Here is a 288,358-nt window from a genome sequence, read left to right on the forward strand (position 1 = left end):
AAGTGACCTTCCTTTTTCCTCAGAAAAGTGACTTAGCCCCGCCCAGCACAAAATTAGGTCGAGGTCTGTGAGACAGACTAGAAGACTAGCGGGAATTCTGTTCCTTATTTCCAAAACAGATATACTGAACATCCATTATGTGCTGGCATGGTACTGAGCTTTTTGTATACTTAAAAAGAAAAAAAAAAAAGATCTTCATAGTATCGAACCATTGCGGGGTCTCCAAATATTCATTTTCTAGGTGTGAAACCAACTTGGGACACTTTCTTAGATCAGATGGGGTTACCCCAAGATAAATAGTGAAAATGCCGGGGCAGACACCAGGCGTCTGGATGGAGGTGGCTGCCACAGACAGGAAGAACGAGCCTTCTGTGTCTGAGGTCACACCTGCCTGCCTAACGCAGAAGTGAGAGTGGTGTCTGCAGATTTTGACCAGAACACAGTCGTAAGTCTTGGGAGGGAGGCCATTACTGACCTTTTCACACAACTAATCCCACCATACCACATGGAAAATGAAGGCTGGTGACTAACGTTGGCCTATCATCCCTGTCACATTTGCATTTAACTGAGATAAAACTCCTGAAGGGAGAAAGTTTTGTGAGATTTTGAACATCAGTTGGAATTTGGGGAGCGGGAAGGCTTAAAAAGGGCCCTGTGGTTGTCCTTCTCATCACTCAGAAGGGCAGAATTCTGTCCTATTTGACAACATGGCTGCCTCCTGACTCCCCTACCCTCCCACATATTTGAAATTCTGGACTATTTGCTGGTCTTTGTGAGTAGGGAAAAGCCTTCTTACTTTTAGGGGCTTTGTTTGTTTTTTTTTGTTTGTTTTTTTTTGTTTTTGCAGATCAGGTATATGAAAGTGTTTTATAAATAGTGGAAGGTTATATAAGTGTAAAGTGATGCTTTTCTTGTTGCTTCCTATGGAGCCTGCTGCAGGCAGAGGCCTATGAGCTCACGGTCACTGGGAGCCTTTCTCCCTTCATAGGTGCCTGACCCAGATTTGAAGCCCAGGAATACATCTTATGTAATATTTGACCAAATGGAATAGAGCCCCTGTTCCCAGGCCAAATTTGGTTAGACTGATTTCAGTGAAAACTTTCCATGAAGTATTCACAATGTGCCCAAGCACTGTGGATAGCTGAGGATCTAAAGAAGAATATATATGTGGTTTCTGTTCACAAGCAATTTACAGTTCAGTGGAGTAGCTTTAAAAAAAAAAAGTGGAACATATTTTGTTAAATGAAATTTTAGTTGAAACCTCCAAACATACAATGAAGAGGGGCGGCTTTGATTAAGATGGAGGACAAGGAGGCGGAAGGTTGGGGGTCACGTGAGTTGGACCTTGCCATTTCTCCTGGAGGCCCTTCGAGGGTTCTCAGGGGCTGGCTCCAAATGCAACAATTCCATAAGGCTTCTAGAAGAAAACTGGAAAATGCTTTCATGGTGTGGAGATAGGCAAAGATTTCTCAGGACACGCAAAGTGCTAAGTATCCAAGAAAAAAATTAAATTAGACTCTGTCAAAATTAAAAATTTCTGCTCATCAGATGATAATTGTTGAAATAAATAGGGAAACCAGACTGGGAGAAGATATTTCAGTGTATATATCTGACAATAAACTTGTACCAGAATATGTAAGGAACTCTTACAACTCAATAAAAAAACGAACAAAATAATTTAAAAAATTGGTCAAGAGACTTAACAGCAGATCCTTCACAAAAGAACATACATTAATGGCCAATAAATCAAGTTAAAACCTGGTCAACACAGTTAAGACCTGGATCCATCTCGAGGGAAATGTCAATCAAATAGTTTGCCAACAGCTTTGTAAATAGTGGAAACAGCATTTGAAATATCCTTATGTCCTTAACACCTACCCAAGAGCTTTCTCTTATTTTAGTTATAGAACTTTTTCTTGTATCCCTTTTCTGCCTCCAAATTATTTTTATGTACAGCACTAAAGCCAGCAGCTAGATTACCCAGAGATGTCAGCCGTTATGTAATCCTTCACTTGTCACCTCTGAGGCCTACTTTCTACGTTCACAAATGACATATTAATATTTCTCTTTGCCAGGGAGTGATTTCTCAGTGGGCTGCAGTTACCACCTTCTGTAAACACACAAACCCACACTACTATTAGTATAGCATCAGAATGATTCTCTCCCGACCATAAACAGCCGCACTTGTGAAGTACAAATGACAGCCCCAAGGAGTACTAAGAGACCCCTGTTGAGAGCTCTAAGAGGCTCTTCCAGGGATTAGGGAACATTTGGAAAAATTATATCAAAACCCACAGCGAGGTTCCATTACCCACTCACTAGAATGTAAAATGAAAATCCTGATTACGTCAAGGGCTGGCAAGGATGTGAATAACTGGAATTCTTGTACAGTGCTGGTGTCAGTGCAAAATGGTAACAGAGCACTTTGAAAAGCAGTACAACAGTTTCTTATAAAGCTTGATATATATCTACCCTGTGCTCCAGCTACTCCACTCGCATCCACAAAAAGACAGGTCCACAGATATGCATAACAACTGTAGTCACCATGGGCAAAAACTTTCAAAAGTCCGAGTAAATAGGACAATGGATAAGCAAGTCATGGTGAATTCATACCACGGAGAATACTACTCAGAATGACAAATTAACAACACGGATGAATCTCAAAAACATGCTGAGTTAAAGAAGCCCCTACATTCTGTATGATTCCATTTATGTGAAGTTCTATAACAGACAGACTAATCTATGGTAAAAAAAAAAAACAAAAGAAAAAGAAAAAAGAACAGAAAAGAAAAATAAGTACCTGGTTGAGGATGAAATAGGGTGGGATGGTAGCAGGAAACGGGGAAGGGACACAAGGGAACTATCTGGAGTGATGAGAATATTCTAGATCTTAATAGTGACGTGGATTATATGGGTGAGTGCATTTGCCAAAACTCCTTGAACTAAACCAGTTAAGATCTGTGTGTTTTGCTGTTTGTAAATTATGTCCCAATAAAAAAATGTTAAGCAAAGAAATCACTAGCTTCCAATTTCAGGAAGACAGCATAAAGACATTTCTGTACCCTTCTTCTTTTAAGAACAACTCACAAATAGTAAGTAGGAGAACAAGAAACAGTAAAATAAACTTTAGCTCAATGAAGCTAGGTAATATCTGTAACCCACCATAACACATGGGACAGAGAGCAGATGGAGGAATGACAAGTGCCTTACCGCAGAGGACAGAAGCCAAACCTGAGCCCAGGGGAGTAGGAGTGAAGGGGTGGGGGGGTCGATTGATTGACAAGAGGCAAGTTCTTTTGCCTGAAAGCCAGAAAGCCTCAGGCACTAGGGGAATCAGCCCGGAATTTGTGGGGTGGGGTGGGGGATACTTGAGCAGAAGGATTGTTTGACAGCCTGGGGAGAAGTGTTCCCTTAGTCGTCTCCACTACTTCCCCAAGACACCATCATTCTGAACCCACAAACTCCTTCTCCCTCTACGTATCTGCGATCCTGAACCCTTCTTAAGGCTTAGCGTCTGGAAAATCCAAAGCCAGGAAGATATGCAGGCTCCTTCTGTTTTCCTGCTCTAGACAACACTTCTCTGAACATATAGAGTCAGTTATTTACTTGAGGGGAGGGAGGGAAAGAGGAAATTTTAGGTAGGGAGGAACACATCCCAGATTAATATTGCTATCATCTAGCTCCTTATACTCATGTGTGCATTTTTCTGGTGTCATACCTTATGCAGTATTTCCCCTATCAATGACTCTGTGAGGTAGTGCAGACACTATTATTCCCCATCTAACTGATAAGGGAAACTGAGGCACAGAAGGGCTGCTTGACCTGTCCAAGGTCGTACAACATGTTACTGTCTACTCAGAACAAGGGCTCTGGCCCCTCAGCCCCCAGGTCAGCTGTGATCTCTGATCTTTGCCTCTGTGGAGTATTTGAATTGTAGCTTTGAATAGTGCTTCCCCAAGCAGATTGGTGATGCCCCAGCCACAACCACCCTCGTGTTCATAAGGGAAACACAAGGGACTCGTGTTCCATGACTCACGGCCACAGCAGAGTTCCCGAAAGCTCGCCCTTCATTCCCTCATCCCCAAATGTTGCTGCCTAGCATACAATGGCAGGAAGGCTGTCGTCACTGGATGGTGAAGCCTACCACTTGTTGGCCTGTGGTCATTGTGCTTGGCCACCTCCTCCTCTAGCTAACCTTTGGCTTGGTGGCTGCTGGCACTCCTTTGTCACCTTCCTATTGCCATGGCTAATGGTGCTCTCCAGCTTCTTTCACATCCTCCCACAGCAGTCTCTGCACTTGAAGCTTGAATGACCCCCAGCCACAGATGCCCGGGCCTTCCCCCACACCCCAGAACCTCAGGCTTTGCTGTCTGTCCTTACATCCTATCTCACAGTCCAAGTCTGTCACAGGAAGGCAGAACGGCTCTGTCCTGGGCCTAGATCCAGGGTGTAACTCAGTGCAACCCAAGGGATTCCTCTGGGTTTTCCCAGTTTCTACTTACCAAATGTGTCAGCAGACCAGGGAATGTCATCTTTTTTTTGTTGCCTGGACTAGCGTGAGGAATAGGAGAGCCCCTTTCTATTACTAAAGAAATGTTGATTTGCAACATAAGTTCAACTCAACCCATCATGAAGAAAAGGGGGTTTGGCCAGAGGACTGGGACATCCCATGGATGGGAAGAGAAACAGTGAGCAGAGCCCTGTGGAACCCGGAAGCCCTGCCTCTCCTCCCCCCTCTGTTTCTCTCTGTGCACCCGCTGTGTCCTTTCCTCTGCTTGCACTGATTTTCTGCTTCTCAGTTCCCATGGCAAAAAATGGTCAGTAGCTCTCATGTTTACAAACGAGTCCTAATACAAAGTCATCGAGAGAAAGAACTCTCTCTCTCTCTCTCAGTCTTGGGTCCACAATTCCCAGGTAGGAGCCTGACTGGCTCAGCCGGATTCAGAGGTGCTCCTCGGGTCACAGGCAGTCTCTGTGAGAGCTGAGGCAATGTGTCACCGTATTGTCAGCAATTCTGCTAAGTTGTGTCTCAGAGATGCGAAAGACAAATCTCCAGAGGTCTGCATGTTGTAGTCACTCCTACCTCAGCAGTTGCATGCTGCCAGGGGAAATACTTTAGCAGCAGCCATTGAGGCTCCAGCCTTGTAGCTATTTTGCTTGTCTTGTTGTCTAGGCCTTGGGGGGAAAGTGGAAAAGATGTGATGCCAACCGTCCTTGCTAGGAATGACTCAGGCACTGGCACTCTGGGAAAACAGAACCCTGGCCCAGGAGAGGGCACTCAGCAAGCAGGGGCACAACCGTTTCATGACACCCACAGGTGAGATTCTGCTCTCCTAAGAGGCATGCAAGTTGCATACTAGTGCTTTGTGCTCATCTCAAAGGGCCTTAACCAGAGGGCCTTGTGAAAAAGCTCACGACTGCTTCATGAAACATACAAAAGAGACTATGCTCTCTATTTCAAAGAGAGAAACGGAGTTCCAAATGGCTGGCCGGGTGGCCCATGAGTAACCAGTAACAGAAAGGCCAGAAATCCATATTCAGTCTCACTGCCTCTCTCTTTCTCTGTCTATCTCTTTGACCAAATGACCCATTTTAAAGTACTGGTTTCATACTAGACCACTAAGTATAGACATGTAATCTGAGGGGAAAAAAGAAAACAGGAAGAAAAAATCCAGTTCACAATATAAATGTCTTAGGTGGTGATCTTTCTTGTCACGCAGCAACTTTTTCACTTTGTAAGATGATTCCAAAAAAAAAGAAAGTCATTCCTCTCAGGAGTCCATTAATGGAGCGCTTCCCTGGTACATTTAAATACTGACGTGGGCATCTTTGTTTGCTGGGAAAAGTAGGGAAGGCAGGGGGCGATGTAACTTTAAGCTGAAGTACCCCATACCCTGTCATCAATGAGCTCTGAAGCGGTGTTGGAGATTAACCATGATTCCTGCAATGATGGTATAAATGAATGAGTATAAAGAATTGATTCACACAAATGCAACTCACATGCAGCTTTGGGAGCCATATGTGTTTTATGAAAGCGAGCCTAGCCTATAGCAGTGTAAACCCAGAAGTGTAGAACAATAGAGGGGCTTCCTGGAGGCCTAGTGGGGTCTGCCTTGACTAGAAGGCACCAGAGAACGCTGCCACATGGCCTCATAGAGCTCAGCTACAGGGGAGGCTGGGGCAGCTGCAGTCCTGGGGTATTGATAGGGGCCATAGGTGACTGGCAGCTAAAGGGCTAGAAAGCCACTGGTCCTCAATCCCGATGGAATTTACTGTCTCCCGTCTGCCCCCAAGTATCATGGTTGGGATTTGGAAGTGGGGATCACGTCTGTGTTGTGAATACTTCTGAATGTCAACCCCCTTAAGAAGCAGTGAGCGTGTGTGCCGGACAACATAACAGACCTGCGTTCAAATTTGAGCTCAGCGATTTCCTAGTTTGGAGCACCTGGGCGAGCAAGATCTATAATCTCTCTAAGGCTCCAAAATTCTGAAAATAGAGTGAACAACTAACTACCTTGCAAGGAGGTAGTAAGCCTTAGAGATGATATCTGTGAACCATTTGTGTATAATAGGCCCTCAGAATTAGTAACTACGATTTTTATTGGAAAAGAGGCTGAAATCTTATCAGGGGGAAAGAGAAAGTGTGCATCAGCCCAACTGGGTTGGGAGGGGCACTTGAATAAAGAGTGGATGGATGGGCAGTGCCCCTCCGCACTCCCTGCCCTTCCTTAAGCTGCACTGGGACCAGTGCCAGCAGCTGCCCACGTCTGCCCAGCACAGCTTGGAAATTTGCATCAGAAGCAGCAGGGCGCCAATTAGGTTCACCCATCTGGGACTTGGAGTCAGAAGCTTGTGATGCGAAGAAACTGGGGTTGTGGAGAATCCACTTTGGGGTGAGTGGTGGCGGCAGCATCTGGTTTCCAGGGCAGCTGAGCCCGCAGGGTTGTCTGGGGAGTTCCAGCATCGGCTGTGGAGCAGGCGTCTAGCTTTTTACCCGAGGCACCTGTTGGCTCCTCATCAGTGTGGTTTCCTGGAGGGATTTTTGGCTGCCGAGCTTCCCTTTGTTCTTGTCTGTGCTCTGAGACTTCCTGAAAATTCTGTGGGCTACCCAAAACTCCCTTAATCTTCTTTTTTCTCTTTCAGTCAGAGAAAGTCCATTTCTGCCCTTAGCAACAGGAACTTGGTTAGTACACCTTTCCAACCACCTTACTTAAAAGTAGTTCCCCTTTGACTCTCTCTTTCCTTTGTTGCATTAACTACTGTTGGCAATTATTTTACTAGTGTCACTTGTTCATTATCTGTCTTCCCTCCCTGAATGTAGAGAGTTAACAGTTGTTTTTCAGGATTTTATGATCTTTGTCCCATCCATGTCAGCCTTCACACTTTGGGAGGACCCTTTCTGTAGGGTCAGGCTGAAAAGTTTACCAGATTGGATTTGGGGTTTGCTGGGTCACAGAACCAAGGACCCAGTCTTTAAGGTGGCTCTCTGCTGCAGTGTGCTTCAGGTCACCCACATTTTGCTACATAAGCATTCCAAATTAAGTACTCAGAGCCTGGGAAGTTAAGATTCTCTGAAACCATTCGGTCATGGATATCACCGCTGGCACCAACCCCAGGCCTCTCACTGTCTTTCCCCAGCCTGCTGGGGTCAGAGGGCCGGCCACAGCTTCCAGGAAGAGCTGCTCCTTCAGAGAGCCCCAGGCCTTGGAAGATACTGATCATTAGGACAATGCATCTTACCCGGATGCAGCTAGGGCAGGGCAGCCAACCAAAACACCACATTCCTGGATGACGGCTTTTCTCTGGAATCTGTGTGTTACTTTTTCCACTGCCTTGGCTCTTCTCATGCAGAGGACGAGGGGGCCACATAAGCCAACCGATGGTGCAACCAAGCTTGGGGCTCTGAGTCCAGTTATTTGCTGCTCTATTTTAAGATTCCCAGTTCTGTTTCCCAGCAGTTGTCACTTGGTCAGAGGAAAGGGAAAGGGGTGGGGGGGAGGCAGAAAATACAGCCCAAGCCACAGGCACTCACTCATTATTTCCAGCTGGGTGGAAATTCCCATCCTTCATCGAATTGAAGCAGTGCCTCCACCGACCCCCACCCCCCCACACACTGAGTCACTCAGAATTCTTCACTGGTCATGGTCGGGACAAAGTCTTGCTCATTTTATAACAAAAGTGAGGATAACACCACATTATTTGTATAAATCTTAGACTTCTCAGAGCACACTCATGCACCTTCCCCCCATTTGTTGGCTAAGACAGATTTTATTACTCCTTGTTTGCAAGTGAGAAAACTGAGGCACAGAGAGGTTGGTCACTGCCCATGGTCACACAGCCGGTTAGCCATAGAACTAGTCCCAGAGGCTAGAGCTTCTGAGTTTTAAACCATGTTCTGTCATGGAGTAAATAGCCATTTATTATCTTTTGCCCATTCCACGGTGCCTTTTCTGCGCTCGTGAACATGTGTCTTACGGAGAATGAAGCATGTGGCTGTCTTATGGTGGCTGGTGTGTGGTGACTCCTGTGACTTCCTATTCCTATGGCTCATTTTTCCTCAAGTTCATCCTCACAGGAGAGAGCATTCATTCATGCAAATAAAGTTATTGAGTACCTACTATGTGCAGCTACTGTGCTTTTGCAGGTTTACATTGTATGGAAGAGAGAATTGCTAAACGAAAAATTACAATAAAACATAGTCAAGTGCTATGTTGTTGGGGAGGGTAATCGCTTTGTCGGGAGTAATGAAGAAACTCACAGATGAGGTGATTTCCCCTCGCATCCCCGCCCCCAACTTGAAACGTTTTAAGCACAGAAGAGTTGAAAGATGATTACAACCACCACCTAGATTCAACCATTGTCAGCCTTTGCCTTATTATCTTTATCTGTCACAACGTACAGGTAGGTGGATATAATACAAGTATAGACATAACACAAGCTAGATATATACAAGTATATACATTTATGTAGGCATATAGCTGAACCACTTGAAAGTAAGTGGGGGGTGTCATGACATTCACTCCTAAACATTTCAGCATGCATCTGCAAAAAATAAGGACATTCAAAGAGGTGGATTTTGAATAGGGTTTTGTCAGATGAATAGGAGTTTATCAGACTAAAAAAGAATGTCATTCCAGTTAATGGCAGTGACAGTGCCTGCAAACGCAAATGGGTGAACGACACTGAGTGTCCGCGAGAACGGTTGTTGAGCAGGACCAAAGCCAAGGGATTGGGAAGCAGGTAGAAGAGGAGAGTGGAGCAACTGATTGAAACTAGACTGTGGAGGAACTGAAATGACCTGAAGAGGAGTTTCAGTGTGACCCTAGGAGAGGGGGGAGCGACTGGAGGCTTGAAGAGGGTGATGACATGCTCTGATTTATCTTTATCTGGCACTGGAGCATGATGGAAAAGAAGTAGGTGATGGAGAAAGTGGGCTAGGGGTGTAAGAGGGTGGGGACAATGGTTGTGAAGACGGAGGGGGAAGATTCCAGAGAGCAGTTTAGAATAGGTAGCACTTGGCGGCCATTTGGAAATAGAGATGGATGTGAGAGATCAGTGATGGTGAGTGTGATTTCTTCCAAAAGCAACTGAATAAATGTTTTACTGACAAAAATTAATGCCATTAATCTAGTCAAGAGTGGTGGTGTGTACAAGATACTGAATTCATTTTGGACAAGTATGAAGACACATAATGGTGGAAAGATGGGTCTCGAACTCTAGCAGGGGCCAGAGAGATAGGTTTGGGGGGTCATTAGCATATAGACAGTGGTTGAAGCAATAGCAACTTATTCTGGTAGAGGCTGTAGTACGAGAAGAAAGGCAGGTCAAGTCCGCAGCCCTGGGCAGGCACCTACACTGAATGGACAGATAGAAGATAAAAGGAGCAGCCATGGACGCGGGAGACAAACCAGAGTGTGGTGGGCCCACCTAGCAGATTTGCAGGGAGCACGAAATGAGCTCATTTGTGTGAAACTCCAAACTCCAGGCTAGGACTTAGTAGTTGCTGGATAAGTGTAAGGACCATTCTTAGAGTGGAGGGAACTTTTCCCATGAAGAATGCAGGCCCCGGGATCAAAAGCTGCCGAGAGAGAGTGACAAGGCTGGCCCTCCATAAACTGCACCTTGGAAGCTGAAAGTCCTTTGTCCATGCTCCCTCTGCCCCCTCCCAGGAAGTGAAGACCAGATGGAACTAAAAGAGAAGGTAAACCTTCATCTCTCGAATCTTCTTTGAGCTGGGGATGTGATGATTTGGGAAACTCAAGGCAGGAATGAGCTTTCTGCAACACTGGAGGGGGTGGACGGATGGGCCAGCCTGCAGAGTGAGTGGCTATCTGCATGGATGCTGGAGCCAGATGTCCCTCTGCCTTCTGTCCCTTCCTTAATGAACTGCTCCCTGCCTCAGTTTCCCCATCTGTAAGACAACAACAGCAAGAGTCCCTTCTCCAGATGTCAGTGTACAGATTAAATGAGGTGAGAACGGTAATAACCATAAATGTAGAACACAGAAAATGCTCATGAAATATAACCTTGCTATTATTCGGGGAGCCTGGGCATTGGGAACCAGCATGTTCCCCTGTGGCCCCACTTGGAGCAGCACAGCCAGACAGCTGGTGGAGAGGGAGTGGCTCACCCGGGCTTAGTCACACAGCTCACCGCGTGTGTCCCCATGCTCAAATGTGTGGGGCCCATTAAGAAGAGCGCATTTCTTTCTCTGCAAAACATCATGCACCCCCTGCTGTGTGCTGCCCTCTGTCCACCTGGGTCTGTTTCTAGAACAGTTGCTGTGACAGGGGCTGATGGCCTGGGAGCTTGTGAAAGGACCACCTGTTCCCGTGGCTCCCCCGCTGCCCTCCTCCCTTCCACCCACCTTGGCCAGCCCCAGCCTCCAGCTGCTCACACATCCAACCACGTGTCTCCCTCTGTTCAGGTGCTGTGGGCACATCGAAAGAGGCACGTTTCCTCACAACTTGTCACAGCTACTGTCTGCGCTTTGTCGAGCTTCTCCCGTTTTCCTACAAAAACCACTTTCCCTCTGTGCCCTCGCATCAGCCCTCCCCACGCCCACACCCCATTCTCCCTATTGTCACTGGGGTTCATGGACAGTGACTCAAAGGAGGGGAAGAGGACCACATAGAGGGCAGGTCCCCAACTCCCAGGAGATGGCAACAGCCCCTCCTGTAGCTCTGACCTGAAGTCTCTACACGTGCGTGTGATGTGCACGTGCTGGGGCTCGCTGCTCCTGCAGTCCCCGTGTCTCCTCTGGGGCCTGTGGAAGCACCTAGAAGTCCCTAACCAGGGCAGTGTGGAGAAAAGGCCTGACGTAGCAGCCAGCGTCCAGGGTGAGAGCTGCTCAGAGGCAGGAGGAAGGGGCATTGAGTAGCCCTGGGTTTGGAGCCATTAGACAGGCCTTGGTTCCAGTCCTGGCACCTCCCGTTCCTGAGTGTGTCCATGTAGACAGACTGCTTACCCACTGCTGTCCGGTTCCCCGTCTGTAGAGCTGGTGTCTGTAAGTCAGCTCACGGCCAGCCGGTTTGTGGTGGGCTCTGCAAATGGCAGTTTCCCTTCCTCTGAGACAGGGTCTAGAGCAGGGCCATGTGTTAGCTGGCTGCAGCCGGCTGAAATCTGTTACTACCAAACACAGACTCGGTCTGGCTTGTCCCTAGCGCATGTCTCTGTGGGATACCTAGGAGAGGGGGAGGGAGCGAGCAGTGCTGGGACTTTCCTTAGTGAAGACCTTCAGAGAGGGAGGAGGGAAGGAGAGGGGGCACAGGGTCGGTGTGTGTTTGGTGCCATTTCCAACTCTAGCGGAGCTGTGCCACCACTGACGTCTGCCAGACCCTCCTTGATTTTGTGCCAGTTTGCCTGCGTTGGGGCACTCCACAAGCCATGGCGGGGGGTGTGTTCTGGCAGTGCCCAATAATAAGTGTCACTGCGTCATGTCATCCAGCCTGTCGTGACCCAATTCTAGGAAGTCCGGAAAGTTGTCCGGTTGAAGTTCAGCCGTGAATGTCTGGGGAGGTGGAGTTGACAAAGGCTCTCCAAAGACATTCACCCTCTAGAGTGGACACCGTCTGTCCTCTCTCACCCAGGATTTAATGAGTACCTATACTCATTAAATAGAACTCAGGTTCTATACTGTGCCTGACAATGTGCGAGGCACCGAGAATCTGGCTTCCAGGCCCCCCTGAGGCCGTTTGAGACTTCCCAAGCGAGCACCCACTTCTCAAAGGCAGCTTTCCAGGGTCTCTGGAGCCAGGGGTCCACTGAAGTGCTGAGGTTTCCCAAGAAAGGAGGGCAGGTGGGCTGGGACGTAAACTGCTGCTTGTAGCCTTCTCTGTGGGTCTTTCAGTTCCCTGCCTTCCGCCCCCTCCTGTTTTCCCCTCCCCCCACCACATATACACACACAATTGGAGTAAAATGATGCTTCCTCTCCACCTATCCTGTCTCTCTGTTGCCCTTGCCACAGCAGTCAGGCTGTGTGCAGTCTGCCCAAGAGCATGTGCCTTCGTCCTCCTTGCCTGCTGGAGAATGTGGTAGAGGGAGCCAGGCTGTCAGAATCCTCCTTTACTGGGGGTGGCAGCCATTAGGTCCCTCCAGGGCTCATCCCTGCCTGGAGAGAGGCATATCCCACACGTAGTACCTGCCTGATTTTCCAGTTCTGGAACCAAAATGTGTTCCCTCCTCAGCCTTGAAAGGACAGTTAATGGGAACTATAAACATCACCTTCCAGGCCTTTGCAAACCCCAGGCCTCGCATGCCCATGTCCCTCTAATCTTTCATTCCAAGTGTCTTCTCAGGGCCTTTCTCAATGATTAAATGAGAAAAGTCCAGATTTTGATAAACTTTGTTACCAAGTCTTCGTGAGTGAAGAAAGACGCTCTCATAAAAAGGACATTCATGCCGTGAAGAAAGGGATGAGGAGGGCCGGTGGAGAAGAGGAAGACATTTAGAAACCTCGGTTCTTTGGTAGTTGTCCTATGTTGAAATTGGCAGTGTTAGGGGCTCATTTATTGCCATTGATTTAGACGGTACTTTAGGGAACACACCAATATGATGGCAGGAGTGTTTGCAGGTGTTAGCTGAGGCAGCATGGGCAAGGGGGGGCGGGAAGGAGAAAGGAGCAGGATAGGCACGCTGCAGGGACCTGGGCAGTGGCAGTCAGGGAGAATTCAGGAGTCCATGGGGTAAGGCAGACGCTCACAGCCAGGCAGACAAGCCCATGCGTGTGCACAGAACACAAAACACAGAGCACAGAGACTAGGGAGGGCCACAGCCAGCATGGGACAGCCAAAAAACATAAACACCAGAGGCTCCATTTACCAGCAGTCAGGCTCCCAGGAGGATGGAGGAGGCAAAGGTCCCCAGGGTCCAGCACATCCTGAAGACTTCGGGAGTGGAAGCGCTGCCTCCCTCAGAAGCTACCCCTGGGTTCCTTCCGGGCGGGAAGCAGGTCCTCTGTGAGTGAAGAGGATGACCACGCACAGTGGGAAAGAGTGGCTGGGCAAAGCAGCTGAACTCTGCATTGTCCTGCAAAGGAGAATGTAAGCCCAGACATTAACCAAGGGAGGGAATTTCGAAGACAAAGAGGCTTTCCACAGCCATGTTCGGGAAGTGTATCCACAAGGGACTAAAGCAGCAAAAAAGTCCAGAGCCGGTGACGACACACAGCTAAGGGCAAAGACAAAAACTGGAAAATGTGAATGACGAGGGAGGAATGGCATGAGCAAAGAGGAATAGGGAGAGGATACAGGGAGGAGAATTATACAGGACAGAAAGACAAGTTTGCCAATATTTCCCAAGCTATGCTTCATTCTTCTCATGGTGAACAAATTCTGAGTTCTAGAAAATACCACACAGCAAGCTGGCAGAGTGTATGCTTAGGGGCACAGGCTCTGGAGATGGACTATCTGAGATCAAAATCCAACTCAACAATTTACTAGCTGTGTGACCATTGGCAAGTTACTTAACCAATCTGTGCCAGTTTACTCAAGTGTAAAATGAGGGCAAGGGCCCATCTTCTGGGGGTAACTGTGAGAATTTAAAGATAATTCCAGAGACAGCACACAGAACAGAGCCTAGTACACAGTAAGTGTTCAATAAATGTTAGGCCTTATGATTTGTGTTGAAACAGAAGCCATCCAGCCAGCCAACACCGACAGACTACACACTGAATTGGGCATGGTGCTAGGGGCTGAAGATAAAGAGATGACGAAGTCAATGGTCCTTGCCCTCCAGGAGGTCACAGAGGAAATAGACTGGAAATCAGTTCTATGACGAACAAGGCACAGGGATGAGAAAGCACTGGAAAGCTAGGCCTCAAAAATAAGTAAAAAAGTCAAGAAGAGTCCCCCCTAACCCTATGGTTCCAGGACTCAGACTAGTGGTTACCTTTGATTGGCAGTATCATGAAGGAGGTTTCTAGAACGACGGAAGCATTCTGTAGAGTGATTGGTTACATGGGTGTATACATTTGTCAAAACTTGACATCGATGCATTTCATTATCTATAAATTATATCTCAATATAGATCAATAAAATTAGTTTATTGGAAACTATCTTCTAAAATGAATTGTACAGGGAGGGGAGGGGCCTTCAGAGGTTTGTACGTGTTGGCAGCGTGGCGCCTGTGGTAACCTGCTAACTGCTGAGGGGGCTGGGTTTTAGGGAATGAGGTGAAGGACATAAGATTAGGTGGTCAGAGCCTTCCATGCCATACCGAGGAGTCCAGACATGCTCCTGGTAGCCATGGGCACCACTGAAGAGTTTCAGCCTCCCCCCCAGTGACTGAGACGGCCCTGACTTGGAAGCTAGGGGTCCACCAGGCTGGTAGGGTAGAGATAAGCAGGCCTCCCACACTCCCATCCCCTCAAAACTCTGCCCAGAAGGGAGGGAGGGAGGGAGGAGGTGAAGAAACCAGAGAGAAACAGTATCTCCATCAAAGTGAGTTGTACCCAATGCCCTACAGGATAATCAGGAGAAAACAGTCATTTCCTACACCCAGGCTGAACTCGGTCAACTTCCCCTGCCCAGAAGGGGAGGGCACCCAGAGTTTTGTCAAAACCCAGCAGGTACATGGCCACGTGAGACTGTCTGTTTCACGTCTTCAGGAGGTGATCTCTCCCTCCTCCTCTAGCCCTCTCAGAGGATGAGCTGTTTTTATGTCTCTAAACCTAAAAGTGGATTCCGGTTGTATACCCTGCAAGCCTACGCGCTTCCGCCTGTGTCAGGAATCCCTAAATCTTTCTGCCCCCATGAAGCATGGCCCCTCTTAGGTGTCTAGGATGTTCCATGGTACTCAGGATCCTCTCATTCCTTTCTTAACTCTGCGGACCCTGTCTGATCTCTTCCTTTCCCTGGACATGTCACGAGGCCAGGAAATGGTTCCCTTTCGCCTCTCCCTCCCCATGTTCATTCTGTTTCCTCCGCTGGACTATAAGGTTAGTGAAGGCAAGGAAGAGCTTTAAAGGTTGTTGTTTCCTCACCGACTTGGGAGCATAGTAAATGCTTTCTAAGTATTTATTGGTAGGTTGAAGATTGAATTGAGAAGATCCAGATCCCAGTGGGGATGGTCTGTGCCAAATCAGAAACTGAGGGAGCGTTTTCCTTTCCCCTAACCATTGTCAGTAAGAGTCCCACCTAGACTTCTGCCTCGGTGGAAAGGGTGATGCTGAGCGTCAGAGACGCTGAAGAACATGGATGGTTGGGTTGTTGTGGGATGTTTAACGCTGATCCCAGATGACCCAGACCACGGAGCTGTGTCTCCACACCCTCCATTAAAGGGAACACAGCTGCCCTGAGGGTGCTGGTTAGAAGCAAGGTCGAGTTCTGCCAGAGCCCGTTAGAGTCACAGGTGAGCTCAACTTGCTGGTTTTATAGCAACTGTGGAGTCATTACAGAAATTGCACTGACCTACCTGAACTGGGAAGAGAATTTTGGATCAATTGCGGACTTCAAAAAGTTTCTGCCGGGGACCTGAAGAGGGAGGTAACCATGGCAACACTCAGAGAGGATTGTTCCTCTTGAGCAGGAAGCTTCCTGCCCTCAGATTGGATTTGCCTGTTTGCACCCAAAGCATCCTTCGCTTCGTCTCTTTTGCTTTCTTTGTGGAATGGGAACAAGCCCTGGCTCAGGAATCTGGAGGTCCATGATGGGCACAGGGTCCAGCTGTTTTCAGTTTCAGAGCACTTCACGGAGGGTGCCCTGGGCACTGCTGTGCTGTGGTCTGCAGAACGGAAATTAGAACCCTCCTCTGGCCTAGTCACAGGGAAGCAAAAAGGACAGGAAGGTTTGAGGAGTGTGTTTGCATAATCTCTATTATTGTTGTCATGTGGCCTCGTCTGGGCTCCTTCCTACTTGGTGCTACTGAGGGCCAGACTGGGGTTCCAGCCATCCATCAACTCGTTTTTTTGTCACTTGAAGTGAAGCTGTCCCAAACAACACCCACACCCCCACCTGGCAGCTGCATAATAAAAGCCAGCCCTGGGGTTTCAGCAGCACCAGGTGAAATAACAACCTCTCACCTCAGTGACAAAGTCCTCTGGCAGAACGTCCAGCTGGGCTGGGGACAAAGGGCTGTGCTGAGACTCAGATGTTCAGAAAGACATCTTCCATTGCCCCCTCCTAACCCTTGCCATCTCCTTGCCCCACGCCACTCCAGCTTGGGACTTGTGAGAAAGGAAAAACAACAGCCTCGGTCTACAACACAGGGTTGAGGGTGGGTGCTAGCAGCGGAGGGGGCACTGCGCATGTGTGAGCTGCAGCTGTGCCTGCCCCTGAGCTCCACTAACCAACCCCCTAACCAACCTGGAGGTTAGGGAAGGGTTGGGTGCTGGCTCTTCAGAGCACATTACGTATATTTTGACTCACTGGATCATCTTCCGCAGGCCGTGGCTTAATGAGGGAATCTGCTTCGACAAGTGAACCCACACATTGTTCTGATTTGAGCCTCTTTTGGTCTTGCAGTGCCTCAACTATCTCACAAGCTTCCCGTGCCTCTCCCCTCTCTGTGGTTTTTCCATTTCCTTCCTCGACCAGCTTTTCTGGGTCTGCTCACTGAGCTCTCTCAGGTGAGGAACCTCATCTCCTCTTGGTTCTCTCTTTTCTGACCCTTTACTTCCAGATCTTGCTGAGGAATAGCAACCGCAGATGTCCCCTTATAAAATAAAAACCTAAATTCCAAGAGATACCCAAAACTGGTTACTTTTCCTCATTGTCTAGCAGTCCCTGTGTTGAGAAAACTGAGCACTAACATTTATTGAGCGCTGACTATATGTTGTGTACTGTTCTTAGAGCCTGTTGTAAGTGTGGTAGCATGCCACTCAGATCCCGTCTTTGGGACCAAGGCCCTTACCCCCCACCCTCCATCATGCTGTCTGCTGTAGGCTCACAGTGCAGTCTCTCTCTATGAGTTGCCCCTGACAGAGGGAGAGTTGCCTTCCTTAACATAAGGCCATTTTCTTGGGGCAACTGCATCCAATGAGAGGTTGGTGTGGAGTAGAAAATCCTGCCCCTTTGCTTCAATGGGCATAGCTCCAAGGACAATCCTACCCGTTGCATTCTTCTCTTTCCCCTGCCCAACCCAGCTCCCTTAACTCCCTCTCAGTTCCAAGAACCTCCCCCAGCAAATCTCTGCCTCAGAGGAACTGAGTTTCCTGTTTCTTGGGAACTAAAACTAAGAATTATCTTATTTAGACCTCACAACCACCTTATGAAGTAAGTGTATCATGTTCTCATCTTAGAGACGGGAAACGTGGCGTGGAAAGGTTAAGAAGCCAGCCCAAGGCCTCCCCCTTCAGTAACTGGCAGAGCCATGATTTGAAACCAGCCTCTGACTCTAGACTCCCCACTCCTAACGTCACAGGCACCCTTGTAATGGCAATTGCAGAGGGAACTGAGGGCAAGGCCTTAATGGGAAGGTGAAGAGAGAGGCAAAGAGAGGAAGCTGCTTATACCCAGGGTCATTTGTCCCTTACAGAGATGGTGGGAATCTAATTATTTTGGGGGGGGGGAGGGGAGAATGGTGGAAAGAAGCGCGGAAAAAGCATGGTAAATTCACATTTGAATATCTGAATTCTGGTGCCACACTTACTGTGTAAGTTGATGCAAGCTCTTTAACCCAGGTCTTAGTAAAAGTGCCTGACACGTAGTATCAGCCAAGTGCCCACCTCCCTCCACGCGTCTGCTATTTCCAACTCTGTGATTTGGGCAAGTCCCTCACTTTTTGCCCCAGTTTCTTCATCTATAAAATGGAGGTGATGATGAGATGATAGAAAGCTTTCTTAGCCCATGGCCATCGATCGAGTACAGTGCATGGTGGTTATCCGTATAACCACGATGCCGTCTTGCCTCGGTGGCACGCTGGTGCTCCTGCCCTTCATCACCGAACAGGCTCAGAATCAGGGTGTGATCCACACTGTGTGTGCCTCACAGACCCTCCACCCCCCATGCAAATCCTCCCCTGCTGCTCAATAGCTTTTACGAGAGGCCGGTCTGGTATTTTTCCTACTAAACTGGGTGTACTCATCTCATCTCCACGTGATTTCTCTGCCGCTTCTCCCACCGCCCGCCGGCGTCCGCCTGGAGAACAGCAGCCCCGTGCGCCCCCCGGAGTGAGCGTTGCACGCGGGTTGGGGGAGGGAGGTACAGCGGGGGGCCGGGCGTCCGGCCTCGTCAGGCTCCGCCTCCGCCCCTGGCCCGCTTTCCGATTGGTCGGCGGCGCGTAGCCCGCCCCGCCCCCTCCAAGGGAATAAAAGCCGCGGGCTCGCTAGCTCGGCGCGTGCAGCTGATAAATCCAACCCGCTTGGAAGAGCGTTTGCAGCAGCCGATCCTCTGCGTCTTCGCGTTCGAGCCTCTGCTTCCTCGCGTTTCATCCTCTGCCTCCTCGCGTTCGCAGTGCCCACGGGCGCCCACCACTGTCCTACCCACGACGTGCTGCACTGCACCCGTAGCCATGTGCCGGACCTTGTCCACCTTCCCCACCACCTGCCTGGAGAGGTAAGAGGCGCTTGTCCCGCTGCCCGGAGCAAGAAGTCCAAGTCCCATCAACCTTTAGGGAGTGGAGCGGCAGACTTGGGGACCTGGGTGGGCGGGATAATGGGATGGCAATGACCTGAGTGGAGAGGCAGGGGTCAATTTGGTGCCACATGCTCAGAGGCTTCCCTTAGAGTCTTAGGGAAGCCACCGGCCAAGAGAAGGGAGAAGGGAAAACAGATGGACCTCTGCTTACTGTCATTCCCTAGCCTCTGACAAATGGCAGTCCTTCTCGGGTGACCTACTGAAGACCACGTGGGCATCACCTGGCAGAACTGTCTCCCCGTTTCTTAAGCACTTGGCTTTCATTCTGCAGCGCAGATCTAGGGGCACGACCTCCTCTGGCTCAGGGAAGGGAGGGAGATGTTAATTTTAAGTCCGCAGGTGAGGGAGGTGCCCACTTCCCAGGGAGCTATTCAGTTGTCTCAGATCTTTGCTGGCGCGGGTGGCCAGGAAGGAAAAGGTAAAGATGAGGAATCAGTTTCTGCACAGTTCCAGAAGTATTCATGACAAACCTAGAGGAGGCTGAACTGCCTTCTGCTAATCGACAGGCACAAATTTAGAGCCGGGTGACTTAAGTGGAAACAAGCCCATGTCTGAAGTGCTGTAAATGCAAAGTGTAAGACCTACCGAGGCACAGCTCAAACGTTGGTTTCATTGTTTCTTGGTTTAGGGTACTAGGGAGAGAAGCAAAGTTTAGGCCTTGGGAACAGCCAGGGGTTCCCAGGAGCCCCCAAGGCTGGAATTTGGGTGGTACCAACCTGACCTCTTCTGAGACCCCATAAACCTCTGCCCTGGCTAAGCAAATGGAAAATCCTTATATGTTCATGCTTTGCCTTCCAGAGCCAAAGAGTTCAAGACACGGCTGGGGATCTTTCTTCACAAATCAGACCTGGGCTCTGATAACGGGACTATTTACAAGTTTGAATGGAGCAATAAACACTGCAAACAGAGGTAAGTCCTGCTGACCAGCCTAGGTCCCCTAGAGAACACAGAGCCAGATTTAGGAAAGGAGTCATGAGAAGGAAAATGCAAGGAGAAACCAGGACACACTAGGGTGGACCTTTGTGACTGACCCCTTCCTAGAGATTTTAGTGGGGCTTCTTGCTGGTTTGCTATGGCTGCTTGGCTCCTGGGTGGATGGCTCCAGGGTTCTAAGTCCATCAACAGATGACTGTTGATTCAGGGTCTGAATATCTACTGTGTTTCTCCAAAAATAAGACCTAGCCAGACAATCAGTTCTAATGTGTCTTTTGGAGCAAAAATTAATATAAGACCGTGTCTTACTTTACTATAAGACCGGGTATAATATAATATAATATAATATAATATAATATAATATAACATAATATAATACTGGGTCTTATATTAATTTTTGCTCCAAAAGATACATTAGAGCTGATTGTCTGACTAGGTCTTATTTTCGGGGAAACATGGTAGTTACCAGACTCTCCCAACTGGAGGTGTCGTTGCACATGAAACCAGGGCTATGACAGTGTCCAAGACCACTTGAGGTTTTTAATCAATGCCTCTACTATCATGCACCCTGCCTAGAAGCCCTTTCAAACTGAACATCAACTGTGCTCGGTGCTGCACTAGGTTCTGGGCTTCTGGGTAGACATAATCTTTATTCACGAAACACTTATTCCTTTGGGGAAGTGTACAAAACAACACTCTGAGAGTCAGAGGAATAGAAACAATTTTGGACAGTGAAGAGACAGTCTTAGAGATTTATACTGAGGGCCAAAAGGTCTCTGGCTTTGGTTTCTGGTGACCGAATTGTCCTCTAGAAAGCACCAGTTTCCCCTAAACCCAACCAAGGATTTGAAAAGTCAGCTCCAGTAATCACCAAGCAAGTCTTTATGTGAATTAGGCAGCTCCCATCAGAGTTCTGGCTAGGATTTGTGCTGTGCATTAGTTTGTTGTTTCTTTTCTTTAAACTAAAATCTTGCCCTCCCTGCTTTTTTTTTTTTTTTTTTTAGCAGAAACCTTTCAGAAGATGTGCTGGGATGGAGAGAGTCATTTGACCTGCTACTAAGCAGTAAAAGTGAGTACGACCTGTTGTGTCTGTATGTGGATGTGGCACATGCGTGCTCATGTGCTTGGGAGCCAGCCTGAGGGATGCTGAAAGCGTGGGCAAAATAATAGCAGTAGTAATAATAATAATGATCCCCTAGTGTGCCAGCCTCTATTCAGAATACAAAGGCAGGTCCTTGTTCGAGAAAATTACACCCTAAAAATAGAGCCATTAAATGCAATTGCTGTCTTTTCTCCTTTATTCCCTGCTGTCTCTCAGTCTGACCTATCTCTTCCTTTCTCCCTCCAACCCCAGATGGAGTGGCTGCCTTCCATGCCTTCCTGAAGACGGAGTTCAGTGAGGAGAACCTGGAGTTCTGGCTGGCCTGTGAGGAGTTCAAGAAGATCCGCTCGGCTACCAAGCTGGCCTCCCGGGCTCACAGGATCTTTGAGGAGTTCATCCGCAGTGAAGCCCCAAAAGAGGTCAGAGCCCAGACATGTCCCATGGATTCTCCGGACACTGCCTGCTCCTTCCCCACTGAGAATTGGGGATGTGGGAGGTCAGCGGGCGAAGGGCTGAGTTTAGAAGCAGAGTTGCCTTATTTGGCACAGGGGTGAGTGGGCTTCTGTGGCTGGAGCCTAGGAAAATCAGGTTTCGTGCCACGCCTGGGTGCCAGTACCCTCACACTCACCGGTAGGGTCAGAGGGTTTGGCAGGTGTTTTGGCTTCTGTCCATGCACACTTTTATAGACTAAGCCCTTTTTAGAGGCTCAAAACACTTACACAACTAGGGATACAAGTCATCATAGGGACCTGTGTAACCTGCCACAGTCCCCTGGTTGACCTGCCTCAGATGGGCAGGTCTGTGGTCAGAGAATTTTTCAATCTTTCCTCAGGCCTCTACTACCTGGTGCCTGCATTTAATGAAGAACATGGCGCCACCTAGTGGAGAGATGACTAGTACCTTGCTTTTGTATCTGATTTTCTGTTTTATTCTCTGAGCACTTTTACTTATTCCACATTATTCCGCAAAGATTTATTGAGCCCCAATTCCATGCCAAGCACTGTTACGGTCTTTGGGGATAGAGCAGTGAACACAACAAAGCCTCTACCCTAATGGGAGAAGATGACAGTCACCAATTAAACAAACAAACGTATGCGAGGGGATGACCGATCCTCTGATAAACATAAAGCAGCATACAAAAGGGAGTCCCAGAGTACAGGGAAAGGAGGTGAGGTCTTTCCATTAAATTAAAGGAAGTGAGAGGTGCCCAATAAGGTGACGTGTGATCAGAAAGAGTTATGGGAGGAAAGAACATTCTAACACAGGAAAAGGAAAGTACAAAGGCCAGAGAGCATCTGTCGTCTTCACACACCAGCAAGAGGCTCTGTGTGGAGCTTGGAGGATGAGGGAGAGAGCAGGAGATGAGGTCAGGCAGATGGCAGATGGCCATGTGGGCCCCGCATGCACTTTGGCTTTTACTCTCAGTAACTGCGACCATACTCGTGTTGATTGGATCCAGCTCAGCCTGCCATCATTTCAGATGTGGGGAGTGGCCCACAGTTGAAAGCCAGTTAATGATGGACTCAGGAGACCCCAGGTTCCTGGTTCAGAATCTGGGGGTCCTTCCACTGCCCCACCTGCCAATCATTCCCCCCTCTGCCTTCTGGACCTCTTGCCTTGCCTCCCCTATCCCCACTCACCTCTGTGCTTGCCTTCCTTCCCACAGGTTAACATAGACCATGAGACCCGGGAGCTGACCAGGACGAACCTGCAGGCTGCCACGGCCAAGTGCTTTGACGTGGCTCAAGGGAAGACACGTACACTGATGGAGAAGGACTCCTACCCACGCTTCCTGAAGTCACCCGCTTACCAGGACCTGGCTAGTCAAGCCTCGGCCACCAATGCCTCTCCGTCCAACTGCAGCCTGGCAGAGCCTTTACACACCTGAGCATTGTGGCAGTGAGGAACCAGCCTGGAAAAGAGGTTGAGTCACCCAGCCCTTAGGCAGCTGCCCCTGTGTGGGAGACAGGTTCTGCAAAGCATGCGAGAAGGGACAGTGAAAGAAAAAGCTGTTCCTGTTTTGGAAGAAACAGTCTCTCCTCCAGATACTGTGGGACTGAATTTCATGCATGAGAGGGTCCTCCCCGCCCCAAATCCAGGACTTGTGGATAAGGGGTGAAGATGACGGTTGTATGGCGCTCTCTGGGTTAAAGAATGGTGGTGCAAGAGTTATCATTGGCTCTTGTCATTCTCAGTGGGGCCAGAAATATTCTAGGATTGTTTGGGGAATCTGTGAATAAAGGGAAAGTTGAAAACGAGAGGGGAAGACAGATCAGCTGTTTTGCCTGTTGAACAGTTGACTGATCACATTCTGTTTTCCCAATTCCCAGACTGTCCAGGGTACAGGAGAGAGATATGAATGTGGACACTTCCCATTCTGTCTACCTCGCCTGCCTCTGGGTTGCCCCGGGGCCTATTTGCTTGTATTTCTTAACGCTCCTGTGTCCAGCCTCACAGTCTTGTCAAGACTAGGGAACCAATGTGATGCTTGCCCCAAGTGAGATTTTTATACCTCAAAAAACAGGCCTTTGCGCCCCTTTCCATGTCTGTAGAGAGCTCTGAAAAAGAAGCCATCTTGCTCATGTGAAATTAATCTTGAGGCTCTTGGGAACCTTGCAGGTGGGCCCTGACCCTGTGTTTGCAGCAGGGTCCACCTGTGAGCAGGGCCTGCTGAGGACCTCCGGCTGGGATGTGCCCTCTCTTAGTAGTTCGGTTCTGCCCTTGAATGTGCAGAAATGTGCATGAATGTGCAGAATGTGCAGAAAGAATGTGCATGAGAAGAAAGATGTAGGGCCTCTATGTGAGGGGCTAGTCAGCTTTCATGCGTGGCAGTGTGGAGAGAGGGAGCAAACAATCCTAAGAAACAAATCTCTTGGCAGTTCCCGAAGTCCTGTTTAAATCAAGCCAATGTTTTTTTGTATGAGAACAGGGAGAAAGACAGCCCAAGATGGTGGGGAGCCTCGTGTTTCCTTGCTGTCGATGTGAGGTACACTTACTGGGGTGTTGGGAGAGATGGGGCAAGCACCACAATGACCCTTGGACAGACCACAGAAGCTGGGAGTGACATTGGGGAGGGAGGCTACTTGGAAGAGCAGGACCGGGGGAAACCAGAACCTGCCTGTCACCTCAAACAAGTATTCTGAGATGAGACTTGTATACCGAGCCCTGGCTGGGAGGTAAATGAACCAGGCAGCCCCCTTGTACCCCAGGAAAATCACCCCTGTTCTCGCTGCACTGTAAGTTCCTCCAGGAGAAAATTATTTAAGTATAACGGATTGTTGATTTTGTGACACTCTTGTAGCATATTATATTTGTTAGTGTTGGTATTGTTGCTGTTATTTATTATTGTAATTTTAGCTTGCCTTGACCGGAGAATCTCAACAGGAGCTGGCAGCCCATCTCCCTCTCTCCACCAGGCTCTACCTCTGAATGTGCTGGGAACCTCCTGTCAGGAATTCCTCACTGTTTAAATATTTATTTATTGTTGACAACTGGAGCTGGTTTCCAAGATGTGAATGATGTACTCAACCCCCACTTTCCTGTTTCAGCATGTTATATTTTTGTCAAATAAAATTAAACCCAAATATGAGATCCCGTCTCCAAGGGCTGTGTGCTTGGGGAAAAGGGAAAGGGAAGTGCTGTAGAGAGTCTTGTGGTGGAGCTGGCCTCCAGAAATTCCACAGGACAGATGGGTGAGTTTCCCATCAGAGGCAGAGGCACAAGTGATGAAAGACCCGTGTTTCACTGGTAACGCGAAAAATCAAAGAGAGGGGATAAATTCTCATGGCAGCCGCCGAGCTTGGTAACTTCCGTTAGCGATGACACAACCCCAGCTGGTGTTGGGTTGTTGTGTTGTGTTGATTGGAGCCAGCTCAGCCTGCCATTGTTTCAGAGCCCATATCCTTTGCCCACCCAACCAGGATGCAGCACAAATTATTCCCAATTCTGCTGTAACAGCAAAAGGGGCCATTCCCCTTGGTCAAGTAGCCAGACATTTTCTATTGGGATTAGGATTTTATAATTTCCTATGAGTTCAAGTTAGTATTCTTTAATAATTTCATTGAAGTCTCTGAGATGAGCTACAGGAAACCACTTGGTACATGAGATGGTTCTACTTCATGGGCTGAGGAAGTAAGAGGGGTGAGCTAGGCTTGAAAATTGGGGGAGTAGGTTTGCGAGGGTCAAGATCTGTTCTTCCTCTGCCAATCACCTACTTGTTCTCCTTTCTTATCCTATTAATCCTCATTTTTCCTGATTACTACTATTTAAAAAAATTCTTCTCTATGTTGAATTATCTGTTTATATGCAGATCTGACTTTATATTCACTTTTATTTCTTCCCTATTGTTAGTCTGAGTAAAATGACCAGAGGTCAGGTATGTAAGGTAGAAAACCCCTGGAATCACATGCTAACCCCAGATCTAAGGGGGTGATAGATTCTGTGGGGGGCACTTGAGGGATTCTGAATTTAACGGCATGGGATGGAAAATGAGAACAAACACTGTGGCAGGTCCTCATCTCACTTAGTCCTTAGGACAGCTCTGTGAGGTTAAGCAGGGTTATACAGATAAGGAAACTAAAATTCCCAGAGGGTGGAACATGCCCAGGGCAGCTGGCTTAAGAGTGAGGGCAGAATTTGCCAGATAACATGGATCAACCTCGAGGGCATTATGTTAAATGAAGGAAGACCGAAAGACAAAGAGAGACTCTTGGGATTAGGCAGTCCTCTTCTCCAATTTTCTTCTCCCAGGCCCTACCATCTATAAGCATTCAGCAAATGGCTCTTGAGTTAATGATTCATTTGAAATCCAGCAGGTGAGAAGTTTGGATTACCATTTCTAATTTCCTACTTCTCTCCCTGAATGTCCCACAGGCTCTTCTTATTTAACACATTCAAAAACAAGGTCTCCTCACCCCCTTCAGATATCCACACTGCCTGCTGCTCCTCAAGCCTGATACACAGAGACGCTGCTCCTTCTCCTCAGGCTCAGTAAAATTTCCTCAGAAGAGTCCTTAGGCTCTCCAATCCGGGCTATGAAAATCATGTCTCCCCTGCGCTCTCTCCCTCAGCTCATTTTCCCCACGGCGCACCCAATCTTTATCCACAAAACCAGACCTGAGCATGTCGTGGCTGCATTAAGGCCCTTCCCTAGCTCACCTCTGACTACAAGAGAAAATCCAGATCTTGCCATGACATATGAGGCTTGGTCTGATTGACCCAAGTCCCTCTCCTGACTTATCTCCTGCCCAGATAGCCTGTACCCACATGCTGTTCTCTCTGCTTGGAATACCCTCTTCTTCTTCCTCTTTTTCTTTTTTTAATTGGGGGTTGGGCCCTCCTCAAAATGCCTCCTCGCAATCCAGCAAAAATACCACTTCACAGTGAAGCACTCCAAACGCCCACGACACAAGAGTTAATCACTGCCTCTTCTGGGATTCTAAGACACACGGTTCTTACTGCCCCACATACTGTAACCCATGTCTCCACAGCTCTTTTTCTTCCACCAAACTGATCCTTCAAGGTCAGCAGCCGTATTATCCACCTCGATAAGATGGGACAGAACAGATTGCAGACAAGCTGTTCACAGCCCTGGCTGTGGGGTCAGAACGCTGGGGTTGGAAGCCTGGCTCATTTGCTGGATGGCCTTGGGAAGTTACTAAGCCTCTCCAAGTCTTAGTCCCCTCGTCTGTAAAATGAGGAAACCTTATTGCACTCCCTCTGAGGGAAACACTGAATGAAATAAAAGTGTTTGGCACAATGTGGATGTCCCATGAATATTTGCTATTATTATCATCTGACTCCAAGTACTTAGCACAGTGCCTTGGACGCAGCAGGCCTCAGTCAGTAACTCTTTATTGACTTTTTGAATAAAATGGAAGAATCACAATTCAAAGCCAGGATGCCGAGTCTACTTGTCGTCTTTTAAGGATAGGACAGCTGTTTCAATAGAGTCATTCACATCCAGAATTTCAGATGAGGAAATCGAGAGCGGAGCCATTAGTCAAGAGGGTATTCACTCAAACTCAGGTCAGGTGGTCCTAAGTTTCAAATCCAACTGTTGCTTCCACCTGACTGTGGCAGCCCCGCCCACTCCCTCCCATTTCTCTCCCTCTGCTGCCTCTCTGTGGCCATGTCTGGCTATGCTAGACTTTTCTTTGGCAGGTTTGACTTGCATGGCATTACAAGTTTGCCTCCTTCCAAGAGCTACAACTTGAAGTTTTATTAATTCATTTAAATAAAGATGTGAACGTTATAAATAAATAGATGTGAAAGTTATAAATAAAACTGAGAATTGTTAGCATACCTGCTGCTAAGATAGCCCAGTGGGTACAGAGATTATAATAAGTTTCCTTTTTTCGTTTTCTGTGTTTTGTGTGTGTGTGTGTGTTTTAAGTCTTAAACAGATGCCTTGTTGATATATTTAGAAAAGGAATTATAAAAGGAGAGGGTTGCACCCCTCACAACCTGACAACCCAGAGAGGCAATAGAAAGTTGCGTATCCACCTCTCTTACACATTGCACGCATTCTCTGAATAATCTAAGAAAAGCTAAATGAGGCCTCAGTGGAGATAGGCATTAGAAGTGGAGGTGGGGGTAGGAAGAGAAAATAGTGTTTGTTTCCAGAATTCCTATTCCCACTTCTAGCCCCTTGTTCCAACAGCTCTCACCATCTGGCATAGGGCCAATGGCCAGAGTGCCAAAGGAGGGTGGTACTTGGTTGGAACTGTGCAATGTGTGTATCTGTGTGTGGCTTAGGAAGGCATAGTACAGGGTTGTCATCCAAGAAGTGGAGAGGGACTCAGGAATGGTGGCAGCGAGGAGGACTTCTTGAGTTCTCCTCCATAACCTACGAGAAACTGAACATCTATAACCCATCAAAGGACTCTCTGCTCATCACACTGAACATCTAAGAGACTCGCACGAGGCTTACTTGAAGGTGGGCAAATTGGGCAAGCAGGGGAAGAGGGAAGGGAGCCAGGGGAAGAGGGAAGGGAGCCAGGGGAAGAGAGAAGGGAGTGGAGTGGAGACGCAGGGGATCCCAGGGGATCCCAGGACGGAGTAGAGACCACAAAAGCCAGGAGGTGGGCTCTTTTCCTGTGTCCCACAGCTGATCTCGCCCATGAAGGGAGCAGCATATCCAGCATTTGAGGCAGAAACCTCAGCTGAGACCTCCAGCTGGCCCTAGGTCGGACAAAGGACGTAAACTCCATACCTGGGACCCTCCCCCCACTCTCCCAATCCTACCCCGGCCCTTCCAGAGACTTAAACTGGCCCCTGAACTGAGGAGTAGTGTCAGATTACAGAGGAGCCATTAGCGCTTAGGATCTGGGAAGAAGCGGCTTGCAGCTCTGACTCAGGGAAGAGGCTGGGAAGTGTGTGATACAGCTGGTCTGGGAGAGAGAAGATGCCCCCACCCCTAGCCCCCACCTTTTTTGGCTTGCCTAGGTCAGGGCAATTACAACTGCGGAGACACTCCCAGGGATCAGCAGTAGGTGGCATAAGCAGCTCTGGGCTTTCAGCATCTCAGAAATCTCCCACCCACCACACACACACACACACACACGGAAGAAGTGCCCTAGGACTCAGGAGTCCTGGGTATAGGGCTGGTGGTCTACTCTCAGTGTGCATATGTGCAGGCAAGGGCAGAAAGTGCACTGACTTTGTAAAAACTACCATCCAGACCCTCATAGTCCCACTCATCTAAAACTGCAGTCCCCAAGGTCAAGGTTTGATGGCCGACTCTACAGGAAGTTCCTGAATAGATGGAGCCGAGTCAAAATGTACAGTGTCCCAGTCCACGGATGGAGAGAAGCCTTTGTAATCTCGCCGCTGCCAGTGGCTGTTGCTTTCCTCTGGTTCCACACTCAGTTTGCCCAGCCTTCTGACATGACGGGCACCTACCTCACCAGGAAGTACCACCTGCACAGGGGAGCCGTGATCACAAGGCAGAGGCTGCCCAGTCACCTCATACACCAGCAGGACCTCAGCTTCAGGGTCCATGGCCCGAGCCAGAGGGATGGACGCTCCAAAGGCAGTCCCTGTGGGGTCTGAGTCCAGGCCCTCAAAGCAGACGTGGGCCTTAGTTTCACAGAGTTGGTGACCAGCTTTGGCTAACACATCACGTAGTCATGCCCCAGTCCAGGGTGCCATGCTAATGGCCCCTGTACTCCATTCCAGACCTCTTACTTCTTTTAACTGACTCATCTCAGAGTGCCTGTTGCTAGCACACTACAGATTGAGGTGATCTCATGCTTGGGGAATGGGTACAAGTCATCCAGGGACAGGGGGAGTGATTGACTCCAGGCCCTATTATCTCCAGGCAATAGGTGTCTGGGTCCAAGTTAGGTACAGGCAGGTGGTTCCGGGTGAAGAAGGTAGGGTTGGGTGTGATATAGTTTTCCGGCAGCAGCTCAGGGAGGGGCTCTGCATTAAATCGGTGCTGGCTGTTGACCTTCAGGGTTGGGTGACAGACAGGATCATCAGAGTAAGGGTCAGAGGTATTCAAGGTGGAGGGCACCTTGTCTCTGGGACTCCGCTTCCTGATCTTATACTGAGCCAGTGTCTAACTCACTTGGGCAGTGAAGGGCACAGAGGGCTCAGAAGGGCTCTAGAGGCCCCCTGGCTGCTAGCCTCAGCTTTGATAATCCCCCTAGGTAGATGTCCACAAATTCTGTGACCTCAAAGACCTCAGAGCCGAGTCACCCAGATCCTCGTCTCAGAGCTCCTGTGCAATTTTACCTCCTCCCTTGTGTGTATGTGTGGTGACTCCTGAGCAGCCCTGCAATGGTGGTCATGATGTTCCAACACTGTACCCAGGCCTAGCAGGGTCCCCATGACTCTCCATCCCCGGGTGCTGCAGTTATCTCCAGAGCAGGTGAGGCTTGGGCAGCGGGGCTGAAATGAATCATTTGTAGAGCAGGCCCGAATGCAGAGCCTTGAGGGGGGAGACTTGATCTGCAGGTCTGTCTGAGCCCCAGTACCCCAGCTAGGTGCAGCAACGGCACTGTGGCAGCCCTGGTCTGACGCCTGCACAGTCTAACATGAGATTTCTTCAGTCAACAGGGCAGAAATTAACTTGAAAAATTGATGCTCTCAGCATGGATATGGAGAAAAGGGAACCCTCGTGCACTCTTGGTGGGGCTGTACATTTGTGCAGCTACGATGGAGGTTTCTCAAAAAAGTAAAAATAGAACTGCATTATGATCTAGTAATTCTACGTCTGGGGGATGTAGCCAAAGGAAACAAAAACGCTAACTCGAAAAGGTATCTGTACCCCATGTTCACAGCAGCATTATTCACAATAGCCAAGATATAGAAACAACCTAAGTGTCCATCGATGGATGAATGGATAAAGAAGCTGTGGTATGTATCTGTGAGTATAATGGACCATTATTCAGCCATGAAAAGAAGGAAATCCTACCATTTGTGACAAGATAGATGGACCTTGAGGGCATTATGCTCAGTGAAATAAGTTGGACAGAGAAAGACAAATACTGTATGATCTCATTTATATGTGGAATCTAATAAAACAAACAAAACTCACCAAACTCATAGATAAAGAAATCCGATCTGTGGTTACTAGAGGCAGGGATGGGGCAGGGGGAATTGGAGGAAGGTGGTCAAAAGGTACAATCTTCTAGTTATGAGATAAGTAATTACTAGGAATGTAATATACAACATGATGACTATAGTTAACAATACTATATAATATATAGAAAAGTTGTTAAAGAGAGTAAATCCTAAGATTTCATAAGGAGAACATTTTCTTCTTCTTTTTTTAATGTATCTATATGAGATGATGGATGTTAGCTAAAACTATTGTAACCATTTCACAATGTATGTGAATCAAACTATTATTCTGTATACCTTAAACTTATACAGTGATCTCTATCAATTATTTCTCAATAAAACCCAGGAAAAAAATGGGGGGGGGGAATTGAAGCTCTTAGGTAAAGAGAAAAGAGTGTTCAGGGTATATTAAGTGCTGATATCAAGGTAATTCAATGTCACTGAATCTTTTAAATTGGTCCAGCTATTCGAACTGCTTCATGAAGAAAAGAAAGATTTGGAATTTAAATAACTGAAAAATGACCCTAAGGGTAAGGGATGGAATGCAGTTAGGTCTAGATAATGGCACTTGAGTCCCAGTTACTTAGGAAATACATCTCTTGATTTGCAATCCCCATCCTGGCACTTTCAACCCTTCGTATTCTACTTCAGTATTCTCTGTAGGCTTTTAACCATAAAACAAATTATATGCAATTTACTTATTTTGTTCATTCTCTGACTTCTCCAACAAGGATGCGGGCAGGCATTTTTCTCTGTGTTGTTCAGTGACGTAGCCCAACTCCCTAGAACAAGGCAAGCTACTTAATCACTTTGTGCCTCAGTTTTCTCATCTGTACAATGGAGTCAAAAGTAGTACCTATATCACAAGGATGAGATTGCGTGATTTAGTATCTATATACAAAGGGCCCAAAACAGTTCCTGGACATACTAAAGAGCTACATAAATGTTTGCTATCATCATCATCATTCTTATTACTATTATTATTAGTTCAGGCAGCAAAAGCAGCATGTACCGAGACCTGGAGGAGGGAAGAAGCATGATGTGATGGAGAACTGGACGCCAGCAGTAAAGCTGCCCAGGAGGCATAGGGGCAGCCAGGGACCATAGCGTACCTGAATCAGGTTACATATTGCACTTTTTATGGTCTATTTCTGCCTACGAAGAGGCACGCTCCATGAGGGACTGACACAGTAAACCACTGTATCCCAAGCATGCAGAATAGTCGCTGGGAACATAATACATGCTAAGTGAATGAATCATGGGTGCAGGATTATTGAACTTTGTCCTGAAAACTATGGTGAGTCGATGAAGCAGGTGGGGCACTAGGTTAGAGGCGAGGCGGCAAGTTATCTGTTTCCTGAGATAAGCCATGCCAAGGGCTGAGGTTAGGCATTGCTTTACGGATGTGGGAGACGTGGTATTGGGATGAGGATGAAGAGAAGCATCCAGATGGAGGTGCCGTTTATGGAAATGGAGAAAGAGCAGGAGCAGGTTGGGGGGGGTGATGGCCTCTGTTTGGGACATGTTCAAGATTTGTGGGTCTGAAGCTCAGCAAGGAGGTTAGGGCTGGAGAAAGAGGCGTGGGTGTCATTGGGGCATAATGGGCAATAAGGGCATGTCACTGGTGAACATCATGGGACCATGACCCACTCACTATTCATGGCCCTATCCAGAATTTGTCGACCAGTGAGACTGGATGGATAGCTTTTCAAGACAGGAATATTTCCTCTGTAGCAGTATTCAGTACATGGTACACAGCTCAGAGCTAGAAAAGTAGTCAAGGACAGAACTTCTAGAGCAGAAAAGAACCTTAGAAGTCATATTACGTGAGGACACTGAGGCCCAACAGCATTAAACCACCCACCTGAGGTCACTCAGCTAACTGCTCTGGCTGCAGAACTAGGTCTGCAGAATGCCAACCCAGGCCCTTTTGACGACAGCAAGCTGAAGGCACCCAGATGAGTGCCGGAGCTTGGACTTTGGGCTTACTTAGCTTCTCTGAGCCTCAGTTTCATCATAAGCAGGATTGTGAGGGGTTAACTGGGACCATGTCGCTCATGAAGCAATGAGCATAGAGCCAGGCACCTACTCCATGCCTAATAAATGTTTGCTTTCCATTAATTTCCCTCAAGACGATAGGGGAGTTGGGAAAACGTGATAAGGATGGAGCTGGCTGCTGCACGCTGAAAGGCTGAAAGGTCGGCTGCGTGATCAGTCTCCTGCAGTCACTCTGGAGGGCCTAAAAGTGCTGTCTGCACACCAGCCTGAGTGTGGGCGTGTTCCCCCATGCCCTCCTTCACGTCGTCTGTCACTCCTTTCTTGACTCCACCCTGCTGGCTCAGGGACGTCACCAGAAGGAAATATTTCTCTGCTGGCAACAGTATTTGAAGATTAGGCGCTGACAAAAATTAACCAAGGAGGCGTCGGAGGTTAGCAGGTACGATGGGCAGGAAGAGGCAGTGCTGGAGAAGTTTGAGAAATCGTTTTCTTTGAAGGAAAGGTTCCTTGGGCTTTGGGGGTCTGGAGGTGAAAGGGGCTGTGGCGTTTGGGGAATGGAAGGAGAGGCAGAACCACCCCAGGGTCCTTTAGCCCTGAGCCCTCCGGAAAACTTCATGGTTCTGCCACAATCCATTACTGTTTATTCCAGTCGTCCCTGTTTATCAGGGGGAAACTGAAACTGAAACCAGGATGGTTCCTGGCAGTGCTTTTGATGGGGTGTCTTTATTCTCTACTCACTCAGGGTTTCTTCGATTTTCTTTCCTTCTGTGTTCCTTTATTCAGACTGGCTCATTTCACAGACACTGTAACAGGAACTGTCTACACAAAAATTTGGTTCAAAGATTTCACTGCCGGGTGATTGTGCTTATGTAGCACAATTGATTAGACCTTTCAGAGGCTGGAGGCTTTGAGACAGAGTGGATTGCTGAAAAGTGGTTGCTTTGAGAATTTTGCAGCAGGTGAAGTTATATAAATATTCAGGTGATGGTTTGGTGCTGTCTGATGCTTGAATTAGATTTAAATTGCTCAGATCTGATTGAGGGCAGTGGGACTAAGTTGCCACTCCCAGGTTCCCTGTTTGTGTAGTATGTCTATGCACGTGGGTGGGGAGAATAGAATTGGTTCACATTTCTTTTTTTTCATAAAGGGACATAATTAGCTCAACCATTCATTGACTGTCTAATATTTGCCACACCCCCTATTTTAATGTACTTTATACAGGTGACCATGTTTGTTGTTTTGCCTTCATTTGAGGAAACAGAATGTTGAGAATCAACAAGCTAAGGTTAGACAATTAGGAAGTAATGGTCTGAAGTTACACACCAGGGGCTCAAACTTAGATCTTGCTCAGGTTGAGTCAATGCCATTTCACTACTCTAAACTACGCTTTTTCACTACTTTAAACTACTTTGAATAGGAGCAGACAGTGCACCAAGTAGACGTGCATGGAGCCAATGAACACACTTGAGTGATCAACCTTCCTGTGGTATAAGAACGACAAAGCTACATTTTTTCTTATTAAATGGGTTTTCTGGCTTTTGTTTGTTTGTTTGTTTTTTTAAGAGGTTATTTCTAGTCAGACTATGTTTAAATCACATTGGAAGAAATTTATTAATATAGGTTGAGAATCCTAAAAACAATCATATCCTTTGACCAGTCATTCAAATCTTTGAAATCTACATATCATAAGAAATCATTTATGAGGTCTTGCATAAGAAAACAAGCTAAAATAAGATAAATCTGCTGCAATGTTATTAGGCATTGCTTAAAAATTCTTATTTAAAAAGTCTTGTTTAAAAATTATTCCTAAAACTGTTCAGTAATAGGGAAATTAAACAACTGTATGACAGCATTTTACACAGCCATTAAAAATGTTTTAAAAGACTCTGTAATAACAGGAAATTATTTATAGTATGACATCACATGAAAGGAAGAAGGATACAAAGTTACTTAGCATGATCCCAACTATGTTTTCTTTATAAAAATATACTAAATATTAACAATGTCTGTTTCTGGGCAGTGATATTATAATCATTTTCTTATTTTAAATTTATATATATTCAGCAATATTCTGTAATAAAACAGTTCTATAATAAATAAGTAGATGTATTTTCAAAAAGTTGCTAGGGAAATTAATTTCTCTAAATCAAATGTTTTCTCACTATTATAAAATTACAAAGTACCTTTTTTGTCACCAGGTGGAATATCAGAAGATTCCAAGAATATTCTCCTTCCTCATACTGCTAACATGTAGCGAAATAATCCCTATTTACTGTGACAGGAGTTTCTAGAGCTCCGTGTTTCTTTGATCAAGTCCCAAGGAGATAAATGTTCATTTTCTCAAAGAAAGGTAAAAAGGTGTAACCAGTGGTGTTTACCATTATGGAGATGAAGAATAATAACAACCCTCAGGAGAGACCCACATTCTCCAACAATGGGAAGACTTCAGGGGAAGATAATCATTTGTTGATAAAAGCTGTTAAAAAAGAAGATATTGAGCTGGTCCAGGAATTGCTAGAAAGAGGGGCTGATGTCAATTTCCAGGAGGAGGACGGGGGCTGGACACCTTTGCATAATGCAGTACAAAGCGGCAGGAAGGACATTGTAGACCTTCTGCTTCATTCTGGTGCTGACCTTTTTCTGAGGAAGAAGAACGGGGCCACTCCCTTCATCATCGCTGGGATTGAGGGAAATGTGGAGCTGCTCACACTTTTCCTTTCCAAAGGCGCAGATGTCAATGAGTCTGATGAGAATGGCTTTACAGCTTTCATGGAAGCCGCTTCCTATGGTAAGGTGGAAGCCTTAAGATTCCTATATGAGAAAGGAGCAAAGGTAAATTTAGGTCGAAAGACGAAGGAGGATCAAGAGAGGCTTAGGAAAGGAGGGGCCACAGCACTCATGGATGCTGCTCAAAATGGACATGTAGAAGTCGTGAAGGTCCTCCTTGACGAGATGGGGGCCGATGTCAAAGCCCATGACAACATGGGCCGAAATGCTTTGATCCGTGCTTTTCGGAACTCTGATAACAGCAAGGTGGAGGTTATCACTCGCCTTCTGCTGGCCTATGGGGCTGAGGTCAACGTGAGGGGAGAAAAAGGGAAGACGCCCCTGATTCTGGCAGTGGAAAAGGAGCACATCGGTTTGGTGAAGATGCTTCTAGAACAAGAAGATATAGAGATCAATGACACAGACAAAGAAGGCAAAACAGCACTGCTGTTGGCTGTCGAACTCCGACAAAAAGATATTGCCCAGTTGCTGTGTGAAAAGGGAGCCAGCACAGACTGTGGAGATCTTGTCACAATAGCAAGGCGCAAACACAACATTCCCCTTGCAAAGTTTCTTCTCCTTCATGGAGCCAAAGAAGATTTTCACCCTCCCATGGAAGACTGGGAACCTCAGAGCTCACGTTGGCGACAGGACCTGAAACGACTCCACAAGATGTACCGCCCTTTGATTGGCAAACTCAAGATCTTTATTATGAAAGATTATAAAATTGCTGACACGTCGGAAGGGGGAATCTACCTGGGATTCTATGATGACCAAGAGGTAGCGGTGAAGCGATTCTTGGAAGATAGCACACGTGGACAAAAGGAAGTGTCCTGCCTCCAGAGCATCCGAGCAAAGAGTGACTTGGTGACATTCTATGGCACTGAGATCCATGGGGGCTGTCTGTATGTGTGCCTGTCCCTCTGTGAGCAGACACTGGAGAAGCACTTGGCTGAGCACAGAGGGAAGGTGGTGGGAAACGAGGAAGATAAGTTTGCCCGAAACATCCTCTCGTCCATATTTAAGGCTGTTGAAGAGCTACACCTGTTGTGTGGATACACGCACCAGGATCTGCAGCCACAGAATATCTTAATAGGTAAGTCCCCAGTCATCTCTTAGAAATTATGGGGTCTTTATCGACAAAAGGAAAGCGTTTTCATTGCAGATAGGAAAGGGCTAGAGTAAATGTGGGTTATTCAGTTGAAGGATCAGTGCAACAAATTCACAAATACAGTGCAGTCTCTTCGACTACCAGTTAGAACCCTTACCCCACTCGGAGGTCATGGATGTTAACGGAATACCAACTAACCTTGCATTGCCCTTGGCCAATACAAATATGAAGGCATGCCTAGAATGGAGCCAGCTACAGAAATTTGCATTTCTAGAGTAGTCTTCAAGTCAGAGAACCCTGTAGGTGTGTTCCTTCAGACAAGGTGGCAATTACTGTGAAACTTAATGCTACAACTGAAGTAAAATTGGGGACGCCAGGACAAGATGTAACACAGTGAAACAGATCCTAAGAAGGCAGAACAAGTCAGTGTCTATTGGTCCGAACTAAAACCACAATAAATGAAAGCAACACTAAAGGAAACAAGCAGAGCTGAGCATCGTCCCAGGAGGCAGTGTGGTAGAGTAGAAAGTGCCTTGGTTTTAGGTACTGTTTGGGAAGTTTGCAGCCTAGTCCTGCTATTTTGTAGCTTTATAACCTCAAACAAGTCATTTAATTCTGTGAACCTTGGTTTTTTCATTTGAGCCTGATAATACCTTCTTCATATGGCTATGAGGTCTAAGTGCAGTGTCTGCAAACAGACAAGTCAGCTGTATATTACAAGAGAGAACAGAGGTCTAGAGGGCTAAGCAGAAGCAGAAACCTACTGTACAGATATGCACTGATATTTAAGCTCGGTGTAAGGGAAGAGGACAAAAAAAGCATACAGGTATCTCGGAGAGGCAGAGAACAGTATTTAAGGTCCTAGAGGAGAGAAGTAGGTTTACCTAGAAATACAGCTAGGATCTGAGTGTGTTCGTTTTTTACAGCTGCTGATCACAAACTTGGTGCATTAAAACAACAGAAGCTTATTCGCCCACTGTTCTGGAGACCAGAAGTATGAAATCAGTTTCACTAGCCCCAAATCAGGTGTCAGCCGGGCCAAATTCCCTCTGGCAGCTATCGGGGAGACTGTTCCTTTCCTCTCCTAGCTTCAGGTAGTTACTAGCATTCCTTGGCTTGTGGAAGCATCATTCTAAATCTCTGCTTCTGTGGTCATATTGCCTTTTCTGTCATCAAATCTCCCTCTGCTTCCCTTGTATAAGGATACATGTGACTGCAATTAGGACTCATCCTGATAACCTGGGATAATCTCTCCCACCTCAAGATTCTTAACTTAATCACACCTGCAAAGTCCCCTTTTTTGCTGTATAAAGAAACAGTCACAGATTCCAAGATAGGGACATGGGTATTTATTTAGTCTGCCATGCTGAGTAACCCAAACATAACTTTAAAGTAAGTATAATTAATAAAAACAGAGAATAAATGTTATTTCATCCAAGAAGTAAGGAGAAGCATTGTGAAAAGAACAAAATAAAGAATTTAGAAGTCAAAAACATAACTGTTTAAATATTAAGAACTCAAGACTGGATTGAACATTAAATTAATAAACTAGAAGATTTGCCTGAGAAATTCTCCTCCTAGGAGATAACAAACGCATAAAGGGATGGAAAGCATTAAAAAAAAAAAAAAAAAAAAAAAACAAGATTAGAGTCATGAATTAGATCCAGAAGGTCTAAAAGGCATTCAGAAGGCGGGAAGACAGGGAATGAGGCTGAAGCAATATTTGAAAAAAGTAGCTGAGAAGACTGGTGCAGCTGCTCTGGAAGGCAGGTGGAGGTTCCTCAAAAAATTAAAAATAGAATTACCATATGACCCAGCAATCCCTCTCCTGGGTATCTACCCAAAAAATCTGAAAACATTTATCCATAAAGACACGTGTGCTCCAATGTTCATTGCAGCTTTGTTTACGATGGCCAAGACATGGAAACAACCAAAATGTCCTTCGATAGATGAATGGATAAAGAAGTTGTGGTATATATACACAATGGAATACTATTCGGCGGTAAGAAAAGATGAAATAGGAACATTTGTGACAACATGGTTGGATCTTGAGAGTATAATGCTAAGCGAAATAAGTCAGACAGAAAAAGCAGAGAACCCTATGATTTCACTGATATGTGGTATATAAACTAAAACAACAAAAGAACAAGACAAACAAATGAGAAACAAAAACTCACAGACACAGACAATAGTTTAGTGGTTACCAGAGGGTAAGGGGGGAGGGGGGTGGTAGATGAGGGTAAAAGGGATCAAATATATGGTGATGGAAGGAGAACTGACTCTGGATGGTGAACACACAATGGGATTTATAGATGATGTAATACAGAATTGTACACCTGAAATCTATGTAATTTTACTAACAATTGTCACCCCAATAAACTTTAATTTAAAAAAAAAGTGGCTGAGAATGTCCCAGGACTGAAGAGAGATATAGTTCTCATATCAAAAAGACTCAGTAAAAGCTGAGGATAAATAAGGAAAAAAAGAACAAGCCACTGAGTCACATCTTAAAGGAATTTCAAAACATCAAGGGAAAAAAGAGAAAAACTCAAAAGCTATCAAGAAAAAAACAAATTACCAACATAGAAACCAGATTTGTATTGGCATAAGAATTTTCTCATTAGCAACCTGGATACAAAAATAGAGAGCTGAAGAGAAAGGACCTATTTAACAGCTGCGATGGAATGAGTATTTGTGCTCCCCCCAAATTTATATGTTGAAACTCTAATCCCAGTGTGATGGCATTTGGAGATGGGCCTTTGGGAAGCAATTATGTCAAGAGGGAGACCTCTTGAATGAAATTGTTGCCTTTTTTTTCACAATCAGAAATCATTTTTTTCCATATTTATTGAGGTAAAATTGACATAACATTGTGAAGTTTAAGGTGTACAATGTGATTATTTTATATTCATATATATTGTGAAATGATTACCACAATATGGTTAGTTAACATGTCCATAACCTCACAGTTACCATTTTGTGTGTGTGTGTGTATGTGTGTGTGTTGAGAACTTTTAAGTTCTAGTCTCTTAGCAACTTTCAAATATACGATAGAATATTGTTAATCATAGTCACCAAGCCATACATTAGATCCCAGAACTTATTCACTTATAACAAAATTTGTACACTTTGAGCACCTTTAACCATTTCCCCCACTCCCACCAATCTACTATGAGTTCAGTTTTTTTAGATTCCACATTAAGTGAGATCATATAGTATTCATCTTTGTCGTATTATATTTAGCATAATGACTTCAAGGTTCATCCATGTTATCATAAATGGCAGGATTTCCTTCTCTTTTATAGCTGAATAATATTCCATTATATAGAGAGAGGGTGCCAAAAGAAAGTATACACATTTTAAGAAAGAAAAAAACTGTATTAAAATTGTAATACTCAATATATACTGATAACAAAAGATGAATACAAGTCACGTTTGACTTCTGCAATTACAAGAGGTGCTCAAAGTGGTTACCATCAGTGTAATTTTAATAGTTTTTTTCCTTTCTTAAAATGCATTTGCATTTTTTGGCACCCTCTGAAAATATACATATATATACTCATATATTCACATTTTCTTTTTCCATTCAGCTGTTGACACACACTTAGCTTGTTTCCATATCTTGACTATTGTAAATAATGCTGCAATGAATTGGGGGGTGAAAATATCTCTTCAAGATACTGATTTCATTTCCTTCAGATAGATACCTGAAAGTGGGATTGCTGAAGTTCTAGTTTTAATTTTTTGAGATTCCATACTGTTTTCTATAGTGGCTGCACAAATTACAGTCCCAACAACGTGCACAAGGGTTCCCTTTTCTCCACATCCTCACCAGCACTTGTTATCGCTTGTCTTTTTGATGATGGCCATTCTAACAGGTGTGAGGTGATGTCACATTGTAGTTTTGATTTGCATTTCCCTGATGATTAGTGATGTTGAGCACTTTTCCATGTACCTGTTGACTATTTTTATGTCTTCTTTGGAAAAAGGTGTGTTCAGGTCTTTTGTCCATTTTTAATCAGAGTATTTTTGTTTGTTATGAAGTTGTATGAATTCTTTTTATAGTTTGATATTAACCCCAGATCAGATACGTGACTTGCAAATATTTTCTCCCATTTAGTCGGTTGCCTTTTCATTTTATTGATCATTTCTTTTGCCGTCTAGAAGCTTTTTAGTTTAATGTAGTCCCATTTGTTTATTTTTGCCTTTGTTGCTTGTGCTTGTGGTATCATATCCAAAACAAAAATCATGGCTCAGAAGAATGTCAGTGAGCTTTTATTGTGTTCTTCTGAGAGTTTTGTGGTTTTAGGTCGTATATTTAAGTCTTTAACCTACTTTGAATTAATTTTTGTGAGTGGTGTAACATACGGGCCTAGTGTCATTCTTTTGCATGTGACTATCCAGTTTTCCCCATATTAGTTTTTAAAGTGACTCTCTTTTCCCCATTGAGTATTCTGGGCTCTTTTGTCAAATATCAGTTGACCCGTATATGTGTAGGTTTGTTTCCGGGCTCTCAATTTCTGTTCCATTGGCTTATGAGTCTGGTTTCATGCCGGTATCGTACTGCCTTGATTACCATAGCTTTGTAATATAGTTTGAAATCAGGAAGTGTGATGCCTCAGCTGTATTCTTGTTTCTCAGATTGGTTTGGTAGGATTAGTGCCCTTATATGACGATGTCATAGAGTTAGCTAGCTGTCTTTCCACCATGTAGGACATAGCAAGATGATGGTTATCTGTAAACCAGGAAGAGGAACCTCACCAAGAACCCAATCCTGCTGACACCCTGATCTTGGACTTCCCACACCCAGAACTGTGAATAATAGATTTCTGTTCTTTGAGCCATCCACTCTATGGTAATTTGTTATAGCACCCAGAGCTGACGGAGACCGCAGCCAAATTATTATTGTTCACATGTGATTCAAAATACATTTAGTAAGCATTCAAGGATTCAGGAAAACTTTCTAACCACAGACCCTTCATGAAAGAACGGCTGAAGGATATGCACCAGGGAGGAGAGAAAGAGTCTGGGAGGAAAGAATGACTTCTAAGGAGCAAGAATGAACAGACAAATAATTCATTTTTAAAGTAACCAAAAGAATGGATTGTTTTCTTTAAAATAAACATTAAAAAATATTAATCTTAGGTGATATCACTGAGGTGAGGATGAATTGCAGCGTGAAAGAAAAGAGAACTGAGGTTGTTGATTCACTGGCAGCGGGGAGTGGGCGGGGGAGTTCAGATTTCGTCCGAACTCTGCCCATCAATTGATTCTGAACAGTCCGTGATTATAGAAGTACAGAAACTAAGTGTAAGCATTTACAATTTTTCATTGCACTTTAACAGTGTTGAATCTAAAAATAAAAAACTTGGGGCCTGTGGGTGGTTGGGGGGAATCAAGTGTTGGAAGAGATGTGAAGAGTTCCATTAGGCAGTTTCACCTTTAAGTAGCAGAAAACTCCACTCAAAGTGGCTTAAACAAGCGAAGGGAATTTATCAGTTCAAATGACTGAAATAGTCTGTGGTTTATGATCTGCACCCCATCTGCCCCCTCAACCTCATTACCAGCCACTTTCTGACTTCATCCCTGTTCTTTGGGCACTTGGGGCTTTTTTTTGTCACAGTGGAATTCTCCAGGTTCCTTTCTGTCTCAGGAATTCCTAGGAAGAGAGACACCATCCTCTCTTCCCCACTCTGCTCACCTACTCAAACTACACTCATCTTTTCTGCCTAAGTGTCTCTTAGTTAAGGAGGACTTCTTCTTCTCACCCACCAAATAGCCCTGTAGTTCTTCTTGTAATATATTTTCAGAGCACTCTGTGCTTCTGGCTAGCATTTTCAAAATTACAATTAATTCTTTGTTTCCCTGTGTAATTATTTGTTCAGTATCGGTCTCCTCCCCCGGAGACTTTGAATTCCCTAGGGCTGGGACGGTGTGCCCTATCTTCAGTGTCCTTTTCTCCTCACTCTGCGCTTGGTGAATCATTTAATGGGTTCATTTTTTTGTTCAACTCTGGGTTTCCACACAACATTGAAGCTCAGAGTAAAAGGAGTTCGATTTGGCTATTTTAACTCTGAGAAGCACACAGTTGGCTCTGGCTGTCATCCTACCTGGGGCTACCCAGCCTTCCTTCTCAGACTCCTGCAAGCCAGAAGCAGGCATCACTGACTTGCCTTCCTGTCATCTTGTTCCTGACCATTCTCCGCCACGCATTCCTCTTTCTGAGGACTCAGTGGCCTCCTTCAAGGAAAAAAGATTCTGAAGGAGTCAAGGAAGCAGTGACTCATCACAAGCACATGGTAGATCCACAATAACTGATTACGATGTCTTCGTGGGCTGTGGCTAGTGGGCAGGTTTGGTTTGGAGCCTTCGTTCGTCATAGGATGTGCCCTTAACTCTGCCAACAGCTGTGTCACAAGTCTGTGCTCTTTGCCTCCAGGAATTGCATGAATGGGATGCTAGTTAAATTTATCCTCAGCCTTCCCCCCCCCATCTCTCCCCCCACCCCCGCCTGGAAGAAGTAAAATGTAATACCTGCTGTTGGCAGATGCCTAATAGGTCACATGACGCAGCACACAGGCGGGCGTTTTGAGGAGTAAACAACAATGCAGATACGAGCTCTATTATTGCCTTCTTTAGAGATGATGGGTTGCACATTGTGTTTCATGATTTAAATGAGTTGCTCCCAACATGGAGAATGAGGATTTTCAACACACCTTTACAAACTCTTCCTTAGATTTCAAGAACACTGTTCGCCTGGCAGATTTTGATGAAAGCATCAAGTGGGCTGGAGAGCCAGAGGAAATCAAGAGCGATCTAAAGGTAATTTCGATAGTCGGTTTATTTTTCCATCTTTCTGCTTCCTTTTTCGTTCATTACCTTATTTCCTGTGGCCAATTAGGGGACGTTCCCAGACAGACAATGGCATTTCCCTGGGTTGGTATGGAGCTGGTTGCTGCTGTGGTCTCTTTCTGTGTCTCTTTGGATCTCTCTCTTTCTCCACTAACTCTATATGTAAATAAATTGAGCAATCCACACCTTTTCTCAAATTACCTCCAGGAGGTTTCTCCAAAACAGCTCCAAAATTCCTGCAGGAGGAATTCGCTGCCTAAGAACAAAGTAAATGGGATGTCTTTTCTCATGTCACTCAAACTCCAAAAATGGCCAGATCCTAAGGCTCTCTGAAACACCTGGGAGGGATGGGGTCCATCCACAGCTCGAAAGAGGCTATGCTTGGCCAAAAAGGTGAAGATCCTGAAATAACTGGTTCTCCCGAGAAGAGACAGCACCTAGCCTCTGCAGACCAAAGCTCCCCACTGATTCCAAGCCTGTCAGGGCAGATCTCTCCTAGAGAGTTAATCTTCAATCCAATGGGCAAAAGCTCTCCATCCCTGGGTCTGGCCTTTGTGGTTCAGCGGCTCCAGATTTCAGCTCCCCCTGACTGGTATCTTGCTTGATGCAGGCATTCCTATGCTGGCCCCTTTCTTGGCCTTTCCTCCCTGCCATTGGCCAACTCCTGGGGCCATCACTATGCCCCACTGGACCTGGATGGGCTCCTTTACCTCCTGCCTCACATAGGCCCGACCCAAAGTCCCAGTTCCCAGCCAGGCTCCTGGCATTCCACTTGTTTAAAACATTCTTCTTTCCTCCTGTTTATCTAATTTCCGCCCCTACTTTGAGGTCCAGCTCGAATCCTTCTACCTCTAAGCAGTCTGTTCTGACAACTCTAGGCCAGGGTTATCTTTTGCTCCTTACAAACCTAAACTGTGGGGACCATATACTGCCTTGAAGAGTTCTCTATGTACAGACCTGTGTCTTCTCTCCTTAACCAGCCTGTGGACTCCTTGAGATTCTGCCCATTTTCCATTTGCCCCTAGCCTGCACCACACGCTCCAAGGTTACCCAAATAGAGTGATCATTCATAAGCACCTTCAGCTTTACTGATGGCTCTTGTACAGGCCCTTGGACTGCTGGTCCTATATGTGATAAAGAGAGGAGAAATCCCTTTCGAGACGCTGAAGACTCAAAGTAATGACAAGGTGATTCAACATTCTCCAAATGAGGAAATTGAGAACCTCATTCATCACCTTTTCTACCCTGGGGAAAATGTGAAGGACCATCTGACTGGCCTGCTGAGTCATCCTTTCTTTTGGAGTTGGGAGTGGTAAGTAAAACTTGACTGTATATCACAGGCTTCCAGAATGGAGAGAGTGAGTGTATTAGTCAGGGTCTCTAGAGAAACAGAACAATAGGGAAATTTATACCTATATCTGTATATACGTACACTGTATATATGTACTTTGTGTGTGTGTGTATATATATATATATATATATATATATATATATATATATATATGGGCAATCTGCTTTACCAACTCCATTGATTCAAATGCCAATCTCACCTGGAAACATTCTTATAAACACACCTAGAATAATGCTTAACCTGGGCACCCTGTGGTCAGTCAATTAACAAATAAAATTAGCCATCACAGTGAAGTGGTGTGGGCAGGAGTCAGACTGCGAATCAGCTTTCTGCTCAGTTGGGCATTTCCTGGCTGTGTGTCCTTGGAATGGTGACTTAACCTCTCTGGGTTATGGTTCTCTCCTCCGAAGAATAGGAGAGAGAGAGAGAAAGAGAGAGAGTCTGTCTCTCCCATCATGCAGATTTTTTCAAGACATTGTTTTACTACTTTTGTTAAAACCCAAAATTTAACATTCTGGAAAGAATCTCTTTCTAGAAAGAGTGGGAAGGACGGAAAGACCTTGATAACTCTTTCATCCTCAGCCGCTATAGGACCCTTAGGAATGTGGGGAATGAATCCGACATCAAAGCACGAAAACGGAAGAGCAAGATCCTCCAACTCCTGGATCATCAGATCCACCCTGGAACATCAGAACGTCCCAGAAAGTTTGACCAGTGGACTACTAAGGTATGAACACTTCCTTCGGTTGGGGAGTTATTCCAGGAATAAGAAGCTGTGTAATGTTTTATGATAGTTTTTCTAAGTAACTTTTTTTATACGATTGGCCTGGCCCAGCCGAGAAGTGAAAGAGGGGATTTCCCCTCTCTTCCTCCTCCTCCTCGTTCTCCTCTGCCATTTTGGGTCTCTGCTCTCCCTTTTGGAGTCCAAGCGCTCCTGGCAGAGTCTCATCTAGGCCCCTCTTTAGGATGGCCTTGTCCCAGCCCATGACCCTTTCCCTTTTCTGTGGCTCTTTCCCTCAAGACACCTTCTCTGAGAAGGGCCTGGCTAGTAATCCCATTACCACTGCGACAAGAGCAAATAGAGGTGCTCCACCGTGAGGCGTTTCAGTCCAGGGCCCCCACTGCCTGTGAACATCCCACTTTTGAGGATCCGCATAACATACCTACATTCTGTCTAAGAAAACAGACTGCGAAGAGGAGATGATCCTTCCAACTCTTCCTCTTCAAGGAAAGGTCCACCTAACTTGAACTACAGATTATGGAACATAAAAGATTAATCACCATCTTGATCTAGTCATTAGTACCAGAACTTACATTATTGTTAATTAGCAGACACCTGTCAAGTACCAGGGATATGCTAAGCCCACGTGAGACCATGGATATATAAAGCTGAGAACCGCATGGTCCATGCGGAGTCTGGAGAACCATGGAAAAGATGGCTGTGTGATCCATGCTGCGTACCCAGAGATAGGTGCAAAGCACTGTGGGAGAATCCACGATCCTCAGGTCTTTCACTGAGACTAACAGCTTCCCTCTCTTAGGCCTGACGTAGGACTCTGCTTCTCTCACACCTCTTTGTTTCTGGGTCTCATTTTGCTTTCCTTCCCTCTCTTGCCTCTAGACTATACATCATACTGATAATTGCTGGCTTCCATCTTTCTTTCTTGAGGACAGAGACCGTCCATTGTCTTGTCTGTTATTCTATTCCTGGCACGGAGCAAGTATGCCACGACTCTTTGCCAAATGAGTGTCGATAAAACTTCAGCTAAAACTTAAACTTGTATAAACAGAGAAATCTGAAACCAGTGCAGACGATAGTAATAGCTAATAATTATGTAGTGCTGATTGTATGGTAGCTATACTTCTCAGGACTTTATGTGAGTTACGATAGTCCAATCTTCATAACAACTTCCGAGGCAGTCATCTCCATTTTGCAGATTGGCAAACTGAGACACAGACAAACAATTTTTCCAAAGGCACAGAGCCAGTAAAGGGTGTAGGAGGATTTGAAGTTGAGCAGTCTGGTTATAAAGGTCATACACTAACGCCACTCACTACACAAAGCTATGATGCTGTGAAGTCCACTAACTCATTTAAATGCTGAGGAAACTGAGGTTCAAAGGTGGAACCCCAAATACCCAGGACCGGAAAGCCAGAGATTGGCAGAGTTGGAAAGAGAATCCCGTTCTTTGGTTTCCTAATTCATTGGTTCTTTCCCTTACGTCATTGACTTATATTGAATTTAGGTTGACATCAAGTCTTATCTTTTGATTCCCATTTTAGACTTTGTCTTTCTGTTGATTTTAGTGACTTGCCCATTTTCATGGTCGTACAATCAATTTTGGGCTGCTCAGGCCCAGAGCCAAGTTTTCCTGTGCATACTCCTGCCTTCTTTCCATGGGCTGACTCATGCTCAGCATTTCTCACATGTGCCCCACACATCGTACGTGTGGGCAGTCTCAGAGCTCTTCACTAGTCTTGGTCCAATCACAGGTCACTCTTCCGAAGGCAGCCTCTGGCTTTATGGCTGTTGCATATTGTGCTCTTACCCCAAACTCGTTGATTTTGTCCTGATTTGAATGTTTAACTTATTAACTGATCCACTGACTTCCAATCACTAGGTAGTAGGAAACACTGGGATTCAGGTGGCCCAGAATGTTTCTGGGCCCCCTGGCAGTATTCTGATCGGTGTTTTGCAGGAGAGAGTCACACACCCCTACGCCCATATTCATTGGCTAGGTTTTCCATACATCTGCTGTCATTTATTCCTTTGCTCCTTTAAAACAAAATAAATGCAAAAGGATGTGTTTACTTTCTACACTGTGTCAAACTTAGATTTGAAGCCTAGGTCAGTGGGGAGCGCCATTCCTTCCTAGAGATTGTAAGTGCTGCTGAGGAGGGGTGCTGGGGAACTGAGAGGCAGCCCCGGGACTTTGAGACCCATCAAAGTAAAGACCATAATTGTAATGGCAAGAGAGACCTTTCAGAGGGAGGGCCCCACTGTCATGCAGGAACAGACTGGAAAATGTGAGTTCCCCTAAAAGTTTTGGTTTATTTTTTGTTTTGTGAGGAGGACCTGCTAAAGGGCAGCCTTTAGCAGATAAGACTTTGAAAACTGCAAAATACCTGGGACCAGTGCATTGTTGGTTTTGTTTTGTTTTGTTTTGTTTTGTTTATAAATGCGTTTCCTTTTTCCCTGTGAACTCTGTTGGTAGTCTGTTTTTATTACAGTATTTTTGTTAGAAATGTTACTGTAAAATATTTTTCATCTAGCCCCCTCCTAATTCCCACTTTCCTCTGATTGGTTTTCTCCTTTGCTGTAATTAACCAAATAAATTTTATGTCCTCATCTTTGGGGCGTAACCATATTTTTAAAAACTAGAGGTATAGAAATTGGCTTTAAAAAAAAACAACACAACTAAATATACTGTAAAAGGGTTCCACCATTGCTCTTTAGTATCCTTTCAACCAGTCCCGGAGCTTCCTCCCCTCCTTATGTTGGGTCACTGTCCCTGTGGCCACCTCAGCCTCTGCCCTGCTGTCACCACAGCCCCACGCCCAGGTACCCAGGCTTCCCAGGTAGCTCTCAAGAGCCAGAAAGCAGGTCCCACTTAGCCTTGTGAGTGGTGGTCTTACTTCCCTGTTAGATATTCTCCAGCTTGGTTGAAGAGGCAATGGACTTATTATTATTATTATCATATTATTATTATTTATGAGAGCCACCTACAAAGAGGAAGGCATTAATATGACAGAAGTTGCCCAGGGACACCTAGAAGCAAGGAGGAACATGGAACTTTGGAAATATAATTAAAAAGAAAACAAACAAAAGACAACTACACTCACTTTGGCAATGGCCGCCAGGCCTGTTTTCCATCTGGAGAAAATGTAATCGAATATGAATTTGGAAGGGTGGCCACAAGGATAAAAATATTGTCAAGTATAATGAGCAAATTTCCTAGTATAGTAGTCAAAGATGTCTAAACCGTGTTTTAATATATTGAATTTCTCATGAAAACAATTCACTTGGAATATAGATACACGAATTTAAAGTTACTCATAATTCCACATCCAAACACAACTACAGTTAGCATTTTGTTGTGTAGTATTTACTCCCATTATTTTCTTTTAATGAGTGGTAATTTTGATAGATATTCAAATTTGTATTTTGCCTTTTTTGTATTACACCAGGATTTATTTTGTGTTGCTGCCATTTTTTTGTGTAATGTTTTGTTGTTTAGATTAACCCCGATGTTATGGATCAAATGAATGCATTTTATATAAAAAAACGCAACTTCTACACAGACACTGTGGGTGATCTGCTAAAGTTCATCCGGAATTTAGGGGAACACATTGACGAAGAAAAGAACAAAGAGTAAGTATTGTTTTCATTCCTGTAAGTCATATATGAAATGAGGATGACTTAAAAATCCAATTATAAATTTATATCTGCTATTTGATGGGAAGAACAAAATTTATTTTGATGAAAGAAAGGTAATTGCTCCCCTCTGTTTGGAAAAGGGCCATCACCAGGGTCTAACAGTGAACGATGGATGTGCCCAGCTTTCATCTTCCTTTTTAGCTTTTTCTGAGTCTCACTGAATAGAAGGGTAGTGATTCCCTTGTGTGAAGAAACACCGGGGACCAGGCAGCTGGGTAAAGTGAATGTAATGTTATGAAAGTCTAAAAAGTAGCCCCATGTTAATTAAATCAGCTTTTGCTGCCAAAAACATTAGCTGCAAACTCATAAAAAACTTTCAGTTTCCAGGGCTGTTTTAGATTTTGGAAATGTAGAGAAGGGATTGTGGAATCATATTATGCCCATTTTATGGATGATAAAACTGAGGTTCACAAAAACCACATTACCAAAGTTCACACAATTAAAGGGTCAGGAGATAACTCTTGCTCTGTCAGATTCCCAAGTCCTCATTCATTCTGCTTTAGAAATCCAGGGACCAAGGCGATCTTGGGGGGTCATATGCTATAAAGGGGGAGGAACTTGGGGCAAAGATGCCAACATATTTACATTTCATTTCAGGATGAAGTCGAAAATTGGAGACCCTTCCCAGTATTTGCAGAAGACATTCCCCGATCTGGTCATCTATGTCTATATGAGACTACAGAATACAGAATATACAAAACATTTTCCCAAAACTCACAAAGAAGCCATGGCATGATGGGGCCAGCAGTGGGAAGGCTGACCGGCTTGCTGACCGAGTCTTCTGAGTTCAGGGAGGTCCTTATTAGCTGTATAATCCTGAGCAAATCACAACTCTCTGGGCCTCTTAACTAACCTGGTTGCTTGGGAGAAATGAGTTAGATCGCTGACTGCCAGTTCCTGGCAGTATGCCCAGTATTCCCCATGTTTATAACCAAAAAAAAGTATATGCTCAAATTACCCTGGCCCTTTTTATGGGTGAAAAAAAGCTTAAGAGGCAGGAGCTGAGAAAGCATCTTGCTAAGATTCCTTTTGTAAATTGCCCCCAAGGGGTGAGAGCCTAGACCTTTAATGCTGTATGTTTTACATCAGTTATCTCATGTAATTCTCCCAGCGATCTGGCAAGATGGGTGAATAACCCTCGTTATGAACTAATGACCTTGAGACTCAGAGAGTTTGAACTACTTGCCCCAGATCACACAACTTGTACAGAGCACTGTATAAATGCACGTGGTGTTATTGTTACCTCTCACTTGGGCACATTAGAACTTAATTACTCTAAAAGGAATTTGTCAAAGGGGCTCCAGGTGGCTGATTCATTCATTCACTCATTCATTCATTCATTCATTCATTGAGTATTTATTGAGCACTAATATAAGTCTAAGCACCAATTGTACGAACTCCCTTCCTTCGAGAACCACCTGCACTGATTTTCTATGACCTTAACGCAGTAGTTCTCAACTAGGGATAATATATATTTGATTTGCATCATTACTGCCTAGGAAAATGTCTGCCATACGGTAATGTTCAATAAATATTCATTGAAAAATGAATGAACCCTCTTCACATATGAGTAATAACACTACCGTACATTTTGATGGTGCTTTATAATTTATAATTATACCTGCATATTTTATCTCTTAGTTTTCAAAACAATCCTTTAAGGTCAGTGCTGTTATCCTCACTTTTCAGATGAGGAGACTAAGGTTAAAGACATGTTGACTTACTCTGCTATATAGCTAGGAAGCGCCACTGTCTGGATTTGAACAGATTTTCTGGCATTAAGTCTGATGTTCTTTCTAATTCTCTTCATTGGGATGGTAAAAAAGGAGCTTTGTAATGGGAAAAGCTGGGGAAAACCAATATCTTAGGTACCTCCTGAAGAGCAGGCGGTTTCAATTGGGTGTCATTGAATGCAATCAAAAAGTGCTGACTGAAGAAACAAACTTAAGGCTTTTATTTAAGGTTTTAGGGGTGGCAAGCTTACGTGAGGCTTTAAAATTAAGCCTTGGTTTTCTGATTTGTAATGAGTGCCTAGCTATGTCAACCATTTATATCAACTGGAATCGGCTGGCTAAGAATTATTTTTGCACAGTGCTTTTCAGCCCACAGAACACTTGCATTCTCTCATTGAACCATCCTTGTCAACATAATGCCAAGCTGGCTCCCTCCTTTCTTATCTTGATCTTGTTTATTCACTTTAAATAACCAACACCATTTAGGTATTTATATAAATACAAAGGTATTTATTTGAAGGTTTCAGTTAATAGATAAAAGAGGTTGCAATTCCACAGGGGTGTGTGGCATCACCACCCAACCTACTTAAAAGACGACAGCTGTACTCCAGGGATCTGAAGTCACTAGCATATGAGACACAGTTTTTTCTCAGTAGTGCACTTCTGCCCACTTCTGCTCTAGACTGGAAGTCACCTTCCCAACACCTGCTCCAGGCACGTTCTCACCCACATTGTACCTAATTTAGCATTCAGGAGGCCCTGGTGGGCAGGCCAGTGGACTTGGCCTTCTTTCTCCACCCCTAGAGTAATAGATTAGCCTTCTTGGCTGACTGGCATTTCCCTGATGCCCTTTAAGGCAAGACAGAAGACTGGTGAGTAGGAAATCTGTGAAGATTCCCTCCCTCAAAAAATTGGCAGTGTATACTGGTGTGTCTTTTATGCTGGCATTCGTGGTAGCAAGGAGCCCCCAGAGGGCAGAGTTTATTTGTCACTGTCCTCGAACTGTGTCCTCAATTTGCTTCTCCACTCTGGTGACACAAGGAACTTACATTAGGTAAGGAACTAAATTGTGGTCCCCACCATGAAGTTCTACTAGCCCCAAAGTAAGAATAGCACCTATTCTGCCCCTACCCCTGAATCAGGAGTGTAATGCCCATTTAACAGATACAGTACAGATTCAGATATGTTCAGCGATTTGTCCAATACCACCCACATGCTAGTGACTTCAGATCCCTGGAGTACAGTTGCCTTCTTTAAGTAGGCTGGGTGGTGATGCCACACGCCCTTGTGGCATTGCAATCTCTTTTATATATTAATTCAAACCTTCTAATAAATACCTTTGTAATTCTAAACGGTGTTGGTTATTTAAAGTTAGTGGCAAGGCTAGGGTTTTTCCACATTTCAGGTAGGATTCTTGTATATTATTGGATGAGAAGTGAATCAAAAGTAAAACAAGATTTCTGAGATGTTAGGTTTTTTGTTTGTTTGTTTCTATTTTTTTTGTTTTTTTGTTTTTTAGTTAATAGATGGGTCAAAAATAACCAGAATCAAAATAAACTTGAACTTTGAGACATAAACTCATTTTTGAATGAGTAATAAAATTTGTTATAAGATTAATGTTGTTTTGTGAGAAATCTAAATTTGTGTTATAATTCATATTATTGGATAAATAATAACATGGGAGTATCAGAAATAAAAAATCCCCATACTCCCATTATGATAATAAACTTTAGAATGTCTGTATTCCATATTAGATTTTGTGTATATGCGTAGGAGAGTTTCACATAATTGATACCCTAGTGTATTATTCTATTCAAATGCTTTTTAAACTTATTATAAACATAACATCATGTTGATTTATTGTAATTATTTTGAATGACTATAATGTTCTATGAAGTTAAGATATCACAGATTGTTTAAACATTTCTATTTGGCTTATGTTTAGTTTGCCTCTTCTTAGTAATATGAATAACATTCCAAGGAACTACTTTAAGCATATAACTTCATCCTTTTAAAAATAAAAAAACAGAGTTGGTGCTTGAAATATGTAAGGTAGGTATGTGCGTGTATATTTAATTTTAGTTCATTGCAGGACATTTTAGAGAAGAAGAAAATAAATGCCTCCTTTTAATCTCAACACTTAGAATAATTACCATTAAATTTCTGGTGTTTTAAAGATGCACATTCATTACATAATTATCTTAACAATCATTGGGACTTCTATATACATATACTATTAATAATAGTAAATAGAAAACTAGGAAAAGAACAAAGTAAATCCAAAGGAAGCAGAAAAAAAGAAATAATAAGAACCAGAATAGAAATCAATGAAATTGAAAACAGAAAGTCAATAGAGAAAATCAATGAAACAAAAAGCTGGTTCTTTGAAAAGATCAATAATGTCAATAAACCTCTAGCCAGGCTAAAAAAAAACAGAGAAAGAACACAAATTACTAATATAAATGACAGAAGGGACATCACTACAGATCCCATGGACACAACTAGGATAATAAAGGAATACTGCAAATAACTCTATGCCACAAATTTGATAACCTGGATAAAGTGGACCAATTACTTGAAAGACACAATTTGCCAATACTCGCAAATGAGAGAATAGACAATATAAATAGGTCTACATCTGCTAAAGAGATTGAATCAATAATGAATAACCTTTCAAAAAAGAAATCATCAGGCCCAGATGGATTCCCTGTTGAATTTACCAATCATTTAAGGAACGTGATTGTCTTTTCTTGTTATATCTTTGTCTGGTTTTGGTACTAGGGTAATGCTGGCCTCAAAGAATGAGTTAAGAAACATTCCCTCTGATTTTATCTGAAAGAGATAGTAGAGAACTGGTATACTCTCTTCCTTAAATGTTTGGTAGAATTCAACAGTGAACCAATCTGGGCCTGATGATTTCTGGAAGGTTATTAATTATGGGGAAAACCAGAAAGAGAGGAAAGGAAGAAAAGAATACAATAATGATACAATAATGACTGGGAATTTCCCCAAATTAATGCTAGACACCAAACCATAGATCCAGGAAGCTTAGAAAACACCAAAAAGAATAACTGCCACATCTATTCAAACTGCAGAATATTACATTAAAATTGCAACTAAATTATAGAACAATCGATCTGGAGAATCGTCTGAAGTCTACCTGAACAGGAGTTTTACAACTAAGGGTATAAAGAAGCCACGTGGAGCCTGGTAGGAAGGGCAGAGACGCTAAACAGGCTGGTCCTAAACCTCTGTGTGGTGGTTGAGAATTGGGAGGGATATCTCAGCCACAGATGTTCCCCGGAGGAACAGGGGACCACAGCCACAAACCAGTCTTCCCAGTCTGGAGTACTGGTGCTGGGAAGGAGCCCCCACAGCTGGCTGTGGAAAACAGTGGGGATTCTGACCAGCCTGCTGGGACAGAAGGCTACGGGAAACCAAGGCACCCTCTTAAATGGCCCACACACAGACGCTCTCACTTGCAGGCACTTACCTTGGGCTCCAGTAGCAGGACAGTAACTCAGGGGGTGTCAGAGACATACAGGGGGCAGACTGAGGTGTGTGGCTTTGAAGCGAGAGCTGGAGGACTATTGCCATTTTCCCTGTGAGAGGTCCTCTTGTGCGGTAGGCAGGCAGGCAGGTGCCATCTTTCCTGTGTGGAGCCCTCCCCCACATGGCCGAATCTGAATCCGATTGGCCTGGTGAGCTCTGCTTCCTGCTGACTCACTGGGACCCCATCCAACATTAGAAGCACATTCTCTGTGATCAGCCAGCCCCTACGTATACATAAAGAATTAAATAGATGTGTGGCTGTCCTGGCCACTGTCCCCCTCCCCGTCACACACACATGAATCATTTATCTTGTTGGGAGACATTCGTTCAGAATTTCCTCAGGAATTAACTGTTCAACTATATCACACCTGGTCCGGGACTTCCTTCATGGTTTGGGAAGTTTAGGGGAAAGGTAGACAGAGGGGCAGCAACTAATGTCCCCGTCCCCACCCCATGCCATGCACTTGGCCCGCGTGATCTCAAGTTAATCAACAAACAACCCTATGAGTGAGATATTCTCATGTCCATTTCACACACAAGGATGTTGGGACTCAGCCAGGTTAACTAGTTTGCTGGTGATCACCAAGTTACTAAAGAGTAGAGAGGGGATTTAACAGAAGCCTGTGTCATGGAAAAACTTGGTAGCAGGGCCTCCTGGCCTGGTCAGGGGAGGGCCCAAGTGTCAAAGCCTCTGAATGAGACCAACTTGTCCTTGGTCTTCTTCCAGGAAGTAACGTATTACTTCCACTAATCTCTTATCTCTCCAATTCAAGAGATTAGGAACTCTCTGGGAGCAACATATTGTTTCCCTGTGCCTTTTTCTTTAAGAAGAAAACAGGAGGCTCGCAAATTGTGAATATGGACATCCTTTATTCTAGCTAATGACCTGCAGGCCTCGTGGAGGTGTAGGGATGGGGACTGGTACCCTGAGGTGCTGCACATGATCCAGCCCCTCCTCTGTGGTGACATTGGATTGGTTGGAGGCACTCACGAGGAAAAGACAGACATCTTTTCATACTTCTGTAGAAAGAGGGGAGATTTCATGTCACTCCCTGACATACGTAACTGAAAAGGTTCCTGAAGGTGGAGGGCAGATCTCTCTCAGTCTCTCTTGGTTTGTTTTCCTCTGCTTCTCTATATCACTCTTTAGTCTGAATGGGTTGTATGAGCTTCCTGGGGAAAAAAATTAGAAAGTTCTTAAAGTGTCAAGTGTTATTGGAACATAAAAGAGTTTCATAAGAAAAATTTGCTGCTGCTTCTTTCTTGCGCTAATCACAATTGCAATTGATGACTGATTTGATTTTCTAGTAAACAGCACTGTGTACTCTAATTGACTGTAAAGTCAGCATAACTGATTGTAAGGTCAGGGTAGTAGGCAGACAATGCAAATTCTGTTTTCCCTAGCACCTAGCAGACTTCATTTACTCATGCATTCAAGGTGTATTTATGGGGCAACTCTTATCTGCATGGCACTGTGGTTGGTGTTGGAGGTTCAAGAAAAACAGGACATGATCTCTGCCCTACAAAAGTATATAATCTAGTAGGTGAGGCACATACACAAACAGGTATCTCCAAAGCGGGGGGAAATTTTTTGCAGAAACAAAAAGGAGAGGGTGAGAAGAGAGAGAAGACAAGTAAGAGGTATCTCCATTGTGATGTCTCATCACCAGGTGGAGAAGAAAGGGAAGGGCATTTGTTGCTAATACAGGGAGAGGTAAGCGATGAATCTGGAAAACTAGACGTGGGGCAAATTGTCAGTGGTCTTGTATATGCCACTAAGGAGTTGAGGCTTTTTCAATCAGACAAAGAAAGGCTGACAGCTGGCAAGGAAACCAGACCTCAGCCCTTTGACTGTAAAGATTGAATTCTGCCAACAACCTGAATGAGCAAGGAAACGGACCCACCCTAGAGACTCCAGAAAGGGATGTGGTCCTGCCAACACCTTAACCCAATACATCCCAGGTCAGACTTCGGACCCTCACAACTGTAAGTATTTTTGTGTTAGTTTAAGCCACTCAGTTTCTGGTCATTGTCTACAGTAGCAATAGAAAACTACTACAGGGACCAGAGACGGTCAACTTCCTTACCTGGCCTTCCTCCCTTGGTCTTTTCCTTAAATGTCTGTGGCCCCTATGGGTCTATTGCGGGGACTTCTCTTCCTCCCCACCAGTATTTTCTGTCTAAGATAGACCCAGGACCCAAATATAAATTCAAGGGGAAAGAAAAAGCTTAAAGCAAAGATTGCAAGTTTTGTTTGACCTGCACAGTATTACAGAACTTTTTCACTTCCTCATTCTTTTTTCTGTTTCCCCTTTTCCTCCCTCCCTCGTTCCTTTCTTCCCTCCTTCCTTCTTTTCCTTCCTTTTTTTCTACCCAAGTAAGCAGCTCTGGCAACCCTGGGTTGGCTGGCTGGCTGGAGCTAACACTTGCTGTCCCCTCTGAGACGTGTTTTCAAATTCACCAGTCTCTACCACGCCCTTCTCCCTCATGGGTTGCTTTCCTCATTTATATTACCTGCCTACATTTTATAGGTGATTGATTTTGGTGACACTAGCCTAAATCTGGTGTTGGAGCATGGTAGACCTGGGATCTCTGAGGTGAGATAGTATAAGAAACCAAAGGAAGAAATCAGCAAGACTCGATACAAGAACAGAGCTTTTATCCTATTCAGTGTGGTCCTATTAAGTATCTCAAGGCTTTTAAAATAACATGTTTGTATTGTGCTTGCATATCTGCACGTGAGTCCATCCAAGGGTGAGCGTGCAGAGAGAGAACTAAGAAAGATCACAGTTTCAAATGAGTTCGTTGAATGATCTTTCTTTTCCTTCAGGGGGACCCACGTACGGCAAGTCTGTAGGTCACCTTGCCTCTGTCCAAGGTGAGGGTGTTTAGGCACGAGACTCTGAGTATTTTCCTAGATCCTCACCAATCACCTTGTTGCTGGCCTAACACACTCTCTGGTCTACATGTGGGCTCTTGACCTGTTCCTTTTTGACCAAGCTCATGTCTGGTCCTTCCAGTCCAGTAATAGGACTCTTTTCTACTCTTTTCCTGGCATCTCACGCTAGTTCCTTGCCTGAGTTTTAGGTGCTGGAATTCTGTCGCATGCCCTCTGCTCCTCCAGTTAGCTGAAGCCCTGTTCTGGAACCCTAGCCGCACTCCCTACTTCTGGGCCCTTCTTGTGCTGAATGCTTGCCTTGCTGGGCCTTCTCCCTGTGGCCTGAGAGGGTCCCCACACCTCACTTAAATCTAGATTTCCTCTCGTCACCTCTGTCTATGGTCATGATGGACTGGTCCCAATCACAGCCCCACCCACATGATCTCAGAGTCCCTCTTTGTGAGCCCTGGCTTAACATCACATTTTTCATTCTTTGAGAAGAGTCTAGGAAATAAAGGGCATCAGCATAGCAGGAAATGTTGGCTGGAAATTTGAAAGGATTCTCCAATAAGCTTTCTAGTCTTTCCTTGTTCTGTAAGCCATGGAGTCAGGGAACCAACCTCTCCTCAATTCTCTCAGGTGAAGGGTTCGTTTAGGATATTCTGACTGACTATCATTTTACTCCTGGTTTTCTTCAAAGGACAGAAAATGGGACTAGTCATTCCAAAACTATAATAAGAATTTAGGCTTTTAGGTCAAAAATTTTTCCAAAGAGTCTCTTTATCTATGAATTGGCAAATGAACAGAGCTCCAGAGAATAACAATTCCTTTTGGGCATGAAAAATTGCATAGATGGTGGCCACAGAGAGAAGTAGCCAAAGATTCAGGAGTGGTATATTCTAGTCCAAACTCTGCTAGCATTCTTGGGAAAGTCACTTACCTTCCGTGTGTGTCAGTCCTTCAGCTGGTTAAAAATAAACAATTTCTGACATGGTTACTCACAGGGGTCTGAGGATTTGCTGAGACAATGTATGTGAGTCTTTGTCCAAATGGGAGATCCCAACATGAAGAGACCCCATCTGTCACTGTTGATAAAAAGAACACCTTGCTTCCTAGTTTGTTTAATGCCATCTACATACACTTGTCATAGGATTCTTCAACAACCTTGAGTCAGGGATTCTCAAGGCCATGCTGTTACAGAGTAAGACTAGAACGAGGTCTCCTGACATGGCCACTGTGGAAAGACCATCTCTGATAGGACCCCCAGGATTGGGGAGGGCAGACAAATCTTACCCACTGCAGTCTGGGCCTGCTGTGTCTGGGCTGTCACCCCACTCATCTTTCCAGGGCAGATGGCACCAGAGCATTTCATTTCTGACCAGAAAAGCTTCTGTCAGCATTAGGAGGCTTCTGAGAGATGATGTGCCTCTCTTGGGGGCCTGACCAGATTACTTCTTCTCCCTTTTGGTGCTGGATAATTTTTGTCTGAAGGAAGCAAGTAGTGGTCAGTTACCACCATGGCGATAAGGTAACTGATGTTATACTCTCTGCTGGTGTGTTGCTGTCATTCACGTTAAGAATGGCAACAGCCAAAACCAAAACCCTTTGCCTTCAGGACAGGGTCCTTCCCATTCTTATTCTCATCTTCTTCCCCCAAGAGCTTGTATCTTCTGAAGCTATGCATTGCCTTTCCCTACAAAGAGCTCCAAAGTACCTGGCTTGTCTTCCAGGCATCAGCACTGGCCAATGATGCCTGGAAAGTTCCCAAATCCTCAGAATTACAGCAGGTCTGAGAAGGTGGGATGGCTGGTGAGGAAACCAGGCCCGCCATTCACAGAGCTTGTGATCTATAATCTTGATCTCAGCTCTTCAGCCCTGCTCAGCTGTAGTTTCCATGACTCCCTAGGGATTCTCCCAGAGCCCTGACGTAACGCCAGTCCTACTTTGATGCTTGTACAGAAGTGAGTTAGGCTGAAATCAGGTTTGGACAGGCTCAAGTCCTTTCTGTTCTTATTGCCAATATCCTACCAAGCAGAAGGATACCTCTTTGTTTTTCTCCATCTTATATGTCTGACCCAGAAGGCTGGAGGATTAAGGAAGCCATCAGTGAAAGACCATCTGAGACACTTCCGCTAGCAAGAGTGTTCTACTGGAAGGTGGGTCAGGGGGCTTCAACTTCCTAAAAATGCCTGTCCTAATGGAGGTGGGTGACACCCCCTAGAGAAAACACCCCAACTACAGGCCTCTCTGGAAGCAGCAAGCTAACTTCTTGGGTCTATATGCCAGGAGTGTCAGGAGGGGGAGCTAGGTCTCTGGGAAGTTTCTCCCCCCTCTCCCACTGTATGCTTGGACGAAGATGAGACTTCCAGCTCGTGCCTACCCCAGGACAGGACTCAGCTGCACAGTGGAGAAGGAATGTTTTAGCTGGGTCAGGTTGCTCGATGAAGCTAAAGACAAATACAGAGAAAAACTCCATCAGAACTCAGGGCACAGACACTTACTGGAGGACCTCCAGCCCAGGGAAGCTTTCAGGGAAGGAATTGGGAAAGTGAAGATCAAACAGAGATGTTCTAGGGAGAGTAAGGAGGCCTGGTTTGTATGCTACAAAATTTTTGTCCTAGGAGACATTTCGTCTAGATGCAAATGTCATGACGCCAACCCCATTGACCCAGGGGAGTAAAATAAGAAGATTAGGCCAGATGAACACTAGAATCACCAGACTTTAGGGCTGTTTGGACCCTATGGATCACCGGCAATGTTCCATAATCGCCTCTCCATTAAGCAACAGGGGATATATGCAAATGGGCAGGCCAGGCAAGCTGGTATTTCAGAGAAGGAGGAGCCCTAACATGGAAATAGAAGCTGACAAGGGGACAGGAAGGAAAGGCTTGTTGGGAGCGAACAGGACGAAACAAGGGAAGGGAATTGACTCTTAGAGGCTGAAGATGGGGAAGAAAAAGGATATAACATGTCCCCAACATGGTATGCTAGCACCAGAGTGCTTATTACAGGCGTAAGGAGATCAGTGCTGGAGCCTCCAGGAGGCAGGAAGTATGGGTTGGAGGTCCTGTTCCATCCCACAGGTGCCCTCATGGGGGGCGGGGGAGGGAAACAAACACTGGGATATTACGATGTCTCTTAATAAAGGTCACACACCACACCTGGAAATGGGCAGAGGAGGCAGCAGAAACACAGAGAAGTTTAAGGTACCCACCTTCAAGGGGCTATAAGAGAATCAAGAAGATATGGTTATTCTAATGAGAGCTGCGCACCGACCCCTGCGAGGGCAGTCAGGAGACCCGCTTTCCACCCCATCCCTGCCATTCACAAGCTGTGTGATTCTGACCAAGTCACTTCACATTTGGGGGATCTCAGTCTCCTCCTGGCCAATAAGGAGACTGGCTAAGCTGGCCTTACGGTCACCCTCTAATTGAGTAGTGGGCTTTTGATATCAGTGGGGTTCCCAACTCCAACTCACAATTCAGGACTGGACTTGCTATTACATCCCGCTGTTGAGGCTGCAGCCATTCCATACCTTTGAGCAAGGTGAATCTTAAGACGGTATGGTCTCCTGGGGAAGAAAGAAGGGGGAGCATTAAAAGCCCTTACAGCAATACTCAACAAAATAAATCTTTCTAAGTAAGCAAAGAAGGCTCCTGTTTCACACTCCTTGGATTACAGGATGCTAATAATAGAATATTATCTACATCCAAACCTCTGTATCTGAGATCGGGGGTCTGAGGCTGCAGAAGGGGAAACAAGATGCTTATGGTCCCTTAGTTCACACACGAACATAACTTTCCGGGCCTAGAACCCGAGTGGCCTGGCCTCTTAATTCAGAGTATCCTGCAGCCCGCTTGCAACTTCTGAGACCAGAAATGACCTGGGGTTTTACCTCCCTGCAACTCAGCACAGGAAATGAACCAAAGGTTGGGAGTTCTTTAGCTACGACTAGGGGCATTTTCTTGCTCCTTGGAGCAAGTATCATGCGCCTGCCCTGAATGTCCACTTCCCTCTCTCCTCTTACTACTCCCTTCCTCTCCCCCAACCCCTCCCTCCTAAATAAGCCCTTGCACCCGTGGCCCACATCCTTAAAGATTGCTGACTTCAGTCTGCTGATGTGACATGTCACAAAGCAGAGACAGGGATAATAAGCCATGTTCCTTGATCATTGGGGTGGCTGCAGCCAGGGAGGTGGATGAGTTGTTCCCTACTGAAGTGAGGACCCTCTCAGTGGGGCAGGAGCTGGGCTCTACAGCCAGAGATAGATTTAGGTCTCCAGGGCCCTCATTTGTGCTCCAAGAAGTGGGTGGCGTCTTTGTTTGTGAGGGATGGAGTGGGGGCAGGGGTGACCATCTGGGGACATGGACATAAGGATCAGGCCAGTATGAGTAACACAACAGAATGCTCAGCTGCATCATGGGACAGTGAGCTGCCGTTTTTAAGACTCCTGTCCTAACTCTGTGTTTTATTCTGATGCTGGTACTATTCCCAGGTTCACAGACCTGTGCTCTTTGGTTCCCAGAACTTTCCACTGCAGAGACCCAGCCTTCCCCTCCCCGGACACTGCCCCATGCACTCTCCTCCCTCTCTTTAAATTCCTTTTCGCTCAAGTATTGATCTCAGTGCAGGTATTGGGAAAGGGCCTGCGTGTAACTGCCCTGTGCTAAGAAGACATTTATGTGTTCTCAAACACACATTTATTCATTAATAAACATTATAACGTATGATTTTTTTTCCATTAAATTTATTGGGGTGACAATTGTTAGTAAATTTACATAGATTTCAGGTGTACAATTCTGTATTACATCATCTATAAATCCCATTGTGTGTGCACCACCCAGAGTCAGTTCTCCTTCCATCACCAATAACGTATGATTAATAATACATTAGTAATATAAATTTCATGTAAATAAAATATAAATTTCTCATAACCACACCACCCAGAGATAATCCTATTAACACTCTATTTCTAAGCTTATCCTATGGTTGCATTAAAAAATATATATATATTTATTTACCACATTAAAATTATACTCTACATCCACTTTTAATTTTCTCCCTTAACACTATAACACAGATGGTTTTCAAATGGTAGGGAGATAATTGGAGCAGGATCTTCCTAAAGAGCAATAAAGCAGGTCACCACCTCCATTTCCCCACCATATCCAGAGGCATCCTGGGAGGTACTGCCGACAAGCTGTCCATGGATGGGGCACCCTTTTGCCAGCACTGGTAGCCACAGATAAAATATACCTAATGTTTCTCTGAGGCCAAGTTAATACAATGCCCACCGCTCCAGCAAACACCCTCTGGGAAGTCTTACAGCGGGGCCTGCAGGCCCTTCCTTTCCCTTCATGAGTCTCATTTGCTAGAGAACGGGGCTATGGGTCATGGTGGAGCTTACCTCCGTTCCAAGGTGGGGACTTGTTTACAAGACCAGACTTAGGAGGAGTTTTTCTGTCCTTGGACTTCTTCCCCCTGTACTGGAAGTAAGAGCGGGTTGCCTTCCAGGAGCAAAACCTGTGAGAAGAATGGCTTTTGGTCACAGGGAGAAACCACCGCTGAGGGGGCTGGAACACTGAGTACAGGGAAACGGGGTCGGGACCAGCCCTCACAGAGAGTGGGGTGTCCAGCAGAGAAGACGAGAGCACCTGGCCGCAGAGTGCTGCCTGTCAGAAGCCCTTCTTCGGCGGCCTCCTCTTTGTACAGGCATGGCTTCAGGGAGGGCCTGGCATGGGACTTCCTTCGGGAATCACTAGGGAATGGAGTCTGTAAAAAATCTACCCTGGGGTGCTTGCTTAAGGGACTCTGAGCTCCCTATCGAACCCCACTTGGTGCAGCCAGCGTGTCTGATTGGCCCCCTCAGGTCCTAGTCTCTGGTTTCCACCCTGTCCCTTACTGAGGACGTTGACCCCTTCACCTCCTTCCCATCGCTCCCGGAGTAGACCTGGCTCCTTACATGAACTCAGACTCACATACTCACTGCAGCCTGAGCACTGTTATACAACACTCTCCGTCTCTTCCGCCCTAGTCCCTAACCCCCTGCTCCCTCAGCCTGCCCTTGGAGGCTGGTCTTGGCTAAGACTGGATTTGTTTTCTATCCAGCCTTGGCTCTGGTGGTATTGACTGCTGCCTTCCTTCTTCCTCCCCAAGGGGCATTATCAGATCACAGATGGTTTCTCCTATTCTATTCGCTGACCTGGGTCTCCCTCCCGTCACAGACCTCCCAATACGTCATGGATTCATTCTTAATGATGCTTAAGAGACCAAGAGACCTGGTATCTAACCCTGGTTTTACGACTTACGAAGTGGTACCACTTACCTAGGCAAGTCCCTTAACCACTCTGAACCTCAATTTCCTCCTCTACAAAATAGGGATAATAATACTTTGAGTCACCCACTCATAGGGTTGTTGAGAGGTTCATCTGCGGTCATAGATGTGGACGTAGTTTGCACAATATAAAATTCTCTCTAAACATATAGGAGAGCAAGTAAAGAACCAGCTGCATGAGGATTAGAATTCAAAGCCTCTGTGAAGGACTCATACACTTCCTAAACAGGGATGAGACAGAGCTGAGCGTGACTCAAGCCAGAAGCAGCATATACATATTTCCCAGGGGTTTCTGGTCCTCCAGAAAGGTTCAGGATGAAATTCTATTTAGATCTGGTTAGCAGAACTAGAATCAAGTCTAGAAGAAAGTGCTAGATAACAATGGGTACTCAAAAGGCTCAACTGGTTATCTTGAACTTAGATTTTTTTAAAAATTTCTTTCAATCCTGTATTAAATAACTTACCTTAGGGATTTAAAAATACAGGTTGGTGATTGTTAGGCCACCTTTACACTTCTATTTAATAATAATTGTTTTGTGGGAGAAGGAAACCACCAAGAGCTGGAATCACAGTAATAATCTAATCTCCCCCATTAGCCTGGTCTGGGTCCATCTCAGCCAGTCGTCCTGTTGTCATTATTACCCAGGGCCCTGCCATTCACCGTGTGGAGGGTCTGAGCCGGAGCCACAGCAGACCGCAGGAGTGAATGGCCTCGTGAGTCAGCTGGGAGGACCTAAGCCAATCTCTGAGCCCAAACCCTGACAGAACAGGTTAGGAACCAGTGGGCACCGCTGCATTTGTCCTGCAGGTATTTTGTTTCATTTTTGGTTTTTGGCCTTGACAGTTTCCTCACCATGTTTCAGTTTGGAGTTAGTTGCCCCATTTGCTACTTTAACCTTGGAAGATATGATATAAGCATCTGAATTTCTAGTGCCTCTTGAAAATCAAAATATCTAGCAACTGTGCCCTTCCTGGTAATTGTGGGATCTAGGCATGACATAGTGAAACTCCTCTGGCTCACGGCCCCCACGAGGTTCCTTAAGCACGAGCGCCATTGTGTAAGTCTTGACAGAATTTCTCCCAAATGGCTGGGGTCCACTAGGACCCTTGCAGGGGAACCTACGAAAACCTAACTAGCACCTTTGTTCCTAGCAAGCCCGGGGGAGAGAAAGGTGGGAGCCAGGCATTCTGTTCCCCAGTCTTACGTGGCCTTCCATCCTAAGATTGAGTGTTCAGAGTGGGAGTGGGAGGATGGAGTACAAGTAGAACAACACCCCACGAACCTGGAAACAGTGAAACCGAGGGCGACAGGAAGGCAGAAAACTCTCTACAAAGTCCAAGGACCTCACGGTCCTCAGGTGAGGGGAGAGTTACCTTTTCCAGAAGTACATGACGACAGGGAAGAGGGACATGATAGCCCCGTGGAAGATGCCGAGATCTAGGTGGCCCTCTGCAATAGCAGCAAGAATGGCATCCTTGTGGGACTCCGGGATGTTCACCTACCCACAGAGGGGGAGCCTGTCACTGGCAGAGGCTCCAGGGAAAGCAGAAAACCACACTTGGCCCCCAAGGACCTTCAAAACCACCCCTTCCCCAAAAGGTAAAGCTTTTTGGGGGCTGCTAGGTAAAGGACATCCTGCTGACCCAGGACTTAGGAGGCACCGGGCAACTAGCCGTCAGGGTTCTTGTGGGGGAAATGCTTCTTGGCACAAGGCCAGAGAGGAGTGGCAGTCGCCCTTACCCTTAGCTTTGGAGGGATCTCCGAGTTCAGGTAGAGCTTCAGGATGATGTTGAGTTTGGACTTCATTAGGATCACGTCATTCTCGTTGTAGGCCCGGTTGACTTGCAGCACATGAGCTGAACTCACCAAAGTGTTAAATCTAAAAAGAGGCAGTGAGTAGGAAGTCAGCAAAGATGAAAGCAGTGACTAAAGAGAGCAGCCAGCCCAGACCTATTTCTGGCCTAAAAAAAAAAAAGAAGACAGGGCCCAATCCTGAGCCAGGTTGTTCTATTGCCAAATACAAACTGAGCCCCTAGCACACGTCAGATCATATGCGAAAAGTGTGTTCAAGTGTATGTCTTCACCACAAACTCCCTAATTGACCCCATCCTCCCTTCCTTACCCATCCTGACCCCTGCGCCAGTTTCGCCTCTGACTGCTTCAAGGGCGAAGGGCTGTCTTGCTCTTTCTTTCCCCTCCTGTGCTGGCCTGCTCACAATTACCACCACTCTACAAAGCAACATATTCCTCATTGATTTTCCCTGTAGTAAACTACACATGATTTAACATTGACCAGTGTAACTGTTTTGTGTTTTTAAAGATTTTCCTGGGGGAGGGGAACAGGACTTTATTGGGGAACAGTGTGTACTTCTAGGACTTTTTTCCAAGTCAACTTGTTGTCCTTTCAGTCTTAGTTGTGGAGGGCAGAGCTCAGCTCCAGGTCCAGTTGTCATTGCTAGTTGCAGGGGGTGCAGCCCACCATCCCTTGCGGGAGTCGAACCGGTAATCTTGTGGTTGAGAGGACACGCTCCAACCAACTGAGCCATTTGGGAGCTTAGCGGCTGCTCAGCTCAAGGTGCTGTGTTCAATCTTAGTTGCAGGGGGCGCTGCCCACCATCCCTCGCGGGACTCGAGGAATTGAACTGGCAACCTTGTGGTTGAGAGCCCACTGGCCCATGTGGGAATCGAACTGGCAGCCTTCGGAGTTAGGAGCATGGAGCTCCACCCACCTGAGCCACCGGGCCGGCCCGGTGTAACCGTCTTTAAGCATGTAGTTCAGCAGTCTTCGGGACATCCACACTGTTGTACGATCATCACCATATCATCTCCAGACCCTTCTTCATCTTCCAAACTAAAACTCCATTAAACACAAACCCTCATTCTCCACTTCCCCCAGCCCCTGGCAACAACCGCCATTCTACACTCTGTCTCCTAGCAACATATTATTTCACTAGCCATCACGTATCTGTCCGTGATACCTTATCTTGATTTAAGTAGACAGTTCACTTCTCTCAGGCCATTTTAAATCTTAACCATTCAAAGTCTTCCTAATAGTGGGATACCAAGGTTTTCCTATTAAGCCCGTTTTGTTTGTCCACTCGTTTATTCAATCAGTGAATATTTATTTATTAAGCGTTTACTCTCTGCAGGGCACAGTCCCAGGAGTAGGGATTCAGCATTGAAGAAAGGAAACAGAGTCCTGCTTTCCAGGAGCTCGCACTCAATGAGGGGAAGAGGACATATAAGTAAATAAGTGAACAATTAAATATCCAGTAGTGCTATGACGATAACAAAAGGGTATGATGTAATTGGGAAGGGGGCGGGCACTGACACTGGGAACAATGAGAAAGGACAGTCATTTGGAGACGTGAGTCCAGGGGCATCTTCCCACAAAGGCAGCAGTGAGTGCAAAGTCAGTGGGCACAGGGGGAGCAGAGCCCCATAGCTGGAGCCTGGGGCAAGTGGCCAGTGGCAGGAAGCGAGCTCCGAGATGCAGGTAGGGCTGCTCCTATAGAGCTAGTTAGGCAACCGGAGAAAGTTTGGACTTGAATCCAGTGGCCATGGGAAGCCACTGGAACATTTTAGGCAGGAAAGTGCTATTATCAGGTTGACACTTTTAAAAGACTGTCTGGCCACTGTGCAGAGAACGGTTCCTTAGGGGCAAGTGAGAATATAGAGACAATGGCGACAGAATTGGAGCAGCGGAGGAGGCTGTTCATCCCCATTGGTATTGCTTTCTGTTCCCCATGTGCCTCTCTCTTGCATTCATTTTCTTTTTTTATATCTCACTAACCCCTACTCATTCTTCAAAATTCAGCTTAGGTTACCTGTCTCCCAAGAAGCCACACCTGAGGGCTCAGTTGTCTACATGCACTTCCTGGGCCGGACTCAATCATACCACATATCATCCCACATCCTAATTTTATTTCTGTCTTTTCTGCTACCCTCATTTCTGCGGGAACTTGGAGGACAGAGAGCATGTCTTGGTGGTGTTTTGTATCTCCAATACCAAATCCAGTGTCCAAGAATGATCCAGCAATTAATAAGTGTGGAATTGAGCGAAGTCCTTCCTTGGGCTCTTAACCAAATGGCCCTAATTGATGTGCTGAGTTACTAGGTGGTCTGCACTTCCACGAAACTCACTGACAGATGTCCCTGACTGACTGATGTTGATGCCATATATTGTGGGTACCTTCTCTAGAACACTCTGACATTTCTCCAATTCATTGAGGCAGACATTTACTGAGAGCTATTCATGTTTCTTCCCAAATATTTTTGCCTGCTGCCTTATTACTATAATTTGTAACTTATGAAAATTGACAGAATATGAATAAGGAAAGAAAAGGTATTTGTTGTTTCTGTGAAAACAAATTGGAATGCTTTGGAATGTTCCAACAAAGGCAAGTTGCTTTTTTAAAAAAAAATTGCTGTTGAGTTAGGTGTGACAAGGCAATTTAAAAAATTGCAAAGACAAGTATAAAAATACAGAAGGATTAAGTTGCTTTGCAGTAATCTTTAAATTCTTGTTCCACTTTAAAGAGAGAAAAATTAGAATTAGTGGATAGCATTTGGGGATTAGCATATACACAAAAAAATATGGGACTTCCAATTAGTGGAATGGCTTTGGCTTTACATCAAATTTTGACAGGTGAGTAAATGTACATTAATATATTTCAACTTTAAAATATCTGTTTAATGTCATGCACAAACACAAAAGCTTTATTATTATAATTCTTTGCTTTAACTAAAGAACTTTGGTCCAATGACGCTACCTAAGAGGGCTTAATGAAAAATTTAAAAAAAGGATTCTATTTCCTGGGTATAAATAAGTAAGTGCGTTTCAATATAGGGGATTCCAGAATACGGAAGATCTTTTAGGACCCAAAGGAAAGAATGGTGGAAACGGATACAATGTCAGCGTTCGTTCGGTGAGATTTTTCAGAAATCACTGTGCCACTTATAGGCCCCTCCAGTCTTTGCTGGGAGGTATTAAGCATGGAAAGCCACAAGAGGAAGGCGTGATGGGAACTTACTTCTCCATTTCAGAAAAGAAATACAAATCATTGACTGCAAAGTTGACAATGACAATCCTGTGGCCAAATATGCGTCGCTTTGTAAGGATTATATCTCCATTCTCTTGGTCTGCACTCCGGACATTTGAGTGACATGGGGTTTGGCGTCCTGGTACGTTTGGTGACGCAGACATATCTGAAAGAGAAAAAGGAAGGAATTAACATCTAGCTAGGTCGAGTTACTCAAACCTGAAGACTTTGACCTGCGCATAACTAAAACGAAGAAACTGTGGACCCACCTTTGGGGCTATTGAAATAGTGATTCCCCACCATTGGACCCAACCTTTCCTTTAGACTTGAAGGACTGCTGAAAACGCCATCTTCTCAGATGGTATGGCAATAGACATTCCAAAAACAAAACAAAATCAACTGAATATTGAAAGGTGTTTTCCTGGTGCTTATTTAATAGAAATAAATGCTCGTTGTAGTTATGCTAATCCCGAACATGTCTGCAGAAACAGAATATGAAAGAGGTGACCTGCAAAATAGACTGCACGGTTCTGATAATGCTTATTCAAGGTTTATCTGGGAAGTAATTTAGAAGTACACTGGGAGAGCAGCACAAAGAAAAAGCCAACATGTGAAGAGTAAAGAAGTTTATTAAGTAACTGGTGGTAGGAAGCTAGAGCAGACAAAAGACAGGAATGACTAAAAGAAAGCATAGAAGGTTCTAGAAGGTTTGGGTTGTGTCTCAGAAAACTAAGACAGTTATTTTAGAAAGTTTCTTGACTAGTGTATATTCCAAGAAATCCACTCACAGGGATTCAGGGCAGAGAAGAAACAGTTTGGGGCTGGATCTCACAAGGAGACCCTTAGTTAATTGCCTGGCTGGGTTTAAGAAAATTGTCTAATCTAGCTCTAGAATTTACTATTTCTCATATAAATCCTTTATTCTGGATATCTGTTCATGAATATTGATATGGGTGTGGGGTGCTCCCTGTGGTGTAAGTGGGGTAACTACAACATTTAATAAACATTAAGCACCTATTTTGTCCCAGACACTGTGCTAGGTCCTGGGGTTCCAGCACTGAAGAAAACATAAGGTCTCTCCCAACTATCTTACAACCTTTCTTTGTCTCTGAGACTTGTGTTTGAAGGGAAAAAACCTCTGAATCACAGTGGAAGTTGCTATGATAGGGAGGGATTTTAGGAAAAGAGGAAGTTAAATCCACCCAAAGAGTCTATTAGCAGTGGTATGTTTATAAACCTTCTCTGGTAGGGGAGGGGGAGGCCTGATTATTATTATTTGCCAATTTCCATAGTAAGTACTCCCACCATGGTTGATTTTCAGCTATCGGTGGTTTGGCAACTGGCTCACAAAATACGTGGATGTTTAACTGTTGGCTCTATCATCAGGTTGGATTTTTTTCAAAGGAAGACTCAATTATATGCTGGTTATAAGAAAGGCACTTTAAATGTAAGGTATAAGTAGGTTATAAGGCAAGGAATAGGAAAAGATATGCATGCTAACACTAATAAAAGGAAAGCTGGAGTGGCTATTTTAATATCAGACAAAGTAGATTTCAGAGAAAAAAATGTTGCCAAAGAAAAAGAAGGTCCTTTCATAACACTAAATGTGTCATTAATTGGAAGACATGACGATTCTGGAAAAGGCTAACCTGTAGTGACAGAAAGCAGACCACTGGTCAGGAGACCTCCCACTGAGCTGCAGAAGCACCCTGTTCTTGGGCTCACCTGTACTGCCGAGGATGCAGGAAGGCAAAGGAGGGTGAACTCGGGCTTCCTACATCCTGGGCATAAGGGTTTGAGCTGATTTCACTGAAAAGAAGAAACCAAAGAGCTAGAACTAGTCTTAAAATGTTTGGTTGTGAAGCAGTTCATAAAACCTATATACAAAACCTTTTTGCAAATCGAAAAAAAATAAAGATAATAACACTACAATTCCAATGGAAAACTAGACAAAGGATATAAACAGTTCAAAAAAGAATACACATGGGGCTGGCCCAGTGGCTCAGGCAGTTAGAGCTCCATGCTCCTAACGCCCAAGGCTGCTGGTTCGATTCCCACATGGTCCAGTGGGCTCTCAACCACAAGGTTACCGGTTCAATTCCTAGACTCCCACAAGGGATGGTGGGCTCCACCCCCTGCAACTAACAACGGCAACTGGACCTGAGCTGAGCTGCGCCCTCCACAAACAAGACTGAAAGGACAACAACTTGACCTGGAAAAAGTCTTGGAAGTACACACTGTTCCCCCATAAAGTCCTGTTCCCCTTTCCCCTCCCCCTCACACACACAAAAAAGAATACACATGACCAATACAGAAAGGTGCTCAATTACTAAAGAAATGTACATAAGAATGGTACATAATTTTTCAGTTGCCAGATCGGCAGTTTTTCAAACACGTATAATACTCAGAGGTGGTGACAGTGTGGCTCTCATTATACTGTTGGTGCAAGGATGATCAATGCAATGTTTTAGAGGGCTACGACTGAACTATTTTAAACCATTTACCCATTCCTTAAAAAAGGAATTTTAAGTCATTTATTTTGTAGAAACACACAATTGCAAAATATGTATGTTTTACAGCATTTAAAAATATTTTTTTCAGTTAGTTGACATTCAATATTATTTTATATTACTTTCAGATGTACAGCATGGTGGTTAGACAGTTACGTATATAATTTATATAGCAATCCCCCCCAATTAATCTAGCTCCCACTTAGCACTATACATAGTTGTTGCAACATTATTGACTGTATTCCTTATGCTGTACTTTACATCCCTGTGACGATTTTGTACCTACCAATTTGTATTTCTTAACACCCTCACCTTTTCACCTGGCTCCCCAACCCCCCTCCCCTCTGGCAACCATCACTTTGTTTTCTCTGTATCTATGAGTCTGCTTCTGGTTTGCTTGTTTATTTTGTTCTTTAGATTCCACATGTGAGATCTTGAAGTGCAAGTTGGAATAACTCAAAAGTCATCAAGAGAGATGAGATTTGTCGCTATCGATCCCTCCAGTCTATCTCATACACTTTCCTGTCTCATTAATCTCTAGTCCACTTGGCCCTGCAGTTCCTGAATTGTACCATCCTCTTTCTTATTTTAGGGTTCTATGCAAACCTAGAAATCGCTCCCCTCCTATTTTGCCCGCCTAACTTGCTCATTCCTGAAAATTCAACTTTCTGTCATTTTCTGGGAGAATTCCTCCCTGATCTTCTTCCGTGACTAATTAGGGTCTCCCTGAAATTATAATTGGGATCCCTCCTCACAATCCTATAAAAACAGCAAGAATACTGGCTGATCCTATAGCACTTACTACTGCCAAGAGTAGTTCTAAGACGCTTTACATGTATTCACTTGCTTAATCCTCACAACAACCCTAGGGGATAGGCACAATTATTATTTCCATTCTACAGATGAGGAAACTGAGGTACAAAGTCACTTTCAAAAGGTTCTTCAGTTAGAAAGTGGCAGATTCAAACCCAAGCCCTCCGGCTGTAACATCTCTTGCACTTATTTTGTCTTGCTCTCCAAATGGTAGGTGCCTTGATGGCAGACGCTATGCCGCATGTTCACTACTGCCTTCCCAGCACCCCACAAAGTGCCTGCCACATTCTCAAAAACGGTGTTGAATGAATGAATGAATGAAGTAATTTAATAAATCTCTGCTATGAACAAACAACATAAGGAAAGAGTGTTGTGAAATGTGAGCTCTCACAGTGCTTTAGACTAGTCATTCCCCTCCCTTTCCAGTTCCCTGAGCAGAAGCCAGTAGGGGTCTCACCCTCTCTAGGCAGGTCGGGACTTGACTTGTATCCAGGACCTAGGGTTCTTGCTAGATCCCAGGCAAACACGGGCATGGCTCGGGCAGCTTCATATCTGGGCTAGTCCTTGTGACTGAAATAGCAACAGGTAAGAGGAGTAAATAAAGAAGTGACTCACTTTCCTTGTTATTGTTTAATTCCTGGTGAAGATATTCTTCAAATTCCTGGCGCTTATTGACATTAGACATAAACCGGTGGTACTTGCAAAAGCTCTTGATAAAGCTGATCATTTTCAGCCAGGCTCTCTTCTGGGGAAAGAGGGAGGGGCATGACATATTCATTAGTATAGCTGCTGTCCACTGAGAGTCCACTCTGCGCCCCAAACTTGACATTCATTACATGCAATCCTTACAATACCTCCTTTCTAAGGAATGCTTTTTAGCACCAATTTAAAGGGGAAGAAAACTCAGGTCAGAGAACTTATATAACCTTCCCCAGATTAAGCAGTTGGTGGGTAGAAGATTCCGGCTTCAACCAGGCGTCTCTGGGGCCATTGGCAATGATCTTGGTATCATGGTCTTTCAACAGTGAAGATTTGAGATGCCGTGATTGGGAGAGGGAATGTGAGCGCTAAAAACAGGAAGAAACAGAGGGCAGAGGTAAGTGTGACTCACGAGAAGGAAATAATGTCTCAGACAGATTTTGAAATGCTGAAGAAATAAGGAAATGAGTAACACCATTTCTAAGCATTAAAAAAAAGGAACATCATTATATGCACACATTCATACATCATACACAAATGCATTTTATTATAAGTTTCTTCATCCATTTCTGCATAGATACCCAGTCACCATTCTCCAGTTTATTGATCCCTGGAGAAACTGATACTGAGAACCAGAAAGAAGCTTGTTGATCAACTAGTTTAGTTGTCTCATTCTACAGAGAGGGAACTTCAATGTAAGCATGGCTTCAGAGAGCCAGTGGTGAAGGACAAAACCCACTGGATTCAGGATCAGAAACTTTGAGTCTGAAGTTTTCAGCGAGTGCTTTAAGACATAAGATTCATTTGAAAGTATGCAGAATTTTCATTCCTCCCAAGGTGGCAAAAATTAGCTACAGTGGCATAATTGTCATTTAACCAGATACATTTACCTGTCACACCTTAATGTCAACACATATAGCAATTTTTTGTGAAAATGTAGCTGAGGAAGCCTGTCATTGTCTGTAATTTTGAATACGGTTCTAACAACAAAATCATATAACATGAAACTAGTTAGATTTTGCAAGAAGAGCTCTTACAACAGAACTCACAGACTTTCCCCCATCTCCTTTAGCAATTTAGTATCTGAAACCATTAATCATTTGGGGTTTTTTTTAATCCAGAAGGTATATAGAAACTTTTTCAGATGTTTCATCTGATTTGTTCATGCAGATATAGTCCTATCAAAATACCTTATTTTACCTTAAGGTATTTGTTGCACAGGCAGACACTGCTGTATTTAGAAATTTCTATTTCAGTTCATTAAAAACGGCAAAACCGATATGTATCGTGTATCACGGATTTAAAATAAATCTACATGTTTATTGAAAAAAGAAAGAAAAAAGAACTTTGAGTCCGGAGCCTAGCTTCACCCTAATTGTGCAATTTGGGTCAATGTACTTAACCTGTGTCTCAATGTTTCCACATGTAAGATAGAAAAAATCGCCTTTGGGTGGTGGTGAGGGTTAGTGATGATATATGACAATTCATGCAGTGCTTGTCACCAAGTAGGCGTTATATCCATGTTGGTTTCTTTTGATCTTTTCTTACCTAAGAACAGGAAGACCTGAAATTGCAATAAAGCATTCTGGTTCTGGAGGCAGTATGCTTTTTAATACGCTACATGATCATTCATGGTACCCGGACATGGAGTTGATTTGTGTACAGAGAAAATAAAAACGAGAAAGGACAGAGCAGCCCGTTTCCCTATCTGGAGTATTGGACCAAAAAGAGCATAAGTGCTATTATCACAGATACCCGAGCAAGATTCTCAAGAGTCAGAGCTGGGCTCAAATTTTTCTGATGCGAAATAACTCTCCAACATACTGAGCAAGTATGGTGTGTTATTTCTCAAGTCACATGAAAAGACTTTCCTGAATAACAGAGTCTTCTCTTTCTTCCCTTTTCTCTTCTCCCATGGGAGAAAGAATGACAGATAATCGATGAGTGTGGAAGAAAGAAATGGTCTGCTCTTAACCCTTTGCATTCTCTCTCTAGCAGTTGCTTGTCTACAGGACATCTGTGCAAGCCTGCCCTTCGTCATACAGTGAGGGGCTCACCAGAAGACATGGAGGCCTAAATTGTTCCCTTATGCCAGTGCCTGGTCGTGTAAATTAGTTTAATTCACATGTTAAATTAGTTGAATTTATATGTGAGGATCATCAAACCTATTTGGCTTCATGGCCCATGTCCTCCAAACTAAGTCTCAGCGGTAAAAAATTCCTGACATTGTGGTCCTCCTGTGCTTGTCACACAGATAGGGGAGAGGGACTTCCCGAAATTCCCACTGTAACAACTTCTCTGAGACTCACACTCCTACTTTGTACAATGGGGTTTTAAAACCCTACCCCAAAGGGTAGTTGTTTTGGTGACTGCATAAGCTACCAGCGTTAACGATTCTGTAGGATCGACAATGCCCGCCCAGGCAATGGTTGCCTTGTCCCATTTTCCTCACCAACCTGGGATTGCTGGAAGTACGTGGCTGATGCCTTCGAGAGCTTCCTGGGCAAAGCTTGTGCTTCAGGCTGCGCCTCCTGAATGGAACAAGCCGGGAACAGCTCCTGGTAATCTTTAAACCTGCCGGAAGGAGACCAAGAGCATTAAACAAGGCAAACACCTGGCACATAAAAAGGAACAGTCCCGGCAAACCTAGCTCAGCTTTTGGAGGAAGTTGAAGTGGGACTTGGGGAATGGGGAGATAGTCAAAAACACCCTGCTTACCATTTCAATCCTTTGCGGATGTCAGCCTATCCTTTCTGATCAATATCGTATTGTTCCTTGTTCAGGCAAATGAACAGAAGTGTGTGTGTGTGTGTGCACGCGCACGTGTGCATATATGGTAGGTAGGTAAAAAGACAGGTAAGAAGGTTCAAGATAAGTGGCTTTTCTTTTGTAGGGAAGCTCTGGCAATAAACTCTGTGGATGAATTATGAGCCTCCTGGAATAATGTGGCTTTCGGGAGCCAATGAGCAGCTCTGGAAAGGCCTACCGTCTTCTCCAGGCAATACTCACCACTTTGCCTCCAGAGATTTCATTACACAGCCCCGGAGCACTCCCAGGGAGGGCATGCTGCCATGATGGATCTGACCAATTTCTTTGATAATAGGGGCATCGCACTGCAGCACTTCTTCTAAGAAACATGAGAGAGAGAGAGAGAGAAAGCCATCATCTCCTTGTCAACCATTTCTGGGGCAGCTGGTGGTTTTTGTTTTGTGTTTTTTTCATTTTAGAGTTTTACAATCCTTTATTCTCAATCTGGTTAGATTCTGAGCTTGCCACAATTTGTTTCACATGGTTTCCTTTAGTTCGATCTCAAAAGCATCTTTGGCATGTTATGTGCAAGTTTATCTGTAGAGCAAATACTGTCCTGGTTTACTTCCACTGAAATTTCAAGGATAAGTGTGTTAAGGGGAAGAAATGTTTAAGAGATTCATTTCTGCGGCAACTTTGAAGTTTTGGGTTTGGGAAGAGAGCAATAGAACAAAGGATTCAAGTTAAATTGCTGGGAGAGATGGGGAATCCAAGATTACAAATGAGGATTGTAAAGAGACTATGACTCTCCAGGTGTTCAAAGACTATTGTTTTCATTCATAAGTCTTGAAAACTTATCCAGGTTCCAGATCTGCATACTCTTTTTTTTCTTCCAGCTCATTCAAAACAATGTACACAACTTGATATTCCGAGACTTAACAAATCAATATTTCTTACAAATAAAGATTTGCCAATTTTACCTCTTTTTCTATTTTTATAAAATCTATAACTTGATCTTGGTTTACCACAAGCGAAAAACAAGTCCCTCTGGTCATCTGTGCCAAAATAGAAGGTTTTATCTTCAGTACTTTGCTACAGATGTGTTTACCCCCAGGATGGGATCGTGGCCACCCCCTTTTGTTTCCCTCTAGACTTATAGGTCAGTACTTTACTGGCACCATCTGCTTCTGGCCAAGATGAATTTACAGGGGTCAGATTTACCCTCCTACCTGAGGCAAGAAAACAAGACAAAATTTATGAGGATTTTCAGGGAGACAGTTCTCCTTCCTGGTACAGCTCTCTTTATATCTTATGGGTGATGGACACTCCAGTTTTGCACACAGCTAGCTCTTGATTTTGATCTATCTCCAGTCTAGTTGATTTGAAGGTCAAATGACCTGAGTTTAAATTCAGCTTTCACCAATCAGATAAGTTAGTTAGCCTCTCTGTTTCACCTTCGTCATTAGTAAAATAGAGCTATTGATCCATACCTTATAAAGATGAAATAAAATCCTATTTTCAGGGTTGAGTAAAGCTAAATGAGAGGCTAGACGAGCATATTTCACATACAAGTACAAGTGTCTTGCACTCGGCTTCTTTTATTAGTAATACACTTGGGACTTATTGTTCTCTATTTCACGGTCCCCCTTCATCTCTGTCTCAATACTGCCTCATGTGGCCATTGCTCTGTTCTGCTCTCTCAGGGGGCTCACGTTAAGACAGGCTCTTTTCCAGACGCGAGAAGATAGTAAAGAGAGAAGCCAACAGTATCAGGAGAAGACAATGCATACCGGGAGAGACTTTGCCATGGAAGAAAGTCTTGATCATATTTTCAAAGAGAGACTTGTAATTCTTTTCATTTGTCTCAGTGCTAATCTTCTGTAAGGCTATCAGGAATTGCAGTGGGCTATCGGCCTTTCGTTCTTTGAGGAACTCCTTGAAAAACTCCAAGTGTTGAGGATTTAGGAGGACTTCTGCTAAGTTTCTGGAAAACAAAACAGCATCATTGATGGAGAGAATGGGATGGTGACCATGGGTTCTGCTCCTATTAGGGCATGGGGAAGGGCTTCTCCCAGGCTGGGGGCCTTCACCGTGTATGAAGATCAAGGTGAAGGAATTGATTACTCTGTTTCCTTGGAGATAAACTTTTATGGATCCATCCTAAGCTTGTCCAATCATTGGGTAACCCCAATAGAGGAGAAAGAGAGGTATTTTAAAGGGGATAGTTTTTTTTTTTTTTTTTTTTCTCAAGGAAACACTCTTTTTACATTGTGGATTCAAACCCTTCCCCGCCCAATTGGCAGTCTGTCAGTGTCATTATACTTTCCTTTAATTTTTTTAAACATGGTTTCCTTTAGTTCATTGAACATATTATGTGGAAGTCTTTAGTGAGTCCAATATCTGAATCACATCAGAGACAGTTTCTAATAACTGCTTTTTTTCCTCTGTGTACGAGCCATACTTTCCTGTGGGTATTCTTTTTTTCTTTGCGGGTGTGTGGGTAAGGTACCATAATATTTTTAACTGAAATTTTAGATAACATAATTTACAGAGTTCTAAAATTTTTTGACAGGTTTGTCCAGTTTTATCATGGTTTTTATGGGGAGACAATTTGGGAGGTTCTTACTCCACTGTTCCAGAAATCTAATTCCTCGTCTTCAGTGTTTTCAAAATCTGTATCTTCCTTTATATACACATGTCCACTGTTTACTTCAAGCCTTTAAGATCACTTGTCCAAAAACTGCAACAACCTTCTACCTATTATTTCTGTCTTCTGTCTCTGAGTCCTTTGACTCCTAATACTACCATTGCTTTTTCTGCCAGAGTAATATTTTTAAAATCCATATAATAGATAGTTTTGCTACTCCTGTTCCAACAACTCCCATGACTCTTTATTACCATTTAATCAATACAAATTCCTTAATAATTCACTCAAGACTCAAGAATTCTTTCAGTTATTCTGGTCTCAGTCTAGCTTTCTAATGTCATGTTTTATGTCCCTTCTCCCCATGCATTTTGCACTTTAATACCACCGAACTATTTTCAGCTCTTTAAATACCACGTTCATATTTCTGAGTTTATATCTTTGTGTCACTTCTCCAGTTTGGAAGGTTTAGCCCTACCAACAAAATACTCCCATTTCTTTGCAATTGAATTCTTACATGCAGATCAGAGCTTCTTCTGATGCTCTAACTTTTCCGAATCCTCACTCAAAACTTCCTCTTTCCACTATATTCTCATAGTAATTAATTAATATTTTACAATAGCATTTTAAGGCGAGCTTTGTAGTTTATTTAGTATGTATTAGATTAAAGGCAAAGACCACTTTTTTTTTTTGTATCATTAGCACCCAAAGAATGTCTGGGACACAGTGTATGGTCAATACTGTTTGTTACATTGAATGAGGGCTAGGGACAAGGTTTAAGAGAGTTGCAACTGTGGTATATCTAGGCCATTCTGCTGTGGCTTTAACTGAAGATATGAAACTGGACTATATAATCCTGCAAATTCCCTCTAGAATTTAATGATCTTGTGAATATATGATTTAGAAAAGAGTTCTGTGATACTCATACTCAACTAACGTGAAAAATAGGTATTTCTGGAGACAAAGTGGAAAGCGATGGGTGTTACAAATTGGAACAGCAAAAGGGATAAATGATTGAACCTCGGGGATTAATGTCAGTTCCTTGAAAGGGTGGAAGATCTATCTAGAGTATTTAGAAGAGACAGAGGACTTATCACTCCCAATGAATGTTAATGGTAACTAAAAACATACTTCTGGGAGCTTTCTATATGCAAATATTCTGCCAGTGACCTTGACTACCGAATTTGTATGTGATAATATTTCTCTATCCTCTAGAAGAGAACTTTCCATATAGTGAGTCATTAATAGATAATTACTGAATAAAAACAAGGAATTACTGAATGAATGGCATGGCTTACAAGAAAATTATAGTCAAGAAGGTAGAAAACATACGTAAAAAATAAAGAATAGTAAAAAATAGTATGTGATAAGTGCTTGGTGCTGTATCTTAGGGATTTAGTGTTTCAGAGGAGAGGGAAGTCATAGAAGACATACATTTGGAGAACTTTTTACATAGAGGTAGCACTAAGGTAAATGGAAAGAAAGGTGAGTGGGCACTCCTGAAAGAAAGGGTGACAGAGTCTTTGCTGAGCAGTGAAACCTTATCAGAGGCTGACTCTATGATTGATTCCAAGGGGGGAAACACGAAGTAAGGAACTTACTTACTCCTAATTAGGAGGCTACTACAGAAGTACAGAATCCAGAAAGACACAAATAGGCAAAGATTCATGTAAAAAGATTTTTATTGTGGGACTATTGATAGCAATGAAAAATGAAAGATAATGTGAATGTCCATAAAAAGATGTAGTTAATTAAATCATGCTACATCCATACTATGGAGGGAGGTAGATTCACACGTACTGACATGAAAGGGTGTTCATGACAGTTTGTTCTGAAGACAAAGTTATTGTATAACATACATTGCATGGTGCCAATCTGAGAAACTAAAGAATGATTTAAAATACAAAGTATGCCTGTGCTTGTCTGTATGATATACGGAAAAGAGTATGGTAATCTACACACAGAAAAATAAGTTCAGCATTACACATGTTGAGGTTAAAGAGAGCTTAGGCCAAGAGATGTTGCTGTAGCCAGATCCTACGTCTTACCTGGGTCGTAACGAAGGCTTCCTTGCACCAATCCTTTTGAAAGACATTTTCCTAACAGGGGGTGAACACATCTTTGGTTCTCTGACAATTTTCACTGTAAAATCTAATGGGAAAAAAAATCACACCGTTGGGCATCGCCATGTTACAAAGAACATTGCAGAGAATAAGAAGGAGCGAAGTAGCAAGGACATTTACTAGACACTGAGGGCATGTGGGAAAACCACAGTCCCCACAGCTGCTGTCATCTCAGGCCATTCATGCTAAGAAGACATGTAGGGATGAGTTTCATCCCTGACACTAATATCAGTCCAGGCTGTGCTATTTAAGTCTGTTAAATAGCAATTAGGCCTACAGCCTACCTTCCTTAGAAGACTGCTGAAACCGAGTCCATCGTACTTCTCCCTATCATTTCAACACCAAATGTCGTTTCGGTGCTGATCCCCCAATCAGCCATTTTTACTGGACCATACTCCACATGACAGTCCTCCTGGAGACACCTCTGCTGTCCCATCCTAAACCCTTCCACTTGCCCTCTGGAACTCCTGTTTTGTAATCAGCAAACTCTCACAGATTCTTGACCTCTTTGTTAAGAGTTCCCTCCATCTTCTTGCTTTAATTAAAACCATTCTCTTTCCTGAGGACCCTGATTCCACTGCAGTTTTCTCAAGTGGTATTCTACCACACCACACACAATTTAGAGTGGGTGTCTGGCTCCCTGTTGCCACTCAGAAACGATTATTTCAAAAAATATATTAAAACATTACTGTCGAAGAATGATAAATTCTAAGGATTTTACTATTTGAAGAGCCCTTGAGGTTAATATTATAGGAGAAAATATAGACTATCGACTCATTAAGGGGGGGATGGTATATTACTCATCTCACCTCCAGAAATTAGAACATGGCCTAGGTATATAGTCAATGCATTAAACTATTTCTTAAATAGAATGTACCCCCACAGAAAATTTTTGTGTGGTTTGGTAATACTTTCAGTGGCAGATAGCGTACAAAAAGGATTGAAAACAATATATAATGGAGTTCGATAAATGCAATTGAATTGGTGAAAAAATAAAATCCAGACTATGGAAGACTAGACATCAAAAAACCCAAAAGAAACCCAAGAAACCTCCCAATCAAAAAACACCTAGAAATGCTGGATAAAAAATAACACACTTTTAAACTCAGAAGTAAGCCTGTACGAAATTAATACAAAACAAAATAAAAACACAGCGATTCTAAATAAAGAGAAAGTTAAAAACCAGAAAGGGAAAGCTGCCACCAATACTTGACGCTGCCCCTGAAGCATCTGAAATGTCAAAGCCACAACACGACACAAGAAAAGGCCACAGGCACTCAGAAAACGGGCAAGAGTCTTTGGGCACGGCTTTTACTTCCAAAGCATTTGACAATGATGATCATTGCTAATAAGAAATACAGCAAATTTGGCACATTCTCTGGGCAAAAATGCAAAACAATAAAAAAGAAGCACCCCAGCCTTTCAAATAGGACCCCAAAAAGTAAGGAAAACCAGAGCCCGCTCATCCATTAAAGGGAATGAACGCTGGCTTTGAACCAACCCAAACCCTAAATACATTAAAGCTCTCTGGATGCTATTAGTTCAGTGTATGCCAGAAGTAAATGAAACCCTCTCTGGAGGAAAAAACATCACCCAAGCCTCACATTATTTCTACAAATTTGTACCGACAATGTTCACAGATAAAGCTGAAATAACACGGTATTTAAAAAGATTTGACCAAAAACCAAGGCGAAAGAATATGACATTTGAAATACACACAGGAAATCCAAATATGAACTTTAAAATTACTATTACTAATATAGGTTAAGGAATTAAAAGAGGAAAAAATGTCACAAAGATTGCACTTCATAAAAAGAAAAAAATAGAAATTCCCAAAACAAAAAGTTTAATGACTGAAATGTGGAAAATTAAGAATAAATAAATGGGTAGAATGCCAAACTATACATAGCTGAAGTGAGAACTGCTGAATTAGGAGTAAGATCCAAAGAGAACAAAATAGAAAATACAGAATAAAGCATATGAGACATATGGCATATGGCTGAAATGTCGAAAATATGTGTAGTAAGATTAACAGAAGGAGGATAGAAATTGAACGGAGCACGACAAATATCTGAAGAGATAATAACTGAAATTTTCCTAAAACTAACAAAGTACATCAAGTCAGAAATGCAAGCAAGAAGTCCTGAAACTCATTCTGGGAGTTGCCTCCATGAAAGGGCACTGCCCTACCCAAGGTTATATCCTTCCTAGGGGAGCCATATCCCATATGAGTCAATGTGGAGGTACAAAGTTCCCTTGACTCCATGAGGGACAACTGGAGGGCCACCCTGGCTTTAGAGCTTTCTCTGGGATCTGCTGAGGTCTTCTGCAACTGCCTCGCAGTTCAGTGTCTACCTGTGTGTGCCCAGTCCTACTTTCCTCATTTCCTTACAGGTGTTATACCTAAGAACACGCCCCAACAAACTTCCTTTCACACATTTCTGACTGCAGGAAACTTCGAAGAAGACAAATTTGCATTATGTAAAACCTCAAAGTAATAACTAGTTAAGAAAGTAGTAATGAACAATTTTCATCATCATCCTCATTCGTTTATAATCGCATCTCATTTTCACGATGCCTTCCTATGGCTTTGTAGGATTAAAAAACAGACATGGTCTGACTATTCCTCATTTCAAACAAAGCATGGTTCCTCTTTTGGCTTACAACCCATTGAGTTTGGAGATTCTCCCTTAGCTGGTTGTCTCCAATCTTTCTGTGAGTTCAAACACTTACCTGTCTTAGGTGCTTTTTCACAATATATTTTGTAGTCATCACTGATCTTCTCTATGGCCATCTTTGGATATTTATAGCAGAGTTCCTCAAAGGTCATTTTCTCTATGTCTATCAAGTAGGGAAAAACGGGGAGATTCTAGTTGTCCACTCTGGGTTCAGAATTCATATACTTTTGTTGAAGGTGTTGCCTTTGGAATGTTAACTAGTGTTTTAACAGAATGTGTATACACAAGGAATACAAGTTCCCAGGCCAAGTTCGAAGGAAATACAATGCCCCACCTCCCATGCGAGGATTCTGCCCTTCTTGGGGACACCTGACCCATGGAGATTTTCTGCCTGAGGGGACACTCGGTAACGGAGATATGTATGACTTTGAAAAAGGCACTAATTGTTAACACATACACAAGAAGTAATTAATCCAAATAAATATCAACCTTTTCCAAGAAGCCATCTGTTGTGGGGAGGGGTTGCAAATGTATTTCAAGCATCCTGCTATTGCCTCAAAGAATTTGATTCAAGGAACTTTCTCTTCTTGGCTCGCTCTTTGGGAATTACTTTCAGAATTGACAGCTCAAATATCTGAATATGATCAATAGTTGCACATAATTGTCCTTTGAGAGAGAACTATATTTTCTAGAAATAGCCACACATTGTTTCTAGTCATGCATGGTGAATTGAGAAGGAATCGTTTTTCTTTCTATCCAAAATGAGGTAGGACAGCGAGGCTGACACAGTAAGAGAAGTTTTAACCAGGTACTGGGAAATAAAAGCAGAGTAGCCGCATTTCACCTCTTACCAAGGTGAAAATGTTCATTTAGGTTTTGAGTTCTGTGGTTTTGAGTAAGTTTAGTCACCCATGGTTGTTCTGGAACCGTCCAGGGCAGTCCAGCGCTTTCTGACGTTATACTGGTGAAGTCCAGAAGGAATGCTAGGGCGTGGACACACAAATGTCCACTGCCCCGCCTGCCAGCATTGTCATTGCCATCATTATTGACAAGGGCATCATCTGGCTGTAAGTTGTAAGAGCAGTGGATTATCTCCGCAATGGATCCAGGGTTCTAGTTCTCTCTTGCTGAGCAACCTTGGGCAAGTCTTTTCACCTCCCTGGCACCAATTTTTCCCATGTGAAAGCGGAGAACATTCTAGAATGCCCTGTGCCCTGTGAGTTTATGGTGCAGCCTGAGCAGAGGCACCCGCCTACCTGGCAGTCAGGGCCCTGGGTTGGGCAAATGCACAGGTGGCACCTTTATCAGGTCACAGTTGTGTTCCGAAAGAGCAGTGGTGGAGAAAGTCATGACGTGTGCTGCACGGAGCAGGGAGGTGCTTCCATGGAAGGTGGTTCCCACTACTCCTGGCCGTCCCTGACACTCCATGGCCACCAACAGAATGCCTGTTGCCCAATGGATGTGTGGTGAAATTTACCAGTTACTCTTTCTTCGACTTTTCTCTTGATTTCTGGGAGAGGTTCGGAATTTAGAGAGAAGGTAAAACCCTGACGTAAACCAGAGGGCCTGTTCATGATCAATTTAAATAACTCATGCCCAAGCGTGACTCCGAGGGGCAGGCATCCAGGGCACCTCATTCTGCACATGGCGTGTGCGTCAAAGTTTTAAAAGAGTTGAGTGTTACATTTTTTTAGTGTAATCTAACAAGTGCTACTTACTGAGCCCCTGCTTGCTGCGCTTGCATTACCTCCAGTCCCCTCAACAGGCCTGCAAAAGTAGGGGCCGTTATCCCCAATCTGTAGATGAGGAAACAAGGCTCAGAGAGATGAGGTAACTTGCCTAGGCTCACAGAGTGAGGGAGTGAGCGGTGGAACTGGAATTTCAAAGTTCTAGCCTACTCTCCCCAGGTGTTTCAAAATGTAGGTCATGACTCTACAGTGTGTCAAAAACGAAATGGAATCATTGACAGCATTTACAAAATGAAATAGAATAGAGAATATTAGAGTGCACCATCTTATGTAATAAGGACGAGTATTAGTCTGTGAAAATATTTTTCTCAGGGGTGTCCAAACTTTTATCAACGTTTTTTACCAAGGGCCATATGCGATAAAATATACAAATAGTCGGGCCACTCACTCGAGGTGAAGTACGTATTGCCTCACCTGGTTTACTTAAGTAAACTAAATATATTTTTTGAATTTGCTGCGGGCCAATTAACAATGGATCATGGGCCGCAGTTGGCCCGCGGGCCACAGTTTGGACACCCCTGCTCTATATGCACACGCATATGTACAGGTATATGTGTCCTGAAATCAAATGTATTTACTGTGGATTGAAGTTTGAGAAACGGCATTACTCTGACTGCGTCAGCAAACAGCATTAGCTTGTTCACGTAGAATAATAGTGGCAAACGTTTACCGGACTTGTACTATTGCCAAACATTGTGCTCATAGCTTTCATAGCTGATCTCCAGTCATCTCACAGCAAGCCTGTTACTTTTCCCAATTTGCAGAGGAGAAAACTGGGGCTTAAAGAGAGGTTAAATATATTGCTCAAGTTTACACAGACACTAGTAGAGCTAGGATATGACCCAGACCTCTGGGACAGCAGAGCCTGTGCCCCCTTACCACTGCCTGGGGGGCTGGTGTGTTATGGGGAGGACGGTAGCTGTCAAAAATATATTCACAAAAATTCTTTGGTCCCGATTCTGGGGGATGAGTGGTGAGGTGGAACGAGCTTATCGGCTGCACGAAATGAAGTATTCAGTTTAGCTGTGCTGATGCTTTGGTGACCAGGAGTCTGGCCAAACTTGGTGCTCTGGCTCCCTTCACAGCCAGTAGGGGCCTCTTCACTCAGTCTGGATTCAGATCCTCGCTCTGCCACCTACTGTGTGACCTTGGGAAGGTCACTTATCCTCTCTGTCTCAGGCCTTACCTCATAGGTTATTTCGAAGATCAAATGAGGTCATCTTTGCGTTGCACGCAGCTGACACACAGTAGTAAATGATCCCGAAATGTTAAATATTAATCTTTCTCAGTTGCCTACGTGTAAGGGTCAAAAAAAAAAAAAAAAACCGGTGGCGATGGCCCTTACCTGCCAGAAACACTGGAGACTTCAGTTCTACCCAGAGAGAGCCACCTTGCCTGAGGTCCTCGGTAGCGATCTTTTGCCACTGCATGGAATCCATTTCCTCCATGTTTGCCAAACCCTGGCTTAACTCCAGCGATTCCTCAAACCTCTTGTAAAGAAGAAAGTTCTCTTTTTGGCTTATAGATTCTCTTTTATGCCATTTGGTCCGGATGTACTTGGTTTGAGTCTAAGAGAAGTGGGGAGGGGGACAAGCAATATTTGCTACAGGAACTAGACCAGAGGTGAGATTTTTGTCACCGTCTCCTCTGTCACACGGATGTAGGCTGATCATTTTCAATTTGTTCAGAACCATTGCTCCCTGACACACCATTCCCCTTCCGTTCTAATGAAACCCATTTTCTATGAGGGAGAAATTCTATAGGAATGAAATATCTTCAAAGTCATCTCATGCACTTGAGTCTTTTTCCTTGAGACGTTTATATTTAGAACTTCAGGGACCATGTCAACCTCCCCCCACCACCGGGTTGCCTCTAGGGAAAAAAACCAAAATTTCATTTACTTTAACAAATAAAGCTTCTGAAAGAGCAGTTACTCTCTTTTCTCCCCTCAACCTCATGATTCCTCCCCAACTCAAAGCCCGTCCTACTGAAAAACTGAGAAACCAGTAGTCCTCTTCATCCAGGAACCCATCATACCACGGGCTGAGGATCTGAAAATCAAACACGACGCAAGTGTCAGGAGGAGGTGCTCCGTTTGCTGCATCTCTCCTGCTAATTTTACGGAGGAGAAGAGTAGACTCCAGATTCTGGATTCTCTAATTTGGAAATATCATGGAACAGCAAACATTAGCGATGGCCAACCAGGGGGCATTCGGTTGCCTTTCTGAATATGGCAGCCCAAGCCTCTGAATCTCGGAGAACAGCGATTGATATTTACTTAAGACGAATACGACAATTTACAGAAGGACAATTATTTGACATCTCATACTTCTTTGTTCCCTTCCAAAGTACTGTCTCATTTGATTCTCAACATGGTCCTGAAAACCCACCATCTCCCACTTAATATCTCCCAATTGAAGACTTTACCCACTTGTGAAGAATGTTTCATTACCTTCAAACAAACAAACAAACAAACAAACAATAACAATAACAGAAACCTATGAGTTGGTGCTTAGCTAGGTTTATATATCTGTTCTCTCACAGTCATTCATTGATTGATTGATTTGACAAATACGTTCTAATGTCTCCCACGTGCCAGGTACCGCGCTCGTAGTTGGGAATAGACAGATCACTATGCGACAACCTTGGTTCTCAAGGAGCTCCTTTTCTAGCATGGTGAAAGGCACGATGACACATGCTACCAAAGAAGTGTGAACAAAGTTCTCTGGGAGCAGAGAGGAGGGAAAATGAGTTTTCTTTTGAGTTCAGGAAACCCTGAAGGTGAAGCCGGAGGGGAGAGGTGGAGGACAGGCGTGGAGGACGGGCAGTGGAGGCCTTGTCAGTTTTAGCGAGGACTTTGAATTTTACTAGAAACAGACAGCCATCGGTTTTCAAGGCCCTCAGTGACTTCCTTTTACTAATTTTCAGTTAAATCACACAACTTATGTTTTGGCAGAATCCCTGCGGCCGGTGTGGAAACGAGCCTGCTGCGGGCTAGGGACAGACCCAGACGCATCAGCGAGGCGGCCATTGCAGGAATCCGGCGAGATTCGATTTGGCTTGGACTGGAGTCGTTGTCACAGGCGAGGGGAGGCATGCTAGATTCGGATATATTTTTAAGGTTGATTCACCAATAGGTTAGACATGGGTGTGAAGAGGCGAGTCACGGATGATACCCAGATTTTTCATCTGTGAAACCATACGAGGCCATTCTTATCTATATACAAATACCTTCACTATCTTTGCTGAAAACCAAGGCCCAGGCACGGGGCTTTGCCGTCCGGATCTGCTCATCCAGGAAGCACAGCCCCAGTCTAAGCTTCTCGCCGCAAATGCCTCCACAAAGGGGCCTTTGGGCTTCCGTTATTCAAGAACTGTGCAAAGAAGAGCTTTGGCTGTGGAGCCATTGGACTGATGTGTTCCTATACGACCCAGATGTCCAACCCGGGGTAAGTACGGTGTGATGGAAATTGTGGTGGACTTAGAACAAAGTACTCCTGGGTTCTGACCCTGGTTCCTCTACTAGCCTGCTGTGTGCCTTTGGGCTAATCCCCTTACCCTCTCTGAGTCTCATTTTCCTCAACTGCACGACAGTAGCAACAACACTACCCTGTCTGTCTCTTGGAGTTGCTAAGACGCCTCAAGGAGATAACGTGCATGAATGTGCTCTATAAGGTGACTATATTATAATGCACTAAACAATTTGCTGTTTATATCCACTTGTCCCTTGACATCTACTTTCTACCCTTCCTCACCCTGCTCGTGCCTTGGGAGATTAACCTGTACGGACCACATCAAGAGGTTCCCTTGATCTCTGGTAGGGTTGATGCAGTCAGAAATCTTGACAGAAGATGGAAAAGCAGGAAGAGAGTGAGCCTGCGGTATCTATTCCCCCGATCCCTCCCAGCCAGATCACTGTGGACTGGCTGTAACCTTCTACTGACAATTACAGCTCCTGCCAAGTGTTCCATTCCATACAGCTCTTTCTCTCCTGGTTCTGGTAACTAATCTCTCTCCTTGACTCCTCAGGCCTAGAAATGAAAACAGTGACCCTCCCATAGTGGCCCTGGGGTATCTGCGCTGTCCTATGTGGTTTCCCTACCGTCATGCCCGCTTCCTCATCTGTACTCCCTTTTACTGGGCTCTCTCATCCATTACTTGACTCTGCCATTTGTTTTCTGCCAAGATCTTGATACTATAGTCAAGCGAGGAGCCTTACTTCATGTGAGGCTTCAGGATAGTCTCATGCTTTTATCTAATGTGTTGGGATAAGAATAAACACTTTTCAACCAGTTATTTCCTTGATGACTAGTCTAGGAAAAGAAGACCCTGCATTTCAATGCATACTGTTTAGGACAGAGTTATTGAGACTTCCCTCAATGGAACACTCTGAGGTTCATGGTTTTGGGAGACTCCACATAAGGGGGAATTGAAGAAGGAATAAAAGGGGGATCCTGACCAATCCCCCACCTCTATTCTACATTGGAGTTTTGGCTGGTTGTTGGGAATTTGTACAGCTTGCTCCTAAAAGATGAACCAACTCTTCACTATGTGAAGGATTATATGGATAATTCTATCGTTAACTTAGCATAAATGACCAGATAGGATTTGGGGTCAGTCTTAACCTAATCTTCCAGATACTAACCCATTTTTGTGAGGCATCGCTTACCTGGCAGATCTCATTCTGGGCTCTGGGAATCCAGGGGTTCATAACCCCCAAAGGCAGCAGTTCCTTCAGGCCTTCAGTGGTTTTGGATTTGAGTGGTAGGCATGAACCCATCTGCTCATTCAGGTAGAGCTCACAGATTCGGTTGCCCATTATGTGCCGAAAGATGGCATTCCCACTCGTCTTATTAGTCACCAGGACACTGAGGAAACGGTGCAGGTCCTGCCAGAGGTCCAGGAGTTGGATCTCCACTTTCAAATTCAGCTTCTTCAGGTGGTCCCGGAAGGGGCGGCCTGCATAGATGTCCGCACACAAGGCCCAGTGTGTGTGCCCCAAGGAAAGGTTTTGCTTGAGGGCCTTCTTGATTGTCATCTGGGGGGAGTGACTGATGATGGGGGTCGCAGTCCGCAGGTGGGTAGAGAGCTTTGTCTCAAAGAGGCCCTCCATGTGGAGATGGCTCTTGGCTTTCATCTTCACTTCGGACTTCCTGGCACAGAAAATATCCTTTTCCAGGGAATCGATGATTCTGTCCTTCGAAGAGGCCTCTTTCAGGGAAGCCATTTGTATAACCACCTTCTCCTGAGGACATATCTCCTGGGGGGACATAGTGTTGGCGTCTGGCTCGGTATCCAACTCTAGGGACCGAGAGACATGATCTATCAACTGCCACATCTTCCATTTGCTCTTCCTGCTCGAGTACTGCTTCTGGGGGTGGTGGCACTTTTTGATGCTCATGTTCAGAGGGAGCTCCCCTACATGGGTATAGCAAACACTGCACAGGCGAGTCTCGTATTCCTGCATCAGACCCTGGCATGACTCCTCCTTAGCTAAAGTCGTCTTGGCATGCGTGTAAAAGTTGGGGAGCCAATAGCTTTGGAGTTTGAACACAGCCACTTTCTGCATGTTTTTCAGGGTCTCTCTCCTGGTGGTTGACTTGTTGGGATGCCAGGTGGTGAGGTTCAGGAGGGACTCTGGAAAGAACACAGAGAGATGAAGATGAAAATGATGGGGTGAGGCTTTTTTAATTCTCCCAAGTGTTTTTGTGGATTGCATTTCCTTCATGCCTCATGCAATCCAGGGGGGTGAACAGGTCAAATATATCATGGACATGTTTTTAGGGTTTGTTCAGCCCAGAGTGACCCCCTTTTTCTGATTCCTTTCCTTCTTCCCCATAGAAATAAGTCATTTTATTTATAAGTCATTCTTCAAGTTATTCTATAGACTATTGAACATGATTATAAAGAAAAGCAAAAGGCACAAGAAAATGTGTTTCAGAACAGGACACGTGGAGCTCTGACTGGAATTTCTCAGGGTCAGATCTGACAGGAGGAAAGGGTTTGGACTGGATAAAGGAGTCCTTACTAGCCTTGATTTTAATGTCATCAGTACTCAATGATCTCTATGAATAGAAGAGAGTGTGACTGCTTCCAAAGAGCAAATCTTCTGGAACACATATGTGCTTGGGTTAGCAATGCCTCCTCAGTGAATAATAAATAAATGAATGAATGAATAAATAAATGAATAAATAAATAAATAAATAAATAAATAAATAAATTTGGATGAACCTGATGTTCTACAGTAGAGGTCGGCAGGCCTTTTATGTAAAGGGCCAGCTAATAAATATTTTAAGCCTTATAGGCCACAGTCTCTGTTGCACAGTCTCTTTTAAAAATATAAAAAAACATTCTTAGTTCATAGGCTACATGGACTTCAATTAGCCTGTGAGCTATGGATTGTTCTAGAAAATCTCCCAAAAAGACAAGCCCAGAAGATGGAGAGCTGTTTAATTACCTTGTCCTAATTCCTCTTTATTCCATCCAGCCAACCGTCCCTGACAAGTAATCTCTCAGGAAGAAGCCCATACCAGCCTAAGGACAACTGGTCTCTCTCATCCCGCCCCAGGTAGGGGTTGGGGTTCTCACTGGCATCCTTGATACAGTAGAAGATGGAAAGGGTGGCAGTTTGCAAAGCAAGAGACTGAGGGCTATCAGACACCAGATTGTGTTTCTGGTTCCATGTCCCTGGGGTCCCATCTCAGACACGCTTTACAGTTCTTACTGATGTTCATGTTGCATAGAGTTACGACCCGCGAGCCCTCCTGAAGATGGGTGGCCTTCAGCATGAGGAGGAGGGACAGGTAGTGGTCTCTGAGTTCCAGGTCCATCTCATCGATGCTCAGCATCTCCTCAGTGAGGATCCAGAAACCCACCAGCTCTTCACCTACACATCGAACAGAGGAAACACAGAGCTGCACCACAAACCTTGCTGCTTCAGTGGTCGCACCTGAGTGTAGCAGCTGATCTCCCCACCCCAGCAGCCTATGTTACTGCCTCAAACATCACCATTCGTCACTCCTGTAGGTGAAAGCACCATCTCCAGAAACGTCCTAATGTGGGGACAGATGGGAGGCATGGGGAGAAAGGACTGAATGCATAGGAATCTTTTGTGACTTTTTTGGTATTGGAAAAGCTGTCACTTCAGGGGAAACTGCCAGACTCTGAGGATGGATCATGATACATTTGAGTTTTGTTCAAGAAATAAAGATCAGAGGAAAAAGAACATTTCCTAGATCATGGACCCAGAGCAGCCTGCAGAAAGACGCTGGAGCCAAAAGCTGCCAAAGCCTACATTGTCTGTGTCCCAACTTTGCCAGAGCTGAAGTCTTTGTGACAAACTGAAAGCTAGTCTGTCTAGTTTTTCCCTACCGGCTCCCTAGAGATCCAGGATTTCACCCTTAAACTCGGGCTTGTCCCTGGGTAAAACTTAATGTTGCCAAACTGGAGTGTCAGCCAGTGCCTTCCCGCACTCCTCATCTACTGGGCCCAACAGAACAGAAAGCAGTGCCTCCCAACCCTTTTGCTACAGGGGTTTATTTATTGACTTGTTCCTCATCTGTCTCCCCACCATCGTGGCAGCTTTGTGAAGCGGGGATGTAGGGCTCCTGTTCACGTTTTCATCCCCACCTACCAGTACAGTGGCTGCCAATAAACATTGTTGAATGAATGAATGATGAATGAATGAATGGGACTTTGACTGCTTGTGCTCTAACTTATACTATGGGTCCCAGTTTTCAAGGCTCTACCCAAATTGCATTATAAAATATTGTTATAGTATTCACCATAGACATACATAACTGTCAATCAATGCTCGGGGGCACCCTGGAAGCTAAGAACTTGCAAAGGCCCCAGGAACTCTAAGAACCCACCTGCAGTGCCCTTGAGGTAGGTGCAGAAGCGCCACATCCCTCTGACCCCACCAATGCATTTTTGGAGTAGCCACTGGTCGGCCTTTATCCATCTCATCATCTTGGCTGCCAGGAAAAGTCCATGGTAAGAGAGAGACAGTGAGCTCTATCAGCATTGCATACAGTCAGACCCCTATTCGCTCGGTGTGAGTGAGGAAACTGGTGCCCAGTTAGATGAGTTGGGTCCTAATTGTGTGGTACTTTTTATCATCATCATCATCATTATTAGTTTCAGGTGTACAAAGCTATGTAATAGACATTTACACCCCTCACAAAGTGATAACCCCCCCAATCTACTACCCCTCTGACGTCATATATAGCTTTACAATACAATTGACTCTATTCCCTATGCTGTACTTCACATCTCATGACCATATATATAATTATAGTTGACATTCAACATAATTCTACTTTAGCTTCAGGTGTACAGTGCAGTGGTCAGGCATCGACACAGTCTATGAAGTGTTCCCTCTGATAAGTCCAATACCCATCTGGCACCCTACAAAATCTTTACATTATTGATTATATTCCCCATACTGTATTTCATATCCCTGTGACTACCTTGTGACTACCAAATTTGTACTTTCTGATCCCTTTACCTTCTCCCCAATCCCCCAACCCTCTCCCATCTAGCAACCATCAATTTTTTTCTCTCTATATCTCTGAGTCTATTTGTTTTGTTCATTCATTTATTGTTCTTTAGATTCCACATATAAGTGAGAACATATGGTATTTGTCTTTCTCAGTCTGCCTTATTTCACTTCATGTAATATTCTCTAGGTTCATCCATGTTGTTGCAAATAGTAAGATTTCATTCTTTTTTATGGCCGAGTAATACTCCATTGTATAAATGTACCACACTTTCTTTACCCAGTCGTCTATTGATGGGCATTTCAGTTGTTTCCATATCTTGGCTATCATGAATAACACTGTAATAAACATAGGGGTGCACATATTGTTTCGAATTAGTGTTTTGGATTTCTTTGGATAAATACCCAGGAATGGAATTTCTGTGTCATAAGGTAGTTCTATTTTTAATTTTTTGAGGAACCTCCATACTGTTTTCCATAGTGGCTGCACCAGTCTGCAATCCTACCAACAGTGCATGACGGTTCCCTTTTCTCCACATCCTCGTCAACACTTGTTGTTTATTGATTTATTGACGATAGCCAGTCTGACAGGGGTGAGGTGGTGTCTCATTGTGGTTCTTATTTGCATTTCTCTAATGACTAGTGATGTTGAACATCTTTTCATATGTCTGTTGGACATCTGTATGTCCTCTTTAGAGAAATGTCTCTTCATGTCCTCTGCCCATTTTTAAATTGGGTTTGTTTTTTGATGTTGAGCTGTATGAGCTTTTTATGAATTTTGGATATTGACCCCTTATCTGAGGTATCATTGGCAAATGTCCTCTCCCATTAAATAGAATATCTTTTTGTTTTATTGATGGTTTCCTTTGCTGTGAAAAAAACTTTTTAGTTTGATGTAATAGTGTGGTACTTTTGAAGCTAGGCACCAGGCTCTCTAGTGACATGCATAAAATGACATGCGAGGGACCCACAAGCACACGTACAATCCCCAGATGAAAAACACCCGCCTGCCAAGGCCTCTTGCCTTCGACAGTCCCCACATGACAGTGATTTTGCCAATCCAATTTTCCCAATACATATATTGCAGGAGTAGCAGGTGATTTGTTATCACATTTCATTCAGTGGGATCTCCTGAATCTTAACTTTCCCTAGGTGGAACACATTTAGTTTCCTTTGGTTGGTTGAGCTGAAAGTCAAATTATCAGTTTAACTCTAGACGGAAATTTTATACATTCATTCTTTCAACAAATATTTATTACACACCTACTAATTGTCAAGTGCTATTGTCAGTGTTTGAGATACATCAGCAAACAGAACAAAAATCCCTGCCCTTAAGGAGCTAATATTCTAGTGAAGGAAACAAACAATAAACAATAAGCATAATAAGTACATTATCTAGTAAAGTTGAAGGTTATAAGCACTATAGAAAATAGTGAAAAAATAGAGTAGGGTAAACAGGGTTGGGAGTGTGAGGGCAGTGGTTGGACGAGTGGGCATTAGGGTCATCAGGGTAGGCTTCATGGAAGAGGTGAGGTCTTCACAGCAATTTGAGGGAATGAGAGAAGGAGCCAATGTGGATGTATGGAGAAAGAGCCTTCCAGGCAGAGTAAACAGCCAGTACAAAGCCTTGGAATGGGAATGTGTCCAGTATGTCTGAGGAAGTCAAGAAGGCCAGTGTGGCTGGAATGGAGTGAGCCAAGAGGGAAGTAGGAGAAGAGGAGGTCAGAAAGGAAATGGAACACCAGGACTCTAGGACCTTGAAGGCCATTGTAGGGATGCTGGATTTCCCACTGAGATAGGAGCCATTGGTGAGGGGATTGGGGGCAGTGAGCAGAGTATTGGCATGATCTGACTTAAATTTTAAAAGGCTCACGTGGCTGCTATGAGCAGCAGAACAAGAACAGAAGCAAGGAGTCTAAGAAATGATTTCAGTAGCCAGATGAGGAATGATGGTGGCTTAGATCAGGTGGTAGTAATGATGGTGGAGAGATATGTTTGATTCTGGATATATGTCAGGCAATTTTCTCATGTGCTATGGCCACCATTTAACTCTCTCATTTCTGGCTGCAATGAGACAAACAGCCAGCCCTTCTGACTCTTGCTGATTGATCTAGGTATCAATATTTCAGCCTAAGATGTCACCTACTGACACAACACAGGCTGAAACACCTGCGTGTCTAAGGCTACAAAGATGGCTAGCCTTTGTACCTTACTGTATTGCTATGCAACCTGGCTTCCCATATGTCTCCACAGGTACACCCCCATGCTTACCTCCTTCTGGGGAATTAACGAAACTGAGGAGCTCTTGACAGAGAATGTAATGGAAACACAAGTTGGTATTACAGAAGAAAGGTAACCGGTATTTTTCCAACCAGGTCAACAATCCTTTGTACTTTGCAATCTAGAGTCCAAACAAAATAGGAAAAGAAAACAGGAACGGAACTGAACTGCTAGGAAATTCAACTGAGCAAGAGGCATAAATAACCTCACACTCACAGGACCTGGCCCAGAGGAGAAACGTATTGATTGAAAATAGTATGTAAGCGGAGTGGAGACAGGCTGAGTCTCCCAAAGGAGTGAATGGATTGGTAGGAAAGAACAGCATTGGTCTTTTGTCAAAAAAAAAAAAATCTTCCTTATTCCTGGGTGAAATTTTTTTAAAAAAGATCTAAGTCTTGCGTCATAGAAGAGAAGCAGAAAAGGTTTGGGTCTGTGTTGTCAAGCCATAACTTTCTGAGACTTGCTTCTTTGTGAGCACACATCATTTTTCACAGGCTCCCAGTACACATCAACCACACAACATGTACAAAAACCCACACATAACATCCTTTAGAATATGGGATGGATCCCTGAGAGATTGAAACCATCAGAGAAGGGAGGGGAAAAAAATAAAATTCCTAAGTTCCAGAGTTCTCCTAGGGAAACCAGATATAAGAATCAGAGTGGAGGGTCTTTCTCAGCTTTCCAGATTCCAGAGAAAAACAAAGGCTTGTCGTGAGCAGGGTTTACGGTGATCTTTCTGATCCCACATGACATGGGTCGGGAATGTGGAAGCCATTTGTAAATCTAAGGTCTACACAGTGGAAAGGAGAACAGGAAGGGGGAGAAGGAGAGGGGAAAGACAATGGACACAGACAAGGAAGAAAGATTTAAAGAGAAAGACAGTCTCTGGAGGAGAATGGTCGAGTGATCATTAGGAAATTGCAGAGTGACATCTTACTTTGAGCTATACCTTACAAGACAAAATAATCACTACATAGCCCAGGGGCTGCCACTGCCATGGCAGGCGTTGCCAATCAATTCCCAGACTCTTTCTGGTTTAGGTGTGGCCTCAGAGTTCTTCTCAACACAATGCTCCAAGCATCTACTACCCAACAGTCACAGTGGGCATGAGAAATGAATCCCATTTGCTAACCGTGGATTAGAATATAAAGGGAAGAATTCACGAGCATTGCTTGCCCAAGTGGTAAAAATGCAAAAAGGAGACATGTCTACCTGGCTTGATGCTGTTTGCTCTATGTGCTCCGTTTATAGTTTCTTCCATAGTCCTCCTCTGGGCCTCTCCTCCTCCCTCTCCCAATTGCACTTCAAATTCAACTCCCTCTTCCTCTACCCCAAACCCTCTGCCATTCAAGAATGTTACTCACCATGTCATGAGGTATTTCTGGCCACAAGCTCCACTGTGCATTTTCAACTGTGTAAAATGGTGTCTGACCAAAGACCTGAAAAACAAAGCTAGGAAACAGCCAAAGGGGTAGAGCTTCCCTTCACGAACATGTCACCGTCCATCTGTAGCTACAGGGGAAGAAAGGTTCCATGGTTTTCCTATTTCAATGGACATCAATTCTTAAATTTATTCCACTGAATCAACTTGCGTTGCTTAAAAACACCCAAAATAGACTAAATTGCAAGATTCATTTTATTTGGCTCTGCCCTGCCCTGACCGGGGCGTTACCTTGCCTATGTGTGCAAAGGCCAAAGCCGATAATATTATAAGGTGTTTACTTCGTGTATTGCATTATTCATTTCTCCGTGGACTTAGAGAGCCAAAGTAAAGGCCTAAAACCCTTTCATAAAGAGAAACAGCTTTGGATTTGTCTACACTCTGGAGCTGGAGAAAGAAGAGAAGACTGAGGATATGAAGATTAGGGGTACAAATTACTTATGGGGGCATTAAGTGGGTCCAACACTGATAGATAATTCTAGGCTACTGTTCTCTTCTGTCATGGAGGCCTCTTCCTCCTTCCTTTTCTGACCATGTTGCTGGCACCACTATCTATCCAGGCACTCAAGCCTGTTACCCCAGTCCCCTCCCTTTTTGTTACCACCTCTCCCCAACATTCAAACAGTGACAAGGTCCTGTATTTTGCTTTGTAAAAAAACTCTCTTATTTGTCTCATCCTCTTCACCTTTTGCCATTAGATCCTTATCACCTCCCACCTGGACTATTGAGACAATCTCCTAACGGGTCTCCCTGCCTCCACCGTGGTCCCCTGACAGCCGCACTCACCGCCAGACTCCTGCATAAATGAATTTCCTCAAATGAAAGTCCAATCATGAAGGGTTACGCAAAACCCTTCATTGGTTCTCTGTCGCCTTCAGGATGATATTCAAACGCCTAAGCAGCCTGCTTGCTCTCCAAGGCCTGGCTTAGCCTGCCTGTACAGCCTTATTTCTTGCTCTCACAACAGTTGTCTGTCTGCCTCTCACAGTTTTCTTCAGCCTTACTGAGTTATGTATGGTTTCCCCCAAAGTGCCATAGGATTGGATTCCTTGCTGTCTTGACCTGCTCTGTTCTATCTGTAATGCCTTTGCTTCTCTTGCTACCCAACTCCTCAGTCTTTCCCTCCTACTTCTTTACCCACATTCTCGCCCCTCTTCTCAAATACCTAGTCTTCCTTCAAGACTTGGCTTGTGTCACCTCTTCTCTGAAGCCTTCCCTGACTCTTTCAGGTAGGAGTGGCCTCTCCCTCCAAGCCTGCTAGAGACTTCTGTCATGTGACTCTTAAATATCGGTCTCTGGTATTTGACTGGCAGTTCCTTGAGGACAAAGATGATATCATTAATATTCGTGTCCCAGCGCTAAACCCAGTGGCTAGCACAAAGTGACTACCCAAAAAGTGTTTGTGGGATAATAGAGTGTTTTTTGCCAGTTGTAGAAAATTACACTTTTTGACAGGTGGCATTCCATGGAAAAGGGTACCCTGAAATGAGCCACAATTTATAAGGCACTCATGTTAAGATATAACCAAAGATGTAATCCAAAAAGACACATGATTAGTCTAGATTTGGGTTTAAAAAAATATTTTTGATGTTTTTTGCGGTTGTTTTCGCTGTATATAGAGAGAAAATATATCGGGTTGGTTCCAGGGAATAACTCAGTAATTGTTATGTGCTAAACACTTGGTGAGAGGGGCTAGAGCACACTGAATAACCCACAGTCCCTGTCCAGCAGGAATTTACGATCTCACCCTCCAGTGGGGGAGACACACACGTAAAGAACAAGAGAGCTGCGAAGTGCTAAGGGGCACAGACGGAGGGAGAACTAAGCTTGATTGGGAAGACCTAGGAATTCCTAAGGAGAACAGGATTAAAGGAGAAAAATGGTTAAAACATTAGTAGGTGGAACTGTGGAAACTAAGAACACTGCCAAGGAGAAGTGGGAGAATGCCAGGTGTACCCGCCAGGTGGGGCACTGGGTCCCAGCAGCGGGGGTGATGGGCCCCGCAAAGGCAGTTTAAGACACTGGGGATTTGGGATAATGGCAAGTTCCTAGAGATTTTAGAGGAGACTCGGAGTCACGTTTGCTCAAATTGAAATAGTTTTGATTTGGTGAGGAGTTTCTTTATTTATTTTTAAAAGGCACTCAGCTCAGTGAGAGTCACTATTCAGCTATTGATGAAACATGTACATTTAAGTCTGAGAATGCTTACCGGGAGAGAAAGAAATGTGTTGAAAAAATCGGCAAAGATTTCATCCTCTAGCAGAATTATGAGATTTGTAGATCTGATTATCTCTATGTGAGGAGGGGGGAAAAAACAACAAAAAACTCTCATGAACCAGGATTGCACTCAGGATAAGAAAATGAAGCAACTGAGCGGGTCATTTCCCATGGCCAAATCTCAGCATGGGTCATTTATCTCAATTTCTCCCCCTCTCTAGAACTCTCCTTTGCAATATCACTCTGCGTACATACCCCCAGCTGTGTGTGGGGTGGGGCTCACTGTCTCACAGGGCTGCCCGTCCCATTTATGAAGATATGCAATGTTTAGAAAGATTTTTCCTACTATGAACTGCCTTCCTTTTTCTTCTTTCCATTTATAGAAATTCTGCCCTCTGAAGCTTGACAGAATTCTTTTAAGTCCTCCTAAGTGGGACAACGCTCCCGTATTTATAAAGACATCACAGCCTTTTGCATACCTCCAATTCCTCTGGCTAATTAATCACTAAATAATTCTTCAACCACTCCTCGCATGGCCTCCATGCCAGCTGGTTCCTCTCTTGTTGGCTGGAGTGGCACCCACAACTCAAACACTCTGCACGCTCCCCAGGGAAGAACGCAACCTACTACTGCCTGTATTTTCTTGTGGCCAGAAATGGGGTTAGCTTTGGGTAGTCTCTCATTATACTATTAATTCCATCATCCTTTATTTATACAGTCACTTTTCAGAAACCAAGGGCAGGCATCTACATTTATTCCGATCAGATTTCAACTCGTTGGTTTGGGCCCAATATTAGAGCCCAACAACAGCTTTTCTGAATATTGATTTGGTCATGCAAAGTATTTTTTATTCCCCTCAGGCTTGATCGTTGTGCTACTTGAGTTTTTCTGAGAAGATAAATGTTGAATGTCACAAAGCCAAGCATGGAGACCCCAGGTAGACTAGGTGACGCCTCTAAGTTAACTCTAATTCACTGTCCATGCTCTTAGAGCACAATGTTCAACTAGTGACTAATAAGCTAATTGTTTTTATCAATGGCCCAACATTTTCCCAAAATACCCAGAATTATAATAAAAGACTTATGAAATAAGCAACCTAAAGATTACACATTAGTCCTATCTGTCAGTCTAGTCAAACGTCTGATGTGAATAATAAGTGCCACTCACAGGTCATTATGATAATATAAGACAAGCAAGCAAGTCTCCTTCACTTTTCCTGGTGACACCCGGTGGTTACTGTCTTTGTGTAAAAGAAATAGAAACCCAATCAAACACAGTTGTAACAGAGCTGATGTCAGTTCTTGCCCTCTGTTCCACAGATACCTACTTTTTTTTTCTGCCGTCTAGAGTTATACATTTTTCTGTGTTTTTCTGTTTGTTTTTTTTTGTCTCCCTCCTCAGCCTTTTGCTCTTCTTGTTATAAGCATTCCCTGGTTTTATGCCACATGGATGATTCCAAAATCTATGTTGTTAGTCCAGACTTCTTTCTTTGGTTCCAGTTCTAAATATCCAAGGAGCTATGGGACATCTCCCTATGGATATCCACCAGCACTTTCATCTCAGCATTTTCAAAGCTGATCTGATTTTTTTTTTCTTTCCAATCTGCTCCTTTTCCTGTATCTCCAATTTCAGTTCATGGGACCACAACACATCTGATTATCTACACCAGAAACCTGAAAGTCAGCTTTGATTCCTCTCTTTCTGTCTGGTCCTCTCTCTCTCCAATACTCCCAGGTGCAACGGAGGGCTGTGCTCTGTGGTTTCTCCTTCTACACACCTCTGGAATCTGTCCTCTCTTCCCCGGCTATAAAGTCACTCCCTTATCTCAGACCTCTGTCATCTCTCATCTGACTATACATCAGTGTCTTAAAATGGCCTCCCAAGCTCCAGCCTCTTTCCTTCCCAAGCACTCTCCACTCACGGCCACCATCATCTTTTGATGCTATTATTGTTAAAAACCCTTCAAAGACTTTTCAAGGTCCATCGAAGTCCAAACGCCTAAGTAGAGTACCTGAGGCTTCGCCAGATCTGGCTTTTGAGTTCCCTGCCAGGCTCATTTCCCAGCACCCCACACTGTGCTGCTTCCTGTTTACCAGCCAAGACACTGCCCACTCTTACCCATGCTCCAACCTCCTTACTCAACTTCCAACTTCCATGGCTTTGTTCTTGCATTTCCGCTGCCTGAAATGTCCTCTCAACCCCAGTCAGCTTCACAAATTACTAGTCATCCATCAAGAACCGATTTACATAAAATCTTCAAGGGGAACCAAGCATGGTAGACTCTACGGCAATGGTAAAATTGATCACTACCCCCCCCCCCCCCCCCGCACTATCATGTACATCTCCCATCATTACAACTGACACGTCATTGTTTTCATCCATTGGTGTATCTGTCTTCCCCACCAGACTGAACTCTATGACAGGAGGAACCTGGCCTTTTCATTGTTCTTCCTCTAGGCACTAAAAGGGTTTGTACAATGTCTAAGTTCCATAGATGTTGAATGAATTGTTCTTTCAAGAGAAGATCTTCAATCTTTAGGGCTTTTGTTGGTTGGTCATTCACAGAGCCTGGCACGGATTTGTTTAATAAGATGATTAAGACATCTGAGTATAGGAAAGTGGAATGTGGCAGAAATTTCCCAATTGATTGTGTTCCATGGCTACACACACAGCTGGTAATAAGGGGCTCACCTATGACAGGGCTTGCCATTAACGCGCCAATCTTCATGGGTCTAGGAACAAGGCTCTCCACTATCTGCCTTTCCTCTTCCTACTGGTTCTTCATTCCTATTTTTCCAGTCCCATCTGTTCTGCCTTCAAACTTCCCCATAAGTTGGGAAGGCTTTCAACACTCTTTCCACACAATAATAACACTGACTTGGGAACGAAAGAAATCCTTGGATTACCCCAAACCTCACACTAGTCTTCTCCCTGAACGAGGTGTGGCACATGATGATGTGAGCTACATTTTACTTCCTCCCTCTTAGTTGCCCTTAGTTGTCGTATGAGTCGGGTCCTATCTTATCCTCAAAGATATGGCGGCATAAAGTGGGGGTGGAGGTGGGGACAAGAAGAGACAAGGAAAACAAAGGGCATGAGTCACAGAAGAGCCACATGTGGTTTCCCCAAATGACTCACTGGGAAGATGAGTGGTCTGCGTTATTTGGGAGGCTCAAAGCTCCCTGTCAGACTCACCGACATCGTTCATGTTGCCATGCTCTTCCTGCCACTGTGAATGATTTGGGGCAGAATTACCCGCAGTCAACAGAACCCCATTCCTTGTGAATGCGCAGTGACACCTCTTCTAAGGGGTTCCAGATTCCATCAGTCTTTACATTCCCTGATCTCCTGGATCCCCGTCAACGTACCAGACTCTTCCTATACGTTTAGGCCCATAGTCCATACTATTTTATGTGCATTGACGGGTTCTTTATCATTGTTGTCCAAATATAAATCCCAAGTTTAAGTTCTGTCTCTTTAATTTGACTTGACGCTTCGGGAAACGAGGGATCTGTTCATTTCTTTCTAACGTGTCTTTTGGAGGTAATATCCTTCTAGAAAGTTAACTAGTACTCAATGAATATTTAATAACTTGACTTTTCTTTCAGATAAGCTGGTAAATTCAACCTAAAATCCAATTTTGTTTTCCACCCCTTCTCTTCCATCCCACATAGTTTCCTCTGGTTGGCTGTGGATTACTTCATTTTCCATTGACTTTGAAAAGGGACAGAATAAACAATAGCTGAGTGCCTTCAGTGAAGCTAGAGTAGATGTTTATACTTTGTACTCATTCAATTCAGCCCTGCAAAATAGAAGTTATTATTACCTCCTTTCCACTGAAAGATAGTAAATGCAACAGAGACTCGCCCCTGTCTATTTGATTCAAGAGCCCATGTCATTTCAAATATGCCAGTAAATCACATGAAAACTTTCTTTTCACATGAAAAGAGCATTTTAATGGACTTAAAATTTAAATCTCTTGGACTTCCTCACAATAATCTAATTTTCTCTGTAATTCCTCCCACCACTTCTTGTGTGTATCCTTATATGTTTAATTATACTTACTTTCCCACAGATGTTATAAAAGAAGAAATAAACAATATCTATATGGAAAGGAGCTATTTAAAAAAAGGTATCCCACATATCTAAGAATTTTACCTGAAGATAGAAACAAAGCCATTTAATATTTTCATCAAATCATAGGATGTGCAACTGGAGATTTTCTGTGACCAATTCTGACCAAAATTTTTCTAATCCAGGTCAGGCCTCCATTCCTCTAGTCACTCTAGAAAAAAAATAGAAGCAATTATGGGAAAGAAGTTATATTTGTCTTCCATTTTAATTTTTCTCAAGATGATACAGTGTTAGTTAACTGGGCCAGGGTTAGTGAATGGGTTATCATGACCAGCTCAAAGAAAAGACCTGAAAATGTTTTATCCACAGAGAAATAGTCCTAGAAATGAAGAACAACCATACATGACAAGGAGACAAAATTCTGTAGAATATTTCCAATTTACCAAGGCCTAAAACACCTGTGGAAAGCTGGAAATTTGGAACTCAGCATGAGTGGCTCACAGAGAATGACTTCTGGCAAGATGTTCAGAATATTTTAACATGGAAATTAACTTCTGTTATTCGTTTTGTATTAACTTAAACAGTCTTGAAGATTAAGTTCTTGTTCACTTCAAAAAATCATTTTTGGTCAGTCCAGGCTTTGGGTCTGATATACCACATTTGGATCCCTTCTTGCAATGTCATAGGCTGTATGTAAATGAGCCCAAAGAGGGTGCTGGACACTGAATATGTGAGAGTTAAGTGCACTCAATGGGGTTTTGTGTTGTTTTATATTGTCTTGGTGGTCTCTAACCACCCTTCCTATTTGGGGTAAAATATTATGGTATGAGTCTCCCAACTATGGATGCCAGAGGGGGCCAGGCAGTCCCTCTCCCTGCCCTGGTAGCAGGGACATGGACACCTGTCCGAGACTCAGCAAGCAGACCCTCCCCAGAACTTTTCGTCTTGAAAGGGTGACTCAAAGCTCAGGGGAAATGAGAGATTATACAAGGTGGTGTCTATGACAACATATGGTCAGTGATGGTGGACCAGCAATAGTGACACAGCGGGGACAGCCACAATGCTGAAAGAAGATATTGTCATTGAAAATGAGCATGATTTCAAAGGGAGGTGGTACTAACTACCAAAGACAAAGTCTATGTACACAATAGCAGTTATGGTGCTGTAAATATCAGGATGACCCAATCCACAGATCCTTTGCTGTGGCTATTAATTACAAGGCCCCCTGGAAAAAGAACGTGCGGACAGTCCACTAAGATTCTACTTGAGAATAGAAGCTCCATGGTGGCTGGGATTGTTGAGTACTTTATTCAGTGACACGTCCTGAAATTCTAGAGCAGTTTCTGTCCCATGGAAGTGCTCGATCAATATTTGTTAAGTGAATGAATGAGCATGAATAGGAGGCTATAATGAGCCATCATGGTAGAATATCAGGTCCTTCACCCTATTTTCAGTCCTGAGTCTCACCTAGAAGCTCTTAAATAAAATTTAAAATATTAAAATTTAATTTAAAAAAAAGCATTTTGCCCGTTAGGAATACCTTGCAGTATTTTTGCAAGTATTTATTGTGAATCTTCTTCCTAATCTTTGTCAAAGAGATCTGCTGCCAATTCCAGGGTAAGGGAGATGCCCAGAGTTTTGGGAAATCATTGGATGCTGGATCTGATCCAACGCATAGTAAGCACCAGAGCTGAGATGTGAACTCAGGTCTAATTCAAAAACCATTGTAAGTCCTTACGAGAATTTTCATTAGGTTTATAAATATGCCTTGTTAGAAATTTAAAGTATTTAAAACAATCATATTTTAAATACATAATATCAAATGTCTAAGGAATTTTAATTCACAAAATATGGAAAACTTGATTTATCAAATGTATGATTTCATTAAAAAATAATGAACAAGTGGAACAACTTTAAATAAAAATTACTACATTATCAATAATTCTATGTGTCAAGTTTAAAAGCTCAATAATTAGTTTTTTAAATGTGTACCATGATATATTGAATATTGATTATAATCCAAACGACTGCAAGCATTTCTGTTGTTGGCAGAAGGTTCCCCCTCAATTAATAAGAGACCATTAATAATCCTCAACCTTCAAAGTGAAAAGAAAATTATCAAACTTTCCATAAAACAATTTTGAGTACAGGAACTTCTAAGATTTCAGAATGCCTGCTCTGAATTCCTCTAACAAACTCGTATTATCCTCCAAAACCCAGATCAGAATTTAACCTACATTTCATCTGTGCTACACCCATAATAGACTCTTTATTTACTCATTCACGAACCATTTACTGCCTGCTTATTATGTGATGCCCTAAAAAGAGCTTTTTTTTTCCAGCTATTTTTTTTTTTTATTATTTTATTGAGGAAGGGGCTAACAGGGCTTTATTGGGGAACAGTGTGTACTTCCAGGACTTTTTTTTTCCAAGTCAAGTTGTACTTTCAATCTTAGTTGTGGAGGGCACCGTTCAGTTTCAAGTTGTTGTCCTTTCAGTCTTAGTTGTGGAGGGCACAGCTCAGCTCCAGGTCCAGTTGCCGTTTTCTAGTTGCAGGGGACATAGCCCACCATCCCTTGCGGGAGTCGAACGGGCAACATTGTGGTTGAGCGGACGCACTCCAACCAACTGAGCCATCAGGGAGCTCAGTGGCAGCTCAGCTCAAGGTGCCGTGTTCAATCTTAGTTGCAGGGCGTGCTGCCCGGTGGGACTCGAGGAGTTGAACCGGTAACCTTGTGGTTGAGAGCCCACTGGCCCATGTGGGAATCGAACTGGCAGCCTTCGGAGTTAGGAGCTCTGAGCTCTAACCGCCTGAGCCACCCGGCCGGCCCCTAAAAAGAGCTTTTTGATAATTTTCATAAAAGTACTAAAAAGCAACCATTTTAGCTCAAGGGGCATTTTGACACTGTTTTGTTTTTGAGATACACACACATATCTACCTACCTACCTATCTATCTATTATATGTACTATACATAGATATAATATAGATCTATATATGTGTCTATAAATATAATCTGTATCTATCAATTGAATACTGTGCTTATTCTTGTGCACACATCTAAGTTTGACAGGAAACAAACAGACCTTCATTGTGTTTACTGGATGCTTGGACAATACTTGCTTCTGTATTTTTCTGCCCTCCTCGTCATCCCTCCTCCATTTCTATTAAATTAATACGTAGTTCAATATCAAATAGAGAGCAAGTGCCCTTTCCAGGCTCACGTAGACATGGTGCCCTCTGGTGGATAGTGGTGAAGATTACACCTTTCTCTCCAAAACTATGTGGATTTTTTAGCTTTTGTTTTCCCCCCAATTTATCTTCAGCTGGTTTTACATTTCAAAGTTTAGGATTGCTATCAGAGTGCTCATCCATACTGTGAAGTCGGAATACAGAAAGGGCCGCGTCATCTAAACAGCAAGCCTGTCCATGCCACATTATATCAGGCCTCAGCAATAATCCTTTGCGGCTTTGTAGGCCCCTGTTAATATTTATTAATTTACCTGAAAGATACATGTTGTGAGGTATAATAATGTTTGGAGGCATTAATTTACTACAAGACGGAGTTCATTAGTACCTAACAGAACCTCAAAAGTACTCTGAAATGGGACAGATCTGTTAACAAGCAGCTTTGGTAACTCTTCCATTTTTACTTTCGGTAGAGAGAGAATATCTTGAAATATTAATATTTGGCTTTGTTTTTCTGCCCTTGCATAAAACTTCCTCTAATTACTGAAAGATATTGCCTTAAGATGCAAAAAAATTATCAATTTTTAGGTTAAAAGAGTAAAAAAAAATATGTTCTTATTATCAAAGAGGAGGCCTGAGTGAAGTAGAAAAACAGTTTTGCCCTAGCACTAAAAAAGGATGTAGGGAAAAAAAAACAGATTCCCTACCACCCCAACTTCAAGACACTAGAGGAGGTTCAACTAGTCTACAGGAAGGGGGAGTTGCAAGGCGGGGCAAGGCTTGGAAAGATCTCCAAGGTTGTGGGGGAGAAACAAGGAGATGGGACCCAGAAGGGACAACCAGGAACAGAGCAGAACCCGCAGGGGAGACTGCTGAGTTCTTCTGGTTACCAGGACCAAGGTGAAGCACAGATGCTGAACTAAGGGTCTCAACTCCGCAGGCCTGGAGGCCCCAGCTTCCCAAGGTTGGCAGACAAGGTACATACTGTGCATGTGAGGGCCGAGCAGCTCAAGGTAGGTAGGGACCAGAAGCAGGGCAAGTGTCTGGGTCACAGGAGTGGGCTCTTGTGGGTACAAGGAATCTCCTCATTCCAAGCCCTAATCTACACAAATAAACACATTCCCATTGAAGGCACAGCTGGAGAAATATGGGCTACGTTGCAAGGGCAGGGCCAGGAGGGCTGGCCAGGGTTTCCTCCAATAAGAGGAAACTGAGAGCCTTGATTGCTGGAGAATCCTGGGACCCCATCAGGCAGCAAGTCCAAATGGGGACTGAATGCCACTATTTTAAAGCTGCGACCTCAGAACCATTTTCAGTGGGTGGGCTCCCTCCGCACTAGAGGCTCTGCAGATGATTAGGGGCCTGAGAAATATTTCATTTCCATCCCAGAGACCACAGCTCATCTCCAGGGAAGAGCAGCATTGCTATCTGATTGCCTCATTGCTACAAAGCGTAAGCCTTCCATGGAGCGTTGCCTGCTCGTCACACACCGGATGTCCAGCACATGCATGCCACCCCGTGTTCTGAGACATTGCTGAGCCCCATCTAAATGACACTGGGAAGCACCTCTTGCCTTTGCAATAACTCAGAATGCTCACCAGCCTCCCAAACCAGAGGGTAGAGGCCCCAGACAATAATTCACCCCTCCTGCACCTTAACTCTTGAACCAGAAAATTAACAAGGAAAAGTAGGGCCCGAATCAAAGGAAGAGGGATACACAGAGTTCTCCTAAGAACTAGACGCAAGAGGAGAACCAGAAGGATGACAATCCTCTAGAATCCCTCCCCCAGCCTCACTCTGTCCTAAGCCCAGATATTTTAACCGTGACCAGGAGTAAGGGAAGCCTGTAAGATTTTCCATCTCCTGGGGGCAGCCGGGAGAGAAGCAGTATGGGTAACAAAGACCTTCTTTTGCAAGTCCCCCACAACTTAACTCCACTCTTCAGAATTCCACCTCCCTTGACACCCAGCACTAGCATTATGTGATACAGCAAAATGTCCAGCTACGTTAAGCCAGTTTCTTATCCTTTTTGAATTTTAGATTATCATCTATAAACCAACCTGAAGGGGTAGTTGTACGAATAAAAAGAAAAGCATGTGGAATAAACAAGCCATTGGATTTTATTATACATGAGAACTGGAAAGAGTCCAGGTGAGATTACTACTTAGAAATTGATTGAGGTGTGAACAGAGCAATGGGCTGGTCTACCCAGATAGAAGAACGTGACAGGCTGTACTCGGGGACTCAGAGACATTCTGGAAACAGATGAGCCCTTTTGAGCCCCATTATGTGCAGGATGTTGCTCTGTTCTAGTAAACCCTGCAGAGGAAATTGTCTCTAAGGATCGTGGGGCTGCTATCACAGCATCACACAGGTCCAAACGCATCAAAATGTACACATTAAATATGTGCAATGTTTCGTATATTAAGCATACCTCAATAAAACGGGCAAAAAGGATCTGACTTTTCCTTGGATAAATCATAAAGTAATCAACAGAAAGAACTCAGTCACTGTTCTATGAGTTCCATATATTCAAAATAGCAGCTCAGATTTAGTATGAATATTGAAGAGACCTAGAAAGAGAAAGGAGGAGGAGCTGGTTGTTACGGTAGGTAAATGATGGTGATGAACTAAGGCACGCAAACGTGTGTGATGTGCCTAACGTGACTAGTTGGTATTCCGTGGTGGGTGAGGGGTATTTATAAAGACCCAAAGGTGGGATACAGTACACTGAGTTTACATTCTCCTGGAGGGAAGTCAGCAGTGCAGAGAGGAGCTGAGCGAACAGATTGCCTTGGCTGCAGTGGAGGAGAGTGAGCGAGGTAGGGAAATACTTGGGGAGCTGAGAGTGAAGGTCATAGTCACACGCCTCTTGTGTCATTCACCTTCCCTCTGCAATCTACTCCACACATGACACTGAGAGAAGCCAGAAAGGGAGAGAGCAGCAGAGTCTGCTGCTTCAGGTGGGATCTCTGAAGGAAAGTGGCCCGTTCCTCCTCTCTGACAGCTCCACCTCCCTCGATTTCTCCACCAGGTGTTCCCGAATGTGCAGGTGACAGGGACCCTTCCAGGCTCACTCAGGTTCAGACATCAACAAATGTAACAATACCACAGAAAGGAGAAGCCATAGATCCATACCATCAACATGGCAATAAAAGCCACATGCCAGCAGAAGAAGGTGGTGACAAACATAATGTCATTTTTGTCATCATCCATCCACTTGTGGCCCGAGATTGGTTTGTACAGCATAAAGCCTATCTGTATCAGCCAGGAGCCTATCATCATATAACAAAAGGCCTTCATCACACCGAGCTGTGGTGTGTCGGGAGCCCACAGCTCTGCAGTGACCACCAGTGTCAGCAGGAAGATGGCCTGGCTGAGCAGGAGGTGAGACTGCAATTCCACGCCTTCTGAATCCTGCACATGAGACACCATCAGGGTCAGAAGCAGAAACATGCCCAGGGCTTGGGCGCCTCGCTCCAGAGCTGCACACCTCCGGGATAGCAGGTTCTGGCTTACCACATCCACACACCCACTCAGGAAGATGGTCACATAGAGAGTGAGATGCTGCCACTGTTTGCGGTACAAAAAGTTTCTCTGATGGTATATCTTGCTAATAAGCACCAATTGTCCATGAATGGCATACAGCTCTTGGGCTACCAAAATGCAGGCGCTCAGTATCTTCATCAACCCAACATAGTGTATTTGCCGCAGCCTGGCCCATCTTCCTTTGCTCCAGGTATGGGGTGGCAGGGAATGGATGGCGCAGTTGCAGATCAAGGCCCTGAAAACGAGTCGTGCGTGATAAAGTCCATAGAAGAAGAGAGACAGCCCTGGGTACAGATGACCCTCAAAGCCTCCCATGGAACTGAAGGTAGGTCTGACCAAAGGTGGAGGCAAGAGGCCCGGGAATGGTCACCTCAGGCTCTAGATGTGGAGAGCGCTTCCTGAAGCCGACTTATATCCTCTATCCAGCTCACTGCATCCACATACAGAAGGGAAATGGTTTTGGAGGAAACCCAAACTTATGGTGGGGTGGGTGTCATGGTTTCCGTTCTGGTTTTCAGCTCTGCTTCATTGATAACTAACCAACTGTTGCCAAATAATGAAATATTCTCCAGCACAGTGCCTGGGCATCTGCCATCCTCACAGACTATGCTGCAGGCCCCCCTTACTCTCCTCCCACTTGTCCTTGACAACAATGCTACCTTTCTTACTTCCCTCCCAAATTCACAGAACATAAGGAAGAAATCGAGAAAGCATGGAGAACACACAGTGTAGGGTACCTCCCTTGCAATTCCTCACATACAACCTCATACAAACACAAGGTACAGATGTATTCTCCTGGGTATAAACAGGTGTTAAGAGCCACAAGTAAACAAACATACACAGTGCCCAATTATCTGAGGATTGCCAGAAAAATGTTCACTCCTGAGAAGCCCAGATTTAACATTATTTCTGGGTGTATCGGTGAGGTTAACACTCGAATCGATGCATTTAGTAGACTACCCACACCAATATGAGTGGGTTGCAGCCTATCTATTGAGGGCCTGAATGGAACAAAAGGCACGAAAAGAAGGAATTGGACCCTCTTTCTTCTGGCCTGTCTACTGAGCTGGGACATAGGTCTTCTCCTGCCCTTGAACTGGGATTTATACCATCAGCTCCCTGGTTCTCGGGTCTTTAGCCACAGAGTGCAATGATAGCACCAGGTCTCTAGCTTGAGACAACAGATGGTGGGGCTTCTGTGTCTCCATAGACACATGAACCATTTCCTCCTAATAGATCACATATGTCCTACTGGTTCTGTTTCTCTGACAAATACAAACACAGCACTTCAAAAATATAATTGTAGATGGAAAGAGAATGTCACAAAATAATAACATACTGTATGATTCCATATAGAGAAAATTCAAAAACACACAAGTGCACAACGTGAACATATATGTGGAACTACAAACAAAATTCAGGAAAATGGTGACCTTTGAGAGGAGAGGGATAGATCTGAGAGGGACTCACAAGACATTGAAAATAATGACAATGTTTTTTCTGTTCTTACACTTGGTGGGGAGCACAGGAAGGAGTGTTGATTGTATTCCAACTCTGTATAGTTTACATGCATTCTATAAATGTTATTTTGTATCTCCTCAACATTAAGTTGTTAAGAAATAAGAAAGAAAGAAAGAAGAAGACGAAGCAGAAGTGTTGCATGGGTATCTAACAAGTGGACTTTGGGGTAAGAAGGCGGAAAGGCAGCTGATTGCAAAGGGGCTCTCCCAAATGCCAAAAGGAGTTGTGCTTTTAGACACCAGCCACTGTGTGTATCATTGTACAACTGGCTTTTTTTCACTCCGTCAGAGAATGTGTTGGAGACGGAACCATTTTGTTACATAGAGGTGCTGCTCCTTTTAATGTTCTATACTTTATCGATGGACATGTTGGTTCATCTGACTTTTTGAAACCAACAATGCCGAACAAATATTCTTCCTTAGGGTAGGTAACCATAGATGACATTTCTGAGTCATAAGACTATTCCTTTTTGTTTTTTTTTTTTTAGTTTTAATAGATAGTGATAAATATTCCTTTTTTAAGTTTACAGATAGTGATAAATCTCCCTTCCAGATGGTGATTCCGATTTTCACTCATCCCCATAGCCTGTGAATCAACTAGTTCTCTGGACTCCCCATCCCTACCCACTGCCCTTGTCCAGGAATCACCACCTTGCATTGCTGTGACATCTCTTAACTGGGTTCCAATCTTCAACTATTCCTATCCACACTGCAGTCGATAGAGAGCTAATCAATTCTCTAGTGGCATTCCATTGCCCTTAGGTGCCTCAGCTTGAGGTGCCTCTTGCTTTGGCTCAACCTCATTTCCAGTACCTTCCCACATGTACCATTGTCTCCAGACATATCAGAAGCTTCCAGTTTGGTCTGCAATGGTCTTCCTGTTCCACATTCTTTTTCTATCTGGGAAACTCATTTCTCCTTCAAGGCTCAGCTCAAGCACTGCCTCCTCCCAAAGATGTGCAACTTACATATATCTTTATTGTCACACTTGTCACCCTGTTTCACCATTCTTTATTTTACTGAGAAGTCTTTGAAGTTGGAGACCATATCCTGTATTCTTTGTCTCTTTAGAATCTAGCCCCAGGCCTAGAGATGCTCAATGAATGATTGGTGGATGAACGAACACATAAATGGACTATCAAACGAAGGTGTGGTCTCTATCCTACAATGCTTTATAATCTAGTTATGAAGACAGAACAGACACATACAAATGATGCAAGCTCACTAATGCTAAGAGCTAAAGTTATATGAGGGGAACACATGATCAGAGCTATGCAATCAGACAATTTTATCTTTGACTCCTTTGTCCTTGGACACAGGAGAGGAAGAATGAAAGGAAGTGGATGACTTGGCATTAAGTTGTTAAGAAATAAGAAAGAAATAAGAAGACGAAGCAGAAGTGTTGCATGGGTATCTAACAAGTGGACTTTGGAGTAAGAAGGCGGAAAGGCAGCTGATTGCAAAGGGGCTCTCCCAAATGCCAAAAGGAGTTGTGCTTTAAGACACTAACCACTGTGTATATCATTCTACAACTGGCTTTTTTTCACTCCGTCAGAGAATGTGTTGGAGACAGAACCATTTTGTTACATAGAGGTGCTGCTCCTTTTAATGTTCTAAACTTTATCGATGGACATGTTGGTTCATCTGACTTTTTGAAGTCAGATGGCATCATACAACCTCTCAGCCAGAGAGACACAGGTTCCTTTGCACAAACCAGTGTTTCTCAATCCCTTTCTAGTCCTCCCTAAGAAACTTTTTCAGCATGTGTTGTTCCCTTAGTACCTTCCCCCATGAAAATTTAATACCACAGATATACTGCCCTTTGGAGGGCCACAAACCATTGTAATATCTAAAATCACAATTTTTTTCACCCTCTTGGGGGTGAAATTGTCCCCATTAAGGCACATGGTGTAAAAACAAGGGCAGAGCGTCATACTGGCAAACAGCTTGGTGATGCAGCAGAGAGCTTATCTTCAAAGAATGTCTGTCTTTTAATAATCGGCAAGAAGGATTCATTAGTGTGGGGTAGACTAGATGGCCTCAAAGATTCTACCAAATTCTGCGTGTGTGGCTGTCAGACCCCACAGAGCTCATGGGGGAAAGTCCTGGAATTTAATTTAATTAAACTAAGGAGGAAACTCATATTCTATTAGAGGCATTGAGTGAAAATTGCTTTCCTCTTACTCCTCTCAAGCCAATAACAGGGGGTGACAACTGTATAAGAGCAGGAAGTGTCATTTAAAAGGATGAAAGGAATGGACATATTTCTGGTTTGGGGACTTACAGCCCAAAATAGATGGAATGCACTTCAGAAGGCTCTGCTTGCCCAAATGTGACGGAAGCAAGGAGCTCCCCCTATGGGGCCAGACATACCACTACAGGGTTATCCACCTAGGATGGGGAAGGAGCAGGTGCTAAACAATGTTCCGTGACCTACAAGGAAGACCTCCTCCACCCGAGGCCGCCCTCCTGGTACCACTGAGGCCACTTGGCCACTCACTGGCTCACCCCCAGGGACAGGGCCTGTGAGCACAGGTACCTTACTACTCCTCATAATTATCTCAGGAGAGCTTTTCAAAATTACACAGCACTAAGTTTTGACCCTGACCCTACTGAATATAGTCTCTGGGTTGGGGCCCAGGAATCTGCATTTTGAATCACACCTGTCTCCGACCATTGGTGATTCCAGTGCAAGCCATCCTTCACCTGACGCTTGCAAACTCCTGCACTAGACTAGGAAACACCACCCTGGTCACCATCTTCCTGCCCTTCCCAGGAGTTTCACCACAGATTCACCCAGGAATATGGGATGCCATCTTTATAAAAGCAGAAAGGACCCAGAAATGTTTACCAAGAGAGGCTGGCATGCAGGAAGAGGGCAGGGGAGGGAGAAGACTAAGAGGGATGAGTAGCGGAGGGAGAGGGAAGGCAAGAAAGGTAAAAGAGAAAAGAGATTGAGAAGGCTGAGAGAACATGGAAAACTCAGCAGAAAGAAGACAAAGCAACCCAAACCCAGTGAAGGCAGAGGAAGGAAAGGGAAAAGCGAGGAAGCCCAATAAGTAAAACATCCGCCTTGTCTGGTCCCCAAGAGACATGATCAGTCAGTGACTAAAAAAATGAGGAGTCTGGCCTGTGTTTGAAACCTAGTTTGGCCATTTGCTAGGTGGATGTTGAGGACAAGCTGTTCATCTTCTCTAAGATTCATTCTCCTCTTAGGTAAATGTGGAGTTGTGGGGGTTTTAATTCAACGAATGTATACGAATATTCACCACCTACCCTCATCCAGACGCTATACTACAAGCTGGTATTAAAAAGATGAACAAGACGTGGCAACTACCTTTAAGCGACTCAAAAGCAGTACCTTGCACTCAAAGTGTGGCCCGCAGGCCAAGAGTGTCAGCATCACCTGGGAGCTTGTTAGAAATGCAGACTCCCACGCTAGACCATCTGAATCTGAATCTCTGGTTTACTAAGATCTCCAAGTGATTTGTATGCCTTTAAAGTTTGAGAAGCACTGATCTCGTAGAAAAGACCCAACTAAAGCCATCTCGAATTAAATGCTATGGTCACTTAATAGACCAAGTATGGTGGGAAAAGAGAAAAGGGTGTGGTTAATTCTGATGGCGGGGGGGGATAAACATTTGCACTGAAATTTAAATTGCACTGGCCAACAATTTTGGGTTGTCGAGATGAGAATAGCTAGGAGCATCCAGGTGTGGAAAATAACACAGACAAATCTGTATGTATGATGTGCAGGTGGGGTGAGAGGAAGGGAGGGTAGGCCATGAGCGGAGCCAGACTGGGACAGACTGGAGTTCCCAAATCTCACCCTCGGATGGACAGAGCCAGTGCCGCTCAGACTAGGTGCTACGTTCTCCTTTGCACTGGCCCCAGTGGGGAGTCCCCCACTACCATTGTGACAGGCCCTTCACGCTAGTTGCTGATCAGTGTGTGGACATGGAGAGGCCTCTTTCCAACTCCTGGCCTTTAGTGACCCTTCAGAGAGGAGGGGCTGATATTCACAGTCAACAAAGGGTGCCAAGTCTCAGATCTCATGCCAGGCCACCTGGTCCCTGGTAGCAGCTCTGCAGAATGACCTTGCTAGGAAGGATGAACAGATTCTCATGGATTCCCATGGATTCCCAGCAGCCCAAACAGCCTCTGGGGAGAGGGCTTCCCTCTTACTCAGGTTATAAGGGAAGTTGACTCTGGAGAAAGTCGAAAGAGTGATGACAAATAAAGGAAAGGGATCGAGGCAGGAGGCTGGCACCTGCATTCCACTCCTGGCCTGGTCTCTAGCTATGGGACCAGGAGGAAGTCTCTGGGCCTCAGTTGTGAAATGAAGATGAACCAGATGATTCCCAGGTCCTTTCCAGCCCCGATAGCCTGGGATTCTGGTACCTTCCAGTTTTAGAAAGGTCTGCCATTTTCCCCTTTTTCAAACTACTTAGGTTAGAGTCTCTTGGAATTCACCTTCCAATAGCAAAATGAAACATTTTTTCTTGGGGACACAGTCTCCACCCAAATCACAAGGGCATCTGGATTTGATTGTCCCTCAGGGGTTACATTTAGGGACTATATATATATATATATATATAGTCCCTAAATGTATATATATATATATATATATATATACAATGTATGTATATATGTGTGTATGTATATGTGTATGTATGTGTATATATATATATATACAATGCATATATATATAAATTATGAAATAGAGATTTAATATCTACTATGCATTTTGCTTGAGAAGTGGGTTGGGCACCAAAGAAGCAGAAGGTTGGGTTCTAGCCAAAAATGTTCTCATATATATTTGGAGAAATATGACACATCTTAGTAAAGAAGAAAGCCATGTATAATTCCATAATAAAGTGTCCTATTAACGGTAATTGTTAACATTTCACAGTGCTTAAACGCTTTATGGGAATTGCCTCATTTATTCCACAGAAATCTATCAGGTAATAAATCATTGAGGATGTTTTGGGCTGCAAATAGAAAACTGATTCCACTGGCTTAAGCATTAAGAAATGTATTCTCTCACTTCACAAGAACTCCAGAGGTAGCGCAGCCCCCGTGCTGGTTAATATGGAGCTTGAATGAAGTAATCAAGAATCCAGATTATTTCTAGTTTTCCTCTCTGCCCTTCTTGTTGGCCTTGCCCTCCGATGAGCAACCAGTATGGTTTCAAGATGCTGCCACACTTCCAGATACATCTTATTTATTTTAGCCCTCTCCTCCAGCTTCCGAGGGCAAGCTCCAGTCTCTGGTGCTGCAGCTCAGTGAGGTAAAGAGACTGCCACAGCCTAGTCCCTGCTCAAGCCAGCAGAGGCGTTAGGCGGAGGGCCACTCTAAGCCACCACACTCAATCTGTGTGACCTCAGACACCAGCGCTCTGTGCATAGGCCCCAGGATGTATCTCTCCCATTCAATCCTATCAGACCCCTGTTGTCCCATCTGAGGTCCTGCTCAGAAGGAGTGATTGCATCTACTCCCAGCCAAACCCCGAGTCTCATGCTCGTCCCAATCCCTGGGATTTGCTCCCAGGCTGGGCTGCTGATAGCTTTTTAACTTCCTAAAGAATGGTCTATCCTGACCCTTTCTGCTTCAATAGTTGGAGCATCAGCAGAAAGGATCTGCATTTATAGGGCAAAAAGAGAGCTGCCCACCCTCCTGAAAGACAAGAAGAATGCAAACTTCAGGAACCAAAGGCCTATGTGCCACGCTGGCAGTGTTGTTAGGACAATACCTTTCATTCCCAGTCAGACCCACCTCCTTACAGCCCACGTTGAATTTCTATGACTCCCCATGTGTGGCTGGCACCATAACATTTCCGTGGTGGAATAGAGGAAGCAAGGCTCTATCACCTATGGAAACATACCTGCTGTTTCCATCATCCCAGCCAGCAGCTGATGCCCTAATAGAAAGCTCCAGTTATGAGTGTACAAAGAGCCCAAAATGACCAGTTAACAAGCATTTTCTTTGCTGCTCATTGCCTCTAGCTATGCACCTGCCCAATTTCTCTACAAAAAGCCCCAGGATCACAAAGGCTATTGAGTCATAATCTAATAAGCTACAGAATTCAGAAACGATTGCAATCTCCTGTTAGAGCTTTCTTAATAACCTGGACCATGTGACAAAAACAGGATTACCAAAGAATGGACTATAATCTGGGGCTAAGAGGGGCTTAACTAGCTGAACTGTCACATTCCAGCAGGAACCAATTGCTGCTTCTCTCCCATAGTTCTCCATTTACACCACCATTTACTGACGAGCCAGAATGATTACATTTAAACAAACTAATGGCAGTAATAATAAACATTTTTCTTGTACAACAAACTCTATAGCTAGTGAGCCCTCACAATAAACATCATCTCCATTTGACAGAGAAGTAATGGAGGTTAGGGCACTTGTCAAAGGTCACATAGCCAGGAGGTGAAGGTCAGGATTCAAACCCAGGTCCAGCTGGTGCTTGCCCTCTAGGCCCAACCCTCACCACTCTTTTCACTGGGTAACCAGAATGCACCAACCGTGACTGGTCAGAATCTCAATACCATATGTGACAAGATGAATCACACCAACTCGAAAATAACCCAGCCAGGTCACTGTTTTGTCACTCTGATTCATGGAAATGGGAGAGGGGTGTTTAAGGCTTCAAGGCCCTTGCCTGACAAACCAGCCTGCTGCTAACAGCCAGCTGAGGGAGCAGTACCTGGCTTTCTGCAGAAACAGCCTTTTCAAGCCAGTGTCCAGTGCACTCACTCAGGAGGGCCCCCGTCTCCTCACCCCTTCTTAAACTCCTAACGTGAGTTCTGATTTCCCATTAATCTTTATCCCTCAAATTTTGTTGCGAGGATTGTCCTAAGTCAGGGAAGAAACTGAAGGTTGAAGTTAGTATAAAAACATATGCTTCTCATTAGATTGTCTGGAGCGTGAGCTGTAACCAGCCCAACTTCAACACTTGGCACAGAAGCACAGCACATAGCTTGAAAAATACAATTCATGCTACGTTCCCAATAAGTTCTGCTGGCTCAAGATTTCTGGCTCCCTATTGAGTCATCAGGCCCAAAATAAATGCCACGGTCTGGCACTCGAGGTCTTCTGTCAGCCTTGTCTCTCTATTCAAGCCTGGCTTCTCCCCCAAAAGCTCCCAAGCTTGGCTGGCAGGCCGACCCTCCCCCATCTTCATGCCCTGGTTCATGCCTGAGACACCCTCTCACCTGAGTGTTCCTTCTCTAACTCCATCATTTACGACTCAAAAAGACTCCAAGAAGCCCTTCCTACACCGTCCATGAAGTGGTCTCCCTAATAAAACAAGTGTCCATCGGATACCCTTCAAAATCTTTCCAACATTATTGATGGTATGCGCCAAATTGTCTTTCGTATCCTCGTGGCAATCTTGTGGTTACCGATTGTGCTTTCTAATCCCCTCACCTTCTCCCTCATCCCCACCCTCCTCCCAGCTAGCAACCTTCAGTTTTTTCTCTATATCTCTGAGACTGTTTTTGATTTACACCTGAAGCTGAAGCTGAATAATAATGAATGCCAACTATAATTTTATATATGTGGTCACAGTGTGTGGAGTACAGCATAAGGAATAGAGTCAGTGCAATTCTAACAATTACCCTGTTTCCCGAAAGTAAGACCTAGCCGGACCATCAGCTCTAATGCGTCTTTTGGAGCAAAAATTCATATAAGACCTAGTCTTATTTTACTATAAGACCAGGATATAATATAACATAACATAACATAACATAATATAACAACATAACATAACATAACATAACATAACATAACATAACATAACATAACATAACATAATATAAATACCAGGTTTTATATTAATTTTTGCTCCAAAAGATGCATTAGAGCTGATGGTCCGGCTAGGTCTTATTTTCGGGGAAACACGGTATACACAATGTCAGAGGGGTAGCAGATTGTGTGAGGGGGATCATCATTTTGTGAGAGGTATTACATTGTTTTGTACACCTGAAACTAATAATAATTTAAATAAATAAATAAGTTTATTTAAAAAAAAAAATGAAGCCCTTCCTGACCAGCCCCTATGCCTACGTTTCTTCTGTATTCAGTAGACCAGCATTTACTGAGCATCCTCCATGAGTCACCAAGCCCTTTTTTGGCCAACGTTTACTGAGCCCTTTCTATGGGCTTGGCATCCGTGCTCAGTGATTTGCATGTCACCTTATTGTTCTGCTTCCTCTGTGGGATATCGTCTGAAAAGAGTTGTTGATACTCATGTCGCAATTCCTTGTCCTTTCATGCTCTTTTGAGCCAACTTCAAACAGACTCTTGTCCCCACCTTTTGACTGAAATTTTTCTTTTCAAGGTCTTTCATGATTTATCTCTGTGCTGCTAAATCAAATGGTCAATTTCCAATCCTCTTGTTCATTGACATTTCAGCAGTACTTGATATAAACATCTGACTATATCATATTTTCTTATAATGAGTAAATTTCATTTAAGGTAAGTTAGGTAATTACAAAAAAGGTTGTGGTATTTGACCTTATAAAATAAAGGCTGAAAAAATACACACACATGTGCATACGCACACTCACACACAATCCACACAATCACTATAATTGTGTCAGCTACAACAATAGTCTGATTTTAGTGAGGCGATTCAAATTACTGGTACTGTTGCTAGCAATATAATCCCCCCCAGATAGTGAGTAATTTTTCATTGAATGCTGAGCATAGCAAAGTACAATGTTCCTTTGATTTAAATGATTAAATATTACGTGTATATTATGCTTAATATACACTTAACTAAGTGCATATTATGTGAACTAAAAGTATTTGGTAAAGCAGCGATAGTCTAGGCTCAAATAATTCCAATAATGTTAATTTGCTTTTTCCCTGAAGTGAATGCCAGATGGGACATTAAAAGTGGTATGGGACATGAGATAATTCTTTTTATGTGAGACTGTCCCATACCTTGCACATATCTAATATCCCTGGCTCCTGCCTGTGAAATGAGAGTATCACCCAATCACTGTAAAACCATAAATACCCTTTAATTTTCCACAGTACTCCTTAGGGGGTGATAGATAGCATGTGGAGAGACAATTCTCCATGGCCTCTTGCATTTCTGCACTGCTCATGAGCAGAGATGCTGACTGGCTTTATTCTGGAGTCTTTTCAAGGATGTTTGTGTAGCAAACAGCTTGCAACGCAGAGATAGTGTTCCCCTCAGAACAAAGGGTTGGCATGCTTATTGCCCATTACAAAAGATTCAGGTTTCCTCAGCTTAGGGTTCCTTTCCTGTCGTGTAACCACTGCGTGTGCAGGCATCTCCAGCCTGCTCCACGTCGCCCTGGGGAACTGAGACTCAGGGAACTAGGGCAGGAAAAGGCAGGTACTCTGGCTACTGCCACTGCTGTGAATAATAAAGGCCTCTGTCTATGACCCCAGAGGCTCACGTCTTCTGCCAGCATCCATGAGGCTGCAGTAGGTGACTTGTTAGCTTGTAAATAGGGTAAAACTCAGATCCTTCACAGTTCTTGACAACCACTAAAACTGTATGCTCACTCCCAAGTCTATATTCAAGTCTTAACCTCTCTCCTAGATCTCCAGACATGTATAACCAATTGCCATCCATACTCAGATGTCAAATAGGCATTTCAAACCTTAAAAAGTGCCCCAAAGAACCCCCTGGCCTTCTGCCCACATCCTTTCCCTCCCGAAGCCTTTGCCATCTCATTCAAATGGAAACTCATTTTTCCAGTTCCTCACGCTAAAAATCGTGGTGTTAGTTTTGATCCCTTTCTCTCACACCACACATTTCATGGATCCCTCAATCCTTGTGACACTACCTTCAAAAAACACACATCTGTCCACTTCTCACCATCTTCACCTCTCTCGTCCTGCTCCCCACCATCATTAAAGTCCCACCTGCATAACTGCCCTGGTCTTCACTGGTCTCTTCCCCAGATATCTGCATGACTCACCAACTCACTTCACTTCTTTCACACAGACCTTCACTGATGACCCTATCGAAAAGAGCAACCCCTCACCGCCCGGGCATATCCTATTTCCCTTTCTCTGCTTTACTTTTCTCTCTAGTCTTTACCAGCATCTAACATATACACACATTGCTTGCTTATGAAACAACTAACAAACAAAACTTGAAACCAGGCTCCCTGGTTTCAAGGAGAGAACTGTGTCCAAGTCTTCGACCAGAAGACTGGGGAAGCAGTGGAGGAAATGTCTTTGTAAGAGGAGCTCTTTGCTAATGTGGATGTGACAGGATGCTTGGAAAGATGGCCACACCATCCCGGAGTTTGTAACAAGGACGGAAACCGTGGGACAGTCAGTCCAGGACTGGTTCTATCCCCAACGAGGGCCCTTTTAAGCCTGGAGGGAACTGGCTCTGCTGAGAACTGCCTGTGGCAAGCCTACACTCCCTTATTTAAACAGCACGATTGATCTGCCACTCCCTTCGGTTGCCTTTGAACTCTGCATTCCAATAGAAGTTCCTAGGAATCTGCTTGCACCAGCGTAGGGACTGGAATCAAGGGAAGAAACAGAAACAGGCACGAGGGACACTACCGACCATTTTTCAATCACATACAATGATCTACACACTTGCTTATTATACTATAAGTCATTTCATCTTTGCAGTTATTCTGAGGAATATATAAAGCTAGCCCCACGGGGAAATGGAGCTCAAGTTGATTAAGAGACTTTCCCATGAAAACACAGATAGAAGACACAGGGTAGGTACAACTTGCTATCTCCTGAATGTACCTTGGACTTCCCTGCCAGGGTTCACACTGTGTGCTCCACCTGAAAGAGCACTGGCCACCTCTCCCCGTCTAGACCCCACTATTCTTAAAAGGGCAGCTCCGATCTAACTCCCAGCATACAACAGTCTTGGTTCCTTCCAAGGTGGAAGCAATTTGCTCCTTTCTTGAGCTGATAGAATTTTGTACCTCTTCTATGACATGTCTCAGTCCCATCCTACTGTGGCTGTTTCTGCCCATCTCACTGCCTCTATCAGAACATAAAATCCTTGGTGGCACTGCAGGTGTCATAATCACCTTGGTATTACTCAAAGCCTATAATAAAATCATGAGAGCAAGTTTCTTGCTCATAGTAGATATTGAACCTGTTTGTCAAAGGAAGAACACAGGGACATTGCAAAAGATGAAATCTCAGGTATCTGGTACCAGAGCCCCTGGTTTGCAGCTCAAATGAATAAGATCTGAGGGTTAGTGTCATCAAAAGTAAACACTGACATGTCTCCGGAGGGCACCTACCCCATCCTGGCTTCTGCTTCCAAGGTCTCCTTAAGTCTCAGTTGCAGCCCCCTTGATCTTTCCCTGTTTGCTCATTAACATTCATTGGAAACATGAAAAGACCCGGGATTGATTATTTCATTAAGGCCAGGTCTTCTTCATGCAGGAACTTCAGACAAAATGCAAAACTAGGGGAAAGGTTGCCAGTGCAAAGCCACAAAGCCCTACATGTAGCACCTGTTTAAACCCCTGGCGTCAGTTCATGGACTGACATCTGCATTCAGTTTCGGGGATGATAAGAGTATCAGGAGAAGTAAATTATGTCTCTTCTGAGAGCTATCACAAGCCTTCAAGGAGCTCTACAACCCTCCTTCTCGGGGGATTAAGGAAACCATAATTTGTGTGAAAAGTCTTGTCTAAAGTGCTGGGTGTGGACTAAGATAATTGTTAACTTTATCAGGTACCATTTCCTGAGTTCTCACTGTGTGCCAAGGATTACACTGAGTGTTTTTACATGGGTATCTCTTCTCATCCTCACAGTAACCCTCTGAGGTGACACACTTATTGACCTCATATTGCTTATGAGGAAAATGGCTCTTAGTTTGCCTGTGTGACATGCCAACGTGGCAATTCAAGATGCCAAGATTTGGCAGGATTGTTTGTAAAGTTTTACAAAGCTGGAGCCCAGGAATGAGGAAAGTTGGAGAATGTAGAAACACAGTAATGTGTCACCAATCTCAAGTTCCCATAACCTTCAATTCTAACAGACATTTCTTTGTTTGGATGGAAATTTTCATTCCAGTAAATGAAGTTACTCATTCCTATGGAAATATTTTTTTAAAAGGAACTGGAGTCACAGGGCCAAAAAGGAAACATGGAAGCATAAAATAAAATGTTAAAAATCAGTCCAAATATATCAAAGATCACAATAAATTTAAGCATCTTAAATTCCCCTGTCAAAGTAACACAGATTTTCCAAACAGGTTAAAATACAAAGTCAAGCTGTATGCTAATTACGGGACATATGTTTAAACAACTGGGCACAGAAAGATGAAAACATAGGCATAAAAGAATAATACAAAGTAATAACAGAAAGCAGAATATTATAGTGCTGATATCAGATAAAAGAACACTAAAGATGAGAATCATTAACAATTAACCGGGGCAAATATATTTTCTTCTTTCTATTACATCCAATTTACCAAGAAGATATAACAATTGTGAAGTTAAATGCACTAACATCGTGGCGTCTACATACATAGAATAAAAATTGATAGAAATAAAAAGAAATGAACAAATCGGAGTCATAGTTAGAGAATATAACACCTCTATCTAATAAATCATATCATATAAAATTAATAGGAATATTTAAATACTTCTCACAGAACATTTATGGAGGAAAACAACATACTTTTAAAAAGCAGAAAAAATATCAACATAAAAAGGATAATAAAAGAAAAAGGATACAATTTATTTGGAACATAAAAGATGTTCTCCTAGATGATTTTGGGGGTAAAGAGAAAATAAAAATAGAAATGGAAAAAATTACTCAAAAGTGAATGATAACGAGAGTGCCGTATTTTGCCGTGTATAATGTGCACCCATGTTTTTGGCTCCAACTTTCAGGAAAAAAAATCTTTTGTTTTAATTTCTTAATTCAAATTTTTTATTTGTTGACATTTAGGCACTTGTTTTTTGTATTATAAAGGAATTTTGGCATTTATTTTTTAAACATATTATGGTACAAGAAACCTTAGGTAACAAATAATTACAAAACATAAGAACAGATACAAGGTACAAGAAATTTTATGTACCGGTAAGAAATTCATGATATTCACGATGAAGAACGATTCACGATATTCATCACTGAAAGTTTGTCTAAGTTCAACAAAACCGATTATCACATTCCAGGGTATTATTTTGTATACGGATATCGTTATTGATTTCTAGAGTTACACTTTAACTCATAAGCATAAATAAAGAGTTAAAAACATTTATATAGACATGGAATTCGTACTACCACGTATAATGCACATCCTTATTTTTCCTTTACAAATTTACGCAAAAAAGTGTGCATTATACATGACAAAATATGCTACTTCCTGTATTAAAACCTGAGGGAAGCAGCCGGAGTAGACTCAGCAAAAAAGGATGTCTCCTTGCCATTCCCTGAAGCCTCAGACTCCTTACACTAGAGCTGCACCATTCAATACAATGGCCACGATTCACGTGTGATTAATTAAATTTAAATTTATTAAAATTAACAATTCAGTTCCCTACTTGCACTGGCCACATTTGAAGTGCTCTGTGGCCATAGGTGGCTAGAACTTACTGTATTGGACTGCAGTTATAGAAAATTGCCATCTTTGCAGAAAGTTCTATTGGCAGTGCTTCTCCAGAGTTTGCCAGGGAAATTCCAAAATGTCAACTTCATTGACTGTAGGCCATCATTGAGTCCAGGTTTCAACTGGCCAACCTAGAAGACTATTTACACCATTCCCAGATGCTCAAGCCACATATTAAACATAGAATTAAATAAATTCATATGGATAAATTCACATGGCTCAAGCAACTCTTCCACTTCACTTTAGAATTCATTCACATCCATGCTCCCCATACTCTTGCCAATACTGATTGGTGAGGTCTTGTAATTCTTTTCAGACATCGATTTCCTCTCTCACCTCAGACCAGGTCTCATATATACTTGTCTGGGTTACACTAGGATCCACTCTTGTTATGGACATAGAGGTAATAAGAGTTGTGGGAGTGGGTCCTACAAAGACTGGCATCCCCTCCCTGGTGACGGAACTTACCCAGGTACAGTCATCGAAAGGTAAAAGGTGTTTATGCAGAGGAAGACTTTTCCTCTCAGGTGGGAAGAGGTGTTTCTTGTAGCAGAAAGGGAGGTCCTATGGAGTTGAGGAGTTCATGGTTCTCAGTGTCACCTGTTTCCCCATTCCAAATCTCAGGGTCTCCCACAAGTGCCCTTGTCTTAGCATTAGAGACTGGTGGGAGAAGCATTTAACTGGCCCTGTCAGTCTACAATCCATACAATACAGCCCTGACTCTTGGCAATATATGTCTGCCCTGGAACAATAAGAAACAAAGGATTCCTTTACAGTTGGTATAAAGGCTTTTGAAAGAACCAGACTCTAAAACCTTCCCTGAGGTCCTAGCAGTTTTGTGGGACATATTTAGGGATGATTGTGACTAACCTTGAACCTCCCCCATGAACAACTCCTGTCATTGAAATCTAATATGTACTCTACACGTCACTCAACATGACATTCTCCAATTCAAAATAATTCTCTAATTATCATATATGTCTATTTTATGTGTGTATACTATGCTTTTAACTATGTTGTTAGCTTTGTGAGGACAAGATTATCTCACGGAACTTAGTAAATTTGTGTTTACTAAATTCCTAAGGACATTCTTGCTTATTCTAGGATATCAAGCCAGACAAGTGGCAGTGGCTGTGCCTGAGGCCCCTCAAGAATGTAGGGATGGGGAGTCAGGTCTGAGGGGAGTCTCCCCATGGAGCACTAGGCTATGAAGGACCTCCATGGGCTCCCAAGGTCAAGCTGAGTTTTCCTCATGAAACAGCTTCCCAGGTAATCAGTATCCACAGACTCGGGAGCTGTCTGACAGTTCTGCTAATCATTCACCTGCTTTGGCTTCCTTCTCGGCGACTTGTGGGTAGTGTCTGGTTTGGGATGAGTGATTCCTATCTTCAAAGTCAAGACCAGGATGTTCATGTTTCAATGAACAACATGTAGCGCTGGTGCCAAGGTGGAGGCCTGAGCATCCCAGATGGGACCTTAAGGGGCACTACTTGTCCTCATCCATGCCACTTTCAACCCCGCATTGCAGTTGGGTCAGTGCCGCTCTCTCTCCTCTGGCCACCAGCAACCAGCTCATGGCTGCCAGGCATGGCCAAGAGGCAGAGATAAATGCGGTGGTCAGGAGAGAAGTAGTATCTGCTTATCCCTCAATATCTACTGTCCCTTTAACTCACAGCTCTAAGTGCCGGAGATAACACTACTAGCGACCCCAAACGGCCATTCTGATACCTGCAGTCCATTCTAGATAGAACTGGGCTACTCAGAAACATGCACTGACTCTTTGTGATGGTAAATACTTAGTGAGCAATGGGCTTTGCTGCACAGACAGCCACTTCCCCTCCGAACAGCTCAGTGGTTTCCCAGAACAAAGGCAATCGCCAAAGGGAGTACCAGAGATTTCTCATCCATGGTCTACTCCATCACGGTGTCACACTCATGGCTTCCCTTTGTACCTTCTTTCCCTGAGCAGTCAACTCTTTGAAGTTTTCTTGGTATTTTGACCACTTGCTAAAAAGGAAAATTTATGGGGTAACAAAATCACTCCCTTCTGTGCAATAACCCCCTTGTTTTCCTCCCTTCCTGTTCCCCTTCTTTCTCCTCTTTTTCCCCTTCCCTCCTCTTTTTTCTCCTCTTCCTCCTCTTTCGTCTTCTTTCTTCCCTTCACCTCTCTCTTTAGAGGATACAAAAACCAAAGCTCTTTTTCTTCTATAATAGAGAAATTGAAGCTCTGGTGATGAGGGGGTAATTTGGACTGGAATCCTGGTCTCTCAATTTCCAGTCATTTTTTTTTTTTCCATTTCACAACCCTGTCTTCCTAAAGCTGAGTTCTACAACTGAATGTTGTGGTTATTGTCATGTTTGGAATTATAGGTGCTTATTTTTCTCTAAATTTTTGTTTACAGATTTTTCCAAACATTTCCTCAAAGGATATGTATTGGTTTTGCATTAGGTTGGGTGAAATAGCTGATATAATAAACAAATGTAAAAATTTCCATTGCTTAACCAAAAAGAGTTTCTTTCTTGACCACATATAGTCCAGAGTGACTGTTCCTGAACAGCGTACTCCAGGAAACCTGTTCCTTCCATCTTAGAGTTCCTCCATCCTCAACAACATATGACTTCCAAATAAGCTGTGATGTCCTGTATAAAAGCCAGAGGAAAGGAAAATAACACAAAAGAGTACGTGAGGGACAATTTTATGGGGGGAGGCCAGAGACTAATATATGTATATCACTTCCATGCACACTCCACTGGCTAGAACTCAGTTGCAAGGCTGCATCTCACTATAAGGCATGGTGGGAAATGTAATTTATCAGCATACAAAGGAAGAAAAAGAAGTCAATACTGTGAATTGCTAGCCAATCTATGCCATACTTGTGTAAGAAAAAGAAAAGGAAGTTGAAGTGAAAATGGAATAATGAAGGCAAGTCCCTCTGTAGAGCAATCTTAAGCTTTTCACACTCAAATTTACACTGTCCTACTGGTAAGAAATGGCCTTCATTCTCAAGGGAATTAACAAATTGAATTTTTCTCATATAAATGGCTGTAGGAAAGGGAGATGTGTGGATGAGACTCAGGACTCAGAGGAAGCGCTGTAACCTGGATGTCATATCTCCTCCTCCCCAATGGGGGCGCTCTCAGCATATGGATGCTGCCTCTGCCCCACAGCATTGGGAGGACAGATGATTATGCAGAAGGCTGTGATGTCAGCATGGTTCATGTTAAGTGATGAACTGCCTCTCCCCTCAGCACCATTATCGCTTCCAGAGAAACTCCTATCCATGTACCTCCTGGAATTCACCCAGAAGCATTTGTGGGCCCAGATCCTGCCTCACCTTCCTTGTACCTTGTTCTCTACCATCCCCTCAAAATGGAAACTCTTGCCTTAGATATAGTCCTTCAGAGGCAACTGGTTGTCATTGACTGCTTAGAACACTTTCTACCTACGTAGCAAATGATAACTAAAGAGAGAATAAAGTTGACAAGCGAATTCACATGAAATACAACTAGCCCACTGAATCTACTTCTCTCAACACATCTGCATTTTAATCAGAAATTACACGTTAACATCCCCAAACTGATCTCCAAATGTGGCTTTTCAGGTTCATCTACTGTCCAGTGGAAAGGGACTTAGGGGCAGGTGAAGGGCTTTCTTGGTGGTCACACAAATCTGTCACAGAAAAATGAAGTGGACAGGTAGGTGCTCAATCTGTATATATGTGGATAAAAATCCCCAAACGTGGATAAATTTTTATGTTCAGGAAAAATAAATTTGTTTTTCTGGATAATGTCCATGTTCATGCACCTCTCCATTGCTCCTCTAAGCACTGGACCCGAGCAAAAGAAACCAAGCCATGGGAGAAAGGGACAAGTGCTACCAGAAATATCTCAAAGGCCCAAACACAGAGCTCATGAGAACATACATTCTTACAGGTGCATACCAGGAAATAGTTCTCTTCCCTCTTCGGCAGAAGTCAGTTAGTTCCCAGTGTACCAGAATGGAATGTAAAAATGAGACCCATTTCATCAACAGTGTTGGTTCCCATCCAGAACTTTCCATTCTGTCTGGGAGCCGTGGGCAGAGGGAGATGATAAAAGGAAGTAGAAGTGAGCTCTGTCTATGCAGCCCAAAACTTGAGGAGTCTTCAAAAGAGAGGAGGGCAGAGAGGTTCTGAGTTCTGTTCTTCACTCCTTAGTCAGACACACCTGTAATTTCATGGGAAAGTTCAACGGTCATTTTTACCCGGGGCTGTATCTTTTCTCTTATGGACTATATCAGGCAATGGTGGTCTTTAAGGCCATGATAGTCAATGACTCTCTTCTATATTCCGCATGTCCTCCTAGGAATAAAGGAATATGGGCCAGGCTGTGGAAAATATCCTATGGAGGTTTGATAAAGATGGTGACTGGCTCCATCTTAACTGTTTACGTAGTCTCCTGTCTTGATGATGGAATGGTGTTCATGGATAGGGAGGTGCCACCGAGATTTATGTACCCCAAAGAGTGGCAGCACCTCACCATGTTCATCCTCCTCGCCCTCAATGGCTGTGTAGATGTCATGAGCAACAACTTGCTGCCTCAGAGGTGTGTGCTCCTAGAAAAAGGCACCGTGGCCCTGACCTTCTACGTGCTCCTGATGCTGTTGGTGTCACACGTTCAGGGCTCAGCAGGGGTGGAGCTGCAGACTCATTCTCTGCTCATCTTGGTGGTGTTCCTGCTGATGCTGGTGTTGACCATACAGCTGTGGGCTCCCGACGCACTTCACCTCTCACTAATTGAGACCTTTCTGTTCCTGATGCTGGGCTCCTGGCTGGTGCAGGTGGGCTTTATTCTGTACAGACCAGTGTCCGGCTACCCATGGCAGGACGATGACATCAGCGACATCATGTTTATCACCACCTTCTTTTGCTGGCATATGATGATCAATGCTTTGTGCCTGTTGGGAATCTACAGCATCACTTCCTTTTGGCATCGTTGCCATAGTCCCAACTGGAAGCTGACGGGGTCCACAGAAACTCCATATTACACAAGCCCTGAAGGGCCCGTCTACGAATTGCTGCCGGAAGTGGAGCAGTCAGAGAAAGAGGAGCAGGCTCTTCTCCTTTCAGAGAGCACACCCTGAGACAGGGCCTAGGATGCCTGGCACATGGTCCACCCCATCTTTCTCCTTGTGGGTTCTCTCGGGCATGTGCACTGTAGCCTCTTTGGTCCCCAGTGAAGGTAATGGCTGTGAAAGAGAGCAATTGGTCTCCATCTGCTGGTACATGTCCTGTCCTTGAACTTCTAAGTGCTGAGGAGATGAGGGGAGAGGGGCCTGAGAAAAGGATGCTGATGGGATTGGTGTGTGGGTGGGGATAGAGAACCATGGGAATGGGTAAGCGTGCAAGAAAAGCCATGGGTTAGAGAATGCAGTAGAAGGGAGGCCTCTGAAAGGAAAAGGCGAGGCCAGCAGTCATGCTGCCACCAGCTACTTCTACAGGCTTTTACTCAAAGAATAAATATTTCTTTCTTATAAATCAAAACTGTAATGGTAGGTGTTTCTTTTTGCCAACCAAAGTGACACCACCACATGGAAACAGATAAGGTGCAATTCACTTACCCCACCTGGTTGAAGTAATAAGAATCTCATATATTTTTTTTTCATTTGGGTAGATTAGCATTGTTTCAAATTTTGCACATAAAGTGAGAATTAATACTTTTATATCATAGGTTTTCAAGATCCCATAAACCAATTTTCATTAAGTGCTACCACATGTCTTATTCTTGACTTCTAATCCAGCCAAAGCTAGGCTTAGCTATTTGTTTAACCACCAGCAGCCCCACCAGCAATTTACTAGAGCCTAATTTACTCTATCCTATACTCATGCCTTTGCCAAATGATGTTCTGTACAATTTGGAAAAAGCCACCAGCAGGCACATATTTACTGTACAGTGTTATTTTCCACCTGGCATTAAATCTCCTTATACTACTGCCACCAAGAATTCTTCCTCCAGAAAATTCTCATATAGTCTTTTGATCTGGAACATTCCAGCAACTCATCTAAATCTGCCTTATTTTTTGCCCATGCTGCTGATATACTCTTTGTCATATTGTTTGTTTCTCATGGGGAGGTTTTGTCTGACTAACTAAAAGGTAGTCTCCTTACAAGCAGGGAATTTGTCTTATCCTAGTCACCTAATTTGCTCTGCATGTTCCAGGAGAATATAACATTGTCCTTTACACATGAGGAATAAATTGCTTCACCAGCTTTCATAATACATTGTAAATATTCAGTAATTAAAATCATGGTGTAGGAGTAAGCCAGTGCCATTGGCCCATAAATCCACATAGTGTAATGTAAAACAGACTCCAGATACAGAAATGTAGTGTGAAAATGAAATACTTGTTAAGGACGGGCAACTCAATTCATGTGAAGAATAACTGACTCTCCCTTTTAGGGATGGGGGAACCCTTTAGTTTCTACCTCATACAACACACAAAGAAAGAATTATAGATGGACTGAAAAAGTAAACATGAGCAACAAGACTACAAAAATGGTTTGAAGGAAATAAAGGAAGATGTTTTATATGAAAGACATGAAAAACTTTCTTGAGCAAGAAAAAAATTCTGAAAAGATTACCCATTTTATTTAGCTTTCCCGTAACTAAAAGATACAAGAAAAAGAGAGAAAAGAGACACTATGAAGAACATTTTCAACATGTAACAGACCAAAAAAAAATCAATACCCAAAATATACAGAGATGTTCAAACATTAATAAACAAAAAAGCAACCTAATATAAAAAAATGGGCAGAAGATTTACAAGTAAGTGACTATGTCACAGAAGAACAAATGGGTAATAAACAAACAACAACAACAAATATATATATATGCTAACTGAACCAATTTTGTGAAAAAGCAGAATTAAGTAGGATCTTTTGTTTTCACTGTCAAGTTGTCAAAAATTGTCGAAAGTATTAAAGAAATGTTATCCATTGCCAGAGAAGATGTAGGGAAAAGGGAATTATCATACAAAAGGCAATGTCAATTGGTCTACATTTTCTTGAAGTCAGATTGGCAGAGTATGCCATAATTTAAATTCATAGATCCTTCAAGCAAACAATTCCACTTCTCGCTACCTACAGTGGACATGTGAGACTAACAAGATCTTTGAAACAGCCTCCCAACATTTTGATCAGTTTCCACATTGTCAGTCCTGCCTTCCTGGTAAATTTTGTTTTTAATCTCTGGCCTCCCTTGTAGCTCCTAGGGTACAGGCATGTTACCAATTAGACACACCACTTAAGACTTCAACTCAGAAGCCAACGGAATGAAATTGGCTCTGTCTGGGGTTTCCATTATGCAGCAAGAGATGGCAAACTCTGTTTTTCTTCAGCAGGCTAGTTTGCCCCACAGTTCTGGAGTCAGTGCCAGAAGCAGCATCCTAAGCCCATTTTCACAGTGAAGTTCTGGGCATTGGTCTTACAAACTCAATCTGGAGCCTCTTTCTCCAGCCCTCCTAATGATTCTGTGAACTAACCCATATATTTTAATAAATTCCTTTCTCTTAAACTAGCCAGAATGGATTCTTATTGTCTGTAGCTAAGAACTTTTAATACATTATCGGGAATTTCTGTCCCATATCCTTTGGGTCTAGAGGTAATACCAGCTCCCACTGTTTCTCAGCCATCTCTTGTGGTCTCCTTATATCTTGCCCACATCTATGTAAGGAGCACCTTTATTAAGCCCTCCTTGAACTACCCCAGTTTGGGTTGCCATCTCTTTCCTATTGGGATCCTATCTGAAACATTAGTAGAGTAATTGCACAGGAGGCCAGAAGCCTTAAACAGAATTCACCCCCACGTATTTGGAACAATGACAAGAGAAAAACTTTTACAGCTGGATTTCACAAAAGTGAACATATGATGAAGGAGACAAATTTGTAAACATGTGGGTCATACATGAAGGGGATCTTCTAAATTAAACCAAGATGACCAGAGGATTAACCCATTTATTCAGAAATCCTAAACAGCTACTATTTTCCAGGTACTGTGCAGGGATTAGCAATACAATCATGAGTAAGACAAACAAAGACATACACTATTATATTGCAACTTGAACGAAAAGGAGAACCGGATGGTGTGGTAAGCAGAATTCTAAGATGGCTCCCAAGATTCCTGCCCCTGGTATAGACAGACGATCTGTATAATCCCTTCTTGAGTGTGAGCAGGACCAGTGAATATAATTAGTTACTAATCTGTTGAGTTTGACTTTAGTGAAAAGGGAGATTGTCCTGAGTGGATCTAACCTAATCAGGTGACATCTTTAACAAGAAGATGAATCATCAGGAAGATGCACTCTTGTCAGCCTGGGGGACAGCAAACAGCCATGTCATAAACTTTTTATGGGGGGGAGGGGAACATGGCAACGAACTGCGAGCCACTTCGAGTTGCTGAGAGATGTCCCTGACTCACAGGCAGCAAGCAAATGGGAGCTTCTGTCCTACAACTGCAAGGAGCTGAATTTTGTCAAAAGCCAGTGAGCTTGCAAAAGGACCCTGAGGCTCGGTTGAGAATCACAGCCCTAGCCAACACCTTGATTTCAGCTTGGTGAGATTCTGAGCAGAGATAAACCCTTAAATCTTCTTAGCTAAACACAGCAGAAGGTTAATTCTCCCACACTCATAAAGTCAAACGGCAGCATTCCTCCTAGTTAGTATGCAGCCTTCTACCTGGTCTTTCAGAACTCACTTCTCATCTTGTGACACTGTCCTTCCCTAGGAAATAGGTATTGACAGAGGTGAGTCTGTGCTTCTCCCTTGCCAAAAGTTTTCAGAAGAACAATTTGCAGCCATTGAAATGTGACCATTGAAAAGTACTTGAAATCAATTATATAAATGGTGAAACCTAAGCCATGGTTATACAATGAAGTATAAAGCTTACATTATAGAAAATTTCAAAGAGGAAAATTATGAGCTGGTGCGCCAGGAGAAACAAAGCATATATGTCCTTGCAAGTTAAGAAATTAGAATGTTGTTTTCCATCTCTTGTGAGCCTTTTTTTTTGGCAAGTCAGTGACAAACCCCAAGGCTTAGTAACCGTCACTTGAAATGAGATAAGAGTTTGACGCATGAACATGTGGGCTGTCTCTGACCTTGTGTCGACATCCGTGGACGTACTCCCTCTGGGGTTCTGCTCGAGCCCCCAGCCTCTGGCTTTCTCTCTTCCTGTGCTGTATTTCTACCTTGCAGTGAGGAGAGTTGCAATCATTATCTGATGATGAGGACGATGGCTTTCCTAAACAAAAAGGAGGTAAATTAAAAGATGCTTTTGGGCAGCATCATACTAAAATCCCCCAGCCATTGACAAATTTGTAATGTGGCTCTCTAGATACCCTTTCTGACCAAACATCCACCTCCTTCATAAACTGTTCTTTTCACCAAAAGTTTAAAATTCACTCGACATGTCATTCTATACTGTCTAAATCTACACAATCCAATATGGCAGCCACTAATCACACGTAGCCATGGAGCACCTGTAATGTGTCTTGTCTGAATGGAGACGTACTATAAGTGTAAAATACATACTGGAGTTGGAAGACTTAATAGGAAACAAGGAATCTAAAATGCTTCATTTACAATTTTTATATTAATACCGTGTTGAAATAACATTTTGGATATATTGGTTTAAATATAATATCTCATAATTCATTTCAACTTTTTATGTTTTAATGTTGCTGTTAGAAAATTTGAAATTACACACGTGACATTTGATTTCAATGGAACAGAGGTAGTCTAAATAGTTCTAATGTCTGTGGTGTGTGTGTGTGTGTGTGTGTGCACGTGTGTGTGTAGAGATGTGTGCCTTCAACTAAATTGCAAGCTCTTTGAGGATAAGAACGAACTATGTCATATACTTTTTATATGCCCTGCTGCACTCAGTAGAATTCACAGCAGTCAGTAAGTTCGTATTTACTGAATTTTTGAAGACCTTCTTCCTTATTCTGGAATATCAAGCCAGACAAGTGGCAGTGGTTGTGCCCGGGGCCTCTCAAGAATGTAGGGGGGGAGATAGATCTGAGGGGAGTCTCCCCATGGAGCACTAGGCCCTCAAGGACCTCCACGGGCTCCCAAGGTCAGACTGAGTTTTCCTCATGAAACAACTTTCTAGGCCATCGGTATCCACAGACTCGGGAGCTGTCTGACCGTTCTGCTAATCATTCACCCACTTTGGCTTCCTTCTCGGCGACTTGTGGGCAGTGTCTGGTTTGGGATGAGTGATTCCTATCTTCAAAGTCAAGACCAGGATGTTCATGTTTCAATGAACAACATGTAGCGCTGGTGCCAAGGTGGAGGCCTGAGCATCCCAGATGGGACCTTAAGGGGGACTACTTGTCCTCATCCATGCCACTTTCAAGCCCACATGGCAGCTAGGTCAGTGCTGCTGCTCTCTCTCCTCCTCTGACCACCGGCAACCAGCTCATGACTGGCAGGAACAAGTGGGAGATGAGTGCGGGAGCTGGAGTAAGCTCTGCTTCTCCCACCTCACTGGGACCACAGCCTCGATGTACTAGAGACAACACTAAGAGACACCAAATGCAGCCCCTCTCAAGGCCTGCAGATCACATGCTCTCTGGCCCCGCCCCGCTGAACTTGGAGGAGAAATGGACCCTGTGCTTCTCCTAGAGCAAATCTAAGAATCAAAGAGAATCCCTGGGGTTCTCTTCCCTGACTCACAAAATCTGCCACTGATTCTCCTTCCTCTGAGCATGGAGCTCTACAGTATTCTCCAAAGGTGTTGAAAATTCACCAGAAGGGAAAAACAGGAGATAAGTATGCTCACTTCTGTGTAGCAATATTCATGTCTTTATATTTTCACTTTAATAGAAAGTTCAACACTCAAGTTTTTCAGATAAGGGGCATGCCATTCAGCAAATCAAGAGAGAACTAGAACCAGAATCCATATTTCTGACTTCCAGTGAATGTATTTTCCACTTCCTCATGCTGCCTTCTTCAACTGTGTTTCTATACCTCAGTGGGGACAGTGGTCACCTCCATATTACGGGGTGACAGCTGAGTTTTAATGTTCTTTTTGCTTATTTCATCTGATTTTTCTGCAGTGCCTACACATTAACTGAATAAAAACACCTAACATTAACATTTGAAATAAGCAAATTCCTTCAGAGAGCAGAATTAAGCTTTGTTTTTCCAACTTCCCTTCACACTCGAATCCCCAGCCCCACCAAATCTCTCATTAGCAAGTAGCAATCTAAATTACTGCCATCCTTGAGAGTGATTTAATTTTTCTGTAATTACGTAGACTTGAGAAAGAGCAGGTATTTGGATAGGAGTGAGGGCTCAGAGCCAGTGCTGTGTGACCTAGATGTAACCTCTCTTCCTCTCCACTACGGGTGCTGCCAGCACACAGGTGCTGCCTCTCTGCCCCACAGCATTGCTTGTATTGTGAGGACAGATGTTATACCCAGAAGACTGTGATGTTGGCTTGGATCATGTTGAGTGATGAACTTCCTCTCCTCTCAGGACTCCCAGAGAACATCCTATTCCATGTACCTCCTGAACCATTTGTGGGCCCAGGGCATGCCTTACATTTCCTGTACTTTGTTCTACTCCTTCCTGTCTTATACTCAGCTGGCTGTTACCCAATACGCAGGACTCCGTCTTCAGAGTACATTGGACACAACTGGAGTAATAGATAAATGAAGCTGATGGACTAAGTCACATTAAAATACAAATGGCCAACACCAGCTCACTGGTCACTCTTCTCCACAGTGTCTGCATTTCAAGGATTATATCTTAATCCCTTGTATCAGTTAGGGATGGCACATGGGAGCAGAGTGATATGGAATACGGATGCCTTATGGATATTAGACCTTCTACTATGTGTAGTGAAGAAGCCTATGGAAGGCTGTTGCCTTTGCTATGTGATGGGTCTGAGGTCATTTCAGGTCAATGTGACAACACCCAGGAAGAAGTATGTGATATTAAGGAAGAGCAAGGACAAACCGAAACCTGTAAGGACAAAATGGAGCCCATGTCTCTCTCTCACTACCTCATACTTCAGTGGCAGGTGACCTGCAGAAGCTGGTACCCTTCACACTAAGAAAAGCGAAGGGAGCTATAGGCTTGGCTGCTGGTCATGCTAAGGAGGTGCGCCAGCAGATCAGTAACAGAACGCACAAGCCAGAGTGGCGCTTGGCATCAACACCTTCAGAGCGTGCTTCGGTGTGCTTCACTCCCACCTTCAGGTTCTCCAGTAAATTTCTCTTGTAGCCAACTGGATCCATATAGGGGAGGAAATTCTGGAAAGCAGGGCTAAAGCTTAATTAGGTTTACACACTACAAAACCACCACCATTCCTAAAATCGTATCAAAAAGTAGCTTTTCGGAACTATTTACTGCCCAGTAGAGACGTTCAAGTGGCCGTAGGGGTGGGGCAAGGAGATGAAGAGGTGAGGGGAAGAGGGGAAGGGAGATTTCTTGATCATCTTCAGAATGTCTATAAGAACAGAAAAGCCAGACAGAGGATAAGCATCGGCGATGTGGTTATATATCCAGATGTTTATAAATATATGTGTCCAAAAAGAAAACTTCACAATTGGACCAAAGTTATGCTTGAGAGGTTTGTTTGTGAGTGCCCTGGCTTCCTCTGGATATCACCCCATCCCACGCTTCTCTCTCCTCTCCTTTTCTGAGTGCTGGGCAGCAAAGGGGGAGAAGCCATGGGAGAAAGGGACTAGTGTGACCAGAAGCACCTCCAAGGCCAGAGAGGGAAGCCCCTAAAAAGCACAGTCACCAGCTTTCTTCTTTGGCAGAAGCCAGTTGCTAATGTACCAGACTGGAATGGAACACTGAGGCTTTACACCACCAAAGGCGTAGGTTTGATTCAACAAACATTTCCTCTCTGTGGGGGAGCAGTGGGTGGGGTGAGATGATAAAAGTTGGTGCAAGGCAATTCTTTCCAAAGCCCAGACCTTGAAGTGGCCCCAGGAGGTGTGGATGTGCCTGAGTTTCACTCTTCTCTCCTTGTTAGACAGATCTGTAGTCCAATGGGAACCTTTATCGGCCATGTGTACCCAGGGCTGTTCCTAGTCTCATACGGACTGTATCAGGCACTAGTGGTCTCCAAAGCTGTGATAGTCAGTGACTCTCTCCCGAATCCTTCCTGTCCTCCCAGGAATAAGGGAAGATGGGTCAGGCTGTGGGAAATATCCTACAGAGGTTTGCTGAAGATGGTGACTGGCTCCATCCTGATAGTTTATGAGATCAGCTGTGTTAAAGCAGGGTTCATACTGATGAATAGGGAGCTGCCACCGAGATTTATGTACCCCAAAGAGTGGCAGCACCTCACCATGTTCATCCTCCTCGCCCTCAATGGCTGTGTAGATGTCATGAGCAACAACTTGCTGCCTCAGAGGTGTGTGCTCCTAGAAAAAGGCACCGTGGCCCTGACCTTCTATGTGCTCCTGATGCTGTTGGTGTCACACGTTCAGGGCTCAGCAGGGGTGGAGCTGCAGACTCATTCTCTGCTCATCTTGGTGGTGTTCCTGCTGATGCTGGTGTTGACCATACAGCTGTGGGCTCCCGACGCACTTCACCTCTCACTAATTGAGACCTTTCTGTTCCTGATGCTGGGCTCCTGGCTGGTGCAGGCGGGCTTTATTCTGTACAGACCAGTGTCCGGCTACCCATGGCAGGACGATGACATCAGTGACATCATGTTTATCACCACCTTCTTCTGCTGGCATGTGATGATCAATGCTTTGTGCCTGTTGGGAATCTACAGCATCGCTTTCTTTTGGCATCGTTGCCATAGTCCCAGCTGGAAGCTGACGGGGTCCACAGAATCTCCATATTACACGAGCCCTGAAGGGCCCGTCTACGAATTGCTGCCGGAAGTGGAACAGTCAGAGAAAGAGGAGCAGGCTCTTCTTTCAGAGAGCGCACCCTGAGACAGGGCCTAGGATGCCTGGCACATGGTCCACCCCATCTTCCTCCTTGTGGGTTCTCTCGGGCATGCGCACTGTACCATCTTTGGTCCCCAGTGAAGGTAATGGCTGTGAAAGAGAGCAATTGGTCTCCATCTGCTGGTACATGTCCTGTCCTTGAACTTCTAAGTGCTGAGGAGATGAGGGGAGAGGGGCCTGAGAAAAGGATGCTGATGGGATTGGTGTGTAGGTGGGGATAGAGAACCATGGGAATGGGTAAGCGTGCAAGAAAAGCCATGGGTTAGAGAATGCAGTAGAAGGGAGGCCTCTGAAAGGAAGAGGAGAGGCCAGCAGTCATGCTGCCAACAGCTACTTCTACAGGCACAAGTGATTGCCTTTTGCCTGAGGAAATAACGATTTCTCACAATTCAAAACTGGGATCATTCAAGTTTCATCCTGATAAAGAAAAGTGGGTACCTCTGTTTGTACACCAAAGTGGTGTCACCACGTGGAAGTAGCCTAAACAGAATTTATAATTGATTTATAAAGGTTGAAATTATGCTGTTTTTACTACCCCCCCTCCCCAAATTTTTAAGGATTGGCTTAATTTCAAATTCAGATTAATAAAGTGAGACTTTATTAATGCTTTAATATAGTAACATTTCAAAACTGAAATATTTATGGAATCCAAATGTTCAGTACTTTCCCCAAGTTCATATTTTATTACTCCTATTTCAGCCAAAGCTTACCTATTTCACCACTTTGGCACATGTAATTTACTAGATACTATCCATGGGTCTTTGCATATTTCACTCCCTTGTGTCTCACAGAAAGCCATCCACAAGCATATTTTTATCATGGTATTTGGTACCAGTATGAAACCCACCTTCACCCCCACCCCACTGAGCACTCCCAAGGAAGCCATCTCTAAGAACTCTTACTGACTCCTTTGCTCCAGAACAATTAGGCACTTATACTAAACCCACCTTGTTAATTTGCTCATACAGCTGATACACTTTGCTTTGTTCTGTTTCTGAAATCATTTCCCTTGGGCAGTCCTTTCCTCATCACCTAAAGTGTAAGCTCTGAAAGGATAAGGACTTTGCCAGGTCCAAGTCACACAATTTCCTATGTATGCGCCAACTACGTAGCACAGGTGGTACTTAATAAAGGCTTATTTGCTTCCAGAATCTCCACCTACCCCTAGTTCTTCTAAATGTGTTGCCAGACAGGTCCAAGGTTCTGTGAAACTCTGCAAGATGCCAATCGTTCTAAAGCCTAAGTCATCTCCTTCATCGTCATGGGTCCACTCTTCCTCATTCTTGAGATAACAAAATCCCCTACTCTGTTTCCGAATTATTTACTGTTAATTGTTTTTTAATCCTCACAAGAATTTCTATAAGGAACCTTCAGAAAACAGACTCAGCAGGTTGACTTGCCCAAGTTTTAGAGCTGGTATGAGGCAAGACAGAAAGAAAGTAAAAAGGTCAGCCAGAAGGCCCAGCTGAAGCAAGCAGCATAGTGTAAATACTCCAGACCGTCCCCCAGAGAGTGTGTCTATGTCACACTTTCTGTCCACCACCCAGCCCTCCTCCCCCTGCCCCCCAGCCCCTCCAGCCCTCTCTTTTCCCCTCACCTCTCCCCACCCCCCAGTGCATGGCCCAGTATCCCTTGGGACTGAAAGTCTGGCAGATTCTCAACTTCTGGCTGGGTCTTAAATTTCTGGGCTCAGCTCCGAGTGAGGGCTAAGGATAAGACTTGTTTGTGACCAAGTTTTCTGATCCTTGCCATTCTCCCTTAACCCTTGGTTCCTAGACGCTTTTCAATTACCTTTCTTTTCACCTCTGGTACACCCTGATGGGAGAAGATGGAAAAGCACAGATGCTGCTAGTCACCCATTTCTAGTCATTTGAGGCCTATCTTTATAAGGATAAAGAAACCTCTAGTAATCGATTGATACCTCCAAGATAATATCTCTAAAATATCCAGTATAGGTAATAAACGTGTGTGTTATTAATTCACTATATTTGAGCTATAACAGAGAGGCTCTCTCTCGTGGAAGGCCTGTCAAGAAAACAACTTCCCACTCTTAAGCTTCTGGGGAGATGTAAGTCTCCCAAAATTCCACCAGAGGGCACTACGTCCACACCACCCCAGCCAAGCCTTTTTTATCTCCATCCCGGTAAACAAGTCTCCAGAACCGGTTTAAAAATGGGGGGAGGGGAAAGGAGGTCAGGCAAAATACAGAACCACAATAAGTATTGCCCAAGCATCCAGAAAACATACCCCAGGGCTATTTGTTTCCCATTAAAATTTGGCATGTGAACCTGAAATACACAAGAATTCAAATCAACTAAGGGGATGGGAGTGAAAGAGGAAGAAGGGCCTTGTTCCCAGTGGAGGATATCTTTGGGAAAAGTACCACCTAAAGAACACGCTCCTATCTAAATAATTTTTTGACTGCAGTGCTAAATCTCCTAAACTTTTTTATAAGCTTCAAGGATGTCCCCGTCAATCTAGGGAATAAAGACAGATCCATACATACATTGAGACTAAGAAACAAAGTTTTTTATGTATGAAAATCCCAGATTCACAAAACAATGAAACTAGGGGATTATTAAATATGCAAAATGATGGCCAAAGATTCTTCTAAATAAAACCTGCCATAAAGCATTTTTGTTTCTGGTAATCTAGTTGTTCACAAACATATTGAATATCTACCATATATGTAAGGTGCTGGGTAAGCCACGACATAGGCGTCAGAGGTGAGCTGGCCGGCCCCTGCACTATTTATTTAAGTGGATACAGTAGGAATTTCAGTGTTTTAGAGGTGGTAGCCAAGCATTGCATCGTCCACCGCCTGAGACTAAAGGAAAGGAAAGAGCATAATGTTCTCAAGGGAGTGACACCTTGGCAGCACACTAGGCTGGGACATACTGCACCAAGTTTCCTCGTTTTTAAGATAGACTAATGTGAAGATCTAATTCTAGAATGGCACAGCTTTAATTTTCTCAAAAGGGCTTATTTCCCCATGTTATTAGCTAAGATCAACTCAATTCTTCCCAACCCTGGAAGCAGTTTCCTACTGGAGACAAGATTTAGGGTAGGGTTCAAACAGACCCAAACCTTCAGCTACAACGTGCAGTTTGGGATATGGAATATTCCCTGTATTCGAGTGATTTCAGGGGACCTTCAACAAAACTTAAATCAGACTAATGAAACATAGCTGAGACTTGAACTTCTAATTTCCTAACCTGAGTTTAAGGATATCAAATAATCAGAAAGGATATAAAGAACAGTCACTGCGTTCGGGGTTAGATACTGAATTGAGGTAAAACCTGGACTGCTTTAATTGTGTAGTGAATTCCCAAAGCTTGGTCAACTTCACTTTCTTCCTTAAATCTGGTTTAAGAGGAATGATACTAATTTCCAAAGCTGTTTATTTTCTTCTTTTTTGTTTTCTTTCTGTTTCAAGATTATATGATAGTCTATTCTTTTGGAAAGAACTGGTGATGGTTTATTTAAAACCAAAAATAGTTTAAAATTTGGGGTTGGGTTTCTAGGGTATTTCTCAAGCATGGATCTCAGCTATGTCTCTTTAGCCCGATTAAAGGGTTTTTCTGTTGAATGCCTATTGAAATCATTCAGATATAGGGAAAACGCCATTTCCCAAACTGCATGTTATAGCTGAACGTTTGGGTCTGTTTGGGCCCTACCCCGTATCTTGTCTCTAAGGAGTGCAAGGCAAATCATGAGGGCCCTGGGAAGGCACCTGAGATGGCCAGATTAAGGTCTTTCAAGCCACAGAATGAGAATATGTCCTTCAAAACAGAGAGAAAGAAACTGAGAGGTGAACTGACAGGTAAAGCCCATCCAAGACAAGGCCTTTATTTCAGGCAACAGAACAACATTGAAGAAATGCTTTCAGTCCCTGGACATTTCTTAGATTTGGAACAAAATCTTGACCTGTAATATTGCTCTCCCACTCCTTGGGCATAGCTACTCTATGCTAGGTTAGAAAAGCCTGACTTCAAAGCACGTGTAATAGAATCCCCTGTGGGCTTTGATACTGAGTGTACCAAGAGATAGAAAAGTTCATAGGTTCAAGCATTCTAATGCTCTTTTCCTGGAGGGGGTGGGGAATGGGGGTGGGTGGCAATTTAGGGAAGAAAGGGAAGGAGAACAAAGCGCAGCAGACACAGCAAAGTCAAACTGGATGAAACAGGCTGTTCCATTTTTAACTTCTCCAAAATCACAGTCTGGGTTCCTGGGGGCGAACCAGTTAGTTACAGGCCTTTTTTTCCTGTTTCTTCTTCCCTCATACACTTTTAAGCTTCCCTGATCAGTCTTTGGACTCGTTTGGACCCTGTTTCTGTTGGTTTAAGTAAGTGTGGGCAAGGAGGACAGGGCCTCTTGTTCCCTCCTGAAAGACTCCACAGTCAGGTATTCTGTCGCTAACCTTCACAAAGTATGTCCCTGGTCACATGAATGGATCAAAGCAAACCTATTTCCATTCTTGGAAAAGCAGCTCAAAGCACATGTTCTCTTGATGGTGTCGCTGTGATTTCAGTGTGGTCAACAATCACTTACTGAACACTCATTCTGGATGCTATTGGGGGATACAAGATAGAAGAAGCTGCTCAAGGAGGTTAAGATACCTAACAAGGGAAGCAGGCACTCACAGGGCAAAATATACCATACGCTTTAAAAACTGCACTTGTTTCTACTACTCCATTGTCTAGTATGTTTGCCATCCTACCTCAGGTGCTAGAGGCGGTAAGGGCAGTAGGAGGCTCTGGTTTATGCTGAGGCCATTTGGCAGCTGGAAATCAACATCTTTTTAAACAAGGACACTCCTCCTCAATTCCCCTCCTCAACCACTTAAACGCAAGACTTTACAGAAAGAAATGGAATGAAGACACTTAGTTACCAGGTCTAAGCCCACTCTCATAAAACTAAAAGTGGAACATTACACTGAGTTAGAAAGTTGTCCGTAACGGGTTGTCATGGGGAAAGAAAGAATCCATTCCACCATGTGAGAACACAGCACGGAAACACCATCCCTGAACAAAGAAGTGGTTCTTTACCAGACACTGAATCTGCTAGCACCTTGACCTTGGACTTCCAGCCTCCAGAACCATGAGAAAAAAATTTCTGTTGTCTATGAACTAAAAAGAAAAAAGGAAAGAAAGAATCCAATCTCTTCATATTATCTTCGCCTATAATAATATTACTATTTTCTAAACTATGTTCCAGGTACACGCCTCATTCATTTGCATATGCTATCCCAATTAATCCCTACAATAGTTTGGAAGGAAACTGAGTCTTCCTGTGGCTGAGTAACTAAGCCAACACAAAGCTGGTAGGAGGAAAAGCCCAGAATTGAATCTAGGTTTGGCTAACCTGAAGCCTAGCTTTTAACAACCACAACATAACACTCCAACACGCAGCACTGAAACCCAACGTGGAATCCCTTACACTGGGTAAGGTGCCTTCGCCAGTCCAGAATGTCACCTGTCTGAAACATACCAAAAAACCATTTGAGATGAATACTGCATCTGTCATGTTAAAGCACTACAGTGTTAGAACACATTCTGAAAGGGAAAGGATGTTGACCGAAGAAGCCAAGTTATGTGTGTGTGGTCGCAAGCAACATTTCTTTTCCATATTTGTGGTACAAAAAATAACCAGAAGAACAAACTTCTTCCCTTCCTCTTCCAAAAGCACTGGAAGCATGACTTCTTGGTCTTCGAACAGAAAAATCTCAAAGTCTCAAATACTGAGGCTCCTGAAAGATGCAATAAAGGCTAGACACTGTCAGGTGGTTTTCAGAGAATAAAAACAGAATGATCAATTAATAGAACTGGTATAATAATTATTGTGCACCTGTTGACAAGTATCTATTTCAAGATTGTGTTCGCTTGTACCTTTTCACAGCAAGGCTGAGAAGAGGAAGGGGTACTGATTCTCACTTTCCAGATTAAAAAGAAGGTGCAATAAATTACCTGTAAAGCAATAAACACCTGAGAGTATCTGTTTAAGGAATTCTAAAGTTTCTAAGTACACTGGGCTTTGAAGGGGGCATGCAAAGCCCCCCCCCTTTCCTTTCAGCTGCCCTTGGGGAAGTTTGCACACAGAATTTCACATCTCCTGGGGGACTCTAAAGGTCCTCTTTTTGAAGACCTTTACTTGCAGACCAGCCAACGTGGGCCCAGAGAGGCTGAGAGACTTGCCTTTAGGAGTGACGAGGAGGAATCACACAGATCTCTTGACTGTTCCTACAGCACCCAGGATCCTCTCTGTGGACGACACACACAGCCCTTTGATTACAAATGTGAGATCGAGGACTTCTGGTGACGTCCCCAAAGCCACTGAGAGCGGGCTCTTGCAGTCCTAACCCGGGCAGCCTCCAACCTGCGCTGCCCTCCGCGCAGGCCCGCGGTCCCCCAGCGCCCAGGCAGGCCCAGGGCTGCCCGGCTCCTGCGCCCCGCGCCCCTCTCCACTTGACACGTGCATAGAAAAGGGGATCGGGGGAGGGGGAAGTCCTCTAACAAGAAAAGGCAAATTTATGTTTCCGTGGGTGAGAATTTCCTTAGGGAGTTGTAGGGTCTGCAACAGGACCTACGAAGAGAGAGCATTCTTTGGCAAAACGATTCAACCTGAGGGCTGCAGGGGCGGAGGCCAAGGGCGGTTCGTTGGGAAGTTTGCAGACCCCGGTCGGGGCTGCGGGGAGGCCCCGCCGCGGCGCGCGGCAGCCCGGGTAGGCCGGGTGCTTCCTCGCAGGAAATCGCCTCCTCCCCGCCCCGCCCCTCCCCCGCCCGCCAGCGCCCCTCCCCCACGGCCCTTTCCCTTTCTTTCTGTCCCCGCCGCCTCGCCCCCTCCCGGGCGGCGCCCGCTCGCCCGCTCGCCCAATGGTCGCGGGGCCCCGGCGCGCGTCAGCCGATCCACCCCGGCTCCCGGCCGCGGGGAGCCAATCAAGGCGCCGGGGGCGGCTCCGGCCGCGGATAAAGGGGGCCGGGCGGCGAGCAGCCCCGCAGAGCCGAGGATGGAAGGAGAGCGGAGCGCCTGAGCATCACCCCCGGCCTCCTCTCCTGTCCTCTCCCGTCCTCTCCGCACCTCGCTCTCGCGGCCTGCCCGCCCTGGCACCTGCTCGCCCCCCCAGGTAAGCGGCCCGCCAGCCCGGGGGACCCGGAGGGGACGTGCGCCGCCCCCGCCGCCAGCCGAGCCGCACCGCGGGGCCCTGGCGTTCGGCCCTTTCCGAGGACCATGCCCGCCTGGGCTGCGCCCTGGCCTGCGGGCGGTCGCGCAGGCTTCCGCCACCTTGGTCCCCGGCGGGTCTCGGTCGGCGACGGTGGGGTGCGCGGGTCGCCAGGCTTTGAGGAGGGCGGGGACTTGTTTTGATCCGCTTTTGGCCGCTGGCGGCTCCAAGCGCCGCCCCTGGAGCTCGCTCGGCGGTGGGGTGTGCGCGGTGGGTGCAGTGGCCTGGCGGCCCCGGTGCGAGCGCGCCCTCTGCCTCCGCGGTGGCCGGCCGCGGCCCTCGTCGTGGTCTTGATGACCTTTTCGACGCCTCGGTTGAGGCCAGTGGCTCTTGGTGCGGTCAGCTCCGGCCGCGCGGTCTCGGGGGCCCGCCACTGTGACTGAACAATGGGGACCCCGGGGTGCAGCGTGGCGGCGGGCGCGGCCAGTGGAGAGGTCTGGCCGGGTGGAGACGGCGGCGGCGCACTGTCCTTCCCGCGACCCCCCCCGTCCCCACCCCCTCCCCCCGCCTAGGCCCTAGGCGGTACATGGCCCCCTCGGCCAGGCCCTGAGATCCCGACCGGGGCCCACGGGCGGGGCGCCGGCTTGCGGGCTAGTTCTGGGAAAGGGCTGTCCTCAAAGTGGATAATCCCAACTGCCCCAAGGATGGCGCGGGGGGACTCTCCCCGGGCCGCAAGTGCTTGAAGAGGACAGTGAAAGAACGTGAAGACGACCTGGAATCGGGGTCCTCGGGGTCCTGCTCCAACAGCTACGGCTTCATTGCCTATTCAGTGAACTCGGGAGAGAAATCTCGGATCAAGGTTAAGACCTTCAGCCAGCCACCTGCGTATTCCTGCGCGTCGGGGTCCGACCCGGATCGCCCGGCGTCTTCCTCTTCAGGTCCGTCTCCCTCGCCCCGAAAGCACCGGTGCGTGGACCAGCGAGAATCGGACAAGGAGGACAGGCTCGAACCCCACTCCAAAAAGAGAAGGGCCAAAGAGGGCAATTCCAACGATACAGTTAACCTTCTGTGGCCGGGGTGAGTGAAGACGCAGGGAAGAGAGGGCCCAGCCGGTGGCAGCTGCAGAAACAGCCCCCAAATTTCAGAATCGCGTTTTTCTCCCCACGGAGTCCACTAGGCACGCGTTGGGACCAGTTGAGCACAGTCAACACCTAGGCTGTTGGCACCAACTCGTCTCACGGAAAAAAGCACAAGATCCGAAACCAAGAGGCTTAAGGGAGAAAGTGTGGCTTGATGTTGGGGGTGTAACACGCTTGGGATGAAAGCTGGAAACTGGGTTGTAGCTTTAAGTGGGAACTGGAGGGATCAGGGAATCGTTTCTTCTGGACTAATAGGCAGAGACAGGAGTGCGGTTTGACATAACAAGTCTTATAGCTGCTGGTAGGCAAAGGTATTGGTTCTCCTCTAATAGGACGACTAGACAGGCCAGGTCCTGTCCCCTGGTGGAAGGGTGAGGCTGTCGTAAGGAGAAGCGGTTATGTTTTCAGCTGGGCAAACATGGATGGTTGCCCGTAGAAACTTTGTCACTGTACTTCAGAGAGTTGCCCAAGTCGTTGGAGAACAATGTGTTCCCTCTCCAGCCACCCTGGGCCACTGAGGGAGTGGGGGGAGGAAGCGGCAGAACCGTTTCCTCTTGGGTTGAGGCTGGTTTCCTGACTTCAGAGGTTGCCTTTCAGAGGTTCTGTGGTGGCTTGCAGTTTCTAGCATCCTTCAGCTTATGAAACCAGATCTTTTTGATTTAGAAGTGGGAATTTCCTAATTCCTTGGAAAGGTCTCAGAATGTCATTCTCAAACGTACCTTCTGCAGCGAGAACTTTGCCTCTGACTGATGGAAATTAAGGCAGTGTGCATCGAAGAAAACAACTTGTATCAGCTATTTCTACATCTTGGTGATAGGATGGCTGCCGTTCTTTTAGGAAGCCACCAGCCTTTTACATTTTCTAGCTAGCCCACTTGTTTTATCCATCGAAATGTGTAGGGTTTTGTCTGAGGGGTGAAGGAATCTTCAAAAAGATTTTTATTGAGATACCCCTTTGGGTGCAAGGCAAACGGGAGAGCCAAGCCTTTCTGTGGCTAGATTTTACCTATGTTAGGAGACCAGATCTGTTCCGTAAACTTCTGAATGTTTGTATCTTCTTTTTTGGTGTTCTTTATTGGGTTTTTCCCCCTAGAACAATTCCCCTACCTCCACTACACTGAGAAAATAAAGCTTAGACCTCACAAATGTGGATTCTAGCTTGAGGAAGCTTATAAGGAGATTTTTGTAGAATAGAAAACTCTAATGCTCCTAAAAGCAGAGTAAATAAATACACCTTTGAGTGTGTGACTTCTAAAGAGAGGGGTCACCACTCCCACTGTTGATTTCATTGTCGTTCTTATTGAATCATTGCTACAGAGGATCCTGTTTGGAATTGGTGTTCTTAACTTTTTCTCTCTCTCTAGAACATCTTCCACCATGGCCACCTCGGCGAGTTCCCAATTGAACAAAGGCATCAAGCAGGTGTACATGTCCCTGCCTCAGGGTGATAAAGTCCAAGCTATGTATATCTGGATTGACGGTACGGGAGAAGGTCTGCGCTGTAAGACCCGGACCCTGGACAGTGAGCCCAAGTGTATAGAAGGTGAGATGACTAGGTGGGGGGCCGCATGGGGGTGGGCTGCAGTCTGAGACCAAACCACTAGATTTGGCCTCTTTATTGTTCTGTTTGTAAAGCTTTTCTAAGACAGGGCTTTTCAGACTTCATTCAGTCAAAATTAAGCTCCTACACTGCCTCAAGGCAGGGCAACAATGGATCCCTTTATTTAAATGGAATCTTGCGTGTAAGCCAGTATATAGAAGACAAAAGATTAAAAGTCTGGTTTGGGAGGGAGAGGGGAGCTGACTTTGGGTATCCCTACTTAGTTGGCTCTAAAAGCACCCCACGGAACACAGTTTTAAAACCCCTGCTCTTACCTGACTGTACCTCGTACTTTACAAACTCTGAATACTGTTTCATACTCATGTATCACTGGGATTCTAGATGCAAAGTAAATACCTTAACACCCTAAAGTAGTTTCTAAATAGGACTAGCCATCCATATGTTTTTAGTTGATGCCGCTTTGGGAAATTCTGAAATCATCTATCTGATTGCTTATCCCACGAGTTGTGACCTTCATTTTTTGGTCTAGAACAAGCCATAGACATCTTCCTTCTGGAAAAGGATCAGAATAGAAAAACTACCACCTCTAGGATAGCTTCCTCTTCTAATAGTGTTCACATTTGAGTGAATGAATGAATGAATGGCCATGATATAAAGCATATATTGTACACCTGCTATGTGGCACGTATTGGACAAGCACTGGGGCTACAGGGTAAGAGTTTGGTCTCTGCCTTCGGAGGACTCATAGTCAGCTGGAGAGAGGAAGAAACTGATCTTTAAAACATAGTGGGGAAGTGGTAAGTGATGTGGGAGCATTTCTGAATAAGTCATCTTGCTAGTCGTCTATTTCCTCATCTATAAAATAAGGACACAGCTTAAGCTAGCATAGTCCGTAGACATAGTGGGGGCTTGAATTAGAGAAAGGAGCAACACAGATGGCCTAGTGGGGAAACCGCGAGTGTTTGTTTCTCCTATGTCAACATTTTAAGTGATGACCGACTCACTGCTAATGTCAGAATATTTCTGTTTATCTCCATGGTGTCGGAAAGACATAGTTAGGGATGAGACGCCACTCTTCGGTTGTTATTTCTTTTAAGGAAGTGATGCAACAATCTTGTTAGAACTCAGGCCTGTAGGGCTATATGCAGGTGTCAGATGTCATATTAATAGTGGCAGTCATGCCTCACTGACTTTCTGGAAAAGAGTGTAGATCATTAGAAATGAAAAGGTGAGTGAGGGGCTGTGTTCTTGCCTGTAAAACTCCTGTACCTCTTAACTTAATTTTCCCCTCCCTTTTAACCCCAGAATTGCCTGAGTGGAATTTTGATGGCTCTAGTACTTTTCAGTCTGAAGGCTCCAACAGTGACATGTATCTCGTCCCTGCTGCCATGTTTCGGGATCCTTTCCGCAAGGACCCCAACAAGCTGGTGTTCTGTGAAGTCTTCAAGTACAACCGAAAGCCTGCAGGTGCGTATTGGATAGGTATGGATACCCCCACCCTCATCCATGAGTGCTGTAAAAGAGAAGTAGAGGGTATTCCAAAATCAGGGATGGGAAGATTATACTATTTCAGGAGTCTGGGGGATTGGACTTGCATCTATTTACCTTGAACTTCCTCATTCAAAGAGGTACTGTGGGCCGTTCTCCCACGGTCCCCTGTTGTTGCATAAAATGACATTGATTTCTCCATCTGTTTGCTGGTGGAGTCTCCCGTGATGACACAGCCCCTCCTGCCTGCTTGTAGATTTAAGAACATGGATTCTGAAGTTAGAATGTTAGGTTTGAATTCTGGATGTGCAATTTACTGGTTACGAACTTTGGGAAGTTATTTATCCCCTATACTTCAATTTCCCCAAATTTAAAACGAGGAAAATAATAAAATCCATTTCGTAAAGTTGTTTGGAGGGTTACGTGAGTTTGATACAGGCAAAGAATCGAGAACAGTATTACATACGTGATCGGTTGCCACTTCATTCCAGACAGCTTATTTTCTTCTCTGTCCGTCCACTGACTAAAACGTGACCATCTTGGTTCACTGAGAACACCTCTTTACCTGAAGGTTTGCTGTAACTGCACCTTTGGGTTTTGTCAGGCACGCGTGCCTGTTGCTTCTAATTCTCGGCTGAAGTCTCCCTTCTGGGAAGTCTCTTGCTCCACTTTGCCAGTGAGGCTTTTTGGCGAGTCACTTAGTGACTCTGGAACTTAATTCTTAATTGTCTTTGTTTTACGGGGCAGTATCATATTGTGGTAAAGGGTGTGAGCTCTGTAGCCAGAACAGTTAAGGGTTTCCTAGCTGCTCGACTACCTGTCCTATAACCTGGGTGGGCCACCCAACATCACTGAGCCTCATTTTTTCACTTGTAAAAAGGGAGATTGGTAATACCCACCCCAGGGTTGTTAATGAAGACTCATTTGTGGGTTTTCTTTAACATGGAGGCCTTAAAATGGTTTCTGGGACATAGCTAAGCAGTCAGTAATAAGTCTGTATTATTTTAAAGTTCCCTTCTGGCTTAGAAATTATTTCCAGTTGAGCTCATCTCGTTTTAATGTTTTTCTTTTCCACTAGCCAATACTATGTAACTCGGCACTTAATCTTCTCACCTGGAATGTAAGGCTCCTAATACACACGCTTCTCTCAATAAAAATTGGTAGATTTTGGCTCTAAAGGCCCAAAGAAGGTGAAATTTGCTCTGTTCTGGATCCACTGTCATGTGACTTCGTTATAACGAAAGTGTTTGGGGAATCTCCCTACATACGTTTAATTACAGCTTCTCCCATTTTCCCCTCATACGTTGATGGGACACAGAAAGGTTTTACACTGGGTCAGTTGTGCTTATAATCAACACTTAAGCTGCACAGACTCTGAAGACCTTCTCCCCATCAGTGGATTTGTCCATAGGTCTCTAAAGGTGTGCTGATTCTTTTTTTTTAGAGACCAACTTAAGGCATACCTGTAAACGCATAATGGATATGGTGAGCAATCAGCACCCCTGGTTTGGAATGGAGCAGGAGTATACTCTCATGGGCACAGACGGGCACCCTTTTGGTTGGCCTTCCAACGGCTTCCCTGGGCCTCAAGGTAAGTCCCCTTGGTGAGAGATGACTTCTCGCAGTTGCTTAATTAATTGATGACGGAAGTCTCTCTTGCCAGAGATGGCAGTGACTCCATCACTGGAGGATCAAAATGGATCAAAAAGCTGTGGGAGTATCCCTAAGACTGGCTGAAATAATACTGGCCCTCACGTTCCCCAAATCCACACATGGATGTTTAGATATTAACATTGAGGGAAAACGTTGGGCTCCACTGAGGTTACAGCTAAGAGGAGCCCCCTGCCCCACTCTCTTGCCCCATTTCTGGGTAAAGGCAGGTACAGTGATTCTAGAGAGCCAGCGTTAAGAGCTTTCTGATCTCTGACTTTGGGCCATGCATCTTAGGTGGAAAGGGATGTGCTGGATTTCCCGCTTGACATTTCGTCTTGATGCCTCTGCAGGTCCATACTACTGTGGCGTGGGAACAGACAAAGCCTACGGCAGAGACATCGTGGAGGCTCATTACCGGGCCTGCTTGTATGCTGGCATCAAGGTCGCGGGGACGAACGCCGAGGTCATGCCCGCCCAGGTAAAGGGCTCTAGTCCACCGTTTTCCCCACCTGTGGGCAAGAGGGGGACTTTTACTAACAAGGGCTGCAGATGTTCCATTCCTTAACCCAAAACCCACGAGGTGAGAAAGGAGCCGGCTTTGGGGCTTCGGAGTGGGGTGAGTAGTTGTCTTTATTTTAAAGGCCACCCTTCTTGTTCTCTCTAGTGGGAATTCCAGGTAGGACCCTGTGAAGGAATCGACATGGGAGATCATCTCTGGGTGGCCCGTTTCATCCTGCATCGAGTGTGTGAAGACTTTGGAGTGATAGCAACCTTTGATCCTAAGCCCATTCCTGGGAACTGGAATGGTGCCGGCTGCCACACCAACTTCAGCACCAAGGCCATGCGAGAGGAGAACGGTCTGAAGTGAGTACCTTCTCCTGCTGGGGCCATCTTACTCACGTGCAGGAATACAGGAATACTTGGCAAGGATTTGATGTGTTGGGCATGAGGAAGCTGGTACCTTAGCTCTTGTCAGTTGACTTCAAAAGTTGTCTTCTAATCCTATCGTTTTGTTGCTGTTTGAAAAGTGCCCCAAAATTCTCTAGGAATAGAATGCGGGGTTGGTGACGGAAAAGGTGACATAGATGAAGGGCATTTGAAAATCTTTATTAAAGAACTAAATTAGTAACAATACCTCATTGATGCTTATGGGTCAGAGAAAGTCTTTGATTAGGACCTTTTCATTCAACAAATGTGATTGACTGTGTCCGGCACCGTTCCGAGCCCTGGGACACACAGGTAACAAGGTATGATGTTCTCCTGGGGATGTATTGAGGTGAACTGGAAACTGGGAAAAGACTGATAGATAAGTCACTCCATTCTTGCATCCATACCTGCTCCTCTGCCCTTGAAGGGCAGAGTTCCTAGCAGCAGGACGGACCCCCATCTTTTCTGTTGCCTCTAGGTACATTGAGGAGTCCATCGAGAGACTGAGCAAGAGGCACCAGTACCACATCCGAGCCTACGATCCCAAGGGGGGCCTGGACAATGCCCGCCGCCTGACTGGATTCCACGAGACCTCCAACATCAACGACTTTTCTGCCGGCGTGGCCAACCGGAGCGCCAGTATCCGCATTCCCCGGACTGTCGGCCAGGAGAAGAAGGGTTACTTTGAAGACCGTCGCCCTTCTGCCAACTGTGACCCCTTTGCGGTGACAGAAGCCCTCATCCGCACATGTCTTCTCAACGAAACTGGCGACGAGCCCTTCCAGTACAAAAACTAAGTGGACTAGCCTGGCAGCCATGGAACCCCTTCTAATTCCTCATCCCACTCCCATTCTCACCCACTCCCGATTGTCATAATAGCTGTAACTCAAAGGGCGGAATATCAAGGTCTTTTTCTTATTCCTCATGCCCAGTTAATACCTCTTGCTTTCTTTGGCCAGGATAGAGGGGTCAGGTTCTTAATTTCTTCACACACATACACCCTTTCCCCACCCCTATCACTGAAGCTTTCTAGTGTGTTAGTGGGGAGGTGGGGTGGGGAAACATAACCACTGCTTCCATTTAATCAGGTGTGTTTGTCCAATAGGCGTAGCTATCCGGACAGTGAGCATAGTATTTGTGAAGGGAGGGGAAGGACTTTTTCTTCAGGTAGCTGAAGGGGATGGGGGAGCTAGGCTTACTCCCAGGTGAGGTTAGATTTCCCCTCTCAGTGGGAATTTCCAGTTCTTAAAAGGTTATAACCAGCTTTCTAATAAAAGTGAGAATTAGGAGAGAGGAAACGAATTAGGAGAGAGGAAACAGGCAGGAAAATGCCCTCACTTGAAGACAAGCTTAGCATAAAGGGCTGGGATGGATAGCCCTACCTTAGAAGAAAAAGTTCTCATTGCTTGGTTCTCCATTTATAACAAAGCAGAGTAGTATTTTTATATTTAAATGCAAAAACAAAAAAATGATATATATGGGTGTGCAGATAGGTGTGTTTTTTTTCTAAAAGAGAAAAACCATTCGGGTCACCGGGAGCCAAATTTGAGGGGAGTTGTCAGATTAGAAACAAGGATCTCCTTTTGAATGGGGGTGAGGGTGGCAGTGCTTGAAAAGGTGGCTATTTGGGGCTGTTACTCCCTCACTACCACTTAAGGGTTTCTCTGTGCCCTGTCCATCCTTCTGGAGGGGGTGGACGTTGGTCAGTTAACAGGTGGAAGCACGTTAGCAGCAGCAGTCACCCGATCCCCGTGGCTTTGATTTAAAAGGTACACATGTACTTGTACACACAGGGGTATAGAAATCTGAGTTGGCTGGTCAACTTAAGCATGTTATTGACAAGGGGGTATTGGGGTTATTTTCTGGTGGGACTAGCATGTCACTAAAGCAGGCCTTTTGATATATTAAAAAAATTTTTTAAAAGCAAAACAGGATTTTCATCATATTTGTAGGGATTTTAAGTCTTTGTTTTACAGAATTGCTTGTTTGCTTCAGCTGTCTCCCTCCCATCTCTGCTCTTTGGGGAGATGGGGATAGGACTGGAGTCAAAACACTTGTAATTTTGTATCCTGGTGTCTGTTCTGAGTGTGAAATACTTTTTCCCTTTGTTAAGATTTCCTGAGGAGTTATTTTTTCTTTTATAATAAAAAACAAACCCCACCTTCATCCCTATGTTTTCCCTACTGTTCCTGGCTGTTTTGGTGTTGGCTGCGGCAGGCCGACTGTGGTTTTTTTCTTGCCACGATGACTTCTAATTGCCATGTACAGTATGTTCAGAGTTAGATAACTCCTCATTGTAAACAAACTGTCCAGAGCAGCTCTGAAACAACCAAACATAAGATCTCACGTGATTCTTTTAAATCCCTTCCCTATAAGCCATTTCATTCCCTTCTTTTCTACCAAAGAGTTTTTCTTAAGAGGCAAAGTAAGTTCAGATTTACCTGTTTTTAGAATTAAAACAAAAAACAAAAACCTTGGAGTCACGTTGCCAACCAGCTCTTCCCTGTACTTGGGTTATTTGGGATGTCTGCATTCAGGCATATTCCAGCCCTGGAGTTTTTACTAGGGTGTAAAATCCCACCACCCCTGTCCTCCAGAAACTAGCTTACTGTAATATTTGGCCTACCGTGCTATAACATTGTTTTGAACACTCCTCTGGCTTAATTCTATAGCTGCCTGAAGTATTTGTGTTATTAACTGATCTCACTATCCCTACTGGTCTTCATTTCATCCTCTGTGCAGCTGCCACTGATTCATCTAAATATCAAATATTGACCGCGTTGCTACCCTGGTTAAGCCCTTCCCAGGCTGGATGTGTTGGGGGCCAGCCAACCAAATATGCCCTGGATATGCCTTTTCTTGCACTAGGACCAGTGAGCTGCTTAAGATTCACCCCAAAGCTCGATGGTGACACCTCTGTGTCCTGGCTCTTGGTCCGTTTACCTGATATTTCTTACACCTTATCCTGGCTTATCCCTACCTTAGTCCGTTTCCCTACCGGGCTGGGGAGGAGCTTCGTCCTGCTCCATGGTGCTGTACACATAACATCTAGCAAAAGCACTTACTCATCCAACATTTGAACCTAAGTTGCCAGGTATTGTGGGCAATAGTAATTACTGTTTTGAAGAGGTGGTGTCCTTTCAATTTGGAGGTAGTTGGGGCCTGTTCCAGCAAATCTACAAATGACAGTTTTCTTTGGGCGCGTGCATGATGTGCTCTGGTCTTAGTTATTTTTAGATTTTCCTACGACGGTTGGCTCCTCGCATTTGATTTTCAAGCAGGATCATCTTAACTACTGGTTTGCAGCTGTTGTTTCAACATGATTAGTAAGAGTAGCCCCTATCACTCAGCGTGTTCCTGGTTTTGCTGATAAATCTAGGTGGTGGTTCTTATTTCAGACGCTCTTCACCCCTCTCCCCAGCCGAAGTTGTCTTCTCTTCGCAGTCAGCCCTATAGTTTTTGGTGGGGTGTTTTTTTCTGCACGGCGCAAGCACTAGATTGAGGCAGCAACTGAGCACTTTTTTTTTTTTCTCATTGTAACCCTGACATGAAAAGGAATCCGAAATCAATATGATCAGACTATGGATAGAAATAACCAGTGTATTTCCTTCTCTGCCTTCTTACCTAGAATTAATTTTGACCTACAGGTCACAGTGCAACCCCCTTGTATTTCTAAGGTGTTTTTTATAGCTCATTTAACAGACACTGGGTTACATGATAACTTTATCAGTGAGAGATTAAGCAGCCCTGATAGCCAAGCCTCAGCCTTAAAGAGACAGAGGCCAATGTTCACAAAAGGAGTTCTCCATTTTAAACATGAGTTCCCTTAATTTCATCCTGCCAGTTATTGGATAAGAGCTAAATAACAGCACAAGCTAATAGAAGAATGTCGGAGCTAAAAGGATTCCAGGGAGTTCCTTGGAGGGTTATGCTTAGGGCCATTTAACAAGCCAGATCTGTGCTGTTGGGTAGAATGGTACCTAGTATATAAAAGAAGTTCCTAAGCAAACGCTTGGTGCTGGTGCGCCCACTACCTCTCACTAAAGGTGCACTTAGGTAATTCCAGTTACTGCTTTGCTCCTACACCAATAAGGGGCAAAGTCTGGAAAGTAACTTGCTATCCCAAAGAAAACCCATCACTCAACAGTCCTTTCTGATTGTCAACTTCATGACAGCAGGGATCCTGTTTTTCTCAGGACTGTCTCTCCAAATCTGTCACAGTGCCTGCAGCACTTGTTTAATGAATTATTTTAAAGTAGCAGTTTCGTGAGCTCTAAACCTACAACTTCATTGGGTGGTGTCAAACCCCTGAAAACTTGGTGGTTTGGCTGGTCACTAAGGCAAAGCTCTGTTTTACTGAGCTTTTCACGACTGCTGGCTTGGTTAGCTCTGGCTGCAGTCAGGCTGCCAAGAGCCTCATGTTGCTTTATGAGTTATAATTAATATAAAGTGGCAATTCATCATGCAATTCCAGAGGCTTCAGGGAAATTGCGACTGTAAACAGTTTGGACTGATTAGAACCCTGCCATTTTATAGCCTTTATTTATAACTTAATCACCAACCACTCATTTTAAAAAATGTCGTATTTGATTTTCCAATATTCAGACAGATGTACATACACATGTACAATATAGACATATTATATTTGGGCATATACATATATTTACATGGTCACACACGAGACAGGTATTCTGCATGAATTTTTTTGTCAAAGATACAGTATTTTATAAAGGAGACAGGAACTTATGAATATCTTGCAGAAGCAGTACACACTCAAAGAGAATTCACTGGACTGAGAAGCTGTCACTAAGAGCAGAAAGGTAGGACATAGAAACTTTAATGATTGTTAAAGCATGGCAGTTCGACTGCCAACTCTTCCTAATTCTGCCCTCTCCTGTGCGTTATAGATGGGGTTCTCGGGCACTGCTAACTATCTGTCCATGATTCATTGCCCAGAGCCCCTCTGCTATAAGGATGTGGGTGGTGTCCTAGTCCCAGGTTGCAAAGGAAGTGTCCATGCAGTTCCTATTGTCGTTTGATGAGTTGCTTTTTGAGGACCTTGGACCCAGCAAGTTGTCCTCTTTCTCACAGATTTCAGATTAAGTTACTTGCGTGGTAACTTGTCTCAGCTTCCACAACTCCTCTACCACATGGTGTAGTCAGCAGATCTGTTGACTTACCTCCAGTGGGTACACACTCACTAAATTGAAACTTTGTGGATGCCGTTCTGTATTTGCCTTTCAATAAAGGTTCAGAATAACTGCTCCCTTGTGACGATTATACTGCTCTATTGATATTAAATGGAAGAGGCGTTCGAGATACACCCAGAATTTAATAAAATAAGGGCAACGAGGCATTATGTTTGGTGTTTTGGTGCAAGCCTATGAATGAGGGGGTCATGTGAGTGGAAATTCCTTCCTTCCTCTTCATGCCTCTCCTACAGCTAAAGGCGTATCATTGGCATCACTAAGCCGTATAGGACTTCCGGTCCTATTGCTATGTATGCTAGCTTATCCTCGAATGATTTTGTGAGCTGTTTTGGTAACTCTATTCAAATAATGCTGTATAGTACAGTATTGTATTGATGGAGGGGAGGGAGGAGGATTTTTTTTAATTTTTTTTTTGGAAGAAGTGAACCCTTGTCGGGTCTCTTTCTGGGAAGGAATTTGTGATACGTTGAGAGAGTACAGTAGGAGAATCCACTTCCCAGGACTTCCTTTACAAGAGAGGATCATAAAATGAATGTGTTGGGTTTCTCCTCTCCAAACAACCTATCACCAGACTCATTCCTAGGTGGGCTTATGAGCCAGAAACTGCCAACCTATTAACATTTTCATATAAACACATTACAGCCTAGCTCACTTAAGGCACTTAGCCAAGTGCCTTAAGTGAGCCTTCAGTAAATGTTTGTTGAATTAAATTGTCAGAGAAAGGTCACTTACCAGTATCACTGGCTAAAGGAAGTGGATAGAATTCTGGGGTGAGGGACAGTTTATTCACAAGCATTAATCTTAGATGTTAATGATTAGTGTATGAGCTACCCCATTCCCGCAGTTAATCCAAAATTTTCTGGTCCAGAAATGGCCCCTTCTTCCTGATCCCAAATGCAGGGCATTTGGGTGTGATCACCCCATTGCTATAACCTGGAAGTAGCTGAGTCTTCCAGTTACTCCCTTCCCTTGGGAGGGAAGTTGGGAACATTCTTGGACTAGCTGGCATTAAAGGATTTTTACTTCTATAGAAATTGACACCATCCTTATCTCCGCCTGAGATAAACTATAGATATCCCTGAAATTTCTTCCAGATTTAGAATTCTGCGCTGTAAACCATCATATCCCACAGTGAAAGGAAGCTGTTCAGGGTTGAATTTGTTTTATTGGAGGATAGTACTCTTCTAATTTATGATTCCATATGTGTCATCCAGATTCACAGCTGAATTCAGAGAGTCAGATATGTTTGAGAAGTCTGAAAGAAATGAACAAGCCATATCTTAATGCAGCACTTTGTTGGGGGAAAAAAGAAAACTGATGTGCAATATTTTAGTATGAGTAGTAATAGGAATATTCAATGATAAAATGATTGATGTTGGTTATTTCTTTCCCTTTTTCCAGTCCCCAAAGCAGGAGGGTGCTCTGGGAGCTATCCGGGGAGCCTGGAGCAGGCAAGAAGAAGCAATGTCTATAGGGACCAAAAAAGTCCCAAACTGTGTTTACGCAGATAAAGTTAGTTCCCAGAGTGGACTCCAATGGGCCTTCCAAAGCCATTTGCAGTGTCTGAATTCACATTAGCCCACTACAAGACCAAGCCTGTGTGCTCCTCTGTGAGATACCTGCTTCTCATCAGAGGTGCTCTTGATAGTCATTATAACCACATTTCACCAGGATTAAAATGTCTGGAGAAGACATATACATACAATGTGATTGAGTCCCTCCTTTCCCTAGGCTAAACTTTCTCTAATCTTAAAAAAAAAAAAAATATGACTTTGGATCAGTCCTTTTTCTGATAGTTAAGAAAGACAGACACATCCTCTGCCGAAGTAATATAAACCCAGAAACCGGCAAAGGCTTCTATGTTCTTTCCACAGCATTCCCAGGAGGCCGAAGGGGGCCACATTAATATTTCTGCCTGAATAATCAGGATCTGGGAGCCAGGAACATCACCAGGGGGACAAGATTATTATAAGTCTCTTCTAGAAGCTTGAAAATATTGGTATGGCCCTGCCTTTTTGTCTACACAACCACTAAAAAACCAGTAAACACTTCCAGGGGCTAGTAAACAAATGCAAATTATGCAGTTTTTAGGAGAGATGCTGACTGAGAATCCCAGAGGTAGTGACACAGTGGAAAGAATGGAAGATTCTTGTTCTAGTCCTTACATTACGTAATCACTGAGTCTCTCTTTACCAAGACCCACTCCCTCCCTGTCTCTGACATGTTCTTGCTTCTTGCTTTGCCTCTTCACAGATTGGAAAGCTCCAAGACCTGAGTTGTCTCAAGAGAAATTTAGATACACTTGGTGCACTCGTAACATGTAAGCCCACTCCTGCTGGTCCACCTTGCAAAGAGGCCAAGAAAGCCAAAAAGTGCCAAGCACCAGGTGTTTACTTTTTACTCTGGGTTTCGCTCAGCCTGGCATGGCAGGCAGCAGAGTTATTTTGCTTTCATAAGCCGTATTATGTAACTAAGATCTTGAACAGTGATGCTGAGCCAACACAGAGGTCACCACAGAAGGGGAGGGAAAGAACAATCAAAGAAATGGAGAGAAAAAAGGGAAAGAAAGCAAGAAGGGTGAAAGAGAAGAGAGAAAAAGAAAATGGAGGGGGCAGTGGAGACAGACCAAGACCATTTAATTTCTACTGCCTGTGTTCTTGGCTTCCAGTGACAGGATATGCTATTGGAAAAATTCTTCTTCCCTCATTTTAGTTAGTCAGGAAGGCTCCTTTAGGTTACAATCTGCAGAGGAGCTTGCTGGGTGCCAGCTGCCTGCAGACATCACCCCAGGGCCCATTGGTGTTCCTGCTGGAGGCTGCAGCCGCCCGGCATGGTGTAGAACTGAGTGTTCCCGATGGGAAAAAAACAAGCATGACATTGTCTCCATTCACCCAGCGTCCGTCACACTGTCACACTGACTACCTTCGTCAGGGGGCTGGTGAGTGGGGAAGTCCCAAAGGGTCCTGGAGATCTGAAGTCTGTTTCTTCTTCTGTGTTTCAGAAGATGATAGCCCACTGCAGAACACGTCTGGGAAGTTGGCTAGACATCAAGAGCAGGTGTCAAAGATAGGTGTTTTGTTTTTGTTTTGTTTTGTTTTGGGGAGGCAGCCAAAGTTATGCTCAGTAACTGAGTTGGTATTTGCCAGTAATTTAGCACAGATTCGCTGTGGGAATTTCACAAGCCGATAACATATAGGATAACATTTGTTAATAAGCATAAGAAAGAGATATACTCCAAACAAATGACAGACTAATCACTCTATCGTTCTAGGAAAGGGGAAGTGAAGAAATAGAATCCAAATTAACTCCGATGTGTACCTTGTTATACGAGGCGGCACTCAGGAGAGTCAGTGTCCAACCAAGAACTGATTTCCAGCTGCTGGTGTAAAAGTAAAAGTCCCCTGTAGCTAGAGCACGTTGCTAGGGAACAAAGACTCCAGTGTTGGTAGGCAGGTTGATCTCTTTCAGGGGTTTCACTTGTGGTTTATTGCTACTCTCCAGGCCTGGCCAAGACAGGAGGGAATGTCCCCAAGGATCCTTGGAGAGTTTGTAGGTTAGGAAAGAGTCCCCTTGCCCAAACTGAAAGTCTCAAGTAGTCCTTACAAATTCTCAGTATTTGTAGTCTAAATGTCCTCTTGCCCTAGTTGGTTCTCCATGTGTTCTTACAGATAAGCCCCCAGTAGACCCGTCAGCAGCTGGGCTGCTAACTGCTTATCAATAACAGCAGATGGAGAATGATGCCATCCTGACATGACTGACTTCATTCTTACAGGACAGCAATATGGGATAATGACATCCTGACACAACTTACTTCCCACTTATGTTAGAGCAACACTGGCGTCCGCATTCCCTAGCCACCAGAGGACTTTCACTTTTGTGTTGGCAGCTGGAAATCAGCTCCTCATTGGACACTGACTCTCCTGAATGCCTCCTCCTATACAAAGTATGGACCCCTGGGAAGAAAGATTCATTTGACCCCGAGTAGGAATGTATCTGCTGAGATGGACTTCTCAACTGAGGGTCCCAATTTTACAAATAGTAAGAGTCTACTGGCCACATGCTGACAGATGCTCCCCACATTACACTGGGAAGAACCTCAGACTGAGCTCAGCTTCCCGCCCTACCACCTGCTTGCTGATGCATCTGAATCCACTAGTACAGAGCAGCCCCATTTGGTCTTTGGACTAATGGACCTGCCCCGTCCAATCAGAACTGCACGACTGTATCCTTATTTGCATCCATACCGACCAATCAGACCTGCTTTATAATGACCAATAGGAGCTGCATGATTTGGACCAATCAGAACTGTATGAATTTGGTATTTGCATAAAATCGGATCAATTAGGAACTTGGGTGGGAGGGAGCTTTCTCTCTATATAACAGGCGGCCTCCAGGTTGCTCGGTGGAGCGCACTTTTGGTTTTGATGGGAGGGTGTATTTGCTGGTTCGCAAACTTTCCACTTCATAAGCTTTCACCTTTTCTACACTAGTTATAAGAGTAACAGAGCCCTTTCTTTTGTTTTAACCTTTTCTGACGTGGCCTCAGCTTTGTTCTAGAACCTATATTCTTGCTGCCTGCTCTTTTGCTTTATCTTAGATTTCTACCTCGGGGAAGCCGTGTCTAGCTCAGAGACGGTGTTTCTACCTCCCCCAGAGGAGCTGTTTCTTTCTACCTCGCTTAGCGAAGGTGTTGCTACCGCAGAAGTCGTTTCTTTCTTCCTGGCGCCTAGCTCTTCTCCCTGACAAAGTGGAATCGCCAAGATTGTTTTTAATAGCCACTGATTGGGAAGAGACTTTATGCTGGGGTGGAGAGGGGAGAAAAGAGAGGAAGATCCTGAAGGGAATGTCATATCCATACAGTTTCCCTTTGTGATATCAAAAGACAAGTGTAAGGATGATGATTCTATTCTGAAAGAGCTGTAACAGGGACTAAAGTGATTAAGAAGGAAAACAGCTTGAATTTTCCATTATGATTGTTTCCCGGGCCTCTCACCTCTTAAGTACTAGGAGCTAGAAGCCAATCTATTGCATTTTCAAGAAGTCCCTAAAAAAGTAGGTGAAGAGGAGGTTCAAGTAAAGAAAGGACATGAAAACTTTCTTTACTTTTCAGAAAAAAACTGCTTTCTAGGTCTGGGAATGGCAACTGCTATGCAACTAGTGTATTCCTGGACTATGTAATTTTGATTTTCAAGAGGCAAGGAGTTAGTTGTATGTTATTTTTAATTGGCAGGGAGACATTAGATTAAGCTAAAACTAAGCTTTCACCTCCCCTCCACCTTTTCCTCAAACATCGCTACTATATAAAAGATGACCTAAAATTCCAAACTAAGGAATTCTGTGTTCCTAGAACTACTTTCTTCCCACAACTCAGTAAGGGGAAAAACGAAACTTTCAGAATCGGGTACCCCACCATAGACCTAACTACATAATAATCTCCAGAGGAGGGAGTGAGGAAGTATGTATTGTTAAGAACCGTCTCAGATGATTGTTCCTAATCAAGTTCAAGAATTACCTATTGGTTTCAGAGTGCCAAGCAAAGCCCTGATGTTGCGTTCTAAGGACCTGGGTTCTCTCTCCATCGGTCATCAATTTAAACTCATTACGAGTAATTTTCCATACTTGGAGAGTGAGGACTCTAATACCTCAAGCTGCGCACGGGAACTTGTTCCTGCAAAGCCTAGTCTCCTTGCTCAGGCATAAAGAATATTCTGGACTATACTTTGAATTGATTGATTAACCAGCAATAATTCCATCAAGCCCCCCTCCCTACTTTTTTCAATCCAGCCGGAGCTTCAAATCCCAGCCTTTTTAGCACAGGTGTACCATATCTGTGCTGTTCTGCAGATCCCTTAATGGGGACCAATTTATTCCTTCCCCACACCTGACCTTTGCACTGTGCTCTCTGGAACTCCAGGCCTGCAATTGGCAGACTCTCTATCATTCTAACTTACTCCTTCCATGTCATTGCTTTGACCAGCACCTTCATGACAAGGCTTTCCTTCACGGCCAGCTGGGTATTTGAGTCCAGAGCACTTAGGTTCCCAGATACCTGAGTTCCGGGCCCTCAGTGCTTCCCACATCTCACCTGGTGTCTCCTTTTCAATCTCTTTCACTGGCTTCTCCTCCTTCTCCTTTGACTGGCTCCAACCTTTACATTTTGGAGTTTCTAGGGCTCCATCCTAGACTCTTTTTTAATGTACATTTCTCCCCGAGTAACTCAGTCTTTATGTCCCGATTATTATTTCCAGGCGAGGTCTCTCCTTTGAGCTCTAGACTTCTACATACAACTACATACTTGATAACCTCTTCTAGCTGTCTAATAGGAATCTAAAACCTAAATCTAAAACCTAAATATGGGCAATACAGAGCCCTTTATTTTAGAGTACCTTTTCTACGATTCTTCCTCCCCATCTCTCTGGCTTGGTCCACTGTTGCCCCAAACCTAGCAACTAATCTTGATTCTTCCTTTTCATTCGGGGCAGGGCGCAGGGCAGGCAGCCCCAAGATATCCTTTAGGGCCAGTTGGATATGAGTGCAGAGCACGTAGGTTCCCAGCCATCTCTGAGGTCTTGGCCCCTCTGTACCTCCCACATTTCACCTGGTCTCTCCTTTTCAATCTCTTGCACTGGCTCCTGCTCTTCAATAATATATTGTTTATTTTGAAATTAAATCACCTGAGAAGCTGCAGGAGTGGAGGAGCTCTCTGACTCCGTCTCTAAATGCAGGAAATAAATCTCCCTGTGAAAAGTACCCTCCCTGCTCCTGAGGGCTAAGAGATAGCCTAATCACAAGAATTATAAAATCCGGAGTTGAAAAAACACGTGTAAACAAACTTTGTAATGCTTTTACTAATTTACTACCTAAGCCCAAACCTTGCTTAGATTCTTTTCTAATGAGCACTAACTTTCTTTGTCCTGTCAATTTCTCACAAATTTGTCTAAAAAGTATAAAAAGATGCCTAGTTCCATCATTTCTTTGAGCCTCATTTTATGATTTCAGCATCATATTGTGACTCACCCATGAGCATGTATTCAGTTGTGATTTTTCTCCTATTAATCTAGTCTTGTGTCAAATTTATTTTACAACTAGTTTAGCCAATAAGAACTAAAGAAGGGTAGGGGGGAATTTTCCCTGAGAGCATGCTCTCTCCCCATCTTGTTCGTTCATCAGCAAATCCTGTATGTTTTATTTACAAATGTATTTTGAATCCTTCTTTTTTAATCTCCATCATATTACTAGTCCAAGTCACTCATCTCTCACTTCTACTTCTACTTCTGCCTTGCAAATGGTTTTTCTCCTTCAACCCTGAGTTCTAATTAATGTCTTTCCCAATAGTAGCCAGAGCAATCTTTCAAAAACCTAAATTGGATTGTGTCCCATCTCTTCTAAAACTTTTTAATGGTTTCCCATTGTTGTAATGAAATTCAAGCGTCTTTCTTTTCTTTCTTTCTTTTTTTTTGGTCTATTAAACCCAGCATTGATCTGGACACTTCCTGTTGTTTTACAACTTAATCTCTGACCTGAGTGCCCTTAAGATGGTGACCTTTGAGTATTCTGTTTCTTCAGTGGAAAAAGGATCTTCAAGTTTCAAGCAGAGCTGTCTAATTCTTATAGGTCTCAGCTCAACTGTCACCTTTTCAGAGAAGCCTTCCCTAAACCCTTTATTCTGTCCTCTGTTTTGTTCTGTCACCATCAATTTTAGGATTTCTTTCATCACAGGTATCATAATTAGCACAACATTCCCATGCTAATCTATTTATTGTGTGTTATGTATATTCCTTATAATTGTAACTTTTAATATGTACTAGAAAGAGTAGTGATATAGAATTAGATGGAAGGCCTAGATTAATTTCAGGTCTCATTACTTATCTAGTATGGGATCTTGGCAATTTACTTTGTCTCCATGCCTAATTTTTGTCATTAGTAGAATGGGATTAACACAGCATTATATTATTAAGAGTAATGAGATAACTTCCATAAAGTGCTAAGCAGAGTTTCCTGCTACTATGTATTGGGCATGCCACTTGTAAAGATGTTCCTGGTCACAAAATTCCATGCCAGGTAAAATCATTTTAGGAATTATTTAAGAAATCTTTGTAGGAAGGTTTTTACCTGCAGTTCCCCTTCCATTTTTATGGCATGAATTAACAAAATGCTCTGGGAATCCTCTTCATCTTGCAAACAAGTATGGTAAATGGACACAAAGTCCCTTTCTCTTGGAGAACAGACTTTAGGGAAGGCAGGCAAAGCTTCCTGAACCCACATAGTGAAACACTGCCAGCCAGACAGGGCTTCTTTCTTTTCCCAGGGAGGGCACTGAGGAAATCCGATGGAAAGAAAGTAACATTTTAAAGTAGCTCCATGTGAGCACTGGACTTGTGAGTCTCAAAAATGGGGCTGGCCTTTGGAGTTTGGGTTGTTTAGTGATTTGGTCAAATGTTTCTATTGCTTTCTTTATTTCTAGGAGCTAAGGTCCAAAGATAAAGACACTATTTCATTTAAATTATTTGTCCCACCCCCTTTAGACCACGTCTATGTAGAAGATAACTTTTGCATAAAAGGAAAAATAAACAAATCCTGGACTTAAACAGAAGTCCTGGGTGTGGGCACTGGTTCTGTCAGATACAGCACGGAAAGATTCTGAAGCTTTCTGGCATCATGGAATCACTGTCTGAGGAGCTGTGTCTGGCCTGTCAGACCATGTCAGCGGAAGTGTAAATTGGGGTCCTTTTGGGAGGGCAATTTGGCAAATCATTATTTCCAGGGCACGTATCCTTTTGTCCTAGCAAATCTCCTGGTAGGAATGTATATGCTCGCATCTGTGGATAAAAACACGTGCAGGAAATATCATTGTCCCATTGTTTATATTAGCAAATTATTGGAACCAATGGGTTAGATAAGTATGGCCCATCATATGTATTATGCAGCTGTTAACAATAATGAAGGAGTGTACTGATTGGGAAATTGGAGCTATATTGTTCAGGTGCAAAAGAATTGTATTTTAGCATAAATACCTATAAATGCTTATATGGTTATATTCACAGACTATTCCTAGAAATACTTACAACGACTGAAGGTAGTGACTTATTGGAGACATGGATAGGAGAGAATTATTTGATTTTCTCTATAGTTTGGAGTTTAAAAAAAAAATCATGCATTTATGAACTTTTCCAAAAGAAAGTCTATACTTTTTAGCACCATGGTACTAAGTCTATGACGGCACCTAGGCAACGAAGGCGAGATGCCTAATCCTATTACTTTTGGGCAAATCACTTAATCTTGCTGAGCTATTTCATCACCTGTAACATGGTTATAATGATGTACAGCCTTCAGGACTAAGTAAGGCCATCATGGGGACGTGCCAAAGCACATGAGTAGGGAACAAAGCAGATGTCTAACAAATGCTTGTTAGACTCCTTTTCTGACCCTGCCACCGTGTAGCGCCATCAGCACATCATCCTTCATGGCTTGGGTTTCCTTTCTCAGGCCAGGAAAGTCCTGTGGATGCCACAGCTATTTACATCAACTGACCTTTCCTGCTAAGGCTCCAGGACACCTCTATCTTAGGCCGGGGATGACTAAGGTTGCTGATGACATGAGTTGGGAGGTGGGGCAGGGGTGGAGCCCTGCCTTCGTCAAACCCACATGACCTATTGGCTCTCATGCTCTGCTAATTTCTCTTGATAGAGATGCCTGCCAGCCAGATTGTTAATCTCCGAGAAGATAGAAATAGCAGGGCTCCTGGCTCTAACTCACATCCTCTCCTTTGCCTGAAGTCTTTCTCCACTGGCCAGAGTTTTAATTTCCTTCATTGCCTTGGCCGCCTGAAGCTTCACCCGAGGGTGACGGAACTGTCAGTATCAGAGTTCGGCTGGCAGGCTTTCCAGAGGACCTGATCTAGAGAAACACAGAAGAACATCTTATCTCCTTAAGAGGCACAGTCAGGATGTCATTGACCCACCTGGTTCCTTCAAGTCATGTGACCCCACCAAAGGAAGTCATGATTTAACCCCTCACCACAGTCTCCATCTGCTCTACTTGCCCCCATTCCCATCATATCATCTACACAAAAGCCGCATACTTGCTAACTTCACAGAGTAAATCTGCTCCACACACACTACTACGAACTACTAGAAAAACCCCTCCTGGGGTTAAGCTAACCTTGCTCAAAGTTGAGCACCTGAAATGATTTCCACAAAGCTTTATACAAATGCTGCTAATATATGAGAAGCAACTTATTCAGAGCTCCATTTGCTCCTCATAGCTTTCATTTATAAAAAGCTTTTACAAAGCGTTAATTCTTTGCATCGACTATGCCAGACCATGTGCTTAGATATTGGGTCAAATGTTTCTGTGAAGGAGTTTTTGGGTGAGATTAACATTTAAATTGGCAGATTTTGAGTAAAGCATTTTACCCTTAATAATGTACGTTGGCCTCAATCTGTTGAAGGCCTTAAAGATTACTTTCCCTGAGCAAGAAGGAATTCAGCTATGGCTCAAACGGCAACTCTTCCTTGAATCTCCAACCTGCTGGCCTATCCCATCAGATTCTGACTCACCAAACTGCCACAATCACGTGAGTCAATTCCTTCAAATAAATCAAAATCTTTCTATATATATAGATATCTATAGATAGATCTACAGATATCTATGTATATAATTTGTATTTACAATTTTGTCCTATGAGCAAGCAAAACCTAATTTAAAAAGTTTTTTTTTATCAACATCTTGCCAAAGTCAAAACAAAGAAAAGCAGTCATTGAAAAAACTGGGGGGAGGCTGGTTAGCTCAGTTGGGTAGAGCATGGTGTGTTTAACAACAAGGTTGCCAGTTCGATCCCCACAGTGGGCCGAACTGGAAACTGTGAGCTGGGCCCTCCACAACTAGATTGAAACAACGACTTGACTTGGAGCTGATGGGTCCTGGAAAAGCACACTTAAATAGATACTTAAAAAGAAAGAAAAAAAAGAAAAAATATATTAAATGTTAACATTAAATGATAGATCTATGGTTGATTTTTTTCCTGACATTTCTAAATGTTTAATGAGAATGTATTTTATACTGAACACATTTAAGATTAATTTCTTAACAAGGAGGTTTATGTTATGACAAAATAGAATTTTTAAGTAAAAACAAATTTCAAAGTAAAACCCAAAAAGCAGCAGTGTGCTTGCTATGGAAATGAGCTTCAGTTCAGATAGCTCAGGCCTCTCTTTAACCAGGTGAGGCCATGAAGACCCTCTGTCTCGCCATTGCTCAGGTATCCCTGAGAGGGGGGCTGCGTGTTTCTCCAAATTCAGATGTGACCAACAGTCTGAGGGCCAGCTACATACCGAGCTAGAGCTGGCTGCGTGCGTTTGCAGCTAGTTTTCATCTGATTCTCGCAATTCTTCTACATGAGAGGTAGTAGGTTACTCTCTTAGATAAAGGTACTGAAGCTTCAAAAAGTAATGTACAGATGGTCACTGACATTATTTTTTGACTTTACGATGGTACAAAGCAATGCGTGTTCACTAGAACCTGTACTTTGATTTTTGAAGTTTGATCTTTTGGGGGGCTCGTGATGGGCAGTAAGATATTCTCTTGTGATGCTGGACAGCAGCCGTGAGCTGCAGCTCTCAGCCACACTTTCACGATGGTAAATAACCGATATTCTCCAGTGTGCTGTGTTACCAGTGTTGTTTGGATATTGTGTTTCTTCATTCCGCCATGTTTACAATACGCCCATCTGTGGCTCCCGCTTCTGGTAAGAAAGGAAATTAGTATTTTGCTTAAGGACACACAGCTATTTAAAATTAGTATTTTGCTTAAGGACACACAGAGCCAGGATTTGAACCCTCGTCTCTTAACTGCAGCCCCAGTGCTTTTGCCTGTACATCGTAGCTATCTTTCCCAGGATCCCAGGAGATATTGAAATGGGCAACGCCAAAAGTCTTGTTCATTCTAGATCAGCTTTTACATCAGAGTGGTGCGATGTAAAAAATGCCTATGATCAAAATTTTTCATACCATTTTCTGGGGCTTATCATCCCCACCTTACCAAGTCTCATGAACTCCACATTAGTTTCCTACTCCAAACGGAGAGACAGGAAGGCAAGGCCACTTCTCCCCTTGAACTTAACACAGGCAGTAGGCTCAGGCCTCAGCCCCTTCCTGGACCCCAGGGTGGGCCTCTCTCCTTTATTCTTCCTAATTCTTTTTACACCAAGGAATACAACTTCTCACCTGCTGCCATCAGAGCGGGAATGAAGTGGGGACATTCTGTTGACATGGTAAGGAGGTGGCAGGCAGGGGGGTTGGGGATGACGGAGGAGGTAGCTTGGGGGAAGGCAGGAAAAGCTGCTGAGGGGATTAAAGGAATAAAAGTAATGTTTAGGAGCACAGACTCTCTGGAGCCAGATTATGTGGGTTCAAACCCAAGTTTAGCCTCTTACTGTTTCTGTGTAACCTTGGGTGAATTGCTTTGCCTGTCAGAATATCTGTCTTGTAGGGTTGATGTGAAAATTAAATGAATTAATGCATGTGGAGTGTAAAGTGGGTGTACATACTGTTTGCTTTTATCATCCCCAAACTAGCTGTGTGACTTGGGGAATTCAGTTCTCTCTCTCTGACCTTGCTTTCTCATTTATAAAGTAAGGGGGTGGGATTAGGTGATGCAAATTCCTTTCTCACTTCCAATTTCTAGGCTTCTGACCTCTTTTTAATCACTGGAACATACTCTCCATTTCTACCATTTAAAGGATTACTTGGCATCTACCATTATAACTGTCTTTGTACATTATAAATGTTTTGATTTTGAAGATTGTCCAGCTGACGTTCATATTCTCTGGGAGATCCTAAAAGCCAAAAAGAATGAAGGACCCTAACTGCACAAAGGACCGTAGGCCCCCTGGAGGTGAGGTGGCAGAGGAGGATGGCTGCCCCACCCCCTACAGTCTACAATTCCCACTCAGTTCCTCTTCAGTCCTATCAGCGACTTCTTTTGCAAAGACAGAACTACCTTCCTCCTTTGCTCAACTCCACCATATTAAGTTACTACCTTATTTGTTCCTTTCACTTGCAGAGTTTAGGAAAGGATGGTCCACCCCAGCTCCCTACACTACCTGGCCACCAGGTCGTATCCCCATTCTCCCTGGCCTCTCTGAGGAGCTGACGAATTGACTGCTTTTCAGAATGCTCCCTCCCTTGGGCCGGCCCGGTGGCTCTGGTGGTTAGAGCTCCATGCTCCTAACTCTGAAGGCTGCCAGTTCAATTCCCACATGGGCCAGTGGGCTCTCAAAAAAAAAAAAAAATGCTCCCGCTAGCTGACACTCTTGTCCCTTCTTTGGCCTCCTTTTGACTTCCAAACACTCTTAACTAGTCGAGCTGACCCTTGGCCGAGCCCAGGCCTAGGGGGTGTCAGGCTCAGGGAATCTCATCAGGGGACATTTTGGTCTATCTGGGAAAAACCAAGATGCCTTGGGGAGTCTAACCCTCATAGTTTAGACATCAATACTCCATTTCAAGGGTGTGTGCCATTCTTTTACTTTCTCCTAAACTCTGTTTTCCACCCCCAAAGTGTCTCCTTCCCTTGCCTGCTTTTGAAACAAATGTTCAAGGAGCTGCCTGGGCAGGCTCAAAACAAACAGCTGCCAGAGCTCCACCCCTCCCCCGCCACACTTGCTGCTGCTATTAGTAGAACGGACTTTATAGCCCCAAGCACTGGAGTCAAGTTGCAGATATTCAACTTGAGCTGCCGGTTCTTCTGCCTGGTTCTTTCTGCCCTGTGCTTTTGCTTAAAGGGAATCTGAAGCCGCATGGATCCCCTTGCTCCATTCCCTGTTTTCTGTGTCTTTAAGGGCTCTGACAGCCAGCTGTGGCTGGCACATGCTCTGGGCCTGGTAGTCGCAGGGGAACTTGAAGTAGAGCAACAATTCTTCTACATTTTCAAAGCCAGGCTAGGCTAAGGCCTTTCAAGCATCCCTGTTCTTCCAAGAGTGAGCCCCCTGTGTTCCTTAGACTGCATTTGTCAGCATGGAACCCAACTGGGGGCTTAACCCAGAAGAGTTTCATTTTTCTCACACAATAAGCAGTCAGAGGTAGCTGCCAGGGTATAATCAATGTACCAAACTCCTTAAATGTTTTTGCATCACCATCCTTAATAAGCGGCTCTTCTGGTGGTCTAAAGATGGCTTTTGCACCTCCCAGCATTATTTCTGTATTCTAGAAAAGAAAAAGGAATGAATGGTGAAGGGCAAAGGGCCAAAGTGTCACTTACAAGCTCTGTTGTCCCTTTACAAGCTCTCCTGCAAACCTCTGCCTGCATCTCATTGGTCAGCAGTACCCCAATGTGCAAAGGAGGCTGTGAGGGTTTCAACTGAGGGACTTTGACACCTAACACCAAGTCAGGGGTCTCTTAGGGGACATGTAATTTTGTAGGTAGGTATCTCTGTCTGCCATAACTGGGACTCCTGCCACAGTACCCCAACCAAGTTCACAAATATTTCCAAGTCCCGACTCAACCACTATAGACCACCTACGCTCTTTCTAAACTTGGAAAATGGAGCAAAGTGGTTAAGAGTCAAGACTCTAGAGTCAGAAACATATGTGTTCAAATCCCTGTTCTATATACTCACTTGCTTTGTGGTCAAGTCACCCAGGGCCTCAGTTTTCCCACCTATAAAGTAGGGATGATAATCATTCCCACTTTTAGCGTTGTGGTCAGGATTTAATAAATATGTAGCCCATGGTACATAAGAACTCAAACAAATATTAGCTATCGTTAGTCAATTGCTGTATAGATCTTACTGGATTATATTCTAACACATCATTTAAATGACTGTGAGCCTCTGAGCAAAGATGCTGCCTTCTCTTTTCCACCACTTTTAAGTATAAAGGCACTATTTTAACTAGATAAGTTATCCATACATTCACTTGCCTTGTAAACATTTAAAACGTTCCAGAGAAGGCTAACGGCCGCTTTGGCAACCCCATTCCCTTCACCATCCCTTTCCCCAATCCCTTGGAATTGAACATTATTATGACTTTCTATTTTTCCTTTAGACCTTTTCCTGTACGTTTCATATATGTATATGGACTCATGGAAAATATGAAGTGTTTAAAAAAACTTCACCTGTACCATATTGCATGGATCATCCTTCAACTTTAATTTTTTTCCAGTATATTTTAGCAATCTATTCTTTTAGTAGATGTAGTTTTCCCAAGTTGCCTTTTATCATCTTTTCCCAAATTGCTTCCTGGTATTTCCTAATATGGAAATATATTTACTTAGCTAATTCCCTATTCATTGACGCATAGATCATTTCCAACTTAGGCTACTGCAAGACAATAATGCAAAGATTATCCTTATCCATATGCCTCTTTTGCACATGTAGTTACCATCAAATGCAATTTCTGGGTTTTAGCATGTAAGCATTTTAAATCTTCAAAAATATTGCCAAGTAACCCTTTCCTCCCCCACAGAGATAGCTGTATCTAAGAATGTTTATTTTATTTTATTTTATTTTTTTAACTCAGGTCTACTTTGGGGCCTAGCACAGCCTAAGCTAGATAAATATTAAATTGCATGCCCCACCAACATTTTGTGTGAAGATTACATAGGGAATTTGCTACAGTCTGAGGACTCCTTAGACAATTTTCTGTGTTAGCCTATACACTTAACGGACAGAATTTCCTATCTCTCTCTATTGTTACACTTTGGTCCTTTTCTACCCCTACAAGCCAGGGAGAACAAACCCAATTCCTGCTTCTCGCAAGGTGCCCAGCCTGTATCAGGCTGAAATTCCTGCTTCCTCCCACACCGTGCCCATTTTTAATTTTTCAGGGTTTTTGTGAAGATAAATGGGATAAACTTTGTGAAAGCAGTATGAGTTCTTTTCAAGGCTAGAATGTATGTATGGCAACAATATGTCCCAAATTTTTTAGGGCAGATTGGTTTCTGTCTGATAAACTCTTATTTCTTATTATTCAAGTTTTTGAATATATAAGACATTCACATGGCTTAAAACTTCAAAAGTACAAAAAAGAACACACCCTTTCAGTCCCTGACTCCTCTACCCAAGCCCCCAGGGATCCACTTTAATTCATTTCTTGGGTATCACTGAATGATTCTTTACTCAAATACTCACATATGTAAAAATTCTGTTTTTCTACTATGTGGCTCTTCCACCCCCACTGTTCTTCACTTCATTTAATTTACATTATATCTTGAAGATATTTCCATATGAGAACATAGAGAATTTCCCAATGATTACTTTTGACTTTCTATTATAAAAAACTTTAAACTTAATATATAGAAAATTTAACCTTTCTTACCTCCACCCAGTTTCAACAATTATGAATTTGCCAATTTTTAATCTATTCTTCCACTTTTAAATTTTTGTTGTAGTATTTGAAAGCAAATCTCTGCCAGCTTCCATATACATTTTTCTTTATACAAGTTTCCATACACATTTTTCTTTATTATTTTTAATGGATATACAGGTACTCTGATATAAAGATATATACCATAATTTATTTTTTAACAGTCCTCCGTGGATGGATATTTAAGTTGTTTTCACAACATAATTTTTAATAAAAAGAGAATTGCTATACATGTGTATGTATAGATACATAGATACACACAAACATACATATATACACACATATATACATATAAGTGGTAAAATTATTTTTTAACTATTAAAAACTTCATAAAAGTAAATTTCACTAATTAAAAATATAATTACTGCAGGACCTGAGCAGTAACCATGGAGGCTACAATCTGGGAAGCCAGGGGCAGTCCCTTTCTTCTGCTTTTCTTAAGTGGCTGTCATACCTTTGATTTTAAATACCTGCCTATATTAATACCCTTTCACATTTTGGTGAATCCTGTTTCTTTCATTTTCCTTTGCAAGGCCTTTCTCAACTTACCCAGACTTCTCCCAGAGTTTTTCAATCTCAGCCTTATTGAGATATTGGGCTGGATACTTTTCTTTTTTGGGGAGGGCATAGTCCTGTGCATTGTAGGATGCTGACCATCAGCCCTGGTCTCTACCCACTAAATGCCAGCCAGTAGCCCACCCCACCCCCACATCTCTTTAGACAATCGAAACTGTCTCCAGCCGTTGCCAAATGTCTCCCCACCTTGAGAACTATTGCTTCTAACTTACAGCAAAAAGAGGAAAAATGGACAAGATCTCAAGCAACGGACATAGAAACACCTCATAGCCTACTAACTAATAACCAAACAAGAAGAATGATTAGACTGAATTATGCTTTTGTTTTGTTTTCCTTTTCTAGAGTCAATTGCCTGTTTATTTCACCAAGAAGTTCCAATTTACTAGTTGAAATAAGATTTGAGAATAGGAGTAGAAGCGGAAGGCTAATGAATGAATTCACTAATTCTTCTTTCCAGACAGTGAACTTGGCTGGTATTTCTTAGCAGTGATATATCTCAAGTACTATTTATCTTTTGACCTCCGATAAGTCATATTTTGTGTATTTATTTTGTGACACAAGGCCTTGTTTTTCCTTAAATGTCTCAAAGTGAACTCTGAAATTAAGACAATTTTTATGTAACTTGAATTTTTATCCAAGTGTTGATTAATTTCTGCCTCAAAGTTCTGTGTTTCAGTCTCTGTGGCTCTTAGAATGTATGTTGATTTTAGAGTTGGCCGCTGACTTCAGATGAGAAAGTGGAAGAGGAGTCTGAATGGGTCTCCTATATCCTCCTTTTTGAGAAACAACTTGTCTTCTCTGGAGAGGGGAGAATGGAACTGAGTTTTCCCAGCCTACAATATAAACTAAATATGCTGTCAGATGCCCAGAAATCCTTCCTTACCATCAAAGATCAGTTTACTTGCTTACTCTTCTAAGAGGTTCCTTTTCCTTCCTAAGTAAAACTGATCTGTCTCATCCTCTGCTCCAACAGTGTTTTAAAACTCTTCCTGACATCATGGTGATGGTGAAGTAGTGTCACATGTCCCCCTTTAACCTGCCCCCCCATTTGGCTGTGAGACCCTTAAGGACATGAACTCATTTGCATGTATCCCTACAATCCCTAGGATTCATTATACTTGGCTCATACTGGTTGCCAAATAAAATCGCAGTTTAATTTGAATTGGTTAAATAATTGAACTCTTTCCTCTCATCTGAGAAGCATTTATTGCTTATTTCTTTTAGAGTTTATACCTCTGGAATATTCCTTGTGTGCCCAGAGATCAATAGTGCTGTGTTACATTCAGTGAAAGATGACTTTCACCTCCATCATCATCATCATCTCCCATGTGCCAGACATTTTACACATAATCTCACCTGATATTTTGCAGTTACATTGCAATTACATTCTTTTTTTTTTTAATTAAAGATTTTATTGGGGAAGGGGAACAGGACTTTATTGGGGAACAGTGTGTACTTCCAGGCCTTTTTTCCAAGTCAAGTTGTTGTCCTTTCAGTCTTAGTTGTGGAGGGCGCAGCTCAGCTCCAGGTCCAGTTGCCGTTTTCTAGTTACAGGGGGCACAGCCCACCATCCCTTGCGGGAGTTGAACCGGCAACCTTGTGGTTGAGAGGACGCGCTCCAACCAACTAAGCCATCTGGGAGCTCAGCGGCAGCTCAGCTCAAGGTGCCGCGTTCAATTTTAGGTGCAGGGGTGGAGCCCACCATTCCGTGGGACTCGAGGAATTGAACTGGCAACCTTGTGGTTGAGAGCCCACTGGCCCATGTGGGAATCGAACCGGCAGCCTTCAGAGTTCGGAGCAAGGAGCTCTAACCACCTGAGCCACCAGGCCGGCCCCGCAAATTATATTCTTATACCCACTTTTTCAGATGAGTTAGAGAGCTGAAGCTCAGAGAGCTTGAGAATCTTACCCAAAGTCACCCAGCTAATAAGTGGGCAAGCTAGGATACAAACTCAGATCTCTAGTTTCTAAATATCTGCTCTTTCCACTGTGTTATTCCACTGTGTGATAGAGGAGAGTTTCTGAGGAAGCTCCAATGTGGAGTAAAAGCTTTGGTCAAAGACATTCTTTTTTTTTCTTCCCTAGCAGGGCATTCAAAACCCTGGTGGTCTCTTAAATTTCTCCTCCACAGGAGAGAGCCCATTATGTGTTAGGGTTGGAAGGACATGGGTCTCCTGCCTACAGAATTAGTTTGCTCGCAGTCATGCAACAAAAAGGTCTTGTGGTGTAGTACGCACCCTCTGGCATCTTCCAAACTCATTTCCTCCTGTCCTGTGGGTCAGAGCTCTGGCATTGTTCAAAAAGCGGTTTGGATGGGAGCATCTGAGGCAAAGCTGGCAGGAGAAGTTAGGGTGGGGCAGACCCGAGAACATCAAAGCCTTCATGAGGCCTTGAGCAATTATTTTTATAGTTATTTTCACTCCTTTGCTCCTGGTCTATTTTGAATAAGGTGACTATGTGAATTGTTCAAACGAAGACAATTGTGAGAAGAGGGCGCTGTTAATAAAGACAGTATCAGAGCTCTTCTAGGAGAACCAAGATGCATGGTCTCCCTATTTTGGAAGGCCTATTTCCATAACATTTCAGAAACCCAAAGGGAAACAACCCTGGCACCCATAAACACAGTGAACACATCTGCACAGGCTGGCTGGAAAACCTCAAGAGGCAGCAGCCATGGAGGGGCCCTTTTCCGAGCTGCGTGACCCTGATGAAGCCACTCAAACCACCGAACTCGGTTTTCTCATGTGAGAAACAATGGTGCTTATCTCAAGGGGATTACATGGCACAAATAAGATATACTACGTACCACGTCTGGTACATAATAGTCCCTTTCTCATCTGGGTTGGGAGCCCTGGAGGCTGGTTGGCATGGTGAGGGGACCACCGGATATTTGGTACCAAGTTCAAGGGAATGCTGGAAGCCTTGAGAAGAGGATCTGAGTTCCAGGTTCTTGTGTTTTGAGGATTCTTGGCCCACTCTAAGCTGATGGATGTGAAGGCCATTCACTTTTAGTGGTTAAGGAATATCCACCCACCAGCTGAGAATGAGAAGGTGGAAATGAAGAAAGAAAGGGCTGCAAAACACGCTTCTTATACTGCCCTGGAGATAGGACAGTGAAGTCTGGGGCTGGGGGCAATGACACCATTCTACCCAGTGACAGTGTGTAGATAGTATGGGAGCTAATCTTGGTTGCTGTGTTTGCACCTTCCACCAGAATAATGAAATCTGAAGGAAAGAGCTGAGGTCCTAAGCTGAGGGCTGGAAAAGGCCTCAGTTTTGACCTTTTACCTGTTTTCTTCACCCTGGCAATAGGCTGCAATCTCCTGATTAGACACTGATACTTCAGGCATCCAAGCTCAGGGAGCATTTTCAAGACTAGTCTGAATTTAGGAGAGGCTGTTTGGTTCAGGGTTCCCTGTTAAAATGACCTCCACCTTAGGCTTTCTCGTTTTGAGGGAAGTCCAACTTACCTGAGATGTGCTACTTTGCTTAGAAGGTAAGACTGTTGAGCCTTTGCTTGCTTGCTCAGTCTTGACTTCATTAGTTATGCTGGAACAGCTAGAAGATGGGCAATGTGACGTCTGTACCCAGAGACTAAGCTGAGAACAGCAAGTAAACAATAGTCATGAATTCTATCTAAAGGGACCAGGACGCCACTGACTCAGGTTCCAGGCTTTAGGAACACCCTAGCACACAGCTGGGCCTGGGCTGGTGCCCAGGGGCTGGGAGATTGTCTCGTACTCTCCTCTCTTCCCTACCTTTGAGCCCCGTCTCAAGGCCTGGCATTGTCTCTCTAGGCTCCTCTGCTGTTCCAGTGCGATGAGGAGCAAATGTGCTGAAATGCTAGAAGGCGCACGGCTGGGGCGCTATTTCTGGCTGGGGCTGAACTCAGCAGTCCTAGAAAGAATGTTTCTGACACTGCATGTCTTCCAAAAATCCATGAGGCTTAGGGACAAACTCTGCCTGGCTGTGCTCGGTACTCATGTACACACTAGGCTTGCAGCTCATGGCATCGAGAGGGGCCAGAGAGGGAGGGTAGCGCAGGTGGTGAACCAGCACCCAAGGAGCTCCCAAGAAGCTGGCTCCGAGCAAACCACACCCTTGGCTGTTTTTTATTTATTCATTCATGCATTTTATTAAGCAGATACATCTGTCAGGCATTGTTCCAGGCACTTGATATACATAAGAGAACAAAACAGACTTAACATTCCTGCTTTCGTGGATTTTATATCCTAGTAATGGGAAGGTGGATAATACCTAAGCATAATAAATAAGCAAAATGCTTAGTGTTAGAAGATGTTGAATGCTACGGGAAAAAACACACAGCAGAGCAAAGGAGATCAGGCGTGTCGGAGGGGAGTGGGCCATGTTAGACAAGGTGGTCAGACTAGATGTCACTGAGAAGGAGATTTCAAAGCCTAGTAGGAAGAGGTGAACTTAGCTGGTATGTGAGAGAACAGTGACCAAGGTAGAGAAAACTGCTAGAGCAAAGGCGTAGAGCTGGTCAGATGTCTGGCATGTTCCAGGAGCAGCAAGGAAGTCAGTGTAGCGGGAGCAGAGGGAGCAAAGAGGAGAATGGTAGGGGCTCAGAGAAGTGGTGGTCTGGGGGAGACACTGGTCCTACAGGGCCTTGTAAGCCATTGTGAAAACCTTGAGTTGGACTGAAATGGGAAGTCATTTCAGGGTTTTTGACATGGTTCAAAAGGATGAAACAATGGCAGCAGCAGTGGCCGCGCAGTGTTTGGATATCTCTGAATCTCCAAGTGACAATAGAGAAACTAGAATTAAAACTAGAAACGCTTGGAAGACATTTATCTTAAAATAGGTGACAAGGTATTCTCACAGACCCCAGAATGAAAGTGGACAGAAGCAAATCATCAAAAGCCACAAGAACTGCATGGCATCAGCTCAAACCCCCAGGCCTCTCTGGAGAGCCCTGTCCAGCTCCTTCCTTCTGGATGGCATTCCATGGCCCAGTTTGTTTCCAGTTTCTACGTATCCTGTGTTCCATTTTCTTAAGCCCCTGTTTCCTGCTAGTTTGGATGATGAAATGGAACCAATAATGTTGGTAATGGTTTAGGAGCTGTTTAGACACAAGAACACATACATTTTCGCACATGCTTTTTAAGCCATGACTTAGAGATGTAAATCATCATGGAAACACTTGGCACTCAGCAGAAGCAGTGAGACCACTTTGCCAGTGCAGGAAGTTCAATTCTCTGCCAAACCAAGGCCTCTCCAGCCTTGCCCGAAGAATGAGCGCATGACGAATGCTCTGCAGGCAGCAGCAGTATCTGCTCCCGTCCGACCCTTAGCCAGACCCCTTCTATTTCTCTTAGCCTTAGTCCATTGAGCTGTTATTTTCTTGTGGAGTCACTGAGCATAAAAAAGTAGCATGGAGTGATGGAGAAAGGGGCCCTGAGTCTCACTTCTGAAGGATTTTTCAGGATGGAGGCTCACAGTCTTTTGTTCTGAGGTCTGGGGAGTGTGGTCACTGTTTTCCAGGGCCAGTCTGGGCCCAGGGTTAAGTCACAGGTGAGAAGAATTCACTGCTTTGTGTCATCTCTGCAGCACCCCACAGGGAAGGGATAGCAGGAGCATTGGGTGATGGGAAAATTGCCTGTGTTTTCCTCCACCCCCTCTTTAGTACCCAGCCTAGGTTCTCTTAGTCATACAGTGCACGGAGCTGGGCTCCTCAGGGCTCATCGTCCTGGACACACCCTCCAGGCAATGGGAAAGGAGGTGTGTCCAGCCAGGGAACAGGTGGATACTTGCATTCCAGCTGCAGCCTCACACTCTGCAAACAATCAACGTTCAGTTCCCAGAAGTCATCTTTGGCCTCTGGAACAACAACAAAAAAATCACACAGGAGAAAAGGGTGATAGGGTATTTGTCCTCTAAAGGAGACAACATTTGTGTGGTTGAAGATTTTCAGGGATGGTATGTCCTTGCCTTCTGTGGATTCCCACGAGGCAGGCATGGCACTTGTGAGCACGAATCCTTTTACATTATAGGGCTTTTATTTTGAGATTTATTTTGGCCCTCCAAGTATCCCTAAACCGGGAATTGTATGAAAACGTGATGAATATGTATTTTTTTTTTTCCTGGAGAGTTTAGCTATAATATTTTTTGTTGTTGTTTTTTGTTTTTAAATCAGATTCTGTGTGTGTATATGTGTGTGTGTGTATGTGCATAAAACCAAAAAGTTGTTCATAAAAATAATAACGACACTGTCCTTTCGCTGTCCCTTTTATTATCCCTACACGATAAAGCACGTTCTTTTCACTTTCTCCTACTTTCTCTCATAATTTTCTAACCATTAAAAAATCCTAATAAAAACACTAACAAATATTTATCCAGGGATTTAGAGTATCAAAACTCTCGATGTCCTTTCAAAGCCTTCACAGACACACTGTGAGGTTAAGTACTGTGGCCACTGCATCTTACAGAGGAGGAAACTGAGGCTCAGAGAGGCATGTAAATGACTCAAGATTCCAACTCAGGTCTCCCTCACTCCGAAGGTAACTAACTCCGCTCTCACTCCACACAGAGCTGAAATAGTACAACTTGATGCCACTCCGTTTGCACCCAGACACCAAGAAATTGGGTGTGCACAGAAAAAGTTTCGCTAAAGCAACAGATACTTAGTTTTTGGTGAGAAAGAATGATTCACTTCATTTGTAGACAAGTTGCCTTTGTACATCTTCCTAAGGTGTGTGTGTGGGGAGGAGGTGGGGAGGCGAACAGAGAGGCTGCTTTTATAGAAGTGATTGAAGGGCTACGGTGGAAAAATGTTTTTACAAAGGAAAATATTCCCTTTCCATCAGTTCTCAGGAATGTCTCCTACCACAGCCAGTCTCCTACTTTTCATCTCTGAAGGATCCTGACAGAAAGGAGGTTTGCAGTGAAGTTCAGACAGCTGCCCACTCACATTTTTCGAGCCCACAGGCTATTTCTCTACTCGATAAACATCGTCCAATGTCACTGCTTTGCTCTCTCATGTGCCTGTAACAATACCCTGAACACATATCTTCGACAGTTCAGGAGTTCACATTTTTATTAAGTTCCCCATTTGCCACCTGTGTCCTTTTTGGACTGGCTCAACGTTTCCTGGCTGTGGAGAACAGGCTGCCATGGAGAACAGGGAATGGTGCCACACCGATTTAAAGCTTAGTGTTCCATATTGTTGTTCTCTTTCGTCTGGATCTCTAACTCCTAGGAATCCTGCCACATCACGTGCCCTCTCATCGTCTCCTGGCGACACAGCAACTTCTAGGCACAGATAGACCCAGGGTCCCTAGGACTACATGGGAGGGAAATGAGGGAGAGCCAGATACCCCAGACTTGCCTCCTTCTTGTACAGCGGTCGCTGTACAAACACGCGGAATCTGTCTTGTTATGTAAGTTCCCTGGTGCCTGAGCTGGGTGACTCAGCATGAGGTGGTGCCCTGCTCTTTCTCAGCCTGGGGCAGCGTGCTAGCCAGCACCAGGTCAGCGGCAAACTGAGATGAAAAACAAGGCCTGCTAATGGGGTCCAGCTGAGCAGCCTTCATTCCCCATGGTGTCCCGGAAGGCCAGGAAGTCCATGGGAACCATCCAAGGGTTACTGTGAACTAACCCATGGGTGGGATTCTTCGGCGCCCTGCTCACTTCCTGTTACCTCTTCTCACTTTTGGCTGAGGGTCACAGAAAGTTCACATTTGGTTCTCCTTTGCCCTGGGGCTGCCACTTTCTGGCTCCCTGTAATGAACTGAATGTTTATGTCTGCCCCCCACTCTGAAATGAATATGGTGAAGCCCTAATCCCCGCAAGTGATGGTGTTAGGAGGTGGGGCCCTTGGAAGGTTTAGATGAGGTCATTCATGAAGGTAGAGCTTCTATGATGGGACTAGTGCCCTTATAAGAAAAGGAAGAGACCAAAGTCTCCTCTTCTCAGCCATGTGAGGAGACAGCAAGAAGGCAGCCATCTGCATGCCACCAAAAGGGTCCTCACCAGGATCCCACCATTCTGGCACCCTGATCTCAGAATTCTAGCCTCCAGAATGGTGACAAAATAAATGTCTGTTGTTTAAGCCACAAAGTCTGGTATTTTGTCATAGCAGCCCAAACTAAGTCAGTTCCACTGACCTGAGAGTCTTCACCTTTGGGTTCTATCAAGGTTCACGCAGGAAGTGATGACGGTGCAGAAGGATGTGTGCTGGGTCAGCTCAACCTGGACCCAAACTCTGTGTCTCCTCTGTGCCAGGTCCCAAGCATGGAGCAGGACATCGGTTGGGAACACCGGTTAGAGAGAGAACTGACTTTGGCTGAGCTTGGTCCTGTGTCTGGCTCTCCCTCATTTCCCTCCCATGAGGGTATACCATTGAGTGTTTTTTTTCCTTTCCAGGACAAGGACAGGTGTTGGCATCCTACTAACTAATGGACTAAGAGCCAGAGACCTCAGATTCCAGTACAGGTTTTGCCACCAACCACGCGTCAAGGGTTAGGCAGGTCACTTTTTCCCTTTGTGTCCCAGAGACTCATCTAAGTGACACCTGCCTTAGAATTCTTATTCATGAGTAAAAATTGTGTGGCTCTTTCCAGTGGTGGGAGACGGTGCTAAACAAGACAACTCTGATCCTTGCCCTAATGGAGACTGCATTTTAGAATGAGGAGACAATGAACACAGAAACAGGTAAATAAGATATCTATTGATGGTGACAAGCGCTCTGAGGGAGATAAACGAAATGATGACATAGGGACTAACTTAGAGGACGTGATATTTATTTAAAAGCCTCCACTGATAAGCTGAGAAGGAGCCCTGTCAACCAGGGAAGAGCTTTCCTGGCAGAGTTATGCGCTAACAAAAGTAAAAATGTGTTGAAAGTATATAGTGCAACACAGATATCAAGTTCAATGTGAGTGAACGTGCCTTCATTCTCTGTGCCTTCGCCCCACGTTCCTTCATCAGAATTCAGAGCTGGCACCACTGTCTAGGGATGGGACAATTTGTGACACAGGAGGCCAAACTGGGGCTTCGGGTGGGAGGTTGTGGTGGAAAGATGCGTGGGCTAAGAGTTCTGATCTTTCTGAGGACACGACATCCCAATCTATACTGAGCGACCCGTCTCTTCCCCACCTTGTGTCCCCACATGCTTCCGGGTTTTGTCATCCTTCTTGCAACATTCATCTTGCATTTCTGCAGCACCTGTTAAGAGACAGGGATCCTCCCCTCATGAACCCGGGAGGTAACAGCCACTCCTCCTTGCCCTAGGCCTCTTGGAGGCCACTTTTCCCAGCCTGTCCATGTTTGGGTACATGGTGGCTACAGTCCATTTTGTTTGTTATTTTGCCCTGCAGCTAGATCCCATTGGGCAGTCAGTGGGACTCTAAGTATGCTGTATTTGTAAACTGATGTCATTCACCACCCCTAGGGGCCATCTAGGGGCTGGAATGTTTCAGTAGGCATGTCCTCTCTCTGGACAAATATCCAGAGGCATGTGGAGGGGTCAGGCAGCCCATCTCCCTCAGGGCATCCTATTAGCAAAGTTCATGACTGACCAACTGAGCAAACCTCAGATCTGTGGGCACAGGGGGGCTCACTGCTTCACATTCACTCCGGGCATGTTTCCTTAGAGCCAGGAATGCAGCATCAGGGTTTTCACCTGCTAAGCCGGGGCCGGCCGGATCTGCAGTTTTGTGATTGTTAGTTATGCCCTTTGGGCTCTAACATTCTCTAGCTGTGTGACTTTAGGGGAGCAGTGGCAAGCTTCCACGGGCATCAGAATTCTCTAAGAGGTTGCAACAGAGTAGATTCTTGGACCTGCTGAATCCATAGCTAGCTCACTCAGTAGAGGGGCAGGAATCTGAATTTTTAACAGGCATTGAAAAGTGGTTCTGACTGCACGTCAACTACAGTTAGGGAAACATGGCTATTTAAGGTGGTTACCAGCAAACGGTGATCCAGTTAATGTCTCCCTTAAAGAACTATGGATTCCTTAGTGAGCCTTGTAGCCAGGCTGCCAGACAGGCTTCTGGAGGTAGCACTCCTCAGAGGTAGTCCCAACCCTTCACGTGGTGCTGGGGTCCAGAGCGCGTGCTTAGTGATGCTGGTTGGATGACTGAAGGGCCCAGTGACTTGGAAAGATGGGGAGGGCAATTGGGGTAAACTGTTCATTACGAGTTTGTGCCACTAGCATGAAAATTCTAGAAAAGTAGGGGCTGTATTCTTAATTATTCCCAGGGTCTGATACATCCTGAAAATGCTGAATGAAGTAATGACACCACCTACTTCTCTGTCTCCCTTGGGTGAGAGAAGATCTGAAAGCCCATGGAGGTAGACTGACCCTGTCTGAAGGAATTCCCTGTTTTACCAAATATCTGATTCAAACTGCCTGCCATAGATTCAGTATTGTATGAAAACCGAAGTCAGGTTAGGACATCAAGGTAGTTTTGAGACCCAGTGACGTGGCAAATACATCAACTGGGCACAATAAAGTGAGTCATGCAATTTCTATTGTAGTAAGAAAGGATGCAGTCATCAGCTAGGCCATTAGGAAAATTTACTAAATAACCCCCTTCACTAGAAACAAAGAAATAGCAAATGAAGTCGATAGTGGAAAACCATTTTACACCCACCAAATGGGCAAAAATTAAAAAGTCTGACAATATTAAGTGTTGAGAAGGATGTGATTCAATATAAACTCTAGTCAAATGCTGGTTGTTCAACCACTTTGGAAAAAGAGTGGACATCCTGAAGCACTAGAGCTAATCAATTCTTGCACATATACAACAAAAGACGTATATACAAATTCTCATGGCAGCATTGTTTTATGTGGCGAAAAGAGGAAACAAACAACCCAAACGTACACCAATGGTAGAAGACTAAATAAACCACTAAGCAGATACCATGGCAAGCTATACAGCAGTGGAGTTCAATGAACTATAATTGTACATCAACATAGATGAAATTCAAGAATATATTGATTGAAGAAAAAAACAAATAATAGAAGAATATATACATTATGATTTCCCTTATTTATTTAAAGATCAATAACAGTACAATCAGAGCAGGGTATAAAATTTAGGTAAAACTTTGTTTTATAATCTTCATGGATTCTTTCCTAGGAATTCCCTTCCTCTAATTTAAGAGCTTCTCATTCTTTCCTCAAGATAAAACTTAAGTCACTTCCTCTTCAGTGTCTTGCCCAATGGCTCCAGGTAAAGTTACCACTCCAATTACTGACATATCTTTCCTTCACACACGTAAGTATCATAGAACTTGTCACACCATATTGCAGATTTTGGCAATGTGTCCAAGCCAGTGCGTGCTGGTAAAGGGTTACTAACTGGCTCTCCCCGGGAAAGAAAAGCCTAGAGATCTATCTATCTATAAATTTTACTGATATAAAGGATGATAGTACATAATTTATAAATAATAATATACAATCTCCTTATGTGCACTCTGCCTAGCCAGATTGAGTCTCATGAAATGTTTTCATTGATTTTCTGCAAAATCTTGAATTCATAGCCAGTCTTACATTAATAAATAAGAACAAGTAAAACAATAAAGACCTATTGGAACTTCATTTGTTGGCCAGGACTTTGCTGAAATGGATAACAGCTTTTGAATACTGGAAGAATACTTCCTCAATTTTCTGTGCCATTTACAATGTAGTAGCTATAGACATGACACACTTTAAGTTTTTATCTGCATTATGAACATTTTTCCCATTACTTGAGTCTGACAGTCAACAAAACAATAAACCAAGCACTAATTCATAGTGTTTGCCAATTTCCATGGTGTAAATTCTTCTACCATGGAAAATTCCACGTTTTAATGTGATATCACTGAATGAGGAGTTGGAAAGAGATGCACATAGCATAGTATTATAGTTTTTTGTTTTCTTTTTTTACCGTATAGATGCAATACACATAAGTAATCACAAGAGCTTAGATAATATTAATAAAATGTAGTAAATAGTAAAATGAAGTGATAAGTAATTAGGAAGCAATGAGTATTTAGTTTGTAATATAATTTACTTAATTATAAGTTTAGGTAATTTTAAAATTAAGGGCTGTATTTAACAATTGCCTCTTAAAATTCCTGACAATGCAGGGACGAGCATTTGTACAGCTTTTGTCTGTACAAGTCAGCTCCTGCGCACGTCACTGCAGGTCTCCTAACTGAAACGTAACTCTTCTGTGGTTGGGCCACGCCTTATTAGTGTGGTCTCCCAGGAACTGTCATAGTCCATGGAACATGAGAGGCACTTGATAAAGGTTGGTCAAGTGATTGAATGAATCCATATGTTACAGGCATTTTGCAAAAGTGCTGGGGGTGTAAGTGACCTGGTTCTGATCACACAGCATCTAGGACTTCTGGGTCTCCTTTAGGGTAAGGGTCTCTCCAAGGCCTAGGAACTAATCTCATATTCTTACACCCAGAGAACAGTACAGGTGTACACCTGACTTACATGGCAGGGAGAAGGGTTTGTAACTGACAACCAGAGGAGTGGAGGAAGAGCCCAGGATTCTTTACCTGAAAGTTTATAAGACAAGTTGAAAGGCAGGCTGGGCGCCATGTGCTGAAAGGTGGGTGTGTGGTGGAGATCAAGGGTTATGGGAGGACAGTCATTTGAATTCCTTCATGGGGCTTTGCAACACATCAGACGAGGCTTTCCCCCTACAAACTTAACTTTCCTCATGATCGAATTGCACTTTGACTCAAGTGAGTATTAAAACAGGTGTGTTTACCATCAGCACGCCATAGCAAGAACTCAGGGAGATAGTTTGTTCTTAGAAGAAACCATTCTGAAATTAAATGCTATGTTTTGGGCATTTTGTCTGTTTTAAGAGTCAGAGTCAGGAACAAAACTGATAGCTGAGTGCATCCTTGGTTCTTGCAAAGCACCCCAAACAGAAACCAGCCTACAAGTGCTGCTTCTTTCTGAGCTCCCACTGCTGTCAAAGCAAAATCTCACTGCAATCTGACTTCTGCCAACCGAGCCAACCCCCTAATAGAGTTCTACCTCCCAGCCTGCTTTCTAGTCCTCTGATACCCCGGCTCTTTCTCTCCTGAAGGCTTTGCCACTGTTGTCCCTACTGTCTGAATAGTTTTTTTCTGGCTCCTGAAAAGGATGTCTCATTCTCATTCTTCAATTCTCAGCTCAGATGTCACCCACTCAGAGATGCCCTTACTGACCTCTTTAACTCATCCCCCCACATTTCTTTCTTTCATTACTCCCCTATTTCTTTCTTTCATTGTACTTAGAACAATCTTTAATTATCTTGTTTACTTACTTTTGTATTGCTGGCTCCCCCATTAATGTGTAAGTTACTTCTGGGAAGTTCCTCCTGGGTAAGGTGGAACACACTGCTTTCGCCTCAGCTTTCAGTAAATATTTGTAGAATTCATGAAAAGAGTAAAATAGGATTTCTCAAGCTGGGGGTTCTCAAATTTCAGCATGTAAGGGAATCAGTTGGAAGCCTTTTCATTTAACGTTGCTCTATCTTCACTCCCAGAATTCCTGGTTCTGACTGTGTGGGTAGGGACATTAGTCACAAGTGCCCAAGTGCTGCTCATGCTGCTGGTCCAGGGATCATAGTTTGAGGGACACTGCACAAGACCAAACCCCATCTGTACCCCATAAAGCACATCTGTTGGCGAGTCACAGGGAGGAGTTTGGGAGGAGGGATCCAGTGGGAGAAAAAGAAGTCAAGACAACTGATCTCAAAGGTACTATGGAAAAGGTAAGGGCTCTAGGACAATGGTCAGGTCTCTTTCTACTCGAAGATCCTGGGCTTCTGAGATAAAAGGCTGCTTTTCCAATGAGGACGCCATGTGGATAAACATATCTTCCCTTCTTTGGCCACCAGAATAAGCAGAGCTAAATAATGGTTCATGGGCCCCCAAACTGAGTATCGATCATGTTCAGCAGTTGGCAGTGGTGACCCGTGTTCACCAATTCTGGCTTCAACAATTCCAAAAGATCTAAACCAGAGGTTAAACAGTAGGAATAAGAGAAATTCTTCATTCAAAGACAGTTTTTCCCAAAGTGTATTCTGAAGAACATTGTTAGTTCTATAAAGTCATGCCATGACGCGAGTTCCATAGTCAAATGAAATGAGAGGATGCTAAAAGCCATAGCCCTTTTTTGGGGACTCACAGTGCACACCTAAGTAGTCCTATAGTCAAGAAATCAGTTTAAGATTAAACTCAGTCTTTGGAAATAGGAGCCAAGAGCATTTTTACGTCTAACACACATCCTGTGTGGCACGCACTTGGAGACGCACTGTCTTTGAATTCCTTCTCTCTTCAAAGGGAGGAATTTCCCCCCACCCCAGGGAAACTTCATGCATGCACGTGAGAACAATCTGATTCACGCAATACACAGTAGGCAGCCTCCAGACTCAATTCCCAGACCCGCAGGAGAGGAAGTATCCAGATGGTTCCAGTTCTCTTCCCTTCCAGATATAAAGCTGCCTGGAGGTATGACCTTAATTGCTGTCTGGCTGCTCTTTAATGGGGCAGTTAGGGTGGGAGGAAGAGGAGGAGGAAGCTCTGGGAGTAGGTGATAGGCAGCCAGGAAAGTGCTGGGCTAGGGCACATCAAGTGGAATTTTCCTGTGGAAATCCTTTTGAACTAAGTGGATTTGAATGTTGCACCCCTGGTTGCTTAGTGCCATGGCCAAGTGATTTGGTCTTCATTTTCCAGTAATGATTAATGTGGCTGGAGTCACTGCAGTGTGGGGACAGTTTGTCTGACTGTGGTGATGGAAACAAAGAGGAAACTCCTCCCTGAGCCCCTCAGCAAAACCTGCTTCCCACTTCTGACTGTTGGTGGAAGAGGAGAGACACTAAAATAGACTTGTGTTTGGAAAGATGGTTCTGCCTTCAAACACTTCTCAGTGTCTTCTTATATTTTTTTTCCCACAAAACACACCTTGGGGGGCTAATGGATGATATTTTCATAAGTCCTTCTAGTGAAACTCCAGAGATGGTGTTTTTGAATGAGGAAGCGGAAACCAAGAGGCCCCAATCTTTTGGGGGCAGGAGAAGGCAAGAATGTGGTATCTCATCTGCTAACCCATGATGACCTCTGATGCCACTTGGCGAGTTATCTGGATCCCACATTTCACTTTGAATAAATAAATTGGGTCTGATAACCAAGTGAAGTCAAATGGTCAAGGAATGCCATTTATATAGCCACTGCTTCCCAGAGGAGCCACCTCACCCCCCTCCAGCAACCAACCAACTCCAAAAAAGCATGGCTTCATTTTATTTTGTTTCCAAAAGCTTTTTCCTATCTCCTTTCTCCACACCCCTTCCTCCCTCCCTCCCCTCCCTCCCTTCTTTCCTTTCTCTCAATGAAAAAGGGTAACAAAATATTACTCATTTGAGAGAGGTGACAATAGGAGCCATGAGAATCTATATCTGGGAGTAAGAGGAAAGCATCCTTTTCGGTGACACGGTACATGTCATAAAATGTCAAAACAGGGAAGGACCTCAGGGATTGTCCTGACTCACCCACTCAAAGAAGGTGAAGCCTTAAAAGCTAAGCCCTGGTGCAGGATTCTTATTTACTTTACAGCACTATCTCTTGCTGCTACTCCAGCTGGATGTGGAAGCAGTATTTGTGATGCATTAATAATTTCACAAGTTCCGCTGGAGCTCAAGCATGGCATGACATGATACTTTTGGTGCCTTTAAGCTGGAGCGTCTTCTGGATGGGCTGAGGCTTGGTCAGCTTGATCTTATTCGTGGGCTCACTGGGTGGTCTGAGAGGTAGGGATGACATAACCAGCCTAACAAGAGAGGCTGCTTATACCAAAACTAAAGGTATTGAAAACATGCTTGGTCACTCAGTCAAAATTAATTTTCCAACATTAGAAAGTTTGAGGTATCTGTGATGGAGAAAGGGAAACTGAGTAAGGTGGGGAATACACCAGGCTCAGGGAAACCCACCAGGACTCTGACATCACTTGAAGCCCCTGGGTAATTTCATGAGATGACAGCCAAGTGCAAATTCTGGGCCTCAACTATGCTGTGGAAAGTTATCTCCTACAAAGGATGGTCACCATATAATGCAAGGCCGGTAGTTGACACAAAAACTACTCAGCTCATTCCTCCTTCACGGGGTATTTCCCTGTTCGTAATCTCATGTCATTTGATGCTATGGAACACGGCAATGTCTGTTCTAGACAATTTATTCCTTATCCTGTGACAGAGGGACATCCTATTCTGTGGATTTTCTTGTGATGGGCAATGTTGTCAAGTATCAATTATTTGTTAGCCACATTCTTCAAGTTAATATGGAATGACAGGACTAACTATTCATTATACCTGTGACTGCAGTAATAAAAATAATCTTCACTGTAGAGTATAGAGATAGACTGATGGACAGGGCAGGGAGGGTGAAAACAAGAAGACGGAAAGGGACTCAGAAAGGGACAGAGAGTTCTGCAGGTGGAAGAGTGTGTTGCTGTTGGAATTTCTCAAATCTTGGCCAAGTCTTCGTCTACTCATATATGTTGTCCAAAGTAATACCCTGAGCAATGAATGAGATACAAAGCATGAGCAAGTACATTCTTCAGACTAGAGATATGAATATGTGGTTTATAGACTGCAAGTGAATCCCCATGACTGGACTGACTCACACTGGATAGAATAGAATTGACACGCTCCTCAGTTACAGCCCCAAAGAGATGCGGTCATCAGGCCCCTAAGATGGCTAAGGACATAAAGACCATTGAATGCTATCGTTGGGAGGACATTGCAGGTCACATAGTCCTTTGCGCTGCCTTCTTGGCTCTCAGACAATGAGTGACTTGGGAGGGAGGGAGCTCCTACCTCTGATTTTGTCCAGAATACCCTGAAATGAGGATGGTGTCCAGGCAACCAGGAGGCTATCCATCTCTTCCAGTGTTTAGTTTTAAAGGAAGCCCATGGTGTGGGTAAGAGTGGTTCATATGAACCACATATGAACATGTGATATTGTCTGATACAGGGCTGAGCACCTGCAATGTATCTTAGCTCATTTAATGCTCTCAACAGTCCTAATGAGGTAGGCACTTCGTTTTATAGATCAAGAGACCAACATGTAGAAAGAGTGAGTAGCTCACTCTAGACCACAGTTAGCAAGTGGCAGAGCTAGTAGGGTGCAGACTCAAGTTTGCCTCATCTCACATGTTAGATTTTTAACAGTACTATTTTAGTCCCCCTTGGCAAGAAAATCCTACTACTATGAAATGGTTCTCTTGAATTTGCTGAATGATTGGTTTTGATTTAAGGGTCAAAAGACGTTTCCCTTATAACTCATGTTAGGGTTGTCAGATTTAGCAAATAAAAATAGAGAGTACCAAGGATTTTTGAATTCCAGATAGATAACATCATTTTTTAGTTTAATTACTTTTAGTAAAAGAGTCCCAAATATTGCATGGAACAAACTTAATCCTAAAAATCTATTGTTTTATTCCAAATTCAGATTTACTGGCCATTTGTATCTTATCTGCCAACCATATCGATCATGAAAGAGACCAAGTTGGTGAGTTTAGTCCCTCTGTAGGCCATTTAGTGTTGCCCTCTTCTGCCACTTCTCCTGGGGACCTCTTTATCTAAGGCTTCTGGTAATCCTCAGTCCCACAGCATCTCAGTGTCTACATAAACGGTAGACTACAGTATATTCTAATTTATTCATCTTAAAATATTTTTATTATCAAATGGTTGATACACACAGAAGAATAGATGTAACATATTCTAGTTATTAATTGCTGAATCAGGGGTTATAGCACGTTCAGCATAACAAGATAAGGCCAATTGTTTCCCAAAATGATGGTACAAATATTATTCTTCCATTGGTGTACCCGAATTCCCTTTGTTCAATATCCCCACCACACATGGGGTATTGTTAGAAGTTTTCGCTTTTGCCCTTGTCAGAGGGTGTGAAGTGTTCTCTCACTGTGATTTCAATTTGCATTTCCCCTGATAGCTAATGGGGTTGAGCATCTCTTCCCAAATTCATTATCTCTTTGTTTTTTCAGATGTTTGTTTGAATTCCTAGTAGTGCGGGAGGCCTAAAATGTCCACTGCTTTAAAGAAGGTACTCAGAGATAGTAATGTAGGGAAAGAGTAAGCAGAGAACTCTCCAGATGTATGATGTACATTAGCCCTCAATGAAGAAGGAAACTGGTTTGTACACAGCACTACCCAAAAACCCCTCAGATGACTAGCCTCCACTTAGTTCTTCCCCAATGGCAGCTAGTTGCTGCGAAAAATAATTTCCAAGCCTGAGGGACCCGGATTTAAATTGTATAGTACTACTTAGTTATGTGACAGCAAGTTACTTTGTTATCTCTAAGTCTCAGTTTTCTTATCTATAAAACTGGTATGAAAAAATATGCCTTGCAGAGTTGCTCAAGGATTAAACAAGATAGCAAATGGAAAGGACTGCCAGGTAGGTGCTCAACTAATGTTGCTTTCTCCCAGGCTTCTTTATAGTAAAGAACTGACCAGAAGAAAAACGCCTCAAGGGAACCAACATTCTTTTTCAAAGCATTGGAATAAATTGTCAGGGAGTTTGCACGTGTGATTTATTTGGGGCAAAGGTAAGCCTAGGGTTTTTCCTAGAATGAAAAGAGTGAGTGGATTTTGGAAGCAATCGCACCTGATTAGTCCTTTCCAGGCGATACTGTGAATAGATCATTCTGAGAGCTGAGTATCAGCCCTCACCCTGATATACCCTCAGAAGGAGATTCCACTATCACCAGATTCCCAACTCATGTTTCATAAGCAGTATATGGTTCTGAGTTCTTCCTGATGTCTTACTTAGAAGCCCTCTTGCTTCGGAATAAAGTGTGCTCTCTTCTGTGAGTGAGGGAGCGTTGCTATGGACAGACTACGTACGTGAACTACATGGCAACATCCTGTTGCATTTCAAGGCAACATCCCGCCTCACCGGCCTGATCTGGTATTCTGGAACCCTGAGCCCAGGCCAGACCTCTTGATTCACATGAGAGAAAAATGAGGCCCTAAGAGGTCCAGTACCTGGTTCTGATACTGCAACTAGGAAGGGGCAAAGGCCGCATTCCAACTCAAGTTTTCTGAGTCACAGATTTAGATTTTTTTTTTTCCTGTTCTCTTTCACCGAGGGTCTCCTTTTACTAGGCACGTGTCCAAAGGTGACCCAGAATTCTCCAAGGGCTAATTTCAAACATCTTAGCCTGGGAGTCAGAAGACCCTAGTCCCACCTCTGGAGAATGCAGTGAGAATAGAGGTTTTGTTTATGGGTTTTTGAGGGATACTGAGTGTCACAGGTGAAGCAGGACTATCCTTTGGATATTTTTTTTTCTAATGCAGAGAGGCTTTATAACATTCAGCCCATTTTTAAAAGGAGGTCCAGGACCTAAAAAAATGGCTAAGAAATAAATTAATTCATTAAGCAAATATCTTTCAAGTGCTTACTGTATGTGACGTACTCTACCAGGCCCAGTGAATATCATAGAAATAAAATAGACATGATCTCCTCACAGCACTTACAAAGTAATGAGAGAGACAAATGAGAAACAAACACATGAAATAACACCTTGCGACAGACTGAAAGAAAAAAACACACAACAGGTTAAAAACTACTGATCTAACTAGACTTTGCATTTCTCTCTGAACTTTATATGCGAATTTCCTCTCCTGAGAAAGTCAGACCTCTCTAGAAACAGCCTCCGGTTAACTTTTCAGTTGTAAGTTGAAGGTATATAGTTAAGTCCCTAAGTCCTCTCCCCTCCTTCCCTTTAACAGGGTTATTTTTCACAGCCAGGCTGATTAGATTAACCCTTTGTTCCTCCCTCCCTCCCAGGCAGGAAGGATAATTCAGATTTCTAGAAATAAAAGCAAGTCTGTTTGGCCAAGATCAGCAATGTAGTCTTTTCCCCTTTGTAGAATCTCCCTGCTGATTATAGCTGCTGCTTGTGTAAGACTAAAAGATCTGAAAGTCCCCAGAAAGACAAACCACCAAGAAGCACTGAATTTTAAAAATTTGTGTATTCTCCTAATGAGGATGTTGTTCGGAATTTTATCTCAGATCAGGTTTTTTCTTTTCCCCTTGTTGAGTGGATTTTTCATATGTGCACATCTGTTATTTAAAAATGCAAGTAATGTATACCCCATCCCCCATTTCCAATCCTTAACAAACAATGTGACATTGTGCAACTAGAATTGTTGCTGTTTCCGAATTGGTGTCCTAAATTTACCTATGGGAGTGGGAAGGAGAAAAGGGGTGACCTGTTGAAAGTCTTAACAACTCAATGGCAAAGCTGAAATTTGAAGCTATGACACCTGATTATTGGGTCTCCGCTCTCCAGGCACTAGATTAGATCCAATGGTCTCGCTTAGATTACACATACATGTGCAAACAATGTTATCAGAAAGTGGGGTCAGTTGATTAGAATTTTCAGTCCTTACTAATTCTAGGGAAAGTGTCACAGCATCCATTGAAAGGCCAGTTCTGAGTTAGAGAAAACCAGACTGTCAATTAAGCGTGAGTGCACGGCTGTAACACTTTGAAGTGAAGACACAAACACCAGTAAATGAAAATTTAAAAAAAGATGTAGGGAAGATCATGGATATTGCTTGGAGGGTGAATAATGAAAGGTTAATGATGATGTACAATTAAGGTTACCAGGTCAGCATCTGAAATCCTGTTGGTTGTTCAAAGGGAGCCTGAACTGCTTTGAACTCAGCAGATGGCTTCTCTTTTCCATTACCTTTCTTCCTACTTCCATTTTCCCCTGCATTTTTCCCTCCCATTCGTTCTTATCTTGGATCTGGTGGGGAGGTGAGATGCCCTGAAATCTGTAAGGAGCTCGTGAACTTCCAAGCCAGAACTCCATTTATGAGTAGAGTATGCCCTATGCATTGGGGCTAAAGAAGTGTCGAGAAAGTGGCCTTATTCCAATCACTCACAGCACTGAACAGGTGAGCCAGCCTAAACTGGCGTGGGAAATGGTTCCAGTGTTTGGAGAAAGAATCAAAATTTATTGTGGGGGTGAACGTCAACCAACAATGCATTCACTATAAGAAGTCAGAAAGGCAAGCCTATGTACACCACACTAAAAACACAACTGTAATAACAAAAGGTGCTGGTTTAGTTTATGACACAAATGATAAAGATCCTAATGAGTGAATTTCCTAACAGCACTTCCTTATTTACCCTAGGCAAATGTTGAGCCTTAGCACACTTGACACAAAGCCTAGACTGTGTGTAAAAATTCACATAAACATTTTAATCATGTTATGGATTGAAAACTAAGGGAGGTTTTGGGCGTGTATGTGTGGGGTAAAGGGAGTGAAGGATGTGACAGTAAGCTGGGGTAACAGGCAGAACATACATAAAAAAGGGTGGATTGGATGATGACAAATGCCTGACCCCTCCCCTTTCTTCCTGCCACCGGGTCCAGGATGAGAGGAGCCATGCCACATAGCAGCTACACCAAAATAGAACTAATAGCATTTTTGCTGTTTGGAAATAAGTATTCCCCAACATATGATATTTCCCAGAAGACTTGAATCTGGGGCCTAACAGGTATGAGCTGAAATCCTGGAATTGGCTGAGTCACAATAACTATGTAGGAAAAAAGACTCCCCTATTCAGTTTGGCTTTCAGTTGCTCCTAGTGCAAGATAGTTCCCTCCCCTCTGCTCCCCCAGCCCAGGGACCAACGCTGTCTGGACTTCATTGAGGGAAGGACACAGTGCCCAATGTATGCCAGTCTGTGTCAGGACACCGTCTCAGCAGTGGGCAAAGATCCTCGGCCTGGCTCTCCAGAAACAGTCTTCCCAGTAGCTCCCTGGGAAGAAAGCCTGACTTTCTCTCCAGTTCAGGTCCTCTTCCTTTTCTGACACTTTCTCATGGGGGAATGGAGGAGGGCGAATTTGTCTGAAGGAAACTCTAAAAGCTAATGCATTTTTAAGGCCAGAATATGATGACCTAAAGCCTATCCCCATAGAATCTCTCAGGAGTGTGTAAGTACATGTGAACAGAGAGGAAGGACCCATCTGCAGTCTTGAAAGTCGGCAGACAAATTCCTATCATATGTCCAGGAAGACTCATTTTGTGGCTAAAGTCTCGGGGAGACTAGAAATTATTGGGATGTGGGTTATCAGAGCTGGGGCTAGGGATGGAAAAGGGAGAAGGAAGCTATGTGCTTATAGGTGACATTCTTCATTTTTCTTTCCTTCTTATCCCTCATAACCAATCTATTAGCAAGTCTGTCAGTCCTACCTTCAAAGCATGTCCTGAAGTCACATCTATCATCACCTTAGGCAAACCTCTGCCACTTCTCACCTAGTCAACCAAATCACCTCCTCCAACTAGTGTTTGTGCTCCTGCTTTCTAACTCATTCTTCACGTAGACAATAGAGAAATCTTTTACAACTGGCCTTAGATCTCTTCATCAGTTTTCCCTTGTTCCTAGATATACATCAAGCTCTCTTCCAAAGCCTGCAAGCCTATTTGCTGTGGTTCCTGCTCATCTCTTCAAAGTCTTCTCACTGCCCTCCCTCCAAGGTCATGGTTCTCCAGCCCCACAGGAGAACATTCCCAGCCAAGCATTTTGATGCCTTGAGCCTTTGCTCTTACGGTTCTCTTCGCCTCTAATTCTCTACCCCATTTTTTCCCCACCTGGCTGCTCTATTTTCATGTAGCGCATACCCACGCACATGCGCTTCCTGGGAGAGGTTTCAGAGGCCTTCCTCATCTAAAGTAGCAAAACGCCCATCCCTACCCCTCAGTTGCTATCTCATCACCGTTATTTCCCTTCTAGCATTTATCGTAATCTAAAACCATCATCTTCATTAATCTCTTCTTTACGAGTATTTTCTAACTCTCCCACTAGTAAAATGGCACGAGACATTTCGATCTAGAACTGTGCTGTCCAGAATGGTAGACACTAGATTACCATGAGGCTCTTGAGAACTTGAAATGCAGCTCGTCTGAATTGAGATGGGTTTTAAGTATAAAAGACACACCCAGAGTTTGGAGATTTGGTCTGAGTATATTATAGTCATACATTTATACTGGTTATGTTACCGGGAAATGACATTGGTCCCTCAGCTCTTTGTCTTCTGAAGAAAGAATTCAGTCAAGAGACAGTATGTGTATCATAGGACAGCCAGAAATTTATTAGGAAAAGTGAGTACATTCAGAGACATGGACAGAGGGCTGACCCAAGAGAGAAAAGCAGCCCTGCCTTAATGTATGAAGGCTTTTATTTCCATGGGTAGAATTGCCTCCCCCTCTCCCTTCTGTTATCTCTCTTTCTCCCCTGAGGTGCCTAGTCCTCCCTTCTCAGGCATTTAACAATGCATTTCTTTGATTTAGGGGCAGGTGTAAACATATCCCTTGGGGTATTCTTAACCCTGGAATCCTGTTGGGCTAGTAAGGTGTTGGTGGTCCTGACAGACAGGATATGTACTCTGATAAGCAGATGTCTTTCTTTCTTTCTTTTCTGGCATTTCACAATGCATTTCTTTGATTTAGGGGCATATGCAAACAATCCCTTTGATTTAGGGGCATATGTAAACAATCCCTTTGATTTAGGGGCATGTGTAAACACATCCTTTAGGGGTATGTGTAAGCCTGGAAGGATGGGCAGCTGCAAGGAATCTGGACCCAAGTTGGAGCTGCAGCAAGTTCTCTAACGGGAACTAAATCTCTCCCTTCTCCTGCTCATTTCTATCTATCTACCTACCCTATTTGCTACATATTGAAATGATCATGTTTTGGATATGTTAAGTTAAAGAAAATATTATAAACCAGTATCATGTTTTTAAAACAAACCCGATAAATGTGGCTACTAGACATTTTAGGTGACATATGGCTCACGTTCTGTTTCCACGGGCCAGGACTAATCTGGACCATCACAACTCTTCCTCAGTGTGCATTAAATACTTGTTTACTGAATGGTTGTTTACTTACTTCCACTTTTCCTTTGAAAAGAGAAAATTCTTTCCTTTACCGAAGAGAAGGGGCCTCTAGAATTGTCAACGAACTGTTCTCTCATTTCCTTGTTTCATCTGTTCCGAATTAGGAGAGAGACAAAGGAAAAACTCAATACCTCCAATGGCAACATCAACAGCAAAAGTCCCCTGAGCCATTTAGCCCTTAGCAGGGACACAAGGAAGGCAAGTGGAAGTTTCAGCAGCCAGAGATCTTCCCTTAGGTCTAGGAGGTGACATAAGCAATTTTCCCAGAACCATCTTGCCACAAGCAATAAATCAAGCAAACAGGGCAGAAGGTCTCTGGAACCTAGTCTCAGCCAGTCCTAAGGTGGCTCTCCCTTATCCTGTGAGCCAGGGGGCTGGCAGGAAAGTCTCTTCATTCACCTTCCCACCTGCAAACCACATCTCCCTGCTTGTATGTTGGAAGGAAATGCAGAATTCGGAGGGTCAAAGTGGGGTGGAAAGAGGGAAATAACTGTGGGAATTGGAAAAGCTCTAAGAATTTTTTTCCAGCTCTTTTTTAAAGAAATTCTGGAGACAAAGGGTGGATTAAAATGTCAAGTTAGGGAAGAGTGAAAACTCTTAGCAAACTCATTATCTGGGTTTATCTGATGAATCCTGAGGAGCCTGGGTCACATTTCAGGCCAACAAAACACAGGCACATATACTTCTTAGCTGTGCATGTTAAACTACTGTCAAGCAATCAGTTTGGCATTAGTATCTAAAGGACAGATGTCAACCTATTGCCGCTTCCAGAGAGCCCTGCCAGCTGAATGCAGATGTGGACAATCCCCCCCCCACCCATAGGAATCATTCACCAAACCTCTGTTCTGGCTCTTTCTTCCCCTCTGCTCCCATAGTTTCTCCCCCTTGGGTACCCATCACTCTGCACCCAGCACTGAGGGCAGCTCTAGGGTTGGACCACAGTCATGTGTGATGGGTATGGGGGTGGCTTGGGGCTGGGCGCCCAGATGACCTCTCTGCACTTCTGCATTTCTCCTCCAGGTGAAGTCTCCTCTAATCTTTTCTCCTCCACCCCCATCTAGCACCACCTTCCACTTCCTCCCTGGCCTCACAAGCTAGTTCCCTCTGCAAGAACTGGGGTGTGACTGTCACCCTCTCTCTACAGCAGGAGCCACAGTCCCTGGAGAAACAAGCTCAGATTGTTCAAGGGTGATAGAATCAAGCTGGGGGTGGGGGTGCACGCTAGAGGTTGGGCGAGGGAGATAAGAGCAACACAAAAGGGAATTTGAAAGATCTGACAATGAGTAGACTAGATTGGAGCCAGAGGAGGAGGTGGGGTGTCCCCGAGCTGACTTGAACCTTACCTCTTCTCCTTGGTTCTCTCCCAGACCTTCTTTCCCCACCCTCAGAGATCCTGGGAAGCCTGCCAGCTCCTGAACAGGGCAGTTTCAATTCTTTATTAGAAATCCCCTTCTTGGTTACTTGGCCTCATTCCTCTCCTACTCATGGCCTCCTCCCTTTCCCATTTTGCTAATGAATTTTTTTGGAGTAAGCTCTGGCGGTGAATTAGGGGTACAGCTGCGGAGCCATTAGTGGCCTCTAGGCCTACCTTCGTGCTTGGTTCCTACAGACCTACGTGCCTGAGCTACTGCTCCTGTGTGGCTTTCAACTCACCGTCTGCCCTCAGATAAGGGTAATGACCTTTGCAGGTCACTGTGCTGGACAACAGAAAGGAGGGCCGGGCCATGGGGTGGATCTGCAGGCCTTTGTCCTTGGGTCACTCAGCTTTCATCCCGGTTTCTTGACAAGGCTGAGTGGGGGCAAGGAGACCTGCATCTGAAACACATTTACAAATTGATTCCTCCCAGCTACCATTACTAGAGTCGCATTTGCTTGTGGTAAAAAACTTCAACAGTACAGAAACGTACAGAAAAAAAGCAAGCAATGATGACTCCTAATTCCACAACCTAGAGAAAACGTCTCCTGGCATTTTGATATGTTTCCTTTTGCTCTGTGTTTAATGCCTATCTTTGTCCCTAGCTCTGTCTGTAACACATGACATTTACCATTTATTTGACACTGCTGTTTTTTTTTTTTCCCATTGGCATTCGTTTTTGAGTATTTCCCCATAAAAATTTCTTCCAAAGCAATGATCAACATTTAATGAATAGATATTTGCTTTCCAAGGCTAAGACAGTGTTCTTATCCAGGAATTAGTTTTGAATTAGTATTGATGACATTAACAACTCCACTCAATGCTATTCCCCTCCCCCCACCCCACCCCCACACTTCTGCCTGAAAGTTTATCAGGAAGGCAGGTGGATCAAACACCCCTCATTCTGAGGGTAGGCTCTCCAGGTAAGACTTGTGGGCTTGGGGTGGGGTGGAAGGCTAGGGGTAGGAGGCGGGCATAGGGCAATTGTTTGCAGCTGCTTAAACCCCCTTTTGAAGCCCCTGCCCCTTGACCAGAGAATATCCTCCTCGATGACAGAGTGTGAACCAGTTACCTGACAATAGCTGGATCAGGACTCAGAACTATGTGGGTATGTGTTTTGGTGCTCAAGTAAACAAACTGATTCAACCTTAATTCTGCCAAAATAAAACTGGATCAGACAGGGGCGTTTTACTTGTTTTCCTGGAAGTGACGACATGATTCTCCCATATCATGGCTTCTTTTCCTGGTTCCCTGGGTGGCCCTTAATCTGCATGTACTCTAGAATGGAGGCTCCCTTTCTGTGGCGATGGTACCCATCGCATCCCAAAGGGCCGCCGTCATAGCCTATGTGTCCAGTCCCCTAGAGGCACAGTCATTCACATGTAAGGTACTAGTCAGAGATAACAAACCCAGAGCCATCACAAGGCAGTCTATAACTGATGGAAAATGAAGCATCCAGACAAGGAGTGCTGTGTGTGACGTGCTGGCAAACACAGCGCAGGGCGCGTTCACTGAGGGCTGGGAAAATGTCAAGACACCGGGGAAATGTAAACCAGACTTTGAAACTGGTTCGCATTTGGAGAAGCAGAGAGGAAAGGAAGACTTGTGCTAAGGGGTAAAAAACCAGCCAGGGCTCAAGGTGAGCGTAGGGTACGGACTGGTTGGATTATAGAGGAGGGGTCCTGGGAGGTAAGGCTGAGAGACAGGTTGAAGCCAGATTATGGAAAGTGCTGGAAAGCGGCGGAGGGACATCCATTTCCATTATAGGCCAAGACTTTTCCATCGTGGGCTCTAAGCCACAGTGATCTGCCCCCCCACATCCACATGGATCAGTCCCCACCCACACCTGGCATTTTTAAATGATGCTTATTCTCTAGTATTTATGTCTTGCCTTGTATTATTTTCTCTGTTGGATATATGTGTCACACGGTACCCTAAGCAAGGTTGTAAATTTCATAAGACAGGTCACATAAAGATTTCCTACCTTGATATGGTTCAGTGTAGTCGCATATCTTAGAAGCTGAGAGATAAAGAAGGCTTGGGGAGACCCAAGGAGAAGCTGGGATCATACTGCTGTATGTGTAGTAAGTGCCACCACTGCACAGGCACCCTAATCAGCATGTGTGAAGTCTGTCTGATGTTGATTTTAACGCTATTGGAGTTGCCTTGATGGTTTGGATCTAGTTTGAGCAGTTTCTCTATAGACCATATTTGATATACTTCCCATCCATTAATACAGAAGCCTTAAATATAAGTGGGGGGGACTCTTTTCTGCTGAAGGGTCTTAAACTTTATAGATTCTTTTGGGTTTTGCCTGGTCAAGGTGCTTGACTTTCCTGAGAAAACAACAACAACAACAACAAAAAACCCAACAACAGCAACAACAATAAAAACAACCGAAGTCCCATCATTTAACAAGAGAACTGCTGTGTGCCCCTCACCTCTGTCCCCTCTAGGGACCCTTGTCCTTTGATATTCCCAGCTGCCCTTTCTCAACTTAATCCTGAGGAGGAAATCAACCAGGGACCTTGGGAATCAAGTGACCAAGGGCAGAAAGCAGGAACTGTACAAGCAAACATGCCTGCCTAGATGTTTGCTTTGGTTTAAAGAGTTACTGGGGATAGCATACTAACCTTTTGTTTTGCAGGGAGCTTTGTTTTCTTGGTAAATGGCTGTTTTTGAGGAGCAATTTCTTCATGTGACTGGTCAGTCTTAAAATAGACCTGACTCTCTTCTTTGTGGTTCTGCCAGGAGGGTAACAGTGACACCTGGGTCATTGATCCCACTCACATGCCAATATGAGTGTGTGGGCTTCTTATCTACCCAGGGCACAGCTGTTTCTGCATCTCACTGCCTCCTGCAGCCACAGCCTTTGGTGGCCCTGGCCACCGCCACGTGAGCCCTCATGGGAGTGTGTGCCCCTGCAGAAACTGCTGGAGACCCTCGCAGTGCAGCCTGCACATGAACGGGCTCACAGACCTGGAGTAAGTTACTTTGGTTCTATAGACACTCTTTAACCTGGTTTTCCATGAAGCGAGGGCAGCTAAATTGGGGCGGGGTTGAATATGGGACTGGAAAGAGGCCATACCTAGTGGTTATAAGGAACAAGGGTGAAATCTCCCCTTCCTAAGCCATAGCCTGCTCATGCGGTTGGGGGGGAGGGGGCGTCTGTAGCTGGTTTGTCGATTGATCCTGGCCCTCAAGGCCCAGCTGATGCTGACTATCCTCAGCTTGTTTCCTCCTCCCCTTATACGTACTTTCACTGGAGTAAGACTAGCTCTTTGCAGAGACCCCCCAAATCACATGCATGTGTGTACCTGTGCCAGTTTTCTTGTAGTCTGGTCTTTGTTCCCTATATTCTCACTCTCCTTTTCCCCTGAGAAGTCCTTCCCTTTCCTCTGTATCTATTCAATCCTTTCTATACTTCTAGATCCAACACAAGGCCCTCCACCATATAACCTCTCCAGAATGTTCTTTTGTCTTTCTCATAATTTGGCCCTGGTTCTCATCTCCCTATGTTGCTGGGTTAGTTTTGTATGCCCACAGAGTCTGTGTACTCCAGAAAGGCAGAGGCCAAGTTGGATTCTTTTCATGTTTTGCCCACATTACCTAAAATAGCTCTTATTCCAGAGATCACTTATCTCCCCTTTGACATTTACTTGTGAAATGCCCATAGCTAGTTGCACAAAGTTGGTGATCGATAAGCGTTTGCTGATTGGTTGGCTTTAGTCTATACAAAAGAGAAGTCAATAACCATGAAAACGATAAAAGTCTCAGCATGATCCATGAGCCATATTTTGGATCCTTGAAAAAATGAGCATATCTAAAAACATAATAGACTTTGCATACATTTCTCTTTCGTTTAGCTGCTGACCAAGGGGGTTTGATTCTAGCCTCTCATGTTTAGTTAGAACAATTCAAATTAGTAAACATTAAATGAGCTTCTGCTAAGTGTGCTGGATCCTGGGAATGGGAGCTGACGCCCTGCTCCTGGAGCAGAGAGCTGAGAAGAGTTTATCAGTCCTTGGTCACTTATTTCCTTCTTGGCCCTAAAGGGAAGTGACCACGATCGCTAAGAGCAGCCACAGGTTGTTCAGGGCAAGGAAAAAATAGGGAAGGAGTTCCAAGGGGTCAGAAGCTGAAATTAAGTATTTCAGCTTTCAAGAGCACACATTGGTTGATTCTCAAAGTAAATACTGTTCTGCGAGGTGACTCAAATGATCAATTATGCAAGTGGCACAGCAGTTACCAGAACCAGATGAGACCTCCAAGCGAGGGGAACCAGCCCAAAACTCTTTCTGGGGAGCAGCCAAACCTTTCACAGTCATGGAACAAAATCAGCAAAGGTTTCTGAGAAGAGCTAAATTTATCCAGGTTGCCTGAGGTACTTGAGGGCATGAACTTCAGGGAAAAAAGTACCAATGAGGAAACACTCCTATGCCAGGGAGAGAGGCCAGAAAAGACAGTAGCCATGGTTGGTGAATCACAACAGTGAAAGAGGGAAATCTCCCCAATGCTGACCAGTAGCAGCTGCGTAGCCATATGGGGGTGGGGGTTGGGGGGTGGAAGGGCTTGTGTTTAATTGAGGTACTAGAGCCATCCTGGGGATTTAGGGAGGACAGAAGACCAGGAAGTACATCAAGCTTCCGCTACCTCTAATAACTTCTAGAAATGTCATGTGTTCTCCAAGAACCAGATACACAGTTGAGAGTTACAAAAGCATGTCAGCTCACAACCCTTGATCAGAGTATGCAATGTCCAGGGTGCAATAGCTTGGTGACATAATGGTAGCCTCCCACCTACGGATGGCCCGCAGAGAAAATGCTGAGATCATCGTTGATCTGGACAACATATCTAATTTGCAAGGAGTTGGAGAAAGCCAAGATGAAGTGTTATTTTGCCCACTCAAGGATGGCTCTCAAGGGTAAGCTGAGCAGGAGGAAGTAGGTAGGTAGGGGAGTTGATATCTATTGGTATCTTTTTTTGTAAATACTATCAAGTTCAATCCTTTGAGCTATCTATTTAGCCCCATTTTATAGAGGAAGAAACTGAGACTCCCAGACTTCACATACTCTCCTGACATCACATTGATCACCATTATTAAAGTCAGGGTTCAAACTGAGGCTGTCTAGATCCAACGTTTGGGCTCTTTTTTCTCCACTGCAGTGTTTTCCAGATCTCTCTGCTCTCTTTGGCTATGAAATCCAGGGAGGGCCTTCAGTAAGGTCCCAGTGTAATTAGCATGTGGGGGAGGAGATCAGGAGATCCTTGCTTAGAACACCTCCAGGATCTTGGGCCAATCAAACGCTAACAACCATCAACTTACACCGCTTCTAGGCCCACTTAACATTGTCCTACTTGGAATTTCTATTTTTTTTCTAAAACGACATTTCTCTGAGAAATACACTTCACGGGAAAGGTGGATGCTGTTGCCTTTTTCCCTTTGCTTTTCGCATGTGATAACCTTTCTGGTCACATCCCAATCTCCGTGGTCTTTGTCCTCAGCATGGAGAAAGTGCATGTTTGCCCAACCTTCATGCTCCATGACTGAGCAGTGCACAGGCTCTGACCTGGACTAAGTCCATTAGCAGAGGGATGGGTGGCCTTCTACTGACCCTTCCAGGAAACACCTCCCCTCCCCAGGTTCCCCTGGGCCCTGTGCTAGTGACAGTAGTGCTAGGATGGGGGCAGACTGGGCAGCAGCCTACTTTTCTGCAGGAAGTCCAGAAATGGTACCACCAACTTCTCCAGGATGACCCTCACCTGCCTTTGTTCACCCTCAAATCCTCCCACTTCCTTCATTCTGTCACTTCAAGCATTGGCTACACATGCTTGCAACCCATGTTTGACGCTGGAGAGGAAAACAAGCAACGAGGGTCTCAGACCTCAGTGCGAGACAGTTATTCAGAGACAGGTGTAGGTTCCAGGAACTCCTTATTTTCTCCTCTACTCTGCCTGTCCTTAGGATTTTGTCTTGGGTATCTTCTCTTCTCAGTGTACTCATTCTCCCTGGGCAATCTCATTCTTCAGTATGACAGCGATCACCATCTATATCGATGAATCTGAACTCTTTCCTTCTCAGTCCCCAGGACCCACATATCTGCCAGGCACCTGTACTTGGAAGTCCCTCAGGACACAGAGGCTGCTCAGTTAGTCACTGTTGAATGCATGGACTGTCTAAACCGTACACGTTGGCAGCTCAGGCAGAAGGAAGCTTGGATTTGGATGTTACAGTTCCCCTTCCATTGTTGTTGCTTTGCGAGGCGGTTTGGAGCGGTGGAAGGCTCACAAGTTTCAGAGTTACACCTGTGTTCTGACCTTGTTCTGACATCTATGTGTATCTGAGGCTTCCGGTCCAGTTCTGAGGTAGGCAATACGGAGTCCCATCCAGGATTCTAGATCTGTTTCTCATGCAAGTAAGCTGGGTGGGATCGGGCAAGTCTCTTTGCCTCTCTGGGTTTCCTGAGATAGTTGAATTGGATGATTTCTGAGGCCCTTTCTAACACTTCCCTTTCAGGGTGAAGCATTCTCGTGCCTCTGAGCAAGACAGTTTTTTCAGCCTACCTAGCTGATCTATTTTGCTGGGAAGAGAGACTGTAAATGTCAGCAACTGGGTACATTTCATTTTTAAAAATTAGTTAATTAATTAATTTTGTACCAAGATGACGAATTAATTAATTAATTTTGTATAGCTTTGTCTAGACCGCTCTGAATGAGGCCGAAAACTAGTTGTGGGTTTCAGCACCATTGACAATTCAGACTTCTGCCATAGTAAATGCATGCATGGCAGGCTTAGCGCTGAAGGTAAATATACCTCCATCCTACACAGACAACTCCTTCTGTCGAACTCGTCCACTGTCCTTCTTCCTGAAATATGGACCGGCAGAGCAGCTGGTGTCTGAGCACATGGGGCAGGTGTTTGTCTGCAGAGGTGACTCTGCATCAGGGGCTGGGACTCAAGGTCGGTAACTGCTTGATAACATGTCAGGTGCACAAATGATAATAACTCATCTAAGTGAGTTATTTTTCCACATATGCAGCTTGGTAGGTACGTAGTTACTCGAAAACTATTGGCGGGCTACTGTTTATGTCTAAGAGTCAATTAATTTAAATTTTAATCAAAGTGACATAGGCCCTGTTGAAACAAGTCCAATGTGCTGAAAACACTTATCAACACAGCAGTCCAATAGCCTCTCGCCCATCTCCACCATATCCTGCACCCCAGAGGCAACTGCATTCAAGTCTTTCAGCCTTTTCTTGTGATAATGTACATCCATATTTTAAAATAATATGCTCCTACTGTTGTCATTTTATTAATAATTTGCCATTATTTTTATTTTACCGTAGATGAGTTTTTAGATCTCCTGTATGTACTCTTTTTTTTCTCTCGTGTGTCCGATTCCTCCAAAAGGAATTAAAAACAACATTCAGTGTTTAGATGGTTATACACCCCTGAAAGACTCTTTGTGCTAAGCCAAGTGGTGGACTATAAATTCAACCTTTTTTTTTTTTTTTCAGATAATTCATGATTTCCTACTTCTCTTCCTGCCCCCGCTCCTCCCCCTCTTCCTCTTCTTTTGTCAATCACCTTTATATCTATGGCTAAATTCCCCTACACTATTTAAAGCCATCTTATATATGGGATCGATAGAGTCAAAGATTCTTTTTTTTCAAAAAGATTTTTTTTCTTCATCCATATATTTTTTTAAATTTATTCGGGTGACATTTGTTAGTAAAATTACATAGATTTCAGGTGTGCAATTCTGTATTACATCATCTATAAATCCCATTGTGTGTTCACCACCCAGAGTCAGTTCTCCTTCCATCACCATATATTTGATCCCCCTTACCCTCATCTCCCACCCCCCACCCCCCTTTACCCTCTGGTAACCACAAGATTTGTTTTTTAATTGGGGAATATTGAGGGAACAGTGTGTTTCTCCAGGGCCCATCAGCTCCAAGTCGTTGGGCGCAGCTCACTGGCCCATGTTGGAATCGAACCGGGAACCCTGTTGTTCAGAGCTCACACTCTAACAAACTGACCTATCCAGCTGCTCTCCCCCACCATTTAACATCCTCTCCACGTGAATTTCCATGTGGTCACAGCAGGTGTCTGTGGGGGATGGACATACTTTTGCATTCAACTTGAAGCCTGCTTTGTGTCCAGCTCCATTTCTTTCTGGAGACCTTCCCCTAGGAGCCTCTGTCCTCCAGCACCTGTTTGGCTTGCTCTCCTGAGTTACTGCAAACCTGTCTACATAGAACCTTCCCTCATCCGGGAATTTCCTTCGTCTTTCTCTTATGTTGCATCTCCTATTTCCCGGATCTCATGCCTTCTGCTTTCTTGTTTTATACCTCGCTTTATTGGGGCACACGCTCTAAGAATTCCTGAGAAAAGAGTACATGGGCAGTAAGTATTGCGACATCTTGCTTGTATGAAAATGTCTGTATTCTATGCTCACATTGAATGGGGACTTTTGGTTGGGAAGAGATGAAAATAATTTTCCTTCAAAAAAATTGTTTTTTTTGTCTAATGGCTTCTAGGGCTTCTAGGGCTGCTGTTGAGAAGTCTGCTATTCTTATTCCTCATTTCTTTGTAACCTATTTTTATCCCTAGAAGTTTTTGTTTATCCCTAGTTTATTAAAATTCCATGTTTATATACTTTAGTGTGAGTCTTTCTTAATTCACTGTGCACTTTCACAGTGCACAGTGACTTACTGTTCTTCAGTTTCGTGTGTGTGTGTGTATTTTTTTTTATAATACCCTCTCTATTTTTCTTTTTTTTTTTTATTTCTGGAAATATTATTGGTCAGAAAAATAACTCCCTAGATTGATTCTCTGATTTTCTAAATCTTCTTGTCCATCATTTGCACATTTTTTGTACCTTTTGGGAGATTCCTTCAACTTTATTGTTTTTACGTCTTCCACTGAGTTTATTGTATTTTTACAATAAACTTGCAGTGAAGCACTTTTCCTCATTCTCATGGTTCCCTTTGATGTTGTTTTTGAATTTTATTCTTGTTTCATGTATAAAATTTCTTTCCTATCTTTCTGAAGACGCTAATGATACTAATTATATGTTCATGGTAGTTTTCTGCTTTCTGAATTGCCTCTGCTTCCTTTAGGTTGTTTTTATTACTGTTTGTTATTATTTTCATCTTTCATGTTGGAAGGTTTCTTTAAGTATCTGATGTTTCCTCTGGTCTGTTCTTGTTTAACAGTGGTTTGTCAGCTGGTAGGCTACATTTTAGGGTCATAAGGTGGCAAGTGGTTTTTTTCATACACAATAGGTCACATTCAGAAGATAGGAAATGTAGTGCAAAGGCCTACATTGGAAATGGGTCATTGAGAACCGGCCAGTGAATGAATTAGTATGCTAAAAGTTTAATGCTTTTCCCTCTTTCACTTAGGGTGAATTTTTCTTGTTCCATTGAACTTGAGAAATCATTGAAGGGATTGATAAATGATTACCCCTTTAAGGTTATTTCAGATGCTGTCTGAAACTTGCCACCAGAGGCAAGGTTGGAACTTCAGTCATTGAGCCTGAAGAACACCCTCTTTGGGGATGGGTACAAACAACCAATTGAGAAAGATGAAAAGAGAGATTATTTGGGCATCACGACTACCCCCAGAATTGGGATTGATACAATTGTACTAAGCAAAAGTGGGACTCCTGTAGAGACATCAAATCCTAATACTCCTATATGATCTTTGCCTTTGGTTTTCAAGAAAGCAGCTTCTTGTAATATCATTATGTATGATTACTGCTGTTATTAGGAACCTGTCTGCAACAGGACAGTCATGTGGAAACAGATAAATGACAGATAACACTGTCTGTGAATAAGTTAAAACGTCTTTTCCCTGCTCTGAAAACGAGGAGTTTTTAACTTGTAAAGGACAGCTGCCAGATCTGTATTTGCCTCAATTCCATCCCTGGCTAGCCCAGCAAATGCATCAAGTCCATCCCTGAACCCAAGGGGAATGCTTTTCTCTCTTCTGGCCACTCATTTATCCATCCACCTATCTTTATCTTACCTTCTTGTCAAGACCAAGTCTAAGAGCTTTGCTCAACGATTTAATTCGACTGATTTCTCCTTTCCCGGAATCTCTGCAGCATAACTGTTGGCATCACACAATCTAGCATGTACTAATTCATGCCTAAGATTATCCTCAGGTTTAGTCACCAACACAAATGCCTTCCAAGTGCTCGGCAGATAACGTACATGAAGTCTTCTCTGGGTGTCAGCTACTAGACAGTTCTGGGGACTGCAGTGAATTGGACAGTGGGTGCTCTCAGTAACCGGCAGCCTCACATTTGCTCCTGCCAGTTTCTGTCTGGCAGGAATGTAGGTCAAGAGTCATCTACCTCCTAGTTTTTCAAGAGAAACCAGATACCTAACTTTTTATATGATTTTTTAAAAAATGATAGTTTGATTTTACAAAAACGCTCTGTAAGAACAAACACAATGGTGGTTCACACTGTAGGTTGGCAGCGTCTGATACCAGCTTTCTCTTTCCATAAGGCGATGAGCTCCTTGAACTTGTTGTTTCTGAATTCCCCACAGCTGCTCATACTTTCACCAGCGTGCATGGTAGGTGCCTGATAAACGCTCGTCCAACTTTCCAGAACACCACATCCAAGCCAAACAAAATTACTGCCTCAGCTGATTCTCTAGCCTGTAGGTGATACAAAGAGAAATCTTCCCCTAAAACTCCCTTGTGTATCAAAGCCCCATTCTTGTTCCCCAATCTGGTGGGCTCTTATGTATTTGCCTGGAGTAAATGAGATAAAAATGTGTTTTCTATCATTACATAAAACCCTCCCCCAACCTTCTATTCCTCTAGAGCATGGGTGTCCAAACTGCGGCCCGCGGGCCAACAGCGGCCCACGGGCCAACGATGGCCCGCGATCTATTTGTTATTGGCCCGCAGCAAATTCCAAAAATATATTTAGTTTACTTAAATAAACCAGGTGAGGCAATACGTGCTTCACCTCGAGTGAGTGGCCCGGCTGTTTGTGTATTTTACCGCATATGGCCCTTGGTGAAAAACGTTGAAAGAAGTTTGGACACCCCTGCTCTAAAGCTACTACTAATAGTGCAAACTTATGATTCGCTTTTATCATCTCAGTTGCTTCTCGCTCATCCTTCCGTACTGACCACTCCCCAGAAATCACGCTCAATAGTAAGGCCACCAGTGACCTCTTCGATGTTACTGGCAGTGGCGTCAGTCAGCCCAGCACTTCCTCTTATCTGACACGAATCCGTCCATAGCACTTGACGCTGTTGATTATTTACTACTTCTCCAACTCCGTCGTTCCTTAGTCTTTGGGGCTCTACTCTCTCCTGCATTTTCTTCAATCTCCCTGGATACTCCTCATTGGGCTCCTTTTCCTGCCCAGTCCCTAAAAGGCCAATATTCTGCAAGTTTCATTGCAGGCCCTCTTCTGTCTCCCTCCACGCGTTCACCCTGGACGACCTTATCCTCTCCCATGACTCTCCCCCCCCCTCTGCTCCCTGAGTACTGATGATGCCCCATTCTGCCATCTCCACTCCAGACTCATCGAATCAGCTGCCTTCTGGCAGTGTCGGTCTCCATTGATACTTCAGACTCCCACATCCGAGGGTGAGCTCATCCTTCCGCCTCCCGCTGCTGCTCCCCTTCCTGCATCCCTGTGCTTTGCGAGAGGCATGCCATCAACTAGTGGCCCACACGGGCCTTCCGCGACTCCCTCTCAGTGTAGGATTATCCAATAAGTTCAAAACACCAAGAAAACAAAACCAGGGTGACAAAAACTCACTTTGAAAGAGTTCAGTGCTTAAAAAAAATATATCAAAGTAGCCAGCCAAGGAAAAAAAACAACTTTTTTTGCAATTCCTTACATCCATTTTATGGCTAGATATCTACCTTTATTTGGAATGATGTATACAGTGTATAGCCTTTTTCAGGGCTTAGAACTACTAAGTCAATCCTTCCCGCACCCCTGATTGTCCCGAGTCACCCCTCGCCATGCCCAGTTAGTTCCTAAGGCCTGTCCATTTGCCTCATTGATCGCAGTGGAGCCAACTCGAATGCTACCTTAGGGCTTTTGCTGTCCGCTGCCTGGATGGCTACAGCAGCCTCTTATCTAGCTCTCCCTTCCCACCCATCCTTCCAGAGCTGTGTGTCTGCTTCTGTATATCACTCTCCTTCCTAAAATCTTTCCATTGCAACTTAGTAACTTCAAGGGACGTTCCAACGACTTAGCCTGGCTGACGAGGTCCTGCAGGCCCCGCTTCTCCTCACTTACCACATCTCCCTGGCCACTTCTCTTCTAGCCTTCACTCTAGACTTCCCAGGCTTAGACCACCCACGGCCTGAGGAAAGGGTCTGCAGGACAAGTGAAAGAACCAACCAACAAACAAACAGAAGAATCTAAGCTTGTGGTCTCCAGTAAAGCAAGCAACCCCCAGCCCCATCTCTTAAACGCTTCCAAAGGAGGAATAATCAAACACGCAGAGATGGACCTCAGCCAAGGAATCGTTTCCTTGTGCCCCGGGGTCACCTTGTGGTCATGGCTTTTGCCCATCAAATGCAGGTAGATTCGTTACTGGGTCCCACGCACAAGAGGGCCATTGTCTTCTTTGTCCCAATGTGTGAGCATCTTCATGTCCCCAGCCGTGAGCCAGCCTCTCAGCTGACAGAACCCGTGTCTGCTGTACACAGGGCCGGGGAGAGTACTCTGTGTGCCTCTGGTCAGGGCTCGGCCTTGGCCGGGGAGATGGCCTTACTCATTGGTGCCCTGTCCTCTCCTCTCCCCAGCCTTGCTTGTCCATTTTCACCAAGGGGCTAAAATGAGGGATGGAGAGGGAGGCGGGAGAACACAGAGGAGGGGGCTGTTTGTTTTCTTCTTTGTGTTAACAATACAACATCTGTTCCCCAGCCTGGCAGCTGGACCCAAGCGAAATGATGTGAGCATTCATTGCCTCTGGAGCAGAGGGTGGGGAGTGGGAGCGGTGCGGTGGGGGGCGGGGGCCGAAGCCTCCCCGAACAATAGAAACCACAACAATAATGAAAATATCTTTCACACCACTTGGCAGGCGGGCCCAGGGAACCCACGGAGCTGGGTAACTGGATGTTCCAGCCCATCCACAAATTGTAACGAATGCACTGAATAGTGATCTGTGTGCCTTTCGAAAAGAACCACCCAATTAAAAGGATAGTGTTTACCTGGTAAATATCTATTTTGGCCCATGCACTTTGATAGAAAACTTCTTTATTTACCAAAGAGCGATGCTGAGAGAGGTCAAGGGAGAGCTGGAAGAAAAAATAACGTGAGAGTTGGAGAGAGAGCAGTGAGGGGAAGGAGGGATCCAAATCCTTCTGGTTTTCCTCCTACCATCCTGCTACTCCTCTCTTTCTCTGATGGCTCAGGTTGGCAGGCTCCAGCACTCAGTGGACCTCCTCTCTCTTCTACCTACACCCACTCCCAGTGTTTTCATCTAGTCTCATGACATAAGGACTTTCTATGAAGGTTCTAACGATGAGGAGCTTTCCCAACTTATATAACATAGATCTATTCAAATACCCAGTTGCCTGCTTCTCCTCTCCCATTGGATATCTAGAGACAAATTCAGCCAAGCATTCCCCAAAATGGGTCTGATGTCCTCCATCCTCTGAACTTGCTCTTCTGTCGTCGTCTTCACTTCAGTTCATAGCAACGCCATCCTTCCTGGACTCTTGTCTTATTCACATTCCACAACACAACTGTTGGCAGATCCTGTGAACTTTAACTTCCAAGTGTAGCCCAGCTCCCAATACTGGGCTCACTTGGGGGTGGACCTCAATACTTGTCACCCTGCTCCAAGCCATCATGAGTTCTTACCTAGATAATGACAGCAGCCTCCTGATTGCTCTGCTCCCATTTGTGTGATCCCCCTGCTCCCCATCCAGTGGATTCTCAAGAAAGCAGGGATTCTGTGAAATTGTAACGTAGATCAGCCTCTGTCTGCTGAAAACCCTCAGCAGCTCCCCATCTCACTCAGAGTGGAAGCCAACATTCTTACAATGGCCTACGAGGTTCTCTTCAGCATGGTCTCCTGTTAGCTCTCTGACCTCTCACACTGGTGGCTGCACTTCAGCTTTGCTGGCCTTTGTTTCCAGAATGTGCCAGGCTCACTCTCAGGCCCCTTCCTGAACCAATCTTCTCTCTGCTTTTGGCTTCTCTTACTCTCTCATCTTTAGGACTTTATCTCAGCCTTTCCTAATCTTCTCTTTTCAGTTTATTTTTCTCCATAACCCACCTCACCTAACAAGTTATATCTTCTACTTATTTATTTTGCTCATTGCTTCCTCCCAATGATGATGGCAGCTGCATCATGGCAGGGATTTTTGTTTTTGTTTTTTTGTACACGGCTGAACTCCTCGCACCTGCCTGGAACAGTGGTTAGCACATAGAAGGCACTCAATAAATATTTGATGAATGAATGAACTGGTGAGTAAACAAATAAATGGGTGCATGAACTCTGCTATTGTTTGTGGCAGAATGGCCCGACTGCTGGAGGCTCATTCCACACCAATGAAACTGCTTAATTAAGGCCTCCATTATAATCAGGATATGGAAATTAGTATCTGCAAGATTCTTTTCATTGGGTTTTATTATCATACTTTTAAAAATAGCTTTCTTTTATTATAGCAAAGGGCCAAATAATTTCTTTCTTCTTAAAATTTTGGTCTAGCCTTCCCCGCACCGTATGATATAAATTAATATGAAGAGGTAGCAATATGAATCTTACACCATTAATTCCATGTTCTGTTCCACGCACAGAGAAAATAGAAAAATAGGAAAGGTACTGTACCCCTCTCCTGGTCAGTCAAAGCAAATATTTCATATGAAGCTTCTTGATCCCATCGGAAAGGCTGATATATATTTGACCCCTAAGTGTAAGGCACAGATATTATATTGTAATAGCTCTTGAGTTAGTTATAGGAAGAGATGGTTGAAGGTGGTGTTAGTGTAGTGGGGACTCCTGAAAATTGGTGGACTCAGTTTCAAAACGAATGAAGCAACAGTTCAGATTCAGTTAGGAGAACATTTTGATGTTCCAGGTTTATTCTGTTTCAGTTGTTTTAAAAATCAGACATTTGAATGCAGCTAAAATGGTTTCTCTGTGTTCTTTAAAAACACTTCTGGCATTTTGTAAAAAGTGTACCTTTATTGCAGCTAAAGGGATGTCAAGACTCACCTCCATTTGATTACCAAATGACAATCTATCAAGTTTTAGAAGGTAGCAGTTAGCTCTCTTGGAAGTCTGCAATTTTCTTGGCTAAGTACCTTCGCCTCCGTCAACTTTTGCTTATATGACAGGGCTGCTCAGTCTCGTTGTCATTCAGTGTGTTTGTCAGCCTGGAAGCTGACCTTAGCACTTTAGATGTGGATCAACATGAGCCCATATTAAGTGGTAGTACTGCGGTCCTTCTTTGGAATTTTATACTTCCATCAATCCTAGCCACGTCCACATTTGTCTGTTAACCACATCATAGTATTGTAGTCAGCTAAAACCTCTAAAATATCTGTTTTCTTCTCCTGAACAAAAGTAATTTAAAAAAACTTTTTGTTTTATGATATAGTCTCAGGAACTTGCAAAGGTAGTACAGAGAGGTCTCAAATAACCTTTCCCTAGATTCCCCTCCCCACCCCAGTTACATTTAGCTATCATATAACATCAAAACCAAAAAATTGACATTGGTGAAATGTGTGGGTATAGTTCCATTCCATTTTATCAATTATTTGACTTAAAAAACTCTGAGTCCATTAAATAACAAATCCTGTAACTACATGTTGCTTTAGAGGAGTCCTCTTTTTCCCATATTGGAATCATTTGTAGTTGTATTGTTAGAATTGTAGCCTTAAGAGATTCTCATTTCACTTGAACTTTTCCTCTCTTAACATTTCTTAATACCTCCTTCAACCAAAAATTAACCAACCAAACACAAAACCCTCCCGCCTCAGTGTTTCCCGTATCAGTAAAATGGTACCGGCCATTCCCTCAATTACTCAAACTAAAATTCTTGGAGACATCATTGCTTCCTGCCCCTTCACTTATACCCTATGTCTAATTCATTAGGAAATCCTGTCAATTTTACTTTCAAAATTATCCTGAAGCTATTTATCAGCCTGACGAGGACCACCTTGGTCTAGGCCACCATCACTCTGGATTCAGCCACTGTTCTCTGGCCTCCTAACTGACCTCTTAGTCCTACTCTTGCCATCTTCGAGTCTATTCTCCATACAGAACATAGGGAGATCCCTTCAAAAAATAATTTAAGCCATTAGCACTCTTCTGCTTCACACCTCCAGTGGCTTTCCATATAATGAAAGCTAAACATTTATACAGCACCTATTGTATACCAAGGGATGTTAGTGCTTTACATATATTGACTCATTTCATCCTCCCAAAACCCTTCTCAGGCAGGTTCTAGTATGAACTACCTCTTAGAAAGAAAGAATTTCTGTCAGAGAAAAGTTAAAGGACTTCCCCAAGGTGGTGGAGCTAGTATGTGGAGGAGCCAGGATGAGATGGCGGGCAGGCTAGCTCGAGAGTACGCACGACGCCATTCTGTCTTGTTCCTTTGGAAGTCAGGTCTACACTTACTGGGTCTGCACTTACCGGGCCAGGAGTTAGGCTCCCCCTCCTCCATGGTGAATTAGCTACATAACTTATTTGGAATTCTTCTGCACAGGGGACTTGTTTTTCCTCCATTGATTTATGAAGTCATTTATTTATATCAGTATGGACTCATAGATATTTATTTTATACCTAGGATTATAATTTAACTCTACTTTATTTTGTTCAAATTATTCCAGTTTTGGTCATTTTGCTCCTGTGTCCCTTTGACTCCTATTAGTGTGGGTTTTGTTTTGTTTTGGAGCACTTTTTTACTTTCTGGAACCACAAGATGTTTTAAGCTTATCTTGTATATATTTCCTGCCGTAGTCCTAGAATCAGCTATTTCTCCAAAGAGCTTGCTCTATTATTTAATAACACCACTATTTGACATTATATATTTCTATATTTGTGTTCTGTTCCTTTCTCCTCCAACTGAACTTCGAGTTCCGAAACGACAGGGATTTTGCGTTCTTCAATGCCGTATTCCTTGCTGTAGAATGGTGTCTAGTCCATATTATGTGTTCAGTTGATATTGTTGAATCAGCTTCTGACCATGGGACCAGTGGTCTTTCTCTCTGAACTTTAATTTCCCCTCCAGAAATTGAGAGTAGACAACTCACCATTAACTTGTTTGCCCCTTGAGAGTTTTGGCTATCATGCTTATTTTTATTCCAAGAATTTTCTTTATCACTGTGATCCTAATGACTCTTTACTTATTGCTCAAAATTAAGTTAGTCTAGAATAACAGTTCCTTTATGACTTCCTCAATTTTGTGTGCAAAAAAAAAAAAATTAGAGAAGTTCTTATTTCGAAAACAAAGGAACTCGCAACAGATTTCCAGATGATTGAAAAGAATTTCTCATCACATCCATGTTTTCTGTGCTGTGTCAGGTAGGATAGCATCTTTCTCAGTCCAGCCATGTTGCTACTAGTGGTTTTTCTGATTTTTACACTTCTCCTAAATGGAGCCATTTGGGCTTCTGTCCTTGAGTTCATGGGTATTAGACTTGCCGTGTCCACTCGGTCCAGCAAATATGCAAAAGCACACCCTTTTATGGCCATATTACAGTCTGCAGACACTATCCATCAAGTCTCTAGAAAATCCTTGACTGTATTTTTCTTCTTATATGAAGATTTCCAGTTTATTTTATTACTTCAACTCTGGTATTACTACTGACCTCTATTACGTATGCCCTGTCTTTAGCCATTTTCCTCTATGGTCTTTCTTTGCTACTCCTATTAGCCTTCATAGAATCTGGTTTTGTACTTTTATCTAGGAATGTCTCCTCACTCTTCAAATATGAGTAGAAACCTTCCTTGTTCACCTAAATGAGTATCCTTTCTGTCACTTCCTTCCTCGTTCTTCTTAGACTTATTCTAATGTTGGCCAGAATTTCATTCTCTTATCAGTTATAGATCAGAATACTAAATCCTATTGGATGTTCTGTTTTGTTTCTGTTTTTAAGTGCATTTTATTAGGCATCTTTTCTCTTTCCACATTCTGAAGTGGATTTGGAAGGTTGATAGCAATAAGGGCTAGAGAGAAAAGATGAAACAGTCAAAAAGTATGGGAAATGCCAGGGTAGGGGTTGACGTTTTAGATAACATGGCCAGGGAAGGCCCCCCTGGGAAGAGGACTTTGAGTAAAACACTAAAGAAAGTGAGACTGAACCATGTATTGTCTGGGGAAGGGTATTGCTGACAGAGAAAATAGCAAGTGCAAAGGTCCTGAGGCAGGAGGATGCCTGGCATGATTCAGAAATAGCAAAGCAATCAGTATGACTGGAGCCAAGTGAGGGAGAAGGAAATCAGTGGGAGATGGGAACAAGGAGATAATGGGAAGGGAAGCAGGTCACAGTAAGGACTTGTTTTTATGCTGAATGAGTGATAGAATTTAAATGTTAGCTTTTACCAGTTTTTCATAGATCTTGAGACACATCCTGAAACTGAATCTTACAATGATAATAGCTGGCCTTTTTTCTTTCTTAGAGGCCATCAGCAGTATCTTAGGTTTGATGAAGTGGGTATTAATACTTATTAAAGTCAGTGACTTTAGCAAACAGAAATTACACATAGTAGTTTCTGAATTAATTCCTAGTGTTTTGTTTGAATAATCTGAATAGGTTCAGAAGATATCCATTTGTATTAGCAATTGTGTCAATGTATCTATTCGATAATAAAAAATACTTTCAAAAATGCCAACTTTTTATTAATTTGTGGGGCCTCGTTCCAAATTTTTCACACCTGTAAAGTGTTTTTTTTTTTTTTTTTTTTTTACGAATCTATTGAGGATGGTGGTGGTTCCATCGTGTAATGGTTAGCACTCTGAATCTATTGAGGATGGCATAATGGTCTTTGGTTGCAGCAAGAGAGATTGCAGTCAGAGAACAAGGAGGACCGGATAAAGTGCATATAGAGCTATTCCTGCTGGGCTCCCTTTATCTCTGCTCTGAGCTGACCGGAGACTCGTTAACAATCCTTGGAGACTCTTTGCAGTGTCTGCTGCGAAGGATATATCCATCACATTACTCAGTGTCCCTTTTATGTGGACCCTTTAGAAAAAGCTTTATCCTAGTTTTAGCATCAGCTTTTCCTCAATTATGCAACAAATATTTACTCCCACTAAGCACCAGACTCTCTCCTAGGAGGTCCAGACCAGGCCCTTGTACTCATGGACCTTCTATAATGGGAGAAATACGCAATAAACAAATGATCAAATAAGTCAATTAAAATTATTTCTTGTAGTGATTAGGTGATATCAAAACAAACAAACAAACAGACAAACAAACAGACAAGCAAACGAAACCCCAACAGGGTAAGGCAATACCACATTGGGGTTGGAGGAAGAGAGACCACTTTCAATTACACAGTCAGAAACCAATTCTCTGAGGGTGGGACTTTGAGATGAGACGTGAATGACAAGTCAGACGTGTGAAGGTCTGAGGAAAAGGCATTATAGGAAGAGGGAAATCATGGTGCAAAGGTCTCGAGTCAGGATTGACTTTGGTGTGTTCAAGCCACCAAAGGGAGACCAGTGTGCGAAGTTCGGCAAGGTAGCAGGGAGGGCTCCCTGCTGCGACTCAAGAGCCTGGAAGGACATGTGCAGCAGGTTTCTAGGTAGAGCTGGAAGCTGCTAGAGCTTCGAAATGCACCTAGCTGCTCTGTCATATTTAGCTTACGGACCCCATAAACTGGATATCTTAACCCATTTTTCCCTTTCTCATCCACTGCTCAAAGTGCAGGACCACATTTATAACCTTCGGTAAACGCCTAGAATCCTGCATTTTGTATTAACTTCACTCCTGGCACCATCTCGTGCCTAGCTCGGGGTGTCTTTTTCTTTCTCTCTAACACTTTTTCATGTGCCTAGTTCTGATGCATATTATCTTTCGGGCAAGTCACTTCAAATCTTTTGTTTGGCTGAATGGAGGTGTCCAATACACACTTACGTAAACAATGGGGGTGGGATGGGGGTAGTGACGTCTCCTTCATGGAGTTTTCAGAACGAGACAGATTTTTATCGATCCAGCAGAACTCAGAGGCTGGCTTCTCTGACCGCCTTTCTGCTCCTTAGGTTTTAACACGTGGCTATGGGCTTGGAAGGGACTACAGTCACCTCTCGCTATTTGCAGTAGTTTTATCGTATAAAGGCGCGAACACCTTTATAATCGAGGAATACAGAACCGTGGCTCCAGGGGAGGTACAGGAGTCGGTGGTTGGACCCTCTGGTCACAAGAATTTTTTATGATTCGTTAACATTGAACTCACAACCAACAACGCTGTGACCCATGTCTGAACCAAGCCTGTCTAACACATGTGTTTTTTCTGTAAAACACATTACAGCTTTCTTATGCTCAGGAATACCAGACAGGAAGGACTGCAGCACTAGGCCTGGGGACCATTTTAAACAGTGAAATTATTGACAAAAAGCTGAAAAAGGTGAGAAAGATGGCACTAAACAGACCCCAAAAAGGACACTTCTTTACAGAATGATCTGCAGTAAGAAGGCAGAGTATCACCTAGTTCAACCTTAGCTGGGAGCATGCATGTCCTGAGACTCAAATTTTTCTCCACTCTGCACATATCTGTGAATGACCAAGACAGTGCCGGTAATATTGATTTGGGGGTTACAAATACATTTTAATGAGTAGGCGAACTTACAAATACAGTGTCCATACATATAAAGAGTTAACTGTATTAAAGATAAAACCCAAAACCTTGTTATCTTTGAAGTAGACCCGGGTAATCTCAGTACTGTGACATATGTCAGCAAGACTGAGAGCTCTTTATTCATTCGTTGGATTTAGGAGACCCTCAAGTAGAGTAATCCTTGAGGCTTATTTACCCCAGTGTGAAAAACGCAGTTCGTAATTCAAGTTTACACATGCCAAGAGGCTGAGTGGTTCAGTCCCTATGGTACGGGCGTGTAGAGATTATTTTCACTACTTGGAGCAAATGGCCTATACTGTGGGAAACATTTGGCAGACGAACTTGAAAACTTGTTTCTTCGGTTTTTCCTAAGGAAGTTAAGGAACCAGAAAGTGTGATCAGAGTGGTCTGTTGGGTCAGAAATTCCTTGAAGCACTGTGGTTAAGAGGAGAGTAAAAAATCTCCAACGTCTTATACAGAGAGGGCTCTTACTCTCCAGACAGTCTGGACCTCACAAACAAGGGGAGGTGGCCTCGAGATGGCTGCCCAGATGGGGTGGAGAGGAGGAACGGGAAGCAAGGACTGGGCTCTTCAGACTGTTTCCTCTTCTTAATCTTCCCTTGGCCTGCGTTTGTGGTCTCCACCATTTTCCTAGGTATCAGTCTAAGTTCTTCAATCATCTTTGCTGCCCCTTTCCTTGGACCCTACAGGGAAATTCTATCTGTTCTTTCTCTGGAATCTGGATCCTGCTTTCTAGTCCTGTAAACTGTGTGACTCTCCACCTATTGCTCTAGTTTGTATAGGTACAGATGCCTGATGTTTTTCTCCACCTTTGGCCTCAACTCCTTTCAAGCCAAATTCTTCCTAAAAGAAAACTTAACTCAAAAACCTTCTGGGGCGCTCCATATCTACTGATTTGAATGGAAACACCTTTGATTTCAAATGCATCTACCTCCATTTTTAGCTCTTCCCGAAGTAATTTCAGATGCTTTTTCTCATCTTATCTATCACGACTTCTACATATGTTCATATACTCTAGGCAAATTGTCTTCCTTGTTATTTTCAAAACATAACTAAGTTTTCCAACCTCATACCATTATGCATGTGTACTTTTTACCAGGTATAACTTCTTTCTACCTCTATTGTTTAAAACCAGAAATAGGATTGGTGATATGTTTCCCGATTCTCCCCAAATAGATGCAATTTTCTGCTCCTCAAGTCCTGACAGCACTTTACTTTTGCCTCAGTGGGATTTTACGTATTTTGCTTTACCTTCATTATTTTTGTCTATAGCTTTCTTACTATTAAGAGACATAAAACTTCCCCGTTTTAAGAGACATAAAACTTCCTGTTCCTCAGAATCCTTAAAGGATACCTTGCACAGAGTAGGTGCTCAGTAAATATACATAGAACCTGAAGGAAGTTCTTAACTATTCTATGGTAATTTGTAGCCTCCTTTCTGGGAAGGAAAGGAGAAAGAGAGAGAGGGCTGCCACCAGGAGTTTGTACATGGGACTACCTCAAGAGGTATAAGAGAGGTCCAGATAAAAATGGGGAATGTACTCCAGATCCAAGATACCTAAAAGGCCACAGATGAGTCTTAGAATTCCGGAGAAATGTGGATTAATTCCACAGACTCTCTGGAGTGAAGTGTAAAAAGGAACTGGAGATCTCAGGAATTTCCTCAATAATCATTGTGAACTGCTGTGGGCATCCCAGAGTGTTGTAGTCTCCATACGCCCTTGGCTCAGGGGTGATTCCAGGTGTGGCAAAGCCACCCCAAGCTGACCACAGTCCCCTGGTCATCTCTCGTCTTTGGCTGAATCAGACAGGAGGCTGTGAAGAGAAGATATGCTGGCCAGGGGCCTTGTCATATTGTGGTGACCACTCTGTTCTTCCCTGTTCAAATTATCATCTTAAAAAAAAAAAAAAGAAAGAAAAGAAAAAAGGTGAGACTTGGAGTGGGTGTGTGATTAGGGGTATGGCAGGAAAGATTCACTTACAGGTTCTCTCGAGGGTAGTGGACAAAGATAAAGACCGGATATTATTCTATAGGCAATCAAGTAGCATGTCTGTTTTACTTTAAAATAACTATGCTTCTCTAATTCTAATTTTAACCCAAGCCAAAATGCCTCCATTCACTTACTCCATAAATATTTGAGTGCTGGTTGGGTGGCAGACACTTCTGAACATTGAGATGCACCGTAGACTTGAGCTTATCTCTCCAAGACCATCTGGGCCATTTGCTTATGGTGACTGCAAGCCTGTTAGAGCTCCCCACTGGCCTGAACGTGGTGATTCCTTCTGGAATATAAGACAGTCACACTCAGTGAGCTGTACAAGGGCTTAAGGAAAGAGAGGCTGAGGGAAAGCAGGGAAAGAACATGGAGGTTAGTTCTTGACCGGCGCCACGCTACCATTTAAATGGCCGACAGAGCTGCATGTGGCCAGTTTTACCACGGCTTGGGCCACTTCCACCCATGGAAAGCCCTCTTTGCCAACCTTACATGGGAGCACATGTAAATTCTTTAAGTCATCATGTCTTTCTTCTATACCCTATACCCCCGCCACTACCCCCCCCCAAAAAAAAGGGGAGGGTACATTTCTTCTTCATTATTTGGCCTTTTCGTGTTCCTTCTCATGTCTGGCTTCTGCCACCACTGGCAGCAGAAGTGCTGACCTATCATGAGAAGGGCTTTCTGGGGGACGGGTGGCCTGGGCCATTACAGTGACAGCAGCAGCAGGAAGTACAGGAAATCTCATGAGACGGTCTGTTCTTGAACACTTGCCAGCCTTCTTCTGCAGACTCATGAGGTAAAGAGAAGCATCCCAATTAAGGGGGAGGTACCTGGAACAGAGTCGCAATTCTCAGTTGTCTGAGGTTCACCCATAACCGGCAAAACGACCGCAGGGCACAACTGTTACACTCCAGCCTGCGGCCCTGGTGCTACAAGTTAAGAGACTTTCCATTCTAACGGTTCCCAGCACCCAGAGAAACCAGCAGTATCGGCAGTGAAAGGCCTCAAGCAGGACTTCCTCTGCAAGCACTACAACATGCTGGCTCCTGGTAACATGCTGCTATGGAGTCCTGGGGGGAGGGGGGAAGGAAGGAGGCCTGTTGTTGTGAGGCAAGTAGGGCAGTCTGGGTCATAGATTAGAGCTGGTTTCTGTGGAAGACTCCGGATGGGGCCCTGGGACCACTCATCCATTTCTGGGCCATGTAGTGAACTGATCACACACCAGTGTGAACTCTGGGATAAAGAAGCTTGTCCCAAGCCAAGCAGACTTCTGAAAGTTGAGAGAGAGAAAGAGAGTGAGAGAGAGAGGAAGGAAGGAAGGAAGGAAGGAAGGAAGGAAGGAAGGAAGGAAGGAAAGAACCTTTCTTTGGCAAGTGTTGTTTCCTGATACAGCAAACTCCATTTATAGAAATGGCTGGGCTTCCCTGCCAGGGTTTGCTGAAAGCATTGCATTAAAGCCAATACAGAAAGACTGGCCCCAGGCCAAATGCTCTGGCCCATCTAAATTCACACAGGCACATGCCCAACTATAACACCTTTCTTTTGTTTTCAGCTGCATCTGATCCTCTGGTACACACCCCGAGAGCTGGAAATTCTGGGATGGTTTGGCTCTGTCTCACATACACCAAAAACCAGTGGCCAGGCATAGCTCTTACCTTAGAGATAGCGTCTCATGAACCCAGTGGATGATTTTTTTTGAGCTAGACTGGCAAGTCAACCTAATTGGAAGAAGGATGAGAAGCAGAGATGGGCCCTAGACCAACTGTCACCTATTAAGCCAAGGATTCCAAAAACTCCCTCTACCACTTCTCTTGTCTGGAGGGGAACCCTCCCCAGACTGAAAACGTGAAGAGCAGAGCTGGGTATTGCCAGAGGTTGGGTGGATGACAGCCTGGAATGGGCCTGCCAATCAGGAGACTAGGATGGGGTGGGGGGGGTCTAAACATTGTGGCTCGTTGGGGATTATTATCTGACCCGCCCACTGGTCATGCTGATAAGACCCCCGGTCTTGCGGCAGGGGTGACTTATACCTGGCCCACACATATTAAATTCTGAAGGTGTTTGATCAAGGGAGCTGCCACAAATATATGGCTACAGAAGGGTTGATGGAAGTGAGAGAAATCTCCTGAGGTATAAGATTTAACATCCTGGTAATACCCTGGCCAGGATCCCAGGACAGAGTATGAACTTGCTCCTAGGATGGCTCCTAGAAACATAGAAAAAGTGATGGTCCACATTGCGTGAGGTTGAAATGCCAGAATTATAGTGCTAGATCGTGGAGGAAGGGACCAAAAGGCCATGGGAATTGTCATGTGGCAGTGAATGTTCTAGGAGTGGCCAGACGATCCACTGAGTGCTTGTGTTTCACAGGAGAGCCCAAGGGACATTAGCAGAAATTGCTACAGACCTTGGCTAGCTTTTAGCAATAGGGTGATAGGACCCTGAAGTAATAAGCCCTTAACTGCCAAAGTCAAGAGGTTGTAATTATTAAAAAGACTGGCAAGGTCAGAGTGACAGTCAAAGATCCACAAAGAGTTTATGGGAACAGTTAATAGAACATGGAGTTCCTAGGAGAAAGTAAATGATTTCAGGGTATTACTCAGCTTGACTCAGCAGGTAAAAGTGAGTGATGGATGTCTGAGAGATGGAGTGTGTATGAGAGGATGGTGGTCATTCCAATGCTCTCACCATCCCTTGCACCACTCCTAGATATGAGCCAGTCTTCAGAACTTGAACACACTGTCTGATGAGGTGGCTGGGTCTCCAGGCAACAAGCTGGAGGACGCTGCAACACCATGGCAACTGAACATGCTCTTTCTCTAGTCCTTTCCCAAAAGGAACTATGGCTATTTATTTGGGTAACTGTATACTGGGCCAAGGGAGATATCCAGATATTTTGAGGATTGTTGGGCACAAGGTCTGAACTGACATGACATCCAGAGACCTGAAGTATAATCCTGGCTCTCCTGGAGGGCATATGTGGACCAGACATTAGATGGAATCCTAGCAAAAGTTCTGCTTATAGTGGGTCTCAGTTCTTGTTTGACAAAAGGATGATTTGAGAAATTACTAGTCTTATGATAATCTTCATGAATAATGTCCTTATTTTTATTTTGGTTAGCATCATTATCTCAGTGGCAACCCAAAATACAAAACAAGAGAAGTGCAAATAGGTGATCTCTCAAAGACAAATGACCCTCAAAGATAAAATTATCTCAAAGGGTCCTTCTCTCCCAGGTTATCTAATAGTACTTTTTATGTTCCTGTGTCTATTCTTATATTATGAAAATACCCACTTCAAGGCCCAAGGAAAAGCCAGTGATTTCAGAACTCAAGACCTCAACAGCAGAACTGTCTTCAGAGGGCTGTTTGTCACATGGAATGAGAGAGTGAATATTAAACCACTTTGTAAACCAGGCGGCACTAGACATGAGCGAGTGATAATAATAACAGTGTTAGTTATGGAGACGATAGTATTCACGACAGTGATACAAACAAATTCATTAACCTTGAGCAGCCTTCTTCCCCTGCATGCTTCTTTCTAGATAGTTTACTAGAAGTTTTGTCATGTGTGTCTCTTGTTCAGATAAGAACCGTCTTGTTGGGTTCCACTCTATGGACCATAGATGTCAACACTGACCATGGGTATCAACGTTAGTCAAAGGGTGGAATACCGAAAAGAAGGAGCATGACGGGGAGGAAGTCTTATGTACTGATCCCCAGGAGAGTTTCATAAATTACTTCTCCTTACAGCTCACAGATTGCTCACTTTCTACTGGCTAAACTCTCATGAGACAGTTACACGGAAGTTCCCAATTTGGTTGGGAAGACAGACATAGTAAAGCATTATAAAAGGACACATAAGTAACCCAGATTCTCAGAGCATGCAGCTACAATTCTATTTTGGTTGGAAGAGAAAAAAGCCTTAACGGAGGAATAGGAGTGAGGACCAATTTTTTTTAAAAAAAATAGAATAAAAAGTAAATGAACGTGAGCGATTTATTAATCATCAAAAGAGGTTCATTTTTTTCCTCCCCCAAATAGGAGGAGAGAGTCGTTATTTTTGTCTCAATGCTTCTTTCACATCTTTTGTATCCCATCTTCTGGCAGTTGAAAACTTCTTCCTCTAACAATTAGGGGCTTTTTCCTCCAGGGAGCCATTCCATCTACCTGTTACTGGTTGATACATCTTTGACCAAAACAACTGCTTATGGGACAAAAAAATCTCAGTTCTTTAGAATCTGGGTGGGAGGTCAGAGGTAAAAGATCCATAAATCTGTTTCTCTCCTAAGCCAGGAGCTGTCTTCCTGGATTAGGGAATGGCCAGGGGGAGGTGTCCATTGGGTCATCTCAGCCTGGTGGAACTTGACCAGTGACATAACTGTGTTAGGCCCTGCCACCAACAGTACCTGTCTTTAGAAGGACATGGGGTGGTTGTGAGTACTCTTAAAATTCACTGTGGGATCACGGGGCAAATGACTCCCTATTTGTCTTCATCACAACACTTGAACCTCAATCCTTTGATGATGGCTTTATCAGAGATTTTTGTTTTTAATCTCTGGAAATTTTCTCCAATTCTATTGAATTTCATTTTGCTGGCTTCCTCTCACCCTGTGTGTTCTAGCCATTAGTGTCTGGTACTTCTTTCATAGCAAACTTTCTCATGAGAGTTTTGAGGGGAAGAAGTAGACGTTCTTCATATTGACATTTCATAGGGAGATTAGGCCAGAGTCGGGGAATGTAAATAGACAGTCCCAAGAGAATGCTTTGTATGTGAGCAGATCCCAGATGTCATGGGCTGCACTGGGTGGGGGATGGAGCTTAGCCAGAAACTGAGTGAAGGGTTAACCTCCCCCTAAACCCCCCAGATCACTGCAGAATGAAATGATGGCTCCATAGATTCCATGTCCCCATGGTCAATATGGCCTCTTGAGGCAGACAGCTCTGACTTTGCACATGCAGGTCTCCATGTGAGGCCAGAAACCAGCTGTCATTCTCTTATGGGCACCAAGAAGGGAGGTGAGGGGGTAAAGGGTGCATGGGTGGGGTTGCGAAGAGAAAGGGAAAGAAAAAAACGTACAAGGTCTCTGGGGGTATTTAGGCCCATTCACAAGAATGATGCAAGGTGCAGAGAAGTGGGTTTGTCTGCATGATCTTGAAATGGGCTCCGATCGCCATTTGTTTATTCTAGATAAAAATTTCCCTGTACATACAGTGATTGTCCACAGGAGAGAGCTATAATGTCATTGTGTGTGTATTTTTTAATGTATGTGCATTTTTAAGTTAAAGGGGTGTGTGCATTTTCAAAATTAAGTTTTAAGTTACCAAATTCCTTAGCCAGCAAAGTAATATGCACCTTTGCTAAGTCAGAAGATACCTCTTGAGTGCTCCAGGGTGGACTAAGTTGAGCAGACTTTATTCATATTCTAATAAAGGTGAATAACTGAAAATGAATGCTATGATGTGTGGAAAGTTGGATCCTCTCCTGAGCTTCTGGAACATTCTATAACCAGAAACTACCTTGGTCTCAGCTTCTTAGGAGCCAGTGAATAAAGGAACTGGGCTGTTTCCCCTTGGGCAGACTGAGGACTGACCAGATGTCATGAAGAAATATAACATAACAATAACACATTGCTTCAGGTTTGCTCAGGACAAATCACGAGTAAGTGAGCTGAAACAGCAGCAGAGAGAAATTTGATAATAAATAAATAAATAAATAAATAAATAAATAAATACATACATACATACATACATACATACATACATACATACATACATAAATACATAAATAAATAAATAAAACAAACTTCACTGATCTTCGTATGTCTGAAACGTCACAGCGTTAGCACAGAAGAGACGGAATGTTCCTCCTTCCCACTTTCAGTTACGCTTTGTTGCCCTGGAATCAGATTTGTGCTTTTTGGCATCTCTTCCAACGTTGAAAACTGTTGTAGCTTCAGTTCGCAGCTTCTCTTTCCCTGGGACCAAGACAGGGATCTGCTGATATCTGAGATTTCCCAACCCCACTCCTGCCACATGAATCTCTTCCAAAGTGACTCTTGCCCACCTTTTTGTCACACGCATCCAGGCTGATCTGAATCCCTGAAATGGGCGCTATTTAGGGTGAAGTCTTTCAAGAACAAAAAAGAAATAGAAGTTACAGGAATCTTGAAGCTATTCATCTTAAGGACTATTCATGGAAGCAGGGAAATTAAACACAGCGGTCCTTGACTATATAGCCTCCACACCTAAGCTTGGCCTATTGTTTCCTTCATAATGACAATTTACCTCTGGGAATTGGGAAAGGGGGCACTGACGGCTGCCGGCACAATTGCCATAGAGCTGTATCAGGTATCGAGAGGAAACGAGAACAAAGCTATATTGTCAGGAAGCCTGAAGGCTAACCCAAATACAGCAGAGTTCGAGAACATTACTGTGGAGAATGTTTCCTCCATAGCTGCCTATGGTCGTGACCCAGTCCTTAGAGTGGGAGAGGAAAACTACTTGTCACTCGGCAGAGAAGCCTATGTGTTACTATCCCATTATGGAGAGAAACAGAGAAAAATAAGGATAGTGGAATGAACTACATTCGGGACACTCGCTGCTAAGCCCTCGCTCCCTGTCTCCTCCTCAGCCTCTTTTTCTCGAGTGTTCTTTTAACTCTGTGGACCTTTGTCAGCAGGAGAAAGAATTGATTTGACTTAAACACACCTTTCTTTAAAGAGCTCCTACCTGCTCATTTATTTCACTGGGGGCCCGATGAGGGTAAGAAATCCTAGAGGCAAAAGGGGGACCCAAGGTGGTGAACCCAGAATCTTTAGTAGTGAATTGTCGGACTGGAAAAACAGAGTGGAATCTAAAATGGGCTCTGTCATCAAAAAGACCCTGCTTTTCTTGATCACCACATGGATAGTAGATTTAAATGCTCTGCTTCAGGACACAGAGGTTATCGTGCATGTGTGTTTAAACCAGTTTGCGCAATATTAAATTTCTCTAGAATCATAATCTATCAGGACTCTGGTTGAAATGTTTGTGGTATTAGTAAATCAACTCCTTTTTTAAGCTGTAGGAGAAGCTGTGAAGAAATCCTGCAAGAGGAGTGAAGATGAAACTAAATATGGAATGAAAAAAGGGACAGAGCTTCCATTAATGAGCTAGTCAGCTCTTATAGATGACAACTGGCTTTGGGGATTCTTTATTCATTCACTTTTCATTCAGTTATCCATCCAGCCACTCAACACCTATTCATGGAACCCCCTACAATGTGCTAAGCCCTATGGTATTAGGGATAGATGAGTAAACAAAATAGACATGGGTGCTGCTTTCTTGGAGCTTGCATACTGGTAAGGGAGACAGACTAATATGACACAAATTATGTAACTGTAATTATGGTAAGAGTTAGGAAGGAGTTAGGAGAAGCACAGGCTGCTATGTAATCAAATAGCAGGGGTGGTGATAGGTCAGAAAAATTTCCATGAGGAAAGCTGAGCCCTGAAGGGTTAGCCAGATGAAGGGGAGGGGAGTTCAGGAAAATGATCTAAGCAGGAAATAATAGCATGAGTGAAGGGAGAAGCAGGTGAAAAAGTGAATCTCAAAAAAAAAAAAAAAAAATGAAACCACCCGTAAAGGACAAATAGGCAAAACTCAATGGAGAGAAAGAAAAAGAAAATATAGAACAACCACAGTGGGGCCAAAATCTGCTCCAAAAAGCTGCCGGTTGTGGCAAGGGCAGGGCCCCTCCATCCAGCCTGGTTTCCATCCCTCTCACATTGGTAGCAAAAGGCATTCATTCTGTGGAAGCGCAAGGTCAAGTCTTTCACTACCACCTACCCAAGATGTTACCCTAAGCCGGATGGAGGCCGTATATTTTTTATAAAATTACAAAGAATGACAAATGACAGAATGGCAAAGTTGAGGGTGGGGATACAGCTAAAATTACTGAGCATCTCTGACGTGGCAGGCAATGTCTAGGCACTTTGTATGCATTATCTCATTTAACGTTCAAATAGCCCTGCACGGTGGATGTACAGATTTCACCCTCAGAAGAGGAACCAGGATGTGAGTGACTTACTCAGAGAGTTAAAGGCAGAGATGAATCAGCTCAAGTTGGTCTGACTTAATGTCTGATCACACTCCTACAAGGCTTTGCAACCTTAGAAGAACGCATAGAGGCATCTGGTCCCACCCTGTTTTCTATAAAGGGGACATGGAGCTAACGAATGTCAAGAGACTCATGGAAGGCCTGCTAATTAGCGGCAAATATAAGACTAGACCTTGGGTTCCCCACTGTTAATCCATATATCTTTCCTGTTTCTTGATGTTTTATAAACATACCGGTAGTAAAAACCTACCTCAGTGCATGGAGCAGGATACCAAAACTCCACATAAATTCATCATCATTTTTCTTGAGTTACACTCTTTTTCCCCCCTGAAAACTTCAGTGTTGAAAAATGTAGTAGAAACTTCGTATTAAAAAACAAAAACTACTGGATGATACATATTGCATCGAAGCAATCACACACACGTTAGTTTATTTTTGAATTTGGGTTTTTGTGTTTTGAACTCTGTTAAAGCAGGGCATGCTTATATTAAACAACTGATTTGTGTGCCTTTTATATAATATTCTTCTATATTCATCTAATAAAGGAGGAAATCTTAAATAAAATGTACTTAATTAATTAGCTTCTCTAATAAAGTCTCATATCCAGAAAACTTTCTTGAAGACATTGAATCAGTGAAATAATACTGTGGAACAAGAAAACAGAAAATGGTAAATTGCTGCCTCAGAGATGAATTCTATGTTTATTGCATGCTTGCTTCTAATTAGTTTTATCTTTAAGCACATCACTCCACTCTCTTGGTTTTGGATTCTGTGTATCTGGAAAACGAAGGGATTATACTTGATGGTCTGCATGAGCCCTTTTAGCTTTGAACTTCAATGAGACAATGAGTCTTGGAGTTCTATTCACAATACCCTCCCCTTCCTTATCTTTAAAAGTCCCCAGTCGTCGTTCTTACCTGTGGGTCCCTTAACTTCAATTTCCAGCTCTTCCCTACCAGGTCTTATAGATTCTAAACGGAAATGCTGACCTTTTCAATTCCTGGGCCTGAGCGCCCTCTAGGCACACAGAGGCAAAGTGTCATAGCTCTGGAAGTAAGTCAGGCCTGCTTCTTTCTCTAAAGTCTCTAAACCTCTCCTGGACTTCCTTGTGAGGCAAGAATGTGGGGCTTTCCTGACCTGGGCATGGAGGGAACTTGGAAGGACAAGAGGGAGTGGGTGGCACGCTCTGTCATCAAGCTCTGTCACCACAGAGGCTCTGTGAGGCTGTCTCCTAACAACAGGTACATTCAGAATGGAAGGGGGTGAGCTGGAGGCCTAGCAGACGCTGCTTGTGGAAGTAAGTCAGTGGAGTGTGTCGGGGCTAAAGAGCAGTCACTGGAAAACATTTACTGTCCAACTAAATATATTCCCAGAGGACAATTCAGAAATTATTAGACGTCAATTATTTGTGTTGCTTACATTGTCTCCCCGTCCCTGTAAATATCATGCACCATCTCAACGGAGATTTTATCTTGTGTGTATACAACTTTTGCTGCTTTTCCCCACTTCTTTTACTGTGTTGCATACATACCTCCTATATTCATAGCCCATATAACCGTTGTTTTAAGCCTGTATGACATGTTTGTACCAAGTGAAGCACCTTTTGAGAAATAGTGTATATGCACAAGCATGTGTACGTATGTGGTATGCGTGCACAGGGTATGTGGTTATGTGTGTGGTGCACATATTTATGTATACATGTGTGTAAACTTGTGGTGTGTATGTGTGTGTGTGTGTGTAGGTGTGTGTGCTCTCCTGTGTGTTGACTGCAGCACTGCTGGTCTGGCTCCTGGGCTCCAGCCTCAGGCCTTAGCAATGAGACCAGAAAACAGAGACTTCCCAGGTACACACGAAGGCTGTACTTGGTGTCCAGAGAGCGTGGGCAAAGCACTTCCCATGGCAGGTGTTTAAAAGCCTGCACAGTCCCTGTGTGCATGGGTGTGTGGCATGCCAGCTGCTTCTGCAGAGGACAAGTGTCTGTGGTTATCAGCAGAGACAGGACACTCAGGAAGCCATTATCACAGGTACCAGAGTCCTTGAGTTTGTAGGAGTGTGTTTTTCCCTGAGGTCCTATTTCATTCTCTATTTAAAAAGAAAAGGAAAAAGGAAGTTGAAAACATCTCTTGGGTGAATCAGTCAGTCGTTCTCATCAGGCCCATCCATGTCTATATCCTCTGATCTTCTTCTAGAAGCAGGAAGAGGTGACACCCCTCCAAATCGACCAATGGCTTCCCCGCACCCCCGTATTCTGGCTCCCGTTCCCTGCTGGACTTGCACACACAGCTCTGCCTCACCCCACACAAGTGGGCACACCTTCTCCGCGTTTGTCATCATCGGCCTGCTGCCTTCCTGACCTGGGTCAGACCCGGAAAGTGAAGACACTTTAGGCCACAGGTTTCTAGGTTTAATTTTCAGTGTAAACCCATTACGAATTATCTTCTCTAATGTTCTCGGAGTAGGTGTGGCCATACGCCGCATTCGGCGTACAAGATACAAACATGAGTAGTATCATAGAGTGGTTAAGAGGTTGGGCTCGAGAATAAGACAGAACCTGTTCACCTCCCACCCTCGCGCCTACTCTGTGACCCAGGACAAAGCAACTTCTTTAAGGCTCTGCGCCTCGTCGGTGAAATGAGCACTCACCTCCTTTTTGCTGTGGGGCTAAGCTGGCATGAAGTTTCTAGCAGGGGTGCCTAGAATGCGATAGTCAGTACACGTGAGCTGTTGTGTGGATGGGCTTCTTCCACCTCCATTCCAGCCTCCTTCCATGTGGAGAGGTTGCAGAGCTGAGCACCGTGTTTTCTGTACGTCTTTGCAGTCAGAGTTCTAGATGCAGTGTCTCCCTCCAAGTAGATGAACTCAGCATAAGAAGGGGAAGGGAGCATCTGCTTTCTTTTTGGCCATCTTTGCTCGCAAGCAAAGTTGTGGAAATGTGAGGCTTTTCTGCAGTGGTGCTCTAGAATCCATTCTCCAGCTTCTTGGGTATTGAGAGGCAGAGGTTGTAGCAGAGGTAGCTTCAGCTTCTTGATCCCAGCATAGCCCCAGAGGCGCCCCAGAGGTGATAACTCCCCCAATAGGTCATCTCAGTGTTATTTTGGGAGCTGTTTCTGGGGTGCCAGCCTAGAACCTGCTCCTTCAACTCCTCTACTAACTTTGCAAGCACCTTATTCCTTGATTAAATCCCTTCCTACTTAATATAAATAAACCAATTTCTGTTTCCTGCACCAAATCCTGACAGACACAACTATCACTGTTTGCCTATATATATGAAAAAAATTAAAATAATAGCAATTACCACAAACTGGTCATTCCAGAAGTCCAGCTGTTATCTAATTCCATCCTCCCAGCAAAATCACAGTCACTAAGGGACCTAATTGAGATGTGATTAGATCTTTCTGCCCAAAGGCCAGGTGTCTAACCACTACACTCTGCTGTCCCTCTCTGGAGAAGCTCACAGCACAGTGAGGATGGTTAGCATGCAGTCTGAGAAATGCTGAAAAGAGCTGTGGGCCCAGGCCTGTAGGAGCCCAGAAGAGAAAATATCTAATCATGCCCAGGGTTTGGAATTCCAAGATGGCGTCCACTCCCTACCTCAGCCAGAGGTCAAGACGTCTAGATTCCATTATTTGTTAAGGGACTCTGTCTCAAAGATTCAGTGGCCTATTTCTCAAGTAATCATTTAGGAACCCCACATCTACATGGTTGCAAAGGCAGCTGCCTGCCCTTGTGTCCAGTGGGGTCATCACAGGTCCCGGGATATTCAGATTCCTTTGTGGGACTTCTTTCTCTGGCAGCCGGAGAAGCTCACTGAGTCAAGGGTTCAGCCAGCCTGGGGCAGGTGCCTGCACTCATCTACAGCACAGCTTACTCCCTATTTGTCATGAGACTTCTCCACAGCAACACCTCCTTGCTGAGAGTGCCTCAAGGTCAGAGACCTTGCCTTATTCCGGTCTGTACGCCTGGTATCTAACATATTGCAGATGCTGATGGACTGAATGAATGAATAAATGAATGAATGAAGCAGCTCTGAGTTAGGCTACCTGGAGAGCTGGAGCCTTTTCATCCTTCTCTCAGCTCTTGCCCTGACTTCCGCTTGCCATGGTTCATTCACACACTTGGCCTTGCACGGACTGCAAGGTGGACATAATTCTGCTCTCTTGGATTTTACAGCCTGGAAAGTCAAAGTCATAGCACTAGGTCACTTCTTTATCTAGAATGAGTTCTTTCCTGGGAGGCTTATCTGGATTGTTCATTCCCCTCCTCCCGTTCTCCCTCCCACCCTCCCAGCTTGCAAGTAATTTTTTAAATTACATTTTTCTTCTGAGATGATTCATATGCCGTTATCATAAATAATATGGAGAGAGCCTGTGTACCACTTACCCAGCTTCCCCCACTGTTAGCATCTTGCAAGACTGTAGCACCATGTCCCAGCCAGGATACGGACATTGACACAGCCAAGGTGCAGAACCGCTAATCTGGTCTCTACTTCTAAAATTTTGTCATTTCAAGGATATTCCATAAATGGACTCATACGTGTGTGGCTTTTTGAAACTGACCCTTTTTCACTCAGCATCATGCCCTCATTATCTGGAGATTCACTGAAGTTATTTTGTTTATTAATAGCCCATCACTTTTTATTGCTGAGTAGTGTTCTGTGGTATGGAGGTGCCATGGTTTAACCTGTTCACCTGTTGAAGGACTTCTGGGTTGTTTCCAGTTTTGTACTATGATGAACAAAACTGCTATTTTCCAGGTGTTTGTGTGAATGTACGTTTTCATTTCTCGGGGACAAATGCCCAGAGGTGAAATTGCTGGGTTGTATGGTAGTCACGTGTTTAGTTTGACAATAAATTGCCAAACTATTTTCTAGAGTGGCTGTTTTATTGTACATTGTCACTGGCATGTAGGAGTGACCCAGTTTTTCCACATCCTCACCAGCACGTACATTTTTGACTGATTACTGCAGCAAATCACAAGTCATGCCCAGATGAGTTGGAAGTCCACCAGGGGGCACAGCTTGAGATTGTTGTTTTTCCCCAGCAGGTTCTTTAGACGCAGTGCAAATTTCTTTAGCCTGTCCCATCGTTTCTTTGGACATATCCAGACATGCTGACGCCTCAGCAGTGGTCAGGAGAAACTTTAGGCTTAAACTACAAGTCCCTCTGCATATAGTAAGATGTTTGGGGGTTTTGTCCTCATAGCACCTTCTAAATAACTGCTCTTCCCCATATCTCCTGCAGAAAGGTAGGCTCCAGAGACCAGTTTGGACCCATCCATCTGACACAAAGGCGGTCTGCTCCTTTCTCTTGGGGTCTACTATGGTCAGGCACTGTTCTATAGGTGCTGTAGATAAAATAGTGACCAGGCAAGGCCCCTCCTCTCCTGAATCTTATCTTCTATGAAGGGGAAATTGACAATAAAGAAGCAAGGGGATTTCAGATGGCAACGCACGCTACGAAGGCAATACACTGGGCAACGTGATAGAGGGTGAGAGGAAGGACTCTCCAAGGTACAGAGTCTCTTCAGTATCAGAGTTCCTACGAGCTTCTTATTTCTTCAAAGCTGATCATTTCCATTTCTTCCACTAATATGTTGTCTGATCCCAAGATATCATAGTTGACCTTCATTATCAAGATCCCTTCTATTTGTTGAAGATCTTTGTATAATTTGTTTTTTGGATTTAAAACAATTACTCCAAATACAGAAGGTGTACACTACAGACAGTGAAACACTTTCTTCCTTCATTTGGACACCATATTTCCATGACTACCGCCAAAGATTGCAGGCCCTTTGGCAGGGCCTGTCCTTGTTCATTCCTTGTTTTCTGTGAGTTAATATTCCCAGGTCCTTTTCAAGTGAATACTGTAAAGTCAAACGTCTTCCCTCCTGTACTAGTTCCAGTGATTTTTGAAAGCAAAGTATTTACATAGATCTGCATCAAACTCTGTCTTGCTAGCCCCAGCCTGCCAGATATCTCTGCCACTTCAGTCTGTCATTTAACATACATTTCAACCATCCCGCCCAGCTTCAGGTCACCTGTGGGTGTGATAGAATGCATTCTTGGGCCAAATTTCATACTCAGGTATTGAAGAGGACAGAACACCAAGGCAAGCCTGGCCGTCAGACTAACACAGTCCATGGAAACCTCTACGCGCTTAGTTGCTTAGTGAGTGAGAAAGCCACTTGGTATCCCGTCTTGCCCACGCGAGTATTATGAGGGCTTTGGTAAAATGTCTTGCTCAGATCAAGCTACGATACCTGACCTGTTTGGTAATCCTATCAAAACAACCAAATGAGAGTTTGATGAGACTTGTTCTGAATAATCCCATGTTGGCTTCCAGCTCTTTAGTCCTGTTTGCAATCTTACACCATCTGCCTCAAGCAGGTAGCTGAGCCTTGCTCTTGTTCTTCCTGCTCGGAACATAACTAAAACAAAAATCTTTGTTGTCCTTAGGTTTTTTGCAAGTCTCAGCTTTTTCTGACACTGGTCTTTTGGGACCTTTTGTTCCATCTTTTGTGCTCATCTTTTAAAAATCTGAGTGCCCTGAACAGCCAAATTGTTAATTTCCACATATTGTTTTTGGCATGATAACACACAATGCACAGCAGGTTGGATGACTTACGACTATATTAATAATAATGTGATTTTTAAATAATCTTCCAAGCCCCTTGGGATGTCCTGTCTTTCAGAGTCAGGATCATTCTCTCACTCCTAATTATTTTATGATACCCATTTTCCTAAGGTTTAATGTGTGTGGCTCATTTCTCCCAGAATTCTCTCCCTTAACGATATGGTCTTCAAAATCACGTGGTTCCCTTTCACCAGTCTTAAGAGGCCTGGATAACAATATGGGCTTTGGAGTCAGGTAGATCTAGGTTAGACTTGCAGGTCCTTTATTGCTAGCTAAGTAATCTTGCACTATTTAACCTCTTTGACCCTCAGTTTCCTCATCTGTAAAATGGGGATAGTTTCTTAGGATGGTGGGAGGGTTAAAGGAAGTAATGCTTAACACACAGTGAGCACTCAGTGAATGTTAACTTTCATAATTATTAATTAAAGCTTTGATTACTTTGACCAAACATGATAAGGCCTCAATAAATGTCAACCATCATTACTTTTATTACCCTTGTACATTAGGATTGAATTCAAAGCATCATTTCTTCAAATTACTTCTTTTGCTTTATGCAGGAAAGAATTTTCCAGATGCTTTGCTTTTGGAGTATTAGTCTTCCTTATGTTCAGACAGAGTCCCTTCTCTATTGCTAGTAAGTATCTTATTACGTTAATTTTCTAATTTATATTTGCAAACTGTCTTCTACAGCCTTAAATGTTTCCATGGTTTTATCATTCCATTTCTCTATTCTTTCATCCTCACCCAAAAGTGTTTATTGTCTACTTTACAAATTTCCGTAAAGGTGTAGATAATTCTATTACGTGTTACAATTTTTCCACCCTTCTTTCCATTCATTTTTCTACCCTTCAATTAGTTGTGCTCCTTTTGGGCAGTGGATGCCCTGTCCAATTATAACACACCCTAAAGATGGCACAGAATATATTCTAGCTTTGAGTCACTTTCTAAAAGCCCAATTCTTCCTTTTAAAAGCGTGACTTCCTTTTTAGTCGAATGCGCACCTTCACTTTTTTTATCTATGCTTAGCGCATCTCTGAGACCATATGCTTTGCCACCAAACCTTTTCCCTCTTGTTTTCTCCTAAGATTACCTGGGGATCTTCACCATTATTATTCTTTCTGTGTAACACCTGAACTTCCCTTCATATCTAGTTATCAGTTTTCTCTGAATCTTTTTCTCTTTCCTCATTAAATGTTAAGCTAAAGCTCTTGTCATCAGTGGATGAACTTCCTGACAAACTCTCTCTTCCTATTCTGTTTCTTGCCAAGAGTCCATTGCTCTATTATTATAAGTCATGGTCCAGGAAAACAAAACCTGTTTTTCAGCTTGTTTATGAAGCTAGTAGCTCCCTTCCAATATCTCCTTCTCTCTTTTCAAGGTCATTACTTTCAACTGGATTATGAAACCAAATGATCCTCCGTGCCCCCCAAATGCCCATTTCCTGTTCATGATTTTGCAGCCACCTGAGATGCAATCTCAAATTCTTTTGTGCTGTATTTTCCCTTTCCATGAAGATGGGTGGACGCAGGTAATAGTCAGCAGGATTGACAGCCCTTGGCAGGCTCTTACGTTGCAGTCACATTGATCAAAACAACAAACCTCTGGGTTTCCTGCTAGGTTCCTCTTGCTCAACTCTATTTTAGCCCCAAGGGCCTTCTTGTCATTCTTTAAATACACTGGGCATAGTTTGCCTTGGGGTGTTGGTACCAGATATTCTCCAGAGATGACTAAGACAGACTTTTATGCTCAATGGAGCTTACATTCTATGAGGAGAGAAATGAGAAATGAACAATAGGGTAGGGTAAGAGTGAGGAGTGGCGAAAGGACCATTTTAGTGGCCCAGGGAAGACCTCTCCGAGGAGGTGCCATGCAAGTGTCTGGGAGAAGAACCTTTCTCACCATCGGACCAACCATGGAAGTCTCTGAACTGGGGAACGTCTTTGGTGCACCAGGAATAGCAAGGGAGCTGGTGTGACTGTTGCAGAGTGGACACACGACAGCTATTAATGCACGTAGCCTTACACCTCTAGGTATCTTTGCAGATGCATTTCCTGTCTCCCCAAGTACATGGTTAATTTCTCAAAGACAGTGAGGCACTATCATTGATACAGAACCATTGTCATGGAACCAGAGCATCTTAAAGTTGAAAGAAGTTAGAGGTCTTAAAGATGAGGTCTACCTACTATAGAAATTTCTGTCATCACAGGATTTTCCCAAAGTTCACTCACTCAGGTTCCACGTACATGAGTTTTCTTACATTTATTTTCAAACAAATCCTTATATTACTATCATAAATGGAAAACTGGTATCTTTTAAGTTCATGTTAAAACAAATACTTTACTAATATTAAAAAGTTATACCCTGTGCCACCGAAAATCATCTCCTTATTCTAGAACTTTGGGGTTTAACCTTTTTTTATTCCTATAAAGTTGTGGGAAACAACCTTATGGGACGTCTTTGGCTTCAGTATGATGATTCCATAGGACAAATTCTCAGGTAGGAAATTGCTGAAGCACAAGTAATGCACATTTTTAAGGTTTTTGCTGTTGACTGCTATCTTTCCTTTCAAAAGTTTATATAGGTTTATGCTTCTACAATCAGTGTTGGGGAGTATGTTTCCCCACATACTTTTCAAACTGCGCATTTCCATTGTAAGTCATCCTCTTTACAGATTACCTCAACTAGAACTCAGATTAATGTTTGTGCAAGTCCTGACCTTTCTCATCCTATATGTACAGGACATACTTTTCCTAAAAAGAATGTTCATACATAACAATAGAAATAATAGAGGGTCTTTTGTTTGTTTTTACCTGAAATAAAAACGCTGAGAGTGATTAATTATGAAATTCTAATTTTATCCAAATTATATTAGATCGTCATCCTAAAGAAAGAAAACAAAAGGCAGAATATTATTCTCTCAACCAGATGTCATGTTGGCACACTTAGACTTTCAATATGCAGATCCACTAAATGAGAAGTACTTTATATCCTTTAAAGAGTCTAAACTTCTTGAGGGCAGGAACCCCTCTTCTATACCTTAAAAAGAAGAAGCTAAAGAGCCATAGAGTGTTAGAGCTGGAAGTAGACTCAGTGTTTCTCTAGTCCAACTTTTTTCTGCAGATGAGAAGGGGTAGGGACCTACCCAAGATTATAAGTTAGTTGGAAGCCACTAGGCACTAGAATTCATGGAACCTGACTCTTCCTCGCCTCTTAGCATAAACTGGATAAGAAGAAAGAACACTCACTGCTTGCGTTATTTAGAGTAGGTTCGTAAGAAGTGGCTCATCACACATAACCTAAGTTAATGATGACAAAAGCTTTTGTTCTAACTTTCCACTGGCTGGTCTGTCCCCACAGCTTGCCATCCAAAGCAGATAAGTACTTGGGGACATAAGAAAAATGTATTTAATTGAATTTATGTACGTCTTCCTTTTTTAAAAAATCACTTTTCCCCCCATGAAACAGTAACATTCAGATTATCAAAATAAAGAGATTTACACGGGGACAGAGAATTATGAAACAGAAACCCAATTTCCAACCACCATAAGAGGTAAGACAGTCGCTGAGATTAAATATAAAACTTGACCAAGACTTTCTGGAAGCCATAGTGAAGGGCAAAGAAAAGAAAAAGAAACAAAAAGGAAGAAAGGAAAAGAGAGAGGGAGAGGAAGAATAATAAAATGGGATCATTCTTTTTATCTAACAGGAAGGAATAGATGATACAGGGTTCTCATTATCAACTTCACAATGAACAAAGAAGTAGAATTTATAGTTCTCATAACAATTTTTGATAAAAAGCAAAAACAAATCATCATCGTAAATATAGTAAAAGCAATTCTGTAGGATGTTAAGACTATTTAGAGGTGTGAGAGACGTCATGCCTCTCAGACTCTTAACCAACTACTTAACAAATGTGATAACTCTCAGGTAGGTTTTTCATAGTAGTGGATGTTTGAGGTTAGACTTTCAGTAAGGCATCCTACTCTACGAATTAACAGAATGCATAATGTGGGAAACAGGATGAATGCGTGGGAAGGTCAACATTCAGGGACTATGGCTCAAATCCTTCCCTATGCTGGGGAACTCCCTGTCTTATAAGACAACCCAAGGTATGAATTCATTAACTAAATCTTTTTGAATGCATTCTCTCTTCCATGCATGAAGAAGAAAATGTGATGAAAACCTAGGTCCAGTACTTCAGAATTTCATAGTTCAGAACAAATTGCTCTGCTGTTTTTGTTTGTTAAATAGAGCCACACACTTTGCTTCTGCTGATGGCACTTGTCAGTGCTCTTCATCCCACAGGCCACTCTGTCCTCTGGGTGAATTGCAAGCAGGATACAATAGTTTTCTCTCAGACCCCAATCAACCTCACCCTAATTATTCTTAGAAAAGTAAATTCTCACTCCCTTGGGGCATTCAGAAACTGCCTACAACAGCATTTTCCAAACCCTCTTCTCCCCAGAGGACGTTTTGGAGTCAGTCATTTGTCTGGTTGCAAAATTGCTTCTCCTCGGCCTTTCCATTTTAGGTTTCTAAATTCTGCCCCTGGGTCCATTTCAAAACCTGTAATTGGATCATTCAGGGGCTGAACCTGCTGTCGAGTGTCTCCGTGTCCTTCTACATATTCATCTTGGAACAGACCCACACCAGACTTCACTTTTCATTGCAAAACTTGCCCATGCTTCTTATTTCAAAACCACTGCATCGGAAAAATGGCCACTCATCTCAAAGCCACCTCCTGCTTTGTGTTGCCAATTCAAAATATAATTTGCGTCTAGAAACCAGAGTGCTTTCAAAATTGTTTTGGGAGACCTCTAGAAGGTCAGTGTAAAACCCTCAGGATCATCTTCCCTGACTACTCACCCCCTTCCTCACTCCCATCCTCCCAGCTCTCCTCATCCTCACTCTGCCTTATTTTAGGGTTCTAGGTCTGCCCACAGATAACCTTCCCAATCTTTACTCTTGGCCTCACAAGAAAAAATTCTTGCCTGATTAATGTATCAAACTCTGCTGTAAGGTTGGCATTTGGGGATCGATAAGCAAAAGTTATTTCTAAAAGTCCCTATTTCCACTTTTAGGCAAAGCCCATTGTGTTTTTAAGTTTCACTCAGCACTCAGTTCCTTCTACGGGGCTGGCCCTGTTCTAACAGGTTCAGGAATGTTCTAACAACGTAGGGGAAACCCAGCAGCTGGTGCCCAATAAATACCTGATGCTCATTCTCCAGCTTAGTTCTTCCCACTATCTTGGGAGACTGGCTGTCTTATCCCAAAGCCACAGATGAGGAAATGAGGCAGAATCATGGTCAGTGCTTGTCTAAGTCTTCTGAGTTGGCAAGTGGAATTCAAATTTGCGTGTGTCTGACTCCAAAGGTGAAGCTCTTTCTACTGCTCAATCTCATTAACTGCCATATTTAAAGGTTGGAATTAGTCAGGTATATAACCTTGGACAAGCCAGTTAACTTCCTCTGAACTTCAGGCTCCTTCCCAAATGAAGATGGTAGACGAGACGACTGCTAAGGTCCCTCTATCTCCAGTATTCTGTCTGTTCCTGTTGCTGTCAGGCTAGCTAATTCTGGAGGAAAAACGTACACTAACCTGAAGCAATAGCAAGAGGAGTGATATCAGCAATAACAGTTTACTGAGTGCCTACCCTGTACCAGGTAAATTATAACTGTACTTATTTTAATCCTATCAAGTCTATGAGGTTCTTCTTATTCCTATTTTACAGATGAAGAGATTGAGGATCAGAGAAGTTCAGAAATGTCCCAAAGACACACAGCCAATAAGAAACAAACCATGGGGCATCTGACTTTCAACCCCATGCTCATGTATCCATCATGCTGTGTTTTAGAGGAAGGAAGGAGGGCAGGCATTCTGAGAAATGGTCCCTTAGGGCTAGATAAATGTATAGAACTAGCAGAATGACCAGAGGTAAGTCAGTTGAGATGAGGAAGGGAGCTTGGAAGGCCAGGAAATTAAAGCCCTGTTCTAGTCTCCCCACTTTGCTCCCAACTCTAGGCAGATGTTTTCTTTACCTCCACACATGGCGTGCTGCCCCAGCAGGGGTTTGGCCTGGGAAAGCCTAGCTTGGTACCCAGTCTTGCTCATGAAGTCCACTTAGACCCTAAGTCACTAAACCTTTTATTTCATTGCTTTATTATCTCATCTTATTACTGGGTCCATGCTTTTCTGACCTCTCTGAACTTCAGCTTAAATTGCCAGACCCCCATGTGTCTGCCCTGTCTGGTATGTTTCTGGGGCTGCCTGAGTCTTGGTGTGCAAGAGGTAAGGCTTGTGGCAGTATGAAATCATCACCAGCCATGAAGGGAAAGGACAAACAGTGTGAAAGAAAAATGGGTCTCTGAAGACTAACCAAGGGTCCCTTAAGGGTTAGTCTAAGCCGGTCAGCTGACTAAAAAGGACTGGCTGATTTTGAGGGACGGCCTGGGTGTGGAATGAAGGTGGACTCGACAGGTCCCACAGCCCATAGGGGAGGAGGTCAGTTCGGTTTAGCAAAGGCAGGCGCATGGCCTGGGGGGGCACGGGGTGGGCTCTAGGGCCAGGTAGATCTGGGTTTGGCTAATACTTGGCACTTTGCCTTTCTGGCCTCAATTTACAGTCCCTGTCGGTAAAATAAGGATGACCAAAACTTGGCAGCGTGACTGAAAACGTTAGAAATATACACGATGCTTTGAGCACACTGGAGAGATAAAAGTAGGTGGGGCCTATTATCATTGTTATTAAGGAAATAGTATGAGAAAGGCTTTTTTCCTGCCATGAGTACTTAAGCCATCATGACCATCGTTTCATGCCGTTTTGCTTGTCCAAAAATTGAGGCGTGACCATCTGGTGAGTAAAAGCTGGTAATACTCACTGGGCACTAAAATTCAGAATGGAGCAAGTGTCTGGAATTGAAAACCAGCTCCTGGAGACTGCTGGAACATACTTCCCAGAGTTTCAATGAAGGAGTCATGCAGCTTATTACATGGGGGATTTTTAAAACCTGCCTTTCCCCCATTTCAAAATAGAGATGGAATTATTGCCTGAGGATCACTGTTCTACAAGAAAATAGAGGAAAAATAGGCCAAAACTGGTAAAGGGAAAGGTCAAATCGATTATAGCAAAAAAAGTCGAGTAGGGCAGGGCTGTAAAAAGGTGGGAACAACATGTAGGATGGGAAATAGAACCACTAGTCATGCAGGTAACCATATGCCCTGCTAAATAAATTATCAACAATATCCCCTTTCATTCTCAGAAATGTCCCAGTGTGGATGATAAATGCTTTGGTCGCCTAGTCAGATGCAATATAGAATATCACTCATCCCTTTGTGTGGCGGGACGGGGAAACTATATGGGAGGTTGGACAATTAAGTTTGTGAACTCTTCCTAGAAAAAGTGCTCCATACCTCATTGCTGAATATCACTTGGGTCACATTCGAAGTACTCCCCTTGGGAAACTATGCACTGATGCCAGTGCCTGGTCCACTATTCAAAGCAAGTTTGGAATCTTTTTCTGGAAAGGCCATCAGAGCTGTTGTCCTATTACCCTTGATGTCATGAATGTCATCAAAATGTCTTCCTTTCAATATTTCCTTTCTCTTCAGGTGAAGAGAGAAGTCATTGGGGGCCAGATCAGGTGAGTAGGGAGGGTGTTCCAATACAGTTATTTGTTTACTGGCTAAAAACTCCCTCACAGACAGTGCCCTGTGAGCTGGTGCATGGTCGTGATGCAAGAGCCATGAATTGTTGACAAAAAGTTCAGGTTGTCTAACTTTTTCACGCAGCCTTTTCAGCACTTCCAAATAATAAACTTGGTGAACTGTTTGTCCAGTTGGTACAAATTCATAATGAATAATCCCTCTGATAGCAAAAAAGGTTAGCAGTATTGTTGCAACAAGTTCGTGAACTTGTCAGACCTCGTATGATATTTGGCCTACAAAGCCCCGAATTACCTCGGGCAAATGGACCCTCAGAGAAGGAACTTGCAGAATTTCACTCTCTGAGCAGTGACACTCTTCCTCATATTTTCACTAAGCCCCTCTGACTATTACTTAGGCCCATCTATCTGCTGGCTGGTGAAAAGGAAATGGGACAGGGGCAACTAGGAGGGTGTGGGGAGGATAGGAAAGCCCAAGGAATCACAGGATCATCAGTCACTTCTTTTATGCCATGAAATCAAATGAGGAAATGGACTGGATGACTGTGCTTGTCTACTGCAGCTCTGTTTGTCTTTCTGGAAGGCAGAAGTATTGCTTAAAGAGTGGACCCCTTTAGTCAGTGGCCTGGCTTAACCTAACTTAGTGTCCCATTTGCACTCCAGTTCTGGGGTTCTTGGAAAATGTCCTAAAGGAAGTCACCAGTTTCTGACCATTGTAGAAGAGACCATCTGAGTTTTTGGAATTTGTCCAAGCCCCACTGGAAGTAAGGATGTGTATATGTGTGTCCGGTGGGAGGTGTGGGTGTGCCTCCCTAATCCAGGAAATGTAAAAAGGCAACTCCTCCAGCTCCGGCCCCACCCAGTGGGCCCTCTGTGTTCTATTTTAAAAGCTCCAGGGTAGCCTGATCTGAGATCTGTCCACCCCAACCCCTCCTTGTTTACTGGAACATTGGGTCATCGCAGTGCAGCTGGAAGACAAACTCTGGGTGCTTCAGCAAGGCCGAGGCGGGCCTACAAGGCCTCATGTCATTGCACTGTTTTTCCTCCCCTCCCACTGAGTTTTCTTGGAAGTTCTGAGCCAGGCTCAGTGTGGATCTCCAGAGATGCATTCCAAATTCCCAGCTGCTTGCTACTCAGCAAGTCTCACCACCTCTCCTTTTAAATCTCAGTGCCCTGAAAGGTTAGAGGTGAATAAGCCTGGACAGAGGGGTATCCGAGAGTCTTGAGGTGTTTTCTATGGCCCGCCTGTTACTCATAGTTCAGCTAATTTTTCCTCTTAAAAAGCAAAGAGAAAATAATCTCTGCATGAGATGCCTTTGTGATTTGATTGAAAAGAATGAGGAGCAAACTTGCCATTAGTCTGCATCTGTCCCAGCTAAGGCAACTGGGTGGGCCCAGTGAAGGGGGACTTACTGCCCTTTTCCTTCCGGAATACAGATTTCACATGATTTTCCACCACCCTGATCTATCACACGGCTGCTCCCTATTTCCGTCCAGCCTTCCTGCCTCCTTAATTTCTTCCTTTCAATCTTTTCTCTCCTCATCATGATCACTTCATCCCTTCCTGGATGAGAGAAAATAATGGAGGACAGGGGAGAAACAGCTATACGCAGCAATGATGTAAAAATCTTATTTGTCTCATTAAGAGTGCAAAAAGGTGCCTTGCTTTTTCTTAGATTTCTTCTTGCTGTTAAATTTCATACTGATTCGGGTTGAGCCCTCGTTCTCAAAGTGCGGTCCCCTGGCCTTCAGCCTCAGCGTCATCTGGGAACCTGTTGGAAATGCACATTCTCTTGCCCGAACCCACAACTGCTGAATCAGAAACTCTGGGGGCGAGGCACACAGTTCAAACGAAATCTTGAGTTTCAACAAGCCCTCCAGGGGATTCCATTGTGTGCAAAACTTTGCAAGCCCCTCAGTAGAGGATTCTCCTTGGGACTGGGGAAGGCGAGGTTTGAGGTTTCATTCTGCTCTCCAGGTGTCTGAATCAGTGCGAGGAGGACAGAACTTAGGCTAGCTTGTGTTGCTTGCCTTTCAAGCTGAGTCCTGTGTGAGAGTGAATGTCAAAAGGGCAGGGAGGTGACACTAGCCCTACTGCATGCACTCATCCAGTGACCAGGCTTCGTGGCCACCTCTCGGAGAACATCGAGCTTCCGGATCTTCTTGTATCCAGCACCCTTCTAAGAGCATAAGGAAAACGGATAAAAATTATGCCATGGTGTAGATTCCATCACTCAGCTTCTCATCTGCTTTTAGGCAACGAAGTCAACCCCGAATTCATTGTAGATAGAAATTGTGGAGTAATGCCTCTTATTTTTTCCTTGGACTAAATCAAACAAATAACCAGGAACATACTCCTCCTCATCTAATTCTTTCCTTTCGGTCCTCTGAAGAGTCCCCAAGATTTTGAAGAGAGTTGGGATTCATGAGTGTAGACTGGCAATGGCCAATTCGGTAGCTCCCAGCCACATGGGGCTATTGAGCAATTGAAATGTGGGTAGTCTGAATGTGTTGAAAATGTAAACACACACCATATTGCAAAGGCTTCGTCCAAAAAAGGTGTAAATTATTTCATTAATAATTTTTGTATGGTTTCATGTTGAAATACTAACACTGTGGATATATTGGATTAAATAAAATATATTATTAACACTAATTCTGCCCATCTATTTTTACTTTTTAAAATGTGGCTACTAGGAAAATTAAAATGACAAGTGTGCCTCACATTTTTGGCTCACATTATGTTTCCATTGGACAATGTTGATCTGGTTAGTCTGAGGCTCTGGTTGAACAGAGGGTTTTGTGTAAGAGCAGTGGATATGCCAGACACAAATAAATACAAGGAGCAGGTGCAAACTACAGCACGTGCAGCGTGTTTAGGTGAGGAAATGTAGCCTAAAGCATGGCAGCTAACCTCCCGAACCTTGGAGCTATAAGACATTCCAGGGGTAAATCTAGACTCTGACACTTACTTGGTCAAGAAACAACCTCTCTGAACCTCAGTTTTCTCATCTGTAAAATGGATCGTCTTGGTTCCTGACTCAAAGGGCTTTTGTGAGAATTAGTTAAACCAATGAATGGAAAAAGCTTAATATTATTCTATGCTGTTAAAAAATACTCAATACCAACTCTCCTTAAGTAAGAAGAAATCCTATTGCTAGGTGGTGTTAGATACTACTGATCATGGAATATTCATTTCTGAGGGTCTCTTACATTTAAATGGATCTTCCTCTACCTGGAATGTTTATATGTCATCCTTCTGCAAAGTACAGGGTGACTATATTTATTACCTTTTCAGTGTGTTTCCTCGGATGGAAATCCACAGCTGGCTACGGACCCCTCCCCACTATTTCCTACCATGATACTTAGGGTCCTCATCGTGAAAAACTGGATTACATAGAAGACTGAGATCCCTGACTTGTTATACTTAACAAAACTTGACGGTCTGTATGGCACAGAGTGGATGGACTCTAATAGGGACCAAGAGAGTGTGTCCTTAATGGATGAGAAGAAGGGAGTCTCTTCACTAGCAAGCACTCCAGGTGACCACAGCTGGGGTTGGGGGTAAAACTGGGAGGGAATGCCATGTCCCTGCCTTTAAGATTACTGATTAGCCCCTCAAGAAGAGTTTTGGCCCTCTGTCTATAATACAGCACAGAATATCTAGTTTAAAGTTTTCCAAAGAGAAGCCACATCTCTCACAAGTTTACATGGAGGTAGGGATGACGGAAAAAGGCAGAAAGTGAGGTGTAAAGAGAATGGAACAAACACACACAAAACAAAACAGTCTCGTGAAAGGATCAGATCCAACAGCTTATTAGAACACAGTGCCATGATAAGAGATGTATGTTTGGAGCTATGGGAGCACAAAGGTTGGAATCTAATACAGACCAGGCTCTAGGCAAATCTGTCAAATGTATAGAGGTGTGAGATAGCCTGGGAAATCCTGAGAACTACAGGGAGTTCCGTAGCCCAATAACTGGTTCCTCTCAGCTGGCTAATAGTTAGGCACATCTCTTAACTGGTCTCCTTTTTTTGTTCTGAAAGAAGCTAGGGGGGCTCTCTGATGGCAGCATGTAGCTAGTCTTCTCAGTTGTCCCAAGGAAGTCAATTCCTTGGCCCCTGACTCACTCAGTTAAACAAAGTTCTGCAGTTCGGTGGACACACTCTTTAGGAAGCCACTTAGAAATCTTCTACCATTACTTAGCACTCCCCACCCTTAGCAATTTATCACAGGACTTCACAGACTGTCATCTCCTTGAGGACTCGTGACAATTCTGTTCTCTATACCTTACTAGATTTCTAGTGATGTGTTAGAAAGCCTTACAGACCGGCTCGCTGAGCATCCCACCCTTAACCAACAAGCTCCAAGAGTGACCGAAACAGAATTTAAGAGAGAAGTGGCAAGAAATGCAGCTAGGTTGAGTATGAGTGGGAAAGCAGGTTACAAAAATCTTTGAATGCTGAAAGTAGACAAAGGGGACCAAAGGAAGGTTAGGCTGTTGACATATAAATCGAGCCACACAGATGAAGACTCGCTTGTTCCTATCTGCTCCAAGGTACAAGCTGCTCTCTCATTTTCTGAGGGCAAAGATCCTGCCTAAAAATCCTTTTCTTAGTGTCCTCTATGATTCCAGACACATGTTCGAGCACGTAGGAAGTAGTAACAAATATGTTGTTTGATGGGTTTAAATGGGCTACCAAGAGAGGCTGTACATATTTTTAGAAGGAGATCCTTTGCATTGCAAAAAGTCGGGTTCTTAAAAGGCAAAAAGGGTAGAGTCTATATGTTTAGCTGGGGTCCAAGATTCTCTCTGGTTCCTCCAGCCTATTCTAAAAACTGTTTCAGTTTTCCATTCTCTCCCACTGGAGGCAGCGTTATTTCCGTTGCCCTCTGGGACAGGGATGTCTGATCCATAATATATGATATATACTGTAAAGATTAATACATAACACACACATAAGTATATATTCCATCAATTTGCTCCTTCAGCTTTCACCTCAATTGACTGGGAAAATGTTGCCTGGTGTCTTGGCCAACTAGCCCCAAAGCTCAAGACAGAGGGTTCTGGGACATACGACTCTGATTTCCAACTGTCCCTGAAGGAGCTACCCCATACACCAGGACAAATTATTTTCTGCGGAGCCTCTCAATGGTAGATAGATTCTTTAAGCAACGATTGGCAAGTTCAAAGATTACAGACTCCTATACTAGAGGGTTTCGATAGAGCTGGACTGTCTTTTCCCATTGAGTTTTACGCAACCGTGGGTACCTAGGAAGTTTACATAGAAAATCAGTTCAGGGTGTGCTGGCCTCTTGTGGTGTGGCTTTCTGTTTATTTCATAGTGGTTGCAATAGAGTGACACTTGTGCTTATGCCAGCAGCCTGAAGCCTTTTAGCAAACTAGAAATGTAATGCCCTAGCCAACAGCCCAAGTATGCTCCACGCATGTCTTTCTCCAGGATTACCTCTTCAGGATTTCTTCAGGATTACCTCTGCCAGTGGTGAAAGTAAAACTCAAAGAAAGCAATTTCATTTGATCATGATTGTCGATGTGTCAATTATGTGTTGCCTGGGTGTCTCAGGCTGTCCTGTAAAAGATTTGTCCGTCAGTTCGACAGAACTTCCCGAAGCTTGTTACATCAGAGGAGTTCAGGTTCTGCCTGAGTCACAAGATGGGACAGCCAAGGTCATGGTCAGCCTTACTCAGACACACAGCCTCTGTCAAAACAAATCCTTAGGTTGAATGAAGGCTCTTTAAGAAAGATTTGCTTTGACAGGTGGCGCGTGCAAAGACCAAGATTATAAGCTACTACATGTGTGTGGGAGGCAGCGACCACGTAAAGTTTTAGGAAGAAATCCAGTGTTTCTTCCTTTGAGCTTTGCTGAAGTCCTTCAAAGGCAAAGTCAGCACTGTTCCTTCAAGAAACATCTATTGAGCCTGAACGCTCGCCAGGGCTGAGGACACAAGAGAAGGAGCCGAGGAATGAAGGATGGGCTAGCGCACGTGTTGCCAATGGGCTTGCACTGTGCTGAGGGGAATATGCAAAGGCGAATCCTTTCCATGTGACACGTTCAGGAGCATAAATAATAAAAAGAAAGGAAATACTCCTTTTAAAAAGGAAATCAACATTACAACAAAGCAAAAACATTGCCTCTGAGTGTTGAAGCTGCTAGAATGGTGGAAGAGTCACAGATGAAAATAATAACATATTATATCATAAAAATGATTATAACACAGATAATTGCCATTTGTGTAATAGAAGTGTTTTCTAAATTACTATGAGAATGCAGAAGAGGGAGTCATTGAGAGGAGTTTAACTCTTTTCCCACAGAACATTTGCAACACTAACGACAGAGAAAGCCTGGTGAAATCACCTACCGGGAAGATCGGTGACCTTGTGTCAGGCGAATCTTACTCATTTACTCAACCAGTATTTATCAAACACCTCCAATGTGTTGTTCCTGTGATTTGTCAATTAATAAAAGGGAAGAAGATTCCTGCCCTGATATTAAAGAAAACAGGCAATGGTCAATAAAAGCCCTTCTTCTTAAGTAACAGGTAGAAATCGAATTGGTTTTGTGTTGATGGGACCACTAAGAGCCATAGGACATGATATCTCTTGATCCTGAACTTGATGCGACTAAAACAATAGTATCAAACCGTATGTTAAAATGATGGTTGCCCCCAATACACATCCTGAACCATGGTGTTTCAAGTCAGCGTGGGCCAGTGGTGTGATGGTAAACACTTGATACATGGCTCTCGGATATAAACAATAAAAAATAAAGCCGTCCTTTATAGCATTTGCTTTTTTATTTTTTGTTTTTTGTGGTGTGAATATTCTCACTGTGGCTGGTTCAAATTACCAATGAGATGTCACTGAACACAAAGTTGGGAAGACAAGTGCACAGTGGCTCTTAAGGACCAATGCAAGCTGGCTCCATTGAGGGAACAGAGAATAATGAAACGTTCCAGATGGAAGGCACCTTGGAAGTCCAGGGGAAAATGTTTCTTCTTCATAGGGTGTTGCAATCAATTCTGAGAGAAGTGTCACAAGTAAATTGCTACAAATACTGTATTTTCTTAAATCATCTCACTGATTGAACAAAAGTTTTTTGGGAAAAAAGAAACATTAAACATACACAAAAATTAATTTTATTTACTAAATGGGACAAGGTGCCATCCATCTTTCTTCACATTCAGTACTTAAAGATTCTTCTGATTTACTTTTGGCCATGGGCAGCAAATGCAGAGCATTGCAGTGAGGCGCTGCTGTTTTGGGGAGCTTTACTGCTTTTGCAGATTTAATATTGACCTTGAACTTGAGGTATATTAGAGAATACTGGGTTTTGTCTGTATTTTCTATTTGATTAAACAGATTTTTTTCCTTTTTAACTAACTTATGTATTAAAGATTATTAATACATAATCTGGAAAATCAGCCAGGAGATTTTGTCAGACCCATGTTTGGAATCTGACACATGACATATGAGACACTTACACCAAGTTATTCCACCTGGATTTTTGCTGCCTCTAATTTCATTGTGTGTCTCAAAAACAAAACAAAACCTTACTCGAGTCTGGAGGACACCTGGTTGTCGTGTTATCAAAACATGGGGAAGCGTGCTCTGCTCACCCCTTTCCTGACAAACTTGGATTCACTTCTCCTCGCTGTGTCTGCCTGATCTTTGTGCATGGGGAACATTTTCATTTCGGGGCTGAAATGTAGGATAATATTTTGGTGAAGTTTTAAATAAATTTAGGGAACCACATTAAGTAAAATTCAACCAAGCACCACATGCAGTCTACCTTTTGGAAATGTGAAAACAAATGTGAAAATATGAAGATGTACCACAACCACCACAAAAACATAACCTTTGACTTTTAGAATCAAAACTATATCCAGTAGGTTAAGTACCAACATTCATAATCGATGCCATGTTGCTGGCTTTCCAGGTGGAGGAAGGGGGCTGCCAGCCAAGAAATGTGGGTAGCATCTAGAAACTGGAAAAGGTAAGAAGACAGATTCTCTCTCCTCTAGAGCTTCTGGAAGGAACACAATTTTGGCAACACCATGATTTTAGCCTTGTGAGACCCCTATCAGACTTCTAACCTATGGAACTACAAGATAATAAATTTATGTAGTTTTTAAGCCACTAGGTTTGTGGTAATTTGTTACAGCAGGAATAGGAAGGAATGGACAGTGCTTCTCTCCGTTTCCCAGTCTCTACAATGGTGGTGCAGGTGGGACCCTGGGACTTGCTCTGGCTCATGGAGTGTGGGGCAACCTGATGTGCACCCTATCCAGGCCTGGCTTCTGAATCCTTGTGCCATGTGCCATAATCTCTCTCTGCTGGATTGAACATCTGAATGTGGAAGGTCAGCAGAGGATTCCAAGGAGGCTTGTGGACAGCAGAACCCCTGCTTGCAAAGAGCCTGGAATCGCAGGTTGCCCTGTACTGGACAGTTGTCAGGGGGCTGCCCCAACGGAAGGCATGAAGGTTAATCCCCTGAGTTTCCAGTTAATTTTTCCTGCAGTAGAGCTTCTTGTATTCTAACTCATAGCCCAAATCAGAGATTCTGGACCGATTTTTTTTTTAATTGAAATTTATGGGGGTAACAATTACTAGTAAAGTTATAGATTTCAGGTATACAATTCTGTAATACATTATCTATATCTCACATTGTGTGTTCACCACCCAGAGTCAGTTCTCTTTTCATCACCATATATTAATTTTTTTTTGAAAAAGAATTTCATATTTGATTTGAAAAAAAATCTAACTATGCTAAATGGGCAAAGTCAGAACTTGATTGGGCTTCCTTTGCCTCATTTTGTAATATAGTGTTTTTTAAATGTCACGTAGCCCAAGGGGAGTACTGTCATAGAATCCCCAGGCTTAGGACTTGTGGAAGTCCTACCCCAGTCTGCTTTCCTGGCCATGTGGCACTCACAGCTGCATGAGCAGAGACAGCTCACAGTTTTCTTACCAGGTCTCCTGACTCTTTTCTAAATATGCTCTCTATCCCCAAAGATTCCTACTTTTGTTCAGGGATTCCCTTTTCTTGGATTTGTATTCCGCCCCCTCCTTCACACTCAGTTCAATTCCATTTCTTCCAAGAAGCTTTTCTAGATTCCTCAAGGAATAGTCAATTTTCTTCCTGTACGATTGATGCCATGTATTCTTTCATAATACTTATTCTATTTGGATCTGGCCCTCGTCCCAGTGCACATACAGGCACACACGAAAATGCAGGTACTATTCCTTGCTCACTGTCGTCCTCACCATCCCATAGTGCTCCAAATGCAGGAAGAGTTCAACGCATTTGTTGTAACTTTTACTAAAACCATCATTGGCTGGTGGCCATGTTTGTTTGTTCATTTGTTTGTTTTACCAGACAGGGCCATGCACTGCCTTTTAAATGATCACACAGGCCACCAGGCACTGCGTACCCCAGCACTCGTACAGTGTATACCCTGTATAACTATCATATGTCACCAACTAGGACAGCTGCAAACCACATATAGAGTGTACCTACTACGTGCCAGGCTTTCTGTACATGCCTCATGTCAGCTGGAGCCACTGGCCAGAAAACCTAGGACTTCTTCCTGTCCGGGAGATGTGGCCGCCCAGCATCTGGAGAGCTAACCACTTATTTGTTCATGTTTGTTCGCACACCAGGATTTTTCACTTTTAGGAACAGGCTGTTCATGTCTCTTTGGCTCTGATCTCTGTTCCCATACCATTATTTATGATGTAACTTAGAAACTGTTTGATAGAATTAAACTCAATTCAATTTTGAAATTGCACAAGAGATTCACCCCACCCATTTTCTTTCCATTAAAATGCAAGAGGGGTGTGTCGAAACAATTTATTAACGGGCCCGGGGGGCTAATCCAAGCCCATTATTTGGCTATTTTCTTACAGCTCCCTGAAAAGGGTGGGGGAGAACAGGAAAAGGGAGACTTGTTCTTTCCTGAGTGATTGTTTGGCCAATCCACAGGGACCCTACCATCCTACACCCGTCAGGGAAGCAGCATTTGTAGGGTCATCCCACGGGCAGGGCAGGCTGTGTCAGGCTGTGATGAATGGTCCAGACTAGGAGGTGGAATGTGGCCAACAGCAAGGAGAGTGTGACAGGAGATGATAATTGTTGGAACATTAGACTTTGAGAATAGTATCCAAGTCTGTTCTATGTATCCTGGGTATTAGCATAGTGACTTGGCTTAGTGACTGCTCCATAATGTTTGAATGGGTGTTAAATGAATGACTGAATGAATGAATGCCATACTCTCGCTTCCTTCTCCAAACACCTTTATAAAAGCATCTCATTCATGCCTCCTCTATAAATCAGGAATTTGGCACAGCATGTAGTCCATTGCCCTGGAATCATTCTGCTGAAGCACAAAAGCCCTGGGGGCTTGGGTATTGGGTGAAAAAAGCCCAGGTTAGGGGGAGAGGGGAGCAGGAGTTTTCTAGAGTGTTTTCTAATCGGCTAGAGCCCCACTTCCCTGTTTGGTTAGTTTGAGGCTTTTCTGCTATCCTTCGAATGTGTTGAAAGCTCTGTGAGAACAAGGAACAGCAGTATATGACGATGATTCAATACTCTGCAGCGTACAACTCTGGGTGTTCTTCCTGGTTCTCTGTGACTGACAACAGGAAGTCACTTAACCACACTGCTTTCAGTTTCTCATCCGTAAAATGGGGATTATAGTACGTATCTCATCAGGTTGCTATGAAGATTAGTGGATATATTATTCACATAAAGTACTCAGCCCAGCCCTTGGTACCTAATAAGCTCTGAATAAATTATTATAATGAGCTCAAAGCATAACACACAGAACTTCACAGACATTTTTTGAATTGCCTGACTTAAATAGGGCCTGGCTTGGAGGAAGTGGAACAAATCAGAATGAGACAGTCCATCAGGATTCCTTCTAGGTCTGTGACCACGTTGCAGGTCAATCTTCCGTCTTGGCTTGGTCGCTTCTCCATACGTGAGCAATTTAAGGCTCTTCATGGTAAGGAGGGTGGGTATATTTGCAGGGACAAGCTGCAGTTTAGGAAAGTCCACTGAAGGGATAGTTTTCGGGGACTCATTCTTGGCTAGTGCCTTAAGGAACTTGAAGGGTGTCGAAGAGCTATTACTCATCTTCATTAAGGGCAAGGTTAGAGGAAATGGAACCCAGTGGCAGCTGGAGCACTTCTTGCTGGACAGGAAGACATTCCTGGAAGCACTTTAGTCTCCTCAGAAGGGCAGGGGATATAACTGATATACAATAAAATGCACTCATTTTTTGGGTGAAATTCAATTAATGTACTCATGGAACTACTACCACAATCAAGATATAACACATTGAACTGGCAGGTATGGAGAGAAAGCTGACATCTTTGGTTGCCTCGTCTTAAACACATGGTTTATTCCACTTATCAATGTTGACCATCATTATTATCAGTAATTATTACCAATGACAGGTTTTATGTTGAGACAAACCTATCTTATAATTTCTGTTCATTGATCTCAGACCTGTCTTTACAGGAAGAGAGCCAAAGACAGCTATTAGGTGCCTCTAGAGCCTTCTCTATGGTTACATATCCACACTTCTCATGTTTTCTCATTCTAGGGGGTCTTTTTCCATTCCCTTGAAGGCTTCTAGTGGCCCATGGGCAATGGCCCAATTGAACACAATCTTAGTGCCGTCTGTTCAGGAAGAGGGCAGTGTGGGCTTATTCCTTCTCCAATACGCACCGTTCCAACTCAAAGATAGATTCCTGGGCCTCTTTGAGGAGATGGGTGCTATGAACTTGTTGCTTATCTAGCTATCATATCCTATTACACACGCACACACACACACACACACCTATTCACCCTGAATCTCAGCTTTTATTTATTTATTTATTTTACTAAGGTTGGGGTGTTAGGTTCTGTATGACATAACCCTTCCTCCCCCACCATGATGGCTGTGACACCCTGGGAGGGCACCAAAGTGGGTTCAGGCCATCCTGGGTTATTCTAGTGCCACAAAAGCCAACTTCGATATTTGGAGCAGGGGAAGGGCTGTTTACTATCAGAGTGATCCAGGAAATCCCTGAGACCATATATACGTGTATATATATATATGGCAGCTTTCTACACAGTGAACCCAGAGAGACCTGGCCTGTCCACCTAAGAGCCCTAAGATGAGGGAAATTAGGTGAAGAGTGGGTAATGCCCATTCTGTTCTACAATTTTCAGAGTCTGCCCCTGGTATCTGGACCCTCAGTGGTCACAGTTTCAGTCCTGAACCACCCATTCCTCCCATCTCGCCTCCCCACTGCTTGTCTGTCCAACCTCCACTCTCCCTAATTCCTAAAACACCTGCACTCAGTTGTTTGCTTCTCCCCATATATTTTAGGCTCTGCTACCTGATTCCCCTTCAAACATTAAGTTCCTTCAATAATAACAGAGAAAAACTGAGGGTTGCTTGATGGGAGGGGGGTGGGAATGAGGGAGAAGGTGAGGGGATTCGAAAGCACACATTGGTAGCCACAATATTGCCACCAGCATAGGAAAGACAGTTTGGAGAATATAATCAATAATGTTGTAAAGATTTTGTAGGGTGTCAGATGGGTACTTTTCTTATGAGGGAGACCACTTCAGGGACGGTTTAGATGCCTGACCACTGCACTGTACACCTGAAGCTGAATAATATTGAATGTCAGCTGTAATATATATAGTCATGGGATATGGAGTCCTGCATAGAGTCAATGGAATTGTAACAGCTATATTATGACGTCAGAGGGGTAATAGATTGGGAGAAGGAGGTTATCACTTTGTGAGGGGTGTAAATATCTAACTAGTACATTGGTTTGTACACCTGAAACTAATGAACAAAATTTTTTAAATTTATTGAGCAGTTACTATTTTCCAGGCTGTTTTACATGCTATATGTCATTGAAACTTCATCATGACCCCATGAGGTAGCTGCTATTATCGACTCCCTATTACAAGTGAAGAAAATAGGGCTTGAGAAGTGAAATGTCTTGTCTGACAAACCAGCTGGTATCACTCCAGAGGGGTGATGCCTTTCCCAATAGGAACCTTCTAGTAATTAGCAATCCCCTCCCACTGGGATTCAAACAGGGAAGGAGAACCACTATGCATTATAGGACAAGGGATTTATTATGAAAAATTAGATCTCACATAATTATAGAAAGAGCAGAGAAAGTGAAGATCCAGGTGGGAAGGTGAAGGATCAGAGAACGGGCTGACATGTCCCACTGAGCAAGTAAAACCCCAAGGGGAAACTCATGGGAGGTCCGTGGGCCATGGTGCCTTCCCTGCTCACCACCTGGTGAGGAGCCTGGACCCCGAGGCCACTGCTGCTCAGGAGCTGGCAGATGAGCATAGTGTGGAGCTATGGACAAACCGGACTCCGCCAGCACCACTCCATCTGTCACCACATTTAATCATGATGACCTTCACAGGTCATCACACTGCTTCACTTCAGGCTTCTAAAGCTCATGCAAATTTCTTGTACAACTCAACCTAGAACCATACAGGGAAGGGAGTTCTGGGAAATATGCTTCCAGGTTAACCAAGTTGAGGTGTGCAAACCACCCCATGTGGCAAACCCCACATACCTTTTCCCATGTATAGCTCTTAAATGGAGCAGGGTACACCATCCACTGGAGAGCCCAGACATTACCCAGGATTCTTCGGGAGCTAGTCATGCTTACGCAGTCCAGTCTTACATGGCCTTTGATTGTAACTCAGAGACTTAATACTCATTTACTTTCTTTTCCTATGTCAGGAGATGAGAGGAGGGCTTACCACTTCAGTTATGACCATTGGTTTAAAATGAAAACATGAACGAACAAGTTAATTAAAAAGAAAAAAAAAAACACCTCATTGCAGACAAGTGAGGTGATGAATTTTTCAAGCACTGGAGCATAACTGACAATCAGTGCTGGGTTTGGATTCCATTTAGAAGAAAAGGAAGTAAAGTTTAAATATCCTTCAGTGGTAGTATGCCAAGGATTCCAGCAAAGACAAAACAGCTTTGACTCACCAGATGCCTCACGGGATTTGTTTGCCTTGCTCATCCAGGTAGTGAAGGCTGTGCTTTCTTGCAGGGAGAATTCCTGACCTCAGCTTAAGGCAGCAGTCAGCACAGAGGTAGGTTTATATAGCTGCTCACTATGCAAATCAGCATAGATTTGCAAATCAGTATGGCAATGCAAGAGAGCCCTGGGCAAAATCCGTTTCAGCTGATTTACAGACACTCAGAAGGACCCTAAAATTCTCGCTTCTCCTGCCTGCTTCACTCGCTGTAGCCACAGTCCTTGCACTGAATCCCTTCTCTCCTGCTTCAGCTCAACACCATCTCTTATTGGTTTCCTTGTCAGAAGGCTAAGACATTCTCACCAGCAAGAATACTAATTTTTCTCCAACATGCAAATTTCCATGGTTATTTAGAGGAGAAACGTAGCCTTCTGTGAGATTGTGTGCACAGAGCAGAAGAAAGGCAGGTGCCCCGGGATGAGTAGGTCAGCTCCCCACTCAGGAGCACCTTTCATTCACTCATTATACAGTGACTTATTGAGCACCTACTGTGTACCAGGCACTGTATTAGGGTATGTGGATACCATGGAGAAGAAGATAGATGACTCTTATCTTTTCTGGATAATGCCATTTTTAAATACTCTGCCCTATTCTCCATGAAAATAAATTCGGGTCTGTTAGAACTTTGCTGAGATTGTGAGTCTGGAAAACAGAGTGACATACGTGTTCCTCTCTATTTTCTCATTTCAGGTGCCCTCATCCCCACCCCACTACAGGCCTTATCTAGCCTGTCAGTACATCACAGAGCAGGGTCTGGTGCGTCATTGGCTATTTCCCTAAAATTCTTTGTCATTGACTTTTGGAAAGACAACACCAAGGACAGCTGTATCTCCCTGTGGCAAAAACTGCAGAAACGTCAGTCTCTATGTCCTACTGCCTATGACTAGGTGATAGTATGTTTTTCAGGGGCTCAGGTGGTAAAACTTCTTGGCAGACACCATCCATCTGTTAAAAAAGAAAAAAGATAAAGAAAAAAGAAAAAGAAAACAGAAATATACACACACCCACAAAAACTTTTAAAATCTCCAAACAATAGAGATAGTAATGTGGATTCAAGTGGGACAGAAACTCTCAAAGCTTCTGAGAGCCAGCAATTGCCCTGAGTCAGAGTGACCCATTTTCCAGTGACGATGTTCCATTTTTACTCAGACATTCCCAAACTCCAGGGACTTTGCAGCAATACTTTTTATGTTCTGAGGTGCTAGCAGCCAATCCAGATAAATCTTCAACTAAACATGTTTTCCAGCCTCAGCTGGACCCTCTATTTCATGTGATAAATGCTATTTTGGGAGCTAATACAAAGTATAAAGAGAACCCAGTTGTGAATGCTATTATCTTATTTCAGTAAATGTAAAATACCATTAGTATCTAGGTGGACACATGGAATACTGTCCACATGAACAAACAAACAAACAAACAGAGAGAAATGAGTTGTTGAACTCTGTGGTAAGGCCAATCTATTTATTGGAACTTAGGAAATGAAAATGATGGGCTGGAGTGGTTGGAGGAGGTGGGCTTGGGAGTAAAGACCATCGCCCAGTACCCACGTGACTTGGGGCGATGTGTTGAGGAAATCGAAAACAGTGATCTTTAAACATTGTTTCAGCCTAGATTTTTATCACTGGAAACTAAAGGGGATGGTAACCTGAACTGTTTGGTATCCATGTCACTCCTATGGTCATTGATGGTGGTGATTTCTTATATATTCTGGAGCCACAATCTTGTTATTGCCCACATACCTGCGCAAGGTGGCACAGAGGGGTCCACCTCCTTTTATGTTATTAGGCACATCTGTGAGGAAGTGAGTCGAGAAGGGAGTTAGACACTTGACTTTAGAAGCCCAAGGATGCTTTAAACGAGGTGTGTAGGGTGACTTTCTTAAACATAGATACCACATTAGGGAATGTTCTGGAGTCTGTATAGCCAGGCATCATTTCTTTCTTTTTTTTCTTTCTGAAAGTAAATTCTTAGATTCGTTTCTGAGCCCTGGAAAATGTAATCATTTCAACATAATCTGCCAAAAATAATAGATGTTTTCATGGCGCCCAGTACTTGTCGCAACATTACTTATGCTTTCCCCGTGAGCTCAGTGAATGCCAGTTGCGCTCATCCTGGATTGAAGTGGCCCATCAGCACACACTTCCTCAGAGGGGCTCGCTTCCTTCAGAACTCTCTGATCTGCACAGAAAACAAAAACAAAAACAGAACAGAACTGAGGCAAGAGGTTCCAATATTCTGTTTCCCGGCTCCCTACATCACATACGTAGCAAGAAAGATGGAGTCAGAAGCTGGATGGGCATTTGGGTTCCGGAGGCTCTGAAACGTCCAGGTGACAGATACCACAGGTGCCCTCAAACATCACCTGACTTTTAATTTCTCTAGAAAAACTGTCACCTAGTCTGTAAACTCCTCTCCATACTGAAATGTTTAGCAAGACTTCAGAGTGTCCTGGTTTTACCTTTTCCCTGATCTCCCAGATTTGATTTGATTGGGTAATTCTTTGTGGTTTTTTGGATTTGTGAGTTTGGATTTGATTGGGTATCCAAAAAGGGTGGACTTGCTGATGCCATAGTCACCATTTCTGCCGAAGGGCACTTACAAGATGTGTGGCTCTCCTGCTGAGCTTGTGCCCGTGGCCCACGGCTCCTGCACACTTGTTTCTCAACTTGTTCCTGTGTTGCCACCTCAGGCTCTTTCTCTCTGAGGTGGTAGAGAAATTGACCTTCCCAAAGACTCACTAGCTGAGTCTCCCCTTTGGTTAGCCCTCTGGAGCAAGCAATTTAGTGTTAATTCAAAGGCGGGAGCACCAGACACACCACAGTATTTTTCAAACTGCAGACCAAGACCCAGTAGAGGGTTCTGAAACAAATTTATGGAGTATAAGCAGCATTTTAAAAATGCAATCAAGTGGGACAGAGTTCAGGAGAAGAGCAGGTAAAATATTACTGTGCCCTGCATGTACTCAGGGTGAGTGTTATTTGGTGAAACTTGTTTCAGTTACATAAATTCATCAATGTGAACGCACACACTCTGTCATGATGTGTTTCATTTTGTGGGGTTGCAGTCGAAATAATTTGAAAGATATAGAAATGTTAAATTGAAATTTGATTCCACTGGCTCCAAAACTCTTGTTGCTAAACAACAATGCATTGTTTATTTAGGGAGCTGGAAAGAAATGCTTTTAGTTATGAACTGCCTAAAGCCAGTGACTCCAAGAACCGACATTTCTCTTAGGAAGTCTGTGGCCTCGTGCTATTCAGAACATGAACCATAGTTCAGCCACCTTCCTCTCCTTCTGTTCCTTCCACTGCCTTAGTGGAACCCTCAAGAGGAGCAGGAATCAGAACTGGTGAGGCAAATCGGAAGGTCAGAGCAGATTCCATATCCCTCCAATGACATCCACTGAAAAACATTTGCTGTAACATCTGCCTACAAGGTTGGAAAATGGCAACCCTCACATCGTAGGGCTGGAGCAGAGCTGCTTGTGCAGAGGGGAGCAGAAACTTCATCCACTACTTGGACATCATTTTTCTTCATGCTCTGATGTTTGTTTGTTTGTTTTATTATTGTAGTAAAATGTACATGATAACATTTACCATTTTTACCATTTTGACTGTCCAGTTCAGTGGCATGAAGTATGTTTACATTGTTGTGCAACCATCACCAATATTCACACCCAGAACTTTTTCATCATCTCAAACAGAAACTCCACACCCATTAAACAACTCCCACTCGCCCCCTCCTGCCAGCCCCTGCTAGCCCCTGTTCTACTTTTTGTGTCTGAATTTGACTACTTTAGGTACTTCATATATAAGTGGAATGATAATAATATTTATTCTTTTGAGACTGGCTTATTTCACTTAGCATGTTTTCAAGGTTCATCCAAGTTGTAGCATGTGTCAGAATTTTATTCCTTTTGCAGGCTGAATAATATTCCATTTTATGTATATATTCGGATGTTATTTTAAAAATACTTACGATTGTCCCCTCGCGTTCACTATATAATAGTCATTTGGGCGAGCAGCAGAGGGAAGAATGCTATGAAGCTATTATTGTCCATAAAAGACTTGGACAGAGTGGATCAAAAATCCCACAGCCAAAACTGTCTGGTGGTTGACTTCTCTGGCTTGCTTTTGCTGACTCTGGAAGTTTTAAAAGGTTAGACCAACATGCTTTATTTATTTATTTTTATTTTTTTATTTTATTCAGAATGCCAAACTTCAAAACCTGTTGATTTGTTCCCTTTGGTCTCTACCCGCCGAGTAGAACCCAGCTTCCTTTGAAAACGAGCTGATGCCTCTCTGTCGGGGCTGCATTTTAGCATCTGTTAGAGGGAAACAGAAAAAGTGTTCCTGGTTGGATTCCTTTGTTTCTCTCATTCAAAATCCCGCATTTTCTTTACTGTAACTTAACTGTGATTTCTGGAGCACACATTTTGCTATGGGCTGGTTCTCTGTTTTCCTCACTTCCCCAGGTTCCATCTAGATGCTCAGCAAGAATGTGAACAGGACACTTGTACAGAATGGAATTGTTAGAAATGAGACCAGAGCAGGGCAAAGAATCCTTATGTTTTGGTATCTGATGTCATTACTTGTCATGACACAGTGACAAATTCAGGGGTCGAAAGCTGACACAGACCAGGTAGAATCTGCCCCCACCCCCCCAGTGTGTCAGTGGGGTCTGAGCTGTGGCTGGGCCCCTCACCTTTGCTCTTGTGTCAGTCCAGTTCTGGTCACTACTCAATACTTCTAATGATAGTTGACAATCTTGAGCTCTTAATACCGTGTTTTCCCGGAAGTAAGACTTAGCTGGATAATCAGCTCTAATGAATCTTTTGGAGCAAACATTAATATAAGACCTGGTCCCATATTATATTATCATAATATAATTTATTACTTTATAGGCTGTCTTATATTATATTAAAATAAGACCGAGTTAGGTCTTATTTTCGGGGAAACATGGTATGGTCTGGGCTATTTTCTAAACTCTTACATGTTTTCTGTCATTCAATTCTCACAATAACCCTATGACAGATTCTATTATGATCCCCAATTTATAGATGAGGACAGGTTGAGTAATTTGTGCAAAGTCATGCATCCAATAAATGGTTGATCTCGGATTCCAGCTCAGGCAGCGGGGATCCAGAGCCCATGTTCTTCAGCATTCTTCTCTACTGCCTTTATCAAGTTCTTCAGCTCAGAAGCTTAACCTCAAGTTCAGTCTTGCAAATGCCTCCAACGTCTCTTACTGGCCAGTCTCTCTGGAGGGGTATTACAGATACAGCAAGCACACAGCAATGCTCAGAAAAAACACTCATCTCTCTTTCTTTGTCTTCTCATCCTGGGGGCAATGTCCAGTAAATGTCCAGCCTGCAGATAGCTCATTGGGGCAGTAAAACCATCAGAATCACTTCTTAAAGTCCATCAGTTAACACTGAGTGTTTGAATAGATGGCTATCACCAGGCTGAATACTAGATGGACACAAAGAAATGTGGCATGATCCTTCTTACCCTTTGTTGAAACCAGCCCCTAGGAACCTACACATACAGGGTAATATAAAAGTAAGGGCTTGGTTTCCTGACAGGTGGGCACTGAGCCGTGGATGGCCCATTCAGGGAACTCTCTATATGTTTATTTTTACTATATGATGCCAGCACACTTCCTCCACAAGTCGCCATGCATCTTTGTCTCTAGAGAAGAGATTCAGTCACTTACTTCCCACTTCTTTCTCACTGTGTATTCCTTGCCAATCAATTGTTTCAAGAATTAAAGTTTTGGGGGGCGATTTCCTTCATTTCTTTGCTTTAAATGGTGGGGCAACCACAGGCCAGATAAGGCACAGAGCAAAAGATAGTCACTGCCCACAAAAATAAAAACAACCCCACTTAAAACTAATCAGCACTGATGAGGGGAAAACAAGATCAACACACACATTTCCTCTGTTTCCAACGTGAAATTCCTCCAGCTTTTTGGTCACGCTCATTTCGATTCATTTTCTGGTTCATTTCATGTGACTTCCCCCGGGTCTTATTTGGGTGGTTAGAATCAGAAATGAACAACCGGTGAACCCACTTTTACTTAAGTCAAGCGTCACACGAACCTGCCATCCTTAGAGATGCTGGAGTCCCTTTGAAAGAGAGAACTGAGCACACACTTCACTAGGAGAACTAGAACGTCTTTCTTTTGAGAAGTTTTAGTGTCAGCTGAGAGATGCCGAAGGATACTGGGCAGCCCCAGATGGCCGGAGGGATCCGTACCCTGTAGTCTGAATCCTGGTTTATAGGCTTGGAAGTCTGTTTAGTCCCTGGTCTTGGCTACATTCCAATCTAGGTGATCCCTGAGAACAGTGTTTCTTTAAGTGTGTGCCCAGCATCCATCCCAACCTGCATGAACTAGGGTGATTGTGAAAAGTGCTGATTTGGGGACTCCACTGAAGGCTTAATGACTCCGAATCTGGGAGTTGGGGCCAGGAGTTGACTTTCTTTAACATTCCCAGGGTGCCTTTCCCTTCCCTTTAATCTGTCAGCCACTGAAAGGGCAGAGGGACTCCAGCCAGCTCAGACTTGGGAACAATATCGGGCAGCAGAGCATCCCTTCAGCAGGCAAGAGTGATGGCTAACAAAGGGGCAGGAGGAAGCAGTGACCAGTGGGCTTTGGCTATAAAAGGAGCCTCAGCAAATGCCGGAGCTGGAAGCAAAGCCAAGCTCAAAAAAAAAACCCAAAAAAAAACAAAAAAAACAAAAAAAAAACCAAACCACTGCAGCCTGATTATCTCCTCCTAGAAATCCACTGGCTTTTAATTCTCAAACTTAATAGGAAAACCAGATTTCTTTTCCCCACACTCAACACCCCTTTTTCCCATCCCTCCCCAACACCTCTTATCCAGCCCGCATTTTACCCAAAATGATCCAATGGGAAGTTTAGTCCAGGAAGAGAAGGGCTGTGGAGCTGCAGAGTTGGGGGGTTGGGGGTAGGAGCCATGGGTTGCCATGGAAACCCTGCCTGCTGCAAGGTCTGAATGGTTTTCTGTTTGCTGACGTCCAGTTCTTTAGGGCAGGCCCTGGCATCTGCAGGAACCTGGGCACCGCATCCTGTGTCCCCCTTTTCCGGCATCCGGCCCAAGCGGCATCCACCCCAACAGGTCTCCTGGTAGCAGGCAGGGTGTCCAGGACTGAATGCTTCCTCCTGACCCCTTGTCCCGGGGCTGCTGCCCTCCCCAGCTGGGAAGTGACGGGCAGCAGAGGGTGTTCCCCAACTCTTTGAAGAGAGAGGCCTTGTTTTCTCTTGCATTTCCTTCTTTCTTCCCTTGTCATCCAAACATGACCCTTTGGCCATTTGCCTGTCTCCCTGCTGGCCAGCTGGCCTCACCATTCTCAGTGCTGAATTTCTATTTCTCTCACAGGGAGTGCAGAGTTCGTTTTCATCCAGCTTGGTACACCGGGTGAGCTGCTGGCTCCAGTTTGTTCTCTGAAATGTTGCCTCCATCAGCTGATTAGAAAAACTGGAATGATCACCATCTAAATGACCCCTGGAGACCTTCAATGGTTTTAGCTTATTTGAAAGGTTTGCTAGACCCAGATTGAGAATGACAGGCCTCTAGGTACTCAGGTTGTGCTGTATATGGAGTATATGCCACCGCGCTGCAGGCCACCATGATCACATACCAATTCCTCCAGCTGCCAGCTATTTTCACGTCCCCAGGCCTTTATATAGGCAGATCCTTGCTGCCCATCTTCCCTTTGGCCTGCCAAACCCTGACGGTCCTGGCCCCTGCTTTCCTCCCTAGCAGTCTGCCTGTCATGCCTCTTTCCTTTTCATATTCTCCTTATAACAAATACATAGGCCTTTTCGCAGTTACTATTATAAAACAGACTGGGTGGTTTTCTGTTCCAGGGCCTTTGCACATCCAGACCCCCTGTCTGGAGTGCTCTTACCTGGCTTTCCTTCCTTATCTTTCCATCCTATCTAGAGTTCCTCAGCCTTTCTTGATCGGTCTCATATGTCCCTCCTTGTTCTCTATCTCTCCACCTTTCTAGTTTCTTCCTAGTATGTTACATTTTGTAATATTTGTTTGCTTTTCTATTGTCTGACTCCTGACTAAACCATGAGGGCCAATGAGTCTAGGACTTTTAATGTTTCCAACTCTGAAGTTGGAATGTCTTTCACACTGCCTGGTACATAGCGTCCTCATTCAATATTTATGACATAAGTGGAAGAGAGGCTCCTTTCTGCCTATCCTTTCAAATTCTACCTGGAAGTCAGTTACCTCCTTGTGTAAGTCTTTCCTGACTACTAATCAATGCCCAGCCTCACTTCCCAGGTCTGAGTGGAGTGTCTGCCCTGGTGTTCCCTGTACCCTGGGCCTATCTCCTTACGTTACATTATGGTGTCTACTGGTTTCTCCCTTTCTTCAAACAGATGGTGATCTAGAACATAGAATCTAGGATCTAGAAAAATATCTGACACATAGAGATTGCCTGACTTGACCAATGTTGGTTAAATGAATGAATGAATAAATGACTGTCAGGTGACATTTCAGAGACGTACAGAGAACTACGTGTGGAAGTACTACCTAGTTCAATAAGAGACAGATATGTTTCAGAAGAAAGCTCTTGTACTATGTGGTTCTCACATTTCTTGGTCTTTCATTTTATCGGATGAGATTTCAGTAATCTAGGCAAACAAAGATCTGGCAAGGTCTTAAAGATAAATTAAACTGAGTCCCAACTCCTTTACAAGTGAAATGATCCTATCATTGCACAATCTTATGATGCTCATTCTCAAATCTTGAACCGCCTGGATGGGGGTTGAATGTCCAATACCCCATCGGGCCTCCGTTTCTTCATGTGTTATGAGAAGGATGGATAAGATCATTTCGAGAGTATCTTCCAACTCTAACATTTTGTGATTAAAAAAAAAAAAATCAAGGTGACTCACCTTGATCTTTGAATGCTTTGAACAATCCCCAGTGTCTCTGGAGCTCACTGCGGGTACTCTAGGGCTGAAGAGAAGCCTGGCTGGGAATCTCAGCTTGGGACATTTCAAGCGTACGCTCACTGTCAGAGTGTCATCTTCTTTCCCACATCATCAAGGGGGCTGTGGCTCAAAAGACTGTGGGAAAGGAGCAAAATGTGGGACCAAGCACATGAAGAGGAGAAGAGAGACTCTCAGCACCTGATGTGGCCCCACTGGTCCAGGAAGGAGTGATGCTTAGGGGACCAGACGTAGGCCTGGCTGTTTCCGAGAGCCATCAATTGAATGTGGCTGGAAGGGAGGAAGAGGACTTGGAAGGTGAAAAAAGGTGGACTAAAGTTAAAATAAGTCGAGAAGAAGAAATGCTGAGACAAAGGAAGAAGAGGGTAAGGATAGCAGGTGACCAGTAAGATGTAGCTGGAAGATCATGAGCCCAGGAGTCAGACGACTAGACGGGTATTGAGCTCAGGTAGACCCCTCGCCTGTGAACCGGAGCAAATCGTTGGACATCTCTGGGCTTCAGTTTCTGAGTCTGAATCTGAGTCCCCTTCCCACAACACGGGACTATTTTTCAGAGTAAAATAAGCTTATGGATGTGAAAGTGCTTGAAAATAATGTTTTAAAATGAACGGAAGCAGAAATGAGTGGGTCGAAAGGCTGACGAGTGCTTACGGAATAATACAGCAAAAAATGCTACCACATTAAAGAAATACGACCAGGAATTTATAACCCACAAGGAAATGGATCAAAGAGGTCAGGGAAAGGTTTTTTTCCCCCACCAAAGGCCTGGTCATATTTTTCCAATTGTTGAAAAGAGAAAAATTAATAAATGTTATCTTTATGTGACCCAAAGGTGGCTTACAGGAACTGAAAGGGGTTGGGTCAGGACGAGGAGACGATGGATCAAAACATGCCTTTGATGGAGCTAAATCCCAGGTAATTACAGTCCTGGAAAGGTTCCCTAAACTCAAGGTCTTGAGCTAGCCTGCCCCTCAATCACCCACAAGACAAGCCAAGGCAAAAGAAAGAAGTCGAATAAGCCATCATCCGGTGAGAACAGAACTTTAAAGCCAAAACAGTGACAAGTAAGAACAGACAGCTGCTGTTGTGTGTCCTCACTTAAGTTAAGGCTCAAATCCAAATCCTTCCACCTTCCAAAGGTTAATGGATCAGACTTCTAAAGTTGGCCAAATCCATCTTCAGAGCCCCTTCTTCCGTGGGGTGCCACCCCCACCCTGACCCTTGGTATCCTGCAACCTGGTATGTCCCACTTTGCTCCAAACCCTGTGCTAGGCCTGTCTGACTTTTCTTTCTGCTATGGTATCTCCATCAGTACTCCATGTTGTTGGCCGGCCCCCCAAACCTCTACTGTCTGGCCCCCCATCTCTTTGGATTGAGGCTTGCTAAGTCATCTAAGCCCAAGCCACGCATTAGCCAAACCCTGGTTATATGCTAATGGTCGAGGGCCAGAGGCCGCCTGTCCCCCGGGGCCCAGTTCTTACGCTTCCTCTCTGGGGTCCGTAAACTTTTTCTGCACTGAACCAGATAGCAAATATTAGGTTTTGCAAGTCATGTGGTCTCTGTCTCAACTACTCAACACTGCTGTGGCACAAAAACAGCCATAGACAATATGTAAACAAACAGGCATGGCTATGTTTCAATAAAAACTTTGTCAATCTGAGATTTAAATTTCATATAATTTTCATGTACCATGAAGTCTCACTCGTTTCAAAATTTTTTTTTCAATATTTGAAATGTGCGAAAACCATTCTTAGCTAGGGGGCCATACAAAAACTGGCAGCAGAGCTAACATGGCCCATGGGCTGTTTGCAGACCCCTGCTCTCCAGCTCCACTGTCACGGATGGCTCTTTCGTACTTGAGATGTGGTTAGTCTGAAATGAGATATGCTGAAGTATAAACTATACCCAGATTCCCAAGACTGTAGAAGAAAAGAATATAAAAGAACTCCTTATTTTTTTATATTGATTACATGTTGAAATGATGGTATTTCAGATATATTGGGTTAAATAAAATTTAGTTTTAATTTTACTTGTTCCATTTTACTTACTGAAATGTGGCTACTAGAATATGTACACTTATCTATGTGGCTCGTGTTATATCTTTGTTGGACAGTGATGCTCCAGAGGCAATGCCTGGTCCTTTGCTGAATGAATTCATGGAGCTGGTGGAGAAAATCAGGTCCAGACTCTCATGGCATGAAGGGTGAAGAGAGAGGTGAAGTGCCTCCCCCAAATCTCACAGCCAGTTGGACAAGGACCCTGGTCTTCTTGTTCTATCAGCCTATGTCATTTCTATTACACCATTTTGACCCCGATAAGGGTTCTGGTGTTGAGCAGGGGACAGGTGGGGCCCTGTGTTGACTCTCCTACCCCCAACTCATGAAAAGGAAACACCTTTCTATTCTGGTATCCCCGGATGTTGGGATGACTCCCTCTCAATCTTTCTCCTTTACCATTTCCAAATTTTTCTCAAAGTCTTGTCCCAGGACCACTGACCAGAATCCTAGAAGGGCATTTAAAGAAGTGCAGACGACAGGCCTCATCCCCAGAGATGCTGAATTAGTGGGTCTTAGGTGGGACTGCTGAGCCTGCAATTTTGACAAGAAGCCTCTTACGAGGTTCCTGAGGCACACGGACTTTTGAGTTCTGCTGCTTCTGGAGGGGCTTTTGAATCCTGACCTATGTGACACAGAGAAAATTGCTTTTCTATGGTAGGAACATAGACTAGAAATTAAAATGGGTTGAAAGCCCTTATTTTGCAAGAACTATGATCTCTTTGAAAGAAAGTATTTACTTAGGTAACATAATATGAGAGCAGCAGTAACTATTGGATAATCATGATTAATTTTTCTTCTTTGCTCACCCTCGGCTCTCTCTACAAGGAGATCTGGAAGACAGCTCTTCAGCCTTTGAATTCCTTGCAGATTGTGCCTTGCAGTATTCTGTACATCAGCTGTATAGGGTGTACACTATATTTTGAATAATGCTAGTCAAAATGTTCACAGTGCGTATGCAGGGGATGAATGCTTAGCCAGTACTCATGAGAGTATTGCCATCGTTGACAGTTCTGTTGTCAGCGTGAGCCAGAAACTCAGGCCAACTCATTACAGACAATTGCTTGTGCCACAAAAGGTATCTTTAATTTTGAGATTTCTTTTTTCTACTGGTAGTAATGACACAAGAAACAAATGATAACATCTCTGTAAGATATATAATTTGAAAGAGTGCCTAGTGCAATCTTCATCTTGTAAGTGAGGTAGAGTATTTTCAGATTAAAGTTAAGCAAAGTCATGCATTTATGAGAGAAATAGCGACACTCCATTTTGCGATGGCAAGCACAGAGTTCCCAGTTCTAATGCAGGAAAGGGCTCAACCTTTCCAAGAAGACTTCAGTGTGCTACTGCAATTCTAAAGGACCAAGAAAATGTTGGAGACCGTTAGATAAAAACCATGAAATATTGTCTTAGGCTTGTATAAACTCACAGTGATCCATCACGTGGAATGCTTCAAGAAGTTAGAGTTCTCTAATTCTGATAAAGAAATAAAAATGTCCCAGCAAAGAAATCAAGCAAAACTATTGAGTGATATCGTCACTTTTTCATTGAGCCAATGTGGGATATCTAATATAACACAAGTCCCTTGGAAATAGGTAACAGACTTTGCCGTCAAGTAGCTATAATCCAGAAGGAGACCTATGAAATGTTTAGTGTAGCTAGAATCCAATAGAGAAAGTGAAAAGCACCATGTGAAAGATCCAAGGATCTGTAGTCCTGAGGTTATTTCATCATAGCGTGAAATCTCTTCCATCTGGGTGGCATCAAAAAGGCTTCAAGGAGGAAGTGATCTTCAAGCCAGTCAGAAAGTACAGATTTTGGCTGTGAGGAAATGAGGAACAAGTGGAGAATGAGAAAGGGATTTTAATTTGCAGGGTCTTGGGAAATTGAAGGCAAAGAAAGGGAATGGCCTAGAGCTGTTGGTTTGCTTGGAGTATGGAGTCAGCAAGGGAGGTGTGAGATGGCTGCCTTACAAACACACTGATAACATGACTTTGGGGCCTGGAAAGATGAGGCTTTATAGCATTATATAATAAATCTAAAGAAAGTCAAAAGTTTCTGTGAGGGGAAACTGCAATGTACAAATCTTGGAGTATTAAAATTAAGGACTGCTCTTTAAAGATGGAAGACAATAGCATTCGCTCAAAATAAAAGCAAACACATAGTACACACTAATTTGATTAAAACCACTTCCTCAAGACATTGTGTAAACATAAGATTTAGATTCAAGAGGAGTTTAATTAACTTATAGATAACAAGATCATCATGGTTGTCAAGAGTACTAAACACTGTTTGGGGAGCCCAACCCCAATCTTATGTGGCTAGTACCTTGCAGAAAGTATGATTCTCCCCTGAAAGGCCTTCACCCAAGAGTGTAATTGGTTGGTTAAAAGCTTGGGTTTGGAGGCTGGCCTGGTGGCTCAGGCGGTTGGAGCTCCATGCTCCTAACTCCGAAGGCTGCCGGTTCGATTCCCACATAGGCCAGTGGGCTCTCAACCATAAGGTTGCCAGTTCAATTCCTTGAGTCCCTCAAGGGATGGTTGGCTGTGCCCCCTGCAACTGAGATTGAACACGGCACCTTGAGCTGAGCTGCCGCTGAGCTCCCAGATGGCTCAGTTAGTTGGAGTGCATCCTCTCAACCACAAGGTTGCTGGTTCGACTCCTGCAAGGGATGGTGGGCTGCGCCCCCTGCAACTAGCAACGGCAACTGGACCTGGAGCTGAGCTGTGCCCTCCACAACTAAGACTGAAAGAACAACAACTTAAAGCTGAAGAGCACCCTCCACAACTAAGATTGAAAGGACAACTTGACTTGGAAAAAAGTCCTGGAAGTACACACTGTTCCCCAACAAAGTACTGTTCCCCTTCCCCAGCTTTTCTTAACAAAAAAAAAAAGCTTGGGTTTGAGCTTCTGACAGATCTTCCATAGCATGCAAAATATGTGACCTTGGACAAATGACTTGTCTCTCTAAGTTCCAGATTCATCTGTAAAGTGGTGATCATGACTTCCATTCAACAGGATTATTGTAAGAACAGCCATATTAAATTAAAAAAAAATGCTTGAGAAGTACTTAACCGAATGCCAGTGTTGCCTAGCAGATGTTGGCTCCTATGGCTATTGCCTGAGTTAAATGGATCATGGCCCAAATTTGGGGTGACATTTCCTATGGTTTGAGTTTAGGGTTTCAAAGAAGTCAGTAAACATGTCAGAGCTTGCCTTGATAAGGATCCTAGCAGGTATGTGTTTTGCATGTAACATGTTCAGTAACACACCCAAGGACCGTCACTGCTTGTACATGTAGTGTTGAGTGGCCCACATCACATGTGAATTTGATTTTTGGTATCTAAAGTGTTCAACTGTCAAGCTCAAAAATCCATGCAAGATTAATCCTGTCTTGTGCCCAGGGCTGGACTGAAACTCTGAGGGTTTTGAAGGCAAAAACTGAATACATCAGCTATGAGAGTGTCAGGGCCAGGCGAAAAAAAAACATGAATGTGCTATTGAGCCAAGATTGAAATAACAGGGAGCCATGGCTGGCCTGGGTGAAGCGAGAAAGTTGAAATTGCTTGTCAAGGAGAAATACCAAAGCACACAGTTCTCAGGAGTCAAGGAAAACAAGGAGAGTAATGGGTTGGCTGAGAGAGAGGATCCAAACTGGAGGCCACAATGATCGTATCTGGAAATGCTGAATTCAAGGCTGAATTCCATAACCAAAAATTCACTCAGAGTTGGGCTGTGAGGAACCATCCTGAGAATCTCTAAAGGAATGTAGTGGACAAAGAGCAAAGAAATGAACTGCAATAACTCAGTAGAGCTGGAATCAGCTCTTCCTTCCCTTTCTAAGAGCTCTTTTGTCAGGAGTTTGATGATGTCTAAGGAAATTGGTTATGATGGAGCAGTGAGACTTTCCCTGACAACATGAAGTTGGGGCCCCTCAGGATTCCCCTGGAGCCACTGTGAGCTCACTTCTCAGAGTACCCTCCACCCTCCCAGGATGAGTTTCCCCAGTGAGGACCTCTGTCCCCCATCCTTAAGGAGCATCTACAGAGTGACCTCCCTCCCTCCCCAGGAGCCTTCATCAAAGACACTTCTTTTGATCTTCATCTAAAACCTAACCTGGCCCTCTTCAGAGCCTACCTCTTCAAGCTTCCCCTGAGTCTACATATCTCAATTGTTTTCCAAAGAAGCACCAGCACTCAGGAACAGTCAAGACTTGAAAGAAATCAAATGGAGTCAGAAAGAAGTGCGATCTGGGATAGTGACAATAAAAATCACAACTTTCACTCTTCCTTGAGCATTAGAGCTTATGGCCACGGCAGTGGTGAGGGTGACAAGGGCCGACAACAGGTCTTAGTGTCCTTCCTGGCAACCTGGCAGGGCATGGGAAGAAATGAAAGCATTTTCTTACTCTTGTATTTCTTTGCTGCATCTCTTATTTTTCTTCTACTCCTACATCTTGTCTCTGCCCCTCTCCCTACAAGCAGCCCTCTGCCTTTAGAACTTTTCCTAATAACTGGAGAACTTCTAGAATAAAGTAGAAATAGAAAGGGAGTGAGATGTAATAGGAATATCTTCCCAGAGCCGAGATGTCCTAGGGATCCAATGAAATATTTGGATGTAGTGGAACTTTTTTTTTCTTTTAAATACTTTTGAACATTGGTATTAAAAATGAAACCCAAACTCATCTCTTCCTCTTTAGCTTTCCTTCTGCTCTTTTGTGACAAACATTCAATAACTGAAACTGTTTGAATACTTACTATGTGCTAGGAACTGTTCTGGGTTCTAGTGAGATAGAGATAGAGTTCCTAAAGGAACTTACAGAAAAAGAAAGTTGCAATAACATTTATCATTTATTCACTCATGTCTTAGAGACGTACTATGTGTTGATTCATTTTTCCCCCCAAACATGATATATAGGCCAACAGAGATGATTTTGCTGGTAACGTAAAAGGAGGTCGGAAAGATGGTGGCTGCAACTGAGGGGCAGGTTTAACCAGTAATGGAGGAGGGGGCAGAAGGCAGGAAGGCAGGAAGTGGGTTAGGGAGCAAAGGAGAAAGCTCTGTGGCTTCTTTTGGGGCTGAGGTTTGGTGAGCACCACACAAACAAAATGGCTACCTCTGGTCCATGAGCCAGGGTTTGCCTGAACCCATCGTAGCAGCAGATGACACCAGGCTCAGGCTGGGGTACCCCAAGGCAAGCTCACCCCCATTTGACCTCGAGATCCTTGGGGAGGTCAATCTCACATCTGACATTCCTAGTCATCTTGTTACCAACTCCTGTGAAAATGTGATGTGGCCGGAAGGCACTCCAGTCCTTTGTCGGGATCAACATTCTCATGCTTTAACTTTTAACTGTTCATGTTTTCATTGAAAATATTTATTTTAATACTGTTCTATGAGGGTGAATTTTTTCCAGGTATCGCTCCACAGCTGATTTCTTATCTAATGCTGCCAAGAACAAGAAAGGAGAGACTAAAGCTGAAGAAGGTGCCAGGCTCAGTAAGCATTGCACTTCATTATTCCTTTAAACATTTCAACCCTGACCTTCTCATTGACATTACCACTTTTCTCATTTTTTAAAATTGCCCTTTGCCAGAGAGAGAGAGAGAGAGAGAGAGAGAGAGAGAGAGAGAGAGAGAGAGAGAGAGAGAGAGAGAGAGAGAGAGAAGGGAGCAGTAGTGTGGCCTGGGAAACCAGGGTGTTTGCTGCTTAGAGGAACCAGAAGGTCACAGAAGCCTGGCTGGATTAAGAAATGACAGCTCAGCATGGAGAAGGGGGAAAAACACCAGAGAGCAGCAGCAAAGCAACAACAAAACATTTTCAGAGATCTGGCCAGAACTGGTCCACAAAAATCACCAATTCCCATCCCGCCTTCCTCCTCCAGTCTCCCAGAGGCAGCAAGAATCTTAGCACTCCTGTAACAAACCTGCTTGTAACTCCTCCCTCCTAGCGAACTGCATACTCACCCTATGTTTTTTACCCACTCTCCTCCTCGCCTGTACCCACAGAGGGCAGACCATGTGTGAGGGGGGGGGGGTGAGGAGTGGAGCCAGAGAAAGACAACTCAGCTGGCTGTCCCTTGCCCTTGAGGAAAACAGAGGCAGGGAGGAAAACATTCTGTTCCCTGCAATCTGACCACCTCCGTGCAGCCTCTGGGTTATACCCTGGGGACTCTGAGGCCCAGAGTCAGAGCTGATGAGGCCAGGCAGGAACGCCGAGCTTGGTGACTGTTCCTGGGCAGATTAGAAACATATTGCTGGAGAAGGGGGGGCAGGGGGACAAAAGTGTGCAAGGCATATGGCTGGGGGTAGGGTGTGGGGCTGGCGTAAGTGGGTCGGGAGGGGGCAAAAGAAGGACTGGAGATAATGCTCTGTTTGTAAGCTGAGCATCCAAGCTCCAGGGGTGGCCCCAGGCAGCTGCCCAGGCCTCACAGTGAGAAATCCAACAACAAAGGCACTGGGACAAAAGGGTCAGTGGCCAGAGGGGCTGCAGGCTTTACAGGGCCAAGAGCACTTCAGTTCTGAGGGGCACAGATCAACGCTGGTTGGAGGCTGGAGGCGAACTGTCAAAGGGGCGTGTGGAGGAAAGAGAACAATGTTTATGGGCCTTGACATGTACAAAGCGCTCTGCCAGGCTCTTCTTACAAGTGTCATGGACTTTGGGATCACAGTATAGAATTGTCACTGAACTGGAAAACTGGAAGCAAGTGGTTTTTTTGTGTGTTTGTTTGTTTCACCCCAATATCACATCAGTGCCTTTTGAACCGTTAACTTGGGGCCAGCTGAGAATTTTGTCACTAGGAAACCAGTATAGCAAGTGTGCCCCTTAGCTGCCAGCCCATGCAAGGACATTCAGGGGGGTGAAGACCAAAGCATGTCTTCATGTTTTCTCTGAGCCGCCGCCCTGGAACGGAGGGATCCTCAGCCCCTCAAATCTGCCCTTCCCCCGGGCTCCTTGTACTTCCTAAAATTCGCCCGCGGCCTCTACACTAGCGCCACCTGGCGGCCGTGACTGCTAATCCAGGCTTGCAGCAGCTTGGCTCATGCCGCCTCCTCCAGCTTTGTGAGGTCACCTGTCCTCTTGCCCTGCCATTTATCCCCACGTTATTATCTCTTTCCACATTTCCATAGTTTTTGTCAGTCCTCTGGCGCGTCATCCTAAGTCACCTCCAGTGTTATTTTCAGGGGGCCCACCAAATCAGGGAGACCTTGCTCCTTTTGTGTTTCTTACAATTTTGCCTGTGGGTCGACTTTTTCGTTTGAATCTTTTTCAGTTTTCTCTCTCTCTCTCTCCCTCCAGAGGTTTGGAACATGTTTCTGACAGTTTGGTTTTACTCTGTGTGAGTGACACAATTGTCGTATCCCATCCTCATCTGTCCCCTCCCACCAATACGCAATCAGTGTCCATGTCCGGGGACTGAGACTAGGGACAGCCGCTCTGTCCAGACACAGGGTGAGTTCCCTGCCCACCTGGAAGCCCTCCCTGAGAACACAGGGGCGAGCCTTTGCCTAGTTTTGACCGGGAGGCTCAGACTGGTGTCTGATTGCTCCACGGAGCCTGGCCAAGCATAGAGGAAAGAGCAGCCTTACGGGCAATGGATGTGGAGGCCAAGTTTGAGTAAAAAGGGAGTTTGTCTACAGAGGTAGCCACAGATGTACTCTGAAGGGTAAATGCCCTTTGCAAAACAGGAGGGCAGCCAAGTTCAGAACCAGAAAGGCAGGGTCAGGCCAAGGACACAGAGAGTAAGAGTCTGAGAGAGGGGGCGGGAAGCACAGGGTCAGGTCTGAGAAGGGCAGGTGAGAAGTGGGAGGAGATTATGTAGAAGCACAAGGCACAGTGTTGGGGATCTTACCAGGGCCCGTTACCGTGTTTCCCCAAAAATAAGACCTAGCTGGACAATCAGCTCTAATGCGTCTTTTGGAGCAAAAATTAATATAAGACCCAGTATTATATTTATTGCATTGTATTGTATTGTATTGTATTGTATTGTATTATAGACCTGGTCTTATAGTAAAATAAGACCAGGTCTTATATTAATTTTTGCTCCAAAAGACACGTTAGAGCTGATTGTCTAGCTAGGTCTTATTTTCCACGTACCGGGGAAATATGGCATGGGTTCAGGTGGACATGTTGAAAGTTTGCAGAGTTGACGCAGACACACGGGGCCAAACACTCTCCCCAGCTGTCTACTTCCTGATTCTTCAAGGAGACCTATAGAGAGACCTCTTGTGAGCAGGTGACTCAATCAGCCACCTTATCATACGCAATGCCCACGGGGCATATAGAGCACAGGTACCTGTGGGGCCTTTGTCACATGATGTATTAGGTTGACCCATGAGGCCTCCATTTATATAGGGCCTCGTTGAAATGGTAACTTGTTTTTTAAAATCATTTATTCACTTTCATCCAACCAGTGTATTTTAGTGTCTATTAACACGTGTATGCTGGGTGCAGTGTTGGTTAATGGAGCAGCAGGACAAATACGGTCTTGACTATAGCAACATACTTTTGGAGAGAGAAACATGCCCATGATACAGTTACTGCCTCATTATCTTCCAATGATTTCATAGTAACCCTGTGAAGTATCCAGGGGGAGCATTTGTATGGGGACTTAGTGAAAGTAGCTGACTTTCTGAGACCTGGTTTCTCTTCTGTGGAAGGGTGTTTTGGGGACATTAAAGCCAGTGGCGTCAGTCAAGTGCTTACATGAAGTACCCAGCATATAGTGAATAGCCTCATAAATATTATCTCTTTGGTGATTATGATACATTTGAGGTTCGGAGGGGTAACACAATTGGCCCAGGGTTATACAGCCAACAGTGAAGAAAGTGGGACGCAAAGCCTGGATCTTCTGATACAAAATTCAGTATTCTTCCCTTTACTGCCTAGTAGTTAGGTGCTGTCTTAGGCATGGACACAACAGGTGGGTAGTTAAATGTTTCTAATCATTTTTCCACTGTAGAGTTAATATCAAAAAAGCACGATTTAGGAGGTCGAAAGGCCTCAGCGATGATTCTTCCTATGTACCAGCATTGCACCTGAATCAGAGATCATGTAAAATATTTATAGGTATGAAAGGCAGCTGTGAATTCAGTATCCAAAAGGTGCATTCTCCTCATCCAGGCTAATTGAGGTAGGTGTCATTTTGGATAGGAAATACACCAGATCCTGAGGCACAACCCCCAGAGACTTTGATTCAGTAAGTCCCTCTTGAGACACAAGAATCTGTGTTTTTAAGTCATTGATGAGAAGCAGGTTTGGGAAGAACTGAACTAGACACCTCACAAGGGCTTCTGTTGCTCCATCGCCTGGCCTTTCCAGGGAAGGAAACGTCCATTTAACTCAAAACAGGGCTGAGAATGAGAGATGATTGGACTATGGTGGACTGAAGTCCGCTCAAGCTATGAACTCAGGGAAGCAATGTGAATTCTGGCCCCGGGAAGAGCATTGCCAATCTGAGTCCTCCAGTGATAGAGGTGGCTTTGGCCAGCTCATAGCTGCCGGCAAAAGGCCAGTTCTCATGATGAAATAGGCAAAGAGTAGGTGTATGGATTTGTCTTCTAAGTTCTCAGCTAGCTCTGGAAGGAGCTGATCTAGGTAGCTTCTATTAGCAATTCAGCAAAGTCAAGTGTCTTAGGCAATGTGAACCAACACGCTGAGAGACAAGATGTGTCCATTGGCTAATCTTCTCGGAAATTCTGCTTCAGGGCTCCTTATTCATCTGCATTGTTCTTTCAGCCAAATCTTTTTTTCTGAGGGTGAGGCAGCATAAAGACAATAGAGCACAAAGATAATAGCATGCAAATACCTTGAGCTCAGGCAGATAAACAGCTGGGTCCAGGTCAGGCCACATGGGGACCTCGCCCACCCCCAAATCCCAGGCTCCCAGGAAACAGTAGCTTCAGGTAGTAGCGCCACCTCAGAGAATTTCTCCAGACTCTACCTATGACCTCAGCTCTAAACCTATCTCTTTTCTATGTGCTGTTTTCCCTGGATCTCTTTCCTGGATTCTCCTTGCTTAGATCTGCTTTCATGATGACTCTCTGGAATGTTCTCCCTGGATTTAATTCTGTTTTCCCCTTGAGTTCCTCCCCTCTGTACCATGTACTTGCGTCCCTTTGTGAGATTTCCAGAGCACCACTGGCTTCTAGGACACAGCACCCTGGCTGTGTCCACCTCCTAGGGCCCTTGATTATCTAGAGCAGAGAGCAAAGGTTGGGTTCCACAGCCTGAGTAGGAACTGGGTGTTGCTACCCAAGGCAGCGTAGGACCTGCGAGCCAAGACTGAGAAGAATGAAGTAAAAGTTAGGTACAGGCGAGGAAGGCATCGAGCTCTAAGTTTTCAGTTTGCCCCATGGGCCAGCAGCCTAGAGTGTGTTAGACTGCACTAACGGGCTAGAAACAAGGGAAGTCAATAGTTTCCAGCCTTGGTTTCACCTTGGAATCACCAGAAGAGCTTTTAAAGAAACACACCAATGCCGAGATCTCATCACAGAGCAATTAAGCCAGAATTTCTGGAGATGGTCCTGATGTGTGTGTGTGTTCAACCTTCCCAGAAAATTGTGATGTGTACCTCGTGTTGATAACCACTGAGATAAAATAATCAGATCCTTTTGCTTGGTCTTCAGTGTCTCTTGCCTCTGTCTTTCCCAGTGGCACGTAGCCAGGTCCTCCCAGAAGCAGCTTGATGGGATAGAGAGAGCCAAGCCTTTGGAGTCACACATAAATTCGGATCTAGGTCATATCACCTACTAGTTGTGATCGTGGTCAGAGCTTAATGTTTCTGAGGTATTCTGATAACTAAATGAGATGAGATTTTAAATAGCACTGGCAGGTTTATGACATACGTCAATGCCCTTCCCTGTCACCACACAAACAGGTCCCTTTATAGACCTTCCTGGGTGCTGAGAAAGTCCTAGAAGAGATGAGATATGCATCAGAACCATTGCTCCACGTTTTGTGGGAACTGAGCGTTCATGTTGTCCCAAAGTTTGTGTCACTGTCAACTCCTCCTAACATCTATCGTCTTAGGATCTGAATGCCCAAATTATCCCCAAACGGCTAAAATTTCCCCTTGCCTCCCCTACTGCCACATATTGTCCCAGGCCACATGCTTGGGAATTTGACCTGAGCTAACTGTTGTTGGATTCTCCTTAGTCATGTCTTCCTTTAGGGAGAGCTGCCGTGAGTGACCAGCCTGGTATCTTGCTTACCTCTTGTCATCATTTTCCCCTGATACCAGGCCCAGGCCCTTCCAACTCCTCCCTGGTTGGGTTTCTAGCCTATGCTGGCACATTTTCTTGTATCAGCTTCTGCCTGCCAGAGGCTTCTGGATTTTGACTTGCTCCTTCATGTACCCACCTGCTCCACCCCGAAGACAGAAATGGCTGTGCACCCAGCTGTCCTTCCAGGGCCAGCCTCAAATCTGGTGGTCATTCCTGTTACGCCCTTTCTTCACAAGGCATCAGGCCCCTGCTCAGTCCAGCCAAACTTCTCCCCTCCTTCCAGCCCTGGGCTTACCATCTTTCATTCCTGAATCACCTCAAGCCTCCACACCATTTGTGCATTGTAAATAATTGGTGACAAATTGTGACTGTTGTGAAGTTTGAAGAGAAAAGGAAAGCTGCATCAAGGTGGCACTGTCTGTCTGGAAGGGCTCTGTAAAATTAACGTGGATACTTGACATCTCACCACTTTGTATGGAATGACGAGGTGCCTTTGATGTGTTATGGAACATGTCTAGGAATATATTAATCTTTGCCAAAATCCAAATCAACTCTGAATCTTCAACAATACTTCTAGCTTTTACATTAATCCAGCAGTCCAGACACGTGGAGCATGTAAACATAAGGAAGGCCATAGTCTCTTTCTGGAATTCTGCAATTTTCTCACCAAAGGCAATCTTTAGGCAGCATACTCAGATTGACAGCTTGTGGATAGCTTGAATTCCTTCTTTTGTTTTTTGATACCAACAAATTGACCGGTATAGATCAGCTCGGAGAAGCAGTCTAGGGAGGCCTTCTAATGTAAAAACTCGAATAAAGGTGGTAGAATTACAATCTAGGGTGGCAGGACAGTTTTGATGTTGTTCAGGCTTCCAGACGTGAATCAGAAGGTGAGGCTGCATTTACAAGGCCAAACGCAGACGTTAGTCCTATCTCACGTGCCAACTCTGATCTATCTACACTGGTTTCCTACAGCACTATACTCAAAGAACTTGGGAGACTTGGTCTGGGCTGAGTGAAAAAAAGGTGCAACGATTGATTAATGAAGTCTGCCATGGGTAGGACTGCGTAGTCGTTAAAAGCATGGCTGTTGTCATCAGAGAGACAGAAGTTTAGTCGTTCTGCTTTTAACGACTATGCACTTATTAGCCACTTATTAGCATAGTGCCACTTATTAGCATAGTGACCTTGTACAAGTTACCTAATCACTTTCAGGCTTGTTTCTCATCAGTGAAATGCAGGTAGATTATAGCACCTGCTTCACAGGGTTATTATGAAGATCAGTTGAGATAACTCTCACCAAGTCTTTAGCAATGTATCTGGCACAGAGTATTCAATAAATATTAGCTATTATTATCATAAATATTACAGGCCCAGGAGTGGGGTGAAGCAGCCTGTGCTCGGCATATCTGCCATCCCAAGTTCAAGCTAATCCGAGACCTTATAGAGACTTGTGATTAAGACACCTTTTAAAAGCAATTGTAGAGGTTGTTGGAACTTCTTTGTTCCAAAGATGTTAGCAAATAGTTTTCAGTTGATGTTGGTATTAAATCTGATTCTATAGATACATTTTTTTCCTGCATCAATATCAATTGGTATCTCAGGATCGTCTAGCAGCCCAGACCCTCACGTAGGTAAATACAGTTCTGATCTGACCTTCTAATTGGATCCTAAGTATTTACAGGACAAAGTAAAATTCCTCTTCATCCTCAGCATGGCTTAGAAAGATGTATTTCTGCCTGACTGTCTTCCCAGCCCCATCTTCTGCTTCTCTTCAAGAAGGAAGGCCCCTGAGCTCCAGCTGTACAGAACCACTTATTACCCAGATTCATGGTATTCTTCGCTACCTTTGCACTTTTACATATGTTGTTCCTGCATAGCATGCCTTCCCCACATTATCTGTCTATATATTATTCTTTGGAATAGTTTACATAGGATTGAAATTATTTCTTCCTTGAATATTTTCAGTGAAGCACCGAGGACTAGGGTTTTGTTTGTAGGAAGATTTTTAAAACTAGAGATTTGATTTCTTTAATTGCCTCTCAATTGTCCAGATTTGATCTCTTATCTGCTGATAAATTACAGCTTTAAAGTGAATCAACTTTGCTGTTTATCTCATGACCACAATCCTATCAAACTATCTGGGGGAAACTTTAAAAAAAAAATTGGACAATCACAAGTGCAGTACAAAGTGTGTTTCACTTGGAAAGCTCTGGAAGAATGATTATTATTTAGGTTTCTCAGAGTAAAATTATGAGTGATGAGGTGCTGACAAGTTCAGGAGAAGTCAAGGTTTGTAAAAATGTTCAGCCTAGTAAGATTCTGTAGTGTCATAGATTGCTTATACATGTGTTTTCCCCATCCTTAATAGAAATATAATTTTAACTGGACAATTGACCATTTAGCTAAAGACGACTTATGTCGCCCTTAAAGCAATTACTTGGATATGCACTTCCCCCGTGCCTTTTCTCTTTCATTGGCTGGGAGATAGCGAGACATGATTGGGTTCCTTTGGGGGCAGTGAGGGGACCATGTGTGAAGATGGAGGAGCCATCCCATTTATTTTGCATACCCAACTTCTGGGCCAAGACATGAAAAACATGCACTTTATCTTGTTTAAGCCATTGTACTTTAGAGACCCATTTCCTGCCATTGAACCCAAACCCTAGCTAATACGTCTAACAATGGACGAATTGCAGGTATTGATTTAGGGCCTCACAATGCACTGTTCTCCAAGAGTTTTACATCCATTAGGATTTAGTCCTAACCCAACTGAGATAGGCCAATGGTCAGTGTCTCTGCTTGAAATACCTTGTTGATTATATAGTCTTTCTCTTAGTCTTTCCCCCTTAGAATAGGAGATACACTTTTTTATCTTTCCAGAGACTTAATGTAATGGCTTCATAATGAAGATTTTTATTTGAGATGGTAAACCAATGTATTTTCGTTTTAGGAAATACTTAGTTCCTCATTTTCTATGGCTTCTCCATCTATTTAGACACCAACATGCCGTTCCTTAAGGGGGAAGTTCAGATATAGCCTAGAACAGAGCTTCTCAAACTTTCTGTGGTTAAGTGGCATTTAAATTTTTTTCCAATCCATCATTTGGTAAAATATAACCAAAGAATGAATCACTAGAAAAATGAAATTAGGAATAAAAATAAACATTTGAAGGCATAATGTTTTAATTAAATGCAACAGGCATAAAATTTCTCTGTGGAATTTCTACAAAAGTTTCGAGACACTCAATTCTTGTATTTACTTGTCACAGGTAAACAGACAAGTCAGGGACAGACGCACGTGCCAACTAGAAATGGCTCAGAATGAGGAAAACATGGCCCAGCTTTCAGTTTCAGATTAGACTCTTTTGAGTCCATAGAGAGGAACTCCATTTGCAAACCAGGGTCTGTTGAGAAATACAGGGTTTTTCAAAAGTTTCCCTTCAACTATCAAAAGCAGAGCTTGGAGGCCTGATCTTAGGGTTTTCCTCTAAGCTGTGGTGTTGGGAAAAGCAGGATATGACCTGGAATTCCAACCACAAGGAAAGAAAATCTCTCTTCCAGTCACTGAGAATGGTGACAGACAGGGTGCAGGGGTCTGAGGTGAGAGTCCTTGCTTGCTGTGTTTCTGAGCATAAATCCCTTTGGGTACATAGAAATAGCCAAATGTGTTTGGGGGAAACCAAGACCTGCTTCCTTGAGTCTAGCTTGGAGAGACTGTAGGTTGACAGAGATGGTCTTCATTTAGCACAGTGTTGTGTCCATAATGGTGACAAGCAGGATTCCACTATAATGGAGGGAGGTATATAAAGAGATAGTCACAAATGCACAATCCTGGGATTTGTATGTGGTGCCAGCTGATCCAGGGGTTATGACTTGCTCCAGTGTGGGGACATGGTAGAAGTGTAGAGAGGCTTGTTGGATGAGAAGGAGCCTGGGGTCAGAGTCAATGATGAGGTCCCCAGTTTCAATGACATCAGGAGCCATTGAAACACCGTGAAAGACCACAACACATCATCTAAGAACCTTAAAACTGCAGTGCTGAGGTGAGCAGCGTGGCCTTGTTGATTTCCTTCTTGGAATACAAATCTCTGACTTATATGCATGACTGCCGCTGTGGCTGGGCAGATTGGCTTCAAAATTCTCAAAATTCGGCAAATATTAGAGCTAAGTGCAACAAGGCAGTGCGAGCTCTTCAAAATGAGGATTGAGAGAGAGTGAAGAGGAGGGCTTCGGGGTCACACTGACCTGGGTGTACCCTGGCTCTGCCTTTTACTTACTCTTTACTTTCTCTCATAAGTGAATCACAGACAGGAACATCTACCTTGCAGCATTGCTATAGGGATTAGCAAGTATGTGGGGTCATCACCTTAATCCTATGTATGTGCTTAGTACTTAGAAGATACTCGAGAAATGAAACTGTTCTTATATTGAGTTGAGATTTGCAAGTTGCTAAGAACCTAGCACGCTTCTCTTTCCATTCTACTTTCTTTTCAAACAGAATGAAAGCCTTTCATTATACCCACCCCAAGAAGAAAAAGGATGACTGATAGTAAACCCTTCGTATGCCCGGGACTGCGATTTCCAGCAGCGTCTACCACAACTTCAATATTCAGTTTTACTATTAATCAGCATTTTCTGACGATGAACTCACACTGTTTGTGAAAGTCTATTTTTATTTGTTTCTTGTGATGCATTTTATTTTAATAAAGAGAACCCCTTATTTAACGAAGAAGGTGTCTTATGTCACAGGAATCTAGAAGGGGTCATTCATTCATTGATAGTGCCTTCTCGAAGCCTAAACACTCGCCCAGTCCTTTCCCTAAACCCACATTTACTTTACACAAGTTTACTATAGCGGGACCCCCTGGCCCACAGTGGCACTTCTCAAGAGTACCCTCTCATACCCAAGGCTTGGGTTTTAAAACTTTAGGTAACGGAATCCATGTTAGCAGAACCTGATATGCCTGAAATTAAGATACATCTTCACGCCCAGTGCTTCGTAGGGCATTTTCAGGTAGATCCCCAAGAATCTGTTGGCCCACACATGAGGCTAGCCTCGTGGTAGCTTTCAAGGCAGATAAGCTTCATAATCTTGAGAGGTAGGCAAGTCACTGAAGTCACTGTAATTAGAATGGCTGTAGGGGTTGCTGAACAGAAGAAAAACATGTCCCAAATTTTATTAAATCTTTCAGCCACTCCATTCTCCCAAAAATCTCCTTGTGGGATTTAAATTCCATAGAAAAAGGTCTATGGCTATTGCACTGTAGTTCACCGAGGTGTTCTGCAATGTCCCTAGAGGAAAGAGGAGAGATGGTGGTCTAGACTGACAGGAGCACACCATATGGGGGGCTGAGGGGTCAGATCCTAGGAAAGAATAATCATGGTTCCACTAGATAAAAGGCTCCAAGAGTTTCAGCTGGTTCAACAGGCAGCTAAGAATAAAAGTAGCAAAACAAAATTGGGTTCAACTTCAAGGTTGACCAGGTGACATGGAACAAGCACATACAATAAAAAAATCTTATAAGAGAACCGGGGAGTTTATAGGAACTAGGCAGCCGTTTGGAAACAGGATACCAAGGCCAAGTGTGGACTTCAAGTCAGGCCTACCTCTGGGTTACCTGGGAAGCTACTTCTCTAGCCGGAGAAGCTTATGCTTATGTCAAAATTTTCTTTTCCACTAATAAGATAGGAAATACGGTCAGACACAGCACACCTGGGCAATGTCATCACTTTCCGTATTTTACTGTGGTCCTTATTGGAGCTCATATATCAGAGAAGGTCGACTACTCTTTTATTTTTTTTGAGTCAAAAATTTGTCGAAACGAATTTGCCTAAGGTTATTATCAACGATGAGCCAATGAATATTTGAAGAGTAACTACTTCACCTCCCAACTGCAAGATGCTATCTCCTGATTTCATCTAATGTACTAGCTCTGACCTATTAGAGTGGTTCCTGGAATGTTTGGGGTTGAGAAGGATTCTGAACTTTTGACTGTTCTTGGAAAAAAGGAAGACACTGAGGAGTGACAACTCCATGAGTACAGGAGGGAGGAAAAGTACATGTGGTACTTTTCACCAACCTTATACCAACCTTACACGCCTCACAATATTGTCAATTGTTCTTTACCCCCACCCCAATTCACTACCCTTAAAACTTGGAGACTTCTTTTGCTTCTTCACTTCACTCAAATCTATGTTATCAACAAAGCATTTCTGAAATCCCTCTCTCTCTTTCCATTCCTCCAGCCCCAACCTTGGTCCAGGTCAGCTTTTTAGACTATCAAAGCTG

The 288,358-nt window shown here is 43.9% G+C and overlaps 7 protein-coding genes and 1 pseudogene across 16 annotated transcripts; 5 read left to right on the top strand and 3 right to left on the bottom strand.

Annotated features, from left to right (window-relative positions):
* Positions 1 to 18,778: 18,778 nt before the first annotated feature.
* Positions 18,779 to 24,697, top strand: RGS16 (regulator of G protein signaling 16). Of its 2 annotated transcripts, none has more exons than XM_081025131.1 (5): positions 18,779 to 18,992; positions 19,872 to 19,982; positions 21,011 to 21,075; positions 21,361 to 21,527; positions 22,775 to 24,697. In XM_081025131.1, exons 1-5 carry the CDS (start codon positions 18,949 to 18,951, stop codon positions 22,994 to 22,996), a joined length of 609 nt encoding a protein of 202 aa, XP_080881257.1. In that variant the 5' UTR covers positions 18,779 to 18,948; the 3' UTR covers positions 22,997 to 24,697. The 2 variants fall into 2 exon arrangements, with proteins under 2 accessions (XP_080881257.1, XP_080881258.1); XM_081025132.1 differs by having other exon boundaries at positions 18,804 to 18,992; positions 21,014 to 21,075.
* Positions 24,698 to 28,830: 4,133 nt separating this feature from the next.
* LOC308487681 (sulfite oxidase, mitochondrial-like) lies at positions 28,831 to 29,943 on the bottom strand (annotated as a pseudogene). The gene has a single exon. The product of its transcript is annotated as a sulfite oxidase, mitochondrial-like (transcript).
* A 3,087-nt stretch (positions 29,944 to 33,030) lies between these two features.
* Positions 33,031 to 52,993, top strand: RNASEL (ribonuclease L; the record flags this gene model as incomplete). 3 transcript variants are annotated; one of them, XR_013991656.1, is made up of 8 exons in its annotated part: positions 33,031 to 33,115; positions 34,875 to 36,538; positions 43,290 to 43,375; positions 44,512 to 44,717; positions 45,339 to 45,483; positions 48,995 to 49,128; positions 49,792 to 51,487; positions 52,189 to 52,976. XR_013991656.1 is itself a non-coding variant. In XM_081024578.1 (7 exons), 6 exons carry the CDS (start codon positions 35,059 to 35,061, stop codon positions 49,928 to 49,930), a joined length of 2,190 nt encoding a protein of 729 aa, XP_080880704.1. In that variant the 3' UTR covers positions 49,931 to 52,993. The 3 variants fall into 3 exon arrangements, 2 of the variants coding, with proteins under 2 accessions (XP_080880704.1, XP_080880705.1); XM_081024578.1 differs by having other exon boundaries at positions 33,059 to 33,115; positions 49,792 to 52,993; XM_081024579.1 differs by lacking the exons at positions 33,031 to 33,115; positions 45,339 to 45,483; positions 48,995 to 49,128; positions 49,792 to 51,487 and having other exon boundaries at positions 35,059 to 36,538; positions 44,512 to 44,661; positions 52,172 to 52,968.
* On the bottom strand, positions 34,266 to 145,824 carry RGSL1 (regulator of G protein signaling like 1). 3 transcript variants are annotated; one of them, XM_081024576.1, is made up of 29 exons: positions 145,658 to 145,824; positions 145,232 to 145,297; positions 134,208 to 134,350; positions 103,297 to 103,423; positions 99,131 to 99,213; positions 96,845 to 96,919; positions 95,469 to 95,598; positions 92,569 to 92,673; positions 91,422 to 91,583; positions 89,367 to 90,334; positions 86,686 to 86,748; positions 86,043 to 86,265; positions 83,005 to 83,112; positions 80,197 to 80,299; positions 77,295 to 77,488; positions 75,766 to 75,883; positions 75,213 to 75,330; positions 72,984 to 73,124; positions 72,673 to 72,802; positions 68,726 to 68,900; positions 65,433 to 65,571; positions 65,066 to 65,190; positions 62,765 to 62,880; positions 60,836 to 60,928; positions 59,738 to 59,804; positions 58,651 to 58,842; positions 55,541 to 55,652; positions 54,421 to 54,703; positions 34,266 to 35,487 (listed from the first exon to the last, which is right to left on the bottom strand). In XM_081024576.1, exons 4-26 carry the CDS (start codon positions 103,316 to 103,318, stop codon positions 58,806 to 58,808), a joined length of 3,495 nt encoding a protein of 1,164 aa, XP_080880702.1. In that variant the 5' UTR covers positions 103,319 to 103,423; positions 134,208 to 134,350; positions 145,232 to 145,297; positions 145,658 to 145,824; the 3' UTR covers positions 34,266 to 35,487; positions 54,421 to 54,703; positions 55,541 to 55,652; positions 58,651 to 58,805. The 3 variants fall into 3 exon arrangements, with proteins under 3 accessions (XP_080880702.1, XP_080880701.1, XP_080880703.1); XM_081024575.1 differs by lacking the exon at positions 34,266 to 35,487 and adding an exon at positions 53,029 to 53,349 and having other exon boundaries at positions 54,421 to 55,652; XM_081024577.1 differs by lacking the exons at positions 34,266 to 35,487; positions 54,421 to 54,703; positions 55,541 to 55,652 and adding exons at positions 55,328 to 55,499; positions 62,976 to 63,129.
* Positions 109,491 to 110,264, bottom strand: LOC308487555 (transmembrane epididymal protein 1-like; the record flags this gene model as incomplete). Its single annotated transcript, XM_081025937.1, has 1 exon — positions 109,491 to 110,264. One exon carries the CDS (start codon positions 110,262 to 110,264, stop codon positions 109,491 to 109,493), a length of 774 nt encoding a protein of 257 aa, XP_080882063.1.
* LOC308486995 (transmembrane epididymal protein 1-like) lies at positions 129,160 to 130,197 on the top strand (the record flags this gene model as incomplete). Its single annotated transcript, XM_081024585.1, has 1 exon — positions 129,160 to 130,197. The coding sequence occupies exon 1, from the start codon at positions 129,292 to 129,294 to the stop codon at positions 130,195 to 130,197; it is 906 nt and encodes a 301-aa protein (XP_080880711.1). The 5' UTR covers positions 129,160 to 129,291.
* On the top strand, positions 138,120 to 139,022 carry LOC308486996 (transmembrane epididymal protein 1A-like; the record flags this gene model as incomplete). Its single annotated transcript, XM_081024586.1, has 1 exon — positions 138,120 to 139,022. One exon carries the CDS (start codon positions 138,120 to 138,122, stop codon positions 139,020 to 139,022), a length of 903 nt encoding a protein of 300 aa, XP_080880712.1.
* On the top strand, positions 145,541 to 155,129 carry GLUL (glutamate-ammonia ligase). 4 transcript variants are annotated; one of them, XM_081024583.1, is made up of 8 exons: positions 146,024 to 146,160; positions 147,027 to 147,273; positions 148,699 to 148,877; positions 150,201 to 150,362; positions 151,828 to 151,974; positions 152,387 to 152,514; positions 152,701 to 152,900; positions 153,442 to 155,129. In XM_081024583.1, exons 3-8 carry the CDS (start codon positions 148,712 to 148,714, stop codon positions 153,758 to 153,760), a joined length of 1,122 nt encoding a protein of 373 aa, XP_080880709.1. In that variant the 5' UTR covers positions 146,024 to 146,160; positions 147,027 to 147,273; positions 148,699 to 148,711; the 3' UTR covers positions 153,761 to 155,129. The 4 variants fall into 4 exon arrangements, with proteins under 4 accessions (XP_080880706.1, XP_080880709.1, XP_080880707.1 ...); XM_081024581.1 differs by having other exon boundaries at positions 146,032 to 146,160; positions 146,900 to 147,273; positions 150,201 to 150,377; XM_081024582.1 differs by having other exon boundaries at positions 146,032 to 146,160; positions 146,900 to 147,273.
* The last annotated feature ends 133,229 nt before the right edge of the window (positions 155,130 to 288,358 follow it).

The sequence above is a fragment of the Rhinolophus hipposideros genome, assembly GCF_964194185.1.
Source record: "Rhinolophus hipposideros genome assembly, chromosome: 19".
Lineage (NCBI taxonomy): Eukaryota > Metazoa > Chordata > Mammalia > Chiroptera > Rhinolophidae > Rhinolophus > Rhinolophus hipposideros.

Coding starts and splice junctions, on each gene's coding strand:
- RGS16 (XM_081025131.1), top strand. CDS start 18,949: ATGTGCCGGACCTTGTCCACCTTCCCCACCACCTGCCTGGAGAG. Junction 19,983..21,010: donor AATAAACACTGCAAACAGAG/GTAAGTCCTGCT, acceptor TTTTTTTTTTAG/CAGAAACCTTTCAGAAGATG. Junction 21,076..21,360: donor CCTGCTACTAAGCAGTAAAA/GTGAGTACGACC, acceptor CTCCAACCCCAG/ATGGAGTGGCTGCCTTCCAT.
- RGSL1 (XM_081024576.1), bottom strand. CDS start 103,318: ATGGCTTTGTTTCTATCTTCAG. Junction 91,584..92,568: donor CTACCTCAAGGGCACTGCAG/GTGGGTTCTTAG, acceptor TTCGATGTGTAG/GTGAAGAGCTGGTGGGTTTC. Junction 62,881..65,065: donor GTCATGTACTTCTGGAAAAG/GTAACTCTCCCC, acceptor TTCTTCTCACAG/GTTTTGCTCCTGGAAGGCAA.
- GLUL (XM_081024580.1), top strand. CDS start 145,910: ATGGTCGCGGGGCCCCGGCGCGCGTCAGCCGATCCACCCCGGCTCCCG. Junction 148,878..150,200: donor TGAGCCCAAGTGTATAGAAG/GTGAGATGACTA, acceptor TTTTAACCCCAG/AATTGCCTGAGTGGAATTTT. Junction 151,975..152,386: donor CGGCTTCCCTGGGCCTCAAG/GTAAGTCCCCTT, acceptor ATGCCTCTGCAG/GTCCATACTACTGTGGCGTG.